The sequence below is a fragment of the Phocoena sinus genome, chromosome 18, assembly GCF_008692025.1.
Source record: "Phocoena sinus isolate mPhoSin1 chromosome 18, mPhoSin1.pri, whole genome shotgun sequence".
Classification (NCBI taxonomy): domain Eukaryota; kingdom Metazoa; phylum Chordata; class Mammalia; order Artiodactyla; family Phocoenidae; genus Phocoena; species Phocoena sinus.
The window spans coordinates 8,944,564-9,232,921 of record NC_045780.1 but is presented as its reverse complement, the minus strand read 5'-3'; the positions used below and the strand labels follow the sequence as shown (position 1 = coordinate 9,232,921).

General features: G+C 37.2%; 1 protein-coding gene and 1 pseudogene across 9 annotated transcripts; one reads left to right on the top strand and one right to left on the bottom strand.

Annotated features, from left to right (window-relative positions):
- Positions 1 to 70,782: 70,782 nt before the first annotated feature.
- On the bottom strand, positions 70,783 to 270,554 carry PDS5B (PDS5 cohesin associated factor B). 9 transcript variants are annotated; one of them, XM_032611240.1, is made up of 36 exons: positions 270,405 to 270,468; positions 269,555 to 269,722; positions 194,744 to 194,870; positions 191,516 to 191,719; positions 188,448 to 188,534; positions 188,242 to 188,339; positions 187,283 to 187,409; positions 180,697 to 180,777; positions 175,668 to 175,808; positions 173,371 to 173,486; positions 170,027 to 170,121; positions 165,421 to 165,566; positions 162,798 to 162,949; positions 161,436 to 161,549; positions 155,334 to 155,415; positions 151,705 to 151,753; positions 149,047 to 149,186; positions 147,174 to 147,289; positions 141,632 to 141,737; positions 138,839 to 138,999; positions 124,875 to 124,998; positions 121,937 to 122,095; positions 110,993 to 111,061; positions 109,438 to 109,574; positions 99,522 to 99,645; positions 92,511 to 92,715; positions 90,067 to 90,181; positions 88,152 to 88,284; positions 87,701 to 87,820; positions 86,619 to 86,681; positions 85,900 to 86,045; positions 83,822 to 83,927; positions 78,469 to 78,908; positions 78,268 to 78,378; positions 75,221 to 75,356; positions 72,467 to 73,763 (listed from the first exon to the last, which is right to left on the bottom strand). In XM_032611240.1, exons 3-36 carry the CDS (start codon positions 194,849 to 194,851, stop codon positions 73,728 to 73,730), a joined length of 4,347 nt encoding a protein of 1,448 aa, XP_032467131.1. In that variant the 5' UTR covers positions 194,852 to 194,870; positions 269,555 to 269,722; positions 270,405 to 270,468; the 3' UTR covers positions 72,467 to 73,727. The 9 variants fall into 9 exon arrangements, 7 of the variants coding, with proteins under 7 accessions (XP_032467132.1, XP_032467131.1, XP_032467133.1 ...); XM_032611241.1 differs by lacking the exon at positions 269,555 to 269,722 and having other exon boundaries at positions 70,783 to 73,763; positions 78,268 to 78,375; positions 270,405 to 270,551; XR_004346677.1 differs by lacking the exon at positions 269,555 to 269,722 and adding an exon at positions 82,689 to 82,763 and having other exon boundaries at positions 78,268 to 78,375; positions 85,900 to 86,681; positions 270,405 to 270,521.
- On the top strand, positions 239,246 to 239,986 carry LOC116743080 (annotated as a pseudogene).
- Positions 270,555 to 288,358: the final 17,804 nt, after the last annotated feature.

The following is a 288,358-nucleotide window of genomic DNA, read 5'->3' as shown; positions in this document are numbered from 1 at the left end:
TGCTGAACACAAAAAATACTTCAACACAAAAATTTTGTCACCCCCTTACAGCAACTGTGATAACATATAAATATTTGTAAATTTTGACTACAGCTTCTGTTTTGATTAGTAAAATACTGCAGCTTGTTAGGATGAAATTACAGATGATGTATGCATCACAGTCATTCACAAAAATTGTTATGCTCCGTAAATTTCTTACGGAGAAGAAATGTTTACTAGAAATATTGTTTTTATAATCCTTGGCCCCCCCACAATTAGTATTTTTCATTATCACCATAAAAATAAAGTATTTTTTTCTCTATTGTTAAACATACATCTGAATTTACAATAGCGTTCCCTTCAACAGAATGAACTTCTAAAAGCTTCATTTAGATTCCATGAAGCAGAAAAAACACATACATTACTGGAATTAAACGACTTCTGTTTGAAGATGCTGATGGCATTGATATGAATCCATCTTCATTTAACTGCTTACAAAGTTCTTCTGAGATTGGCAAGAAGACATTGATAGGTATTATTTCACTATTCATAAATAAGAAAATTTGGGATTGAAAGTGAGCAAATTAATTTAGAATAAGAGTTACTTGATCCATTAAAGAAAAAAAGAGTTACTTGATCTAAATGAAAAGTCATGATTGGCAGAGTGATGTGTAGAAGCACCATTTGCAGCTACAGGTGTTAAACCATCAAACTCAGGCATGGTCTTCTTAAAACAACCACTAACTTTTGAGGCAGATGCTGATGCTTCTTCATGAGATTTGTATCTTCCGGTTTTCATGTGGTTGGTAATATCACTATGGGGCCCTATCACAGTGGGTGGTAAATACTGACAAATATTTTGGGGTGAGTTATACATTCATCATCAACTTTCTTAAGAAGTAGACTTTTATTACTTAATTTTCCATTAAATGTGGACTGCCATTTTTTTTAGATTTTTGCCAGCAGGAGAGTTTATCAAAAACAAATTAAGAGTTGTAGACATTTAACCATATAGTAAATGATAACGCAAAAGCATTCAGATTACTTCCTACATTCCCCATGGCAGGACAGCCCAGCCTCTACTTCCCACACACATTTATGTGTACCTATCCCATAATTTCCTATATTTCCCAGTGACCAAAATGACTGACTTCATACATCTTGAGTGTAAGAATGGCTTCATACATCTTGCAGACCATAGCACAGGCCACTGTACAACTGTCCGGTAGACCAAGTGCCTGATAAGGGTAGCAACATTGAATAAATCTTCCACCACCATCTGAAACTGGACAGAGTCAGCTGTCCCTGGCCAGCTGGGTCTGAGCAAACTTTGTGTTATCAATAAACACCCTGCATGGTGTTCTGGAAAGGAAACTGCTAGTTAGACTGCATCAGGAAATGGATTATTGCCCATCACCTTGCAGATTAACCACATGTTAAAGTGAGAATTGTGTTCACTGCTTGTGTGCATAACAAATTTTTAGATGGGAGTATGGTAGAAGCTGGACGCACAAAGTGGACGTCTACGAAGACCACCCTAGCTTGTTTTAATGCAATTACTAATAACGTTTGTTTAGAAATGAAAAATCAAGAGCAAATGACAAACTGGTCAGGACACCAGCAGAACAGTCATAAACTGAGACTGACCCAGGAAAACTGCTCTCATCACCCTGTCAATGGGGAACTTTATATTGGAAGGACTGGCTTTTACCACCTGAACCCATCTAGCAACATTAGGAACACTAAAAGTGAGACAGGCAAACATTATGTGCCTATTGTATGATTCAATACGAAGTATGCCATCCCACCTATGAAGTATTATTACTAACAATTAAAAAATTAGGGCTTCCCTGGTGGCGCAGTGGTTGAGAGTCCGCCTGCCGATGCAGGGGACGCGGGTTCGTGCCCCGGTCTGGGAGGATCCCACATGCCGCAGAGCGGCTGGGCCCGTGAGCCATGGCCGCTAAGCCTGCGCGTCCGGAGCCTGTGCTCCGCAATGGGAGAGGCCACAGCAGTGAGAGGCCCGCATACTGCAAAAAAAAAAAAAAAAAAAAAAAAAAAAATTAACCTGAATCTAATCAAGCTAATTGCCAGTTTCAGGAAATGTGATGAATGAGTTAAATGACACCACAAGAAAGCAAACAGACAAGTCTAGAATATGGGCATTCCACAGTACAACCAACCTGGTTTCTTCAACAGTAACTGGCCTCAAAAAAAAATTAGGGGTCAGGGGCAACTGCTCTTGAGTGAGAAAGACTTAAGAGACAAAATAGACAAATATGATGTCAGGACCTTGTTTAGATCCTGGTTTGAAAAACCAATGATAAAAAAACTTAAGATAATCAAAATGTTAAAAAGTACTAAGGAATTACGATTAGCTTTGGCGTGACAGTGTTACTGTATTATGAAAGAAAATGTTCAGTTTTAGAAATTCCCACTAAATTGTATAATGATGAAATAATGTGCTTTCTGAGATTTGCTGTAAAATACCTCAGCAGAGAAAGTATGATGGATGGACGAAGCCAGTGTGGCACCATCACGATAAGTCTAGAATCTGGGTTTGGGGTACCTATATAGAGGCTTATTATATTGTTCTTTCCTCTTTTATGTATGTTTTACATTTTGTATTTAAAATGTTGACTAAGGCAGGGCCAAGAATGGAGCCTCAAGGGATGTGTTTTAAGGCCTCCCTGTATTTTTCAGTCTCTTAATTAGTGCTGCCTGGGTATGGTTAATCAAAGAGCTAGGACTCTGCCTAATTGATTGTGATGTTTCTGTTTTATCAGGTACTGAAAGCTGCAGAAACCATGTGTCCTTTGCTTTCTTCTCACTACACTTATAGTTAAAATATATATTTTTTGCTATCTATTTTCACTCAGATCATTCTTGGTTTTAGCTTTTGGATATTCAGGGCAGTCTATATTGCCCACCAGTCCTTTATAAAACCCAGCCAGGAGCATAGGAAATAAACCGAGCTCCCTGTGGTGCTCCATGGTTTCTTCACCTGCCTACCGAACTCTTCTGCATGGATTTTTCATGGATTATCAGGTCTGACTGCCTAAGTTTGTTAGAGGCTACCTTCCATCTTCAACTCCTCCCTTTGACATCCCTGCCCATAGGGTCCCATTATGTACTCTGTGACTCTTTTTCATGTATGTAAAAGATGGTTTCCTAACAGCTAACTACCATAACGAACATAACCAGCTTTCTTCTCTCACCAACATGGCCACTTCTCTTGATGTTCTAATAGCATCACTTGCCTCCTACCACATCTGTTTCTTTAGAACCTACCATTCTACTTGTCAACCCTAGCCCACCCCATCTTGGTCAAACAGATAAGATGATATTTGTCTAGTTGTTTCTAAATCTGCAAGGTTTCATTATTTTCACACTCTATGCATTTGTATAAAATCATCTGAGACCAGAAACACTGGTTCCTAATCTTTTGGCTCTTTTTTTAATATCCAGAAGCACAGGTATCTCCTGTGTTCAGGCTTCTTTCTTCTAAAGTACTCAGCAGGCTCACTGTACCTAGTAATATACAGGAATATTTTTATAATAAACAAATGAAAGTATCATATATGCCTTCCATTCTGCAGCATCCAGGAGTAGAAATATTTTCCATACATTTCTCCCCAGTAGATGTTCATTTAAAATTATTAGAATCCAGTTGGCAAATCCCCCTCCAAATAGTCTTCCCAATCTATTGAGATCCATTCTATCCTGTAGCAGGACTTTGCACACCCCCATCTACGTCCAGTATTAAAAGCCAAAGTTCAGGGCTTCCCTGGTGGCGCAGTGGTTGAGAGTCCGCCTGCCGATGCAGGCGACAAGGGTTCGTGCCCTGGTCCGGGAAGATCCCATGTGCTGCGGAGCAGCTGGGCCCGTGAGCCATGGCCGCTGAGCCTGCGCTTCCGGAGCCTGTGCTCTGCAAAGGGAGAGGCCACAACGGTGAGAGGCCCGCATACCGCAAAAAAAAAAAAAAAAAAAAAAAAAAGCCAAAGTTCAGGGCTTCCCTGGTAGCACAGTGGTTGAGAGTCCGCCTGCCGGTGCAGGGGACACAGGCTCGTGCCCCGGTCTGGGAAGATCCCACATGCCGCAGAGCAGCTGGGCCCGTGAGCCATGGCTGCTGAGCCCTCGCGTCCGGAGCCTGTGCTCCACAACGGGAGAGGCCACAACAGTGAAAGGCCCGCGGACTTCAAAAAAAAAAAAAAAAAAAAAAAAAAAGCCAAAGTTCAGAAAACTACCACTAGCTCTGTGACCTCACTCAAGTTACTTAAATTTTCTGTGCCACCATTGAGGAACTGTAAAATAATAATAATAACTACCTCAAAGAAGATCAAATGAGTCAAGGTATAAGAAGCATTTAAAACAGTGCCTGGAAAACACAAAGTCTTCAATAGACGTTAGCACATATTAACACTCATGTCACCAAGCATAATCTTTTGATGCATAGTTATTTTCATCTTTCACTGACATTGATTTTTTTTAATATCAAAGTGGTATAGGGTAATAATGGTGGACAAAAGACCCAAATCCAGAAGAGGAATGCAACATTAGCGAATTCCAGGACATGGGCCAACAGACCAGCGGGCAGCACTAGCATTTTATCCCTATTAAGAGACCTCTAATCTAAAAAGTGACTCCTGTGAGCAGCCTCCGGGAGCAGCTGTAGGTTGGTCCTCTAAGTTTAAAGGTTATTTGATTCCTGGGACACCCTGCCTACTCAATAGTTAGAAAAAGGAGTAATGAGAAAATGACTTGTAAGACCAGGAAAGAAGCATTTTTTAACTTGTCTAGAGTAAAAATTTAAATCACCCCTTTTTCAGAATGCTATTTTTCAAGACTGGAAGGCTTGTCTGAAGATGATGTTATGCCAAAACCCAGTGCCAAGGATAAAAAGTTTTGATACACATGTAAGAAAAATGTGTAGAAAGGTTAGCCTTCCAGAAATGTGGCTGAAAGTACTCAGAACCATGGATGGACCTTGGAGGTCATCTCACTCATTCCCTTCACCTTACAGATGAGGAAATTGAGTCCAAAGAGACTAGTAGTTGCCCAGTGTTACCAGATCTGGACCCAGGTTGTCCCTTTTCCCACCTTAAGCAGCCAGTGACAGTACAGTTAGACCGAAGGTACATATTCAAATCACCCAGTGGCTTCACAGTAGGAGAGGCAGATACCCTATTAAACTCAAAGGACAACATCCTTCAGAGCTTTTGGGGGAATAGAATATAAAAATACAAATTGAAATCTGAAACATAATGAAGAAAGCTTGGGGAGGCTCACCCTGGAACATTACCTAATATGAGTGCTGCAAAACAAAATAATTCCTAGAATTCTTCATACATACAGCAACTCATGTATTTTCCAACCAGTCCCTATTTTAATTTCTCCAGAATAAACTCAGTGGACTCCAAATTACTGTCATCAGTTCCAGTGTTCATTATTGCTTTCAAAATCCTGGACAGAAGTTTTATTCACTGTGGATGCCCTCTACCAAGTCTGAGAGCCAAAAAGGAGCTTCAGAAGAGGGATGGAATAGACTTGATGGATGTCTTATAGACCTAGTCATTATATATAACCCATTTTTTCAAAGGGGACTAAAAATTTCAGTGGATAGGTAAGTGCAAGGGTGGGTGTATCATGTGTTTAAACCTTTCTGAGAGGTGCTTCGATGTCCTGCTTAAGAGCACGGTTCCTGGAGCCAGAATGTCTGAGTTTAAATCCCAGCTCCATAACTTGCTAGCTGTGTGATCCTGGGCAAGGTACTTAATGTCTATTATGTGCCTCAGTTTCCTCATCTGTAAAATTATAAGAGAACTTAGCTCAAATTCTTCTTATAAGGATTAAATGAGTTAATGCACATAGAGTCTGTGGAACATTCTCTGGCGCACAGCAAACATGTAATTAAACGTTAGCGGTTACTATTCAGAGGTCACTTCTCTGGCAACCACTGTTATCTGGAAAAATGCCCAAGGAAGCCTTCTCTAAGACCTGGGCACTACAGCCTAGCCACTTAAGTCGTAGGCAAGTCTCAGCTGAGTTTACACTAAATTCTAACATGTATCTCTGCTCCCCCTGTATAGCAAATTAATGTCTTCCTCCCGATGCCAGCCCTTGAAGCAGCTTCATAGTCACCCAGGCAAACTATCATTGGGGAGCAACCTCTCGTCTCCATAGCAAAGCGGGAGGGCCAGATATTTACCTATACCAGGAGCTCACGATCTGGGAGGGAAAACAGGCCATACATAAGCACTTAGGTAGCAACAGGAGAGTTAAAGAAATGAGTGCAGAGAAGCACCAGGCTGGGCGTGATCCAATTGAACAGGGTAATACAGAGAAGCAAGTGCTTCTTCTGGGTGTGCAGGACCCTAGGGACCATGGCAGACAGGAAGCTTGAGCTGCCATAGAGAAAAGAGGGACCCCACCCCCACCAAGATTAATTACCACTAGGCTGCCAAAAATAAAAACAATGATATTTATAAGAAGATAATAAACACACAAATGTCTGTGTAAAACCCAAATAAGTACATAAACCCACAGACCATGAAACCCAGTACCACAGACAAGGCTGCACTGAGTCACCACTGGGTTTCCTTACGGCTGTCTCCTTAAGGGAACATGCTGGGCCTCCATGAGCACTAGGATTTCTTCCAGCTTTCAGAGCTGTGAGGCCCCAGCTCTGTGACTCACCATGTCACTCTGCCCTGCCCAGGCTCTTCCAGAGCTCGGCAGACGCCTGCCATGAATGCACATCTTCTAAACTGTCGACTTGTTCCTTGAATAACTTTCAATGTCAATTTATCTAGTGCAGTCTGTGTAGCGGTTTGTGACGGAGTGGGAAGCAGAGCAAAGTCAAGCTAAGCAGGATGAGTCAACTTTCCCAAGACTCCCTTAGCTGAGTCTGGAAAGCTTTAAAACTCACATTGAAGACGAGAACTTTTGCCTAGCTGTCCTCACGTGGTCCAGCCACTTTCAACAGAGAGTTTTTAACAGTCACTTTCCTGTTCGGGTGGTTGGCAAGAGCTACCCAGATCTGGCCTCCTAGGGGTCCTCTTGGAAATGTCCCTGCCATCCTCAAAAATCCCAACCTCTTTTCTAAGAGGCATCAGGGAATGGTCTTGCACTTGCAGCCAGAAAGACCATTTGTCATTAGCCTCAGTCCGGAGGCTAACATGACCCTAAGTTTATAAGCTGACTCTGAGCTAGCATGAATGTGGTGAAGGGCCCAGACCTGTGGCCCTGGGATGGTCAGCACTCATGTTCAGGTACGTCCAGGAAGGCTACAGGACTTTCCCTGGCCGACACTAAAGGAGAGATATTTCATTCTTAGGCCACTTGCCTGAGAAATGTTCTCTTGCAGATACCACTGGTCCCTTGAAACTTGATCCTAAGATCTCTGAAAACATGATAGGAATGAAAGAAGTCTGTGTGGGGTGGAAGAGATGCTGGAGGACAAGCAGTGCCATTTCAAAGTAATTTGGGTTCTAAAGAGATGAAAACTTGGATGTACCTTCAGAAGACCCTTTGTTCTAGGAAAACCACTCAAATAGGTCATTTGGGCAGGTAAATATAAAGCTGAAACTTTTCACGCAGTCCCCGACTTACAATGGCTCGACTTAACGATTTTTCAGGGCTTCCCTGGTAGCGCAGTGGTTCAGAGTCCGCCTGCCGATGCAGGGGACACGGGTTCGTGCCCCGGTCTGGGAAGATCCCACATGCCGCGGAGTGGCTGGGCCCATGAGCCATGGCCGCTGGGCCTGCGCGTCCGGAGCCTGTGCTCCGCAATGGGGAGAGGCCACAGCAGTGAGAGGCCCGCGTACCGCAAAAAAAAAAAAAAAGGTCTAAAATGTCCAAATTATCTTCCTTGTACAACCAGAAAGGAAATAGACCTTCTAAATATTATTAGAGATATGAGTTTCAAAATCTCAATAGATTCATGTCTCAATAAATATCACAAACAGATAATTACATCTTATAGAGTATGTCAGAAAGAAGATTAGTGTTCGGAGAAAGGCCATGTGAGCACACAGCTAGAAGGTGTGTCTGTTGTCTAAAAGCCAATATGTAGGCTCTCACCAGGACCTAAATCTGTCAGCACCTTGATCTTGGACTTCCCCGCCTCCAGAACTGTGAGAAATAAATGTCTGTTGTTTAAGCCACCCAGTCTATGGAACTTTGTTATAGCAGCCCAAGCAGGCAAAGACACTTATATTGCTGCAATTATTTGTGTAATGACAGAGTCCTTCACTTATATTAAAGGTCTCCAAGAGCTAGTCTTATTCACCTTTGCCCCTCATGGTGAATACCACAGGCACCTGACTGTATAGATGCTTATTAAATGTTTGTTAAACCTTAAAAAAGAGACAGAGAGATAAGTGCTATTAAAAAGAAAAAACAGAGCAGGATAAGGGCATTACAGAGTTAGGGGACAGAAGTGCAGGGCAGTTTGCAGATTAAATAAGATGGTCTTGGTAAGATCTCATGAAAGTAAATTTTCAGACAAAGACTAGAGGGAGTGAGCCATGATGAGATCTAAGGTAAGAGCATTCCAGGCAGAGGGAGCAGCCAGCGCAAAGGCCCTAGGACAGCAGCATGCCTTGGTGTTTGAGTTGCAATAAAAATGCCAGTGTGGCATATATCTGAATTCAGTAATTTGCACCCTCTCTCTCTGAATATATATATATATATATATATATATATATATATATATAAAATTAGGTGTTTATCAATTTTATTAATCTCAAAGAACAGGATTTTGTTAATTTTCCCTTTTTTTCTATTTATTTATTTCCATTCTTATCTTTATTATGTCCTTATTTCTACTTTCTTTGTATTCAATTTTCTTTTTTCTTAATAAATGCCTAAAATGGAAACTAAAATTGACTTAAAATCCTTTTGTAATATAAGCATTTAATGCTATAAATTTCCCTCTAAGCACTGCTTTATTTGCAGTCTATAATTTTGATATGTTGCAGTACTGTTATCATTCAACTCAAAATATTTTTAAATGTTTTTTGTAATTACTTCTTTGACCCATGTTAGTTAGAACTGTGTTGTTTAGTCTCCAAATGTTTGGAGGTTTTCTATATATCCTTTTGTTCTTGATTTGTAACTTAATTCTATTGTGATCAGGGGACATACTCTTAAATTGTCATCCTTCGAAATATATTGAGGCTTATTTTGTGGTCCATTTTGGTGAAAATTCCATATGCACACAACAGGATACGTATTCTGCAGTTGTTGAGTGTAAGGTTCTATAAATGTTGATTAGTAGACTATAGAAGTCTATATCCCTATTTATGTTTTTGCTTAGTTCTTCTACTGATTATTAAGAAAGAGGTATTAAAATCTTCAGCTATCTTTGTGGTTTGGTCTGTTTTATCCTTTATTTTTTGCAGTTTTTGCCTCTTTCATTTTGAAGTTCTCTTAATAGATGCATAAACCTATGTATTTATGATAAATTGACTATCATTATGAAATGTCCCTTTTCATCTTTGATAATACTCCTTACCTTCAAATCTACTGTCTGATTTTAATATAGCCACCCCCCTTTTTATACTACCTTTTTCCATCCCTTTACATTCAATCTATCTTTGTCTTTATATTTAAAGTGCATCATTTGTACACAGCATATAGTTTAATCTTATTTTTCATGTAGTCTGACAATATCTTCCCTTAATTGAAATTAGCTATAGACATTTAATGCAATTATTGATAGGATTGGTTTTAAGCCCACCACCTTGCTATTTGTTTCCTATTTTTGCTGTCTGTTTTTTGTTCCTCTGATCTTCCTTTGCTACCTTAGGTAACTGCATATTTTTAGTATTTCATTTTAATTCCTCTACTGGCTTTTTAGATATACCTCTTTTAGTGATCACTCTAGAGATTATGATATTTATCCTTAACTTAGTTCAGTTTCGTTAGAGTTAAAATTTTACCACTTCAGGTAAATGTATAAAAATCTTATAGTTGGGAGGAAGGTCCCTTTATAGCCTGTTCTTTGTGCTATTGTTGTTACATGTTTTTACGTCTACGTGTGTTATAAACCCCACAACACAATGTCATATTTTGTTTTAAACTCTGAGTTGTCTTTGAAAGAAAATGAAAGGAGAAAAAAAGTAGTCTTTTATATTTACCTACATAATTTCTTTTTTTTCATACATTTATTTATTTATTTATTTATTTTTGGCTGCATTGGGTCTTCGTTGCTGCACGGGCTTTCTCTAGTTGCCGAGAGCGGGAGCTACTCTTCGTTGCGGTTCGCAGGCTTCTCACTGCGGTGGCTTCTCTTCTTGCAGAGCACGGGCTCTAGGCGCGCAGGCTTCAGTAGGTGGCTCGCAGGCTCAGTAGTTGTGGGTCGCAGGCTCTAGAGCACAGGCTCAGTAGTTGTGGCGCACGGGCTTAGCTGCTCCATGGCATGTGGGATCTTCCTGGACCAGGGCTCAAATCCGTGTCCCCTGCATTGGCAGGCGGATTCTCAACCACTGTGCCACCAGGGAAGCCCTACCTACATAATTTCTTTTTCAGGTTGTCTACATTACTTCCTCTAGCTCCCAGTTCTGTTGGGTGGCACTTTACTTCAGTCTGAAAAAACCTTCCTTTAACATTTCTTATGCAGGTCTTCTGGTGATGACTTTTCTCAGCTTTTGTTTCTCTGAAAATGTTTTTTTTTTTTTTTTTTTTTTTTTTTTTTTTTTTTTTTAAATTTATTTATTTTTGGCTGAGTTGGGTCTTCGTTGCTGCACGCAAGCTTTCTCTAGTTACGGCGAGTGGGGGGCTACTCTTCTTTGCGTTGCGCGGGCCTCTCACTGCAGTGGCTTCTCCCGTTGCGGAGCACGGGCTCCAGGCATGCGAGCCTCAGTAACTGTAGCACTTGGGCTCAGTAGTTGTGGTACACGGGCCCAGTCGCTCCACGGCATGTGGGATCCTCCCGGACCAGGGCTCGAACCTACGTCCCCTGCATTGGCAGGCGGGCTCTCAATCACTGCGCCACCAGGGAAGCCCTGAAAATGTTTTTATTTCACAGACATTTAAGGATATTTTCTTTGGATATACAATTCTATGTTGACAGTTGTTTTTTTTTGTTTGTTTTTTCCCCAGTACTTTAAAGACACCAGTCGCACTGTCTTCTGGCCTCCATTGTTTCTGAAGAGAAGATTAGTCTTTTTATTGCTTTCCCTGGATGACTTTAAGATTTTCTCTTTATCTTTGGTTTCAGCTCTTTTACTTTAATGCACTTAAGTGTGATTTTCTGTGTATTTATCCTGACTGGGTTTTACTGAGCTTCTTGGATCTACAGGTTGAGCTTTTTCACTAAATTTGGGAACTTTTCAGCCATTCTTTCTTCAAATATTTTTTCTTCCCCATCTTTCTCTTTTCTACTTCTGGGACCCAATTACATGCACATTAGACCACTCAATATCATTGTGTGGGGCACTGAGACTCTGGGTCTTTTTTTAAATCCCTTTTCTCTATGTTTTTAAAATTAAATAATTCCTGTTGATGTGTCTTTTAGTATGACAACTAATATCTGGGCTACACCCCCAGAGATTTAATCTGTCTTGGACAGGGCTGATGTTTAAGGACTTTTGAAAACTCTTTATATAGTTCTAATGTGCTGCCGGGGTTGAACACATCGGTGAAGACTCTACGTACTATAGAAGGGACAATAAATTCAGTCTTGAGATGGTTTAGCTTTGGGATGCAGGCAGGAGTCCTATCATCACAAGGGAGTAGTGGTCTTTTTGCTGTAAAGTTCCTAACTTAAGGTCCTTCTATCCCTTCTCAAGGACATTCAACTCCTGATTCTACTGGACCTATTGTTGTAGCTTTACCATGGCTAAGACTCCAGCTACTATAACTTTATCAGCTCTTCTATAATTCTCTCTCAGCTCCCTTAGCACACTCCTGCTCATCCTCTGGCCTTCCAGTTTTATTTCATTTGTCTTTGTTTACTTTCAGGGTTCCCACCTTCACTTGCTTCCTGCTCATTATCTCTCAACTCTGGATTCTTTGGACTCCAGCTATCACCCTCATTTTAACAGTTCATTTATCAGCCAAAAATGCTTTGGCAGTTCCCTCCATGGAAGTTCTCTGATACCGGCCCACAGAAACCTGTTTCTGCTCTGAAATAACTTATGTCTGACCCTTTATATTAAACTATTCCTCTTAAAATGCTAACTATATAAGTAAAAATTCATAAGGAACTGAGCATGAAAAATAAAGAAGGATCATCACAATTTCTAAAAGAACCTACAAACACCATTGCTTAGCCGAAGCCCTTTTAGAAATTTGATAGAAGGGTAAAGCATGACTCAGGCCACCAGAGAGATCTGGGTTCAAATCAAAACTCCACCATTTATTAGTTGTGCAATCTTGGTCAAATTATTTGTGATTTATGAGAATCAATTTCCTTATCTTTAAAGTAAGTAGGATAATACCTTTAAAGTAAGTAGGATAATTTCACATGGCTGTAAATATTTTAAAATTTAAATACATGCGAAAAGGAGATTTTTATTTCTGGCCACAACAGAGTCATTGGTACTAAGCTTACCCTCCTACCATAAACAACTATAAAACCGGATAAAACACACAACGCAATTACTTTCAAGCACTGGACAGAGGTAAAGCAGGACTATAATCCTTGAGAGAAAGTAAATACGTAAGGTGAGCCCCACATTTATCCTGGCTCTCTGACTGGGAGCCATTTTAAAAAGTCAAGTAGAAATTATAATATTAAAAAGAAAATAGGGACTTCCCTGGTGGCACAGTGCTTAAGAATCCACCTGCCAACGCAGGGCACACGGGTTTGATCCCTGGTCTGGGAAGATCCCACATGCCACGGAGCAACTAAGCCCGTGCGCCACAACTACTGAGCCCACATGCCACAACTACTGAAGTCCACGCTCCTAGAGCCCATGCTCTGCAACTGAGAAGCCACTGCAATGAGAAGCCCGCGCACCGCAACAGAGTAGCCCCCGCTTGCCTTAATTAGAGAAAGCCCATGCGCAGCAAAGAAGACCCAACACAGCCCAAAAAATTAATTAAAAAATAAATTTTAAAAAAATGAAAGGAAAGTATCTAAAGTAAAAAATTAACTCCGTGAGATCAATAGGTGACTGGAGACTGAGTGATTAAGTACAAAGTTCTAGGTTAGTACTTTCTCATATATTATCTCATTTGATCTTGAGGTCATCCATGGAAGTTGGTGTTATCATTTCTACATTTTTAGATTTACTCAGCCATTTACTTCAAATAGAAATAATTTTATCAGAACCAAACATCTGACTTAGGGTATGACATTTATCAACCCATTGTTTTAACACAGGGATAAATGTCTTTGTAGTTTCTTCATCAACATGCACGACTTCACCAAACAGCAAATGGTGAAAAGCATAGTGCAGCTTGAGGCCACACATCCAGCCAGTATGTGCACTAAAGAAAGGCACTTTTGTAGATTTTGAGCTGTTTCCTTAAAGTCTTCATATATTGCCAGGGTTTGTCTCTAATTATGAGAAAGCATGATCCTGATTTCTAGAAAACAATAGCATGCCGAGAAAAATCACAGGGATCATCACAATTTCTGTGTTATACTGAAATTATTCCCCATTTCCAGTCACACTTGATGAAATTCTTATTAAAGGAATCAGCATTGAAGTAGAGTGGGCTATATCAACAAAATTCTATGAACATCCTAAAAAGGAGGCAATGGCTTTAGTCAGCAAACCAAAAAGCCTTCCCTAAAAGGGAAGATATGACATCTTACTTAAACCTGGAAGAATAAACAGCAATTCAACAGCTGAGCTTACGTGGAAGTCCTTCCCCAACAACAGGGGAAAACAGGGGAGAGCCAGCCATGAGCCCAGAAACTAGAGTGAAGCCGGAGAGAGGAAAGATCTGGACACTTTGTGGAATTTGGACTTTGTCCTGTGTGAAATGAGGAGTTTTCAATTATTTGGGGGCAGGGAGTGACATGATTAGAACAGCAACAGAAGCATGGAGAACTGACCAGAGAGCACAGAAGTTAGAAACATGAAGAATTCTCGGGAAGGCACTACAAATTGATTTGATAGAGCCCCATTAAGTCAAGGTGAAAGATGTCAAGACTTGCACCTTTTACTCATACCCATTTTCCAGTGGGATTCAAACTATCTGCATGTGAACTTGAACTTGACACAAAGCTGCTGGTATGGGTTAAAAGGAACCCTCATCAGCCTGATATTTATTCTTTTCTCTTACACCCCAGAAATATCAGATTGGAGTCTGGGATGGAAAATCAATTTTCTCAGTGACAGTCCATAAAGTATAAATACTCTCCAATACTTTGCATAATGTCCCACATGGCCAGTCCTGAGCCTCTGGCACAGAGCATGTTCTGGAATCCAGAAGTGCCCTGGAAGCAGTGGGGCATTTAATCAGGGAGCCACTAATACCCTTCGCTTTTCCACAGATGGTAGGCAGAGACAAGGGTTGCCAACTCCTTCACTTTGGGCACACCACATTTTGGCAACCCCTACCTCTAAACTTAGTGTAAAATTTCACCAATTCTAGAAGGCATCTCAGAAATATGATCCAGTGACCTGGTATCAAAGGATCTTTACTCAGCAAGTATTAAGCACCTACCTTTCAGACTCCATCCTGAATGCAAAAAATAAAAAGATCTGGTTGTCCCTGTCCTCAAGGAAGCTCAATGTCTAGTGGGGAAAAAAATGCAAACAAGTAATTACTATCCAGTATTACACATGTTCTGGTGCAGGTGTATACTGAGGGATGTGAGCCTGTGAGAAGAACACGTCTAACTTTTCCTAGGGCTGCCATAACAAAGTACCACAAGCAGGGTGACTTAAATCAACAGAATTTTTTTTTAAATTTTTATTTGAGTATAGTTGATTTACAATGTTGTGTTAGTTTCTGCCATACAGCAAAGTGAATCAGTTATACATATACATATATCCATTCTTTTCTGGATTCTTTTCCTATATAGGTCAATGCAGAGTATTGAGAAGAGTTCACTGTGCTATACAGCAGGTCCTTATTAGTTATCTATTTTATATATAGTAGTGTGTATATGTCAACCCCAATCTCCCAATTTATCCCTCTTCATCCCCCCCCCAACTTTCCCTCAAATCAACAGACTTTTAATGCCTCATAGTTCTGGAAGCTAGAAGTCCAAAATCAAGGTGTCAACAGGGCCATCCTCTCCCTAAAGGCTCTAGGGAAGAAACTTTTCTTTACCCTAGCTTACACCACTCACAAAAATAAACTCGAAATAGATCAAAGACTTAACATAAGGCCCGAAACTATAAAACTCCTAGAAGAAAACGTAGGAAAAAGCTCCTTGACATTGATCTCAGCAGCAATTTCCTGGATATAACACCAAAAGCACAAGCAACAAAAGCAAAAATAAATGAGGCTACATCAAACTAAAAAGCTTCTGCATAGCAGAAAAAAAATAATCAAAAATAAATAAATAAAAAGGCAACCTACAGAACAGGAGAACGTATTTGCAAATCATATAGATGATAATATGATCAGGGGTTAATAGCCAAAATATATAAAGAACTCATACAACTCGGTAGCAAAAAGCAAACAATCCAATTAAAAAAGAAGACATATAAATGGCAAACAGGTACATGAAAAGGTGTTCAACATCACTAATCATCAGGGAAATGAAAATCAAAAGCATGATGAGATTATCACCTCAAACCTGTTAGAACAGCTATCATCAAAAAGACAAGAGATTAAAAGTGTTGATGACGTGGAGGAAAGGAACCCTTGTGAGCTGTTGGTGGGAATGTAAATTGGTACATCTACTATGGAAAACAGTATGGAGGTTCCTCAACATATTAAAAATAGAATTACCATATGATCCAGTAATTTAGCAAATTATCCAAAGGAAATGAAAACAGGATCTCAAAAAGATATCTACACCTCCATGTTCATTGCAGCATTATTCACAATGGCCAAGATATGGAAACAACCATCAATGGATGAACAGATAAAGAAAATGTGAGATGAACACACACACACACAATGAATATTATTCAGACATGAGAAAGAAGGACACTCTGTGTTTGTGACAATTTGGATGAATCTTGAGGGCATTATGCTAAGTGAAATAAGTCAGAGAAAGACAAATACTATATGATTTCACTTAAACTTGGAATGCTAAAAAGCCAGAGAGTAGTGGCAACCAGGGGCTTCAGGGTGGGGGAAATGGGAAGATATTGGTCAAAGGGTACAAACTTCCAGTTGTAAGATTAACAATTTCTGGGGATCTAATGTACAGTATATAATAATGCTGTATTTCATCCTCTAAGGTGCTAAGAGAGTAGATCTTAAATGTCCTCACCACAAAATAGAAATAGTAATTATGTGATGGGATGGAGGTGTTAGCTAATGCTGTGGTGGTAATCATTTTGCAATATATAAATGTATCAAATCAACACACTGTAGACCTTAAACATACACAATTTGTATGTCAATTATAGCTCAATAAAGCTGGAAAATAAAAATAAAATAAAATAAAGCAAAGGCAACAAAGCCTTTTGTTGCTCCATGCCCTTTGGTGCCAGAGGTGCTCTCCTACGGGGGGCTTAGGCTCAAGAGAGAGCAGCCTGGCACATGCCCAGGGGCAGCCGCCTCTGCTCCTGAGCTGCTCCTTTAAAGAGCCAGTGGTGGAGAAGAAGGGCAAACACTCAGGCTCCTGATGCTGGGACCCTACCAGTCATCCTGTCGTCAGAAGGAACAGGAGAAAGGCAAAAATCGTGTGTGTCCTTCCTATTGAAAGAAGTAAACAAAAACTCGGTGGGCCCACCCAATACCCTCTGTAAATAATTCCTTACAGACATCCTAGCTTCCACCTAAACCAGCCCCCCGCAGAGCCCTGCCCCGTGGGATCTCCGGCAGGCCCCCCTCCCAGGCCTGGTCCGCAGCATCCCCACCTCCGCTCAGTGTGCGGTAGGGGTTCACTACAGAGATCAAATGGAGCCCCCTGTCTCATCCCTCTCAGGCTGCGTCACCTGTATTTTTTTAGGCTATTTATAGATTGATTAATTAATAATAAAAATTCCATCATTTTGTAATTCTCAGCGATGGCTTGTACCTAATTTCCATAATAAATTGTTTCATTGGAGCTTTGGAAAAAGAGCCACGTGAAGAATAGGTTATTTATTTATGAGAACAGTAGAAACTGTTCCTTCCTGCGGCTCGTAAAGAAGTCTTGATTGCTTGGCCAAGAGAAAGGTGTATTTAAATGACACAGGTGGGGAGCGCTGGGGCACACTTGACATTTTGTCCGTGATGGTGAGCCAGCTGCCTTCTCAGGCAGGCGCGTTAGGAGAATGATGCCGCCGCAGAAAACCAACCCAAGGACAGGAAAACGAAAGAGAATCCCATTTAGAATTACAAGGTCACCGACATCAACAAATAACTCTCAGCTGCCTCCCACTCTTTTCAAAAACTAATCTAGTTTCCTTAAGCTTTGATGAAAACGTTGTCTTCCCAGAGGCCCTGCATAACTGATGGGTAAGCCTCATCCTCTCTACCAGCAGTGGAATAAAATCGGCTCTCCCCAGACAAAGGAGAGCCTGGCAGTTTGGACAGGCTCTGGCTTGTATGGCCTCCCCTTGGAGGCGCTGAGGGTGGCTGGCCCTCCTGGGAGCTGTTCCACGAGCTGGCACAGAGTCTTGCATCTGGAAAGTGCTCAGAGTAGTTGTGGCATTGACCTCATTAAGTTCCCATGTCTTCCTCTAAGCTCACCAAAGACCATCCAATTCAAAGGCAAGCCTCAGGACTTCAAGCCTCACTACTCACAGTGTGGTCCTTGAACCTGCTACTTGCCTTGGGAGTTTGTCAGACACGCAGAATCTTAGGCCCTTCCCAGAGCTTGAGAGTCAGAATCTGCGTTCTAAAAGGAGGCCAGGTGATTTCCATGTGCTCAATGTGTGAGAAGCACTAGTACTTTAGAAAGCCTGCCCTTGACCTCTGAGTCACAGGTCAATAGCTTTCACATTCCTTTACTGACTCAGAAGATATCTACGAAGCACTACATCCATTTGCAAGAGCTGCCACAACAAAACACCAAGACTGGGGGGCTTAAACAACAGAAATTTATTTCCTCACAGTCCTGGAGGCTGGAAGTCCAAGATCACATGTCAGCAGGTTTGGTTTCTCCTTGGCTGGTTACAGATGGCTGTCTTCTTGCTGTGAGCTTACATGGTCTTTCCTCTGTGCACGTGAGCCCCTGGTGTCTCTCTGTGTGTCCTAATTTCCTCCTCTCATAAGGACACTAGTCATATTGGATTAGGGCCCACCCTAACGGCCTCATTAAAGGCCCCATCTCCAAATACAGTTGCATTCTGAAGTACTGGAGGGTTAAAGATTCAACGTATGAATGCTTGTTCAACTTTTAACAAGCATTACCATGTCTAGGCACTGTGCTAAGCCTGGGGTTACAACCATGAAGGAGACAGACTTGGTCCCTGTCCTCAAGCAGCTTATAATTCCTCACTGGTCACATCTCCACTCTCATCTTGGCTACTCTGACCGTAGGGTCCAACTGGCCTCTGGTCCACTGTTAGGTCCCACAGGTCTGAGAGGCCTACACTGTCAGCACTGACCACTCGCCCATCCCACCAGGAAGAATTGCTGGTTCCCTCACTCCTCGGCTGGAGAGAGTGGGTAAGCCCTGTATGGACACCAGCCAAGAGGAAGACGCCCAACCCCCCAAAACCAAAAATTATCTACAGATGCTAAAATGTGTGGGCAAAGTGTGTGGAGAAACAGGAGGATATTTACAGAATCTAATTCCTTTTTAGGTAATCCATCTTTGTTCTCTAGTTTCTTTGAATATTTTTCTTGTCTTTGGAATCCTGAATCTTCAATATGATTTGCCTCAAAGTGGAATTATTCTTGTTTTATTTTTCCTCAGGCATCATTGTGCTTCTTGAAACTGAGGACTCATATGTTTTACCAATAATAACTTTCAAAGTTATTAGCTCTTCTAATATTGCTTATCCTTTTATTCCATTTCCCCTGTGAGAACCCTTGGTAGACATAGTTTATATGTTCTCATTCTATCATCCATGCTTCTTAACATCACTTACATATTTTTTGATCTCTTTATCTCTCACTGTGCTGCATTCTTGGAAATCTCTTCGGATCTGTCTTCCTGTTGACTATTTCTCTATTCAACTGTGTCTACTCTGCTGTTTAAACCATTCACTAATTGTTTTCCAATAATATTTTTCTAAAAGTTCTATGTCTCTTTCAAATCTGACAATTATTTCCTCATGTCATCTTGCTCTATAGCTTTAAATCCTTCTTTTACATATTTAATCACTTAAATATATTTATTTTATATTATCTTTCATATATTGCCATTCAATTATCCAAAGTTCTTAGGGGTCTAACTTGACTTTTGTTGTCTCCACTGTACAAATCTTTTATGTCCCAGGTTGGGAATACATCTCCCTTTCAGAACATTTTTGCATTCTTTCCTGCATTGTCCTGGCTCTTTGTATCCCCAATCTGGGGACAGTTTTTATTTAAAAAAAAAAAAAATGTGGTTTGGCTATTGCCAAACCGTATGGATAGTGTAAACTCACTACCCAAAACTCAGCTCAAGCACAGCACAGTGGTTATGAATTTGGGAGAGGAGAGGGAGGAGGGATCTCTTTTTTCCCACCCAAAGACAGTCAAGCTTCCTGTTCTCTTCTGTGCCAGTGCACAGATTTTCCTAGTCCACCCTCTCACTAGGGTATAGCCATTTGAGCATGTGGGTTGAAGGAAGAGTTTAGTCCAGTTCCAGCTCTGTCTTCTTCATCAGCTCATGACCTCATGTCCTATCGCCATGTGGGCATTAAAATCCAAGGTCCTGGGCTTCAGAAACTGACAACCTTCTTTGTGCTCTCTCCTAACCCAGGAGCTTACCATTCCGATTTTTAGTTTCCTCTGTTTCTAGAACTATGGGATTTCCTCTTTCTCTCAAAGCTAACTAGTCATTCAAAAAGATCTTTGCTATTCTTTTATTTTTAAAAAATTTTTGACTGTGTTGGGTCTTCATTGCTGTGCGTGGGCTTTCTCTAGTTGCGGCAAGCGGGGGCTACTCTTCATTGCGGCGCGTGGGCTTCTCTTGTGGAGCAGAGGCTCTAGGCACGTGGGCTTCAGTAGTTGTGGCACATGGGCTCAGTAGTTGTGGCTCATGGGATCTAGAGCACAGGCTCAGTAATTGTGGTGCACGGGCTTTGTTGCTCCGTGGCATGTGGGATCTTCCCGGATCAGGGCTCAAACCCATGTCCCCTGCACTGGCAGGCAGATTCTTAACCACTGTGTCACCAGGGAAGTCCAGATCCTTGGTATTCTTTGTCCAGAATTTCTGGGTATTTGAAGAAGGATTTGAGATTATCCAGTTCTACATTATTTCCAGAACCAGCATGGTCAGTGAAACAGGCGTGTTCACTCCCTGCCTGGTCTTCCTCTAGTTCCATTCAGTTCCTAACTATAACAATCTGGCTTTTGCTCCCATCTCTCTAAAGCACTCCATTCTAATAACACAAAAAATGCACACACCAAAGTGATCACTCAACCTCAAATGCCCCTATACCCTTCTTGTTTACTTAACTCTTAGTTATCCAGTAACCTGGAGGGCACATTTCATCTTCTCTAAGAAGACTTTCCTTTGAACCACTGTAGTCCCACAGATGCTGGTGCTTATTTCTATCTCTCTCACTACATTACAATGAAAGTATATTATAGTGTCTCTCTCCGCATTTAAGATCCTTGAAGTCTGGGACCGTGATTTACTCGTTGTACCCCCAGAACCTAGTATCTGACACATAGAAGGTGTTTAATATATTAGTTAACTGAATAAATGAACACAGACCAGTTCCATAATTATTGCCTTTAAAAGGTTTTTTAGCAGTCCCCCCAGACCTGGCAAACTTCCAGTTTCCTACAAAACATTTATGCAAGACAATCACCGGAGGAAGAAGAGGGATGTATGTAAAGCTCAGAGCACTATGCCCCAGGGAGAGATGGCACATTGTGCTCCCTCACCTCACAGGGGCAGCCTGAGATCTGAAAGATGTGAAATCCAATTAACTGAATGTTCATGTCTCTCCAATGACTTGCCATAAAATGTAGTACAAAGCTTCAGCCTGTCATTCAAGGTCATCCAAGATCTAACACCTAGGTGGCTTTTCCAGTGTTTTCTGCTTCATAAACCTCCACTTATTTCCCCCAAATCATTATGCATCTCATATTATCACCCCTTGACCCAAACCCCTTAGTCATGCTATGCAGAAGAGCTCAAAAAGAGACAATTTTGTTGCAAGCACAGTTTATCTTTGTTTTTCACTACTGGCTTACTTTATGCCTTTCAGATATATATCAAAGGAAATAGAATACATTTAATTGTGTTACTCTTGGCTGTAACAAAACCCTCTGCTCCTTTTGCTACCCTACCATAAATTTCATATTAGAGTCTGTGAGCGACCCTCCCACACCGCACTCCTACAGCTCAGTTCCAAAGGAGAAAGAGCAGGGAGGGAAAAGAGGCTGATGTTTCAGGTCTACTGTGGCTCCAAATCGCAGAGTCATCTCTGTCTCTCTCCACCACCCCTAAGGACAAGGGCATTGATTGGTGAGCTCCCTGATTTGTGGCACCCTGGAAGAACTCTGTTCTTAAGATGTCACTTTTGCCAGTGAAATCTGCTTTCCTGTTGAAAAGGATTCAGATGACCGGATTACTCCAGAATAGTATGTAATTATTTTTGTGGTCAACTGAGACAACATCGCATAGGAAATTAGAACAGATGTTGCCCCAAAAGGAATTCAGTTTGGCAGATGGAGAAACATGGTGGGGAGAGAACTTCCTCTGACTCCCTGGCTAAGAAACTGCACAAAGCTGGTCTGCACAAAGCTTAGACTGAGAGAACGTCCCAGCAGGAAGGAGCATTCATGCTCCACTGGACCCTCCTTCTCCTGGAACAGATGAGGAGACTGAGGCCACAGAGAAGGTAGGGTCAGAAACCTCATCTACTTCTTTCATTCTAGGATTTATTTTTCTGGAAAATGCAGGAAGAACTGATAGCCCAAAGAATTGCTTCCTTTGGATTTTCCTATATGAAGAGTCATAATGAAGCATTTTCAAATATTTTTAGGTTAGTGAGAAGACAGTGAACTCCATGAGTGATTGACATCCCAGAGTAGCTTCTGTCCTCAAGTGTGGCTTCCGCTCACTACACAGCTATGTGAATGTGGAGTGCTGAGTACTGAGCTCCGAGCACTGAGCTCTAGGCACCAAGCACTGAGCTCTGAGTTCTGAGCACTGAGCTCCTAGCACTGAGGACTGAGAACCAAGCACCAAGCACTGAGCTCTGAGCACTGAGTTCTGAGCATTGAGAACCAAGCACCGAACTGAGTTCTGAGCACTGAGGACTGAGCAAGCCCTCCTAAGCTCTCAAGCTCATTAGCCTGTGAAAGGAAAGCAATCTTTCAGTGGATCCTGCCAGCTCTAATGGAACATGCCCCAATGCTGGGAAAGCATATGGATTTCCTCTATATTCAAAAAATACTCTGAGTATCTTTTCTACTCTCTGTCACCAAATGGCAACAGTATACTGAATTTATTTCAGGCCCCTGGCGCATTCCAAAAAGAGTTCTGTTTCTCAAGGTCTCCCCCACTTTGCCCTCTCAGAGGAGAGAGCAGGCATGGGTGACAGCCTTCTGCAAGAACTTGCCTTCCCTCTCCTCCTGCGTCTCTTTCTCCTCCTACTGCTTCTCCTCCTCCATGAGGTCTTCCCTTCTGGTCCCGATACCACTACTCCTTCCTTCCTCTGGTTTCCCAAATCACTTTCTAAAACCTCTATCATAACACAGCAGTTGTGTGTTCAAGAATTGGTGTCTTTGTCCACTCCCCAACGAGACTCTGAAGTCCAGGCGGGAGGGACTGAGTCACTGACTGTTATATCCCACAGAGCCCAGCACATCACCGGGTGCCTTCAAGATACTTAATAATAAAAAAGGCGTAGGTGACCACATGAGTCATCGTCTTTCTCGTCCCCCTCCTCTTTCTCCTCATCCCCACACCTTCCTCCAGAGACTCTGAGAGCAGGAGTTTAAGGACTGTAAAGAGCACAGCACTCCTGCAGGTGACCTGAGCCTGCGTTTCAAGTACTCATTTCCTTTCCAACCTTGGCTGTGACCCTGACCCACTGGAGGTTTTTTAAATGATTTGCACAGATAGTTAACGATACTGTATTGCATACTTGAAATCTGCTAAGAGAGTAAATCTTAATTGTCCTCACAAAAAAAAAGGTAAATATGTGAGGCGATGGATGTGTTAATTAACACTTGATTATGGCGAACATTACAGTGTATATGTATATCAATACATCACATTGCACACCTTAAATGTATACAAGTTTTATTGTCAATTTTTCCTCAAATAAAACTGGGGAAAAAAGAAATTATTTGTACAGTTGATGAGAAAAATAATCATCCTCATGCTCTATTCTGTTCTGAATGTTTCTGGACTTACAGATAGAGGTTTGGACCCTTCATAAAGCTCTTTGAAATTCAAATCTAGGGCCTCTGGAAGGTTCTTAGAAAGCAAACTCTGGGGTGAGCAGTCTCTCACAGCAGAGGGGAGCAACTGTTTTGCATAAGGGCCAATTTAGGGAAAACAAACATATTTAAGGGCTGCATTTTTCTCCCTTGGTGGGAAGTGCATAGTTGTACAACTTAGATTTATCTCCTTTATTAATTAGAAGAATGTCTAGGAAGTAACTGCCACTGTATTTCTGCCACAGCCACCTACAAATGGTAATAACTGGGCTGAGTTTAGGAATGATGCCATAGACTAAGCTTTCTAACTCCTGCCAGACTCTGGCTGTAGGCTGCTCAGCCCTGCTGCAGACAGGCTTCTAAATCCCAGCACGCTACAGTCTGCATGGAAAATGGTTCTTCCTCATGCTGTCTGTTCCACCTGTTACTTACTCTTTAGATACTAGTAGTTAGGGACTCCAGAATTCTGCTAAGAGCAAAATCCTACAGTCATCTGGCAGGTGTTAAAGAGCACAATGAATCAGAAACCTTTTGTTAGAGGCGATGTTCAAAGAGAGGCTGGTACACCCATTTCACCTGACGTTCTAATCCTTTATCACCAAATTACCCCAGAGCTCAAGGCCCCAGGGTTCACATCCTGCCAGGACTATGCCTCCTTTATAAGTATGCTCCACTGAGAGAAGCGGGGGGGGGGGGGGGGGGGGGGGGGGACGGGAAAGGGGGGGACGGGAAAGGGGGGGGAGGAAGAGGGGAAAGGGGGAGGGAGAAGGAGAGGGGAGATGGAAAGGGGGAGGAGGGAAGAGGCCACATTTGTGGTGCTTACCTTGACTGTTAGTTCTGGTGATAAGGCATAAACATTCCAAACAACCAACTCAGTGTTCATCTCTACCTCATGTGCACACACACTCACAAGCCTAGTGTCTTAACTGGAATATAGTTACAACAAGGGAACTTTCAAAAGGTCTCTGCTCTTATTTGCATTTCTGGAGCTTTTCTTTCTACATAGGTATTGTTGAGAAGCAAATCATCTGTCAGGTGAGCCCTTTAGGTTAGGCAATTGTTACCTGATGCACACACTACACAAGGACAGACCCAGTGCTGCTGTCCGAGCTCTGGAACTGAGAAAGGCTTGGTGCTGAAGAGGTGATGCAGAGGGAAAAGAAGGAAGGAGGTTGTACCCATTCGAGATGGACAGCCTCTGATCAAAGCCTCATCCGGCTGTTGAGTTGGGACTGTGGGATGCTGAGTGCTTCTCACTTAGTGACCAGTGTTCCTCTCTGAGTACTACTGGGCAGCGTTAAGTACTGGGTTCATCCTGTACTGCTGCCCTCACCTAATGGTCACTCATTGCCTGACAGGATGTGCACCGAATACAACCATACAATCTGACATTCTCCTTCTCTCTCCCTGCTGTTTCCCTTAGATCAGGGTTGTCGGAAGGCTTCTGTTTCTGTGTCTGCTCCTGCCTCTGGCTCTGCCCCCAAAGACTTCCTGTGAGCAGCAGGAAACCTAGAAGACAGCAGAACCTAACTGGCCCCTCCCCAGGGATCAAAGCTAACTGGTGTCTCCTGGTGTCTCCTACTCCCCAGAGAAACCTGCTTGTCAGGTCCTGGAAGTGAGTTTAAAGACCAAAGGAGACTCGCTCTGTGAGGGCTTTGCCCTTGGTTCTTAGCCCTCCTGTCCTGTGCTTGTGGTAAGGACTCAGTAAATATTTCAGCTCAAGGTGCTAATACAGGAACAGACCCCTTGCTCCATATGTGGTCAGAACCAGAAGATTCTTGAAAGAGAAAATAAATCAGGTTGTTCCTATAGCTCGCCCTTGATTAGCCACAAATGTGATGGATTATTTCATGAGTCAGACTCAGGCAAGGGTGAGAGCACTTGAGTTTGGATCTGAAGTGTCCTCATAACCAAGGGGAGATGGACATTGTCTGCCCACTTTGAAGTGTCCCCTGAACTGTGAGCTGTCACTGAATCAGTCACAGGTGACTTGAGTTACACTTAGCAAAAGGCTGCAAGAAAATCGTGAGTCAAGAGTTCAGCAAAGGAATTACAAAAAGACTAAGGCTGTCAGTCAAATCATATCCTGAGATTCAAGGTGATAAAGGGAAAGGGGAGGAATCTGCAGATGTGTTGTTGACAAGCACAGTTACGTGAGCGGGAATATCCCCTCTGCACCAGGAGGTCTAATGGAACCATGGGGACCATGAAGGAGGTCCCCCACCTTCACCCCAAGGGGTAGCTACTCTCATGAAGGTGGGAACTGTCTGCCCTGTGTATTTGCATCTCCACCTGCAACCGGCCCAGTGCCCACACGCAGTGCCCTCCATCCACGGCACTGAATTGAGACCCACACTGAGTGGCTCCAAGGGACATGCAACCTTGGACTTCAGTCCAAGCAACCGATACCTTTTTACTTTAATCCACTGTGTCCTTAGCATTGTGCTTTGGTGCCCTAAAGAAAATAATTATGAGATTTGAGCCCAGCTTCTAGCTTCATTGAGAAGACAAGGTTAGTCGGTGAGATGTCAGAGAATGATATTCGGCAATGTTTAATTAATTGCTAAATTGTGTGGCACAGAGTTGACTGGCAAGGGAATCAGGAGACGGAGGTGAGAACTGAGAAACTCTGCTGGCTCTCACCGTAGAGCTTTCACCTGTGCGGTTCCCTCCGCCTGGCCCACTCTTCCATCTCTTCACCTAGTTAACTCCTATTCCTCCTCAGAGGTAGCCTTTTTTTGTTTGTTTGTTTTGGCCGACCAGGGATCTAACCCATGCCCCCTGCAGTGGAAGCACAGAGTCTTAACCACTGGACTGCCAGAGAAGTCCCAGGGGTAGCCTTAAATGTCCACCTCCTCAAAGGAACCTTCTCTGATCCTCCATAGAGTTTTTGGCATGATTTTTGGTACTGACTTACTTCATGTTTTGTTTACTGTCTCTCTCCTCCTGCTGGACGGTAAACTCCCTGAAGGTAGGATATGTCTGTTTTGTTCATGGCTGAAATTTAGACCCTGAGCACAGGGTAGTAGATACTCAAATGAGACCTGTTTCTTTTTTGTTGTTGTTAATTTCTTTTTTTTATTAATTTTTATCGGAGTATAGTTGCTTTACAATGTTGTGTTAGTAATGAGATCTGTTTCTGAGTGAAGGCAACTGTCCTTGAGCTGGGCTCTGAAGAAAGTGTAGTAGGATTTGAACAGCAGAGGCAAGAAAAGGCAGGATCCCCCAGAGGAGATTTCCACATGGGCAGAGACCTCAGTGTTGGCACAAACGCGACACATGTGAGTGCTGAGACCCGCCTGGCAGAGTAGAAGGGAGAATGGGGACCAGATCTGGAAGGACCTAAGAGACGGGCCAACATGTGACTATTGATGGAGAAGAAGAAATAGAGAGCCACTGAAGGTTTTTAATAAAAAGAATCTCCTAGGGAAAGTGATATTGAAAGATTAATTTTGCATCTTGCTTGAAGGAGAAAGTATCTGGGAGCAGAGAAGCTTTGGTGCCCTAAAGAAAATAATTATGAGATTTGAGCCCAGCTTCTAGTTGACAAGCACAGTTGGGGGCCTGGCCTGAGACAGGGAAGAAGGCTTGCACTTTGTAAAGGCCTCTGCTTCAGGCACTCTGCTCAGGCAGGAAGTAGGCTGCATCACCAAGGAAAATGAGCAGAACTTGAGACTTGGAAATAACAGATGAAGGGGCAGGAAGAATGAAGAAGGGCTCTCAAGTCTAGAGGCTGAGCAAATAGGGACGGAGCAAACAATAACTAAGCAGGAGGAGCTGGACGGAACTGGGAGAAGGTAAAAAGTTCAGTGTTGACACACTGGCGACAAAGGTCACGGGGTATCAGTTATCTATTGCTATGTAACAAATTACATCAAAACTCAGTGGGTTCAACAACATGCATTCATTATCTCGCAATTTCTGTGGGTCAGGAATGGGGCACAGCTGAGTTCTTCTCCAGGGCGGGGCGGGGCGGGGCAGGGAGGGGGTTCTTTCACAAAGCTGTGCTGGAGGAGTCGGCTGACTCGGGTGTTAATCTGAAGGCTCAGGGTCGGGGGGCACTCCCAAGCTCACTCGTGTGGCCGCATCAGGATTCAGTTCCTCTGGGCTGTTGTGTTGAAGCCCCAGGTCCTTGCTGGCTGTTGGCCAGAGGCCACTCTCTGTCCCTCGCCACGTGGGCCTCTCCAACACAGCATCTTCACCAAAGTGTATAAGCCAAGAAGGCAAGAGGGAGAGTCTGCTAATAAGGTGGAGGTCACACTGTTTTGTAACCTAGTCACGGAAGTGACGCCCCTCAACGCTGCTATATTATATCTGTTAGAAGCAAGTTACTCAAGGGGAGTACAATCATAAAAGGTTGTGAGTACCAGGAGGCATGGATCTTAGAGGAATGTGGAATTGAAGTTTGGAAGCAAGGGAGGCATCATCTAAATGTAGAGGAGGGTTAGGATGATCAAAGGAAAGAATATTTCATATATATGTGTGTTTGTGTGTGTAGTGTGTTGTGTGTGTGTGTATATATATATACTATATGTGTGTATATATATATACACACATATAGTATATATATATATGGTGTGTGTGTGTGTGTGTATATATATATATAGACATATATATAGCATATATATATATTGCCTGGAGGATCATTCACATTTAGAGATGAGAACAGAGGGACTTCCCTGGTGGTCCGGTGGTTAAGACTCTGCGCTTCCACTGCAGGGAGTGCGAGTTCAATCCCTCGTCGGGGAACTAAGATTCCACGGTGGCAAAAAAAAAAAAAAGTGAATAAAATTCTACAAATACTAAAAGAAAAAAAAAAAAGCATTTTTAAAAAGATAAGAACAGGAATGAATATAAAGACCACCCATTTTGTAGAAAGTGGAGATGCTAGCAACAGGGAAGACCAGATCAACGGGCTTATTAGAAGGATGAACTAAGGTATCTACCATGACTATTTTTGTAATCTGGTCAGTTAATAAGCAGTGACTGCTTTCAATTTAAAATTAATTAATTAATTAAATAAAATTTTTAAAAAAGATGAGAACAGAGAGGTAGAGGAAACCTACAAAAATGGAAGAAAGGAAAATTGAGAGGATAATTTCACTAAATCCAAGATTATCACCTTCTTCAAAACCTAGGAGGAAAGTCATCTCCTCCAGGAAGCCCTCTTAGACTGACTTGGTTCTATCTGATCCTCCACTAGATACTGACTCATCACAGAGTCTCTAAGAAGCTTACAAGTTAGGGAGTTAAGACAAATTCATAAAGAAGTTTTTATAAGATAAAAAGCAATAGTAGCGGGAGAGTGGTACACACAAGAGAAGAGAGTCACAGAACAGCATAGTGGGAGAACCTGCTTCTGCTGGGGAAATAAACTTGTGTATGTATCAGGCCAGTCTGTGGTTTTTGTTTTTGTTTTTTTAATTCTTATTAATGTGCACCTTAGGGCCTGGGTCGCAGGACATTTTGTGTGCCTCTGGGTTGCCTTTCCAGCTGGGTCATGTAGCTTAATGAAGGGAGAGCCCACATTTTCGAGACCTTTTCTGCACTCCTTGGGACCCAGACAATGCCCTGCATTGGTCAGTTCTCTGGAACTGCCTGCTGAAGACAAAATTTCCTCTCGTGCCGTCTAACTAGCAGAAACACAGGACACAGCAGACTGCCTGAGAATAACTGAAGCATTTGAAATACACGTTCAGCATTTTCGAGTCATTGGGTTCTTACCAGACAAAGGCCTTTATTGGAAGAAATGATTTATTTCCCCTAGCAGGCCAAGTGATGCTTTTGGTTAATCATTTCTTTACTTGGCTTTTAGATTGCATTTCACAAAATCACCTCAGGGACAAATCTCTCCAAATGAAACTGTTAATAAGACTAGATAAAACCGTGGCAGGTTTTCAAACCACCCCTGAAGGTCAACCACATCACAAGCCCAAGCTCTAACTCCATTTGTAAATCTCCTCCAACAGTTCTAGGGGGTACACACTACCCACCTGTTCTTCCTGCCTTTCTCTGGCTGGGCCCCCAGGTGCTACTTTGAAGAGAACAGTTCTTGGAAATAAACATAAGAAGGAAAAAACCTGGACAAAAGGAAAATAGGCATCCAGGGTCAAATTTCCTCTGAGAAAGGGGTTCCTGCTGACCCAGGGCAGAATTGAGGCAAGCGTCACTCAAGGTTCCACGGCAGAGGAAGGAGGGAGCGAGCAATTTGCTCTCAGCCCCAGGCAAGGCTGAGTGGACGGCAGTGTGACTGTCCCCAGGGAAGGCAGCCTCTGAGCTGACCACTCTAATGATCTGCTCCCTCCTGGTGGCCTGGAGGGATGCTAATAAGAACTGGCAAGTTGCCAGCATCCCCTTTATCAATTCATTGATAATTCCTCTGGGCTGCCAAGTGCATCGATTTGACTCCAAATAGATCACAAAAATCAGCACTGAGATTTCTTTACCCTTTCTAACATTTCACGAGGGAGGAGTAGAAATTCACTCTGGACGGTCTGGGGACTGACTCTGATGACCAGGGGTTAGTTTTCTCTTTTCTCCTAATACACAGGGGCCTGGTCCACTCCAGCCTGCCTCCCAGAGGTGAGCTGCTACACTGGCTGGCTCTGCCCCCTGCTTACCTAGGGCCTCAAGTCTCAAAGTATGGTCCCTAGACCAGCAACATCAGAATGACCTGAAGCTTATTAAAAATGCAAATTCTTAGGTCCCGCCCCACACCTGTAGAATCAGGTCCTGCATTTTAAAAAGACTCCCCAGATGATTCATATGCACCTTAAAAAGCACTGCTTTAAACCAGTAATTTCATTCATGAGAATTTATTCTGAGGAAATCATGAGATGCACGCATACCTGTGTTCACTGCAGCATTGCATATAAAGACAAAAACTGGAAACCCACCAAATGTATGGAAGCAGTATTTACTGAGGGCCTACTATGTGACACTGAGGAAACAGGAGTGACAAAACAAAGTCCTAAACATACGGTTTGTTTTTTTCAGATGAAACAATACATAGCCATTTAAAAAGTACCCTTTTAGAAAACCACCTTACTATTAGAGCCCTATTTCCTGCCTTCTAGCTTGGCTCAATTATTGTCATTCTCTCCAGACAAACAGCTCATGAAGGCTGCTAGGCTGGGGACATTTTCCTTTACTAAACAAATAAGCAAACACAGAAGGGTCTCAGCTGCCAGGGCATGTTGGAATTGCATGTGAAATGAATCAAGAGCCATTTCCAGGGCTTATGATGTAGGAACATGACTGTTTGCTTTCACTTTTCCCCCGATATTCCCATCCCCCAGGATATAATCCACTCAATCTCAGCTGCACATGGCCCCTCCACCTTATAGCCACAATGCTCAGCAGATTTATGTCGCCATATCCATTTTTTTTTTCTAGGAAGACAACTCAAGATAAGCATGTTCAGTTTAAGCAAACATAACTTGATTCAACTACAGCCACCAGAAGGGTAATAAACCCTGAAGAGGGGATCTTCCAGAGAATACAGCAATATTATCTTGCCAGCCCAGGGCTGTGGTTTACGGCTACTCTCAATAGTTGCCTGTAAATCCCTGCTTTGCTTAGTATTATCCAAACACAGCAAAGTCTCTCAAGCAACGCTTCTTATAATAAGGTAAACTGTCAGTGGCTGCCTTTAAAACAAACAAACAAACAAACAAACAAACTCCTGACAGTACAGTCCCCCAGCCAGAGGAAAGGCCCCTTGTCTGTATCATAGCCACAGCCCAGGTAGTTCTACCTGCAGGGCTCACACCTGGAGGGGCCCCTGGAGTTGGGGCCCCGCCTCGCTTCTCAGGGAACATGGCTGCTGAAAATATTAGCCCAGCTGAATTTCATCTTGTTGGTTTCTTATCTAATTCCCTTCCTTGATCACTCAAACCTGTTTGGCCTGCTAGAGTACTTCCCATCTCTTTATTCTTTCTTCCTTACCCCCCATCCTTATTGATTAATCTCACTCATTGATTAATTCAACAACAAAGCCCCTTACTGTGTTGGGTGTCCACAACCTCAAATGAGCCAAGGAGCTCACTTCCCATGTGCAGAGAAAGAGACGTGAATAGAGCCAGACTTCCTAGGTGTCCACGATGCCACCAGTATTGGGAAGCTACATTTATTCTGTAATATTTAAATTAAAACAGCCTTTCCCAGCTGGGCCCCCTGCCATCCTCAAAGCTCTGTTTTGTCTACTATACTACTCTGCCTTGGCTCTGAGTTTCTACACCTGGTGAATTCTCTCCCTTCATGCTCCACCTGGTCCTGCTCCTCCTGTGTGAGCTGGCCCTAGTCTGTCTGCATCCTGTGACCCGCTCTGGATGCCACCCTGCCTATGTCACTCCCCAGAGGACCTCCACCTGGCTCCCACCTCTCTCTGGCAGAAAAACTTGATTTTTTTCCCACTTGATCATGAAGAGTTCTTTCCCAGCCTGTCTCTCCAGATCTTCCATTATAAATCTGAAAACTCATTCAGTTGACTAATAACCAAGAGCCGTCCAGTGGAGTACATCCAGCAGCTAGATGTCCAGAAAAAAGCCCAGAGGAGAAAGTCAAGGTTTCAGTTAAGAGAAGAAAGGAGAAAAAAAATTCATTTATATATATGATCATCTCACTAAATGCAGTAATAGCATTTGACAAAATCCAACACCCTTTTATGATAAAAATACTCATCAAATTAGGAATAGGAGGGAACTTCCTCAACCTGATAAAGAGCATCTACAAAAAACCCACAGCTAACATCGTACTTAATGGTGAAAGACTGGATAACTTCCACCTAAGATCAAGAACAAGACAAAGATATCCATTTTTGTCTCTCACCACTTTTATTCAACACTGTATGGATGATTCTACCCAGGGCAATTAGGTAAGAAAGAGAAATAAAAGGATCCAGACCAGAATGAAAGAATCAAACCACTTAATTAGTGGTTGCTTAGGGTTGGGGAATGGGGGTAGGAGGGTGATAGCCAAAGATTTCTTTGTGAAGTAAAGGTTGCATATATTTTTGAGTATACTAAAAACCATTGGTTTGTATAGCTATTTTTAAAAAGTGGCCAGTGAAATAACAGAAGTAGAAGAAAGGATAAAGGTGGAAAATTCACAGAGAGGGTAATTAACATTAACTCACCAGAGTTAAAGTTAAGGAAGAAAAAGTTCACTGGATGCAGTGATTATCAAGACAATTGAAGACCTGGTCTCAGAGAAAAACTGCCCTTCCATTTTGCCAAAGTCAGCTGCACACCCTATGCTCTCAATCACTTTCCTTTCTCTTTTTCCTCGATCTTCTTCCAGAAATATTTCCTCTATCTCTTACATCTTTTTTTAAAAAATTATTTATTTATTTTTTGGCTGCCTTGGGTCTTCGTTGCTGTGCACAGGCTTTCTCTAGTTGCAGTGCGTGGGCTTCTCATTGCGGTGGCTTCTCTTGTTGCGGAGCACGGGCTCTAGGCACACAGACTTCAGTAATTGTGGCTCACGGGCTCTAGAGCACAGGCTCAGTAGTTGTGTTGCATGGGCTTAGTTGCCTCTGCAGCATGTGGGATCTTCCCAGACCAGGGCTCGAACCCGTGTCCCCTGCACTGGCAGGCGGATTCTTAACCACTGCACCACCAGGGAAGCCCCTATCTCTACATTTTTAATCACATCATTCATACCTTTAATTCTTTCACCTAACAAATATTATAGCATCTCCATGTGCTGGGCACTCCTCTGGGCATCAGTAGACCTCTGCCTGCACCTCGTTGATAAGGACTATGTCATGTGTCATTACTAGCTGCAAGCAAGGCTGGGAAATCAAATTTTTTCATTTCTAGCTTCCTTGATAGAAGAACGACAGAAGAGAAAATAGCTCGAATTAGAATTGAATGAATCAACCTATATCTTCTTCCATACATTTACAAATAAATTTTGAATCAATTTGAACACAGCCCTGACAGCAAGAATTGTTTTCACGGCTACTGGAGAGCCCAGATACCCTCCAGTCGTTCTCTACCATCTGCTTAATTGCTCAGGTGAAAAAGTTTGAAGTCACATTTGATTTCTGTCTTTTAATCATACTCTGCATCCAATTTATGAGCTGGGTCCTGTGAAGCAAGATCTTCAAAATATATCTCTTTATCTCCACTGCTACCACCCTAGTCCAAGCATCCCTCACCTCTCATCTGACCTATTACAACTGCTTCTTAAATGGGCTCCCACTGTCACTCCTGCTCCCACTGTCTAGTCTTCACAGCACAGCCTGACTGATGCTCTCAAAACACAGATCTGCTCATGCCACTCCCTTGTTGGACAGGTTCAAACAGCTTCTCATATTGCACTTAAAATTAAATCTAGTGAAGAAAGGATAATCTTTCCAATAAATGGTGCTGGGTCAAATGGCTATCCATATGTATAAACTTGCAGCCTGATCCCTACCTCACTCCATACAAGGAAAAGAAGTCTAGACAGACTGTATACCTAAACACAAAAGATAAAATAAATAAAGTTGTAAGACAAAAACATAGGAGAAGATCTTCCTTAGCTTTGAATAGGAAAAGATTTCTTAAAAAGAACACTAAAATCACTAACAATAAAAGAGTTACGTTAAAATTAAGAACTTCCCCCAAGAAGACACCAATAAGAGGATGAAAAGCAAACCACAGAGTGAGAGAAGATATTTACAATATAAATATCCAATCAAGGACCTGTGTCCAGAATATACAAAGAACTCCACAAACATTTTTTTTTAAGACATTCAATTAACAGAAAAAAAAAAATGGGCAAAAAGATTTGAACAGGTATCTCACAGAAGAAGATATCTGAATGGCTCACAAACGTATGAAAATGTAATTTCATGAGTTATTAGGAAAAAGCAAATAAAATTACAGTGGCATACCATTATAGACACACCAGAATGGACTAAAACAGAAAAGACAAACCATCTCAATTGTTGGCAAGAGTATGAAGCAACTGGAACTCTCATAAAAGGCTAGTGGGAGTGAAACGTGATACAAGCACTGTGAAAAACTGACAATATTTACTGAAGCTAATATATATATATATATATCCCATAAGCCAGTAATATATATATATATATATATATATATCTCCCATAAGCCAGTAATTCCACTCTTAGATTATATCCAAAAGAAACACATACAGATATACTGAAAGACTCATACATGAATAATTATAGCAGCTGAATCTATTACAGTCAAAGCTGGAAACAATCCACATAAATAAACTGTGGAATATTCATACAATGGAATACAGTAAGTCCCCTACATACGAGCGAGTTCTGTTCCGAGACCGCATTCGTACGTCCAGTTAGTTCATAAGCCCAACAAAGTTAGCCTAGGTACCAAACTAACACAACCGGCTATATAGTACTGTATTATAATAGGTTTTATAATACTTTTGACAAATAATACATAAAAAACCAACACAAAAAATAGAGAAAACATTTTTAATCTTACAGCAACAGTACCTTGAAAAGTACAGTAGTCCAGTACAACAGCTGGCATACAGGGGCTGGCACCCAGTGAACAGGCAAGAAATAAAGATACTGTACTACTGTATTCTACTCAGTACTGCCACAGTAAAGTACACAAAAGCACAACCACTTGTAGAGGATGCACGGACAATATACGCCAGACACATTACCAACTTAGGTGACTGGACATGTGAACACACACGTTTCCATCTTTGAAAGTTCTCAACTTGAAGGTTCGTATGTAGGGGACTTACTGTATTATACAGCAACTAGAGTGAACAAGCAATTATAACCACAACACAAAGAGTCTCACGAGCATAATGTTGGATGAATGAAACCAGACATAAAAGACTACATACTGTATGCTTTCATTTATAGGAAATTCAAAATCATTCTATACTTCTAGAAGTCAGATTGCAGGTCTCTGTTGGGAAGGGAGAGTGACTAGGAGGGAGCTCTAGGGTGGGGTGGGGTAAAATTCTATTTCTCAACCTGAGTGCAGGTTACACAGGGATCTTCAAATTTTTATATGTTTCTGTGTGTTCATTATGCTTCAGTAAAAAGATTTTCTTGGGCTTCCCTGGTGGCGCAGTGGTTGAGAGTCTGCCTGCCGATGCAGGGGACACGGGTTCGTGCCCCAGTCCGGGAAGATCCCACATGCCGCATAGCGGCTGGGCCCGTGAGCCATGGCCGTTGAGCCAGCACGTCCGGAGTCTGTGCTCCGCAATGGGAGAGGCCACAACAGTGAGAGCCCCGCTTACCGCAAAAAAAAAAAAAAAAAAAAAAAGATTTTCTTTTTTAAAAATCCCATATGTTAAAAAAATTCAAATGTAGACATTAAAATGAAGGAGGATAAAATCCAAGTCCATAAGTGGCCTCCAAGCCTTGCATCGTCTGGCCTGGCTCTTTGACCTTCACCTGCAGTTCCCACTTGCTCACTAAGCACAGCCACTACTTCTTGTTGCTCGGACACCTCGGGCCTCTGCACTTGCTCCTCTCTCTCTATGGCATGTTTCTCCTCCAGGTAACTGAGGACTCACTCCTGATTTATTCAGAATTCTACCCACATGCCCACATTCTTCCTGACACTCATCTAAAACAGCGCACACAGACTCTGTGGTTACCTGCTTTATCTTTCTTCCTAAGATGTATCACCACCATATTAATTTGTTTCCTGCCCCCACTGTGATATGAGCTCCCTGAGGGCGAGAACTTCTTCCATTTTACTCATTGTGATATCGCCAGTGGCCTAGAACAGGGATTTGTTGAATAAATGAGTGAATAAAACTCAAGGGCAAGGATAGCTCTTTATTCAACTTTGTATTCCCTGTGCCCAGTGCAGAGATTGGTCCATTATAGATGCTCAACAGATGTGTAATTGCTTTGGTGTTGAAATTACATTGCCAATAAACCCTTCCGTGGAAGAGGACAAGGTCTTTGTGAGCAGTATATGTATGCTACCATTTCCACGCTGGCTCCGAAAAACAAGGCAAGGTTCTTAAGATTTGCAGTAAGGCCACGATCCTGTTCTCACTTAAAAGACACAAAACCACTAAAAGAAAGCAGATCAATGCAATGATTCAATATTGCTAAAACCTAAGGGAATAAGAAAACAATCCTGCTTGGTTGAAATATTCCTGCAGAGATGAATCTTGAGTGACAGGCAGTGAGAACACACTGGAATACCTATTTGCGAGATAACAAAGGCTCCCTCCCTGCAGTGTAATATTTAACTCTCCACGTCTTTAGAATGACAGAAAGCCAGTTTCTCCCCAACACCCTGGTGACTCACCCATCTTTCTTTGTGTGCCATCACTGGTGTGAATAAGACTTTGTGGGGCTGTGGAAAGATGGGTACAGCAGCAACTAGGCAAAACCCAGCACTTCCAAGTCTTATGGTTGCAAGGGCCCTGCAGTGAGCACAGCAATCAAAGGCAAGCGTAGGCTGTCCACTGCCCATGCACCACAGGCGCTCCAGCAAGCAGGTGCTGGAGATGGAGCCTGGCCCTCACAGTCCTCAAGTTGCCCAGCAGGGCAGCCCTTGGCCACATGCCCAGAAAACCAGAGCAAGGCCCTGCACCTCTGCCTCTCCCTCCTGGGCAGCTTCGGGAAGATGTGAAGGAGGCCCCTGCCCTCCCCCCCTCCCTCCCCCAGCAGTGCCCCTCTCTCTCAGGGCTTCAGTGCTGCCCCACACCCACCCTTCTAAAAGTTGCTCTTTTACACTGAGGTGGACAGACTGATAACAGCTTAAAGGGCTTCTTCAATTAAAGGTACATTGGTGCAGATTTCTTTGGGGACCCAGTTGAACTCATCCTTTACTCTCTTAAAATCATCTTTCTACCACGTTTATCTACTTTCATTGTGATCCTCTCCTGCTTCTTCAGACTCAAAACTTTGATGCTTCTCACTCCTTTAACCTAGGATACAGAATACCCTACTCATGTCGGTACACACTAGGGAAATGTGGTGCCAGGCATCCGTTCTTCACCAGCCACTGGGGTTCCCCCTCTGCCCCACACCAGGACGCCCTGTAACTGTGAGCAGAGGGCACGCTGAAGGCCCTCAGTGCCCTGCCCTTCTTCCCTTTAAGTAATTGCAGTGTCCGTGTCTTCTGTAAGCTGTGACAGGAACAATTCTTTACTACTTCCCTCATTTCAGAACTTTCTCAAAACGATTCTCATAGCTAAGTAGAGTTAAATCCGTATTTTCACCCTGGCATTCAAGACAACCCCCCATAATTTGGATGACCTATCTTACTTTCTCCCCATCAATCCTAAAAGTGAAAGGCTTAGCGGTAGGAGAAAGGGACTGAAAATTTCAGAAGAATAACGTTTTTAAATATTTCTATTTTTCTTGAATTTTTAACCTTGAAAAAACATATGTGTGGACTTTTTAAAAAATTGTTTGTTTTGTCCCCCCAAAACGCATGTCTTAGAACTGATAAAATACAGTAAGTGAGGAGACTGAAGCAGTAAAGTAGGGATAAGGAAGCACAAAGGATAATTTCAGAGACACAAGCTTGACTGGCCTTAGGACAAGGAGAATTTGCTCTGATGTTACAGGCATGAGCGAGGCAAACATTTGGGGGCCAGGTGCCCTCATATCCAGCATCCTGCCCTTGGACATTTAGAGCCAAGGAGACTGGCACTTCTGCCCTGCTTGGGCTGTGCAGCTTAACCTGCCTCTGCCCCCAGAGCCAGACTGTAGCAAGCTTCTCATGAACCCCTAAAGAGGGAGAGGTGGGAAGCTCAGAAGCATCACCTGCTGTCTTCTCCAGAGCAGACAGCCCTGGCCCTGTTGATACACTGAGAGAGAGGGCTGGCCTGTTGGGCTGTCTTGTTTCATTATCCACAGACTATGGAAACAGAGGTGGGCAATGAGATGGTTCTTAATGATGCATTTCCTAAGAGAACCCAGGGGGCTTTTTGCCCATTTTCATCCTTATGATAAAACAAGAACCTCAGAGCTCCAGCTCTGAAGCCCAGAGAGACCTATAGATTGAATCTTTGCTAATCATCAGTAGACAGAAAGGAGGAGCAAGTGAACCTTAATTTCAGATCAGAAAACATACCCCCCGCCCCCCCCCACACACACACAGTGAGATGGTGAGGCATTTGCAGGAGAAAAATGGATATTATTTTTAATTCTGAGTTTCTGTCATTAGATTTTCAGACACAACCTAGAAATGGTTAGCTTTCAATTTATTTTATGCAAGTTACTGCTGGCTACACATTTGTCTACAGTGACATTAGAAGCAGCAAACCAAGGACTTACATGCATATTTCATTAGTAGGTAATTATGTTCCTTATAATTGGTTTCTAAATCAGACCATTTCACACAATTATGATGCTTTCTTTGCCCATTCAGTCAATTGAAAGATAGTAAGAAAGTTCTTTGTTATCAAAAGCATATATTCTCAACCTATATTATGGAGTAAAGGACATAAACTAAAATAAAAACACAACTATTTTGCACTCATAGAATACTCCCTGTTAAAATGCATCATAGATTCAAAAGGAAGAAGAAAAAGCCTACAAGGACAGATGTTTCTAAATATATCAGGAGTAACAAAATACCAAAAGGGGAATTTGATGGTGGGGGCAGATTAAAAATACCAATAATGAAGTCATGCTGTTTAAATGCCAAAATCATTTTTCACCCAAATGAGAGAAGAAAACTGGGTCATAGTGAAGGCCACGAAATAACTACTAATAACAAAGGAATAACATGAGCCCTACACTCAGAAAAATCTATTTAGTCCTTAATTAAGTTAACAAACATTTCCTAAGCACTATGCTGGGGAACAAGGACACGATAGTGGGCAAAACAAAGCCTCAGTGCTGCTGGAGCTTAACACCAACCACCAACCCCTGGGCTCTCAAACACACAGACACAGACACAGACACATACACAGACACACACACACACACAAAAGACTTAGTGAAGCAACACGCTGGTGGGGAGTGGGGAATGTGCAGGGCAGGTTTTCAGCAAGACTGTGTAAGGCAGCAGGTAAGAGCACAGACTGCAAATCTCACCTCTACTAATGAACCTTGGGCAACTAACTCTCTCTCTGTGCCTCCGTCTTTCCATCTGTAAAATGGAAATAGTACAAGTACACCTACCTCATAAGGATGCTGTAAGGATTCCATGAGTTAATATATGTAAAGCACTTAAGAGTGCTGGAATGAATGAATAAACAAACAAACAAACAAACAGGGCAGGAGGTGATGGATGTGTTTATGGCACTGATGATGGTGATGGTATACTCATCTCCAAACTCATCAAGCTGTATACATTAATTATATCCAGACTTTTGTATCCCAATCATATCTCAAAGTGTTCTTTAAAAAAAAAAAAAAAGAACAGTTCTGGGTGTAGTGTAGGCATTATTATAAGTGTTAGTTAGCTATTATTATCTTTCCCAACCTCTTTACAGCTTTCCTCCAGGGTAAAAATGCAGTCATGGAACATCCTAGGGACCCACTGGCCTTTTTAAACTCTCTCTAGTCCTCTGGGCCCACCTGCAATGACACCTAAATTTTACTGTAAAGCCCCCAGCATTGATCCATAGCTGGTGTTCAATGCATGTTATTCTCTCTCCTTGTCCACTCCCTCCTTAAAATACTGTCTATCCCAACTGCCCACCAACTGGCTCTGCTGCCAGAACTTCATAATTCCCCAGTCTTCATTTCGAAGAGGGAGAACTATGTTCATGGATAAAATTTTCATAATTAAAAATTTCTCAGAATACATTTTTCCTATATTGCTGATATCTTTCTTCCTCTAGTCCGTCCACTAGAGATTAGTGTGAGATAGTGTCTGCTTTAGCCCCAAATTTAGTATTTAAATCTTAAAAATTAAATGAATAATATGTCATCATTTTCCAAATAGGTTTGAGAAACACTACTTCAAGTTCAAGGTGTAGTTGTGGGTATCACTGGTGTAACTGCCATGGGCATTCTGTGACGCAAAGGGAAGGAAAAGAGTAGCAAGAGTTAGAACTGACTCTGAGACTATGAAATGTGGTACGTTTGAGGGTTGCTTGATGAAGTGAGTAAAACTTTAGCAATCAATGGGGCAAGTATTTGGAATGAGGTGGTTTTCCACCTCATTGAGCAGGGTTCTTTGAACAGAGAGCATTGATGACTTGGCCTGGCTGGCCTGACAGGGGAGGTGGAAGTCCAAGCATCAGGGGCCAGGGATGGATAGGCCAAGGGGTCAGTGGTATAAGGGAGGTGAAGCTGGGCAGGGATGCATGAAGCTGGAGGGTTTAATACCAACTTCCAAAATGCCTTGTCCATCCAGGGCAGCAGCCAGTGCTCAGAAAATGCCACAGACGCTGAACATCCCTCAACAATCTACTAGCGACTGTGTAAGGCAGGGAGGCTGCTGCTTGAGAACCGGAGGGGATGGCCTGTCTCTGTTCAGAACACCCTCGTTCATAGGTTCTCAGTGGCCTGCATCCACACCCATGAGGATTCACCGAGAACAAAACAGGAGCCCCCTACTGAAAGGATGAATGAGTAAAGAATAAAGTTGTCGGGTTTCCCTGGTGGCGCAGCGGTTAAGAATCTGCCTGCCAATGCAGGGGACACAGGTTCAAGCCCTGGTCCGGGAAGATCCCACATGCCGCAGAGCAACTAAGCCCGTATGCCACAACTACTGAGTCTGCGCTCTAGAGCCCATAAGCCACAACTACTGAGCCCACGTGCCACAACTACTGAAGCCTGTGCGCGTAGAGCCCGTGCTCCGCAACAAGAGAAGCCACCGCAATGAAAAGCCCGCACACTGCAAAGAGTAGCCTCCACTCGCTGCAGCTAGAGAAAGCCCGCGCGCAGCAACGAAGACCCAACACAGCCAAAAATAAATAAATAAAATAAATTTATAAAAAAAAAAGAATAAAGTTGTCGACTTTATGACATTTTTCTCCCAGAATCCAATTTAGAGAACATTTCAGCTGTTTAAAGAGAGTGTGAAATACAGAGAGAATAAAGGGACCTATAGGAACTACATACAAGCCATGCTTTGAGGGCTCACTTTAGAGAATTCCCGTGGTCAGGACACTGAGTGGACTTTTTGACAAGATTTTGTATTGGCTGGGGCCATTCACTTTTGGCTTCACCTTTGCAGAAGGCACTGCCACCAGTTGCCACCACTGTCCACTGTCCCTTTAGCTACCACCCAGCTCCCTGCCAACCATAATCTCACAGTTTGCCACATCGCTGCTGCCTTTACCTAACCTGCACAGCACACCTTACCAATCTTTTCCCTACTCCCACCCTTCCATCCGTACACTCACCTTCATTTGTTTCTCGGCTCCTGTTCTAGACAAGAGTGATAGTGAGACTCTGATTTTTTTTTTTTTAAAACCACACCAGGCTTTGTACACTCAGGTGGGTCCTATCCATCATAGCCCTTTCGAGATTATACTCATTCTAATGATGGTGCATTGGCCTAAAGCATTGTCAGCTTTCCTCTGTGGGTTTACCTTCAAACATTCATCATTCAGGAAACAACACTGTCTCACTGTGTTTATCATAGACCTACTCACCCCAGTTGAATACAAAAAGCTCTGATCTTGGAATCAAATGACCTGGCTTTTTATCTTAGATTCACTACCTACCAACTTTGTAAGCTCAGACTTAAACCCACAAGACTAGATGTCTTCATACCTGCTCCAGTTTATAGGAATTTGTGAGGATCAAATGAGTAACTCTATAAGAAAGCACATTTAACGGCACAGAGCATATGATATTAGATTTTTAAGTTGTTTTTCTCTCCTCATCTCCCATTTTACTCATTGGATACCTTATCAACTCTCCTCTCACCTCTACTCTCTAGAGAAGACATCTATTCATGCATTCAAACAAGATGTATTGCATCCTCATTGTGTGCTGGGAACACAAAGCTGAAAAACTTTAACTCTCTGTCCTCAAGGAGTCCACTGAAGAGAGAAGTAGGCAGATACAATTGTGAGTGGATGAATAACAGTAAATGAATAAAAGTCCTAAGAAAGGCATCTACATGTGCTAGGAAGTAATTAATTGTGCAAATGCGTAGATGGGGGCAGGTGATTTTTAAAAGAAGATAGATGATAGCTGAACTGTATTTACTCTTCAATAAATATCGATTGAGCACTGACTATGTGTCAGGACTGTCCAAGGCATCGGAGACATAGTAGAAAACAAGGCAGGCAAGATAGCTTGCCTCACTGTACGATAAACAAGTAAACAAAAGCTGAAGAGAATTTCTGACTGTGACAAGAGCTAAGATGGAGATAAAAGGAAGATGTGGGGCTTCCCTGGTGGCGCAGTGGTTGAGAGTCTGCCTGCCGATGCAGGGGACACGGGTTCGGGCCCCCGTCCGGGAAGATCCCACATGCCGCAGAGCGGCTGGGCCCGTGAACCATGGCCGTTGAGCCTGCGCGTCCGGAGCCTGTGCTGCACAATGGGAGAGGCCACAACAGTAAGAGGCCCGTGTACCACAAAAAAAAAAAAAAAAAAAAAAAGGAAGATGTGGTAGAGGAATGGCAGCATTGAATGTATGCGGCTGCTTCTGTCCTCCTCGCCAGGTTCCCTGTCAAACTGTATCTCTATTCTGACGATTTGATCCTGTGAGGAACTATAATATATGGCCCTCAGACCACATGACACTGGTGCCAATCAAGTACTAAGTCAGTCACGAGGACCTCTTAGCCTACTCTCCACTGAGCAGGCAAACACATGCTGTACAGAAAACCCAGAGATTCCTTCCTTCCTTCCTTCCTTCCTTCCTTCCTTCCTCCCTCCCTTCCTTCCTTCCTTCCTCCCTCCCTCCCTCCCTTCCTTCCTCCCTCCCTCCCTTCCTCCCTTCCTCCCTCCCTCCCTACCTCCCTTCCTTCCTCCCTCCCTTCCTCCCTCCCTCCCTCCCTCCCTTCCTTCCTCCCTCTCTTCCTCCCTTCCTCCCTCCTTGTCTCCTTCCCTTCTTTCTTCCACTTACTCATTTATTTATGTATTCAACAAATTAATTATAGAGTACCTTCAAAGCTCCAGCTGTGGTATCTATGCTGTGAGAAATAGGAAAAACTGAAGGCATGGTCCCTGGGCACTGAAGTTTACAAGCTAGGAGGAGACAAGAGCCCCAAATCAGATTCAAACAAAGAGTTCCCACCTTAACAGATGTAGTACAGACTGCATGGGAGCAAGATTACCTGGAAATCTTGGCAAAGTTGAGTCTGAACCCAGCTTCACATGGGGAGGTAAATAGGGATTAGCAGGATGCATGTGAGGGTACCTGAGAGAAGGACAGAAGCAGGTGGGAGCAGGATGGATCCTGAGTCAAGGCTGGAGAGAACGCAGGGGAAGTCCTGATCTGTGCCAAGTGTTGTGAAAACCTCTTCATCTCATATAATCTTTCCAGCAACCTTCTAGAAAAAATGCGTAATCTCTAATTCATAGATGAGAAAAATATGGTCCACGGGGCTTAAGTACAGTTGATCCTCATTCCTTATGGATTCCATATTTAGGAACTCACCTACACCTTAAAATTTGTTTGTAGCCGAAAATCAAAGCTTGCAGCACTTGCAAGTTCATTTGTGGTCACATGCAGAGCAGCGAAAACTCTGAGTCACCTGACATGCTCCACTCAGCTGAGACTGAACAAGGCAATGCTCTGCTTTCCTGTTTTAGTTCTCATAATATTGCGTCCTTTTCACAGTCTATTTAGTACCATCTTTTGTGCATTTTTCTGCTTTTTGTTGGTGATTTCACTGTTTACATGCCCCCCAAATGTAGTGCTGAGGTGCTGTCTGGTGTTCCTACGTACAAGAAGGCTGGAATGTGCTTTACACAGAAAATACGTGTGTTAGATAAGCTTCCTTCAGGCATGAGCTACAGCACTGTTGGCTATGAGTCCAATGTTAATGAATCAACAATATATATTAAATAAGTTGTCTTTAAACAGAAACACACACAAAACAAGGGTATGTATTGATCATTTGACAAAGATGTTGTGACCAGAGGCTCACAGGAACTTAACCTTATATTTCCCCAGGAGCAGTGTTCAATATTTGCTAATTCAGGGTTCACAGCAACGTTGTAGAATAGAACTGCCATGAAAAATGAGAATCAACTGGAATTTGCTCAAGATCACAAATCTCAGACTAGAAATCTGCTCTTTCTGATTCCAGCGCCAATGCCCTTTCCACTTGCTTTGGAAGATGGGGCTCCTTCCAGGTCATCCCAAAGGGAATATGTTACCATCAATTTACACATATGCTAGAGAACCATTTCTAGAAAGGGCCATTTTGGCCATTTTTTGCTGGCTAAAACATATTACTCTTATTTAAAGTCAAAAGAATAAAAAACTGCTACATAAGCAGGAGCTACTTCTTTTTCCCTCTGCCTTACCATATTATCAATGCAACATGCTCAGAATCCACAGATGACAGAGGTGCTTTCCAGTGAGTTCAGAGGTGGTTTACTCCACTTCACAGAGCAATGCTGTTTGGCATTTGCAGTACCGGATAGTCCTTTGCAAACAAATCAACATTGCAGTTGGGTTTAAGTGGTTGCCACATGGTTGTCTGCGTGGTGTTGGGACATCTGGCCTGGCCCTGGATGTAAGAATGTGGGTTTCACACAGCACCAGGAGGCCCAGAAAGGCAAGCCCCATGGATTCACAGGGGTTGTCAGTCAACAAGAAATGGCTGAGCTCCCATTCAGAGAAAAACACAGAAGTAGGAATCCAGGAGAAAGGAAATCTTTATAAAGTATCCTTCACTCCTGGACCAGCCCAAACGATTCTGGGTATTTTTGTTTTCCTTTCCTTGTTTTGTTTTAAGCAACGAAACAGCTTCGTAATGTAGTCCTCAGTGGTGCACAAGCATAACTGTGTGGTTGTGCCTGAGTGATATATATGGAGAAACCTCCAGTACAAAGAGGATATTCATTCATGTATACCCTAAGATGCAATTTTACGCTTTTATAAGTTTAATGTTTTTACAATTAGGTCCAACTTTTGCTGGAGTACTTTTCTCAGAAGGGGCATTATAATGTGCTGTCTAGGAGGCCATTTTCTCCCATTAGCCATTATGAGCTAATTTAACTACATTAAGATCCTGCTGGGTATGTGTCTAGAAGTATAAAAGAAAATCACGACCAGTAGCAGAAAATGCTGTCTGCTCTGGATTCCGAAGTACCATTAAACACATTGCCACCTCCCCCAGTATGCACACACAATCACACACACGGCAAAGCACTTTTACTTTTATTTAATAAATATACTGCATAATAAATTCAACAATTTCAATAAACTAAAAGGTGAATTATAACAAAGGTGGATATGTGCTCCCAAAAGGTTTGTCAGTACTGATTTCATTATGATTAATCTTTTACTTAAATTCTACATTAGATTTTGGAGATTAATCCTTTGTCAGTTGCTTTCATTGGCAAATATTTTCTCCCATTCTGAGGGTTGTCTTTTCATCTCGGGTATGGTTTCCTTTGCTGTGCAGAAGCTTTTAAGTTTAATTAGGTCCCATTTGTTTACTTTTGTTTTTATTTCCATTTCTCTAGGAGAAGGGTCAAAAAGGATCTTGCTGTGATTTATGTCATAGAGTTTTCTTCCTATGTTTTCCTCTAAGACTTTTATAGTGTCTGGCCTTACATTTAGGTCTTTAATCCATTTTGAGTTTATTTTTGTGTACGGTGTTAGGAAGTGTTCTAATTTCATTCTTTTACATGTAGCTGTCCAGTTTTCCCAGCACCACTTACTGAAGAGGCTGTCTCTTCTCCACTGTATATTCTAGCTTCCTTTATCAAAAATAAGATGACCATATGTGTGTGGGTTTATCTCTGGGCTTTCTATCCTGTTCCATTGATCTATATTTCTGGTTTTGTGCCAGTACCAGACTGTCTTGATTATTGTAGCTTTGTAGTATAGTCTGAAGTCCAGGAGACTGATTCCTCCAGCTCCATTTTTCTTTCTCAAGATTGCTTTGGCTATTTGGGGGTCTTTTGTGTTTCCATACAAATTGTGAAATTTTTTGTTCTAGTTCTGTGAAAAATGCCATTGGTAGCTTGATTGGGATTGCACTGAACCTGTAGATTGCTTTGGGTAGTATAGTCATTTTCACAATGTTGATTCTTCCAATCCAAGAACATGGCATATCTCTCCATCTGTTTGTAAAATCTTTAATTTCTTTCACCAGTGTCTGATAGTTTTCTGCACACAGATCTTTTGTCTCCCCAGGTAGGTTTATTCCTAGGTATTTTATTCTTTTTGTTGCAATGGGAAATGGGAGTGTTTCCTTAATTTCTCTTTCAGATTTTTCATCATTATTGTATAGGAATGCAAGAAATTTCTGTGCATTAATTTTGTATCCTGCTACTTTACCAAATCAAAACTACAATGAGGTATCACCTCACACCAGTCAGAATGGCCATCATCAAAAAATCTACAAACAACTGGAGAGGGTGTGGAGAAAAGGGAACCCTCTTGCACTGTTGGTGGGAATGTAAACTGATACAGCCACTACGGAGAACAGTATGGAGCTTCCTTAAAAACTAAAAATAGAACTACTATACGACCCAGCAATCCCACTACTGGGCATATACCCTAAGAAAACCATAATTCAAAAAGCTTCCCTGGTGGCACAGTGGTTGAGAGTCCACCTGCCGATGCAGGGGACGTGGGTTCATGCCCTGGTCTGGGAGGATCCCACATGCCGCGGAGCGGCTGGGCCCATGAGCCATGGCCGCTGAGCCTGCGCGTCCGGAGCCTGTGCTCCGCAACAGGAGAGGCCACAACAGTGAGAGGCCCACGTACCGCAAAAAAAAAAAAAAAAAAAAAGAGTCATGTACCACAATGTTCATTGCAGCTCTATTTACAATAGCCAGGACATGGAAGCAACCTAATTGTCCATCAGCAGATGAATGGATAAAGAAGATGTGGCACATATATACAATGGAATATTACTCAGCCATAAAAAGAAACAAAATTGAATTATTTGTAGTGAGGTGGATGAACCTAGAGTCTGTCATAAAGAGTGAAGTAAGTCAGAAAGAGAAAAACAAATACAGTATGCTAACACATATATATGGAATCTAAAAGAAAAAAAAAAAGGTTCTGAAGAACCTAGGGGCAGGACAGGAATAAAGACACAGACAGATGTAGAGAATGGACTTGAGGACACAGGGAGGGAGAAGGGTAAGCTGGGACGAAGTGAGAGAGTGGCATGGACATATATACACTACCAAATGTAAAACAGATAGCTAGTGGGAAGCAGCTGCATTGCACGGGGAGATCAGCTCGGTGCTTTGTGACCACCTAGAGGGGTGTGATAGGGAGGATGGGAGGGAGACCCAAGAGGGAGGGGATATGGGGATATAAGTATATGTATAGCTGATTCACTTTGTTATACAGCAGAAACTAACACACCATTGTAAAGCAATTATACTCCAATAAAGATGTTAAAAAAATAAAAAAAATAAATTCTACATTAGAAAAATATTTAATCTATCTCTCACCCTCAATTTAATAGGATATACCTACTCATACACTGGAATGAAGCACTCTTAACATGGCACTTTGTCCTAAATAAATAGTCAAAATTCAAAAGAAAAAAAAAATCCTGTGAGAGAACTTGTCCCATGAGATATAAATTATAAGTTAATATATCATCAAGACAGTTTTAAAATAACTGGTTTTTGGATTATAATGACATGTATTGATTGGCCTACAAAACAACAATAAACAAGATTAACGTGGAAAGTATCTTTATTAAGTTCCTTATTTTTTGTGACCAAATTTCCTATTTTATAATTTTTTTTTTAAACTTGACCCAACAAATTGATATAGCTTATCCATCTCTGGAGGGAATTACTACTTATGACCATGTCCTTTTCTTACCAGAATGTAACTGAATATTGCCTGTGCCAAAAATTCCATTTAATTATATGTGATAGACCCACTATTAAGGAACAAAGACTACATCTTTTGATACAAGTCTTCCTATGAAAACCTGTCTGCTCTATAATTTATGACTTTCCAGCCTCACAGAGTAAAGAATTTCATTTCACGGCATCTTAGAGAAAATAGTGCTGGTAACAATGATAAAAACTCTCTCACTCAAAAAAGTAATTTACAACTCTCAAGGCTTTACAAAGCCTCCAGACAGAAGTTAATTCTAAAGCTTTACTATCATGTGGTTCTAGCTCTGCTACATACAAAAAGTAGGTATTTATATATTACTCAACACCTCTTGTTATGCCTATATAAATAAACTGGTCAAATAAAACAAGATAGCAATTAAATGAGTCATGATAATTTTATTCTCTTACCAAGTAACCGGTGAAGGTATGGGTATTGATACATTCTGGTCAATGATGTACTAGCAAAAATCTGGCTGCGAGTGGGGAGGCAGTATGGAAAAGGTATCTTTGCCAACAAAAAGAGACACACAGAAAATCCCCCCTTTTGCTGATATTATCACAGCTAGATGTGGTGACAGGAACTGCTGCAGCCATTCTGCAACCATGAAGACAAGCCAGGATGCTGAGCAGTATTAACCTGGGTCCTTACTTTAGCTACAATTGGGTTCTTGAGCCAGACTCCCTGTTATATGTGATACATTTTCTTTTTTGTTTAAGTCAATTGAACTGGGGATTTTCTTTTTTTGCAGCCCAAACCAGATGTTCTATTAAAGACCCTAATTAATTCTATTACCATCAAGATTCTGGGGCTAAAAGTAATCAAACCAGGTAAACAGTGCCAACATTATAAAGAGTCCTGGACATTATATTTGCTCTTGGAGATTTTATAATAGGAGATACGTATATAAATAGAAGAGAGTATTGCAGGGCACATATACAGCATTAAAATAGTGGGGGCCAAAAGGTAGCCACTGGATCCAGATAGAAAAGATGCTAACAACCCCAAGGAACATAAGGGAGGTGAGGTGAACTAGCAAATGATCCCAAGGATTACAGTTAAAGTTCTTCTGATGAGAAAAATCATGAGAAGCATCTTCAGAAATATGTAATGCTTTAACCTGTGCCAAGGCCATGAGTGACATGAAACTGTATCTCTGTAACCCACCACACCTTAGTAAGTCAGAAGCCTGAGTTTCCTGCATCATATAAAAATAGCTGTACTCCTCAAGATGGCTGACTGCACACTGAGTACCAATGGCAAGAACCTGATGTCTAGAGGTGTACAGTGATATTCACACATATATTTTTTCATCCAGTGGGTTGAAGGGCAGTGGGCGATGCAAGGGACAAGAGTGGACATCTCATTAAAAGAGCTGCCCTAGGGCTTATGTCTCAACACACAAGCAATCTTGTTTTATATGATGTGGTCATTTCATGTGCCATCAGGAGCCCTAGCAGTTCTTCTGTATTTGTATACAATGAACCCTCCTCATTTTTGTTTCAGAGAAGTAACGTTCACTAATGGAAAGATACATCAAAGATTATCGGGTCTAATCAACCATTTCACACATAAGGAATTGAAGGCTGAGAAAAGTCTTGTGACTTTTTCAGAATCTCGGGCCAGCACTAGAACCTAGATCTTGTCTCTCACCCAAAATATACTCTTGTTCCCCAAAAACGTAATTTTACTTAATTTGCCAACAATTCGCCTTGTCAATATTATTTTTATTTTGAATTGTATATTCTAAGATGCTAACAACTTTACTTACAACCTACTGGGAACTGACTTGGTTTCCAGACTTTTCTTTTTTTTGGTTCAATGGTGGAGCAAAGAATAAAAACCCTGACAAATAACCACAAAGAAGCTAAACCCTACAAAAGGTATAACTACAATGAAATGTGTATACTCTTTGCTATCCTCTCATAATGCCAGGGCCTTCAAAGCAATATTTTAGAAGGTCTGAAAAGTTTCAATATTAGAAATATTCACAGAAATTATTCTTATTAATATCAGAGGTGTTCTTACCACACATGTCTTAGTTATGATCATATGATCTGAGCATTAATTCTCCAGATCCACAGAGATCAGACAGCAATTAATGTTTATATAATGTTCACACAAACCTAATCATATTCTGATAAGTAGCTCAACGGAGCTCATGTAATTAATGAAGCTGATGCTTTCTGCTAAAATCTAAGGATGTCTACAGACTTCCAATGGCAAAAAACTGACCTTACAAAATGCCAGTTTTATACATCCAGCTGTGATTGCTCTAAGAGTGAGACTGCCGTTTTGATGTGTCAATGTATTGATCTGGCAACCTCATTACAAGTTGATCTATGAAAACTTAACTGAAAACTATGGTGTCCGTTGGATAATCCTTACATTGTAGGACAACACAATTGCAAAATCTCTAAGAAGTGTTTTGAAAGCTTCATAGTTAGACTATTGCTTGGCATAAGTGACTATTGTTAGGGCTTGACAACTGTTAGCTATGCTGAGATTTGAGTTGTTCAATTGGCTTGGATCGTCATAATTTGATTTCACTTACGCTTTTGCCCTGGGAATCAGTTAATACGTGCTCAGTATCTCTTGGGTTCTGGCATCCTATTATAGTCTCTTGATGCGTAAATATACTTAAGAGCAAATAACATGCCACTTCTCGGTTTCCAAATAAGCTTACTACGTTTTTAATTAAACTTCTCAGAGCAGTTTGTCAACCTTGGCATTTACACATAAAACACTGACAATTACGTAAAGATTCTTAAGAGATTTGTTTAGAATGTTTCGAGTTAAGAAGCACAGTGCTGGAGAAAGGACAAAATTAAAGCACTAACGCAGTCTTGTTCACATAACAGCTCTGGAAACAAAAGCAGTGTGCAGCAGTGCATCCCACAGAAGGGAATCCTGCTCACTCGTTAGCCCCAGGGGGAGAGAGGGAGCCACGCACGGCCAGGCACCCTGGCACTTTTCCTGGGGAACTCTCCTCTTTATTTCTGGAAAAGTACTTAGAAACACCTGTAAGAACAAACCGTATCAACTAGCGGCCTGTGCTTAGAGCTAGAGTCACCGGCAAAGCCCATTAACAATTCCTGGGAAATTAGAGAGTCTGGGTAATAAAATGAAGACTAACCTTTTTGTTTCCTTTTCCTCTGTGCTTAGTTTCACTGGCTCACAGGGTGCTGCATGACGGGGTGTCACACCCGGCACCTGACGCGAAACGACTGCACCAACACCTCAGCTCACCGGGCTGTGCGTAGAAGCGCCGCACACGCCACCTCAGTTCAAGATGGCGGCGGCGAGCCGTGCGCAGAGAGGCTGCGCACCGGCCCTTGATCTGAGGCGGAAGCAGCACAGCTCTGCGGCCTCAGGGGAACCCCGCCCCCCGCCCCGCCCCCGCCCCGCTGACTGTCGGGATCCCCATAAAGCAGTCCCGGCCTCGGCCTGTCTGAGAAAGCGAGCCTCCTGGGGTAGAGCTTGCAGCTCTCCATTCTTTGATAAAAGAACAAAACTTTCCTTTGCTTCTGAACCAAATTTGGTCTCGTTCTACTGGCACGAGTGACACCAGGCAGGAGGACCCTTGCTGGACCCCAACTGGAAAGGTCGGTAACACTAGCACGGTATGCCTATCGGAAGGATGCAGGGACATGGGGAGGGAGGGAAGCAGAGACAGAGAGATACGACTAATGCTGATACTATGTTCCAAGAAACAAAAATACAGCAGCTTATAAATCTCATTCTCTTAAAGAGAAAGATCATCCGGGTTGTGGATACAGATGAGGTCAGAGGAATAACTGTCACCAGGCAGGTATTGCAAGGCATTTCCAAGGCTCTCTTCTTGCTCTTGTGGACACACAGGTCTGCTCTCACGTGGGCTCCCGGGGCACCGAGCTTCCATCCACTGACACCTTAAGGGTCCAAGGGGCACCGCCTCGTGGAAGAGGCACCAGGCCGCCTCCCCGGACCTGCGCCCTCCTGTCTGCCATCGCCGCCTCCTCGGAGCCCTCGCAGTGCACTCGGAGCTCTGCAAAGACGGGGAAATGGCTTCCTTACCTTTCTAGGTGACATTCCGTCAGAGGTGTTCCTAATCGGGGCAGCTTTTCTCCCAGGGACTTGTAGGGTTTGGGTCACAGAGCTGTTGCTGTTTACTTCCAGGCCTCTCTTTAGCACACAGACTTGGGCCAAGAGCTGATCAAGTGAGAGAAACTACAAGCCCTGCTTAGAAGGCCTCTCCTTCTGGAAACCAAGACTCCAGGGTGAGAGAGGGCTGCTGCCTTCTTCTTTCCTGGGTTGAAGGGCCTTGACTCCAACACACTGGGTTCTTGTACTCCCCCCCACCCCACCCCAATCCACCAGATACACACAGAGACATCAGAGTCCAGAATTAGGACAAGCATTTGTCATGTGTTTCTCCTCTATATCTCATTTTAATGTTCTTACTACATAAACAAGAATAGGTGTAATGTGTCACACAGCATAATAATACATGAAATGCCTGTTATAAAAGCACCCGACTTAAGAAGTAGAATAGACCCACTACTACCTTTCCTATCCCAGCCTTGTGCCCCCAGAAGGCAAAACCTTTCTTGAATGTCAGGTTTCTCATTTCCTTGCTTTTTTACATATACATATATGGTTTTATCACATATGCGTATGTGTCTTATTCCTAATTTTCAAGCGAAATGTTTCTAATAATTCCTTATGGAAAATCATATTTGTGATTGGTAGTATTCTTTATCAGATTAAGGCAGTTCTCTTCTGAGTTTTTATTTAGAATGTGTTTAGTTTTACCAAATGCTTTTTCTGAATCTATTGAAATGATCATGTGTTTTCCTTTTAATCTATTAAAAAGAATTCCTGGAATAAACCCAGGAATTATAGAAACCCCATTAGTTTTTTCTTCTTTTTAAAAATATATGGCTAGATTCAGTTGTTAGTGTTTAGGATTTTTAATCTACGTTCATAAATGTAATTGGCCTGGGGTTTTTCCCCTGCTATCTTTGTGTTGTTTTGATATCTAACTTATAACAGTGTCATAGCTTATGTCATGATTTAGGGAGTAAACTCTTTTTCTGTTCTCTACAGAGTCTCCTGAAACTTTGATAGAACTTGCCTATAAATAATCGGGGCCTGGTCGTTTCTTTTTAGGGATATCTTTACTGATTCTCTATAATTCAAACTTTACTTTCTTCTTTCCTCAGTTCTGTTTTTTTTAAAGAAATTTGTCAATTTTATCTAGAATATCAATTTAATTGGCATAAAGTTGTGCATAGTATTCTTATCTTTAAATCTTTCCGTGTCTATACATATGTCCCCCTTTTCATTCCTAACCTTATTTGTGACTTTTCCATTACATGTATCTAATAAAATCAATAGATTCTTTATAAAGAATCAATTGTTGGCTTTGTTAAGTCTGTCATATGTTTGTTTTCTATTTCTTTGATTTCTGCTCTTCCTTCTTTTTTTTTTTTTTAAGAAGACGTTGGGGGTAGGAGTTTATTAATTTGTTTTTGCTGTGTTGGGTCTTCGTTTCTGTGCGAGGGCCTTCTCTAGTTGTGGCAAGCGGGGGCCACTCTTCATCGCGGTGCGTGGGCCTCTCATTATCGCGGCCTCTCTTGTTGCGGAGCACAGGCTCCAGACGTGCAGGCTCAGTAATTGTGGCTCACGGGCCTAGTGGCTCCGCAGCATGGGGGATCCTCCCAGACCAGGGCACGAACCTGTGTCCCCTGCATTAGCAGGCAGATTCTCAACCACTGCGCCACCAGAGAAGCCCTCCTTCTACTTTTTAAAGAATTATTTTATTTTCTAATAAGTTAGGTGTTTCACTTACTAATTTTCAGACTTCTTTTCTAATGTAACATTTAATGCTATAAATCTCTAAGTACTGCTTTTGCTCCATCTCATAATGGCTGATATGTATTATCATCATGGATGATACTAAAATTTTAAATTTCCCTTATGATATATTCTCTCAGTCTTCAGATGTATGGAAATTTTAATCTTATCTTTATGGAATTGCAGTCAGAAAACAAAATGTGGTTCACATAATATGTTCTTTGAAATTTGCTGAGAATTGCTTTATGGGCTAATACATGGTCAAGTTTTGTAAAGTATCCATGTGTGCTTGAGAAAAATGTGTATTATCAAAGTTTATGGCCCATCACAGTAATTGACCAACATATTGTTTTGTTCAATATTCTGTATCTTTACTGATTTTTTGTTTAACTTAATAATTGAATGAACTGACCTATTAAAATGGATTTGTCCCTTAGTCTTTATATTTTTTATGCTATTTTATTAGTGCACAAATTTAGAATATATATTCCCAGTAAAATGATCCTTTTATTATTATGTAGTGATAATGCTTTTTTTTTTATGTAGTGATAATGCTTTTTTGTCTTAAGGTATCTCTTCCTCATATACCTTGCTCAGCTTTCATTTTGTTATTATTTGCTGGGTATATTTTTCCACCCTTTAATTTTCAATGCAGTATTTTTTAAAGTATGGGTTTCACTCTGATATCAGGGAAGAAATGAACTTTTTTAGCGTTTAAATCAATAATAAAATGTGTTTTTTTTAAGAAAACATTTTCAATTATTTTTTTCTTTATCTAACATAAAGGAGTTCCTTATGGTTTTACATGTCAAATGAAGTCAAAGCTACATGGAAACTAATCCAGGACAACAGGTCCATAGCTCACTCAGCATAACACTCTTGTCTGAAAACACCTGACACTGTCTTCCAAAGTCAGTTACTCCCATCATCTCCACCTTTGCTTTGATCATTTACCACAGACTCTTCATGTATCTGTTTTATCAATTAAAAAACTTTGTGACTTTTCTGCTCAATTATTTTTAAAACCACCAACAGTAATACCTATCCACCAAGGTTAAGATGTCGAATTTCCTTTTGAACTTTATTCCATGCATACACATATATGTACAGACAATGTGTGTATCTCTGTAGAAACAGAGAGAGACAGATCAGATTAGGGACCCAGACAGACCTAAATTTAGATCCAGCCTTGCCATTTTCTGTGTGGCACTTCCAAGATTAATGGGTTGTTAAATGCCTTTCAGTTGTCCTGGAATTTTGTCTAGGGCTCCGCGAAAGAACAAAACAATCCGTGACACCCGCGCAGAAGATGAAAAGCGCCCACTCAGGAGGCACCCAGACGGTGATTTCACCCGCGGTTCTGCGCGCGCCCCCTGCCGGGTGGGGAGGGAACACTCAGCTCTGCAAGTCAAGTGGGGAGAGGGAGGCAGGGAGGTCAGGGGGACCATGGTGTGACCCGGCGGTACCTGGAATTCGGTATCCGGAGTCCAAGGCACGGGGACTGGGCCTGCAAGGTGAAAAGGAGCCTGTCTGTGATCACCCTTAAAGGGATCCTTCCCGAAGGGCCCTTGAGGGAGGAGTGAAGTCTGGAGCCCAAGGCGTCGGGACACCTTCTTCTGTGGTCAGGGTCCCCCATGTCCCGGGGTGCCAGTACCAGAGGCCATCTGAACCAGATTATAAATTTGGTACATTTGTTATCAGAATCCCTGAGTCTCTGTGGGTTACCTCATTTGTAAATGTTGATAATAATAGTAGTGATACCACAGTTTCCAGGAGGACTCAAGAGATAATAAAGTACTCCTGGGTGCTCTCCAGATTCCCCTCGTCACCTCTGGCTCTTGGAATCCCCCAAAACTCTGACTGATGAGCAGTCCTTACCCTGGCAGTCCTCTTTCTTGGACAAAATCTCTTTTTAAAAAATGACCCCAAGCTATTCCCTTACCCAAGTTCCACATCTGGTGCGCAGGATTCTGTGCTGTGGACCAGCCAGGCCAGCAGACCAGAGGGTATCACTTCTCAGGCACTGCCCAGGCACAGCCTCCCTCCAGCTGTCTTGGGCCTCTTCAGCTCCCTAGCCTGGGCTAGGACCCCCAGCAAGCCCCTCACAACGCGTGTGATGGGGTGGTGCTCAAAGCATGGCTTTTGATCCGAGAAAATCAATCCTCTCTTCCTCCCCACACAGTCAGCTATTTTACATCTTCCCTTATATGTAAGATCGCTTATATCTTTTCTGACCAATTCTCAAACCACACATTCTATTCACAGCAACACCACTTCTGGGCGGGGGCGGGGAGAGGGGGGAGTCTGTATTTTATTTAGTCTTCCTCTGGTCGTGGCTCCACATCCTTGAGCTCTAAACAGCTCTGCACCTTACTCACTGATGTCTAAACACATCAATCTATGAAGGAAGCTCCACATTTTTTTTTTTTTTTTTTTTTTTGCAGTACGCGGGCCTCTCACTGTTGTGGCCTCTCCCGTTGCCATGGCTCACGGGCCCAGCCGCTCCGCGGCATGTGGGATCTTCCCGAACCAGGGCACGAACCCGTGTCCCCTGCATCGGCAGGCGGACTCTCAACCACTGCGCCACCAGGGAAGTCCGAAGCTCCACATTTGAAATCCTGCCAAGAAAATAAGCCCCTTCAAATGCAAACCATTTTCTTTTAAATTAGTCACTCTGCATTTGAATGCTCTAGCTGTAGTGAGATTTTTTTTGCTTTTGTTGTGCAGCAGAAAATTTTGTAGACTTAAGTAGAGAATAGGGGAAATATAAAACTTTACAGGCAAAGAGGGATAATTACTTCTGGTGCATTTGGCTTTTGGATTGGATTACGGTAACTGCGAGCGTTATTTCTCCTACTTAAGCTCTACAGGCATATCAAAGTGTCAGGGATATGTGGACCAAAGGTAGCAGTGAAGTACAAAAAGAAAGCCAAGGGGAGGAAAACTGACACGCATGGAATAGGAGCTAAGGATCAGCGGTTGGAAAGGTCAACGTTTCCAAAAGCTCTAGAGCTCACAGGAAAAATGGAACTGAGAACCAATGCCAGGCAATGAAGGAGGAACCAGAAACTAAAAGAGGCAAGCACACCTGTTGCTAAGTCACTCACTGTGGCCAGTGGAATTTCCTGGAGAGCCACACCAATACATATCCCTTTCCCAGGCTCATCTTACAATGCCACTGACACTTCTCCAACGAGAGGTGGGAGCTGTATTCAGGACAAATGACAAATGTGAATGTAGAATAAATATATTTTCAGACATTCAAATACTCACAAAGTTTCCTTCCCATAACCTTTTCTTTCTCAGGAGTTTACTTGAAGGTGAATTCCAGCAAAGTAAGGAAATAATCTAAGAGGATGACATGAGATCTAGGAAACAGATTCTAAGAGAAGGAAAATCCAGAATGAGAGCTGCACAGAAAGACAAAGCGCCAAGGGAGAGGTTCAGGGGAAAGCACGGGGGTGGGGCTGGGGCTGGGATTCAGGAGATTTATTATTCTGAGAGTTTGGGACATTTTATTGAAGGCCACTCCATAATACTAGATTTTCCCAACTATGTACATTATTTATAAAAATTAAAAATTATTTTAATATAAAATAACACTGATATTCTTTGTAATTTGTGGCATACACTTACGGCTGTTTCTTTGCTTAACTCAATATGAAGTTTTCTTGTTTTCTACTTATTTTAATCCTTTTCAATGGTTGCACTGGTATGGAAAGAAAAAAAAGTCTTCTGGTTTTAAACAGTGGGATAAATAAGATTCCATGAAGGTCTATACCCAAGGTATCAAGTTGGGCCATTTAAAAGGAAAAGCTGAAGTTTAACAGGTCATAAGCAGAAGGCACAGGGCTTAGTCTCAGATTCAGGTTTGGTTTGGATTACAGCAGAGATATAATAAATAGGAATCAAAACAGAATCAGTGGTGTGAAGAAACCAGAACCCTGTGCACTGTTGGGAATGTAAGATGGCACAGCCATTGTGGAAAACAGTATGCAGGCTCCTCAAAAATTTTTAAACAATTACTACATGACTCAGATTCCAGCTTCTGGGTATATACCCAAAAGAACGGAAAGCAGGATCTTGAAGAGATAATTGTAACACCCACGTTCACAGCAGCATTACTCACAACAGCTAAAATGTGGAAGCAACTCAAGTGTCCACTGATAGATGAATGGTGGTTGCCAGGGGCTGGGAGGAGGGGGAAATGGGGAATTATTGTTTAATGGGTATAGAGTTTCTGTTTTTCAAAAAAAAAGTTTTGGAAATTGATGGTGGTGCTGGCTGCACACTATGAATGTAACCAATACCAGTGAACTATGCCCTTAAAAAATGGTTAAGATGGTAAATTTTGTTAAGTGAATTTTTCCACAATTTTTAAATATTGGGAAAAAAATCCAACAAGATCAGTGCACAAGATGAACTATCATTTGGACAATGAGCAATGGTCAGGATTTGAGAAACCACCGAAGGTGGACAGAAGACGGCAACATAGTTTGTATATTCCCTACCTCTGTTCCAAAGCAGTAAATATAATATAGATACCCTAATATACACACATTTACATAGAACTCTCAGTTCCCCATGACTGTATCTTGCTTTTGCAGTTAAATGTATTTTCTTTAAGGACCAACAATTACCCTCTTGTCCAAAAGTGGGTAAAGATCCCAATAACTGAATTACTGATAACTGAGGACTTTATCATCCACAGATCTTTTTCTTTTTTTTACACACACACTATTTTAAATAATTTGACTGACTACACTTTGAGGGTTTTTTTTTTAAGCTATTTACTCCCGTTTTACAGATGAGGAAACTGCAGTGCAGACAAGTAAAATAACTTGCCTAAGATCATACATCTGTTACATCTGCAGAGCCAGTAAAACGAAAGCTCTGTTATAGCTATTTGTCTACACTTTCCTTTACACCTGGAGTATCACATGGACTGAACAGACCTACATCTACATAAAGTTTCAATAAATGTATTTTCCATATATGTAGTAGTATCATTCAAATGTATGTAGATAGGAATAAAAACTTACTGACTGTGGCAAATCTAAAGTTGCCATACAAACTTGGGTATAGCTGAAAGTACCCTTAAAATCCCTTACATCTCCCATGATTTTATATACTTAACCCCAAGCAGTGATTTCCATGCACACTAAAATTTGAGAATCAATGCCCTAAACCTATGAAAGGCACAAACCTATGAAAGGCACAAACAAAGTTGTCAGGGTATCCAAACAACTCTGCCTTTAAGATAGCTATGAAAACACTGGTGAATGGAAAATAGGTAGATATTGCTTCTTGCAATATTTACTTCATCTTATTTAAATATTTGCATTTTATACACTTAGTCAATCTCTTTTTTTTTTTTTTTGCCACACCACTTGGCTTGTGGGATCTTAGCTCCCCAACCAGGGATTAAACCTGTGCCCTTGGCAGTGAAAGCGCGGAGTCCTAGCCACTGGACCACTGGGGAATTCCACTTATTCAACCTTATTATATGCTGCTGAGGAGATTAAAGAAGCTAGTAGAGTCATATCTTTCAGGGGAATTAGGTTTTAAAATTAGTGTGTAAGTTAAATATATTTGTGATGTGGCTCTACTTATTATGACTTTATATAAAGTTTCTCAATGGATACTGAAAGTACAATTTCTACTGTGCAGAATTCAGCAAAACTTTTTTGCCTTTAGAAAGAGGAAAGTTCATAACTCTTACATTAAGTTACAATGCCAATTAAGGAGTGGGTGAAAAGAAAAACCACTACTGAAAATAACAGATATTCAGAAGGGTAGGAAGAAAATCCTATTCCAACAGTGTCACAAGGGCCAGTCAAAAAGCAAGTGATATAGAGAAGTCCTGGAGAAAGAGGATTGAGAAGAAAGGACTGGATTTGGTCATTGGTGACCTACAATAACAATTCTGTAAAACTGGACAGCAGAAGCCCCCGAGGAACTGAAGTGACTCCAACTTACAGTGATAAGCAGCAGTAGCATAACCAGACTTGCTAAAGATAGTTTTTGTTTTGTTTTCTTTAAAGCGGCCCTGGAAGGCTCAGTCAGAGATGATGCATTAAGTATAAGCTTAAGAAACTTTCATTTCCCCAGCAAACAAAAAGAAAATGGGTAGGGACACAACATAAGTGCTGGAATGAAGATGAAATTCCACTGGATCCAGACAGAAGATTAGGTGCTGGCAACTATCTTCCCTCATAAAATGAAAGCGGATAAGAACACGCACACATACTCCAGATAAATCCACAAGAGAAAGAAACATAAAATCTTGGCAAATTCTGGAAAGAAAAACAAATCTTTTAAGTGAACCATAGCCCAAAACACATGCTAGAGAATAGCGTTGCAAAGGTAAAGTTTAGATGTGGAAGACAATTCGAAAAACTCTAAATATCTAAAAAGAATTCCAGAAACAGAACAGAGAAAATGAAGGGAAAAAAAACAGTAAAGATAGCTATACGCTGTTTTAAAATCAGATATAAAACAAAATGACAGAGGGAAGCTTGAAAAAAGGGGTATCAAATATTTATATCAGTCACAGAACTTCTAAGACCCAAACTCTGAAACATATGAAGTTAAAAAAAAAAAAAAAGAACTATCTCCTAAACTAACAGGTTTGACAGATGATAAAACCAAGATATATAAATTTAAATAACCCAATAAACAAGCTCAATCTAAAACACACATACATACACACAAGTTGGTACACAAAACACTGCGAATAAACCTAAATAAACCTTCTTTTCAGGCACATATGGATACAGACAACAAAAATCTCTCAATACAGACCAAGAAGTAAAATTACACAAGGGACATTCTTAGCCTATATTCAGTTAAATTAGAAGTTAATCACAAAAACATAACAAAATCACCACCACCATGCCCAACCCTATCTACTCAAAATTTTTTAAAAGTCCCACTAAGCTTAAGACTCAAAAGAAAAATTATAAGCTATTTAGAAATTGAATAATAATGGGGAACACTACAAAACAAAACCTTTGGAATGTAATCAAGCCATAGTCAGAAGAGAAATGTATATATTATTAAAGACAGACTAAAGGTAAACGAACTGAGTATATACCCCAAGAGACTAAAAGAAGAATTAATAATTTCAAATAAATTTGAAAAAAGGAATGAAGATTATTGCAGAAATTACAGAAATAACATGTAACAACAACAAAATGCTCAATCAATAAAAACTAAAGCAGGTTCTTAGTCAAGGAAATCCAAGGATAGAGGGAAAAAAAAGATAAAAAAATTTTTTTTGAACCCAGAAAAAACAAATATATAAGAGATGCTGCAGAGGAGATTTACGAAATAAAGTAGCCTACTTGAACAAATTTTTAAATCTAGACATGCACAACTGCTAGGGAAAACATGAGTTACCAAAATTTCACTTCAGGAAGACTGAAAAACTTGGATTAACTAACCATAAAGAAGCTAAAAAGATAATAAAAGCTTCAGCTCCTAAAAAAGCTTTTAGGCCCCAAAGGAGTAAGGGTAAAGGAGTGAGGATAGACTGAGCCAGTGTTCCTTATCTAACAGCAACAATGAGAAAAAGTAATTTTAAAGAAAAATAGAGTTTGCAAGATTGCTGTGAAGTAAACTTTTACTTATGGATATAAAAGACACCAACCAACCCAATTCATGGATGGAAAGATTTCAATATCATAAAAATAACCATTCTCTCCAAAAAAAAATTTCTTTTAATTCAATGCCATTCCAGTAAAAATCCTAAGGACTTCTCCCAGAATTTGGCAACCTGATTTTAAATTCATGTGCAGGTGTAAAAAGACAAAAATAGCCAAAACAATTTTGAACAGTAGTAATAAGGGAGATGCCCTACTATAAAACTACAGTAATGAAAATATACTAGTTGCAGGAGTACTTACATAAACTAATGGAAGACAAAAGAGAGCCTAGAAACATTATAAACATAAATATTATATTATTTTAAATATATTCTCAACATATAAAGGCACTTGGTATATGACAGCTATGGCATTTAAATCAAAGTAGAAAGAATGAACTATGTAGTAAGTAATAGTGCTGAGGTGAATGGCTATGCATTAGAAAAAGATACAGTAAGACCCTAACTCACACCACACACAAAGTTAATTTCAAAGGGATTCCAATCTAAAAATTAAAAGCAAATAACAGCTCTTATACACTGCTGGTGCGAGTATAAAGTAAGGCAACCACTTTGGAATGTAATTTGGCAATACCTAGGAAGTAGAATACCCATATTCATTAAACTCAACATTCCCATTCAAAATAACCATTTATGAGACAGGAAGGATGCTCACTTTGGCCCTGGCTGTAATAATGAAAGTGTAAACAATCTGATAATAAGAATAAAAATATGAAAAATGATTAACTGCTATAAGAATGGATTAACTGTGGTATAGTCAAACAATAGAATACTTTACAAAAGCAATTAAGAGGAATTTACAGAACTTCATCAAATTTAATACATCATGATTTAGGAAGCATCCTAATTTCAGAGATGTTAAATCGTGAAAATATAGAACAACATGTAACAAACATGGCTATACCTATACCTCAAAGACACAGTACTGAGTAAAAATAGGTTTCAAAGTTATAGATACAATGGATTTTTTCCCATAAAATTTAAAAATATACAAAATACTCCTATGCACTTTTTAAAATACACATATGTAAAACAAGGATGAAAACATGCATGAGAATGATACACATTAATATCAGGATATTTACTGCTTAGTGAAGAAGAGGGGTAAGAATCAAAACAGGTTATAAGCTTTAACTATACCTTTTAGTATTTTACATCTTCTTAAAAAAAAAAAAAAAAACAGGAATGTAGTTTTTACATAAAGTGAGTTTCTCCTCCCCATGAAAGGACAGACACAAATGCAATCACTCCACATCATCTATGACACAATTATGGAATGTTTATTCTTAAAACACAATAAAGAAACACTGCTTCCTAAACATTCCTGAGAGATTTTACTGCTCACTGGCAGAGGGAGCAAAGTGTGTGTGTGTGCGCGCGTGCGTGCATGTGTGTGCGCGCGTGCGTGCATGTGTGTGCGTGTGTGCGTGCATGTGCGTGTGTATGCGCGCATGTTGGGGTGGGGGGAGTTATCGAGAATTGAAACAAATATGGTGAAGTATTAACATCTTTTAAACTTGGAGAATGAGATCATGATGGTCTGCTACATTATTTCCCGGATGCTGGGAATATTTTTTACTTGAAAATTGAAAAAATAAAACTAAGAAAAGCACCATGTACAATGTAAAATGTGAGCTCTATCAAGATTTCAGAAAGTAAGTAATTCCTACATTATATAAACTGTTTCATAGACAAATAGAGAGACCTTTCCAACTTAATTCTAAAGGCTGGAAAAACCCTTCATACCAATACTGGAGTAAAGAGAACACAACAAAGAAAATCACAAACCAATCTCAATACCCGACATGAATATAGGATAATGAGTAAAATGTTACCACGCTGAATCTAATGGCATGACCAAGCTGGGTTAATCCTACCAAAGCAAGCAAGGATGATTCTATTTATGAAATCTATTTATATAATTCATTACACTGACAATTATATATTTTTTAAAACATAAACTGCCATGCAAACATGGAATTCAACACACATTCCAGATTTTATTTTTTAATAACTCTGATTAGACAGTAATAGAAACTTTCTTAAACTGAAAAAAGACAGGCTGCTTTCTATTTAACAATGCTCTGGAAGTGCCAACCAACACAATTAGACCAGAAAAACATGATAAATAAGTATCAGAACATCTGAAATACTGACAAAACTCTTTGCAGAGAGTGTTATCTATCTAACAAATCCAAGACAATTAAATGAAGAAGTCTTACAACTAATAAAAAGTTCAGCAAAGTGGCTGAAAACATACACAGTGGGTATAATCAGTTAGAAAATAGAATAACAATGTTAGCAATAATAAAATTCATAAATTATATTTTTTCAGATGCAAAGCCTATTCTTATGAAGAAAATAGTAAAACTATATTGAAAGGAAGGACTTTAAAAAAAATCTCAGTGGGCAGACTCAATATTGTAAAGATGTTGATATTTTGAATAAGAGAAAATGACAAGAATAACAAATAAGACACTGTTAAAATTAAAATTTAGGAAAATTTCTCAGACCAAATATAAAAACTTATTATATAGGCATAGTAATTACATTATATATTGGTTATAGGCAGAGACAAAGAGATCAATGAAACATGAGTCCAAAACCAGGTCCAGGTAGTAAAGATATTTACATCATGATACCTGTAGCATTTCAAACCAGTGGAGATAAAGGAAACTACACAATAAACTGTGTTAAGAAAAGTAACTATACACTTAGGAGAAAATTAAGTTAGACCATAATTACACACAATATACAAAAGTAGTCTCCAGGTAGAGTAAATGATTTAATGTTAAAAAAAAAAAGTGTACGTATTAGAAAACAGGAAAATAATTTCAAAATCTTGTAGTAAGCACAAAACTCAGAGGCCATATTGAAAAATACTGACAGATTTGAGCTCACAAAGAGGAAAAACTCTCACATTATATGACAGAAGACACCACTAAAAAAACCTTAAAAGATGGGAATTCCCTGGTGGTCCAGTACGTTAGGACTTGGTGCTTTCACAGCCTTGGCCTGGGTTCAATCCCCAGTAGGGAACTAAGATCCCCCGCAAGCTGTGCGGTGTGTGGCCAAAAAACAAAAAAAAAGCTCATTGATAAGTGACTAACTAGAAGATATCTTCCACGGACTTAACAAGCAAGTGAATAATGTGAGAATGTGTAAAGAGCTCATGGAAAGATCATAAGCTCACTTTTAGCATATATGCTAGCCAAAAACTACAGTATATTTTTGTAACAAAATGTAACATGGTGTGGCTAAAGTCCACAACCCATCCCTACCTCCTTCCTTTTCACCCAGAGGTAAACAACAACGATAAAAAGACAAACAGCTAAACAGAAAAATGCGCAAAGAATATGAACAAGGAAATCTGGCGCTTCAGCACAAAGACATTAACAGGAAAGATCATTTACTGCATCATTTGTAACAATGAAAAATGTAAATAACCCAAATGCCCATCAACAGAACAGTGATTAAATAAATCATGGCATATGTATACAAGGAACCTTATGCAGTTGTTAAAAGGATGCAATAAACTCATATGTGCTGATAGCTTTATAAAAACATTTAGTAGAGGAAAAAGTTGTAGAAGGGTATAGTATGGTCCCACTTACATAAAAACAAGATATACAGGTATATATAAGCAAGGAAGTGAGACTGAAATCCTGATCAGGTGAAACGAAGGATGATTTTCATATTTTGCTCTGAATGCCTGTGTTGTTTCTACCTCCTTTTTATGGGAAAGGATTTAGGAAGTACCTGTGTAAGGTTTTAAATCAAAAATGACGTTCAGCTGGCTGTTACTTACTGTGAACGCTGTCTGTTTATTTGAATAATGGAACTACAGAACTCAGGTCTAACAATTACTAGTTATGAACAGTTTGAGGCTTAAAAACAAGGTAATTGCTTCTTCAGAGCAAACTACTATGCTAGTAGTCCCTTAAACTATATTGTAGTCCCTTAAACTGTATTACACACCCTTCTAAAGCTGTCATGTGAAAAGTCCTAATAATTTCCTAGCTTCCTTCTTTTGCTCTGAAAATCCATCGGTAGCTCCCTTAACTGGCTTTGTAACTCAAAGCCCTAAACTATGTTCTCCCAAAATACTTCTGCAAGAGCATCTCCCCACTACCCAACCACAACGCAGATAAAGTTCTCCCCTTCAGCCAAGTTGATCTCATTTCCCAAATGAACATGTGTGGTATGCACCCAAGCTCCAAACATCCACATACTATCTATAAGGGGCTAACAGTATTATCACCTCTCCAGGAGTTTTTTCACGATAACTAGGGGCATCCAAGGGGCATACGCAGAAGACTACCTAGTGAACCAGTTAAACCCATCCACCAAAGAATGTAAATTATGTAAAGTAAATAAATTTACATTTTTATCCATCACTATCTAAGATTTGTCTGAAGCATTTTATATGCTTTCAATAAATAGAAAGCAGCCTGGGTTTAAGTAAGTTATTTAAATTCTAGTCCAAACCAATGGCATAAGTATTACTTCAGACCATCAACTCTGGCTCTACTCTGTGACCTTTGGGCAAGTCTAGGTTTCTTTATAAAATGTTGATAATACACATTTCTCACAATGGGAGATAATGTAGGGAAACAGGTAACAGAGTATCCAATAAAATGTGGCCAATGCTAGGTTATCACCTTAACTGGGAAATTCCAAAATAATTTGAGAATTATGTCACTACTTCTTTAAGACTTATTAATATTTATTCAATCAATGTTGGTTTGATGATTAATATTTGAGGTAGTACCGAAAGGGCATAGCTTTGGAGTAAAACACATGTGATCGACCCCTCAGTCATCACGTTAGAGATGAGGAATCTTGAGTAAACCATTACAATCTCTGACCCTCAGTTCCCACATCTGTTAAAGGGCATACCATCAATGACCACAGAGCTACAGTGAGGACTACATGAGATGACAGTGTATGTAAAGCTTTTAGTAAGTTTATCTGGCACAATAAATTAACAGACTTCTTCGTCTTAAATCAAACAATTTTTAATGTCTTATTTATCTACATTTTAATAAAGTAAAGTTAATTTAGATTATTCAACAAACGTTTTTGAGTGCTATGTACACTAGGCACTGTGCTGTGTGCTAAACTAGTAAAAAAAAAAAAAAAAACACCACCTCTGTCTTCATGTAGTTTACAATGTTGGAGGCAGTAGGACAAGCGTTAATCAAACAATTCAAATGCCAACTGTGCTAATAAGCTCTATAAAGAGGTAAACTAAGGGGGCGGATAACAGTGGGGGTTGTCCTGATCACAGAAATCTAGAAAGGCTTCCTAGGGAAAATTCTTACTTGTAGTATATGAAACAACTAGACGCAGCAGAAAAAGGAAGAGTGCTCCAGGCAGAATGAATAGACTATTATTTTATCTTTTGAATGTCTATATACCTTTATATGCACCCTAATAACTTGTACCTCTGGCAGCTAGGTATAAGGGGACTGAAAGAATAGCCTAGCTGACAGAGACTAAGAAGAAAAGACTGGCTAGATAGGACTGACCAAAGATGTTGAGCTTTGTAGGGCACATTATCCTAAACGCAACTAGTGTTATGGGATTGGAGGGTTTATACTGTAGGGTTGTTGCTGTTGCTGCTGCTGACAGGATCACTGTATTTCACAATATAGTCTGGCTACACTGTGAAAATAAATTTGAGGTCAGGCAAGAGCAAATGTAAGCAGACAAGTTTGGAGACAAAGAAATGAGAACTACTTTTTTTTAATACACTGATGAAAAGAAGTAGAAAAGTTCCAGGAATAATCAGAAGGTAAAATCAACAGGACTTGATGACACAATGGATATGAGCATAAGGAAGAGGAGTTGGGAGGTAATTTCTAGATTCCTGATCTGCATTGCTAGCTGAATGCTAGTTCTATTTTCAGGTATATAAAGACGACCAGATCCAGGAAGGAAAGGTTATGCACTCAGTTTTAGACATGTTAAGTCCAAAGTATTTTTTTTTAATTAAAAAATAAGAAAGAAAAACAGGTCCAGATCTTGCCACTCTCCTACTCATCAAAGCCCTGCAGTGGATTCCCATCACACTCTGAACAAAAGTCCCAAGAGGCATACAGGTATGATCTGATTCTTTGCTATCTTCTGAATTTCTCTCCTACCCTTTTATCCCTTGGTCACTTTCACTCCAGAAACACTGCCTTCTTGAAATCCTTGATGTACTTATTCTTCCCTAAGGACTTTTGTACATACTCTTCCCTCTGCCCATAATACTTTTTCCCCCCATATGGCTTGATTCCTTCACTTAATGGAAGTCCATGATCAGATGTCACCTTCTCAAAGAACCTTCTTTGCCTGTCCTATGTAAAACACTCTTCCTGCTGAGAGGCTGGGCTGGAGAGAAAAGCTGAATGACATCTCTGGTAGTCTTGCAAGGCCTGTCACATAATACAAGTCTTATTCCCAAGACTGTTGAAACAAGTTTGAGTCTAACAAAAGCTGCAACCCAAGCCCAACTCCATGGATTGAGGTAATCAAGCCCTAAAATGTCTAACAGAAAAACAAGGCAAATTCTCTCCTGGTGGAAAATGACATCAACTTCAATCCTTCAGTTCTTTTATAAACATTCTCCTGCAGAAGGGGAAAAAATTAAAAGCCCTATAAAGTGAGAGAAAGAAGTGTGACCAGGAAAAATGTGACTGGTAATCAAGAAAAAAAAGAACTAGGCAATGGGATCAGATCCACAGATGATGCAGATGTTAGACTTAGTTATATAATTCAAATGTTTGCCAGCTGTATTTTTTTAAAATGGGAGGAAAGAGTAAAAAGACAGAGACATTCAAAAGAAAAATGAAATCTATAAAATATAACTGGACATTGTAAAACTAACAAATACAATATTTGAAGTCAATTAATTGGGTTCATTAAATGGAAGACTGCACAGTGCAGAAGGCAGGCTTGATAAATCTGAAAGATGGGTCAACAGAAAACACCCAAACAGATGCACAGAGAGAAAAAAAAAAAGCAGAAAGATCAGGGAAGAAAATAAAAAGCACATGGGACACAAACAGTAAAGTATATTTATAACTGTAGTGTCAGAAAGAGAGAAGTGATAATAGAGTAGTAATTATCCATGTGAATGGATAATTTTTCACAACTGATGGAATACTTCAACCCACAGATTCAAGAGCTCAGTAAACCCCAAGCATGATAAATAAAATGAAAAACATAAGTACGCTCAGCACAGTCAAACTGCTAAAAACAAAGATAAAGAGAAAATCCGCCAGAAAAAAAACACACATTACCTACAAAGAGCAAAAAGGTTTTAAGGTGACTTACAACAAAAAATATGAAAATCAGAGGACAACAGAATGCTAACTTTTAAGTTGCCAAATAAATAAAACTGCCAATCTAGAATTCCATATCCAAGGAAAACACCCTTCAAAAATGAAGGTGTGATTAAGACCTTTCAAACAAACGCTGAATGAGTTAACTGCCCCCAGGCCTGCAGCATAAGCAATATTAAAAGTTCTTCAGGCTTAAGAAAAATGAATTAAGATGGAAGCACAAAACTACCAAAAAAAAAAAAAAAGTGCAAAGAAAAAAATATGTATAAACAAGTAAGAACACTGACTATTGAAAGCATAGATATTCCGACATTTATAACCACAAAATATATAACAACTATAGCACAAAGAGTAGAGGCGCAGCAAATGGAATTGAACTGTTTTCAAATCCTTGCATTGTTCAGAAGGTGGCAAAAACATTAATATAGCGCAGACTATAATAAGTGAAATACAGATATTATAATCTGTAGGGTAACCACTGAAATAATAATACAATCGGGTGTAACTAAAAAGCTAATAAAAGAGATAAAATGGAATAGTAAGAAGTACTTTACCTAGCCAAAGGAAGGTAGGAAAGGAGAAAATAAAGGAATAAAGAAAAAATTGGCAAAAAAATAGCAATAAAAGCTACTGTATCAGTGATTATACCAAAAATAAATAGTCTAAACACTCTAAAGAACAAAGATTCTAAGATTGGATAAAAGAACAAGACCAAAGTATAAAATGTTTACATGACATGCAGTTTTAAACATAAGGACATAAACAGGTTGAAAATAATGGAACAGAAAAAGTTTTGTCATGCAAACAATAGTTAAAACAAAACTGGTATGGCTATATCAATTATCAGACAAAGTAGGCATGAAGTATTCATACAGCTAACAAATGATGTTTTATAATTATAAAAGTGTCACTTCATCATAAAGACATTAACAAACCTAAATTTTACTGAATAATGCAGCTTCAAAGTATATAAAATAGCTTCTCCTCCAATCATTTCTACTCTCTATCCTGCTTTCCTTTTCTAATCTCCATACTTTTCACAGTATGACATTATATATTACTTATTGTTTTCCTTAGTCCCCAACCTCTTTGTGGAGAATGTAAGCTCCACAAGGGCAGAGACTTATTCTATCCTGATCACACTGTATCTCCTGTAACTAGCCTAGCACATAGTAGGTACTCAATAAATATTCACTGAACAAATTAATAAAACTGTCACTACAGTAACTTATTTTCTTAGTGTTTACTTTTAAAGTTTATATTACACATTTCTTTTCTTCAGTTATGCAACCTTTTAAATAATACTTAGTAAGTCTCTGCCAGCCAAGATGTTGCATGAGAAGTTTAAACAAGAAGTCTGAAAAATGTTACTAGGAAATATATTTCCTCTTTATGAAACAAAGCCTCCAAAATTAAAAATCACTAAAATGTGCCTTCCTCCATTTAGTAAACATATTTAAATATATATAGATAGATTCACATAAATAAAATAATACAGTTATATATTAGCTTTCATGTTTATTCAACTTCACAGAAAATCCAAAACTGTGTCTGAAAACTGGTTATCTATCTAAATATCAACTGTTCATTACGGTGACATAATACTATGTGGTAGGGGAGATATGCCTAAGTTAAACAAATTCTTAAATTCCTGACATTCTTTAAGTGGGCAAAAGGAAAATCAAAAATCAAGCTTACAAGTTATAAGAAAATACAGAAAGTAATGTAACCTTTAATACCCGGAACAAGTTTTACAGCCACATTTGTAATTTACATATACAGTGGAGATCACTGAAAAAGCTTCCTGTTGCACTGCAGCAAGAAATTTTATTATAGTGTAGATTAAACAGATTTGCTACAGAGTGCAGCAAGACAACCTCACTGAAGAATCATAAGATCTTCATAATGGAACTTGTTACAGTGAGTTAAATATTTTCTTAACTTTTTTATACAGTATATATTTTCAAAATAAACATTATCACTGAAGAGTTTGCTAACCACTGTTAGCAATTAACGTTTTACACATACTTAATTTTACTTTAGTTACAGTATGTGGTTCTCCAAATGTTAGTACATGAAATGTTAAGTTTCAACATAATGAGATAATCCCCTAAGATGACTCAGGACATCAAAACTTTGATCATTATTGCACCTATTTTTTCTACAGAAAAATGGAAAATTTACATCATAATCCTCCCAAAAAGTGAACAGACAAGTTATAAAATCACAGACTCACTGTCATTGAACAAAATCTACAATGAACATTTTTTGTGAATTGATGTACAGAATTAAATGTGCAGTGAAATTTGGTTAACTATGATCATGCAAATAAAAATCCTCCACAATCATTTTTTCACTGTTTTATAAAATGGTCTTAAAGATATACTCCCATAAACATTTCCGGTGCAATTTAGTCAACGACAAAAATACAAAGCTATCCCTTATTCTTTATTTTATAGATTTAGAAACATGCCTTTGTACTGCTGAAATAGAAATAGCGTGTTTGGGAGAACTGAGCTAATGACACATTTAAAAACCAACTGTATCTTGGTCCAACATTAGCTGCCTTGATATACAGCAGCCTCCCATAATCACTGGTGTCAGTACTGTTGTAGATGAAGAATAGTTAAATATTGAGAGATCAAGACACAATTCAAAACTTTTTTTAAAAAAATAAAAGGCCGTTTCATAAACATGAAGAAATCTTCAAAAGAAAAATAATCACATCAATTGTGATATACACTGGAAAATAGTAAAATGTCACTTTCCAAAATAGTTTCTTTATTATATCCCCCATCTATTATAACCAACTTGGAAATATACCTTAAACATAATGGCATATTAAATGAAAATGCTCCATTATCCATTGTGATAAATTTAATAAGTTAGAATATGATTTTCTTTTCTGATGGTAACCATGAAAAAATGAAAGAACAGCACCTGAAATACTAAAATGAATTTAGGAAAGCATTAAGTTGTAACCTATATGTTTTGGTTGAAAATACAGTTCATAAAACTGTATAAAGGATGCTGCCTTTGTTTCTATATTTTGTAGATTACAACAAAGAAAAAAGATATGCTCTAAACCCAAATATATTTCCACTTTTCCCAATCTGGACAAAGTGGAATTCCATTCGAAGTTCATAAGATTGTGAACCTACAGTAGCTCATATAGTTGGATATATCACTCCCACCCTGCCCCTCCCCCCCAGAAACAATTTTTGGCTCCAAAATAAAGTACAATAATAAACTCTTGATGAAAAACTATGTTATGGGGCAATCTATCATATACTATGGCTAAATACGAATTTACAGAAAAGAGCACATCCCATTTTCAGCACTTTTTTCATAAACATGCAACTCACTATAAAATACAAAACACTTGCTTTCAAGAACAGCTTTATAAAGACACACTGCATCAATAAAATTTTTTTCTTTCTGATTAACTTTACACTGTTATGGAGAACTGAAACACTTCTAATGTGTATATATCAGATTTTATATTATAGTGTAATAATTTGCATTTTCTGAACATAATGTTCAAGAGGAAATATCTATACACAATAACATTCTAGACTATTAAAAACTAATTCAAACTGCAGAATTTTATTGATACAGTAGATTAATAAAAACTGAAAAGGGATGATAAAATGGGGTAAAGAACTCAGTACATTATTTTTATAACACACTCTTTAAAATTATAATATTTTAAATCTCTCTCTTTTTAAAATTTTCCTTGCCATGAAAGGCCAGAAAATTCTGGGACCAATACTGAGGTGTAAAATAATCAAACAACTTCAGGACCATTCCACAGTTTGCGTGGCGTCCTCCCATCAGAGGCATTGTTCAGGTGTAATGGCAGACAATTTAGCACCTCTGAAGATTAAGGGTGCCCAGGAGTAAACACTAGGTAAGATACACAAGGGAAAGAGATCACTTTAACTCTCCAACAAATTGTGACATCAAGAAAATGACACCATTTGTTGAAAAAAAAATTTCACAGTAAAACTGAAGAGAATACAAATACAAACACTGACAGATTACTGCTTAAGATCTATCCTAACAAACTCTTTTCAAATCAATAGATCCAATAAACAGCTGGGTACTGTCAGTTTAAAGCCACAGATAAAAGCTATACAAGCACTTTAGAAGTCAGAAACATTAAAAAAAAGAAGAAGAAGAAGAAAAAATATATTTACAAGTTTCTTCTTTATGTCTACATAGCCATCACACATTAGACTTTTTCACAAGACTCCATAGTCAATGTTATACCGTGCGCATGGCTAAAGCATGTGACCACAAATACATGAGGTCATCAGAGTAAGGTCCAACTGTCCACTCTTCAGCAGTCCCACTTTGTGCATCAAAGGCTTTACTCAGCCTGAAGCTTGACAAAAAATTATTTTTTTCAAAGCTTTCACAGAGAAAGTTATTAATGACATTTGTTCATCGCCTTTCTCTTTTAGAACTTCGCCGCCGTACCTTGAAAGAAATATCACCAGATGCTTAATTAAAATGGGTACATATTAATTAGACACAGCAGTAATTATTATTTTTTAACCAATCATTACTCTTAACATGTTCTTGATTTTCTTTGCTTTTCTTTCCTCAAAACCTTTCTCCTATGTTAACTTCCTGCCTTGACATCACACATTTAGACGTACATAATACATGAATGCCCATAAACAGCCTTTCCCAGGATAGCAAAAGAGAGAACTATCTTACTTTTCTATTTAATAATTTTAAAGAGAAATGAACAGAAGTCAATGCCAACAGCAAGAAAAACAATTGCAAATATCACCTTTTTACTTATGTTTCTGTAGTAAAAGAAAACATTTAATATTTATGAATTTAGGCTTACAGCTGTCTTTCTCAGAAAACAGCTATTGAGTTTGGTTCATAACAACTATCAAATACATATAAATAATCTGAAATTCAGACATATTACCACTTACTGGCAAGTACTAATGAAAGCATAAAACTTTAGTTCAAAAAAGATCAGTATTAACAAGAGGAATACAAATAGAACAGGATTTTAATTTAATTAATTTACAGTATAGTTTTTCTTTGATGAAGACATCAGTCACTATGTACAACTCCTCAGCCTTATTTTTACACCCCCCTAAAACCCTTTACAAACAAGCCCAACTAGTTTGAGACCACAATTCAACATATTTATCTGTGGTCTTAATTCGTTCACATAAATGCACCCTGATGCAGACAGAAGTGCTGATTATATTAAATAGAACAGAGGGGCAGGGATCAACCGTGGGACCTGATCAAACAACACAGGTTTCTCAAACAAAGATGGCTGGCTGAGCTGACCCAAAGATTCAGCATTAATGTTAGGAAGATGACAGCTCTTACTTAAATGTGTTAATTATATTTCTTCCAAAGAGAAAAAAATCTGAGATGTAACCAACAAAACCATTCATTTCTTTAAAAAAAAAAGTATCTCAGGAAGCATCACATTCCTACCTCTGTAAAAGAAGTGCGTATTACCAATTTTATGAATTCCAAAAGCTAATTTTAGTTAAAGACATGATTTTATTCTATACGACTAACTACTAGTAGCTAGTGGGAAACTCAAACAAATACTTACGAAACAAGAGTATATATAACAGATACAGGAAGAACTTAAATGCGTAAAGTGTTGACATCAGACTGCCACTTGTTCCTCTCTGCATTCAGTTTTAAACTGGGCATTTACACTTTCACTAGGCTACGTCTATTATTCTCACTTGGTTTCAGGTTTTCATAAAGGACATAGTCTCCACTATCTAAGCCGGCAGATGAAACACTATAAACTAATGAAGAAAAATATATAAATATTTAGAATTATTAAGTAACAGCAAGTGCTAAATGGATCTGACCAAATATTTACCAACTCTAAGTCTATATTCCATACTATTACACATGGCACTTTCATAAACACATACATTTACTGCAGAAACTTCTTCTTCTTCTGTTTCTTCCTGTGGATTATCATCGACAGGAGAGCTACCCTGAAACACATCTACTTCTTCACTTGAATCATTTTCTTTAGTAGCGGCTTGTTTGGAGCGTCCTACACGGCTAGAGTAAAACACATGTAAAATAAAATGAACATTCTGATCCTTAAGTGGTAGGTTACTTCATAACAGGAAATGCTTTAAATATTTCACAGGCTTTCATTTATTATCATTTTTATTCTCAATTACCTTGTAAGCCAAGAAATATTTTTCTTACATTCTGAACCCTAAACAAGCACTTAATCCTAGAATCTTACATATAAAAAGATCTACCAAATAACAAGTCAGTGTAACTGAGACCAATACCATAAAGGATTTTAAAACATAACCCAAAGTCTACTCTTCCTTTTATCTTTTTTTTTTTTTTTTTTTAAGCAGAGTTCTTCTTAGAAACCCATATGGTTTTAAATTTATTTATTTATTTATTTATGGCTGTGTTGGGTCTTCGTTTCTGTGCGAGGGCCTTCTCTAGTTGTGGCAAGCGGGGGCCACTCTTCATCGCGGTGCGCGGTTCTCTCACTATCGCGGCCTCTTGTTGCGGAGCACAGGCTCCAGACGCGCAGGCTCAGTAATTGTGGCTCACGGGTCCAGTTGCTCTGCGGCATGTGGGATCTTCCCAGACCAGGGCTCGAACCCGTGTCCCCTGCATTGGCAGGCAGATTCTCAACCACTGTGCCACCAGGGAAGCCCCCCTTTTATCTTTCCCAACTCAGTAAAAGGCTGAGTTGCTCAAAGCAGAAATTTTAAGAGTCTTTCATCATAGTCTACAACTCTTTATCTAGCCCTAAGATTCTACTTATAAAGAAATCTCAAATCCATTCACTTCTCTCCATCTTCATTGTTACTACATATTTCTAAACCATTCTCATCTCTTGCCTCTTCTCTCTACAAGTAATCTTTCAAAAATGTAAAAACAGCTGATGCCACGCCCCCTAGAGAGCCCCCTACGTACTGAGAGTAACCGCATAAACCTCCTTAATACAGTATATAAAGCGCTGCAGACAGGCCTTGCCTACCTGTCCATTCTCATCTCCTTCCACTCCCCAGTTCCCCACAACTACAACACAGCAATATCCTTGTCTTCCTTCAGCGCTCTGAATTTGCCAGGATTTTTCCCACTTCAGAACCTTCCCAAACAGTGTTCCCTCCACCTGAAATGTTCCTCTCCCTACTCTCTATCAGTCTAACTCCTACTACTCTCAAGGAACCAACTGGTCACTTTCCAAAGAGAAAAAAACTTCCCCAATCCCCCAGCCCTGTCCTTACATTCTCTTACAGCACCCTAACTTTATCCTTCAGGATACATATCACAATTTAGTATTCCATATTTATGTGTGATTATTTAATGACTACATGCCCATTTAGATGGTAAGTCCTATAAGGATAAGAATCGTGCCTGTTTTGTGCCACTATGTTCCCTAGCACCTAGTACTCTCTGAAACAGGAGACACTCAAAAATATGTAATAGATGTCACCATTTAATTAAATGTATCTCTCTTGATAAATATTTGTTTTTTAACTAAGAACTTAGCCTATCATTTCTATAAGCAATCGAAAATAGATATTGTTTAATCCACACTCAAACCAATTACTCAAACGTACTTGATTCAGTTTTTCAGAATTAACAGAAGAAAATACAAGGAAAATAATAGAATCTTTCTCAATTCCACTGAGGTCAGAACAAGAAAACAGATAAATCATAACATACGTTATTACATTACCTCTAAAAAGGGGCTTCCCAATGAAAGGAAGTTAGATTGTTAAGACAGAATACAGAATCTCTTTCTGTATTGATTTTTTAACAGAAATGTTTGTTTGATTTAGAACACTCATGTGAGGAACTTGTGTAATTTTAGGAGGTAACATGATAAGCATCTAAGCCCTTTATTTTATGAGGCCCAAACAGAAACAAATTAAAGTTACAAGCATGAAAGATATTCACCCCGTTATATTCTTGTTATAAAATTAACCACAGGAATTTAAGATGCCTTAAGAATATTTTTTTATTGAGAAAACAATGATTTTCCATGGTTAAATACAAACACATTTATGAAGCTGCCACAAAAATGTACTTACCTTTACTTTTTATCTGAGGGAAAAATTATATGGAAAAAGGTAGGAAGTACTGGCTAGACACTCAGGTAACTTTTCCTCTTCCTATGGAATACACAGGAACAGGAAAAACTTTGAAGGTAACTGAGTATTTAACCAAGGTCTGTTGGCAACTCTGAAAAGTCAAGCTATTCAAGTATGGGATTACTTTCAGAAAAACTGCAAAATTTCTAGTAGAAGACACGCTATTCTATTTCTACTTTGAGGAGAAAAAAGGGCCAATTTACAAATTACAACACTGATGCCCCTGTCACTTTAATAAGTTTGGACACAGATTTGTTACTGTAACTCTCCTATAAACATGTACTTGTGTGAACATCCAAAACTATCTATAGATACAGATGTGTTAATGTGATTAGAAAACAAACAAAATCAAGACATCAAAAACTTGAGATCACCATGTGATAATTTCTACAGATGTAATTTAAGAAAAATGATGCCTGTTACTTTCCGACATGGTTCAAAGAATCAAAGCAAAAGTGTAAAAGCTATTTTTTAAAGCTGTTGAGGAAAGACACGAAGAAAAACTGTAGCATGGAATGACAAGGTAACGTGGTCTATACTGTAATTATTTAAAAATACTTCATCATCTCTTCAGGTACTATAAAGTATGTATTGGAAATAATAAACTATTTGGTATTCATTTATAAAGTTTTGTCTAAAACCTGTAAAAATGTACAAATGTCACCAAAGGTTGACTGGGTATCAATCACCTAGGTAAGTCTACAAAAATGTTATGTTACCTAGTGTAATGGGGCTAAATGTATGGGATTTAAATACAGCCCTATGTATATTTAGAACTTTATGAACCTCTGCAAAATAATTTGAAACTGGTTTGAAATTTAATATTATTTACAACTTACACATTTTTGGGGGGTTGTGATGGTGATGGCGTTTTTGATGGTCTTCCTCGTCCTTTCTGTGGTGTGGATTGTATGGATTCAACTGCACTAGTTTCAGGAGATTCTGCTCTGCTTTGGGGAAGACCCAAATGTGGATAGCATCAAATTATGATTTATAATATAGTAACCAAATGTATGCAGTTTAGAGTTAAACATACTTACCTTTGTTGTGCTCTCCTTGAAGTTCGGTGCTGTTTACTTTTTGACTTCTGTTCTGTGTTTCCACTTTGTCTTTCTTCTTCTTCCTCTTCTTCTGCTGTTGAAGGTCCAGGTTTTTTTTTGCTTCCTTTTTTAGAAGTTTTCACTGTTGGCTCTTCTTTGGGTGTACCTCCACCAGGAGGTTTTGGTGGTCGGCCTCTTTTACCTTTTTTTGGTGGACTATTCTGTTCATCCTCATTTTCTAATATATCTTCTTTGAGCCTCTTTTCCTCAGGCCACTGCTGTTCATCTGATTCTGAAGCCGTATGGCCTCTCTTCCTTCCACGCTGACTGCCTTTAGGTTTCTGTTCCTGTACCAACTTAGTCAGGTCATCCATCCCTAATTTCTCCTCTGAATCTGTTACAGGTGTTTTTTTCCGGCTTCTAGGTTTGTCCAATTCAGACTAGGAATAAAAGCCACAATTTCAAATATAAAACTTAGTATGCATTGTTAGTATATGTATTTTTAAGAATCAAAAAAGAAATTTGTTATCCACTTCAGTCATAAAAATGTATCTAAATAGGGTATAGAGTTCTGAAGTACATCAGAACGATAACTGTTTACTTGCCTTTATTAATAATTTTCTAATTTAAAACACTATCTGGGGGTAAGGGGGTACGTTTTTATTCTTCCTCAAGCTAGAGAGCCTCAAATGAAACCCCTCAAGATCAGTATTTGATTACATTATAAATTTTTGGTGAAGAGCTATTTCATAAAAAAGAACATTCTAAATTGAATGCTTAAATAATGGACAACTATACTGAAGTATAATGGATCTGTTTTGATAGTCAATTTAAGTAATCCTAAGTTTACCACACAATGTATAAGACATTAAATATCAACTATGTTATATATATATATCATGCATACACATCATAAAAGAACTATTTTTATTTTATAAATGGAGGTTGCAAGATACAAAAATTTAAACATATTCATCATTTATTAAAAATTCTGAAAACACTTCTGAATCAAAGATACCACTTCTTCCCAGATACAACTAACAAAAAAAATAACTTAAAAATCAGTGACTTTCAAATTTAAAATAAAATACCAGTCTACATTCACTGAATTTAAGCACTGACCAGCAGATGGAGACTGAGGAAATTCTTCAAAGAAACCAAGAATAGTGCATATGAATTTATAATGCTCTCCACAGGTATACACATGTACATAAGACACATAATATTTATAGTACTAAGTTAATTTCCAAAACGTTTGTTCCAGTTTACATTCTTAAAAAAACAGTGGAAAAATTATCTAATTACTTATAATTTTTTAATATGTTTAATTAGTCACTTGTGTTTCCTGCCTGTGAACTGCCTAATTATATCCTTGGTATTATGCCCTTTGTCCACCTGTTGATTGAAGTCTGAGTTTTAATCTAAATATTCTACACTTTTGTGTTTATTTAAATTTTATTTCCTATTTGTTATGAACTGAATTGTGTCCCCACAAAATTCATATGCTGAAGTGCTATGATACGATACTACTTGGAGATGTGGCCTTTGGGAGGTAATTCAGTTGAGATAAGGTCACGAGGGTGGGGCCTTCATGATGGGATTAGTATCCTTATGAAAAGAGACACCAGAGAGATCTTGCTGTCTCTCTCTCCACCGTGTTAAGAACACAGTAAGAAGGTGGCCATCCGCAAACCAGGAATAGAGCTCCCACCAGGAACTGGATTGGCCCACACTTGATCCTGGACTTCCCAACATCCAGAAATGTGAGAAAATTAATTTGTGTTGTTTAAGCCTCCCAGTCTATGATATTTTGTTAAGGCAGACTGAGCACACTAAGACATTATTGTATCTTGTTTTAGAATAGGATGCTGAGTTGAGGTTCTAAACTGTTTTTCCTACTTCCACTGCCAAACAGACATCTAATCAATTTCAAAATCACTTATTTGTAATGCTTCCTTTATTTTGCATTATTTTTCAAAAAATAATGTGGGCTTCCCTGGTGGCGCAGTGGTTGAGAGTCCGCCTGCCGGTGCAGGGGACATGGGTTCGTGCACTGGTCTGGGAAGATCTCACATGCCGCGGAGCGGCTAGGCCCGTGAGCCATGGCCGCTGAGCCTGCGCGTCCGGAGCCTGTGCTCCGCAATCGGAGAGGCCATAACAGTGAGAGGCCCGCATACCACAAAAAATAATAATAATAATGTTTCTGGGCTAATGTAACAACAGTGCAATATTTTACTAATTATAACTAAGTATGTTTGTGCTTGGTTGGGCTGATCTTATTACTCCTCTTTTTTGCATCCATTTTATTCTTCCACATGGACTTAAAATCACACTGGAATTTTACAATGATATCTTCATTTAGAAAGAACTGTCATCTTTTTAACTCATTTTTTCCATGAAGGAATATGGCATGTCTTCTCTCTTCTGTTTCTCAGTTTTGGTATTTTCTCCACATAGGTTCCCCCTACCTCTTTTTAAGGTTATGTTTAGATCCATCTATCTAATTTTGTTGTTGTAATGGCTAGTGTTGTAAAGTAAATCCCCTTTTCCCCAAGTGTACATCTGATATAAAGTAAAATTACCAGAGTAAAATTATAGTTACATATATACATACATACGCCTACACTCTTAGTTTTTCGACTGCTTCCCTTATTTTTTTTAAGAGTATAAAAATAAAAATAAATTTGTCTCTTCTTTTTCATTGTCATACTTCTGGCTCCTATTTAATGTCTTTCAGAACTCGTCAAATATTCTAGAACAATTTTAAACAACAGGTTGTTTTGTTCCTGATTTTTAGTAAGAATGTTTCAAGTATTTTGCCTTTAAGAATAATAATTCTGACTAAATCACTGACTACTGATTTAAACAGATAAAACTTTTAGCATGTTAATGAAGTATCTTTCTAGTATTAATTTACAAAGAGTTCATATTTGTCAAGAATGAATCCTAAATTTTATTTGTGTCTGCTTGGCATGATCTGAGATTATCTTGTTAGTATTTTTATTTGGGATGTTGATTTGCTTTTTATTCTTTTTAGCATTTAAATTATCCTTGAAATCTAGGGGAAAATAAAGCCCTATAAATAATTGGTTTTAATTTGTTAGTATTTATCTAGAGTTTTATACATAAATTAAAAATTAACTGTCATTACTTAGAGATGGGAAGAGAAACATTAAATTAAAACTAAACCCTCCAATTTTCAACGCTACAATTCATTCTGACATCCAAAGATCTGAAAAAGTGGCTGAATTCATTTATGCTCTGGAAAAGGTTGTTGGCAAACCCGAAATTCAGTGTCTGTTTTCTTGAGAATATCATAAAATAATCTAAGCTTCCTAAAGCATTACATTCTCTAATTTTTCATTTTGTACCGTATTGTTTTCAGAACAGAGGGGGTATAAAATTGAGGTTAGAAGCAGGAAATGGAGAAAATATGTTATTTGTAAAGCTAAATATTACAATACAAATGTATATGAAGAATAATTCCTTTGCAGTGAAATTTCAACGTGAAGCTCGTAGTATATAAAAAAGACGATACTCTTTCACCATAATCTATCGGTCTTTAAATTGAACTTGTCTCATAATGCTCACCTCTTTGAGAATATTTCAGTTGAAATGAGCTTATTAATAAGGTTCTTCTGAAAATGGATGCAATGTTACACAAAAGACCGCCAAAAGCCTTCATTAGTTATATAAATAAATCACAAAACTCAGAAATTCAAAATTGTTCTATAAAAAATAGACTTCAGGGCTTCCCTGGTGGCGCAGTGGTTGAGAGTCCGCCTGCGATGCGGGGGACACGGGTTCGTGCCCCGGTCCAGGAGTATCCTGCATGCCGCGAAGCGGTTTGGCTCGTGAGCCATGGCCGCTGAGCCTGCGGGTCCAGAGCCTGTGCTCCGCAACGGGAGAGGCCGCGGCGGTGAGAGGTCCGCGTACAGCAAAAAACAAACAAACAGACTTCGTTCTGCATTGCTCCAAAAGGTAGAACTAGATATGGAATTTATAGGCTAGCAAAATATTAACCATGCTTCCTAATTAAGGGGGTAATGGGGAGGGAAAGGAGGCAGTATATGTGGGTATGGGTAGCCTAGTTGAGGTTTCCAACAAATGAGAGAAATTATAAGCTCTCCACTTAAGGCATTTTCAAGCACCAACTCTCATAAATGATAATGAAGAAATTTCTGCACTAAGTGAGAAGCAGGACTAGAAGACATAAATACCTTTTCCAACTCAAAGATTCTTCCATAAATCAGGATAACAGGATTCCTTTCTGGCTAAGCAATCAATTTTTAATTCTGTTTGGGTGAAAATTTTAAACAGCCAATAAAAATCTGAATTTATAGTATAGTTAGGATTTAGTAAGAATTTTAATTTTTTTAAGTGGAAAGAGAAACAATCTGCTAAAATAAATTACTGGAGAAATCTGAAAAAAACTGAAAATAATTTAAACTTCTTGGGATATGTAAGCTTGGGCCAGTGGAAGACAGGAATGCAAGTTCTATGTCAGAGAAAGAAAATGTTTTTATTAATAACCTTTTGCCTCTATTGAGTAGATTAAAACACATTAACTTTCATTATTATGATAATCATTAATCAAAAATATTAATCTTTATAACAAAACAGCAGCAACAACTATTCATTTGGGCTAATTCATTTATTCTGATAAACCTTACCAGCTAAGTATCCACACTTCACTGATAAAGGAACTCATTCAGGGAACCTAATGGGTTATTCAAGAAATGTTCAGAGCTAACCTCAAAAGTCAAAATATGCTCAATTATTAATGCCATCAGGTTGTGTTGCAATACACAACTGTATTCTGTATCTTTACTAAAAGTACCAAATTTGTCTTCAAATGACATTTATAAATTATGCCTATCACACACACATCAACATCATTGCTATTAAGATTTTAAAACTAAACAAGGACTTTATGAAAACAGTAGCATTTCCTACATTTACTAGAAATTTATTTAGTAATTAAAGGCTCAAGAAATCAACTAAAATGAAGGAAACTTTAAGGACCCTCATTCTAGCCTCCTTCTTTAAGGCTAAGCCTAAATTTACTGTGTTTAAAAAAAAGCACAAAAGCCAAGCAGTTCTGAGTATGGAACTGGCATGTTTGATTCCAAAGCTCTAAAGAATAAAGATTGCTTATTAGAATGACAAGAAACACAAGAAGTTCAATATACTTAAATTACATGGTAGAGGATAATTATGAACTCAAATTTGTGAGTAAAATCAGATGTCAAACTTGAGAGTAAAATTAACTGGTTTCAGTGTAAAAATGATTATTTACATAGTAAAAATAATAATTATTGTACTTATTATAAAATCAAACCAAATATCTCACCCTTACAAGATCAGAGTCGTCTCTCTTGTCACTTTTTTTCCCCGGCAAAGGTGAAGACATTGTGTAATCTTCATTTTCACTGTGATCCATTTCAGAGCTATCAAGCCTTTTAATATAGACATTTGTAATTGTTATTACAATCAAATAACCTTAAAAGTTTTTCCTTTTCCCTAGTGTAGCTTTATAACTTTATGAGGAAAAGTTTCATTCTTTTCAAAAAGTATCCGTTTTAGTATATTTAACACCATTTGGCTATTTTCCATCATCTTCCCTTTTCATCCCTTCCCTAGATTACTATTAGCTGACTCCAAAGTGGCATTTCCTACCTCAATTCTAGTGCCTCTATTCTCCACCAATAATCTGGGCAATCTTTTAAAAGCACAAATTAGACCACTAGACTCCAGAACATCTTCCAGTTTTACTTAAAATCAAACCCAAATTCCTTACACTACCCACAAAGTCCAAACATAATCTGGGTACCTCACACCTTCATCCCTGACCATTATTCTCTCATTCCTACTCTCCAACCAAATTGATCTCTCAAACACACCTAGCTCATTCCCTTAGAAAGAATGTTAGTGAACCGATGGGATTTGGTGAAAAAAAGCAACAAAGGCTGAAAGAAAGTTTAACCAAAAGTAAAGTAGGGAAACTACGAGTCATTTGTTGTGAAAAACAATGGGAGATGAGGACTGGGTAAAACTATATATTGGTCTTGAAAACAAACAAGGGAAGCCAATTAAGATTTCCAAGCAATGGAATAACCTGAAAACATAGCATTTAAAAAAGATTATCTAGCAGTGATATGATATACAATACAAAGACAGAGGAATAAGAAAGGGAAATAGCCAAATACTACAGTAATTAAAGAAAGGGAATGAATATGATGATAGCAGAAAAGAGAAGTATTAAATAAACATCGTAGAGAAAAATAACTGGCAAAACATTAGCACAGGGGAAAAATCAAAGACAATTTTGAGGCTCTTAGCCTAGATGGGTGAATTAGATCATCTTTGATTATAACCAGGAATTCAAGGAGAAAAGCCAGTAATTTAGGAAATGAGTTGCTGGAAATGTTTTTGGTCATATTAAATATGAGGCCATCCAGTAGAAAAATGTCTAAATGACATAGGTAAAGAATGGTCACTTAGGTATCAGCCACTAATATGCATTAAAACAGGAATCTAGAAAAAACAAGAACTTTAGATGTATTTTTTGTTTTAATTCGATTATACTATATATCATTTAATAATTTATTCATTACAAGAAAACTGATAAGACATTTTAGAGTGTCTCCTCCCTTCTTTACTGATTGGTTATGAATTGTGCAAAAGACAACATAATCTTTCATAACAACTTAGCAAAATGAATAAATGGTGGCCGTTTAGCCTTGTACGAGGCTCTGCTGCTGACAAGTGGTATGCTAAGCCCCATGCTAAAACCAGTTAAAGTGTGATTTTCCTTTTTTCTTTAAGAAGAAAAAAAAAATCTCCTGCAAAGCATAATTCAAAAGTACATTTTTAAAATATTTTTTTAAACAAAAAAGTTTATATACGTACATGGTAAAAGAAATTCAAATCATATCAGAATATAAAATCATCTCCCTCCTACACTAGATTATTGTAAACACTATTAAGACGTTGTGTACTCTTCCCCAAATTTTCTATGCATATACAAGCAAATGAAAATACAAAACCTTCTTAAAAACTCAAAAATACTTTACACTGTTATATTCTTTCCCTTTTTCACTCAATAATACATTGTGGAAACTCTTCATATGAGCTCATACCTCATCATTTTTTAATTCCATTGTATGGATGAACTAGACATTTAGTTTGGAAACTAGCTTATGTCTACCAACAACAACAAGCTAAAATACGAAAGGCTAAGATGGAGTACCTACCTAAATGAGTAAGCAAATACATTTAACTTGTAAATGGCTACCAGTGTTAAAATAGGAATGTTCAGATATGCACTAATTTTCATTCACTGACATTAAATGTAAATGATGTTATTTTAGGTCTCATAGCCTTGATGGAGTCCTTAAATGTTAAGTATGGTATTTCTTATGTACTTACCTTCCTTTTATTCTTCCAGGAGAGCTTGGATTTGAGCTGCTGCTTGCATTGCTTACAGTTTCCATTCGTGATGATTTTGTCTGAGATTGTTTGCCTGCTGATGAAAGCGGCTTATTAACAGCTCCTAGAACATTGGTTGTTTTAGGCTGAAATGAAAAATGCATATCTTTCTATTTGATTAAAACCAAAAGAATTTAGATGTAAAGAATCATAAATAGTACCTGTCAAAGTATTTACATATACAAATCATGAAAAACTTGCTTATCCTTAAGCAAAATAAGAATAAGAATTATAAATTGAATATCACTGAACAAAAACTATATAAACAGAGTAATAGTTAAGTTTCTTAGTTACCTGCAGTAAAAGGCTTACATAGGAAATGAAAGCACATAAAATGTATAGTCAAAAATGAAAACTGATAATTAGACTCTTGCTAGGGAAGGACATAAGAAGATGTCTTTTTACTTTAATATTTTTATCTTAATATTACAAGATAAGATATTTGAAAGAACGTCTCCAGGGTTTTATCATAAGCTACAAAACAAGTTCTATATCTCAGCTTGCATCTATATAGTAAATATAACTATTTCTTACTAGTAAATGGAAGATAATACTTTTGATATATCAATTTTTAGAGAAATACTAAATAACATAATTATGCCAACAGTCACACTAAAATAAACTACCACATAAAAATTAAAACAATTTTCAAAACATACTTTTCCAGGAGTGAAAAACGATTTCATTTCTGGAGGTAGATAATTTTTGGTGTTACTGAAGTTCTACGAACAAGGGAAAAAAATAATAGTCAATGACTACTGAAGCACTGTATCTAGGAGGTGATTCAAAAGCCAACAAAGCATAGAGCAGCTTTTGTTTTAAAGTACATTATAAAATACATATTTGTTTAAACTAAACAGTCAGTTGAAACACAAAATTTTAGTCACTGATTTTAAATGCTGTAATAAGCTTAAACTAACCTCGTACTAATTCTAGTACTAACACAACATATTTGAGCTCTAATATGCTAGAGCTCTAAGAGCTCATCATCAGCAAACACATGCTTATGTAATAATACTCTCCAGGGAAGAGACTTCATATACTCCTATTATCTTAATCACAAAAAGGTGAATGCTTAAAAGCAGACAGTCCCTTTTATTGGATGAACTTACAGGACTGTTCTGATCTCTGTACACTGGGTAAGACGTTAACCGGTATTTTGCTTTAAAAAAAAAAAGAAAAAGGTAGTGGCTGTTTCCTCTCAGTTACTTTAACAGGCTTAGATGCACTATAAAACTCCAAGAGAGATTCTAAAAAACACCAACACCTTTTTTAGTATCATACAATACTTGAGTTTTCTGAGAGTGGTTTGGGAACATCCCTGTAGTGATCCCAGGGTCTTGGGCCTGTTTAGTGTCAGTTCTCTGCTTGTTTCTTCATACCAGTTAGAAATCTCAAGGACTTATCAGACTATCTCTATCAGCATTCTCCTTCCCATTTTGGATCAATGGCCATTATCTCATAGATTTACAAGCTTTGATCATTTTTGCCTGTGCTCTTAGACTAGCATAAAACTTGGAATACAAACTCTAGATCATCCTAACTCATCTCGGAACCTATTTGTGTCCTCCAGTTTGCCCCATATTCTGGTCTTGAACCACATTGTTAAGACTCACGGCAACCTTTTCATGACATTAGTAGTGTGTCACTTCTTGATACTGATTCTTCGTGATCTTCCCACAACCTAGTGCTGAGAATACATTTTATTTCAACTTATACAAACAAATCCTAAAAAAGCTACCTTGTCAGGTTGGGTGAAAAAACGAGCTGGTAGTACTGGGTCTTTAGGAGATTCCAAACTATATGTGGTGCTTTTTGACATAATGATATTCATGGCAACATCACACACAGTATACAGTTTCTGCAATGGTATTAAAAGAAAATTAGGTACTTAAATCAGTATCCTAGACTCTGAGAATTAGGAGTAATTCTAGAACATGCATTTAGTATGCAGTTTTCAGGACAATAGTGTAAGTTAAAAGACTTACTCTATTATTTTCATTAGTTTACTAGTAACAGCATTACTACTAATTCTATATTAATTCTATGTTAGTAAGTCTAATTACTACTAATATGAATACTACTATTTATTATACTAACAGAAAAGACTGATGTCTACGGAAGTTTCATACCCTATACTCAAATGCTTGAAATCAACATGGAATCATAACTATTTACAAAGAATTACATACTTCATTCATTTTTGCATCATCTGGTCCTTGAGCATCTTTTGTTTGTTTAATATTTTCTACCATCTTTCTGATAAATGCATGACTGTTATTTTCATTTTTAGCCATTAATATTTCCAGAACAAACCAAAGACACCTAAAAAATACCAAGAAAAAAAGAAAAAAATCACTGTTAAATACAGATATAATTCTAAATATAAATATAATGAACTCCAGGAGCAGGAAAAATTAAAAAGAAACAACTGTAAATCATAGAGAAAAACATATGTCACATACATATCACAACATATCGGCAAAGTACGTGCGAGGTCGTAATACCCCCTCTCAAAGTCTCACTAACTTTCTTAGGGAGGCAGGTTAAAAAGAAACAGAAATGGTGGAAAGAATGAAGTGATCTTAATCCCTGGCTATGACAGGAAGGGAAGACTGCCTAAAGGAATAACTGGGCCATAGATAAAGTGAAGTCTCAAATATTCAAGACTGACTGTAGTCCTGAATGGAAGTCTTCAAGAAAATCTAACCACCTTACTCAATAGTAAGAATCTTCATCAATAAATCTGAGGAAAAAGTCATGGCTGACAACTCTACATACTGTTTTTGCTTAAAGGAAGAAAAAAATAAAAGAAAGTGTCAGTACCTCAGTTTTGAAGTTAACTACATTAAATTCTACTCAAGAAAAAACTGAAAATGCTTTGTCTCTGTGTTATGTAGACAGAATGGGACAGAGGGATAGCACAGAGGAGAAAATGGGAGAAGAGAGAAATGTGAAACAAGGTATCATTCTAGAAGGGAAAAAAGTAACCTTTGAGACCTCAGGCACAGGATAAGTTCTTCTGGTGTGGCTCTCTGCTGCAATGGAGATCACTCATGGCTATACTAGGGCAATTTACAAATACCGCCCAAAATGTTTAGTAAATTCCAAAGAATATTTTATCTATTTCAAAAACTAATGTGTTCCGATAAGGAGGAGTGGCTAAAAGTTGTCATTAGTTATATAATCACTCTAACACAGAATTCATTTTGGGAAAACTAACTGCTTATTTTTTAAAAATAGAAACTGTGGCAAAAAGAGGGTAAAATCGTTTTCTCTTGTCATGAGAAAGTTATCAATAATTTAATTTTATTCTCTTGAAGCACCTCAAATACTTAACTATAAAATATTTCTATGAATCAAGAAACCAAGAGTTATTTTCCTTTAGTAAGAAGCTAAAGGCATAAGAAATTAATTTATTCAAGCCACAAAGGTCATTCTTTATTGTAACAGAAACAGGGTCTCATCCATATTTTAAAGAACTCTGGTAGTCTTACAAAGACTTCTCTAAATACCGTTATATTCCCCTATCCCACACCCAGGCATATATAGTCTTCTGGCCTCTCAACAAGAATCTTTGAAAGAACTGTTAACTGTCATAAACTTTAATTAGAGAATCACCAATGAAGTAGTAAGTGGGATCAGTTGCCTGGTTATCAACTTGGCCCATTATTAAATTAGACTATTCTCTATTCCTTACAGAGGAAGATAGTAACTGCAAAGAAAATGTGCTCACTATGTGAATAAAAGAGAATATTAATTCTCCCCACATGAAAATCTATAGTGTTTCAGAAGAAAGTAGGAAAAGATAAGAACTGGAATGGAAACTCTTAATGGTTGCTTCAATAAAAAAGAAATGCCAGACTGGTAGAGAAATATGTCAGTAATACAGTAATTATGCTAAGTTGTTTTGGGAAATTATATAAGAAATGAAACATGAAGAGATGGTATGAAAAAAGAAAAATAAGAGAACAAATAAGGTAAAGAACCTGAAACTCCTAAGAAATGAAATAAATTTAATATACTAATTATAACTGAGATTCCATTATCAGCAAGAAAGGGAAAAAACTTTCAGAAAATATGAAAATGGGATGGAAAAAGTCTTACTCTTTAACATCTTTAAGTTGTTCAATATCCTGTACTTTGACATAATCTGGGTCATGTGCCAAAAGGTGAATTGTATATGGAACAACATACTCGGGTAGAAGAGACAATAATTTTTCTGAAAAAGAAAAAGAAAAAACAAAACAAACCAAAACAAAAACAGCCAGGTTAGAAAACCAAATCTTACTCATTCTCTTTCTCTCTCTCTCTGATACTATGTTTCCTGCATCCCAATAGTTTACCACAATATGACTGGAAGAAAAATATATTGAAATGTCCAGTGCTGAGGTACATCATAAATTAAAGTTTATTCATTCACCCATCATGGCTAATATTGATTTGCCTACTAAATGCACCATGTGCTGAGGCTACAAAGACAAATATTTCAATTTTCAATAGATATGGGAAAAAGTGACCCAAACTATATTCAAGACTAAGGAACATAAGATCTATTTTTTTTATTATTAGTAACTCTATGTTCAACACTCCCTTGTAAGCTGCAGAGCAAAATGAAAAAAACTAGTAAACTTTTCAGTTAGTATGACACAAAAACAGGAAGTAACGGTTGATACTATTTGCTATTATTTGTAACATAAGAACAGACATAAAGGAATAGACATTGTTTCTAGGGCATTTTAAATAACAAACATCTTTTTAGTTTAAATTCAAATATTTGAATATTTTGACTGAGATCAGCATATTCCATTAGAGGTAGAATGGAAGTCCTAACTAGTTTTAATAAAGGTTACTCAAAAGACCAGGATTCATATTCTGAACAATTCTTTTTATATTTCCTACTCTCAAAATTTTAAATCAGATGTTCAATCTAGAGTATAATAATGTATGTGTCAATAAGGCACCAAGTTTTCTTTATTTCTACTGCTGAACTCAAAGAGAATAAGTTTGTGTGTAATATCATTCATTTCAAGGTAGGTATAGAAGAAAAAAGTAACAAGGTTCAAAAGTCAGTGAAAAAGTCTGTCAAACATGTATTGAGTGCTTACTCTTTTCCAGACCTTCTTTTTATTGGGGCTTACTATTTTAAATATAAAGATGCATAAGACTAGATAAAAACCTCATACTAAAGCATGGACAGGACAGAAGCTATACTTCAATGTGGACAGTGCCCTAAAATAAGAATAGCTAACAACTACTGAGTACTTCTTTGGACCATGCATTATGCCAGGTGCTTTATACACATAACCTTTTAATCATAATCATAACCACCATAAGCTATGAGTAAAACTATACCAGTCTTACAAAAAGGAAACTAAAGCTCAGATTGCACAAGTAACCCGCCCAAACACAACCAGTAAATGGCAGTGGTGGGATTTGACTCCAGAGCCCTCATTTTTTCTAAGGTGAGGTAGGAACAGAAAGAAAGAGGGTCCTAGTGATGAGGTAACACCAAAACCGTATTTTAAAGGATTCAAAAGGGGCAAACCACTCTCCTTCATTTTGTTTGTTTATTTGTTTGGACAGAAGGGGGGACACAATTTCCAGACAGAGTTGACAACAGAGAAAAAAGATGGCTATACAGATTTCAAATAATCCAGAGTACAATGAGCACAGAATTCATAGTCAGGAGTAGCTAGAGAGAAAGTTTAAAATTCAGGCTGAGGGTAAACTAAAAAGGGCCATGCTGATGAGCTTCAACTTGACCCTATGAGCAATAAGCAATCGACAAAGGTTTCAAGCAAGGACGTGATGTGATCTCATCTGTTTTAGAAAGATAATTTTGACAGCGGTGTAGCACAGCTGGAGGTAGGTCAGAGGCAGGGGAACATTTACAACAGGGAGTTAGTTAGGAGTATATAAAATAATCCAAGTGAAATACAGCAGTGTAGGAGAGTTGAGGAGAAATATTCAAGATATCCAGAAGAAGAATTAAGAGGATTTAGTGACCAATGAGAGGAGAAAAGAAGGCGTGAAGAATGCCTCTGATTTCTGACTTGCATAACTGGATGGATTTTAATGCTGTTGATCAAGTCACAGAAGTCAGAGGGGCACAAAAACTAATAGTGTGGATGGGGTAAAGTGAGCAGATTTTAAAAAGGCACACAGGAACTTGCTATTAATGTCAGCTACAGGTGAGGACAACCAATAAAGATCAAAGACCAGTACTTTTTTAAACTAAAAGATAGTACTTAGACAATCTACATAAATGTACCGCTTACTGTTTTATTTACCTCCAAAGTCACTGATTTTTTTCCCTTGGCCTTTTAGTCAGTTGCATAAAGAGCTATGGGTTGATATTTAAATACCCATGCATTTATATTTTAAAATGACCTATTAAAAGGAAAAGCTGCTATTGGAAAACAGTAACAACTTCTTATTTAATGAGGGCAAGTTAGAATATAATAAATAACAGTAACATCATTTTGTGTTCTATAAAAGTGAAACTGGCAGGATGGGAAAGTACGCTTTCCATTTTCATATACGCTTACCACTAACAGCTGCATGCTGTTTCAGATACTCGCGTCTCACATTGATATTTTTTACCAGACACTGCCTGGCATGAGCTCTTCTTTCTTTCACAGGATCTTTTGCACAAAGTGCACAAATTGCCATATACTCAAGTGGAAGCCGTAATCGGGAAAGACCTTTGTGCAGTTTCTGAGCAAACACTTGTCTTACTTGATAGCATTCATCCTGAAAGACACAATTATTTAACATATTATCCACATGGTACCAAAGAGTAACAACTTTAGATATGAAATTCGCTATATCAAGTAACCAGAAGGGTAAACATAGCAAGTTTACCCACAATCACTGCTTCTGTTCACAAGACTGAGATGTGATAAGTTAATATCAAGGCTGGAGTTGACCACCTGGACCCTACTAACTACCAGCTACCTGGTGTTAGAACATATTGAATGTAATCTTAAAACAGATAACACTAGTAAATATTAATCCATCCTAACTTAAATAAATGAGATGTGTAAAAAAAAAAAAGTTTGAACACTATCTAATATTTAGCTTTTTCATTTGCTGAGCAAGATAAAACTGTCCAATTTATATATTTTAGTCCTATCATTTAAAAAACTATTCAGATAATGGACAACTCTGAAGGCAAGAGTTACTAATTTCAGAAACATCACATTACTTTCAGTTCTATAAATGAACCAATCTGTTCATTGCCACTGTGCCGGCTTTCTTCATGCTCCCCACTCTCCTAGACCACCCACCTCCACTCTCCTAGACCTCATCTTTAACGACAGCTCCTGTATCTTTCAGAAATCACTGAGGAATCTGTATCCTGCATCCACTTCTGTGCTCCCTTAGCACTCTGTGCTTATCTCCACCACAGCCTTTAGTATACAGTATGAAAACAACTGGTTTATCTGTCTTACCCAGTGCTGTTTGTTCTTTGAAGATGAGAATGACGCCTTTATTTTTCTTTGTGCCTCTAAACCTAGCACAATATCTGGTACACAGATTATCAGAATTTTCTCTAAACTATAGGGAAAAGCTCATATGACTTTTGAGTCATATACGAGACATACAAAAACCTTCTATGACATAAAAAGACTTTCATTATTACACCTTACACTCCACCAATGAACATAACATGTGGTATGTTTCATATTATTGCAACTTTATGTTTATTTCTTCTATCGAGAATATAAATTTTGTTTTGCTTCGAAACCTAGGTCATAACATCTTGCCCTTATCATTAAATCCCTATTTTGGGTATCTTCTTTCATTTAACTTAAACTTCAGTTTATTACAATACCAAATACCCACTTTTAAAAAAGTAGTCAAGTGCAGCCACTATGGAAAACAGTATGGAGGTTCCTCAAAAAACTAAAAACATAGTTGCCATATGATCCAGCAATCCCAGTCCTGGGCATATACCTGGACAAAACTATAATTCAAAAAGATACAGGCACCCCTTTATTCATAGCAGCACTATACACAATAGCCAAGATATGGAAACAACTTAAATGTCCATCAACAGATGAATGGTTAAAGATGTGGTACATATATACAATGGAATACTACTCAGCCATAAAAAGAATGATACAATAATAATTTCATTCTTTTTTATGGCTAATATTCCATTGTATGTATGTGTGTGTGTATATATATACACACACACCATATCTTCTTTACCCACTCATCTGCTGAAGGACATTTAGGTTGCTTTCATGTCTTGGCTATTGTAAATAGTGCTGCTACGAACACTGGGATGCATGTATCTTTTCAAATTAGAGTTTTTATCTTTTCCGGACATATGCCCAGGAAAGTGGGGTGGGGGAGGGATGGAGTGGGAGCGTGGGGTTAGCAGATGTAAACTATTATATATAGAATGGAAAAACAACAAGGTCAAGGTCCTACTGTAGAACACAGGGAACTATATTCAATATCCTGTGATAAACCATCATGGAAAAGAATATAAAAAAGAACATATACACACACACACACACACCTGAATCACTTTGCTGTACAGCATAAATTACCACAACACTGTATATCAACTATACTTCAATTATAAAAAAGAAGTAGTCAAGCTTTCACAGAAATATTGTCTATTATCTACCCTCATAATCCACAAAAGGAAGTTAAACTTATCTCATTCCTTCCTCAGTATTACTCCTATAGGGAGAGGAATTTTCATTATTCAATTATTTATTATAAAAATACCCAATTACAAACTATGTAAGTAAAAGTCAATATATCACAAATATATTCACAAATGAACAGACCATTCATTAAAATATTAAATAAGAGGGAGAGGAACAAATTAGGAGTATGGGATTAATAGATACAAAGTACTATACATAAAATAGAAAAGCAATAAGGATTTACTGTATAACACAGGGAATTATACCTAATATCTTGTAATAAGCTATATAGTGGAATATAATCTGCAAAAGTCAACCTGAATCACTAAGCTGGTTACACCTGAAACTAACACAATATTGTAAATCAAATATACTTCAATAAAGCAAACAGAAACACTGAATAGCACTCAAACATCCCTCCCCCTATCCCTATCCCCTAGTTACATACACTAGGGGGATAGACCATGTCATTCTCTCATTAATCATCGATGATCCAACAGTACAATGCAAATTCATTACAAAGTCAATTGTGAATCATAGCAAAGGTAGGAGAGTTTCAAAAAGTCATTAAAGTGATGTTAGAAAAGAACTGTCAAATCATATGCCAGGCAACTGACACATTTAACAACAAAAGATTAGAAAACTGACCACAATGATGATACAGTATGTACATCAAAAGAGAATCATGTGAATAAAGATTAAAAGATGTGCTCCTGGGAACTGAGGAAGTCTTCCAATGTTTGTTTTTTGCAAAGATTTACCCTTTTCGTTAGGTTATAAAAAAAATATGAAGGACAGATTTATCCCTTTGACTAGGTTATTAAAATATGTGAAGTAAAGATTTACCCTTTTGACTAGGTTATAAAAGCATGTGAAGTAAAGGACAGAGTGATACAATTTTTATCAGGAAAAATATACTCTCAAAAAAGCACACTTGATACTTTCATGTTATACTTATAACCAATAATTGGTTCAACATAAAGAAGATGGTGTCTAATACTACAAAATATTTTTCCCAAGGATAAAGTTCTGATCAAAGCTTTTATTCACTACTAAGAAATTAATTTTAGTCTGCATCTTAAATTAAATTTTAATGTCCTTTTTTAAACTGAAATATAGTTGATTTACAATGCTGTGTTAATTTCTGCTGTACAGCAAAGTGTACTTTTTAAGTATAAATTATCCTCAGAGCTACTTCTAGTATCTTGCAAATAGTTCAATTACTCTGTGTACGGCACTGTGTTATCAACACTTATTTATATTTTCTGTTCTCCTAAGAGGTTATCTTCTTGAGGGCTGTAGCCATGACTCATCTTTGCATTTACAGAACCTAGAACAATGCATAGCACATAGTAGTACACATCAAATTTTAATGAATTGCATTCAAATTCTAAAATACCTAAGTAATTATTAAATAATTTTAAGATTATTATTGAATTTCTATTCCTCTATATTTACTTTCTATTCAAATACATGACAAAGGTCACTGAGACACAATATTGCCTTTAAAGATCTCAACTCAAGCAAAGAGAAATAAACCATAAGTACATAACTAAGCACAATGCATGTATGTACTGGAGGACTAGAGACAAAATCTGTAGCTGTAAGAACAAGAGCAAGTTTTGTGGAGAAGGCTGTGCTTGAGCCTTGATTTGCAGAAAGGGTTGGATTTGGATGTGTAGAAATGAGAGGGTGAAAACAAAATTAGAGGCAGCAAACCACAGGTACATAAAAGAAAAAAATGTTCGGCTTTGTTAAAATAAGCATGGGTAAAGGGCAGTGTGCTAAACAGAATTTTTAAATGTATATTTGGGTCCAAATATTAGAAGGGCTTGAATCGCAATGTAAAATATATGCAATTTTTTCTTTCTTACGAGTGTAAGAGCCTAAATATTTTTGACCAGGGGAATAACATAATCAGAACTGTAACAGAGAAATTTAACGAACTACAGAGAATAGCATAGTTGAGAGCTAATGATGGGTACAGCAGTAAGAATGGTTAAGAAGGTATGAATAAAAAGAGGTATAATAGATATCAAAGGACAGAATTATCTGTACTTTTGCAACAAGGTGCAACTACAAGCAAATAGTCAAATATAAATCATGATTTTAGGTCTAAGAAATGCCAACCAGCTTTATTTAATGCTTATTGAGGCTCTCTGCAGGTCAGGAAAGAATAGATTTGGGAAAGATTCAGTCTTACCTTCACAGAACATGAAAGTTTGAAATTTCTGTTTAGCACTGGAAGTGGGACCGGAAACTTGACAAGGGCCAGAAAATGCAGTCAAGAAGCATGACAAAGATCAGGAGACAAAAAACAAAGAAGAGCGTTTCAAGAATAAAGGTGCAATGAGCTGTGTCAAATGATGCAAAAAGGACATGTATAACAAAAATTAAGATCATTGGGGCTTCCCTGGTGGCACAGTGGTTGACAGTCCGCCTGCCGATGCAGGGGACACGGGTTTGTGGCCCGGTCCGGGAAGATCCCACATGCCGCGGAGAGGCTGGGCCCGTGAGCCATGGCCGCTGAGCCTGCGCGTCCGGAGCCTGTGCTCCGCAACGGGAGAGGCCACAACAGTGAGAGGCCCGTGTACAGAGAAAAGAAAAAAATTAAGATCATTAGATTGGGGGACTTAATTAGACCATTTTTGGAAAACAGTGAAGGCAAATGGCAAAATATGAGCAGTGAGGAGTGAGAGGATCAGAGAGACAAAGATACAGATTACTCTTTCTTGAGGTTTGGAGGTTTAAAAAGAAGAGACAAGCATGTGGTTTAAAGGAAAAGCAGAATTAGGAAAAAGTTTTGCACAGGATAGGGTAATCTCATGTTTGTAAGTTGTGAAAATGTGCTAATAATTAACTCTGAACCATTAACACATGTTCCACAGTCAGAATTTCAAAACAATCTTTAAACTTAGGTAATCTGAACTTTGACCTTGGGAATCTGGTGACTGAGATAGTAACATAAAACAAATAGTGTGCTAGAAAAGAAAGTCTCTAGAACTTACCAAGTGTGGATGCTTTTTGCACGTAGTGGACATTTAACTAATGATCTGCACATACTTATTACACACAGGGAGTTTCAAACAAAGCCCATCTCTTTTAACATATTTTCATACATCCCTTTTTTAAAAAAAAAAAATTTCTACTTCACAACCGACACCAATACCCTAAGAAATACCAGACCAAGAATCCAACAACTCAATGGACTGCAACTCAATGGGAGAAAAGATTTGCAAATGAAGCAGCTGACAAAGAATTAATCTCCAAAATTTACAAGCAGCTCATGCAGTTCAATATCAAAAAAACAAACTCAATCCAAAAATGGGCAGAAGTCCTAAACAGACATTTCTCCAAAGAAGATACACAGATTGCCAACAAACACATGAAAGGATGCTCAACATCACTAATCATTAGAGAAATGCAAATCAAGACTACAGTGAGGTATCACCTCATACCAGTCAGAATGGCCATCATTAAAAAATCTGCAAACAATAAATGCTGGAGAGGGTGCGGAGAAAAGGGAACCCTCTCGCACTGTTGGTGGGAGTGTAAATTGATACAGCCACTATGGAGAACAGTATGGAGGTTCCTTAAAAAACTAAAAATAGAATTACCATGTGATCCAGCAATCCCACTACTGGGCATATACCCTGAGAAAACCATAATACCAAAAGAGTCATGTACCACAATGTTCATTGCAGCTCTATTTACAATAGCCAGGACATGGAAGCAACCTAACTGTCCATCGACAGATGAATGGATAAAGAAGATGTGGCACATGTATACAATGGTATATTACTCAGCCATAAAAAGAAACGAAATTGAGTTATTTGTAGTAAGGTGGATGGACCTAGAGTCCGTCATACAAAAAAAAAAAAAAAAAAAAAAAAAAAGGTCCTGAAGAACCTAGGGGCAGGACAGGAATAAAGACGCAGACATACTAGAGAATGGACTTGAGGACACGGGGAGGGGGAAGGGTAAGCTGGGACAAAGTGAGAGAGTGGCATGTACATATATACACTACCAAATGTAAAACCAATAGCTAGTGGGAAGCAGCCACACAGCATAGGGAGATCAGCTCGCATAGCACAGGGAGATCAGCTCGGTGCTTTGTGACCACCTAGAGGGGTGGGATAGGGACGGTGGGAGGGAGGGAGACGCAAGAGGGAACTGATACGGGGATATATGTATATGTACAGCTGATTCACTTTGTTATAAAGCAGAAACTAACACACCATTGTAAAGCAATTATACTCCAATAAAGATGTTAAAAAAAATAAAAAAGAGTAAATGCACAGAGATACGAAAAGTTTGAGTTGCCTGACACACATCCCAGCAGAAGTCAAACAAAGCAACGTTCTGCCTCCCTGCTTCAGCTCTCATTATCATAAACAAATGTCTGTTTGGTGGTCTCTCTAGTGCCACATTTTTTGCATTTTTATACTTTTTATTGGTGATTTTGTTGTTTAAAATAGCTCCCATGCATATTGCTGAAGTGCTGTTTCGTGTTCCTAAGGGCAAGAAGGCTGTATGTGCCTTATGGAGAAAATCTGTGTCACATAAGCTTCATTCAAGCATGAGTTACAGCGCTGTTGGCCATGAGTTCAATGTTAATGAAACAACTATACACTAAAAAAGGTGCCATTAAACAGAACCAGACAAAAAACAAAGTTGTGTTCTACTGCAAGTAACAAGAATCAACTGTACTATGTCAGCAACCCACAATTCAAATGACAGTTTTAGAACTCTGAAATGTTTCACATATATAAATTTTCCAAGAGGAGACACAAACATTCAAGATTTTTATCTCTTTATCACGGTGGACTTTCTCCTTCCTAAAAGTCAAAGACCATAGAAAGTCATGTTCTATATAGCCATTTTCCTTACATTGATAGCTAAAGCACATAGCTGATATTGTTCTAATGTGATAATTTCATGATAACAGGGTTCCTGTGCCAGCTTCACAATAGCACTCCCAGCAGCAAGTCTCAGACGTGACATATCTGGTTTACTGAAAAATAAGCAAGAAAGAATGTGAATTAGATTTCTAAATGTCTGCACAAAAACATTCCTACTTTGAATATTTAATTTTATAAAAATTCCTCTGGCCAAGGGAAAAAAAGGGCAGAAAACAATTTAGTGATACTGAACACCATATTATGCTCCCTTCACTTCTCTAAGATGGTGTGTAATGCCACAAAATTCTTCTCTTGAACATAAGTCTATGCTAGTCATTGAATTCTCTTATCCCACACAAAACAGCTTTCAGCCAAGCCTAGAACAAATATATTTGTATGTTTACTTGTTAGGTCTTAAGTATTCCACTACAGATTTTTTTTTAATATGTGTTTACTTATACATTAGGCATAAAATATCCTAAGTTCCTAATCGGTCAACTGAAACTATGGTGCTAAGTACAAAAGAAGTGGAATGAAAGCAGGTATAGTGGATAAAACATTACTACTTTTAGCTAGTATTCAATCTTTGAAATACCCCCAAAAGCCTATATTTAAGTTTAAGGAAAGAAATTTCTTGCTAAATGGGACACACTTAAACAATTAGGAAATTCCTGACTAGTAAATATATTTAAACAATCCTTTCTAATACACTGACATGTTAGATGAATTACTAATGTAACTGGACTAATGTAAGGAGGGAAGCTGTAACTCCTTAATTAGGATCCCCTACGTAATTCCATAGTAAAAGATTATTATTTAATATTCATGCAACAAATATGTGTCAATTTTATATACGGTACTGAGAGGGACTTAAAAGAGACAAAGCTCATTAAAAGAGACAAAGCTCAATCTTCCAAGATCTAATGATCTAGTTGGTTTAAGACTCTTCCCTTATCTTTCTAAGGATTTTGTAAAAATATTTATTGAATGTATGCCAACATTAATAAGGTTCTGAAGTTACAGGTCCCAGAGGTGCTTTTCAGTTCATCAACAGCAATATTCCAAGTAGTTATTATAAAGTAAATCACCCAACCACTCCTAAGGAAAGTCTGATTTTTCTTGTTGGAGTTTTTTTAGTACAAATAAAACATAAATAATTATAATACTTTACAACTACGTTTTTGAAGACCCAGTTTAAAAACGGAGACCCAGTGAGTGCTCCTGCAGCGGGGACATGTCAGATCTTAGCAGCTGCAGGCTCTGTGGGCATGTACACATGGGGGCTGGGCCGGGCTAGGGTCCCTGCTGCCTCATTAGCTCCCACAGTGGGTCCAGGTGCACGACTACTGCAGTCCTGAGACCTGACTTCAGCGGATCTGCACTGATGGCCTTGTGGAAACAACTCCTGAGAGACACCAGGGACGACTGCTGGCATATCCACAGTTGAGGTGGGGCCGAGGGCAGTACCAACAACAGTGTACTTTGTGAGTCTGCACAACAGGTGAAAGGTGACACAAAAGAGCACACTCAGTTGAACAGCTCCAGTGGAAGAACACTCAGTGGCTCCTCTCCCAGTGGGAGCATTCCAATCCCACCTACCTTGCACCACAGCTTAGAAACGTTATCCGGGGCTTCTACTCCAACAACTAGGGAGCAGACCCTGCCCCAACAAGGCAATGACAACCACAGAGCAAAGAGAAGGCCCTGGTCAATATCCTGTGCAGGCTCTGGTCACCACAACATCAGTCACACCTCCTATCAAGGGGATAATGGCCAGCATACACTGATGAAAGGGGTGGCAGGCATCCATACTAAAAACAGCCCTCACACCAAAAAATATTAAACCCACGCAGGCTACACAGGGACATTCCCACATAAAGATACCCTCCAAGACCACAGTATATAACTGTTTCTCCTAAACTCATAGAGCAAGAGAAATATAAGTAAAATGAAGCAGAGGAACCATTCCCAATTAAAAGATCAAGAGAATTCCCCTGAAAGAACAAACAATGGAACAGACTGCTTCAATCTAATAGACACCAAGTTCAAAAAGTAGATAATGAAAATACTGAAGGAATTAAGAAAGGCTATAGACAGAGATGCAGATTACTGTAAGAAGGACCTAGAAACTGTAAGGAGGAGCCAAGAAAAAATGGAGAATTCATCTGAAGAGATGAAAGCTGAACTAAAGGCTATGAATAGCAAAATGAATACTGCAGAAGAAGGCATAAGTGATGTGGAAGATAGAATAATGGAAATCACCCAGTTAGAACAGCAGACAGAAACCCAAATAAAAAAAAAAAAAAGAGCAATATAAAGCGTGTCAACCTACGCATAATAGGGATTCCAGAACAAGAGGAAAGAGAAAAAGGGATTGAAAATGTATTTGAAGAAATTAAGGCTGAAAACTTCCCAAGCCTAAAAAAGGAAACAGATATCTAGATACAGGAAGCAAAGAGGGTCCCAAACAAGATAAACCCAAACAGACTTACACCAAGACATATTATACTAAAAATGGCAAATGTTAAAGATAAAGAGAGGACTCTACAGGCAGCAAGAGAAAAACAAAGTGTTAATTACAGGGAAACCCCCGTAAGGCTATCAGTTGATTTCTCTACAGAAACGTTGCAGGCCGGAAGGGAATAACAAGATATATTCAAAGTCCTGAAAGGGAAAAATCTGCAACCTAGGATACTCTACCCAGCAAGATTATCACTTAGAATAGAAGGAAAGATAAAGAATTTCTCAGACAAACAAAAACTAAAAGAATACAGCAATACTAAACCTATCCTAAAGGAAATGCTGAAAGGTCTTCTCTAAGTAGAAAAGATGTAAGGATCCATACGAAAGAGAAAGTCATAATTGGAAAGTAAATCACTTAAATAAGCAAGTACACAGATTAACAAAACATAAAAAAATTTCTGTGAAAGTGATGATTACCACAATGAACAGCAAAAGTGTGAACATGAAGATGTAAAAGAGGACATCAAAATCATAAAATGTAGTGAAGTAAGAAAACATACATTTTTTTTTTCAATTTGTTTGAGCCTGTATGACTACCAGTCTAAAGCAAGGAGATATAGGAAAAGTGTTAACGTGTTTGAAAAACAGGGTAACCACAAGTCAAGAACATACAAGAGATTCACAAAAACAAAGAGAACATAAGGATGACACAAAAGAAAATCATCAAACCACAAAAGGAAAAAGGAAAAGAAAGGGACAAAGAAGAAATATAAAATCAATGGGAAAACAAGGTTTAAAATGGCAATAAATACATATCTATCAGTAATTACCTTAAATGTCGATGGACTAAATGCTCCAATCAAAAGACACAGAGTGGCAAACTGGATTAAAAAAAAAAAAAAACAACAAGAGCCTACAATATGCTGCCTACAAGAGACCTACTTTAAGGCAAAGGAGACACACAGATTGAAGTGAGGGGATGGAAAAAGATATTTCATGCAAACAGAAATGACAAGAGACCAGGGGTCAAAATACTCATATCAGACAAAACAGACTTTAAAACAAAGGCTATAAAGAAAGATAAAAAAAGGACACTACATAATGATAAAAGGATCAGTACAAGGAGAGAATATTACACTTGCCCACTTATATGCACCCAATATAGGAGCACCCAAATACATAAATACTAACACACATAAAGAGAGAAACTGACAGGAATACAATAATAGTAGGAGGCTTTAACACCCCATTCACATCAATGGACAGATCTTCAAGACAGAAAATCAATAAGGCAACAGAGATCCTAAATGATACAACAGAACAGTTAGACTTAATTGATATCTTCAGTACATTACATCCAAAAAAAGAATACACATTCTTTTTATTTTTTTTATTTTTTTTTATTTTATTTTTTGTTTTTGTTTTTGTTTTTTTGCGGTACGTGGGCCTCTCACTGTTGCGGCCTCTCCCGTTGCGGAGCACAGGCCCCGGATGCGCAGGCTCAGCAGCCAGGGCTCACGGGCCCAGCCGCTCCGCAGCATGTGGGATCTTCCCGGACCGGGGCACGAACCCGTGTCCCCTGCATCGGCAGGCGGACTCTCAACCACTGTGCCACGAGGGAAGCCCCACATTCTTTTTAAGGGCACATGGAACATTCCCTAGGAGAGACCACATACTAGGGCACAAAACAAGCCTCAACAAATTTAAGAGTATAGAAATTATTTGAAGCATCATTTCTGACCACAACAGCATGAGACTAGAAATCAACCACAGAAAAAGAATGAGAAAAAAACAATTACATGGAGACTAAACAATATGCTACTAAAAAACCAACAGGGCAACGATGAAATCAAAGAAGAAATTTAAAAACGCTTTGAGGCAAATGACAACGAAAACACAACCATACAAAATCTATGGGATACAGCAAAAGCAGTTCTTAGAGGGAAGTTCATAGCAATACAGGCCTTCTTTAAGAAACAAGAAAAATCTCAAATAAACAACCTAACCCACCACCTAAAAGAATGAGAAAATGAAGAACAAACAAAACCTAAAGTCAGCAGACTGAAGGAGATAATAAAGATCAGAGAGGAAATAACTAAAATCGAGATTAAAAAACAATTTAAAAAAATCAATAAAACCAAGAGCTAGTTCTTTGAAAGGGTAAACAAAATTGACAAACCTCTGGCCAGGCTCACCAAGAAGAAAAGAGAGAAGACATAAATAAACAAAATAAGAAATTAAAGATGAGAAATCACACCTGATACCACAGAAATACAAAAAAAAAAAAAAAAGAGAATACTATGAACAATACTGTGAACCTAGAAGAAGCAGACAACTTTTGAGAAACATACAGCCCACCAAAACTGAATCAAGAAGAAACAGATAACTTGAACAGGCCAACCACTAGAATGATACAGAATCTGAGAAAACAAACAAACTCCTACAAACCAAAGTCCAGGACCAGACGGTTTCACTGGGGAATTCTACGAAACATACAAAAAAGAACTTATACTGATCCTTCTCAAACTCTTACAAAAGACTAAAGAGGAAGGAACACTCCCAAAGACATTCTATGAAGCCACCATCACCCTGATACCAAAACCAGACAAACACACCACCATAAAGCAAATTATAGGCCAATATTTTTGATGAATAGACACAAAAATTATCAACAAAGTATCAGCAACCTGAATCCAACAACAAATAATAAAGGTCATACACCATGATCAAGTTGGATTCATCCCAGGGTCACAAGGATGGTTCAACGTACGCAATCAATCAATGTGATTCTTCACATCAACAAAAGAAAGGACAAAACCACATGATCATCTCACTAGATGCAGAAAAAGCATTTGATAAAATTTAACATCCATTCATGATAAAAACCCTTATGAAAGTGAGTATAGAGGGAGCATAGCTCAACATAATAAAAGCTATTTATGACAAACACACAGCCAATATAATACTCAACAGCGAAAAGCTGAAAGCCTTCCTGCTAAAATCTGGAACAAGACAAGGATGCCCACTCTCACCACTTCTCTTCAACACAGTATCGGAAGTCCTAGCCAAAGCAATCAGAGAAGGAAAAGAAATAAAAGCTATTCAAATTGGTGGGGAAGAGGTAAAATTATTGTTACACACACATAATGTTAATGATGAGAGAGCCCAGAAATAAACACACACACCTATGGACAATTAATCTTCAACAAAGGAGACATGATATTATTATATGTAGAAAACTCTAAGGACTCCACACAAAAAGTACTATAACTGATAAATGAATTCACCGAAGTAGCAGGATACAACATTAACATACAGAAATCAGTTGTATTTCTTTACACTAACAATGAAATATTAGGAAGGGAATGTGAACAAACAATCCCTTTTCAAACTGTACCCCCCAAAATAAAATACTTAGAAATAAACCTCACCAAGGAGCTGAAAGACTTATATGGTGAGTACTACAAAACATTAACAAAGGAAACTGAAGACGATTCAAAGAAATGGAAAAACATCCCATGCTCTTGGATTGAAAAGAATTAATATTGCTAAAATGGCCATACTACCCAAAGCAGTCTACAGATCTAATGCGATTCCTATCAAATTATCCATGACATTTTTCACAGAACGAAATTAATAATCCTAAAATGTATATGGAACCATAAAAGACCCAGAATTACCAATGCAATCCTGAGGAAAAAGAACAAAGCAGGAAACCCTCCCAGACTTCAGATAATACTACAAGGCTACAGTAATCAAAACAGCATGATGCTGGCACAAAAAGGGACATATGGATCAACAGAACAGAACAAAGAGCCCAGAAATAAACCCACACACTTAATCTTCAAGAAAGGAGGCAAGGGCTTCCCTGGTGGTGCAGTGGTTGAGAGTCTGCCTGCCAATGCAGCAGGGGACACAGGTTTGTGCCCTGGTCCAGGAAGATCTCACATGCCGCGGAGTAGCTAGGCCCGTGAGCCGTGGCCGCTGAGCCTGCACATCTGGAGCCTGTGCTCCGCAACGGAAGAGGCCACAACAGTGAGAGGCCCGTGTACCGCAAAAAAAAAAAAAAAAAAAGGAAGCAAGAATATACAATGGGGAAAAAGCAGTCTCTTCAGCAAGTGGTGCTGGGAAAGCTGGACAGCTGCACGTGAATCAATGAAGTTAGAACACACCCTCACGCCATACACAAAAATAAACTCAAAATGGCTTAAAGACTTAAAGACAAGATACCACAAAACTCCTAGAAGAGAACAAAGGTGAAACATTCTCTGACATAAATCGTACCAATGTTTTCTTAGGTCAGGGTCCCAAGGCAATAGAAACAAAAGCAAAAATAAACAAATAAGACCTAATTAAACTTAAAAGCTTTTGCACAGCAAAGGAAACCACAAACAAAATGAAAAGACAACCCAGAGACTGGGAGAAAATATTTGCAAATGACGCAACTGACAAGGGCTTAATCTCCAAAATATACAAACAGCTCATACAACTCTACAACAAAAAAAACAACCAACCCAATCAAAAAATGTGCAGAGGACCTAAATACACATTTCTCCAAAGAAGACATAGAGATGGCCAATAGGCACATGAAAAGATGCTCAACATTTCTAATTATTAGAGAAATGCAAATCAAAACTACAATGAGGTACCACCTCACACTGGTCAGAATGGCCATCATTAAAAAGTCTACAAATAACAAATGCTGGAGAGGTGTGGAGAACAGGGTACCCTCTTATGCTATTGGTGGGAATGTAAATCGGTAAAGTCATTATGGAAAACAATATGGAATTTCCTCAAAAAAACTAAAAACAGAGTTGCCATATGATCTAGCAATCCCACTCCTGGGCATAAACCCAGACAAAACTATAATTCAAAAAGATACATGCACCCCTATCTTCACAGCAGCACTATTTACAATAGCCAAGACATGGAAACAAGCTAAATGTCCACTGATAGATGAATGGATAAAGAAGATGTGGTGTATATAATGGAATATTAATGGACTATTACTTGGCCATCAAAAAAGAATGAAATAATGCCATTTGCAGCAACACAAATGGACCTAGAGATTATCATACTAAGCAAAGTAACTCAGAAAGAGAAAGACAAATACCATATGATATCACTTACATGTGGAATCTAAAATATGACATGAATCAACATTATCTATGAAACAAAAACAGACTCACAGATATAGAAAATAAACTTGTGGTTGCCAAAGGGGAGGAGGTGTAGGGGAGGGAAGGATTGGGAGTTTGGGATTAGTAGAGGCAAACTTTTATATTCAGGATGGATAAACAAGGCCCTACTGTATAGCATAGGGAACTATATTCAATATCCTGTGACAAAATACAATGGAAAAGAATATGAAAAGATTATATATATATATATATAAATGTTTACCTGAGTCACTCTGCTGTACAGCAGAAATTAACACACCACTGTAAATCAACTATAATTCAATAAAATTTTTTTTTTTTTTTTTTTTTTTTTTTAGATGTTGGGGGTAGGAGTTTATTAATTAATTTATTTTTGCTGGGTTGGGTCTTCGTTTCTGTGCGAGGGCTTTCTTTAGTCGTGGCAAGCAGGGGGCCACTCTTCATCACGGTGCGCAGGCCTCTCACTATCGCGGCCTTTCTTGCTGCGGAGCACAGGCTCCAGACGCGCAGGCTCAGTAGGTGTGGCTCACGGGCCCAGCCGCTCCGCGGCATGTGGGATCCTCCCGGACCGGGGCACGAACCCGTGTCCCCTGCATCGGCAGGCGGACTCTCAACCACTGCGCCACCAGGGAAGCCCCAATAAAATTTTTTAAAAAAAAGCAGACCCAATGTAATTCAAATACATGTGCAGAATTCAAGTACACACGTGATTTTATTAAAGAATAACATGGATAAAAACAGGTGAGGGACTTTCCTGGTGGCGCAGTGGTTAAGAATCCACCTGCCAATGCAGGGGACACGGGTTCAAGCCCTGGTCCGGGAAGATCCCACATGCCACACAGCAAATAAGCCTGTGCACCACAACTACTGAGCCTGCACTCTAGAGCCCGCGAGCCATGACTACTGAGCCCACGTGCCACAGCCACTGAAGCCCACGCACCTAGAGCCTGTGCTCCACAGCAAGAGAAGCCACCGCAATGAGAAGCTCGTGCACCGCAATGAAGAGTAGCCCCTGCTCGCCCCAACTAGAGAAAGCCCGCGTGCAGCAACGAAGACCCAACGCAACCAAAAATAGATTAAAAAAGAAACAAAAACAGGTGAGATCTAAAATGCACATAAACAATGTAATTAATAAATTTAAGACAAAACGTATTAATACTAAGGAAATTTTTCTCTAATTATTATGTAAATCTTGAACGCTAGCATGTAATTATAAGAGTAGAAGGTGAAGACAACTAATTAGACTGAAGGAAGGTAAATAAATGAGTTATACATGTGGAATGCTTTACAGAGTTTTCTTATTATTTGACTTGTTTGAGAAGAATGTGCTACTGTTAATATGCTATGCAAAAAATACAGCAAGAGCAAAACATATAAGAGGAAAAGAAACAAAGATGGAAAAGTATTAAGCAGCTGGCAATCACCATTTATATTTTGTCCTAAAGACTTGAAGCTAGATACATATGTTAAGGTGGGGGAAGTTATTCTCACATGTTTTACTACCAATAAGAGACAATAAATGACACTTGTGTTTTCACAGAGGACAAACTTCTAAATTTTAGCTAACCTTGACATAATAACCACTACCACCATCAATACTTCTAATTACTACATGCTGGGCAGTGTTTTAAATACATTAAATATACTAACTTATTTGATTATCATAACAGCTAGATGAGACAGGCGTAATCATTATCTCTGTTTTATAGATGAGGAAACTGAGGTACAGAGAGGTTAAAGTAACGTGCTGAAAGACACCTCGCTGCTAAGAGGTGGTACCAGGATTTGAATCTGGGCTCCAGAGCTCATGTTTTCAGTCACTGTACTATACATCTTTCAAAGAAAACAAAATAAAACAAACAAAAAGGTATGCGCATTTTTTAAAATTTGCATCAAGTGCATTTCCCACATTTGCATATATTTATACTTCTGGAAACAGATTCAGTAAGTTGCCTTCTATCCAGTCTGCTCTTTTAGCTTTAGACATTAACAAGAATGTAAAACATCAGTTACTGATTGGTACAGTAACATTTTCACATTAGATATTCAAAACAGTAAACATCTATTGTTTAAAATACTTAAGATTGCACAGCAGTACCTTGCACTAGACATGAGACTGTCATTTTGAAATAACCACTATACAAAAGCGTATTACAATAAAAATATATGCATACCTACAAAGCAATATTAATTATCTTTTAAAAAAGAAACCATCATTCAACAATTACACCAGACATTAAAATAGTGTGTAATCCAAAGAACTCTGAAGTTGTAATTACATACCTAATTTTCCCCTGTTCTGTCAAGTCTCCATCACTATGCAGTATTGTTGTGAGCAATCTTAAAGTAGAAGTTCCTGATTTACTGTGATTATTTTTCATTCCAAGTAGCCATCGAACCATCATTTTAATAGCCTGAATCTATTTAAAATACAAATTGACAAATAAAACATTGCTGCCATTTAAAGAAATTCTATATCAGCCTTGAAAAAGAATGAAGAAATGTTTTTAACAGATATTTTTTAAGAAAAGGAAAGAAAAAAATTATTTTTTTCTGCATGTGTGAAGATAACTTTTTGAATGTTTTAAACTAAAGATGTCTCACCCCCAGGTAGTTGACAAATGAATGATTTATCTAAAAACTGGTTCTTTTTGCTTTTTAAAAAATGTTTCCCCAACAAACACTTTACCCTTTAGAGCCCACAGTAAAATCGTGCTAACTTCCCTAGTCCAGAAAGGTCCCGACTGAAAATTATATTCCATCTTTTGTGTCTAAGAGTTGATACCACCTTACATTTGTACTGCATTTGACCATTATGAGGTACTTAGACTTTAAAACCTGTTATTGCCTCTAAGGCTTGCAACAGCCCTTTCAAAGGGGTGCATATTATCTCTTTTTCACATATTATCTTAATTTTTACAGATCTGAGGCTCCAGAGCTAAATGGGTTTTGAACAGTGGCATGTGGCTAACAGTCTTAAGATCCTCTTCCTGGGCCACTTTGTAACCATGAACTTAAGCGCAGGCGGCCCGCCTTCTAGTGCAGTGCTGCCCAATTATACAAAACTGCTGCTTGAGACCAATGCTGAGAAAACAGGTTTATACTGGAACTCAAAATTTCCAAGCATCATTCAATGATGCTAAAGGAAAGACTGCCCTACAGGTCTGGAGAAATAGTATCAGAATCTGAAGCTGCAATAATGTGACAAAGTAGTTCACAATATGAAATATAAACAAATACACATACAACGAAAGGATTTGCAAGAAATTATAATTAGAAAAATAATATTTAATATATTTGTTCCTGGCCTTTACACCTTGGGCAGTGGCTTGATATGAGGTCTACATTACGGAGTACAGACAGTTTTAGTAAAGCAATACTTTACAGCTGTGATGAGCAATCCTTTACCCATAACTCCTAATTCAAGAAATTACAGGTTGAATTTTCTTTAATAAAAATAAAACAGTATATCAAATCCCATGAAAAAGACGAACAGTCTTAAAACCTGGACGACCATCTTTGCTGAATAGGAGAATGTACCTAAGAAAACCAGCACTGCCTTTTCCCATTAAAAGGTGGATATCTAAGAAGCAGCAACATGGAGAAAGTTTTCAAACTTTGTTTTCCAAACTAGATTATGTGCAGCTGCCCACATGCCTCAAGTTTCTCATTATTGCCCTACACTCCCACAGCACAGAGGATAATGTCATACAATAAATATAAAAACCTGAAGGATTTTAATAGCCGTATCTTTAAAACAGGAACAGACATTTTAACACCTATAATAATACAGTATATTAAATATATTAAAATCAACAGATCTATGCATATCACTTACTTTGACCATTGTCTCAGGTGAAACTTCTTCATCTGGAACCCAAAGCTTAGTTGTCTTTTTTCCTGGAAGCTAAACAAAAATTAAGGACTTTAAAACACAAATACACATTCTCATGTGTAATTAATATTTAGTGAATGAATGAAATTGTTATCTTCTGCAACAACAGTCATTATACATGACTATGTTTTCTGTTACTTACTCAAAAAGGTTGAAAAGCCTGTCTTCACTAGCACCACAAATGAACCTTATACATCCATCACCAGCTGGTTCTTTGTAGGTATGAGATAGGCCCAACTTTAACCACTTATATATATACTTCCTTACTCAATCCCCTTTAATCTACTGTTTCAATTATTTAAAGCAGTTGGCAAGGACTAAGATAAAAATCAATGGAGCCAAAAAGTGTACAGATGACCCTTGAACAAGACAAGTTTCAACTGCACAGGTCCACTTTATATGTAGATTTTTAAATGTACAGCTGCTACAGTAATACACAATCCACAGCTGATTGAATCAGAAATGCCCCGTGGATAGGGAGGAACCACATACAGAGAGCTGATTACAGATTACATTAGGATTTTCCACGACACAAAGGGCTGGCACCTTTAACTTCCATGTTGCTCAAGGGTCAGCTATAGGTCATAAATGATGAAGGAAAAGGTATCTGCAAAACATCTTGAGCAAGGAACAATTATAAAGGTTTGCAGAAGTAACAGAAAACATACATTAGTGTCTTCCTATTTAAATCCCACCAAAATGGCAACACACACACACACACGCACATGCACGTAAACACACACCAGTTAGCTGGGCCGAAAACAAAAGGGGCCCCCCAAAAAACCAAAACCAAAGAAAAATTTCGAAAAGCAAAATATACAGTAAAAAAATATTAACAGAGCTAAGAGGGCTTACAACTCCAGAAAAGCACAGAAGGAAACACCTTCCAAAAAGCCTTTTTTTTTTTTTTTTCCAGCACAATCATAGTATAACCCTGAGATGATAAGCTGAAGGTATTAAGAAATGTGAATTTACAGTAGCAGCGAGGAAATTAAATAAGGTGACAAAAGAGCTGAACCCAATCTTGGAACACTGGAGGTCCCATTTTTACCTCGACCTGACAAGAGTAATTTCCAGTTGGAAACAGAAATCAAAAAGCACCTCAGGTAACCCTTTGGCAACAGGATAGGTAGCTCAAACATCCAGAAGGCAAACTCCCCAAACAGAGCTATTTACAAACAGCTTAAGAATTAATTCTTCAGCTGAGAAATGCCTTCAAAGTGTGAAGTGAAAATAATGAAATAAGGATCTCATTAGAAACATACTGATGAAATTTCTGAACTAAGAATATCCAAAAAATCTCAAAGCTTGCATGGAGGAACCTACCAAAAAAGAAACAAGAACCATATCAACTTCAGATTTCTTTACACACCAAAAAACAATATTCTGAATTTTCTGTTAGCCAAGTGACTTGAAAAATAGAATTCTAATCTTCAAGAATGAGGAGGAAAATACTGGAAGCCATTTTGCACAAATTATTCAAAGATGCATTCCACTAAAATATTTAATTCACAAGAAAATTCAATCAGCATAAATTATTACAAATAGAAAACAAAAAAGTTATCGTAAGTAAGACCAACAGACAGGTTCAAACAAAAAAGTTATCATAAGTAAGACCAATAGAGAGGTTCAAAAATAATAGATGAAACCACAACAGATGCAACACAACCAAAGACAGAAAAAATCTAAAACTAATGGAAAAATACACTAATCAAGATCTAAAAGCATTTAAACAGGATATGGATTTATATGGGATACTAATATAAAAAGGATATTGATGTACTTCTCTTTAATCTTACATAAGATATAAAATTCATGAACATCTGTAAAACTAGCAGTTTAATATCAAAACAAACCAAAACAAAAATGATTTTTTAAAAAAAGAACATCGAAAACTTCATCATCACAGCAGTAGACTTGAATATACCTCTTTCAAAAACTGACAGATGAAGCTGAGATGAAAAAAGGTAAGTACAGGAAATACATATAGAAATATAAGGAAATACATAGAGATAAAATATTTAAGGATTAAAAAAAATCAAAATTGGCCTTTCTCATAATTATGATGAAAAGTAAAGAGAAAAGAGTTTAGCAAGACAAGATGATATGAGATTAAAAACTACAAAATAATTCCCCAAATCCACCACAAAACAAAATAATTTTAAAAACTGAAATACCTAACAAAGTTGTGTAAGAGAAATTTTCTTTACAGAGAAAATTATAAAACTTTAATGAAAGAAAATTGTAGATGAGCAAACAAAGCAATGGGAAAGAATAGAGGCCGTGTATGATATGAATGTTAGCACTGCAGATGACTGGAAGAAGGAGAGACCATTCCATAAATTCTGCTGGGAAAGTTGGTTACCCTAATGGAGAGTAGAAAGAAATGGAATCCTTAAGTCACAGCATACAAGAAAAAGCAAACAAATCAATTCCAGATGTATTAAAATTTTTATGTGTGAAAAGAAAACTTTAAAACTTTTAGAACATATGGGAGACTATTTTTATGACAATGGCATAGGAAATGATTTGTTAAACAAGATATAAAAGCATTAACTACAAAAGAATGATAAATGTAGTTAAATTAAAATTAATAATTTTTGTTCAAAGGACACAATGAAGGGAGTAAAAAGACACATCATAAATGAGATTTTATGCATTTTATGAACATACTTCAACATGTACCTGAAAAAATATTAGTGTGTGTAAAGACTACCTATGAGAAAAAGACAACCCAAGAAAAAAAAGCAAAAGACATGAAAAGGAATTTCAGAAAGGAGGCAACATGAATGATGACTAGACATATAAACTTTTTTAGTAAGCAGGGAAATGCAAATTAAGACTATACTGAGACACTGTTTTATATCTAATTAAACGGGCAAAAATTAAGAAATCTGACAATAATGTGTGTTATACACTGCTGAGAGGAAAATAAGTTTTAACAACCATCTTCAAAAATAATTCAGCAATAAAGTGAAAAGTTAAATATGTGTACAAACTGATGTTCATCACTATATCACTCTTGTGAATGTAACCTGGAGAAATCTGTGCTCATATGCATCAGAAGGCCTCTATAAGAAATTCACAGGAGCACTGTTCAAAAGAGGAAAGAAATGGAAATACTCCAAATGTCCATTAGGAGAATAAGAGACATTTCACACAGTGATAATACAGAGTAATGAATGAATGAACTACAGCTAGATTTGACAACAAAGGTTATTCTAAGAAACATATCCATAATGATAATATCAAGTCACCCAAGAATACATACAGTATAAAATAACTCTTACAAACTTCAAGAACAAGCAAAATTAAACAAGTACATGTTTAGAGATGAATATATGGTAAAATGGTGTTTTGTTTTAGTTAGGGAATAATAAGCCAAAATTCAACAAAGTGGTTACCTGGGGCAGGAAAGAAACAGGAAGAAAAGTTTGGAGAATAATAAAACCAGGTGCTAAGAATTCATGGGTGTTGAATCTTTGCAGGCAAAGTTTCAAAAGAGGAGAATAATCAAGAGATTTGAGTCTGGCACTAAAACTGCTTTTCTTAAATAAATGATGCCTGATTTTGAAAGTGAAAAAGGTTAAAAGGTTGAGCAATGTTTTCATCACTGTCACAGAGGTAGAAGGAAAAAAAAGTGGAATTCTGAGTTCAATAAAGAGTAGAGTCCTTGTTAAACACCCTAGACTTGTGGGGGGATCCCAAATAAAAACATCCTAGACATAAAAGTGGCCAGAAAAAGAATGAGCCTGTCAAAAACTGAAGGCTAGCTTCCAATCACTGCAGTCTTGACTGAATGAATGTGATCTGACAGTAGCTCAACTGCCTGTCAGAAGCAAAAATAAATGCTGTTTGGAAGAATTATAAAATCACCCAGAGCCTCAAATTATCTCTACAATTTTTTGTTCACAAAGTCTACAGCTCAATCAAAAATAACGTGTGCAAGATAAGACTTGACCAAAAATCAAGCGAAAAACAGACAAGAGAAAAAGAGCCCCTGGAGATCCAGATATTGAGGCTAACACACATAAACTTTAACATAATTAAAGATGTTCAAGGATTAAATGATAAGAAAAAGAATTTCGGCAGGGAACTAAAAACTATATTTAAAAACTAAAGGAAATTACAGAATAAAAATATATTAAAACTGCAATTAAGAATTCATATTTATAGGTTTAACGTAAGATTAGACAAATCTGGAGAGAATGAGTAAATTCAAAGATGGGTCAGAAGAAAACAAAACTGAAGCATGAGCAGGCTGAAACAGGTATACCTCTGAGATACTGCAGGTATGGTTCCAAACAACCACAAGAAAGCAAATATTGCAATGAAATGAGTTACACAATTTTTTTGGTTTACCAGTGCTTAGAAAAGTTATGTTTACACTATAACATGGTCTATCAAATGTGCAATAGCATCATGTCTAAAAAAACAATGAACATACCTTACAAAATACAAAACAATACAAAAATATAAAAAGAAAAAGCTATTACAATAGCACCTATTAATAGTAATGACTATTTGGGTCTTTTGCCCATTTAAAAAAATTGGGTTGTCTTTTTGTTGAGTTGTAATCGTTCTTTTATAGAGTCTAGATAAAAGTCTCTTATCAGATATATGATTTGCAAATATTTTCTCCCATTCTGTAGGTTCACTTTTCACTTTTTTTTTCAAATTGATAATTCTTTTTTTAAAAAAGGAGACATAGGGCTTCCCTGGTAGCGCAGTGGTTGAGAGTCCACCTGCCGATGCAGGGGACACGGGTTCGTGCCCCGGTCTGGGAATATCCCACATGCCGCGGAGCGGCTGGGCCCGTGAGCCATGGCCGCTGAGCCTGCGCATCCCGGAGCCTGTGCTCCGCAACAGGAGAGGCCACAACAGTGAGAGGCCCGCATAACCCACCCCCTGCCAAAAAAAAAAGGAGACATAATTGGCATGTAACATATTAGTTCCAGATGTACAATGATTCAATATTTCCATATACTATGAAATGATCACCATAATAAGTCTAGTCTTCACCCATCACCACACAGTTACAATTTCTTTTTCCTGTGATGAGAACTTTTCAAATATACTCTCTCAGCAGAAACTTTCAAATATACCATACAGTATTAATAACTATAGTCACCATGCTGTACATTACATTCCTTGACTTATTTTCTAACTGTACCTTTAGAAGACTCCCTTTACCCATTTTGCACATCAGCCATCCCCTGCCCCTGACAACTACCAATCTGTTCTGTGTATCTATGAGTTTGGGGGGTTTTGTTATTGTTGTTATTTGGTGTTTTTCAGATTTGATTCCGTGTGTAAGAAAGATCACACAGTATTTATCTTTCTCTATTTCACTTAGCATAATGCCCTCAAGGTCCATCAGTGTTGTCACAAATGGCAAGATTTTTTCTTCTTTTTTATGGCTGAATAATATTACATTGTATATATACACCACTTTTTCTTTATCCATTCATCCAATAGATGGACATTTAGGTTGCTTCTATGTCTTGGCTATTGTAAATAATGATACAATGAACATGGGGGTGCAGGTATCTATTTGAGTTAGTAGTCACATTTCCTTCAGATAAATACTCAGAAGTGAAATTACTGGATCACATGGTACTTCTATTTATAACTTTTTTTTCCTATTTTTAATTTTTGGAAGATCCTCCATACTGTTTTTCATGGTGGCTACATCAATTTACATTCCCACCACCAACAATTTATATTCCCACATCCTCACCAACACTTGTTATTCGTCTTTTTTATATTAGCCAATCTAACAGGAGTGAGGTCCTATCTTATTGTGGTTTTGATTTGCATTTCCCTGATGATTACTGATGTTGCACACCTTTTATATAATTGTTGATGATTTGTTTATCTTCTTTGGAAAAATGTCTCCGCCTATTTTTTTTGTTTTTGTTTTTGTTTTTTTTTGCGGTTCGCGGGCCTCTCACCACCATGGCCTCTCCCGCTGTGGAGCACAGGCTCCAGACGCGCAGGTCCAGCGGCCACGGCCCACGGGCCCAGCCGCTCCGCGGCACGTGGGATCCTCCCGGACCGGGGCACAAACCCATGTCCCCTGCATCGGCAGGCGGACTACCAACCACTGCGCCACCAGGGAAGCCCTCTCTGCCTATTTTTAAATCAAATTGTTTTTTTGCTATTGAGTTATATGTGTCATTTATATAATATGGATATTAACCCCTTATCAGATACATGATTTGCAAATATTTTCTCTCAGTAGGTTCCCTCTTCATTTTGTTGATGGTTTCACTTTCTTGATAATGCCCTTTGATGCACAAGAGTTTTACATTTTGATGAAGTGCAATTTATCTGTTTTTGGTTTTTATTTTTTTAGTGTTTGTGCTTTTGATTTCTCATGTAGGGATACACTGCCAAATCCAATATTAGGAAATTCTCCAGGATGTTACTGTTACTTTTGTTCTAAATCATATGTATATAATCGATTATGTTTCATACTTTCTTAATTATTATAACAAGGTGTGATATCTAGTAGCTTAAGTCCTCCAAATGTCTTTTTGTTTTGTTTTGTTTTGTTTTCCAAATGTCTTTAATGATGACTTCTGCTGCTGCTGTTCCTCCTCCTACTACAACTACTTCATCATCATCATCATCTTCTTCTTCTTCTTCAAGATGATTTTGGCTATGCCTTTTGCATTTCTATTGAAATCTTACAATCAGCTTGTCTCTTCTCCCTATACCACTCTATGCCAACATATACACACATCTGGCTAGAATTCTGATACATATTGTATTGAACTGTAAATCTGCAGATAATTGTCATCATTATAGTATCACCATCCCATTCCATGGTATTATAATACTGACCTTTTCATTTCATGAAGACAGTATATACCTTAGGTGGCCTTTAACTTCACTGAGGAATGTTTCTTAAACATCTGTGTAGAGGTATTGCTTACCTTTCTTAAGTATATTCCTAGGCATTTAACTGTTTTTGATGTTACTGTAAATGTAATTTTTAATAATTATTTTCTAACTGTTTATTATTGGCATAGAAATATAAAGTTACTTCTTTTTTATACTGACTTTGAATCCAGGGACTTTGTTAAAGACAATTTTTAATTCTATTAACTTTTGCATTCTTTTAGGTTTTCTCCGTTCATAGTAATAACAGCTTTTTTTTTTTCTTCATTCTTTATGGATTTTATTTCTCTTTCTTCCTCCTAGAATGGCCAGAACCTTCAAAACAACACAAGTGGTGGTAGTGGATATTTTTATCCCATTCCCAATCTCAGGGGGAAAAAACAGAGTAACAGTAACTAATAGAATACTTGAAGACTTCTAAATGTCATATATAGAACTGTATACAACCCAGTTCTGACAAACTTTCTGTCAACTTTGTATTTAATTAGCATATTCTGCTTACATGTTATGTAAATAGTGATTAGGATTAATTGCCACCTGAGGAACTTCCCTGGTGATCCAGTGGTTAAGAATACACCTGCCAATGCAGGGACATGGGTTCAAGCCCTAGTCCAGGATGATCCCACATGCTGCAGAGCAACTAAGCCCGTGTGCCACAACTACTAAGCCTGTGCTCTAGAGCCCGCAAGCCACAACGACTGAGCCCGCGTGCCGGAACTACGGAAGCCCGCATGCCTAGAGCCCGTGCTCCGCAACAAGAGAAGCCACCACAATGAGAAGCCCGCGCACCGCAACGAAGAGTGCCCCTGCTCGCCACAACTAGAGAAAGCCCGCACACAGCAACAGACCCAAGGCAGCCAAATATAGTTTTTTTTAAAAACTAGCCAAAAAATAAAATAAAATAAAAATTTGCCACCTGATGTTTTTTCAGTTTGTTCTATCGGTTCTGTGTTCATTTTCATCTTCTTCTTGCCTTATTTTTGGTTAAATATTTTTATTCCATTCTCCTCTTTACTGGCTTATTCGTTTTATATTTTCCTATTCTTTTAGTAGTTGTCCTAGAGAGTAGTGGCCTTAACTTACTGAAGGCCAATTTCAATAATTCTGTCTTAAACTTTCAGAACAGTAGTAGGTTCAGTATTCTAAGAAAACTTAAAATACATCAACTCCCTTTATACTCTGATGCTTACTGTGCTCTTGTTCACACAGGACCATTACTCTTCTAATTTTATGCAGTTAATATTTATTTAGACTTACCAACATATTTTCCTCTTTCTCTTGTTTTTCACTCTGTTTTGTCTCTGTGATAATTTGCTTTCTACCCAAAGAATTAAAGTAGAAATTCTTTTAGCTGGGATAACTGCTAATGAACTCTTCCAGTTTTTGTTTGTCTGAAAATGTCTTTATTTTGCCTTTCCTTTTTTTTTTTTTTTTTTTTTTTTGCGGTACGCGGGCCTGTCACCACTGTGGCCTCTCCCGTTGTGGAGCACAGGCTCTAGACACGCAGGCTCAGAGGCCATGGGTCACGGGCCCAGCTGCTCCGCAGCATGTGGGATCCTCCCGGATCGGGGCACGAACCCGTGTCCCCTGCATCAGCAGGTGGACTCTCAACCACTGCACCACCAGGGAAGCCCTTGCCTTCCCTTTTTAAAGGATATTTTCTCCAGGTTTAGAATTCTAGATTGGTACATTTCTTCCACTCGATAATTTCAAGATATTATTCCATTTTCTTATCTTTTCTTTTGAAGTCAAGTGACAGTCTTGTCCCTTTGAAGGTTTTCTGTCTTTTTGCTGTAAATGCTTTTAATCTTTTCTATTTTGATTGGTTCCAGTTTTACTATGATGTATCTGGGTGTGCTTTGTGTTATATTTATCCTATTTGGGGCTTCTACCTGATCTTGAATGTATAGCTTTGACGTCTTTCATAAATTTTGAAAAATTTTCTGGCATTATCACTTCAAATACTATTTCTGTTTCATATTCTCTTTCCTCTCTTGCTGTAGTTCTAATTACACTCCAAATATACAGTATTTTTTTTTTACTGTGACCCAGCTGTCTGACATACTTTTTGTATACAGACAAAAATTGTTTCATTATGCTTCACAGATACTGCATTTTTTACAAATTGAAGTTTTGTGTCAAGCAAGTCCATCAGTGCTATTTTTCCAACAGCGTTTGCTCACTTCATGTCTCTGTGTCACATTTTCATAATTCTTGCAATATTCCAAATGATTTCATTATTATTACATTTGTTATGGTGATAAGTGATCAGCGATCTTTTTTTTTTTTTGCGGTACGTGGGCCTCTCACTGTTGTGGCCTCTCCCGTTGCGGAGCACAGGCTCCGGACGCGCAGGCTCAGCGGCCATGGCTCACGGGCCCAGCCGCTCCGCGGCATGTGGGATCCTCCCGGACCGGGGCACGAACCCGTGTCCCCTGCATCGGCAGGCGGACTCTCAACCAATGTGCCACCAGGGAAGCCCGATCAGCGATCTTTAATGATACTATTGTAATTGTTCTGAGGTGCCATGAACCACTCCCACATATCATAGTGAACTTAATTAGTAAATGTGTGTGTTCTGACTGCTCTACAGACTGGCCACTCCCCCATCTCTCTCCCTCTCCCTCAGGCCGCCCTATTCCCTGAGACACAACAATGCTGAAATTAGGCCAATTAATAACCTTACAATGGCCTCTATAAAGTGTTCAAGTGAAAGGAAGCATTGCACATCTCTCACTTTAAATCAAAAGCTAGAAATGATCAAGCTTAGTGACGAAGGCATGTCAAAAGCTGCAATCAGCTGAAAGTTACACCACTTGTGCCAGTTAGCCAAGTTGTGAATACAAAGGGAAAGTTCCTGAAGGAAATTAAAAGTGCTACTCCAGTGAACACGTAATGATAAGAAAGCAAAACACCCTTATTGCTCATATGGAGAAAGTTTTAGTGGACTGGAGAGGAGATCAAACCAGCCCAACATTCCCTTAAGGCAAAGCCTAATCCAAAGCAAGGCCCTAACTCTCTTCAATTCTGTGAAGGCCTGGCGAGGTGAGGAGGCTGCAGAGGAAAAATCTGAGGCTAGCAGAGGTTGGTTCATAATATTTAAGGAAAGAAGCCATCTCTATGACATAGAAGTACAAGGTGAAGCAGCAAGTACTGATGCAGAAGCTGCAGCAAGTTATCCAGAACATCTAGCTAAGATCATTAATTAAGGTAGCTATGCTAAACAACAGATTTTCAATGCAGAAAACAATCTTCTATTGGAAGAAGATGCCGTCTAGAACTTTCATAGCCAGAGAGAAGTGAATGCTTGGCTTCAAAGCTTCAAAAGGACAGGCCTACTCTCTTGTTAGGGGGCTAATGCAGCTGGTGACTTCAAACTGAAGCCAAAGCTCATTTACCATTCTGAAAATCCTAGTTTTAAGGTTTTCTTTTCACACATATGTGTATATATCTAAAAACACAAAGACGTGCATAAAACTCCACGTAACTGTAAGGGGTCAATTCTCTAAGACCCAACATGTCATGCCCTACCCCAAATACTCACATACTGGAGACAGAGAAAATCACTATTTCTTTCCCAATGTTTTCTCCCAAGGCTCTTTTAATTCTCTCTTGTATGCATGAAATGCAACAACTACTATCATAACAACCATATTATAAACTAACCTGTCAGTCTTCACATTTTTTAAAAAAGATGTCATTATAAAAATTAAACCCCTATAAAGTTAAAATAGACAGAATCAGGTAATATTCTGTATTTATGAAGGAAAGTATTCCAGGTCATAGTCCTATGCTCAACTAAAGAGATGTTTCAATGTTGTTTCACTTACAATGGAGGTACAGCATGTTAAAAAGATAGGAAAACCGAAAATAAGTCAGCCAAATTGAAGTGTTATTTACATCATTTCACTTCTCTCTTTAATGCATAAAATTTTAGAAGATAGCATTATGAAGAACACACAACTAAAGAATAAAAATTACCCGATCATTCATGAGAAGATCTTTCACAATGAAAGTAGCTACCAAAGACTTCAAAGGAGCAGCAAACTGATCCGGTGCAAGGAGAGCAATATGACCAATAGTAACCAGCGGTGTTATGAGATGTTCCAGGTTGCTTGGATCCAGGCTCTTATGCAGAGGCTGAAAATGAGGAAAGGAAAATGATCAACTCCATAAACATGCAAATAAGCTGTTCACATATTTCACCTTCAAATTTTAAAAAATACAAAAGTTCCAATACATGGTTTAAGTAGTAGCTCAAGCTTACATTTAAACTTTTATAGGTTATTTATGTAGAAGGCATCATATTTAAATATTTTCAGTTTTGCCCAAGTTATATTTTAGAGGTTACGTAAAGAACATTTCAGCATGAAGAATCATATTATGTATCATATATTTTATGACCACATATATAAAAGTATGTTAGAGACTGCTAAGGCTCACCAATATCCACTTCCATTCAAGGATGCCTATATGTGCAGTTAGGTGAGGATGTGAATAAGTTCTGGTTACCAGAATGGGAATGAAAGTGAGGTATGCCATGCCTGTACTGAGGCAGATATGAGCAATGTTTCTTCTCCACATTCTCTCTCTTTACTCACTGGCTGTCTTAATACCAAGGATCCAGTGGGACTCAAAAAGAAGCCACTAGTCAAAAAGGGTCTGTGTGCCTAAGCCACTGATTAGAATACAATCAAAGCACCCAATTAGACTTTTTTCAGGACCAAGAAATAAGTTTTATTATGTATAGTCACATGGATTTTTGTGGATTTTTATAGCATCAAATATTAAGTACCATAACTAATAAAATTATTTTTATTATTCTAATAGGAAACCCAGCCATTAATATTCATTTTGCCATGACAAAAGAATGAGGCTCCTCATATACTCACATAAATTGATACCTAAAATATATTGTTAAATTTTTTAAATAGGAAAATCAAAAGAGTGACTACAGTATACTATCATTGGCATAAGGAGAGGGGGAAGGGACAAAATATGTGTGTATTTTGTGTATTTACATTACTTGCATATGAATAAAATCTCTCCAGAAAAGTACATTAGAAACTGATAACATTGGCTGCCTCTAAGAAACTGGGTGGCTGGAGATATGGGGGTGAAGCAAAAGAGAAAACTCTTTACTCTTTAGTATTTATTACTGGATATTTGTTTTGTATCTCTTGATTTTGAAGCAAGTGAATATATTATCTATTAAAAATTTTAATGACACATTTTAATGCAGAATTGATGCTCTATCCTCCTACACTGAACACCAAGAATTCTAGGCTTGAAAAACAACACAAAACTGTTCTTCCCAACACACTGGGGCAATGTGAGAGGCTTAGTTTAGTCAAAAGTATACTGAAATGAGTTTACTTCTTGCTATTCTTGATGACCTCCCTCAGTACCTCCATTGCACATCTAAGTGATAACTTGTTGTTTACATTATAAACAAATACCTGATAGTGTACTTTTTTCAATTCACTTATTATAATGTGTGACAATTTTCCACAGTAAGATAATAAAATCATTTCTGAAAAAGCAAAATAAATGGCCAGCCCCTCGATTAATAGCAACCTCATAAAGGCCATATGTTTCTATGAGACCTTTTCTCAGAAAGCCAGCCAATCCTGTATGTCATAGTAGAAGGATTACCAGTTAGGTTCTCATAAAGATAAGTAAAAGATATCAAAAATGAAAATAGAAGTACCCTAAAAATTCAAGTTATTATCAGCATTATCCTCCTCATCATCATTGGAAGGAACAAAAAGGAGACTATTCAAGAAAAACAAAAGCTTTCTAGAAATCAACATGAGTTCATTGAAGTCATCCTCTTATTAAAAAAAAAACTATAGAAAGTATTTCCACCCCCAAATTTAAAATATATTACTATTTGCTATCTATAGCAAAGATGCTGTTTAATAAAGAAAACATTTTCCCCCCTTTAGGTCTTTAACGTAATATATGAAAATATGACAAAATTAGCATAAATATTTCTAAAACAGAGATAACAAGTCTAAGTACTTATGGTGGGTTAGTTTCAGCATAATTTCCAAATTGTTTTGACTTCATTCAAAGCTCCTAAACTAAAATTATAAGTTAGGATTTTATAGATTTTCTGCTTAGCTTCTATTTGCAGGAAGAATGCTAAAGACAGCCCCTGATTATAATAGCTTGTAATGAAATTGCAATGCCTAGAAAGGGTAATAGTAATTCCAAGTACAGAAAAAATAATATAAAATACATATTGAAAAGATGGTCAGTAGACATTTGGTCCTATCCAATACATCCATAAGACACTTGGTCTACACACAAAGGTCCTCGATATTTGTTCATATTTGGTCCTGTCCAAAACCATTTGGCATGGACCAAATATGCCCACAGACATTCTGGAGAGCACCAAAATATCAAGGACCTTTTGGTGTGGACCAAATGCTCTGCAAGGGAAAAGGCACATTTTAACCTGACATAAAATTATGTCAGTCACTGAAGTACAAACTTATACTTATTTACCTTACATTACAAATTAGTATGGATTTATAGAACCCCACACTTCAGTAGTATCTCATATATAGAAATCTAACTTTCAAATCTGTAAACTGATAATCATCTACTACCTACTAAGTAGGATTTTATATGTAATTACTTACTAATGAAAAATAGTTTCCTAATACTAAATGTATAAAGTAATGTCAAAAAATATTATACAACTGTTTGATTTCTGAATCTGAGTTAGCATTAAACACCTGAATAATCAGATATTTTCTGATTTTAATCACCCATCAATATTGATTATACTAATTCAAATTCTGAAAATAAACTATAAAATGATACATCTCCAAATGTGAACATCCTATAAAATCATTCATATTTGTTTTTTAACTATAACATGAAACAAACAAAAAACTTTTCTCTTTACCTCAAATATCTGTGCAAACTGTGTCTCTTTACTAGAAAATATTGCGTGGATACAATGAATAGCATATTTGGCTTGACGGGGGGGTCCTTTCTTAGATTTGTGATGTAAAACAGGAAGCAAAGCTCTAAAAAAAAAATTAAAGAAAAACAATTAACCAGAAAAAACAACATGACTTCCACTAGGATAGCTTGTATTTTTAAAGTAATGTTTTGTAAGAACAAAAAAAGTCATAACATCTACTCAGACATTTTCAATCTATAATTTCGCTTTATAAATATCTATATTAAAAATATAATCCAAATAAAGTATTTTTTCCTTTTTACTTAATAATTATAAAAACAAACAAGGATGGTGACCCATTTCTTCTTTTTAATGTCATTCCTTTAGCCTTTTCTATTTCATTCTCACTGGTACCACTTCAGCTAAGCTTCTGCCACCTTACACCTTCTTTCTCCAGGCTCTTCCTCTTCCAATTCACTTTTTACTTTGTACCAAAAACAACCTACATGAACAGAAATTTGATCATTTAACCAATACAAATTGAGCACTTATTATAGTGCCAGGCACTATTAAAAGTCCCAAATCCTTGCCTTCATGCTACCAGCATATTAGGGATAAGACACATGATTATACGTAAATTAGCAAAACATATGTTATGTCAAATTGTGGTAACTCCTGTAAAGGGAAAATAAGAAGCAGAAGAAGAAAAAGAAGACAGGAATAGGGAATGGGGCTAAGTGTGTGACAGTGTTACAATTTTAAATAGAGTGCTTATAGATGTGCTTATAAAGTAACATTGGAGTAGAGTTCTGAAAGAGGTAGGGAATGGGTCATATAGCTACCTGGAAGAACATTTATGTATCATATCATTCCACTATATAAAAACTTAAAATCCTGAATAAAGCAGAATCTCTTAGCTCAACTATTATGAATACATCTCACAGTGAAAGCAACTTCTGAATCCTCCCCCTTCCCCAATAACAACCCAGTGCTCCAGTAGAAAAAAAAAATTAGAGATAAAATAATTCATTATAATAATATCAGAGTCTCAGAAAAGATACCAACAGCAAAATATAATAAAAATAAATAAATGACAAACTGAAGGGAAACTTTGCATTTCATGTTACAGAGAAAGGGTTAATATCCCTAAAATGTAAACACCTACAAATAGAGAATGAAAAGACCAACAATATCACAGAAAAATGGGTTGGATTTAAAAGAGTAGAAAGCTCTTCAAAAGAAGATAAACAAATTACCCAGTTATGTGTGAACAGATGTTTACCTTCACTCCTTTAAAAACATGTATAAATACAAATTAAAACTATACTCAGAGGACTTCTGCTTCAGATTAGGACAGTATATCTGAGACTGGGTTTACTCTTTTACCTTAAACAAGTAGAAAACAAGATAATATGTTAATGGTTTCAGACACTGGACAATAGCAAGTGCAGTGCGAAAATCCATAAAAGATGGGAAACAAACTAGAAGAGCCCTACATCTGCCCCCCATTATTGCAAGGAGGTAGTTTCCAGACTGCAGTACAAGGAGAAGTAGAGACCCAAATAGAGCCTGGTGGTTGCATGCAGTTGAGGGAGACAGGAATGACAATTCAGGGAGGCCAAGGGAGCTATACTTTCTACAGCAAAGCACCACAGAGGAGGGAGCTACAAAGAGAGAAAGAGAGCTTGAGTTCTGTAGACCTGAAGAGGGGTATCCCTGAGTCTTTGGCTGAATAATGATCAGCGTCATGCAAGAGCAAAAACTACCTAAGACCAGGAAAAGAATGTTAGAAAGAAGTAGGCCAAAAAACTCCCTACCACACACAGGGCTGGTAGCAATTCATGTTTCCACCAGCCACAGCAGAAAGACCTTCAGATATATAATCAGGACAAAATTAATCAATAGACACAGTCCCCGAAATGGCACAGGTGACAGAATTAGCAAAGACATAAAAACAGTTGTTATAAATATGCTCCATATGCTCATGAAGGTAAGAAGAAAACATGAACATGATGAGGACAGAAGTGAAATATATATATATTAAAAAGACCCAAATGGAACTACTAAATATGAAAAATATAATACCTCAAATTAAAAATATATACATAGAATAAAAGCAGATTATATATATTATAGAAGAAAAGATCAGTGAACTTGAAGACATAGCAATAGAAACTATGCAAAATAAAACAAAGGGGGGGGGACAGGAAAAAAAATAAGAATGGCACATCAGTGATCTCTAAGACAATATTAAGTAGTCAAAAATACATGCAGTTGGAGTCCCAGAAACCAAGGGGGCGAGAAGGGGAGAACATTAAAAAAAGAAAGAAAGAATTACCAAAACAACTTCAAATATGATGAAAATAAACCCACAGTCCCAAGAATCTCAATAAACCTCAAGCAGAAGAAACATTAAGTACACCACTCCAAGGCACATCAGTATCAATTTGGTGAAAACAGCGATAAAAAAAAAAAAAATCTCAAAACCAGTCAGAGAAGACATATTATGTATAGAGGAACAAAGAATGAAAGATCACTTTTCATCAGAAACTATGCAGTCCAGGAAATAAGAGAGTGACATCTTTCAGGTACTGAAAACCAAAAGAACTCTCAACCTAGAATTCTTATTCCAAGCAAAAATACTTTAAGAATGAAGATAAAATAAAGACTTTTTCAGACAAAGAAAAGCTAAGATAATTAATTATAAGCAGAATTATACTCTAATAAACATTAAAGTTATTCAGGAACAAAAATGATACCAGCTGAAAATATGGATAGATATCCAAAACATGAAGAATGGTAGGTAAAAAAGGTAAATATATGTGTACAAATCAAAGAAATATGCTATTGTTAACCTGAGATATATCAAAGTGTTTAGGGCAAAAATATCAGTAACATATTGTAGCATTTATAACACACACAGAAACAAAATGTATGACAACAAAAGCACAAAAGCCTGGAGGGGGAAGGCATGGAAGTATACTGCTGCAAGATTTTTACAATATACATTAAGGGGTATAATTTTATTTGAACACAGATAAGCCAATAAAATAAAATCATTAAAAATAGTCAACCTCAAAGAGGGCAGAAACAGAAAGAAATGGGAACATATATTAAGATGGCAGCTTTAAACCCAACTGTATCAACAGTTACATTAAATGGTAAATGGTATAAACATTCCGATTGAAAGAAAGAGTGTGTCAAATTGGATTAAAACAACCAAAATCAAAACAAACCAACAAAAACAAAACAAAGACCCAACTCAAACTATAGGATATTTACAAGGTATTTATTTTAAATATTAAGCCCCAGGAACATTTACAGGGAAGGAAGGAAGGGAGGGAGGGAACGAGGGAGGAACAGAAGAATGAAAGGATGAGAGAACTGGGACTTCCCTGGTGGCACAGTGGTTAAGAATCCGCCTGCCAATGCAGGGGACACGGGTTCGAGCCCTGGTCCAGGAAGATCCCACGTGCTGCAGAGCAACTAAGCCCGTGTGTCACAAATACTGAGCCTGCGCTCCAGAGCCCGCAAGCCACAACTACTGAGCCCGCACGCCACAACTACTGAAGCCTGCGTGCCTAGAGCCCGTGCTCCACAACAAGAGAAGCCACCGCAGTGAGAAGCCCACGCACCGCAACAAAGAGTAGCCCCCACTCGCCACAACTAGAGAAAGCCTGCGTGCAGCAACGAGGGCCCAACACAGCCATAAATAAATAAATAAATAAAATTTTAATGTTAATAAAAAAAAAGAATGAGAGAATAAAAGACTGAAAGAAAGAGATATGCCTTGCAAACACGAATACAAATGAAAGTAGATGCTGCTCTCAAAGACAGAAGAACAAGGAAGCTAACCAGGGACAAGGAGAAACATTTCATTAACAACACAGTCTGCTGACAAGGCTATGGGGAACCAAGTACATTCGTACACTGCTGGAGAGAATGCAAAATGGTATAACTACTACAGAGGGAACTGTAACAATATCTAGTAAAATTATGTATGCATTTATTCTATGATATATCCACAAAATAAATATTTCAATGTGGAATAACTGCTAGTATATGTAAAGAGAAAAAAAGCAAGGTGGAGAAAGGCATGTATAGTGTACTTTTTATCATTCTTCTATCAAAGAGGTCATGTGAACACACATACATATACACATACGCACTGAAACATATCTAGACCGACATGCATAAAAAGATTTCTTTTAAGTTTATCTATAGGTAAGAAGGAATAGGGTAGAGTGTTGACGAGTACAAGCTAGACTTCTTAGAATATATCTTGCTTTTTCAGCTTGTCTTTAAAACCTGTGAATATTTCATATAATTAAGAAATAAAAATTTTTTAAAGTAACCTCAAAAAATAAAAAGAAACAAATGAACGAAAGTGTGCATCCATTTGGTGGCATAACCACACAAAGAATCATTCCAAGTAACTTTAAAACACAAGAATTTGACTGTAAATCCCTAGTGTGATGAACCCTAAATACATAAGAGAACTACATAAGGCAAACAAACAGCTGTTTTTAGGAATCACACTGGTGGTGCTACTACTATTCTGAGACTGTTCTGTATTTATTATGGGATAATTCAAATGAGTTATTATGTAATATCATAGTTTTATCATCCTGTATTAGCTCGGCATAGGGGAAAAGATAAAAATGTAAAATTGAAGAGGCTCAATAAAAACCCAATTTGAACTGGAATAATCAATATAAACATACAATGCATTTTATCTTCCAAAAAACCTTTTTTTTTTTAAGCTGTATGCACAGAATTGTCCTAGAAAAGTGACCCACACATTAGCAATTAGTACACACAAGATTGACATTCTGATTTCTTAATACTATTCCCATTAAAAGGAACCAGGGCTCCTCAGAGAAATGGCTGAATCCAGGTCTGGGGCAGGACATGTACAAGATGGGTCTGGAATATTTTGTCATACCAGGTTGCAAAGACATTACAAAGGTTAGTGGAGTTATTCAAAAGGATTCAGAAGTCAATCTGAATAGCCTATAGATGGGACAATGTGAGCATCGAGTGACCACTGTAATTGACTGAAACACAAATATGAGTAAATCCATCAGTTTATAATGATATTTTTAAAAGACGACAACAGAGGATACTAGTAAACTCCTCACTCTTTATTTTGAACTCTGTTCAATACATAAAAGAATCACCCACTACTTACAGATATGGAAAACAAACTTATGGTTACCAAAGGGGAAGTGTAGCGGGGAGGGATAAATTAGGCGCTTAGGATGAACATATACACACTACTACATATGTGTAAGACAGATAACCAACAAGGACCTACTGTAGAGCACAGGGTATTCTACTCAATATTCTGTGATAACCTATATGAGAAAAGACTCTAAAAAAAAAGAATATATGTATAACTGAATCACTTTGCTGTACACCTGAAACTAACACAACATTGTAAAGCAACTATACTCCAATAAAAAAAGATTCATGATGTTTAAAATAAACTGATAAATGAAATGAAAAAAAGCATTTTAATTTTTCTTTATGTGCTTTAAAGTAATGTTTATGTTTCTGCAAGTTAATTGACTTAGAGCAAAACGAATAATATTAGGTACAGAAAAAAAGCCTGAATAAGTAACTTCTGATGCTAAAAAAAGAAAATAAGGAAAAAAAAAGTATCAAGCACTTATCCTGCCAAAGAATAGATGAGAAGTTCCTCTTTATAAAAGTATTCAGCTAACAAGTGATAAAGGAATGACACAGTATCATTACTGATTACTAAATATGATCAGCTGCTAACATAATAAAAGAGAAACAGCCAGGTATTACATTCCTCCTGACAGAAGAGCATACCACCACCTACAAAGTGGTCCTGTGACAACAAAATAGCTGAAGCAGAATCCAATCAGGCCTCTGGATTCAACTATCACTTTACAGAAAACACAGGAAAATGTTAAAGCATGCCAAAGGCACACAATTAGCAAAAATCAAAAGTCAGTTTATGTGAAACTCTTCAAGATAAACAACCTGGTTTCTTCATCAAACACAAAGAGAAGAGCTAACTGGAGGGGAAACCTACAGGAGAAAAGGGACTTCAGAGACCTATCAAGCAGTAACAATGTAGAAACCTCACTTGGATCCCGATTCAAAAAAAAAACCAAACTGTTAAAAAAAAATTACTATGTTTTAATTGGATATTATTATTAGGAAATTATTATTAACTGTGTTTACGATAAAAGCATTGTGATCATTTTTTTAGAGTTCTTATCTTTTGGAGATACTGAGATGTATAGATGAAAATATAGGGTCTGGGATTTGTTTTCAGATATAAGGGGAATGTGGGGAGTGGGCAGAATTATAAATTAAACAAAGTGGCTTTTAGTTATTTATATATAAACGGGTTGGTGGATACATGGGAGTTCACTATTATATTCTACCTCTTCTTTATATGTTTGAAAACTTCAATAATAAACTATGTAAAAAAACAATTCGAGCCTCACCAAAATGCCCTCTTTTTAGTCTGTGGCTTCCTTGTGAAATGAAAAATTATTATTTTCTGGTTACTTCAGTAACTGAAGTACCCAGAGAAGACCTATCTTCTCATAAGTCAGACTTTACAATACAAACATCCATAATCCCTTTTCTTAGTAATCAAGAGAAAAATTACAGGTCACACACAAGTAAGAAGCAACTACGGTGGGACTTTCAAAGAGAGCATGAGAAATTTTAAGTTCATCCAATGTTCTGCATTCTCATTTAAACAGAAAACAGAAATAAACCAAAACAATAAGGAAGGGGAAAAATTCTAAAGCCCTGGGCAGACTGAGAAGTTAATGAACGTAAATGAAGCGACTACCTTCTGACTGCTTTTTATATTAATAAGTTTCTATTAAAGGAAATCCTTTATTCCCTCATTAAATTGATTTTCCCCCTTCAAATTCAAGGGGAAACCCCCCCTGCCGCCCCACTTGCGAACAAAACTGAAAAACACATTAAAAACACTAAAGAAAAAAACTCCAAATCCTACTACCCTGAAATAATTAGTGTTAACATATTTTAGAACTACTTCTAAAATTTCTCTGTACATACATACACATATTAAATAAATGAGAATACAAAATATATATTTGGAAACATTTTTTTTTAAAAGGTCACACAGGTCTTCAGTGGCTGGCTATACCACAATTAATCTAACCAATCTCCTACCACTGAACATTTAGATGGTTTTTTTATTTTTTTTTAATCTTGACAACAAACAATGAACATCCCTGTGCTAGCTCTTTATCTAGTGTCTCTGAGCTTTATATCCTATAATCTGCTCTGAGATCCTGGAGCTGTAAATCTGCAAATTACATTTCCCAGACTCCCACAAGAGCTGGTAGGTTCTTCCAACAAGAGACACCACAGCTTCTTTAAGGCCTTCTCTGCAGTAGCTGTGCTGCCCTGCAGCAAGAGCCAGGCCACCCCTACTCTGACAGTTAGTTGGCACAATGTGGACAGGCTCTTCCACCCATTGGGCAGTCCTTAACACCGCTTATTCCCAGTTGTTCCACCAGCCCTAAGGGGTGGTAACTGCCTTCCGGCAAAATCACGATCTCTGAGCTGCCAAAGCAACTTTTTGCTCTTTCAAGCTTCAAACATCTGTATTAATTAATTTATTTACGTTTAAAATACCTGGAATGGTTTCTGCTTCTGACTGGACCCTGAACCATATAACCACTATGTAGACATATTTTCTAATTATCTCTGGGATAAATACATCAAAGTGAAACTACAGTATTAAACACCACACACATTTTAAGTTGGTAAGTATTACCACATTACCAACTCAGAAAAGCTGCATCCGTTTATATTCCAACTGAGAGCAGCACTGGCATGCTAGCTAAAACTGGTTATACAGCACGTGGGTATTGTATTTTCCTCCAGCACTCTTAGCAGGCATAAATGTCCTTTCCTAATGTGATGAAGGACTTCCTGTTTGTAATTTCTTATTTATTCCCCTATGTTTAGTATTCTACTGTGAGATTATGTCTGTTATTCCTTTGTTAAGAATCTTAATACATTACAAATATTAACCTTTTATAAAGTCATATATATTGAAAATAGCTTCCCAGCATACCAGTTCTGTTTCCAATTTATTTCATGATTTTTGCTTTTGTCTAAATAGTATTCTCCCTCACTAAAATGTAAGGGCAGAGACTTAACCTGTCATTTTCATTTTAACATCCTCAAGTACCTTACACACAATGAAGGCTCTACAAATATTTTTTCAATAAATGAATTTTTAAAAATCCAACCCATCAATATTTCAATTGTGACTTGGCATCAGTGTCCCTTTCACCACAAAGTAAGAAGTTACAAAAAATGTACTGGTTACCAATATGTTTATTAATTAATTTTATATATATTTGAAATCTTAGATATATGAATAATCTTTGACTCATCTGGAATATATGTAAAAGCAAGTAAGCAGTCTACATTAATTTTTCTTTTTAAAACAGCTTGCGAATTATTTACTCAATAATCTAAGTTTTCCTAATTTCTTTGTTAAATATTATACCCCTCACTATTATAGGGTTGTACAGGGTTGCAAATTTCTTATACACTTTACTTCTGAATCTTCTGATTTCTACTCGCATAATATTTTCTAAATGATTGTTAATGGTATATAAAGAAAGCTTTTGATTTTTACATACTTATTTTGCCCATCTTATTTTTTAGTATTTTACTAGTTCTGCAGTTCATTCTCTTGAATTTTTCTTAGAATATGATAACTTTGCTTCCTCCTTTCCAACACCTGCACCTCTTATTTTCTTATGTAATTATATTGGTTAATGCTTCCAAAACAATGTTAAATCATAGCAGAGCTAGTGGATTTTCTCATCTTGCTCCTGATTTTACTGGGAATGCTTCTAGTGTTTTACTATATGATGGTGTATACTGGTTTGAGAAGTATGAAGGCATTAAATCGTATTTTATTGGGTTTAATTATAAATAGCTGATTTTTTTTTATCAGAAGCCCTTTCAGCATCTGTCAAAATGATCTATTGTGTGCCCTTTCCCTTTTACTCATTTATACAATGAATTATAACATGAATATTAGGCTTTTTAGTAGTAACCCTTTTTGTATTCCTGGAATTGATCACATTTGGCCATAGTATATTCTTGTTTTACTGTAGTAAACTCTCTTGTTGATAATATTTTATGTACAATTTTTGCATCAACATTAGTAAGATTTGTCTTAGTTTTCTTTTGGAGGGATATCTTTTATCAGGTTTTAGCATTCCTGTAGTTACCTTGGCTTTATAAGAAGTAATCTAAATGCTTTCTTTTTCCCCCTATGCTCTAAACAACTTAAATAAATTAGAATTCCTGTGTGGTTTTTTTTTTAAATATATATATAGATTTGAAATACCTCCTTTAACACACACCTTTTATTTGCCCTTATTATTATTATTAGAGGGTAATTTTCTCTAATTCTTTTATAGTTATAGTTTATTAGGTTTTCTTCTTCCCTCTACTTGACCCAATTTTATTTATTTACATCACCCTTAAAAAAAAATTCAGGTTTTCAAATATCTAAGACATAGCTATAGCCACATCTAAAACTTAAATAATGAAAGTAAAATGATGAGAAAAGACAAATCAGAGATATGCAAACAGGAAGAAAACAAGAGTTTGATTTAGGGGCATAAGCTAAACTGAATGCAAAGGGAAAAAAAAAAATCACACAACTTGGTAGACAGAGTGACCTCACAATAAAAAGGGGCTAGGGCTTCCCTGGTGGCGCAGTGGTTGAGAGTCCGCCTGCCAATGCAGGGGACACGGGTTCGTACCCCGGTCCGGGAAGATCCCACATGCCGCGGAGCGGCTGGGCCTGTGAGCCATGGCCGCTGAGCCTGCGCGTCCGGAGCCTGTGCTCTGCAATGGGAGAGGCCACAACAGTGAGAGGCCCGCGTTAAGGGGCTAATACATTCCCTAAGTCCTTGAATCCTAAATAATATCCTTCATTTCCCCTTATTTAAGCACAACTTGGCTAGTTAGGAAATGCTTTAGATACATTCTTTTTGTCCATCAGAACTCTCTAGTTGTTGAATCATTAACTTTGGAAATCTTTTGTGGTTGAAAAGAAATAAGTCAGCCTCATTACCTTTCCATTGATGTTTATGAAATCACTTCTGTAATCTCTGAAAATTCAGTAAATTCCATCACAATACTTTCCTAAAACATGAGCCCTTTTAATCTCCAGATTCATGCTTTCATTCGTTCTAAGCAAGTTTACTATTATTTTTTTTAAATGTTTTCCATTTCCCATTATTCTGTTGTCTTCTCCACAGAAACTAATCATGGCTTTTCACTATCTGCAATTCTCTCAACTGCCTTCATTTCTTTGCCCACTGTATCTACATTCTATGCAGTTTCCTCAAGTTCAACAGAACCCTTCCTGGTTACATTTTCAATATTGTTTACTCTGCTCCTTGCTGTTTATAATAAATTACTTTCTATAATACAAATATGTTCCTGCTCTTCTTTATCCTTAGTTCTGCCATTTCTCTTTTTATGTTATCTTATTTTTGTTCTTTTTTTCCAGATGTCATTGGCTGTTTAATTTTCTTGGCAGTTTAGAACAACTGTCTAAAATTTTCTTTTTTCCTAGAAAAATACAATTCTTCCAAAGTGCTGATCAGCTATCTTTTGAGTGCTAAATTATCCCCATAGGATTCATGTTTGTTAATTTATTTGTATTCTGTTAATTCATCTTTGAATAAGAGAAATTCTCTCTGGCTCCACCATTTAAACAAAAATGTAGATAGTGTCTCCCTGAGGACTGAACATTGGGCACTTGTTTTAAAAGATTATCAGAACTCTCAACTCAAACTACACTTGCTAAATTAGCTGGATAAACAGCATGGAGGAAGAAGCTGGGACTAAAGGTATCAAGTCCTTTTTTTCTGTGTAATTCCTAAGTCTGCTTAAGCTCCCCCAATTGAGAACCAGCTCCACTTGGACTATGACCACACCTTATGCTGTAGGGGACTCTCAGTTTTGGCACATCTGCCTACTTTGGGATGAGCCAGATTCCTGAGAGACTTACTGAGTCATAATGGAACCCATAATTCACCATCATTTTAGTTTAATGGGTCAGCACATAATTTTTTCTGTTCCTGTAAAGTTGGTGAGACGTTTGCTTCACAATTCTACTCTAAGCCTTACCTCACCTGTAAGCTTTGCTCCTCCTGTTAAGCCCAGAGAAAAATGGTATGACCGCAAAGTCTCTCCTTTAGCTCTATTCCAGCTGAAATTAGATTTTCCCTATTTCTCTCAAAGCTGCCCATATCTCAAACTCCTCCCTCTAAATGAGCAAATGAAAGAACACTTATTATACATTCCCTTAAACATCTGATTCGGGGATACATTTATCAACTGTCAATGTTTTCACACTCAATTCAGTCTAAATGGCTTATCTAGCACCAATTCTGTCCAGCTTGTGGTAGCTTCTACTTAGATACATTTTTCTTTTAAATTATTTTAGGGAATTCAAGGGAAGATAATTTAATAAACATTCATTTAACTCTATCGTTTTTCCTCAACATCAACTCACCCAATTTAATAATTTAAAATATAAAATCTGCAAACATATTTTATCTCCTGGAAGACATATACTATGAATTACTTCATCAAGAACAGTGTGTACACACAGTAGGTATTCAATATCAGCTGAATTAATTCTCCTCATGAGAGATATCCGAAATATACTCAGCATATATATCAAATAACTCTAAGTACTTCAGTTCCATATTAAAGCAGAGTGTGTTTTAAAATGCCCTCGTGTGTTCTAAAATGTCCACCTTTCAACCTTGCTCTCGTAGTTCTCCTACAAATATATCAAACAATGTTTCTTTAAAATATAAAGGGTACTAGGAAAGACAGTTTAGAATGAAAACTAAAACCTCCATTGAATGAATCAAACTAAAACTTGTTTAAAGCTCCAGTTAAGAAAGGAACTGTGCCATAATGGATATGGTACCATAAGCACTGCAAACAAACAGGCCTATATTCAAATCTTCACGCTGCTATTTGCTAGCTATGTGACCTAGAACCATTTACCTCAAGTAAACATTAGATTCCCCATTTGGAAGATTAGGATAATTCCTACAAATCACACTGAATTGTTACAAGGTTTAAATGAGATAATACAATAAGTGGGCATTCAGTATATGGTAGAGTTATATACAGTTTATACATAGTGTGTGTGTATACATATATCTCCAAATTCTGATCTCTGATCTGGATAGGAGAGTCACAGCTCCATTCCAAAGGGAAATTTATGTTCTAGGCTCCCTTAAAAATTCAGAAGCCAGTTCTAAACAATAAAGTTTCTTACCCTTGCCAAAAAGTATACTGTTACAAAATTATTTTATGTTTCAATTATCACTTAAATAATGCTTTTGTCCTATATATCAATAGTTTCTAGAATTGATTAAGTTCATGCAAATAGAAAGTAATAACAGAAAGTATACCTGAGCCTCTAAAAGCTAGCTTTGTCCAAGTCTCTTTCTAAAGAAAAGAGCCGCAGGCAATTCTTCAACATGAAGAAGCACAGTACCCCAACCACAACTAACTAGACCAAAAGTAACGAGCTGGAAGTAAAACCAACCACCAGTGACTATGGCAATATCAAGACCAACTATCAGCTATGCTCTCCAGGAACAGGGAGGAGAGATGCATACAGAGAAGTAAGCAGGGATTCATAAAGAATGAAGACTTATTCTTTTTGAGCTATTAGAGAATTTGAGCTATTAGAGAATCTTGAACAATAATCAACCACTATTAGAGATCACCAGGATAAGAGCACAATTTCCAATTCTTGGAAATACTAGAACACACAAACACACACACATAACACACTGCTGTTAGGATGCTTATACCATGCTTCTTTGTTTCCAAATAAAGCAATACTTCTGAAAATTTTCGAGTCAATACTTTGTTGTGCCAAATAAAGCAATACTTCTGAAAATTTTCGAGTCAATACTCATATCACAGAAGAAAGTAAAGAGTGCTATGGACAATCCTGTTGAAATGCCTTTGGAATTTCCCATTGGATCTTAAATTTTCATGAATTACTTATCCTGTGCCATAATATGCCAAGGAACTGTTTTACTGTAAAACTGTTTTCATTAAAATCTTTAAGCGCGGGCTTCCCTGGTGGCGCAGTGGTTGAGAGTCCGCCTGCTGATGCATGGGACACAGGTTCACGCCCCGGTCCGGGAAGATCCCACATGCCGCGGAGCGGCTAGGCCCATGAACCATGGCCGCTGAGCCTGCGCGTCCGGAGCCTGTACTCCGCAGCGGGAGAGGCCACAACAGTGAGAGGCCCACGTGCCGCAAAAAAAAAATCTTTAAGGGCTTCCCTGGTGGCGCAGTGGTTAAGAATCCGCCTGCCAATACAGGGGACAAGGGTTCGAGCCCTGGTCTGGGAAGATCCCACGTGCCACGGGGCAACTAAGCCCGCGCGCCACAACTACTGAGCCCATATGCCACAACTACTGAAGCCTGCGTGCCTAGAGCCCATGCTCCACAACAAGAGAAGCCACTGCAATGAGAAGCCCGTGCGCCACAACAAAGAGTAGCCCCCACTCACTACAACTAGGGAAAGCCCGCGTGCAGCAATGAATACCCAACGCAGCCAAAAATAAATAATTTTTTTAAAAAGTATATATACAATTCAAAAAAAAAATCTTTAATCGAAACTGATGCTTCAGAAAGAAACGCCATGCTCACCCTACATTTTCATGAATCTTGTAAAACCAATCAATGCTTTCTCCCAGGAAATGAGAATCTAAACTGAATATTTTAGGCTTAAGATAACCCAGACATTATTTCCTTAAAACTTAAAAGATTCCAACTATTACATAAATCAAGAAACAGTAAGTAGTTTTCTGTCTTCCAGAATATTTATCAGAAAAATCTCAACTCACGATCTGATGTGTGGGAAATCCTCTTCAATTTTGCTTCCTGTGTTTTTGAAAATTTGGAGTGCAGCTTCTGCTACTTTTTCATCATCCATTTTCAGACAAGCCAGGAGAGATTCAAATGTTTCAGCAGAATGAAACGAGATGGGATGTGTAAATGAGAGTACCTAAAAAATGATCATAAAAAATGATCTGTAATCCTTTTCACCTTTATAAATCTGAAACGTTACATATTAGAAATACTACAAATCCAAGTAAATACAAAAATAATTATGCTAAAAAATCAATAAGAGCACTATAAATAAAATTTAAAACTTACTTAAATATATAACAGAAATGTTCTTGTGTAGGAAGACTGTACAGTCTAAAGAAACAATTACCTTCAAAATTAAATTACATGTACCATAATTCTACTCAGAATAATCTGGATTTGGTTAATGTTTGGAGAGGGGGGTAGTGGAGAATGAAGGTAGGAGAAAAGGAAAATGAGAAGAGAGAATTTTAAAAAAATACCTCTATGATTCTAAACAAAGATCATTAGAAGAGACCAGCTAATAACATTTTCGGAAAAAAGTAATCTAGGGAAGCGGGTAAAACACCAGACAATAAACGATATTGTAAGGTTACAATAATCAAATCAACATGGTACTAACACTAGAAGCAACAATATAAGAAAAAATAAAGCAATAAACAGAGCTTACCGTATATAAGCACTTAAGATAGGGTGTAATAGATTATAAAGATGGTAACAAAATAAATGAGAATGGATGGAATTTTAATTTTTAATAAATAGTCCTGGTAAAGGTGGATAGTTATTTGGAGGAAATCAAATTAGACCCTCCCCTACAATACACAATTTCAAAATAAATTTTAGCTGCGTTGTTTCAAATTTAAAAATCACAAACAATAAAAACCCCTCTGAACATGACAGGACTTTTAAGCTTAAAATAAACAATTAGACTCGAATGTAAAAACAAGCAAGTAGTAGAAAAACGTATGAGCATAATGCCGTATTTATAAGACTGAGAAACAAGCAAAATAAGTGATGTTATTTAGAGATATAGCCATAAATGGAAAATCTATACAGAATAGTTAAGAGAATAATAAACTCCAAATTCAGGAAAATCAGACCTGGGAGATGTGGGGTAAAAAGCCACTCAGTGAACTTCAACAGTATTAATATTCTATTTAATTTGAGTTCGCATTCCTTTTACTTTCTATTAGTATTCATTTTATTACTATACTTTATAACTTAAACAGAATACATTTTATTTTTTTATATATCAAATATGTCCTATAAAAAAGCCAAGGAAGTTAAAAGCACACTTTAAGTCAGTTAAAAAAACAAAATATTGAGATGTCAGTAGAAAATGAACACAGGATAAAAGCAATGAATTCACTATAGAGAAGATACTAATGATCAACATATGAAAGGTGGATCTCACTAGCAATAATTACATAAATTAAAGCATTATTTTTCGCTTATCAGATTAGTAAAACTCTTAAAATTTTATACTATTCCAAATTTGTGAAGATAGGAGATAGGCACCTTCATACACTCTTGACTGAATTACATATACTGTATGAGTACGATTTCTCTGTAAAGGAATTTGAATACACATATATCCAAGAATTTTGAAAGTGGTCATTCTCTTTGACCCAGTAATGTCCTTCTAGTATTTAAAAAAAAAAAAAAAAAAGAAAGAAAGACATTAGCAGGAGATCTTATTTACCTTAGTAGTAATAAAATTAGAAAAATCTAAATATCCAACAATATGAAAGTAGTTGGGAACACTATGATATCTCCAAAATGAACTAATCAAAAAATGTTTATTATTATTTTTAGTATGAGCCAGACACTCTGCTAAGACATTAAGTACATGATTTAATTTAGTCCCTGTGAGAGAAGTACTGTTACTAACTCCATTATAGATGAGGAAACAGAGGCAATTAACTTAAAGCATACATCTAAAATAAGATCTGTTTTTTGACACTTAAAAATACTGTCGGGCTTCCCTGGTGGCGCAGTGGTTGGGAGTCCGCCTGCCGATGCAGGGGACACGGGTTCGTATCCCGATCCGGGAAGATCCCACATGCCGCGGAGCGGCTGGGCCCGTGAGCCATGGCCACTGAGCCTGCGCGTCCGGAGCCTGTGCTCCGCAACGGGAGAGGCCACAACAGTGAGAGGCCCATATACCGCAAAAAAAAAAAAAAAAAAAAAAATACTGTCAAAAAACACTGAGAAAAATGCTTATAATTTATTATGGGAAAACAGTCAAGATACGAAATTGTATTTTCAGTCTGATCTCAACTATATAAAAGTGTACATTTTTCTAAAGATTAAAAGGAAACAAAAGATATTTATGAATGATAGGCTTCTCAATGTTTCCTTCTTTATTAGTTTATATTTTCAATGTTATCAACAATTAACTGATATCTTTGTAATCAGTAAAAGGTAGTAGTATATTTTAGCTAACAAAATAACACATAAAACAGACTTTAAAATTTTGGTCCTTCCTGTGGTAGGGGTAAGCAAGTTCTTTGTTTACTAATGAAAGCTTCAAATTATAATCCTTAATATAATTAATACTAGGTTATATTATACAATTTAAACCTGAGAATATTTAGCTTACATGTTAGAATAAACATGCAATTTCAAAATTACCTAAAAATGATTAAGAAAATTTTACCTCAGGTTCTATAAACCTAAAGAAGCAAATCTCAAGTCTAAAAAATCCAAACTATATATGTTTAACAACTGTCTAATTAGGCACTTAATTTTACCTTAAGTATATTTACCTTGAGCAGTTCAAGACCTGCCCTGATGGCTTGATCAGTTGGAACACCCTCATCTTCATCATCTGCTGTTCCATCTATTGACTTGTTCACTTGCTTTATAAGAGCACTAACATGAAAAAAAAATTTTTTTTTCATTTTTTTTAACTCTTCTATTAGCAATGTCTAAGAAAAATAATCCTGAATATTTTCTATATAGACCACAACTAAACCACATAAAATTTGATACAGCTGTTGCCCAACCATTATGGCAAAACAGAAAGCTATAGTAAATATAGCTTCTTTTTGAAATGATATTTTCCTTTGTCCATTCAAATGAGGTCAAAATGTTATCTGATTTACTGTTTATTAATGCTATATTTTTATTCTTGTATTTTCCGTGTAAAGTTTATGCCTAAACATGTGAATGATAATAGATGTTTTCTAACTATCTAAAGTTCATTATTACTCCAGTAAGTAGAAAAACGTATATTGAAATAAAGGATAAATGCAACATTAAGCACTTTCAAACCATCTAGCAAATATTACCGTGTCTGGGACTGTTATAAAAGCCAGAAAGGCCTCCTCCTGAAAGGTGTAAAAATGCCACATAACAGACACACAATAAATCCTCACTAGAACATTCAGAATATATCAAAAAGGAAACACAATGTTTTGAAATTTTCTTCTAAAAACAAGCTTATGTAATTTTAAAATAATTATTTGTAATGCACTTTCTATTATCGAAAATAATCATTCACTCTGGTAGGTATTTGTTCTTTTTACAAAAAAACAAGTAATAGACACCAGGTTAGAGACATAATACATATCAAAATATAAGAAAATTCAATTATTCAATGTTCCTTAAAATGTTTAGTAGATCTACATTTCTACAAAAACATTATGTACTCAAATCTAAGGTCAAGCTACAAGTCAAATATACCTGTCTTCCTTGCAGCGTCCTCTTAAATTTATCATTCCCTTAACAATTAGTATCTCTGAGGATGTTTTGTTCTTTTCTGCCCATTTTCCCTGATTAACTGATTCTCATAGCTCCAACCACCCCAAATAAAAATCTTCAGCCTGAATCCTCTTCCATATTTTCATCAGTCCCAAGGTTTTATTTTTACCTAGATGTCCCATAGGAATGAAAAATACCATATACCCAAAATTAAATTCATTATTTTCTTCCATGAGTAAGAGCATGAAGCTCTCAAGTCTAGCAAGGGAAGGCCAAAGGCCAAAAATAAGCAAACAAATACATTAAAATCAGGGAACAACAGGACTAGAAAGAAGGCCAAGACAAGAAGACAAGACTCTTGGTTAACCAGGGCAGTCAGGAAAGGCATTCCTGAAGAGGTACAACTGAGCTAGTAACCAAAGAACAAGAGCCAGTGATGTAAAAAAATCTATGAGAAAAAGCATCCACCTGGAAAACCAAAGAGAATCAACTGAAAAACTATTACAAAATACTGATAGTTCAGTGAGGTGACACCAATAAAACACTAAATATCGACTGTGCTGTTCTGTATTAGCCAAAGCCACCTAAAAAATACAGGCGGGTGAGAGGTAGAAGAAATCTATTTATAATGATAAGCCAAAATATACAAAATAACTAGGAATAAAAAGTTTTAGGGGCTTCTCTGATGGCACAGTGGTTAAGAATCTGCCTGCCAATGCAGGGGACACGGGTTCAAGCCCTGGTCCAGGAAGATCCCACATGCCGCAGAGTAACTAAGCCCGTGCACCACAACTACTGAGCCTGTGCTCTAGAGCCTGCGAGCCACAACTACTGAACCCTGCACACCTAGAGCCAGTGCTCCACAACAAAAGAAGCCACCGCAATGAGAAGCCCGCGCATGGCAACAAAGAGTAGTCCCCACTCACCACAACTAGAGAAAGCCCACGTGCAGCAACAAAGACCCAACACAGCCAACAAATAAATGAATGAATAAACTTATTTTTAAAAGTTTTAAATGCACAGAATCTGTACATAACTTCTGAAATTATATTAAGGGAGCATAAAGATTTGAAAAAATCAAGACAAGCATGGAAACACAGTATTACACAAATGGTATTTTTCACTACATCTCAAGAGGAACACAACTTGGTGTAGGACAAGATTCAACAGACACATTCTATAGCTCATCTGGAAAAATTAATTAATGTTTGGGAACATCTAGTACATTTCAGGGGAGGAGGGATGAAAGAATTTTCTCAATGAGATAAAAATGTATCATAAAAGCCTCAAAAGACAAAGAAACCAAGGCAAAAATCCAGTAAGACCCCAAATATAAGAATTTATGCTATAATGAGGGAACATCTCGAATCAAATGGGAAGGAATCAATTTTTCAATAAATGGAGCTGATACAACTAGCTATCAGGATTTTAAAAAAGGATGGATCTCTATCTCCACCTTACAACGAAATGAGTTCCAGACCAATTAAAGACTGAATGTAAAAAACATAACCATCTGATATGATACCAAAGGCAGAAAGAAATCATAAAGGAAACAAATAATAGATTATATAATTTAATATTTATTAATGTCAAGCACAAATTAGAAGGTAATCAAACTGTGTTACTAGCCTTACTTTATAAAGCATTCATATAATCAATAAGACAATTCCTCTAAGCCACTCACAGAAGAATAAGAAGAAACACAATTAGCCAAAAAACACATAGGGAAAAAATGTTCAATTTTATTCACTGTTTTTTGTAAAAAGTAGTACCATCATTCACCTATAAAAAGGCAAAGACTGAAAAGGATAAGTCACTATCAGGAAGAGTTAGGTGAATTGGACACTCATTGACTACTGGTGGGGAACAAAAGTGGAATTTTTCTGCAGTGTGGTGGCTAAAGCAAGAGGGTGCTGGAGCCAGACTTCCTCAGTTTAAATGCCACTAGCTATTTCCCAGCAGTGGGAAAGTTACTCAAACACCTGTGTAGCTCACTGTTCCTTACCTGTAAAATGGGAATAAAAATATTTCTTGCCTTATAAAGTTAAGAAGTAAGTTAAAACACGTAAAACACAGAGAATCAGCCCAGGCACATTATAAGCACTAATAGCTACTACCTGTTACTATTATTTAAGTTTGAACACTTCTTCTGTAACACCATGACCTACTAACTGCTAAAGTCAAAGACCTGTTTTGGTCCTCAGTCTTTCTGTTCATCGCACATATTACTGCTGGAAACTTTTTCTATCTTAAGTTTCAAAATACTGCAATAACCTGGTTTTCTTACCTTTCTGTAATTTTTCTACTGTTAAAAAAAAATTTCAAGGTTCTGTCCATGATCTTTTGATCTTTTTAGCTTTTTTCTACATAATCTTGCTCAGGGAACTATCTATTCTCACAGTTTCACTTTAAATTTAATTTGCCTTGATTAAAAAAAAACCAAATAAGCAGCGCATCCTTTCTTACCAGCTCCTTTCATTCTTTTCATGGTAATACTATTCATCATCTGGACTTGACCCCGTATACTTGTGACTCCTCCCTTTTATTCCCCATTTCCAGTAAGATGACCCATTTTTTACATTGTTCTTTTAAAACCTTCCTCAAATATGTTCTTTCCCTTCCATCCCACTACCACCATCCACAGACAACTATAACAACACCTTAGCAGTCTACCTTTTTGACTTCCCTCCTCCTATCCATCATCAATCATTCCTGGCTCTCAACAGAGCAAGAACAAAGTAAAAGCTCTAAAGTTAGATCTTATAGCCTTTCCACAATCTGATCCCAAATGCTTTTTTCTTTTTTTTTTTTTTTTTGTGGTACACGGGCCTCTCACTGTTGTGGCCTCTCCCGTTGCGGAGCACAGGCTCTGGACGCGCAGGCTCAGCGGCCATGGCTCATGGGCCCAGCCGCTCCGCAGCAGGTGGGATCTTCCCAGACTGGGGCACGAACCCGCGTCCCCTGCATCGGCAGGTGGACTCTCAACCACTGCGCCACCAGGGAAGCCCCCCAAATGCTTTTTCAGAATCACCTCATAACACTTTTACACTTCTCCATATTGTACTTTAAATAGATGGCAATCATTTTCTAAATATCTTTGTTCTTTCCTGTCCCAGTTAGCTTGGCTTATATTAATCTCAATACCTAGAATACTCCTCCCTTTTCTGTAGAAATACAATCTTATCCCATTCTTCCTCTTAGGTCAAATACTACCCCCTTTGAGAAATCTTCTTTCAGTCCTCTGAGCACTATCTGCACCAATTTTATAGAACTATAATATAATTTCCTGATTAAAACTCTATTCCCTTACTCAACAGAAGGCTGATGAAAAGCAGAAAATATGCTTTGCCAATATCTAACTAGCATCACTTCAAATACATTGTAGCAGGCATGGGATTATTTATTTAATTAATGAATTTCAGTCTGATTCAGATTCTTCCTTGTACTAATATAGAGGTTCTGGTTTTTTGTTCTGTTTCCTTTTGTTTTTCAAACTGAAGAACCCTTTCTTCAAATGAAAAATGATGCAAGAGGAGTCCAAAGTGACAAATGGGCATCCAAAGTAGGGTCTGTCTCCCTACTCTATGGAGGGTCACAAGTGAAAAGCTACACCCTGTGCCCTCCTCAAAAAAAAAAAAAAAAAAAAAACCCAAAGGGGCTTTACTGAGTATAGAGTGTACCATTATTATTATTTTAGAATCCAATAAAGCTCTGAAAGGTACTACTGATCACTAATAAATCAGTATGCTATATACATATATTTTATAAGTACTTTCTTTTTTCAACCAGTTGAAAGATTTAAGGAAAAGCTATAAAAAAAAAATAAAAAAAAGAAACGGGGACTTCGCTGGCGGTCCAGTGGTTAAGACTCTGTACTCCCAATGCAAGGGGCACAGGTTCGATCCCTGGACAGGGAACTAAGATCCCGCATGCCACATGGTGCAGCCAAAAATAAATAAATTAATTAATTAAAATAAAATAAAATAAAAACTAAAAAGAAATAAATAAATAGAAAAGAAAAGAGCTCTTCCCACATTTTACAAAACCAAGTACAGATATAAATAGAAAGTATTTTCCAAGATATCACACTCAGGTGATAAAGTTTCAAACCTGAAACTTTAAATGAAGGTTGTTTTAAAAATAACATTTTCAGTTCTCAGATATCTGTGAAAATGCATCATATGTTGTTTTACAACATATTCACTTAGTTTTCTTTTCCTGAGAACAGAACTGCAATTTGTTTCTATTAGTTAACCTATGCAAGCTAACTAACTAGTATACTAGTAATAGACAAAAACTAGGCTTGGATTGACAAATTCTCATCCAAGTTGAAAGAGTACCTAAATTAAAATATATAACAAGAAAAACTAAATACATACATATATATATACAGAGGAGTGTATGTATATATACAAACATATACATATATATGAATAGATCTATTTACAGATATCTACAGATTAGGGTATAGTCATTATGTATATCCATAAACCTATACTATGAGTGCCTTACTCAATAATGAGCGCAGGTACCCAATAATGATTGACTACTAAAGCATGAATGAATTAATAGTAATGAAAATTCAATATTTTAATATACAAATACCTGATAGATTCAGTATCTATGTGCACAGGTGCTATCCTCTCCAAGAGAAACTTGATCATTTCCAGAAAAGGATTTGTAGGCTGTTTGGGGTTGCCCAACTTCTTAGTTATTTCTCGCTGTAATGTAGATTTTTAAAATATTAAAAAAGTATTTTTAAATAATTCATTACATTAAAATGTTAAGAACCTATAATAATTAAAACCACATAGTATTGGTGCTGGAATAAACAAATCAATAGGAATAGACTAAGAATTTAGCATAGAAGAAAGGTAATATTTCAAGTAAGTAGGAAAAAGGTAGATTATTCAATATATTGTTATATTGAAATACCTGAACAGACATTTAGAATAAAAGCAGAGTTAATCCCTATCTCACACCTTACACCAAAAATATTCCAAAACGATGAAAACAAATACGAAAGAATAAAACCAAGGGTCAGTGGATACACAAACTTCAACAAGCAAAATTATTAGGGGAGCCCATTAAAACTACAGATTCCTGGGTCTCACTGTGAAGATTCTCATTTAGTCAACCTGGCGTAGAGCCAAAAATCATCTTTTTTAAAAAAGAATTTAGGATGATGCATGGACAACAGATTAAGAAATACTGGGCTTCCCTGGTGGCGCAGTGGTTGAGAGTCCGCCTGCCGATGCAGGGGACATGGGTTCGTGCCCCGGTCCAGGAAGATCCCACATGCCGCGGAGCGGCTAGGCTCCGTGAGTCATGGCCGCTGAGCCTGCGCGTCCAGAGCCTGTGCTCCGCAACGGGAGAGGCCACAACAGTGAGAGGCCCGCGTACCGCAAAAAATAAAAAAAATTAAGAAATACTGACATCAGGGACTTCCCTGGTGGCGCAGTGGTTAAGACTTCGTGCTCCCAATGCAGGGGGCCCAGGTTCAATCCCTGGTCGGGGAACTAGATCCTACATGCATGCCGCAACTAAAAGTTCGCATGCCACATCTAAGGGGCCTTCAAGCCGCAACTAAGGAGCCCACGTGCTGCAACTAAGACTGAGCACAACGTAAATAAATAAATAAATATTAAAAAAAAAAATACTGACATCAGTTAACATTTTCATTGACCTGCAATAGCATGGGATTTCATAAGCAGGACTCCAAAGGCAAAAACCTTGAGGAGACTGCTGATAGACTTAGCGAGATAACAAAACTATAGTATGTAAAGGACATCATAAATAAAATGAAAAGGGAAAACTACAACAGACAGAAAACTATATCTGCAGCTTAATTAACATACAGTGCCATGACATACTAACAAATGAGATAAAGATAAATATTCCAGAAAAACAGGCAAAGACTAAAAAACACACAATTTACAAGAGAAATAAGAATAGCTAATATACTGAAGGAGAAAAAATGGTCAGATGACTAGCAACCAATTTTACAAATCCTATCAAAATAATGATGCTTTTGTTTTGAGTTTTGCTTGTTCCCAACAGTGATAACTGGCCAATAACGAATTTACCCTAAAGAAATGAAATCAAGACTGTGTAAAATTACTTAGCTATAAAGATTAAGTATTCTTTACATTAATCAAAAACTGGGAAAAAATTTAAATGTGTAACACAAGTGGGCCGTTCAATAAATTATGGTACACGTATTCAATGCTGTGCTATGTTGCTACAAATATAATACTGCAAAAGACTAATTAACGAGAAAGTAAAATGTACAAAGATACATGTATAATATAAACATACACCATAATATTAACCACTGTCTCTATAGAGGAATTACAGTTTAATTGTATTGTTATTTTTGTGATATTTTCTAAATTTTACGTAACGAATTACAAAAGGGGACAAAAAAAGATTTCGAGGTTTCTCCAAACATGAGCTCTTTTTAAATTTCTCTCCTTACCACACAACCTTCAGCCTGTTTGCAGGAGCATGTTGGACTAACAAGTACTTCTAACTGTTTTCTTATTTTCTCATCATCTTCTAACACCTGTGTGAATTTCTTCATGAAATCCTGAGCCTTACCAGGATCTGGCAAATTTCCTTAAATTAAATTAAAATTCAATTAAAATACAATTTTAGAAATTTATCAAAATAATAAATGAGATCAACATTTTTCATTCTTTTTATTACTTTGATGAATAATCCTAACTTACAAATTCATTTAATTTAATGCGATAAAAATTGTAGAGCACCTTCAATAATAAATTTTCACAAATAAAAATCTGTTTCCTAGAAACATAAAATAAGATCATTGTGAAGGACCATCTATGCAGAGAAAGACCAAACTGGCTATTTCTAAATAACTCCTTATAATACTTAAAGGCATTACATGTCTACCTGAGTAATACCAATTTTATTACTATCCCTTGAGCTTGTTGTATACATTGTTCTTTTGCAATTCAGAGTAAGAGATGAAGATCAATCAGTTTTACCTAGAAGAAACCATTTTCCTGTACTGCACTGTTTACTGTTAAACCATCCAGAGATAATGCACACACGCACGCATGCTACTTGGCACCAACACATGCTGAGCAACACGTTCCAGGTGTTACTGCTCGGTAGGCCATTATCACATGAGAAAGGATGAGTTCTTGTAGAATCATAGATGAGTTTTATACTACTCTCCTAATACATCATGTATCAAAACACTTATGAAAGCTAATAAAATATTCATCCTAGAATCTTTTTTTTCTGGCTACTCACAACTGTGAGGGAGAACAAGACTAGGTAGGATCCTTCTAATAACAGAAATTATAATATAGAACTATGGACTCTAATAAAAGTAGTAGAAATGTGTTGAATCTTAAAATATGAATACAGTAAATGCAGTCTTCAAGTTCATATACAACTCTGAAATTCCATTTTAAGTCTTGGCTAGATGACTGAATATAGTAAGAACAAATTTTCCTCCTAACTACTTGACTGTATGACATTTCCATATTTCTAGAATACAAAAATTCTACTGTACTGTTTGTCAACAGTTTTGGAAAATGTCACTTTACAGCCCCTCCATAACATATAGGCATCATATTAAAGGCTACAATAAAGCATACCATTTAAGAAACAAAACAAAAAGAAAGTGAAATGGGGATAGAGGGAGGGGGAGGGAGAGAAAGGAGGGAAGGACAGAGATGGAGACAGGGAGGAAGGGAAAAACAACAACAGAAAACCCCTTTAATTCAGGATTCTACAAACGTACTAGACCATGGAACTCTTTTTTCTGATGATACTATTAACACCTGCAGGATACTGGCATTCTTCACAACAGAATTTGGGAAATACTGTACTTGTTGGAAGAAAATGGATAGGGGGTTAAAAAAAAGAAAGAATATAGGAGACGATCTCCTTTAGGGGACAGTGTCTGCAGCCAAACAACCAGAGAAATAGTTGTTAAAAAGCAATAGCACAGGGGCTTCCCTGGTGGCGCAGTGGTTGAGAGTCCGCCTGCCGATGCAGGGGACACGGGTTCGTGCCCCGGTCTGGGAGGATCCCACATGCCGCGGAGCGGCTGGGCCCGTGAGCCATGGCCGCTGAGCCTGCGCGTCCGGAGCCTGTCCTCCGCAACGGGAGAGGCCACAACAGTGAGAGGCCCGCGTAACGCATAAAAAAAAAAAAAAAAAAAAAAAAAAAAAAAAAAGCAATAGCACAAAATCACTTGCTTTAAGTTATCCAAAGGGACTGAAAACTAATTTATGTTTAACTGCTCAGGACTAAAAGACATTTTGGTCTTTTGGGGAAATTTCTACTCATGCTAAAACTTCTATCACTTAGTCTAATACCCAGTGAATTAGGTTACTGTTCTCTTTGGTGTCTTAGCATTACTTCCACACACATCTCGGAATATTTGTTAACGTCTCAAAAATCCGTCTAAGAACTCTTCATTACTACCACATGGAAGCTCAGTAGAAGCATTCCTCCAGGTGTTCCTGATTTTCCCTCCATCCATATGCTATACACAGTGATCCCTGAGGTGACAGGAAAAGCAATTAACCTACAAAAACCGCTACTTTTTCCTACCCCTGCCCTGAACAAAGGAGATGTGCTACACAATACTTTAGTATTTACTGTTAAAGGCAATTAAATAACATTTTATTTAAAATCACTGAAAGTAAAAAAGCAAATTAACTTTTTTTTCAAAGAAGCTCTCTTGTAGTTATTAGGTATATCTTTCACTGTAAAATTCAGCTCAGGATGAAATTAGCTTCAGATAGAGTCACATTAGACCAAGCAATACCAAAGCACACACGCAGTTTTTAACAGCAAGGTTACACAGTAATTTGAATGTATTCTCAAAAATAAATTTATGTAATAAAACCCAGCTTTTGCTCGTATCAACACACAAAATAATCCTGTGTAGTATGCAAAATAAATGAAAATCAGAAAAAAAAAGGAAAGCTGAGCGTGTTGGGGGAAAAAAAAAAAAAATCAATCAAAAAACTTTAATATTTTCCTATATTATCATAGCCTAAAATGGAACTCCAAGAAACACTTTATATTATCTGAAAGAAATGTTTCAAATAAACCTTAAAGTTTACATATAATATTTGAAATAACTTACTTGTTATAACCATCACTTTTGAAAATATGGCCTTGACACTGGCATCTGTCTGTAAATCACACAAAAACATGCAAAATTAGAACCTCCTGTACCAAGTACACCACACTAAAACAAGATGTAAATAATAAGGGAAATGGGGAGAGGGTAAGGGTATATGTAAACTCTGTACTTTCTGCTCATTTTTCTGTAAACCCAAAACTACTCTTTTAAAAAAGTCTTTTAATTTTAAACAATTAGTAAATAGCAAAAAAAAAAAAAAATCTCCTAACAATAATCTTCACTGTATTCTTTAGAAAGTTAAGTAATCATAACCCATTCATGCTCTCGGCCCACGCCCTGACCACCACTATATGCTCCTTCTTTAGCCATGTTTAAACTCCAGATGAACCAAATGAAAGGTAGAAGTGAAGTCATACTCCACTGTCGTTGCCTCTTCCCTTGTCCTGTTTTGTCAGCCTCCAAAACAAAAACAGATGACTGCTACACCAACCTTTTGGGACACAGAGATATTTTGTTTCTCTTAAGTACTCAAAAAACAGGACAACTAAGTTTAAAAAAGGAAACTAGGGCTTGCCTGGTGGCGCAGTGGTTGGGAGTCCGCCTGCCGATGCAGGGGGTGCGGGTTCGTGCCCCCGTCCGGGAGGATCCCACATGCCGCGGAGCGGCTGGGCCCGTGAGCCATGGCCGCTGAGCCTGCATGTCTGGAGCCTGTGCTCCGCAACGGGAGAGGCCACAGCAGTGAGAGGCCCGCGTACCGAAAAAAAGCAAAACAAAAAAAAAAACAAAAAAAAAACAAAAAAAAAGGAAACTAATCTGGAAATGTTGGTTTTCACATGTTTAGCCTATCTCAAACAAAAAGTTGACAATTAAGTATATAATTCTGATTGAACTGAGGTATTCCTAAAATCGTTAACCCTGAGGACTATAAGGCATAGTCATGAAGCCACTGGGAAGACACTGGATGAAGACAATGAAGATGCCACTGACAGGTACAAAAATCTTCCAAGAGTGCTAGTTATTTGTTGCATCAGGGTAGTATTTCAGTGAATGAATGTGTTCATCACATCGTGCTGCACGTAATACACTCTGTAAAGTCACATGTATAAAGGATGTTTCTAAGAATACTAGTTATTCATTCCATCAGGTGTTATTAAAAAAAAAGTCCCTGAGCAACTCTACATAAAATACTGAGCTAGAGAAACACTGGGGTGAAAGCAACAAATCAAAAAATAAACAAATAAACTGTCCCTATTGAGAAGGAGCTTTCGAAAAGGAAGGAGAGACAAAGAATAATAGAATAGCGTACGAGAGCTAATTCCCAAATATTTGGAACTTAATAGATCTGACTAGAAACATAAGATTTCTATTGTTTTTCAATTTGGGGGGAAAGAGGCGGTGCTGGCCTTACTAGAAGTTGATCCACATGAAAAAGAAACATCACCAACAAAGTACAATACTGCAGGGTTTCCCTGGTGGCGGCACAGTGGTTGGGAGTCCACCTGCCGATGCAGGGGACGCGGGTTCGTGCCCTGGTCCGGGAAGATCCCACATGCCGCGGAGCAGCTGGGCCCGTAAGCCATGGCCGCTGAGCCTGCGCGTCCGGAGCCTGTGCTCCGCAACGGGAGAGGCCACAACAGTGAGAGGCCCGCGTACCGCAAAAAAAAAAAAGAAAAAAGAAAAAAAAAAGAAAAGAAAAGTACAATACTGCAAACTACAGAGTCACTTTGAGTGACACTGAGCAAATCAATTTAGTTACATGAAGTAGAAGGGCTACATTACTAAGAAAGAATAAAAACTATCTTAATTAGAAGGAATAATGAGGAAGCCAATGAAACATGTACTGATTATTATATCTAAGAGTCTTCCTGGTAAAATAGGCAGAATTATAAACAGCCAAAAGTTAAACACAGCTTTGTATTTTCTTTCTAACTTTATAATATCTACTACAATTCTCAGTATAAAGTGAATATTAATAAGAGACTATGAATTCTCCTTTCACTAGAATTCCACTTTAGAGTACTATCCTCCTCCATTCTGTTTCTTCTTCATCCCTCACCACACATGAATGAGAATTCCCTCTTTGATTTGGATAACTTGTTAATTATTTTAAGATAATTTAAAGGAAAATACCACAAAGTGGAAGGGAATAAAACATTGTAACTGAATTGAGATTGTATTTTATTTCATGTAGACTGAACAGGAATGTCATGAGACCCTCCCAAGTTTTTATGAACAGGCAAAGGACAGAAGCCCCCACTAAATAAAATTTAAAGGGACAGTGAGAGTCAAAAACAAAGTTATTTTTGGTTACCGTCTCATACATCACACTGTTCAACATATGATCTACACACTTATGCTATTCGGCTGCTAATGACTTCAATAATGCCTAAAATCAGGAATAATTTTATACACATGCAAATAAGAACATTCTTGCAACTTTACCTAAAGGAAGTAAATTAACAAGTCTCTAGGTGGCAAAAAAGGGCACTTTATCCAGAGCTTATTATCTGAAACACATCAACACTGCATTATAACACTGACTAACACACATCTATTTGGTTAAAACACACTAACTTAACTGGGATTTTCCAATTTTCCTCCTTCGCACAGAACGTACTGAAATAGCAGAATCTCTAAAATTAGTTTTAAGTCATTGACTGTAAGGAACAACTTCTTCTAGCAGGTTCAATATACTCAGGAATCACAGAAGGTTAAATTATGTTCAATAAACCATAAACAAAGAGGTCATTGTCCGCCTATAAAACAAAAATACTACTCAGCTGTAAGCTTCAATCAGGCAAACAAGTGGTATGAAATGCCTTATTACTAGTGATTTAGAGGTTAAGAAAAAAGTGAGGTCACTATAAACCACTCAAACAACTACTGTTAGCTTACTGATTTTTAGGGCAAACGGCAAGATTGACACCTAGGAAAACTGGAAATTTTCTCCCCTTAGATGAAACAACTCCATTCTGTTGACCTCTGTCCTATGAACATGAGGTGTATGTTGGGGGGTGGGGGTGGTGGTGGTCCACTGTGCTTGAAAAAGAAACAAAAAAAAACACTACACTGTTTTCCCTGGATGCAATTTAAAATGACCAGGCACACTGATTTTTAGATGAATTATACTTTTTATAGGCCTACATACAACATTCTCAAACAACATCAACTGGATGAATAACCACCATTAAATTATAATTATGAAGACCAGGTAATACATTAAAATTACCATATTAATTGTAAGTAAAAATATGATACTAAACTATAATTACATGATATTAAAACTTTCTATAACCACAAGACTATATAAAGATGATGGCAGCATTTCAGTGTAGCAACATTAAGTGTAATTTTACTGTTTTCTATCCTTTCAATAATGCTGAGCTATTGTTTGGTTTTATTTTTTTAATTTTAAAGCTACCCAAAAAGGCTTCATTCTGTGTACACAGAAGCACATTCTCCTTCCTATTGGGTATCACCTTTTGCAGATATAGTAAATTTAAATTTTTCTAAGCAATAAGTTTCTTAAAAATTTCAGTGTTCTAAGTTAGAGATCATAGGTTCTAGAGTCAGAAGTGTTCCACACAGAAATAGTTGTTCAACACATAGCAAAAATGTTGATAACTTACTTTGGGTTGCTTAATTAAGTCAAGCAAATCCTTTACTTGATGTCGGAGCAGATTTTGACATTTCCACATTTCATTCAGTGCTCTGAAAAACACATACATAAATTTAAATAACAAAACAGGATAAACATCCTTCCAGAATATCCCAACCATGTTAATTTTTTCTAAAAGTTCAAATTACAAATGGAGATGACAGAGAAGGGTAAAATTTACAGGACTAAGCAACTGATGATACATGAAGAGAAAGAGAGAAGTCAAATATAAGAGATAATAACATTTGAGGAGATGGCTATATCAAAAGAAAGGGATTAGTGGTGGTTGTTTTTTCTTTTGTATAAAAATAGTGAAAATCTATCATTAACTGGAACATGTTTGTAGGCAAGGGCATAGCAATGAACTGCAGAGATTACAAACTTAAGAAATAAAGCAATATTTAATGGAGTAAGGTCCTGTATTCAATAGCAGGCCGGATGAAAAGGAATAAAAGACACAAACGGAAAAGACTGAGCCCTGAGAGAATGGAGATACTTTTTCCTGAAACAAAAATATTATAATTTTACATTATATTATATACTTTTATTTATAAGTAATATTTATAAATTACATTATATGTATATAAGTGAACATTCATTTTATATGGCAAAAATTTTGATCACCATAACACTTCTATTGTTCTCAGGCAGAAATTTAAATCTAAAAAAAATTATATAGGTACTCAAAAAAATATACATAAATCACAGACAGCAGTTAATGTTATTTAAATATTAAGTTATAGAATATCAGAACCACTCACATTTAAAATTTTAAAAAGGAAATTTTCCAAAACCAAATAATACTTCTCATTGTTTTCAATTATCCATACTTCTATTAACCTCCATTATCACACATATGAAGCACTGCCATAAGAGTAATTTAATATAGAAGCATATAAAACCACATAAAAACACACTCTTTCTTTTGATAGACAAGGCAATTGTTTAATATTTTCACCCTCCTCAGCAGTATGTTTTAAAAATATCTTTGCATTTTTTAAAGGAGACAAATTAGCTTAGATTTGGACAATTCCTTCATAGTAGTCCCTTCAACATGGTACTGGCAAAACAACAGTACTGGGGCATTTTCATCTTGAAATAGCTAAACTTTACTGTCTTCCAGTTACTAAAGTTCCATAAAGTTTAACTGGCACACTTTAAGAATGTAAACATTAAAACAAAAATGACCATTATCCAGAGGACTGTAAATAATTTTCAAAGAAACAGAGTAGTCATCTGTGAAATTACTTGTGAACTCCAAGGTCAATGAATTCTCTCCTTACCTATACATTTTATCACTACTTAAAACTTCTGAAAGCCCTGGATTTTGAAACTTGCTTTCACTTAAAGCAGAAAAATAAAGCAGAAATTATCTTATTTATTAACTTAAAGATGAAATCTTAAGCAATTCTAAAGCTTATTATAAACTATCATGGCTATAGCTTAAATCAAAAAGTGACCATCACTGACTAAGAATTTGTATTATAACATTCAGGGGGAGCATCCTCTTGAGCATTTCAATTAAGTCATATTAAGCAGCAAAGACAATTTGTCCTTGTGCTTTGCCTTTCTAAACAGTACTTAAGGAAAAAAAGTTGTACTAGTAGAAGCAGTATTACTACAATAGGAAGACAAATATCCATTTATTTAACATTAGCCTGAATTCCAGCTGTCACTAAATAAACGTGAAAAATCTGGATAGAGCCTGGATACTCTTCCATTTGTTAAGTGACATTTTAAGTAGACAACTAGTTCCCTCACTATGGCTTCTCCTTGTTTGCACCAACATACCATAGGTTTGCGTCAGTTCAAAGAAACAGACGACTACCATTGGGCTGCAGTCAGAAACCTGTCCAAATGTTGAAGAGAAACTCTCCTCCAACCTTCTACTCCCAACTGGCAAATTACCCATCAGACTCCACAGTTCAAAACTGTCTTATTAGATAAGAGCCTGATCAATGAAAGAGAAGATCACAACCAGGACACTTGATACTACCACTTACTCTTGTCACTGACAGTTGTTCTGGGGAACTTGGGGGAGGTGGAAATACACACCATGATCAGACAGTACCCAAGCTTGCCTCTATTCTCCTTTCCAGTAATCAGTATACTTACAGTTAACCTAGGGACTTACCCAAAAGTGAGTACACATCAAAAAGTCTAAAATATAGGAAGTATTTTGTCTTCCCCAAAAGAACACAGATATAGAATAAAATATATGGCTCTTTCAGTAAATAAGAAAAATCCTTACCAAACAAGTTCTTAGCAGGAACCGCCTGCCAAGCAGCTAATTTTTTTTTTTTTTTTTTTTGCTGTACGTGGGCCTCTCACCGTTGTGGCCTCTCCCGTCGCGGAGCACAGGCTCCAGATGCGCAGGCTCAGCGGCCATGGCTCACGGGCCTAGCCGCTCTGCGGCATGTGGGATCTTCCCGGACTGGGGCACGAACCCGTGTCCCCTGCATTGGCAGGCAGACTCTCAACCACTGCGCCACCAGGGAAGCCCCCTAAGCAGCTATTTTAAAACACTTTTCAAACTAATTAGAGGTCACAAAAATTCAAATGACTTTCTGGGCTAGAATGGTAATGTAAATGAATGAAGTAGGACAGGTGTTATAATACAGAGTATTATATACAGAGGACTGTGGTGAAATTAGAAACATTAAGTAAAACATCAATATTATTAGTATTCAGGCCAATGAAAAAAATGAGAAAAAATTTGACCCCCAAAAGATTGGCAAAAAATAATATGCCTGATAATGTTTTGGAGTAAGAGTATAATTTATTATAATCATATTGGGAAATAATTTGACTAGTTTATAATGCTGAAAATGTGCATTCTCAGCAATTCCAGTCATAGCTGTATACCAATGATCCTAAACCCTGGTTACCCATTACAATCTCCAGAAACGCTTTCCTAAAAACCCCAATGCCCACACTACACTCCAGACAAATTAAATGACGAACTCTGAGGATGAGATTCATGTGTCAGTATTTTTTAAACCTCTCCACGTGATTCCAATGTGCAGCCAAATTTGAGAACCATTCATAACCATACGTTAGAGAAACCCTTGCATGTGTACGCTAAATTGAAAAATGTTCACAGTAGTACTATTTGTATTATTAAAAAAATGGAAAGACACAAATGTCCATTCTTTGCACTGACTCAGATTTGCAATGCCAAGATGATGGAATAAAACTGGTTTAATGACAAAGTAATTCAGTACCACAGTGAAAATGAATGACCCACAAGCTATACATATAGAGTAGATGAAGCTTAGGAACGTAATAGAGTGGCGTGAAAAAACAAGTCACAGAAGAGTATACCCACAATTATTCTGTTTTCATAAAGTTCAAAAACAAGCAAAAATTAAAAATATATTATTCAGGGATACATATGATAAAACTTTTTTAAAAGGAAATGAGAAACACAAAATTAAAGCTAGTGGTTTCCTCTGGGAGGAGGATAGGAGGATGAAAGAGAGAAGTGTTCACAAGTTGGGTGGTAGATTCATACACAGTTTTATTTTATTACTATGCTTCAAAACTCATGATTTGTGTGCATTAAATACTTCATGATAATAAGTGTAAAGACTTTTGGAGAAAATAATCACAGATAAATGTAAAGTTAAAGTGTAATAAAATATTAAGAAGCATTAGGTGTATAGTTGGTCACTTAATTCCAAGAAGTTGATTAAAATAAAAAGTAATTTTAAAAACATTATCTCTCTCTCTCTCTCAAGTATTTTAACTTAAAAGAGATAAATACTCATTCACTCACCAACCATTTCTGTAGAATCAATTGATCCACAGATTGGAAATTACTTTCAACTTTTCCATGACATTATCTTCCAGTATATCTGCTATGTCACCATTTTTTCTTTTTAATTCAATCAAATGGACTTGTCATTTAAGTGATGAATGATATCTGATAAAAATATTTAGTTTTGAAACTGCTATTTATGTTTTGTGTATTCTATTTTCAATTATTTTTTATTTTCTTTTCCACTTCTGGTATTATGGTTTTCATTAATTTTTTGCACCTATGGGTTTAGAAGTTATACATTCGAATTCTATTTTTTTAGGGGTGACTCAAAGTTTTAATATGCACACTTGATTCATGGTCTAATTAATCAACATGTCTGTTCTCACTCTTATATGACAAAAGAACATTAGAACACTTTACCTGCCATCTTAACATGTTGTTATCTGACAGGGTCTACCCTGGCATGGGGCAGGGTATCCCAGGGACTCTCAAGAGAGTTCACATATCATTGCAGTGGTGTACACTGGCACAATATCAGCCTAGATGATAACCTACTTTTTAATCCAGACCCCAACCCCTTGTAAAGAAAACTTTATCCTATTCCTTCCTTCTGGATTCATTTTCCTTTTTTATTCTTTAGTATTTTTTTAAAGTAGGATTTATGAGTGGTGAACTCTCATTTTTTGCTTGCAAGTGTCTTTAATTCATTTTTACTCCTGAATGACAGTTGAACTGAGTCAAGGAGTCCAGATTGGGTGTGATTTAAATAGGTCGTTTCAAATGGGATATATACATATCCTATCTCATCCATTCTAAGAGGCCATCAACTGCACCATGAAGAAAAGGATGCATTACAATTCCACAGATGCTAGCATATGAAAATTTTATGTTTTACAATGAATTATAGAGGTAACATATTTTACTATACGCAGTGGAAAAAGAATGAGCTTTGGAACCAGGAAGAACTGAGTTCAAATTCTGGCTTTGGGGCTTCCCTGGTGGCGCAGTGGTTGAGAGTCCGCCTGCCGATGCAGGGGACACGGGTTCGTGCCCTCAGTCTGGGAAGATCCCACATGCTGCGGAGCGGCTGGGCCCATGAGCCATGGCCGCTGAGCCTGTGCGTCCGGAGCCTGTGCTCCGCAACGGGAGAGGCCACAGCAGTGAGATGCCCACGTACCGCAAAAAAAAAAAAATATTCTGGCTTTGTCTCTTATTACTTGTGTAATTTTGTGCAAGTTCATTGATCTCTGTGGGATTCAGCTCATCATGTGTAAAACAGAAAAAAAAAATCATTTATACTGGGAGTTTCCAAGCTTTTCCTATAAAAGGCCAGAAAGTAAATATTATAAGCTTTGTGGGTCATAAGGTCCCTGATGAAACTACTCAACTCTGCCAACTGTAGCAGAAAAGCAGCCACAGTTAACACATATTCCTGTGCCTGAAGTACAGTGGGTATCAAGAAATGTACATTTCTCCCCCTACAACCCTTTTTCTCAACATTCCTATGAAAGATATAAATAGCATACATAATAATTTCCACGTGGGAAGTGCAGTTAAAAGTCTCATTAAGCTGTGGTAGGAATGAAAATTATATACAGCTCCAAAGACTTCTAATTTCTGAATATTTAATCCCCATTAGCTGGGGATTAAGTTACACATTCACTGGAACACTGATGATCTAAACTTTCTGAAACCTAGAGCATATCCATCTTTAGGCCTCAATTTCCTAAGCCTCAGTACGATTCAATTAGTAATGCCTCTCCCATAAAATGCCAATTCCCTACAAAGCCATACAAAAGCACTTTTTGAATGAAACATGGTCATAAAAATGTATTTGTGCTTACCTTTATATCAAACTATAACACCATGTTGAGGCTACGCAGCACAAAAATATGTATCCTACTGCCCTACTCTATAATTCAAATCAGTATCAGGTGAAAATAAGAAAGTACTAATTTCACAATATGGACCTTTCTAATGCCTTAAGGAATACAAACAAAAACAAAAGGTACATCAGCATTTCTTGAGACAACAATATGAAAATCTGGAGAGAGAAAAACTAAATCCTAAAAGATTCCATGTCAATCAGCTCTGTTTTTTAATTAGTTACAAAAATCCTTGTTAATCTCATGTTAATAGCAGTACTTTCTGAAAAAATATCCTATCCAAGTATTTTATTGTGTCTGACCACTTAAACAATGTTTGCATTACATAAATTGTTGACATTTAAAAATACAGTTGTTTTCTTTTCCATAAAATCCAACATACTGCAAAAGATGGAAAGAACAGAGTTTAACATTTGAAACATACTTCACAGCATTTAAATCCAGTGTGGCATACAAATAATATAAGCATTTCATCCGTTCTGTAGTTTCCAAATTGTGGGGGACCATGTATTGAGCAAAGATCCGTTCAACAAGCAATCTACGAAAAAAACATAAAGTACTGTATTAATTTCTTTAAATGTACATATTAAATATGTATGTAAATTTCCAAAACACATAAAGAACACATATAAAAGAGCTTCTTCTTTCTGAGTAGAGATGAGATTTCCAAATCAAAGATTTCTTTCTATAAGAAGAAGAGCCAAAGAAAAAATTTTAGCTGGATGTACTGGAAACAGTCCTATACCTAACTAAGATTAACTACTTCTGCATGACCTTGGGCAAGTTATATACCAGGGACTCAATTTCATTGGCTAAACAATAAAGGGTTAAAAAACTACACCAGAACCTTCCAAGTGACATATTCTAAACATCTGTAAGTTAACCATAAAGAAATGTTTAAGATTCTTGACTTTTTGTAGTGATATCATGAAAAGAGACCTAGATAAAAGTAAAAAAAAGAAAAAAAGGAGAAAAGAAAAATTAAATGGTGGGGGGTGGGCTATGAAACCATAATGCAAATCTCTGTGCACTGATGCCACACGCTCAAAAAGCTTAAAAACGTCAATTTTCTAAAAATAATAACCATAAAGTCTCTTAGATAATATCAACCTAAGATACTCAGTTTCTGCTTCCCATACCTCTTAAAATTGTAAGATGTCCTACTGGTTCTTAATTTTCTCATTCTCACCTGTTAATAAGCAAGATCATTTGGACCCCACTAAAAATTCATCAAATCAATGCAGACTGCAAGCAGAATTTACAGTTCTACTAACTACTAAATCGCTAGGTTCCATATAAGGTCTAACCTTACACACTGGAATAGAAAAATACAAAGATTATATTCAGATAATGTGTCTTTATAAAAATGTATAAACTAGTTTTTTTAGCCTTGAGTAGGAATTGTTTGTATTTAAAATGTCTAAATCCAAAGGTTGTATACTTATTTTATTTGAAAAAATGAATGTGAATCCTTATAACACAATTATCTATGAAACAGAATTTAAATCATAATTACATACACTCCTACTTTCAAATATTACTCTGTTAAAACATAGTATACGAAAATGACCATAAAAGATGTATCCATCCCTAAAGTTATATGTACATTACTACTTCATTTATGGCTTTGGTGGGAAAGCAACTAGTCACTCACTACCTTTAATTTGCAGTAAAAACTGAGGAGGGAGTTTAAAGTTATAAAGAAAATAGCCTAAAACAATAGCTCAACAACAGTTATATAATACCAAAAGCACTAAACATTTTACATGTGGTGTCTTTAACTTACCTATCATCAATACTATTTTGATAATATATATGTAGCAATTTGTCTTTGATCCATGAAATCTGTTTTGCAGCATCTTTCCCAGCTGCTGATTGTAAAGCATATTTCTTATAGATCTGCGCAAGTCCCATCATGGCTTCTTTGCGCACTCTCCACTTAAAAAAAAAAAAAAAATTTTTTTCTCGTAATTTAAAAATGCCTCCGTTATATTAATTCAGTAAAGTCTAGTTTCCCAGTTTTTTTATTCACTTTACACAATTTATTTTCATCATACCTCAGTTCCTGGATGTCAATCTGTAATGACTGTATGAAAAAACACAACTATCATTTTAATATATCTACTATGTCAAGCACAGACATCTATTAACGTGTATAAAGAATTTTAATGCTTTGATATCTTATACCCACTACCAATCCCTAAAAAGCAAAACTCAATCACAATCTACTTAATGTCACTTAGAATGAGTGAGGGAAAGCATGCTACCAAATTGTAAAAGGCAAAGACAGTTAAGTGGATAAACTGTGAGCTATTCCTTATAGAGTTTTTTCCAAATTATGGTCTATATTAAGCATACCTGTATTAAAGGTATACATGACAATGGCTTTATCAGATGCTGAATGCAAAGACACATCAGTGGTTCATTTTGTATATCTGGCAAAGACGTTCAGGTATAAAGATATTCAACTATTTTCTAAATTAAATACATATCTGTTATAGTATACCTAACATTAATTATCTTGGTATGAGTTTAATCTTAAATTTTACATAAACACAGCACTATAATCAGTAGGGAGGAAGTAATATTAAGAACTTCATGAATCTGCGAAGATTATTAATTTTTCCTTTGCAATCTGTCACTCACAGCAACATTTTTCTCTTGGTTTCTCTTTCAATTAATTACAGTAAATAATAGTCCTTATTTCATCCATCCACTGCATACATATTGAAATAAAAGACTTCAAAAGCTTTACTCATAAAATAAGAATTCAATATGTTTGTAAAAACTTTATCTCCAATTCCCTATCTTATCTCTAATTCCCGAAAGTGCTACTTTAGGGAAAATTTAAAGATATAGAGCATATTCTAATACTGTCAGTAACGTAAATATATTTAATTATTTTTTGGTACTCAATTAATATTTATATGAATGAACCAAGCAGTCCTATGATGAACACACCATGATGATCAAAAACATACATGAATTATGATCCCAATAATACACAAATACTTAGCTTAAATTCTAAGTTTAACTATGAAAAAGTTTACTTGAACACTTAGAAGGCTGTTATCCTACCATGATGCAAACCTCCTTTTCCTTCTTTACAGCTCTTGGCCTTTTCATTGTTTAATACCGTACTGAAATATCCAATAACAACAAGTCTAAATTTATCAACTAAAATAAGTTGCTCTGAATACCTATAGATTTGGAGGGAAAACCATGCAATTCCTGTCCATGTATTCTCCATCCACAACCCACATGATCAAAGAGAGAATTAAATGATGGAGATAGCACAATTGACCATACAAGTGACTTTCAAAATGTTGTGAAGTTTTTACCTAGTTAGAGCTATTCATATCTACCAAGAGACCTCCCACTTTCTTTGCTTATTAACCCCTAAATACACCAAAGATCTTCATCCTTCACCAAAATTACTCTTAAGTCTAAGTCTGTAAAATCCATGCCATCAAGGAAAGGCAAAGGGGAGGAGGGGAGAATAAATATTCACCGAAACACTTACTGAGTGCCTAATACATTCTAGGCAACATGGAATACAAATGTAAGACACAGTGCCCTCTTCAGAAGCCACTAACTAAAGAGTGGAGCTGTTCAGTGCTCTAGAAGGAAGATTTGGGGTCACAGGAGATAGGCTCGAAGCATGCTGCTCTGCTGGGGTTAGCTTTGCCATGTTGAAAACGTTTTGGGGACTTCCCTGGTGGCACAGTGGTTAAGAATCCGCCTACCAATGCAGGGGACACAGGTTCGATCCCTGGTCCGGGAAGATCCCACATGCAACTGAGCAACTGAGCCCGTGCGCCACAACTACTGAAGCCCACGCTACTAGAGCCCATGCTCCGTAACAAGAGAAGCCGCTGCAATGAGAGCATTGCACACCACAACAAAGAGTAGCCCCCACTCGCCACAACTAGAGAAAGCATGCATGTAGCAACAAAGACCCAACACAGCCATTAATTAATTAATTAATTAATTAAAAGAAAAAAGAAGACATCTTGTATTTTCCATTCCATAGAAATTATAATACAATCAGCTAGAGGACTATGAACTGATACCCATATGAAAGGAAAAAGAGAAAAGAGAAGTTGTGTTCAAAGGCCTTTTCAAAAGTCACTTACTAAAATTAGTGTACAGGTTAAACATCTGATTACTCTACCATTTAGAGCTGACCCATTTTGAGGATGAGAACAAATAATCCTAATAAAGAAAAACTAATAAAATTTAATGTAACAAAAAGTAAAATCTTCTCATAAACATTATTTTAGATATTAAAATGTCTCCCCCCCCAAAAAGGGCTAATTACATTTAAATCTCAATATTTTCAAATGAAATACTATTAAACTTCAAGTATTCAAAATGCAAACCTACTAATAATTATTAACCCTACTTACCCGTTTGTCTAATGTTCTCTCTCTCACAAAATTAAGTAAGTGATCATTGACCAGAAGAATATCCTTTTTAGCAGCTGTAACTATAGACACAATAACATCATGTCTAATAGCTTCCTCAGGGTCATGTGACCTCACTTTAAGATACTCTGAAAGATAAAATTTTATTTGATTAAAATGAAACTTTGACAACTAAAACGTTTGAAAAGATTGCACAAGATCTTTGAAAGTAAACCACAACAAAAACAAAACCTAAGTAGAAGGTTCAATATTTCAAAAACATTAGGAGTAGGTAAGAGAGAAAGGGAGAGAGAGAAGGAAGAAGGAAAGAAGGTCAGTCCTTCAGGCAAAATACAGTAGTTTACATGCAACTGAGTAGTAAACCCCCTCCCCATTTGTGAGACAGGATAGTTAACTAAGGAGTTCCTAAACTCATTAATTCAACAAACCATATAAATGAACCAAGAAGTATATCAATGCTAAATATTTCACTTTTGTTTTTTAAATGGTTAAAATATTCAAGTCAAGTGGTTCTAATCGGAAAAGGCTAGAGAATTCAAGTTTCTATCCCTTAACTATGTAAACCCTTAGTGAGGTTATTGAAAGAGTATAATTAAGGTAATGGCAGCCAAGAAATAGGATTACAGGAAAGACCGTAAGGCAATTCTGTTTAACTGAACTAAAAGGAAGGCCAAAGGGAAGACAGAAGAAATGAAACACTTAACAATTACGAGTGACTAGAGGAGAATCTTAAAGTCAAAAACATGGAAGTTCAGATCTGGCACTGAGAAAGCTGAAAGAAAAAAATTAACAATCTTCAGTAATGATATATTAGGTTTAAAGAAGAGGTACCACAAGTGAACATAAATTATTATTCAGCTTTTTAATTATATGACCAGTAAGATAAAATTTCGTTGTTTGGATCTGGAGTAACATACATAGCCATGTCTACAAACAACAAACAGAGCTTATGATTGTGAATGGATTTACTTCTCAATAAATGAACAGTTAACAATATAATGCAAAAGCTCATAAAATCAATGCCCAGGTCCTAAGCCCCTCCACCTTGAGCATTCTCTACTAACAGGAACTATTTCAAAAAGTGTTTAAGACAATATGTCGCTAAAAAACTTCTGAAGAAATGGAAATATTATTTTATGTATCACAGAAAACAAGGTTATTTTTAGTATTGATTTCAAATGCCCCATGCTAAATATATCTCAAATTCATTTACCCCTCAAGATAAAGACAGGAGTTTTTATCTTTCGCTGCACTTGTTTCAAATGTAATATGTATTATTATTTCAGGTGTCACTAAAAAAGGAAAAACCAATGACACACCATCAATTTTCAGATACATCCTCATTTCACTAAAACAAATCATTCATATTAAACAGGTATACACAAGAGCTATTAACTTGTAGATATTAACTGTGCAGAGGAAGAGAAAACAGGACAAAGAAGAAATTCTCAACAGTTAGCATGATGCAGCATCTAACAATACTCTTCCCAATATGGCTACGTCCCTTAAAACTTGGCTGAAGGCACAGGATGAAGCTCACAAACACACTATGGAGAAAAGAAGATAAATGTATGTTTTTAACATATTTATTTCAACTCACTCCTGAAACCCTAAGAAAATGTCTTTTAAAAGGGACAAGTAACAAGAGAAGAGATCATAGCAGAAGAGATTTCTCACCAAAATTTTGGCAGATGGATGACTGGTAAATGCCCAGAGACAAAAGAGAAGGATGAAACCTAAAAGGGAAAGAAAAGCCATAGACAAGCTCATTTCCAGGGTAGAAGAACCCTGAAATTCAAGGCACCAAGCAATGAGAAAGGCAGAGATGAAGACAGCAGCTGAAAACATGGAGTGGAGTGGTTGAAAATCTGCATTAATAGTTAGACCCCTAGATTTTTCAAATCTGTCTTTTAGCCTACTCTAAAAATTAAAATGTGCCAGGAGGCTAGAGACTAGGAAATACATAACAAGATAAATGTTTCATAAAAGATGAAACTGTACACTATCCTTTGATAAAGCAAAACATTCAAAACAATGAGAAGGACTAAAAAGGTTACTGGTGAAATTATTCACATCTAAAGTATATTTCAGACAACTATAAAAAAACAAAATATCTATTATTTAGCCAAGAGTAAACAATGCATTGAAGTTCTGACTATGGAAAAAATACTTTAAAAAAATACAGACTATGTACAGAACTACTACAAATCAACAAGAAAAAAAAAAGACGAACAAGCCAATTAAAAAAGAATGGGTTTAAAATTTAAACAGATACTTCATAAAAGAACATATGTATCAATATGCACATAAAAAGATGACTAATCTCATTAGTCATCAGGAGAATGCAAATTAAAATCACAACAAACATCAAGACCTATGAGAATGGCTAAAACCAAAAAGACTGACCATACAAAATGTTGGCAAGAATGCTGAACAACTGCACCCTCAAACATTTCTGGTGCAAGTGGGAAATAGTATAACTACTATGAAGAACGTGGTCATTTCTTATAAAGTTAAACATACATTTACCCTATGACCAGCAATTTTACTCCTAAGTAGTTCCAAAGAGAAATAAAAACATAAATCCACAGAAACACTTATACAAGAATACTCACTGTAATCTTAATCATAATCACCCCAGACCAAAAACAACCCAGATAGCCATCAAAAGAAAAAAAAATGGATGTAAGCAAATTATGGTGTATTCATACAATGAAATACCACTCTATAATAAAAAATAAAGTAATAATACCTGGTGTCCCAAAGACACAAGCAATTAAAATTAAACTCCTGGTAGGATACTCTTTTCTGGGGAATCTGAATAGCCAAAGAGAAAGTATCTAAACTAAAGGTTTTCCAACAAACAACCCACCCTGATCACCCTACAGTGAAGTTCAGAGTGAACAATCCCATCCATACGCTCAGGGCTTTCTGAACAGCTTTTAATTTAGTCCCCCACTCTTAATAAAAGCCGACAGCCATGGATTGCCAAGCATTTGAGGAAAGCCTCTAACATGGAAAATACAGACAAAAGCAAATAAAAAGTGGGAAAAACAAGTGGGTGAAACAGACATTTTTAAGAAAAAGAAAACTCCAAAATACTATCATTAGTATTCTCAGAGAATACTGCACCCATAACACAAGAAAAGGGTGCTCCAGAGTAAAAGAAACATCCAGGATAAAAGAGAAGGAAGAAGAGAAAAGGAAGAAACAGACAGACAGACACACCCATGCACGCACGCGCACACACACACTCAGGGTCACACAGAAGGGGGGAGAAAAGAAGGGAAGGAGAGGGGGAAGGCAAAAGAGAGAGGAAGAACGGATCATCTTAAGATGAATGCTATAAATCAGAAGCTCACACACAGCGAGCAGTCCAATTTCAGGTGTCAGCAGGTAGACAGAGGGTTCTCCAAGCAGGATATCTCCCAGAAAAAGCAGTTTAAAATGTACTATAAGTTGGTAAAATTTTAAAAAGAGTAAATAACTAAATAATAACAAGCAATAATATGAAAGATGGGAAGGTAGTGCTCAGAGGTAAACCTTTCAAGGGTCCTGGATTGCTCAGAAAGAAGCTAGTGTTCTGATTAATTTCAGACTTTATTAATCAACTATGCAGTAAAAGCATGAAGGAGAATGTAACTTCCAAGCCCATATGGATAAAAAAGGAAAAATGAGAAGAAAACTAATCAGCTGGGCAGAAGAGAAGAAAAACAGAAATAAAAGAAGCAAAGAATAGGCATGCAAAATAGAAAACACAAAATAAGATAGCGGGAATAAGTTCAACTGTATCAAATTCAAATTATTTCAATAAAATTTTCAAATCACATAAGAATACTATATATAACTTATGTACCGATACACATGTGACATAGATAGAAAAACATGAACAGAATGCACAACAAATTTAATAGAGAGGTCACCCTCTACAGAAGTAGGAATGAGAGGAGTTTGTGAACAGCATTTCAACTGTATCTACAATTTACTTTCTTTTTTTAAACTCCTAAGCTAATACAGCAAAATGCTAACATTTCTGAGGAAGACAGTGGCTGCTGTATTCATCCATATTCTCTAAACTATTTCATAACTTTAAAAACCTTAACAGAGCAGCAACAGTCAGATACACAGTATTCTCATTACTATAAAAATGCAAAGTTCTGAAATACCTCATCAATATACAGATTTCAGAAAAGTTACCTCCATTAAGCATGGTTAAATTAGTTCATAAATTAATGACTCTCACCTAAGTTCTCAAAATATTAAAGACGACTGAAGTCCCATAATCTATGCAAAGTCAAGACCTGTTCAAATCCAAATGCCTGAAATACTTGTAGAATTGTTCTTAAATTAAGAAACCAATATTGTCTCTGATAATGCTACTTTTTATGTAAGTGCTTCTAGGTACTATGTAGGTACTAGGAGGTAAAAACTGTAGCTTCACCATGATGATGAACTGAAACAAGAAGACTTCACTGAGAATAATCACAAAAAACAACCAAAAATAAAAAGGTTTTTTTTCCTATATATAAAACCAATTTTTTTCACCAAAGAGCATCTAGGAATGTTTGCCATTATGGGTATACAGTACCTGTTAAGTCCTTTGCTAAATCAGGATGGTTCATGAGACAATGGCTAGCAAATTTCACACATTCCAGGCGGATTGGTACATGGATATCATTAAACCTGATAAAATATAAAGTCACAGAGTGATCTTTAAAATAAGAGAGAGAGATAAGTGTTTATCCTGCACTTAATTTATATTTATTTCTCTAATTAAAAGAAAAAACAATTTATACAGGATAATTCAAAGCAGAACCAGACTATTTTAACAAAGTTTTTGATATACTATGTATGTAAGAATGCTTTGGAACCTCTGTATTATACTAGGTCAATCTCCTGTGAGAACTATGTACTTTTAATGAGGATGTTTAAACAGTACACATTTGCCTCAAATACAAGAACTGGAATGACAAAATTTTTCCTATAAATAGTATACTTTCTTTTTTGTTATATATAAATTTATTTATTTTATTTTATTTATTATTATTTTTGGCTGTGTTGGGTCTTTGCTGCTGCGCACGGACTTTCTCTAGCTCAGGCGAGCAGGGGCTACTCCTTCATTGTGGAGCGCAGGCTTCTTATTGCGGTGCCTTCTCTTGTTGTGGAGCATGGGCTCTAAGCATACGGGCTTCCGTAATTGTGGCATGCAAGCTCAGTAGTTGTGGCTCGCAGGCTCTAGAGCACAGGCTCAGTAGTTGTGGCATATGGCTTAGTTTCTCCGCAGCATGTGGGATCTTCCCGGACCAGGGCTCAAACCTGTGTCCCCTGCACTGGCAGGCGGATTCTTAACCACTGCGCCACCAGGGAAGCCCTGTAATTTCAAATGTATCTGTTTATGCAAGTATATTGTGTATACATAATACACATATACATTATTAAATCCCACACTGAAAAGAAAGCTTTTCCTCAAATTATTCTTTCTTAAATACAGAACATTCACAAATGTTTGGTAGATCTTGCACTAAACCCTGTATTACTTTATATGACTCTAAAATTGTGCCAAAATTACTCCTATCTATCATAATTATTTCCACTAATATCAAAGCAAATTTTTACATGTATATGTAAATACCTTAGTATGTATCTCTAAAAAGTTAAAACTCTTTGGTTGGTAAGTCATTTAAGTATCTTTTACTCATATCTTCCCTCTCTATCTTTTTCTTTTCCTTTGTAATCTGGTGAAGCACCTGTTTTGTGTTTGTGTGTGTAGTGTTTTTCCACAGTTTAGATTTTGATAATTTTATCATTCTGATGTCAATTAACAGGTTCCCCTCTCTCCTAAATCCTGCACATTAGGAATCAGGTCTATAGACTTGATCATATTCAGGTTCATTTTTTAGCAAGACTACTTGATAACGGCATTGTGCTCCTCCACCAGGAAGCACATGATGCCTAGTTGTCTCTAAACCATTGATGTTCAAAGTCTACACACATAAGTTCATTGTGGACTACAAAGCAGTGTTTTTTTTTTTTAAATCTTAAGTAACAACAAGAACGTTAAAGTGAAGCAAGAATTTTCCATTTGACATTTTCATGTCTTAATTCTCGAAGACCAAAAAGTCTCCAAATCTTGTATCACCTAATACCATAAGAAACAAAATTTAGCATCAAAAAGAAGAAAAGTCTTCTGAAGGAGCAACAAATTACTCATAAAAGATTATTATTAGGAAACAAACTGCTTTATGAAGTACACTCAAAAAAATCTAGTCTATAAAATCTAGTCTCTGGGGTTTCCCTGGTGGCGCAGTGGTTGAGAGTCTGCCTGCTGATGCAGGGGACACGGGTTCGTGCCCCGGTCCGGGAAGATCCCACATGCCACGGAGCGGCTGCACCCGTGAGCCATGGCCGCTGAGCCTGCGCATCCGGAGCCTGTGTTCCGCAACGGGAGAGGCCACAACAGTGAGAGGCCCGCGTACCGCAAAAAAAAAAAAAAAAAAAATCTTGTCTCTGGTCTCATATAGTTTCCTGAGTGTTCTGAACCCAAGTACTCAATCCCTATACACTTTAACCTTTCTCAACTAAACATGTACCAAATAACCATTAAAAGTTAAAAAAATACTTTAAAATACTTTTAAAAAATACTCTAGCTCCCTAAAATTGGTAATAATGTGCAAGTTTTATGTCATTAATAAAACAAGGAAAAATTACAATGTAATCAAAAGGTAAAAAGTTTAAATTAGAATTTTTCCTCCTAAAATCCTATAAAGTCTGGCTAATCCAAGTCCTGATTTAAAGATATATTAAATGTCTATATGTAAAACTGTATTTGTTTTAGCACATTAAATAAAACAGATTTTGATTTTAGTTGCACAGTTTAATTAAACAAACTATTTTGCCCTCTTGCTCATTGTATTTAAGGGGGAAAAGTCTAGAAATCAAACTCAAAATGACAATGGGCTAATATTTATTAGTTTAACACACCTTGTTAAATATTATTGAGCTACATAAGAGATAAGAAAACAGAGCAAGAATTTAGGGCTTAACATATGAAGGCTTATATGATTTGACAAATTAGAAAAACAAGACCAGAAGAGATTATCTTTATCATAATCATTGATAGTTCTGGTAACAAAATGGAAAGAAAAGTGGTGATGACAATGCAAATATTTCAATACAAAGAAAATAGAGTAAGAATCTCAATCCTATTTACTTGTTTATTTACGACTTAATTGCATGATTTGTTATAAGCATAATTATAAAAGGGAGAAAAAAATCCTCCTCTATCCTCAGGGTCAAAGTAGGTTTCAGCCAGGGCACTTGGAAGTGGTTTTAACATATTCAAGGTCGGGGTATCTTTAGAAAAGTAATAAAATAAACCCCTCTCACAGAAAAAATACAGAAACACATTCAAAATTTTGCAACCGATTTCAGGAGGTTTGTGGATCATTAAAAGCATATAAGAAGCCCAGGTTATCATTTCCTCATTATCATAAGAAACGTAGAAAGGAGATTAGTAGGAGGAATATACATAATCATTTATTTATTCATTCTATAGATACCCTTTTATCTTTACAATGTCTCCAAATAATCTAATTACATATAATTTCTTTGTGGAGAGGCTGTATCTCACCATGATGTATTTCTGGTTGGAATTAATCAATCACTGCTATGTAACAATACACCTCAATTTCATGATTATAATACTTTGTGAGATAATTTTTTAAATGTATAATCTTTTAAAAATCACTGAAGACAAAATAAGAAGGGGAAACTGTAAATATGGCCAATCGCCATCAGCATTCAAGAATTTCAAAATATAAAACCCCTCATTTTTATGATTTCAGGAAACAATCTTAAATGTGGGTGCTGTTTTAAAATAGTAAGTAGATATAAACACATATTACTTTTAAACAGGACACCAAAATCATATACCTGCCCAAGTAACACTGCCAAAGTGGTTTGTTTTGAGAAGCCAATTCTGAATCCTTTGCCCCAAACATTTTTGCCAGTAGTTTAACAACTTGAAGGCGTTCCTCATTATCATTGCTCTAAAACAAAACACAACCACAGCTTTAAAACCATGAGGTAGATACACTGAGAATAATTTTTCCCCTGATTTCCCTTAATCTCCAATTCCACAGAAAACTTTTTATGAACTTCAGCTGAAAAATTATACATAAAAATGTTTAATATATTTTTCATAAAATTAAATGTTACCTTAAATATTCTAATCATTTCAAATTACGTTAAAGGAGTACTCTCCTACATGAAAATTCATCCCAAAGTCTGATTAAAATTTAGTGGCCTCTCCTACAACTGAGGCTTGTCTCCATTCAAAATCAAAATCAAAAACTAACTTGCATCAAACCTACTTGGGACCCTTGAAAAACTATTCGTGGTCTTTAATAGACACTGATAGAGGCCAATCCTACAGTAAACAGAGACTTATGTATGAAGGTACTTGTTAAGCCCTTTGTAGAAATAAATATGCACTAAATCTCCCAACAGGAGAGTCCATTCACCTACATACACCAGATTCATAATGGAGTTCAACGACATGAGGAAGCCTTACACATGCAAAAACTAAAGTTTCCACTTTATAGAGAAAATGGGTACTCTGGGGATGAGAACTCATTTATTACTGCTTTTGGTACCTCCAACAAATGACAATATTTAAATGAATGAGCCAGCTACAATACTAGACTTGAACACAAAATGTGACAGAGATTGTTAAAAGCACTAATATTCAAGGTACTTGGATGGCACTGTACAGATCTTTTAAATTTTAAACCAATGCCAAAGCCCAGCATTTAAAGCCCCCATGATATGACCCGACTCATCTCTATTATTTGATTATTCCTCTAAAAAAGTACGTTTTACCCCTGGCTGCACGTTAGAATGACCTATAAGGCTTTTAAGAAACAACAAACAAACAAACAAACACTCATGTCTGGACTCCACTGCCAGAAATTCTGATCTGGGTTAATGCCTGGACATCTGTTTGTTTATTAAGGCTCCACAGATGAAGATTCTAATGGGCAGCCAGGAATGATTTAAACTTAGTTTATGCTACCATGCAACTGTAATTCTTTGTGTTCTGCAAATTCACCCAGCACCTTCCTACCTCTATATGATTCTGCATGCTGTTTCCTTTGCTTCAATTGTATGCTGTCTGTATCTTTTATGATATTTATAATATTTGGCCTCTTATTAGATATGGATTTTTTCCTCTTCCTCCCATAATAGATGTTAAATTTGCTGAAAGCAGGGATGATAATTCTTATTTTTGTATTTCTTACAGTATTCAACATTTTTATTAGAGAAAATCAAAGCAACAAATAATTAAAGGTATGACTGCCTTTTGCCTCATCAAAATTGCTAACTACATGAAAAAAGGGGGTAGAGGAAGGCCAGTGAATCAAATGTCTCACTTGAGAAATACACCAAAAATATGCCCCAGCATAAAATGAGAATATTTATTTGCTGCATTTTGGGGGTATTTACACTATCAACATAAACTGTTTATTTTGTAGTTTTCAAAGAGACAAATTCAAATTTTTAGAAACAAGAAATACAACACAGAAATCATTTAAAAACTTTTCTGGGTGGTACAGTGGGGCTCATCAAACAGTATTAATTATAACCAGATTTATTTAATCTTTATGTAATAATTTGAAAGAGAAAACATGCCCCAAATCTGCAAATGAAACTCAATTTTATGGCATAATTTAATGGCAAGGCAATAAGGACATTACCGAAAGATTCCAGAAAGCCATGTGAAAAGCAAAGGAGCTTTCAAGATAGGCTAGGCAAGTACAAGATAATATTCATAAAGGGAAAATATTTCACCCTATGTGGATAACAGATCCTAAACTATTTTTATGGTACATCAAGGGGCCTTGGGAACCACTATAAACTATGCCTTAAAAATGTAAAAGTTTGATGTATACCCATGACCTCAAAAGTTAGTCACAACCCAGAATTTATCTGGAAAACATCTGAAGGAAAATATCATTCTGCTAATCATTAATTCATCAGATTTTATCTGCTAGGCACCATGCCAGGCACTGGAGATACACAAATATGCAAGGCACAAACATGTAAATAAATAACAGTAATACCACCACATGGGTAACATTCAGTTAAAACCACTATAAGGATTAAAAATCCACAAGTAATGTGCTTTGCTAATCTGGTTGATAAAACCATATTATTTTTAGAATAGTTACCTTCAATTTAAATTCAAGCTGGGGTAAAACTGAGAGCAGCAAATGACTATCAATATTATAGAGCTCCAAAATTAAGTCAAAGACATGCTCTGACAAATCGCTGATAGATGTTTTCCCAAGCATCAGAACCTGATTAAAAAACTTTTGAGAAAGAAAATTTATCATTAATAGAAACAACATAGATAAAGTGAATTTTCTGAAATTTTATTATTCAATTAAGTTCATTATCGTTCTATACAGAGTCAAAACAGGCATACCAAAACATTTTCTAAGAAGGGGGGAAATCACTACTGGCTACATAAAAACATAAAACATGGAATTCACCTCATACATATTAAAAGACAAGCAATTTGTACTGACTCATCAATTAGCATATCAATAAATACCCTACCTACCAAATACACTTTATTCCACATTATGGTACTTACCATATTTTATCCTATATTACAGTTATTTGTACACATGTCTTAGTTTCTCTACTAGATAAATTTCTTAAGGGCAAGGGATCACATTTTGTTCACCACAGCAGTATGGGAGACAACAGTATGGAAGACAAAGCCTTACACCTTCATAGTAGAAACCAATTCCATTTTTAAAATACGTAATTTTATATTTACAAGGCAAAACAATATCTTTCTAATACTTTATCTTCTTTTATATTCTGATAATGTATACATACATACAAAGATTATAGCACTAACTAAAGTCCAATTAAAAGCACATACAAACACAAGGAAAATCCAAATGTGAACAATGTTCTTCTATAAGCAGCCAGCACTAACTAGTTTCCACACTCAGATCATTCATCATATTACTACTGAAAATGGTAAAAAATACATGGCATAATGATCAAGTTCCTTTCTATTTAAAGTCTTCCAAACATGTAAAAAATTAACCCAGAGCAGATCCCACATATTCTCCACAGTATCTTTTATCTCCTTGAAGAAGGAATTAAGGATTCTTTACACCACACAAGCTGCCCTGATCTCTTCTTTCTGTGACAGTTAACAAACAACTTGGCTTAATCAGGTTTTCTATCTGGAAAGTACAGTCAGGACTTTACATTTCAATGTCTCCTCTGATTACTTTTAGTTCCTGTGTTGTTCTTAAGTTTTTTAGATCTATGAACCTGTACCAACCACCTAGCCATGAAGGGATAAAAAGAAAAAAATTCTATTCTACTATTCTTTCTTTATTGGTTTTAAAAATAACTCGTCTGTCCTCCATGTTCATCAATTTTGTGGGAAAAGAATTTCATGACACCAAAGGTTAAATTCTCATTCAAGTTGAAGATAAAGTGGCTTCGTTGTTTCCATTTGAAAATTTTCTCCTGCTTAAAAATGATAAATCTACCTTTCTTAACAGAAAATAATCCTTTCCAATCTGGCCATCTTGGTGATCAAACCATCCTCTTCTTCTATCAGTCTGGGGAAAACTCATTTGAAAATGGAAAAAAACAAAACAACAACAAAAACCCAGTGTAACATCCTACAAATTCCATCAAAAACATTTATTTGACACTTATAATCTCCATCTATCTCCAAATCAGTCTTCACTGTACAACAAGAACATGGTACACTGCCTGACAGAGGTATCCAAAATAGATTCAATAAATGAATGAATGATATGTAACAGGTACTATAATACAACTATAGGTGAAACAACCTTCTTGAGGGTATACAATTCAGTGAAGAAGCAGATATAGATTTGAATAAAGTATTTCCTACCAAAAAACATTAGTCTTTTACTTACAAATGGTAACTAATTTTCACATAACAAATTAAATTATAACAACTGCCTCCTAATGAAAAGAGTAAGAGGAGTAAGTTAAAGGTCGATAAGAAATTCTACCTTAGATTTAAATGATCAATTTTAATTACAAAAGTGCTTTCACATCAGTTAACACATTCTCTACCATCACCCCAAGCGTTATTAACTCCAATAACTAAGGCTAAGTGAGATTAAGCAAATTAACCGAATTTTACCTACATCAAGACAAGCTTGATACATTTTTTCAATCCAACAAAATACTTTTGTGCTATCCCCTAAAACTTGTGATTAAAAAGATCTGGTAAAAAATAACAACATTACCAAGAAGTGATCCATGTAGGAAATTTTTTGAATTGTCACTATATACTTTTTCCTTTTGATACTGTTGTACCTTTTATATATATATATATATGTGTATATATATATATATACATATATATATATATATATAGAGAGAGAGAGAGAGAGAGAGAGAGAGGGAGAGAAAGAGAGAGAGAGAGGGAGAGACACACACACACACACTTTAGTTTCATGAGTTATCAAGTTAAAAAAAATTTATTTTAAAAAGTAATCTAGGGCTTCCCTGGTGGTGCAGTGGTTGAAAGTCCCCCTGCCGATGCAGGGGACACGGGTTTGTGCCCCGGTCCGGGAAGATCCCACATGCCGCGGAGCGGCTGGGCCCGTGAGCCATGGCCGCTGAGCCTGCGCGTCTGGAGCCTGTGCTCCGCAACGGGAGAGGCCACAACAGTGAGAGGCCCGCATACCGCAAAAAAAAAAAAAAGTAATCTGTAATGCCACAGTGACTTCTTAAGTTCTATATATGTAAACAACACTGTATATAAAGTGGAAACTTGAATGTGTCTATATGCATGAGACTGAAAAAACACACAAGTAAAAAAGAGACAGAAGTGGGGTTATTATTACCTTGACATCCTACCTCTATTTCTGCTTGCTAATTCTCTACTAGGAAGATATATGAATAATGGCTATTACATGTACAAATGCAAAAAGGCTGAGAATGATTTTTACACTGTACTAAAATCCCACAAGGAATTAAGCTCACCAGAAAGCATTTTACATGTAACTGTAGATTTATAAGGGAGAAGAGGAGAAAAAAAAAAAAGCAATTCTTGGGCTTCCCTGGTGGCGCAGTGGTTGAGAGTCCGCCTGCTGATGCAGGGGACACGGGTTCGTGCCCCGGTCCAGGAAGATCCCACATGCCGCGGAGCGGCTGGGCCCGTGAGCCATGGACGCTGAGCCTGCGCGTCCGGAGCCGCAAAAAAAAAAAAAAAAAAAAAGCAATTCTTAACGACTTCTTAGCTAACTCTCAAATAAGTCAAGGGACAAGAAAATAGGGGAAACAGAGAGAGATAAGAAAATAATGACCAAGTAATGGGAATAAATAAATATATAACTGAAAGTGCTCAGACTATTCTACTAATCCTGTGCCTCTTGCCCCCAGCCCCAGCTTCTGATAAAGACATAACCAAGTATGGATGGGGCTGTCTATTTCTGTAGGTAAGGCAGGAAATTAACATGAGGTTTAAGTGACAGTGAAATGTTTTTACCTTGATTTACCTGGGAATGCTAAAAGTATTTCCTTCATCCTTCTTTCTTTTAACTTTTATTATAAATACTTTCAGACATACACAGATGTTGAGAGAATAGTATAATGAACCTAATCACCTCATTCTATCTTGATTTTTTTTCTTTTATTACCCAATCAAATATTTATTTTCCCAATCCTAGAAAATATATCAACGTAGTATAGTGTTAATTTCTTATTTTTATGCCAGAAAAAGGCAAGTGTTCCCCTAAAAAACATCTGGCTCAGCAATATCAACTTAAATAAATGACCACCAGGAGGAGCTCACCTAAGTGTATCTAATGGCCACAGAAACAGTCGTTCACAGGCACTTGAAGCAAAGGAAAAGGGAAGGGGCACTTAATAACAGAATGCTTAAATCTGGTTCTACAGATTTCAAGTGCCATTATATCATAACAGAAAGAACTCAATCCACTCAATCTAACCAATTTACTGCAGCCAATACCCAAGACTCACAAAACTTGCAGAAATCAATATTTAGAATTCCCTGGCAATCTGACTGGAGCTATTAAGACAGGTTACACAATTTAATTCTCCAGATTCTGAAAGTCCACCCTCCAAAACAATTTCTTTACAAATTAAATACGTTTTTCCAAATCATCATGTGCTCACAACTATTTAAGGTCATAAGCCAGTAACAAAAACTGGAATTTACCATAGTACTGTTCCATAAAGTATGTTAATTTTCAAAGTACATCTTTTCATGATGTATTTTTATATACTAAATTAAATTTTGTATTTCTTCAAGAAAAATTCTCCAATAAACTTCAGGAAAATTAAGTACATAAGTAATTATAAAAGGCTTTCTTTCTCACTTTTTTCAAGAAGACAGATTTACATGTTTAGATGTGGGTAAAACTGGAAAGCAGGTGGAGAGACAGACCAGCTACACAATTCCAGAGGCCAACATCAAGACTGCATTCTAGATTTGTTCCAGTAGGTATCATTCACATGGAAAACAATGTGAATGGTGCCACCTAGAGTTGTGCAACTCAACAGAACTATGGGGGAAAAATTACAACTTATAATAAGCTTCTATCAGTGAATCTATCAGATAAAATACATTTCTTCTGAAAATAAATAGAAGATCGTTAACCATAAATAAGTAGATTTGAGATGATAATGAAAGGGCTCATTTCATAGCAATTCTTCCCCCTTCTCAGAAAAGGTAGATTTATATGGAATCTACCCCAGGGAGAGCAAGATAGGCAACTTTCACCACACCGCTGTTATTCATACTTGCCTTCAACTTTTATGTCTTGATATTAGTTCATATCTTCTTCTTATACAAATCAATTTAATTTCCAAAAGGCTGTAAGCAACTTCTCTGAATAATGATAAGTTCCATAAGATTTATCTAATTACATTTAACTCCATTTCCAAGAATAGAAACAGTATATCTTGCTAACCAAAATAAAAACTGTTTTAGTTCCTAGGCAATTTGAAAGAGAGAAATGAATGAACAAATATGAGAGCTAATTTTCTAGAGAGTATGAACCAATAATAATTTTAAATAAGGAGAAAGAAAATACACTTAATTATTAAAACAATACGAAATGTTAAAGTATGAATCACTTGCTGAAATTCTGCTTCTAGCAGTGTTTAAAATTTTGGCTAATCTTTCTGACAACCAATTGGACAAGTAATACTTACATTGGTAATATATGGTTCAATAGCTTGAGCTGTCCTCTTCAGTAAAGCCTTTGCCAAATCATATGCTTGCTTGTTTAAATTCTGAAGAAAAAAAAATAGTATCTATATTATACACCACTAAATATGAAAAAGGAAATATTATCTGTATTCAAAAAGCTACTGTTAAGTCAATGAATGAGAAAACTGTTTAAGATTCAATTCGAATAAAAGGGTGACAGCAAAGCCACTTTTCTCCTAAGACTAACTGGTCTAGTAGATCTTAAGATCCCTTTCAAGCAAGGATAATTATATTCTCTTCATATCTTATTCACAGCATAAGGTAAACCACATAGAAAAGGTCAACAAATGTTTATTAGACAGAAATGGAGATACTGAGTCACTGTAAAGCTAGTTGTAAAGTCAAATCAGTTCAGCTGAGTACAAATACAGGCTATTTCACTCCAAGACCAAAAGAACCAAACATCATGGGTCCTAGTGCGGGCAGAAATGGGGAATCCTCAGGTGGCGAAAGACAAAAGAGTTTGGGGCAGCTATGGGAAAGAAGATTTTCCCAAAGCACATCTCAGAGCATAGGGAAGCCCAGGGATATAAGAAACATAACAAGGGAATCCCCTGGCCGTCCAGTGATTAGGACTCAGCGTTCTCACTGCCGGGGCCCCGGGTTTGAGCCCTGGTCAAGGAACTAAGAAACCACAAGCCATGCAGCACTGCCAAAAAAAACCCAAAGAAACATAGTCAAGTATGAAAAGAAAAAAAGTACAAGAAACAATATCTTAAGAATATATGTTTCTAAGAGATTTTGATGATGGAAAGAATCATGACCAAAGGTCTGAAATGGAATCACTATTCCAGTTCAAACATATTACAGACAGCAGGAAAACTGTATATATCCTGAAACTCACATTCAGCGTATTTTTAGATTTACCTGCATTGATGCTTTGTATTGTATCATTTCATTAATATCTAACTGCTGTTTAGTATTTTCATATATAATATGCTACAGCTTATTTACTCATTCTCCTATTCATAGACATTAAGCTGTCTTGTATTGATACATGCCTCCCTGTGCATATAAGAAATAATTTTCTATAAATACTACCTTTGCCATTTTTCAAATGAGCTGTTTTGTCTTGTTCTTATTCGTAGAGTTTCTCTATACACTAAACATTTGCCAATTACATGCACAACATATCTTAGAGCCTATACCTATGTTTTTACAATGCTTATGGTATCCTAAGACATACAAAAGTTTTCATTTTAATATAACCAAATATATTAATCTTTTCCTATTTGGCTTGTGCACTCTATATTTTTTAAATTCTTTTCTATTTTGAGGTTAATTCGTTGTTTTATATTTTCAAATAAAATTTCAAAGATTTGCTTTTCAGATTTAGATCTTTATTCTGCCTGTAATTTATTTTTATGCATGGTGTGAAATAAGAATCTTATACTATTTTCCATATGGATATTCAAGTCCATTATTCCCTCCAATGACTTCCCTGTAATACTCACACTCTCAAGTTTCTATACAACCATGTACCATTTGTAAATTTTCCATTACTTCCGTATGTCCCTTTGTCTATTACTGCCTGATTACAGTCAAAGAGACATATGGAAATAATGTCTTAACACCAGGTAAGATAAGTCCCCACTTTCCTATTCTTCAAAAACCAATTTGTCAAACTACACACACATGCACATATACACACGCAATACACATTCACAATTTCTATTTTGATTAGGTTATCTATTAGTATGTAGAGGAATGAAATTATTGTGATACTGAGTTTCCCATCACATAAACAATTATAACAAATCATGCAACATATTTAAGTCGTCTCTTACACTTCAACAACTGTAATAACTTTGAACATTAAGGTCATGCACATTGTTAATAAATTTCTAAGTAGCTCAAGTCTTTGTTAAAGATACAAATAAAAATTTTTTGAAATTATACTAACAGATTTTTATATATTGATCTTGTATCTAGCAACTTTGCAGAATTTTCTTATTTGGTCTAGAAACTAATCTGTACATTGTTTTGTGTTTTCTGCACAGGCAGTCATAACATCTGCAAATAATTTCAGTTTTGTCTCTTCTTTCTAATCCTTTTATCTTTTCTCTTGTTTTACTCCACTAACTTAAGGCTTCTAGTTTAATGCCGATTCGAAATAGCATACTTGACTTTTTTCTGAGTAGAAGTGACATCTTGACAAAGTTCCTAACTTCAAAGAAAATCCTTCAGCATTTCACCATTAAGTGCAGTTATCATACATAACCTTATCAATTTAAGGAAGTTCGTTTCTATTTCAAATATGCTAATAATATTTTTTATCATAAGTTATACTGAATTTTATCAAATGGTTTTCTTATACATCTACTGATTATTTTTTCTCTTTGTTCTGTTAATTTCCACAAATATTTTTTAATGTTAATCCATCTTTGAATTCCTAAAATTTAGCCAATTTGCTCATTACCAATATTACTTTATATCATTCTGGATAGTGTCCACTATTATTTTATATTGGATTTACATGAATGTATTATAAATTAAATTAGCCTATTATCCTCCTTTCTTGAACTTGGTTTTCTCTAGTTTTCCCTATGAAGACTATATTCTGCTCATAATGTGAATTGTGGAGCATGCCTTCCTCTTCTATAATCTGAAAAAGTTTGCTGAATATCAGGATTATATGGCACTTAAATGATTAACAGAAATCTCCTGGTGATGTGTTTAAATTCCTTCATAGTTGGTTTGAGTTCTACTGCTGTTGCTATTATTACTGTCATCGTTGTTTAGGAGAAAATATTTTTGTTTGTTTTATGGATATAGTTTTTAAAACCAATTAAATTTCTTTTATTGGTTAAAGGTTATTCAAGATTTTCTCTCTTGAGAAAAATTGGCAAGTTTTATTTTCTAGAAATTTGTTTTGTCCAACTCCAAATATGTTAGCATAAAATACTGTTCATGGAATTGTTTTTTGATCTTTTTAATGCCTGCTGTTCCTCATTTCATTCTAAAACTGTATATTAATACCATCTCCCTTTTTCTGATTCAAACTGCCAAGGGTATGCCTATTTAATATACTTTTTGAATTACCAACTTTAGGTTTTTCTGAAATGTCACTATGTTTTCTATTTCATTCATTTCTGTTCTTCATGGTTTACTTTCTTGTACGGACTGTATATTCTAACGATACTTTTATAATTTCTTGAACTGGACACTTTAACTATAAAGTTAGATTAGGGCTTCCCTGGTGGCACAGTGGCTGAGAGTCCGCCTGCCGATGCGGGGGACGCAGGTTCATGCCCCGGTCCGGGAAGATCCCACATGCCGCGGAGCGGCTGGGCCCGTGAGCCATGGCCGCTGAGCCTGTGCATCCGGAGCCTGTGCTCCACAACAGGAGAGGCCACAACAGTGAGAGGCCCGCGTACCACAAAAAAAAAAAAAACAACAAAAAACTAAAGTTAGGTTAAAACAACATTTAAGTTGAATCCCACAGGTTTTAATATGTATCATTTTAATTATTATTTCTAAAGTTCTTATAACTGCCATCATGATTTACTCTTTTGACAGATTAATTATGCGCGCTAGAGGCTTGTTAGTTTTTTGTTTTAAAATCCTCAAGAACTGTTGGTCTATTTGACTTATAATCAATTGGAAATGTATTAAAATGGCCACCAAATTGTGAGTTTGTTTCTCCTTATAATTCTTCCAATGTATGCTTTATATATTTTGAGCCTATGTGAATACAAGTTTAGGCATCTTCCTGAGAACTAAAACTTATCATTGTATAACTCCCTTCTTTACCTGGTAAAGACTATAACATCTAAAATCAATACAAGTTATTTCAGTTTTCCTTCAGTTATTATGTGCCTGGCATGGCAAATCTTTTCTCCATCTTTTTAGTGACAACCTTTTTGTGACAGTATTTTTGTTATCTCTGATTAACAATGACCAGTTGAATTATTTTTAATCTAATCTGACAACCTGAAGTAGTAAATTTGGGCCATTTACATTTATTGTAATTCTTCCTTGCATTGTAATCCTTAAAATTTTAACATGAATACTTCATTTAAAGTTCAAAGTAGGGCTTCCCTGGTGGCACAGTGGTTAAGAATCCACCTGCCAATGCAGGGGACACGGGTTCGAGCCCTGGTCCGGGAAGATCCCACATGCCGCGGAGCAACTAAGCCCATGCGCCACAACTACTGAGCCTGCGCTCTAGAGCCCGTGAGCCACAACTACTGAAGACCGCGCACCTAGAGCCCGTGCTCCGCAACGAGAAGCCACCACAGTGAGAAGCCCACGCACTGCAATGAAGAGTAGCCCCCGCTCACCGCAACTAGAGAAAGGCCACACACAGCAATGAAGACCCAACACAGCCAAAAATAAATTAAGTTAAAAAAAATAATAAAGTTCAAAGTAAATCAATAGCTCTATACTCCTAATCATCAGCAAGATCATATCACTCCTTGACTCTATTAGGCCATTCAATCTTACATGTTATTTTTATCCAGTGGTTTAGGACCATTTTGTTAAAATCCCTTTAATTAATCATTATAATTATTATTGCTACTGTTCTTGTTTTATATGTCAGTTCTTATTTAGAGCATTTCATTGTTCACCAATACTTATTACATTTCACTTCTTTCAAGTTCAATTTCCATTATTCTGAAGTACTCAAACAGTAGTTCTTTCAGGGAGGATCTATTGACAAGTTGTATATTTAATGTCTTAATTTCACTCATATTGGATAGCAACTGTGTGCCAGCATATACAGTTTTTATCTCAGTACTTTGGAAATATAGGTCCATTATGTTCTGGCATCTATCCTTGCTACTGAGAAGTCAGCAATCAGTTTAATGTTTATTCCTTGTTAAGGGCTATGTCTTTTCCCTCTGGATGCTTTATAGATTATTTCTATTTTGTCATTCTACAAATTCTCCAGGATATGCCTACACTGGGATTTATTTTTATTTATTCTGTTCATGACACTTTTGTTACCTAACTCATAAATTTACGCTTTTCGTCAGTTCTAGAAAATTTTAAGCAAATATCTACTTGAATATCATCTCTTCTCCATTCTTACTCAGGGTTCTGCATCACTTTTAAATATACTGGACCTTTTCATTCTATCGTTTATGTTTTCCTTAACTTTACCTCACTGTATCTGTACAACTTCCTCAGCTCTATCTCCTAGTTCTCTAAATATCTTTTATAATCCAAAAAATATTTTGATGTCTATGAACATTTTTCATTTCTACTTTTCCTAACCATACCTTCTTCTCCTTTCAGATGTCTAGCTATCATACTTTTTAACTCTTATGCTTCTAGAGATTAAAACATAAAATTGTTATCTTTAATCCTTTTAAAGGTATTTAATATTTTTATCCAATAAATATATTATCTGAATTTTTACTTAGTGTCTGATTTTCAGTATTGACGGACTTCTTAAAAGTTTGGAAATTTTGGATTATGAGGTCATTTTTAATGAAGCATTATATTTGTGAATGCTGTGTAGCTATAAATTTAAGTTATATCTTTCCAGAAAGGTCTTAATTTTGCAGAGACCTTTATACTGGTGAATCACAGAACCATATTTCCAACTGCTTACTCGAGTGTTAGTCATTTTCGAAGAACGAAACATACAAAAACACACACAACACACACACAACTTGATTAATATCACCCAGGCAAAAAATACTTGTGTCATCAACATATCCTTTTCTCCAAGTTAGTAAAGACTTCCCCTTTTTTTGTGTGTTTTTTTGCAGTACGCAGGCCTCTCATTGTTGTGGCCTCTCCCCGTTGCGAAGCACAGGCTCCAGACATGCAGGCTCAGCGGCCATGGCTCACGGGCCTAGCCGCTCCGCGGCATGTGGGATTTTCCCGGACCGGGGCACAAACCCGTGTCCCCTGCATCAGCAGGCAGACTCTCAACCACTGCGTCACCAGGGAAGCCCAAGACTTCCCTTTTAATTTCACCCCTCCCTGCCATCTACACTATCACTGTCTTTTACCTAAGGCCTTATTTGGTTGTGTATCTCCCAACATATAAAGTTATATAACAGCATCAAAGTAGCTATTAATGTGTTCCTTGAAACATAATCCTATACAAAACTGAGTTATTACAGATACTTTATCACATGTACTAACTCTGTTATTTCTTCATTTAATTAGTGACTAATAAGTGTATCATGTTTTATTAAACACAAGTGATGTACATTAATATTAATCAATAAAAGTCTCCAGGGCTTCCCTGGTGGCGCAGTGGTTGAGAGTCCGCCTGCCAATGCAGGGGACACGGGTTCGTGCTCCGGTCCAGGAGGATCCCACGTGCCGCCGAGCGGCTGGGCCCGTGAGCCATGGCCGCTGAGCTTGCACATCCGGAGCCTGTGCTCCGCAACGGGAGAGGCCACAACAGTGAGAGGCCTGCGTACCGGAAAAAAACATAGTAATAATAAGATAAAACAAAAGTCTCCAAAACTATAAAGCAGGATAAATTGCATTTTAAACGTAAGCAAATTCTGGACCCTAATATTAACAAGCTTTCGATACATTTCAAAATATATTGCTACTTACCTTATGCGCAGGTACCAGATTTACCAAAACGGTATCCAAAAGCTCCTGAGATACTGTATCACCTTCACAAATAATAGAACTCATGAGATCCACCATATGCATATGAACTTTCTGATTGTGGCCATTGCTGAAATTCAAAATTGGTATTTCATTTAAAGTATATCTGAAATTTATAAGATTTAATCATAACATAGAACACTACACTTTATTTCAAACTGATACTCAGGTATTAATTAAATCAAATTCTACATATTCATTTAAAGCTTCCCTCTCTTCCAAATCTTACAATAGCATCCAAAATATTTTTTAAATTACATTTCCAGGATTACTTTTTCCTAATTTTTACCAGTCTCACAATCAAAAGTAATTAAATCAAACGCAACTTTAGTTTTGCCTTAAATTCAGAAAATCAAACTACTTTGTGGAAGTTAATTCTAGTAGATAAATTTAAGGAATACACAAAGAACTCAACTATTCACGTGAATTAAGGAGTCAGTAATATGTGATTTAAATAAAAGAAAATAACATAAGCCAAAAAATATTTTATATATTTTATAAATAAATATTTTATTTATAATAAAATATTTTATATATAATTATTTATTTATTTATATTTTATATATAAAATATTTTATATATTATATAAGGCTTATATATTATAAGGCTTATATATTATATAAGGTTTATATATTATATAAGGCTTTAAATATTTTATATATATAATATATATTATATAAGGCTGTAGATCACCTTATGCCACTCTTATATTATTCTCTACAGTACAGAATTAAGCTGTATTCACTGTCCAAACATCTATAAAAATTATGTTAATGAGCTCTTAAGTTATAACTCTTAGCCTTCCAATATTCATCATAGTTAACAGTTTATGCAGATTTACCTGTAAGTTAAAAATTCTTTACATTTAAAAAAAGATTATATTCTTTGTAAAGTAAACTTACTTTATAACTGAAAATAATGTTCTGTATAATTGGGTAAAAATTTCATTGCTGTCTTCCAACTCAAAGCATATGTTATATGATTTGACCCAAGCAATGTTCTAAAAATAAGATATAAATAAGGAAAAGGGTAAAATTTTAATTACTAAAAATATACAAGCACAAAACCCAGTTTAAAATGTCATCTCAAGATAGAATATATTGCTTACCTCAAGTAAATAAAAATACCTATTGAATTGTGGACTCTTTGTATCCTCTAGCCCCTTCAACTGCCTTGTTATAAACATAAATATATCCTTTAAAAAAAAAAGACAAAGTTTTGTTTAGATTATGAAAATATCCACTAAATTCCTAAAGATAATTCAGCACTCATGTGTATCTGTCATGATAAATTGTAAAGAACCAGTTTAAAAAAATTCTACTTGGCTGGAATTTTTAAAATGTGCATCATCATGAAAACACCGAATATCTTACTGCCCTTTAAAGGAAAACAGTAAATCATTTACTATGATCTTAAAGTAGAGAAAGAAAAACACCTTACTGTAGGTTAAAAAAAAAAGACCTGAAAATGGAGTAAACTAAAATTTATGCTGTCATTAAAACAAACAGGTTGCAATGACTGAGAGCTGAACTGATCAGGTTTGCTGGAATAGCACTATATATGGTAATTATATAGCAAGAACATGGTTTAGGAAACTTGAAATTCCAAAATAAAATCACCAAGTGAGAAGACAATAGATTGCAGAAGCTTAGAAATTTTAAAAAGACCCACAGAAGTTAACTCGTCAAGCTTCCTACCTTGTCATTATAACTACTTGCTCTTCCCTACCATTTATCAATCTATCCCCATCTCTTGCTTTCGGTTTTTTACTGCACACCCCTTTATACCTGGGTAAAGATAAGTTCAATATCACTTTGAGTCAAATTTTTATGATGATCGTTTTTGAAAAATTTGGAAAAGGTTAAAATTAAAGCTAATTCTACAAAGGAAGCATGCTAATCAATCAAAAAGAAAAAGATGTTTCCCTCATAAGTAAAACGATAAACAAGCGTTTCTTAAAAGGGAAGAAATAGAATATGCAGATTACTGAGTAGCTTTTCAAGAAAAATACTATCACAAGTACATCCTTCAAAAATGGTTACTTTAAAAAAAGGTACAGTTACTTTGTTAGTAGTACTGTATAAAATATGTCCTCCATGAACGAACCCTTTCTGGTTCGACTAAGAGAGAACAACTGCTGTACTGAATCTACCTGGAGATGGAAAGACAATATTCATTGATCATCTCTCTAACAAGCACTGACCTAAACATGAAGCTGGGTATATAAAAAGAGTTTTCTGATGACAATAACAAACTGACAGTGGAAAGGTAAGGATCAAAGTGTCACAATTTTCTATTATTACTACTGTAGACAAAGAAAAATACAAACTTGATACTAACCAAAACAGAGTGAAAACTATTCTATAAGTATTCAGAAACACCCTCAAATAATTAATACTACCCCAATAAAAGAAAAAAGTGGCACTTAAAATAAGAACCAAAAAAATTGACCAGAGGGGGAAAGTGGGTGGGGGGAGGAGGGGTGGGGGGAGGAGGGATGGTGGGATGAATTGGAAGATTGAGATTGACATATATACACTGATATGTATAAAATGGGTAACTAATGAGAATCTGCTGTATGCAAATAAATTAATTTAATTTAATTTTTTAAAAAAACTGACCAGAAAAAATAAAATACTTAAAAATTTTAACTAGATTCTAAAAACTCTAATTTAATCATACCTCTTCAATATTCTTCTCAAAAACTGTCCTATTATTAATAGAAAAGATTTGTAGCTATTCTTTTGGGAGGACTTTCATTACCCCAAAGGCTTGAGACAGATCACTGATAACGCAAACTGAGAAATCCACAAGAGAAGTAGAAGAAATCATGTAGCAGCACTCTTAAGTTAGACTTCCCTCTTCATGAGAATGCCAACAAAACATCTAGTGAGGAAGAGCCACAGCCCACAGTCAACCAAATACAATTACTCCTTAAACCAATTAAGTACCTCAAATTAAAGGTCCACAATTAGAAATCAGGATATACACCTGGGTACACAACTCCACAGGCCAGCTCACATTATCTACTTTAAGTCTCTAACCATTCTCAAATCTTACAATTCAATTTTACTTTTAGATGACAAATATTGTCCCCTACCTCCCCCATCCTAAGATATATGAAACAAGCATGTCCACAGCAGTTTGGGCATTCCTTACTGGAGTCTTGGCTGACTTGATCAAATGAGCAGGTTCCTCGCTCCAGTTTTTAAGAAGCAACTCCCTGAGTTCAAGAACCGAGTCTGGGTTGTTTTTCACCAAGGTAAACCCAGTTCCTGACATATAATAACTAACATCAATATGTGTTAAATGAAATAAACCTAAATTGTCTTTTTGTTCCATACTGGGTAATCTTCCTAGGGACTCATTTCCTAACCAACAGTTTCCACAATTATCTTTTATTATTGTTGGCTTTTCTAATTTTCTTATAACTTGCCTCATTCAATAAAGTTTTGCACAGCTCTACTTATTTTCATGCTTTCTACCCACTGGATTAATCATGCTATTCTCCTTCTTTTCTCATCTTTTAAAAATTATTTCATTCACATGCCTTTACTTACAACTACCATAACCAAGTACTAAGTGTGCTTTCTACCTTTCATTAAAATTTTGTTCATCGTATTTTCTTCAAAACAATTCACATCACACCTTACATTAAGTGAGTTAGGATTCATATATTATAAATTCAGACTTACACTAGATACTGTGTTTTAAATAATGAACATGGTCTTCAATATGAATTTTTAAAAAGGAAAAGCAAGTGTCCCCAACTGATACTGAAATACCACTAATGATGACATAATATAAAAAGTATAGGGAATTCCCTAGCGGGCCAGTGGTTAAGACTCGGCACTTTCACTACTGTGGCCCAGGTTCAGTCCCTGATCAGGGAATTCAGATGCCATAAGCTGTGTGGCATGGCCAAAAAAAAAAAAAAAAAAGTATAGAAAACACTTTACTAATCAACTTCTTATTTTGAATATCAGAAATTGTTTTACAAAATTAAATACTAATGGGGGGTAGGAAATTCTACAGAAAACAGAAGTACAATAGTTTAACAAAAGACTGCTGCAGCTAATGTCAAAGAATCTAAAGAAATAATCTAAATACTTTAATTCCCATTTTAGAAAGATAAAGTATCAGTCAATCTTGGCAGTTCTTTTAATCAGTACTTGCCTTTAATTTATCAGGGGATGTGTAAGGAGCTTCAGGAGCATAAATCCTAAAAATATCAGCAAGGCAGCAGGCTACCAGTAATCGAACATCTTTATCAGGATGCTTGAGGAAAAAATCTGAAGCAAGATGTAAAGCTAGGTTTAAATAGAGCTCCTTTTCTTCTTCAGAGTCCTGGTCCATATCCATGAAAGTTTTCACAACCATCTATATAAAAACAAAATAATCAAATAATGAAATCCTCCATGTAAAAATATATTCATTTGAAATAAAAGCCATATTAATTACAAAGGTTAACTTCCAATAAATACACTTTCATGTTTCCCCTAAAAGTATCTATCTGAGAGAACAAGACCTGTCTGAACTATAGGGCAAATACAACTTTTCTTTAAAAGACTAAATAAAATACTTTTCATTTACCCATCACACCTGCTAACCAGATTTTAAAAGTTTAAAAGTAGCTTAACATAGTACTTCTAGTCTCACTTTTACAACACTGAGCTAAAAAAGAATATATAAACAGATTCAAGAAAGGATGACAAAGATGAATCCCTAAACATTAAAAAGCTACCATAAAGTAACTACTGTAGCATCCAATTAAATATTTCTTGTACCACAGTTAAAGACAATATGAGGTGGACAATTCATTAGTAGGACTCAATGGCATGTATGGAGTGAGCAGAAGAAAACAAACATTTACATAAAAGAAGTGGGATGGAAACAACAATGGTGAAAAATCATATAGTTTGAATTCTGTGAAGAGCTTTCTCTAATTTTAGTATCAGCAGTCACAAGGAAGGCTCAGTCTGTACTATTCCTACTTCACATAAGACTTGACAAAATTGCTGAACTCGTCAGGGACATTTAAACACAACACTAATGCAAAGATGACAACCTGGCATCCACTAGGTGGCGCTACAAATACTAATCAACAAGTAGGGCTGGACTTGGTCTTTGAGACATAACTGCATGGATTTCCACTCTGCTGTAGAGTTAGACTTCTGAGTAATGAATTGTCCAAAGTATTACTGAATTCTCAGAGCAGCTGTGGGTAACAGTGTTCCTCACAGAGCAGACCCTCAGTTCTACTACACCTGAGGCCAGAACCATCAGTAGACTAATCTTTCCAGTCTGACACTACAATTAGTTTAAGGGTACAATGTCCAGGGCTACTCTCCTAACTTTTTGATTTTATTACTTTTAAGATATATGCTTTGATGGCTTTGATGTATTATGAAAAAAGACAAAAAAAAAAGCTATATGCAAGGAACTCTTTCTTTCCCTGGAATCGCTTCACAAGAGTGAGAGATTCAGTATATTTTGAATAAAATGTTATAAGAAATTCTAGAAATTACATAAACAATGACACTTTACATATTAGCAAGTTTTTATAACTTATAAAACTTATACCTGTACTTGTACATATCAAAAATTACCATTATCCCACATTAAATCCTTCCTATATTTCTCCAAGACGGTTGCTATAAACAGTGGGCAGTGTAAATCAGGAAAAAAGAAAGAGAAGAAAAGTAACCAGATTATTGCTGAGCAGAAATGTCTACAAAATAATGAAAGCTTACTACAAGCACTAAATGTGAGCACTGTGGAAATCATTCCACCAAAACTATCAATAAAGTTTATTCAAAGGCTAGATAATGGGAATTCCTCAATACTGTGACCAACTCAAATGGTGTTATAAAACTCACGAATAACTCATATATGAGTCCTCTAAATTAAAAAAGATGTCTGAGAAAATAACATCCATAAAAGACACTAAATGCTAAATGCTTGTAAGTATATCTCTGTGTTTAATGTTCATTTCTTAGCAAACAATAAGGATGATATCATTGCTGAAATATAAACAAATCTGAGGAAATAAATGTATTCTTTCTCTAAAAACTTAATAGGTCAAGAAAATCTAAATACATAGAAATGAAAAATTTCATATCTAGAGTTTGTAGCTTAACCATTTTTTTTTTTTTTTTTTTTTTTTTTTGCAGTATACAGGCCTCTCACTGTTGTGGCCTCTCCCATTGCAGAGCACAGGCTCCGGACGCGCAGGCTCAGCGGCCATGGCTCACGGGCCCAGCAGCTCTGCGGCAGGTGGGACCTTCCTGGACCGGGGCACGAACCCGTGTCCCCCGCATCGGCAGGCGGACTCTCAACCACTGCGCCAACAGGGAAGCCCTGTAGCTTAACCATTTTTAATAAAATATACACAGTTCCCAACTAGATATAATATCCACATATTGGTAAATTTAACCTGCTCAAAGATGTCTTTTGCTTTGAATAACAAACACCTTATATCTGACATTCTAATACTTTATGCACAGGATATAATACTAAGACTTTATGTGAAACTTACAATAGTATTAGGGTCTTTTTCCTCTAATAAATAAACCATGCAACAATAAAGTAGTACTTCAAGGCTCCTGGGCCTTCAATGATTAATTAAGGTAAGTCTTTTACACTTGAAATACTGGTAAATATTGATAATAATATAACAAGCAACATGTCTAGGTAGATACAACATTGAACGGGAAAAAATGCTCAAAAATAAAGACCATCTGAACTAATCAGCTTAACAATCTTCTTGGCCACTCTGCTCTTTTAACCATTTTAATCACAGAGACTATCACTGCCTTGAAGACAAAGATGAAATATTATTCAAACAAATGTGAAGAGAGTCTAACCACACAGTAACTGCCTCACGAATGGGAAGTTCACCATCAGTCTTGACTCACTGCTGTACATCAGAAGCAGAGAGCTAAAAGTAAAGCTCTTTAACCTACTTTCAAAATACAAGAAAGTAAAATACAGCCTTAGTATTCAGTAGAATTAAAATCTCTTTTCTCAAATTAAAGTGGTTGCTTTTATAAGATAAATGAGATATAGGAGAAGGAGACAACTTTCTAAAGATAATAATGAGTATAAGTGTATTGTGGGTTTGTTCTTTATACCCAAGTATAAACAGCCCTAGAAAATGTAAGCTTCACCTTTCTAATTGCACTCCCATTAACAATAGCTAAGGAAACCCTACAGTTCTTTATCTACTCCACTCTCTTAACTCCTAATTACAGCTAATTAGTTTTGGCCATGAGACATTTTCTGCTTTGATTTGCTTGAAGTTGCCCTAACAAGATACAGCCCTATGTGATTTCCACAGGTGTCCTCCCCCAGCTCTGCTTATCCTAAACGGATGTCCAAAGGACATAACCCAATTTTACTCACCTTTAACCGTCTCACCATTTCCTCTTTAGATATTTTATCTGAGATTTCCTTGACACCAGGAGGATAGGTAATTTTTCCATCATTGGTCCTTGTCTTTGAATGAGCCATGATGGAAATATCTCTACCCCTAAAATGAGAAAACTATTAGATGCAAACCAAAAGATAAGTATCAACAACATTCATAATAAACATGAAAAGGAATCTCTCCCTACAAAAAATTATAACTACTTCCTAATTTATAGTAATTCACTTATCTAATTAATGAAAATCATTTTACTGAATATTTCCCCAATTTTTAAAATTTTATTTTTACTTTCATTTCCATTAGTGGCAAGCTAGGTTATTTGCACTGACCCTCCAACAAAAAAACTTTAAGTGATTTTATTTATTTATTTACTTACTTATTTACATATATATAAAATACACACAGCATTTTTTTTAATAGCACCACAAATTACTTGGGCCAAAATCTAAGGGAATTCAGGAACCCAGAGAACTAAATGGAACTTTATATCCACTTACACCCTGAAGGCACCTGCCAACCCTGTCAAATCCAGAGTTCAGTTTTGGTGATCTTATGGAAAAAGAAGGACAGAGTCCTGTCAAGGAAGAACATCAGAGACCCTCCTGACATTAATGTAGAATACTACCCCAACCCAAAAAAGGTAATACCTGCAAAGGAAAGAATTAAACCAAGTCAACATGTGCCCATGCTGCCATTACCACCCACAGGGACAGCAGAGAAGGCTGCCTTGGTATTAAGCAGAGCAAATAGCAGATACAAGAGAGGAACAGCTAATTAGTTTTGGCCATAAGCCTACACATTTGCTGAGGTTCACGCTGCCTATGTAGTCCAGAGAACCTCAATACAAGAACTCAGTGACCCTCAACTGGTAACACCCCCATAATATAAGTACATTCAAGCCCTCCTAGAGGAGGGCACCTTCATGCTACACTTCAAATTATCCCCATATGATGTTTCTAGGACAATAAGCATTATCAAGTCAAAAATAACCAAGCATCTAAGCAAGCAAGGCACAATGAGCAAGAACCAGCAGAAATACCAGACCCCCCAAAACTTCAAATATTACAATCATCAAATGGATTATAAAACTACTATACAACTGTATAGTAGCCCTTGAACAACATCGGTTTGAAATGCATGGGTCCACTTATACACAGAACTTTTTCAATAAATACTACACTACACAGTCTATGGTTGGTTGAATCCATGGATGTTTATAACAGTGAATACAAAGGGTTAAGTATAAAGTTACACATGGATTTTGAACTGCGGTTGGGGGGGGATCAGCACTCCTAACCTCCATTAGTTCAAGGGTCAAATGCATTTATAATTTTAAAGAAATAAAAGATAAGTTTAAAAATCTACAAGGAATAAAAAAATTATACAGTAAATTAAAAGATATGAACAAAAAAGACCTACTAAAAATGAAAAAATACAAAAATTGAAAGTAAAAACTTAATGGATGAGTTTATTAGCAGATTAAGAAAAGCTATGAGACTTAATGAGCTACAAAAGATGTCCGAAGAAATTATCCAAAAATACAGAACAGAGAAACATAAAACTGCAATACACAAAAGAAAAAGTAAAATAGCTTAACTTATGATCCATGGGAGTACCAGAAGAAGAGAAATAAGGCAGAGGCCTCTCTATGAGGTGAATATCATAAATACCAATTCACAAATTCAAGAAGCCAAACAGAATTAAGTTCAAAATAATAATTCCAAAAAAACAAACAAAACCTTATAGAAGACATATTACCTTCAAAGGAACAGTATTTAAACTAATAGTGACTTCTCACTAGCAACAATATAAACCAGAAGACAGCAAAATGTCACCCACAATGTGGTTAAAGAATATAATTGCAAAGCTGAAGTTTATATCCAAGGAATATAAGTTTTAGGAATACAGTGAAATAAGGACAAATGAGCCAGACAAAACTTGAAATGTATAAGTTACTATATATAGTACTTAGAACAATATTTAACATATATCAGTATATTACAATATGGTATATATGGTGTACATAATATTCACATTAAAAGATCAAGATTTTTAAACTTCAATATAGAGAGATTACAAAAAAATTTTTAAATAATGATATGAGATACTGAAAGTAAAAGGATGCAAAAACTAAACAAAATAAAGCACTTAAGCTAAACATAAATTAACAAGCATAAATAAGTAGGCCCCAAGATACACTCCTTGGTATTTTACTCAACGGAAACACATACCTGTGGCCACTACAAGACATAAAAATGTTCATAGCAATACCATTCATATTAGTCAAAACAGAAAACAAAAATACCTATCAACAGTGGAATGAAGATACATTGTAGTATAGTCATACAATGAAATACAACACAGTTATGAGAGTGAATAAGCTACTGCTTCACACAATATGGATTAACATTACAAAGAAAGTTAGGTGAAAGAAGCCAGATATAAAACACTATACATAAAATATGACTACATTTCCAGAATTCAAAAATAAGGTAACCTAGCCGATGATGTTACAAGTTAGAATAGTGAATTCCTTTGGTGGGAGATGTAACTTGAAAGAGGAGTAAGAGAATATTTCTTGGGTACAGGTAATGTTCTACTTATATATCTGGATGCTGGTCACACTATTGTTTTCACTTTGTATAAAGTCACAGGGCAAGCCATTTATAATTTTTATACTTTTCTGAATTATGCTATACTTCAACAACAAAAAAAGAAAATCTCCAAACATTTAAAAAATGTAAAGTGCTTTCTAAGAATCAGTGAATCAGGGGTAAAGAAAAAAAAATAAGCGTAAGATCAACAAAGTAAAAAATCACAGGCCAATCTTACAATTTTTGACATAAAAACATTTAAAAATTTAGACAAACTGGAGAAAATCTATACCTTACCAAAATTTACTCAAGAAGAAAAAATGCCACCAAGAAAGAAAATCAGTAATCAATAAACCTTTCCACAAGGACAAATACCCAAGGCTACATGACTTTACTAATGAGTTCTACCAAATAACTGAGGAAGAAGTAATTCCAATGTCATATAAATATTTCCAAGGACTAGAAAACAAGGGAGTCCTTCCCAACTAATTTTATGTAACTAACTAGCATAACCATGATACTAAAACCCAACGAAAAAAATAAGCGAAAGGAAAAAATATCACAGACCAATCTTTTCTGTGTTTACAGATACAGTATTTTTAAATAAAATATTGAGAAACCAAATGTAGCTACATATAAAAGACTGGGTTTAATCCAAGGAATGCAAGGTTGAATTCATCATATTTACAGATTAAAAAAGAAAAACCATGTGATAAGGTCAAAAATGAAGAGACAATGATAAAAATTCAACATCAATTCTTGACTACAGAACAAAATAGAAGAAAAAGCTCAACAAACTAAAATTTATATGAAAGTTTCCTTTATCTGAGAAAGGTAGGGTGCTATAAACACCCTACAGCATAAATCACATTTATTGATGACCTTTTGAAAGTGATCTACTTGTTTTCAGGACCTGTAAAAACATACCTGCTATCATGACTTCTATTTCACACTGTAATAGAGATGCTAGTCAACACAGGAAGAAAAAGGTATCCAGTATAAAGATACAAAGTAAGGAACAAAACAGTCATTACCTGCAGATTACGTGATTATGTATACAGAAACTCCAAAGATTTATAGATAAAACATCAGAATTAATAAAATTGAGTTTAACAAGGTTGTAGAGTAGAAAAATCAATATGCAAACATCAATGACCTATAGCTAACAAAATACTTCACAGCTAAAGACTGAATAATTCCTCTCAAAATCAGAAACAAGACAAAGATGTCTGCTGTCACCACTCTTATTCAACATAATACTGGAAGCCCTAGCCAGCACAATATGGCAAGGAAAAGAAAATAAAGGCATACAGATTGGAAAGGGAGAACTAAAATCATCCTTACTTCCACATGACACGACTGTCTATACAGACGATTCCTGGGGAATCTTAAAAAAACAAAAACTAGTTCATCAAGATTACAGGATATATTGGACTTCCTTGGTGGCACAGTGGTGGCACAGTGGTTAAGAATCCACCTGTCAATGCAGAGGACACGGGTTCAAGCCCTGGTCTGGGAAGATCCCACATGCTGCAGAGTAACTAAGCCCATGCGCCACAACTACTGAGCCTGCACTCTAGAGCCTGAAAGCCACAACTACTGAAGCCCACGCACCTAGAGCCTGTGCTCTGCAACAAGAGAAGCCACCGCGATGAGAAGCCCACTCATCGCAACGAAGAGTAGCCCCCAATCTCTGCAACTAGAGAAAGCCCACGCACAGCAACGAAGACCCAACACAGTCAAAAATAATTTTTTTTAAAAAGATTACAGGATAGAAAGATCAACATAAAAAAATCAATTTTATTTCTATATACTCCCAAGAAACAGAAACCAAAGTTAAAAGCACAATACTACTTTCAATCACTACCCTCTCATTAATAGAACGTTTTAGTGCAAACCTAACAAAACATATACAGAAAAAAAAAAAAAAACATATACAGGACTGGTATGCTGAAAATTACAAATCACTGATGGAAAAAAACCACAGAAGATCTAAATGAATGGAGAGATATACTATGTTCATGGACCAAAAGACTCAAGATTCTTTCCCAAACTGATCTATGGATTTACGGATTCTAACAACATCCCCACAAGATTTTTCATAGAGACAAGCTTATTCTAAAGTTTACCTAGAAAGACAAAGGAACCAGAAGAGGTGAGCTAATTTTAGAATGAAGTGAGAGGAACTCATTCCACTAAACTTTAAAATTTCCTATATAGCCAGAGTAAACAAGACAATGTGAATTTGGCAGAAGAACAGACACATAGATCAATGGAACAGAACAGACAACCCAGAAAGAGATCCACACAAGCACGTCCAACTGATTTTTTTTTTTTACAAAGATACAAAAACGGGCTTCCCTGGTGGCGCAGTGGTTGAGAGTCCGCCTGCCGATGCAGGGGACAGGGTTCGTGCCCCGGTCCGGGAGGATCCCACATGCCGCGGAGCGGCTGGGCGCGTGAGCCATGGCCGCTGAGCCTGCGCGTCCGGAGCCTGTGCTCCACAACGGGAGAGGCCACAACAGTGAGAGGCCCGCGTACCCCCAAAAAAAAAAAAAAAAAAAAAAAAGATACAAAAACAACTGAATGGAGCAATAACAAACTTTTCCACATATAATGCTGGAGCAACTGAATGTAAAGACTAAAATAACAAAATAAAAAAACGACCTAAATACCTCATACTTTTTTTTTTTTTTTGCGGTGTGTGGGCCTCTCACTGTTGTGGCCTCTCCCGTTGCGGAGCACAGGCTCCGGACGCGCAGGCTCAGTGACCATGGCTCACGGGCCCAGCTGCTCCACGGCATGTGGGATCTTCCCGGACCAGGGCACGAACCCGCGTCCCCTGCATCAGCAGGCGGACTCTCAACCACTGCGCCACCAGGGAAGCCCCCTCATACTTTTATACAAAAATTTTAAATAGATCATGAAGTTAAATATAAACTGTAAAGCAAACAAAAAACTTTTAGCATAAAACAGAGAAGAAAATCTTCAGTACTGAAGCCAGGCAAAGAGTTCTTAGAAATGACACCAAAAGCAAAATCCATAAAATTAAAAATTGATATATTGGACTTCAAAAATTAAAATCTTTTACTCTGTGAAAAACTGTTGAGAATGAAAAGATAAGCTACAGAATGGGAAAAAATATTGAAAATACATATATGACAAAGGACTTATATCTAGAACTCTCAAAAGGATACTATAAAAAACCAAACAACCCAATTACAGGATGGGCAAAAGACATGAACAGACATCTGAACAGGATATACAGATAGCAAATAAGCACATGAAAAGATATTCAACATCATTAATCATTAGGGAAATGCGAATTAAAACCACAATGAAATATCACTATATACTATTAGAATGACTAAAATAAAAACTAGTGATAATATCAAACATAGGCAAGAAAGCAAACAAAATGAATCTATCACACATTGCTGGTAGAAATGTAAAATAGTACAGCCATACTTAAAAACAGTCTGGTAGTTTTTCATAAAACTAAACATGTATTTACCATACAAACCAGAAAATGCACTCTTGGGCATTTATACCAGAGAAATGAAAGCTTCTATTCAAACAAATCTGTACAAGAATGTTTATAGCAGCTTTGCTCATATACCTTAAAACTAGAAGTAATCAAAATGCCCATCAATGGATGAATGGTTAAACAAACTCTGATAGATCTGCATAATGAAATCCTACTTGGCAATTTAAAAAAAACCTGTTTTACTGATAAATGCAATAACTTATTACTGAAAGAGCCAATCGCAAAAGGTTATATACTGTTACGCTCCCATTTATTTAACATCCTCAAAAACGACAAAACTATGGACATTGAGGACAGATTAGTGGTTGCCAGGGAGCATGGATGAGCATGACAAGTAGCACAAGGGAATTCCTTTACAGTTCTGTATGTTGACTGTAGTGGTGGTGAAATGAATCTATACATGGGATCAAACTACACAGAAGTACACATACACATACAGGGAGAGAGAAATAGCGAGAGCGAGAGCAAGAGCGAAAGCAAGAGCAAGAGCGAGCAAGCATGCAAAAAAGTGAGAAAACTAAGGTCTGTAATCTAATCAACAACACCATGCTAATGTTAATTTCCTAATTTGATATTGTGCTACAAGTTACATAAGATGTCACCACTGGCAGAAGATGGATGAAGGGTTCACAGGACTCTAGGTAGTATTTTTGCAACTTTATGTCCATAATTATTTCAAAATAAAAAGGTTTTAAATGCAAAACAATTATATTTATATAATAGCAACCAAAAACTTTAAAAATACAATTCACATTGAAATGCATAAACTACCCAGGAATTAATCTAACGAAAGATGTGTTTTACAGAGAAAAATCATAAAGCTTTATTGGTAGAAGTTAAAGAAAATTTAAATAAATAAAGAGATATCTTGTTCACAGAAGTCTCAAATATTATAAAGATAGCAAATCTTCCCACACTGATTATGGAGTCACTACAGTCCCAATCAAGCCCAGGTTTTGATATTTAAAGAAAGATGACAAGTTTAATTTTTTAAACTCTTAAATTTACATGACATGTAAATTCAAAAGGCCAAGAATATCAAGATATTGAATACTTAAGAAAAACACAGTGAATGGACTTTTCTACCAGATATCAAATCCCTTTAGAAAGCTAAAGTAATTTAGATGGTGTGGTATTGGAGCAGAAAAAGATCAATGAGAAATATTAGCCCAGAAATAGACCCACACGACGTGAAATGTAATATATGAATACAGTGGCATGGCACATCAGTGAGAAAAGGAGAAAACAAAATTAGAAGTTCTAAATATTGCTTAATATTTTAACAATATTAAGTCTTCCAATCCATAAACACTGGATGTCTTTCTATTTATCTGTCTTCTTTTATTTCTTTCCCCAATGCACTGTAGTTTCCAGTATGTAAGTCTTATACCTCGTTAATTTCTAAGTAATTTGTTCTTTTTGATGCTATTATGAAGGGATTGCTTTGTAAAATTTTTTTTCATATAATTCATTGTTAGTACATAGAAATATAACTGATTTGTTCATTTTGTATTCTGCAACTTTACTGAATTTGTTTATTAGTTCTAAGAGTTGTAATAGGGTCTTTAGAATTTTCTACATATAAGATCATGTCATCTGCAAACAGATCAAATTTTACTTCCTCCTTTCCAACATGCATGCCCTTTACAGCTAGCCCTTCATACACGAGTTCCACATCCTCACAGTCAACCAACCGCAGATTTAAAATATTCCCAAAAACATTCCAGAAAGTTCCAAATGGCAAAATTTGAATTTGCCACATACAGGCAACTATTTATGTTGAATTTATGCTGTATTAGGTATTATAAGTAATCTAGGGATGATTTAAAACATATGGGAAAATCTGGTTATATGCAAATACTACACCATTTTATACAAGGGAATTAAGCATCCTTGGATTTTAGCATCCAAGGGGGATCCTGGAACCAATCCCTGACGGATACCGAGGGATGACTATTTCTTTTTCTTGCCTATTTGCTCTGGCTAGGGCTGCTAGTACTATAGTGAATAGAAGTGGCAAGAGTGGATATCCTTGTCCTGTTCCTGATCTAAGACAAAAATTTTTCCATTTTTCACCACTGAGAAATGCAAATCAAAACCACAATGAGGTATCACTTCACACCTGTTAGGATAGCCAAAAAAAACCACGAACAAAAGATTAAAAAGTTTTGGCAAGGATGTGGAGAAATGGAAACCCTTGTACATTGATGGTGGGAATGTAAAATGATGCAACCACCATGGAAAAACAGTATGGAGGTTCCTTGAAAAATTAAAAATAGAACTATTATATGATCCACCAATCCTAATCCTGGTTATATATCCAAAAGAATAGAAATCAGGATCTCTAAGAGATAACTACACACCGATGTTCACTGCAGCATTATTCACAATAGCCAAAATATGGAAACAACCTAAATGTTCAACAGATGAATGAATAAAGAAAAAGTGGTGTATACATACAATAGAATATTATTCAGCCTTTAAAAACAAAGAAAATCCTACTATTTGCAACAACATGGATAGACCTGGAAGACATGCTGAGTGAATTAAGTCAGACACAGGACAAATACTGCATGATTCCATTTACATGAAGTATCTAAAATAGGCAAACTTATACAAGCAGAAAATAGAATAGTGGTTGCCAGGGGATGCGAAGAGGGGGAAATGGGGAGTTGTTATTCAACACATATAAAGTTACAGTTATGCAAGATGATTCAGATCTAGAGATGTGCTGTACAACACAGCACCTATAGTTAACAAGACGGTATTATGCACTTAAAAATTTGTTAAGAGGGTAGATCTCATGTTAAGTCTTCTTACCCCTTCCCCACCCCCCAAAAAAGGCAAAGGACACAAGGAAACTTTTAGAAGTGATGGCTGTGTTTATTACCTTGACTGTGGTAACAGTACCATAGGCGTATACATATTATGCATATGGCTGCATGTCCAAATTATGTGTATGTTCAAGTTGCATACATTAACTATGTGCAGGTTTTTCTGTGTATCAATTTTACTTCAATAAAGCTGAAGAAAGAGGAGAGGGGAAAAAATGAAGAAAGGAGGAGCGGGGAGAGGAGGAAGAAGAAGGAAAAGAAAAGAAAAGAAAGAAAGAAATGGCCAGTGGGCAATTAGATCTCCAGAGAAATGTCTGAGCTAGAGACAGATTTGGAAATCCTTGCTGATAGATAAAACCAGGGGCACATGACAGCATTCAGGAATGTTTTTATAAAGTGACAGGAGTGATAGGCCAAGGAAGAGATGAGAGAAGACCCATCTTTGAAATGGGAAGAGGAAAAAGAGCTTGCAAAACAATCTGAGAATGATCAAAGAGGCTGGGGCTTCCCTGGTGGTGCAGTGGTTGAGAGTCTGCCTGCTGATGCAGGGGACATGGGTTCGTGCCCCGGTCCGGGAAGATCCCACATGCTGCGGAGCGGCTGGGCCTGTGAGCCATGGCCGCTGAGCCTGCGCATCCAGAGCCTGTGCTCCGCAACAGGAAAGGCCACAACAGTGAGAGGCCTGCGTACCGCAAAAAAAAAGAAAAAAAAAAAAAAAAGAGAGGTGGGCGGAGGACCCAGAAGGAAGCCCTGTCAGAAAGGAAGGAGCACACCACGTTTCAAGAAAGGAAGTGGCCAAAAGTACTGGATACTGCAGAGAGCTCAAGATGAAAGCTTAAAAAGAATCCAGTGACAGATTAATTATAAATTGGCATGAGAGATATTACTGGACTGATAAAAATGTTCTAAAATTCGATTATGGTGATGGTTGCACATCTCAGTAAATTTTATGGTATGTAAATTACTCCTCAATTAAGTTGTTTAAAATTTTTTAAGTTCTGAGACACTTTCATATCTCTATGGGAAAAAAAATGACATTGTACCCATTATCTCACACCATATACAAAACGAATTCCAGGTCGATTAATGACCTAAATGTTGAAGCAAATGTAAAAGCTTTTAGAATATAATGTAGGAGAACAACTTCATGACCTCAGATTAGGAAAAGCAAGAATCAAGCCCACAGCTGTCTGTGTTCCTTCAACCAAAGAAAATATTCAGCAAATGCAACAAATCATTCCACAGGAAGGTAAATATAAACATGACAGGATTCCCAGTTTTCCACAGAACCTGGAATAGAAGGATGTCTCTCTGCCTTATCTCAACAGAAGCAAAAGTTGTTCATCTTCCATAACAACAGATATACGATTGTGACCACAGACCGCAGCTAAATAATGTAGACATGCTGCCTTCGTAGAATACACTGATCCATATAGTCAAAATTTTATCAAGTGCCTATTACTTGCATGACTTTTTAGCAGTGACTAGAGGGCAAAATGAGGTAAGATAGATCTCAAAATCTACAAAGGAAATAGACTTTCCCCCTAAATAATTAAATCACAATGAATTCTGAAGTTATCAACAGAAATAACAAAAAACGAGCTTGGAAAAAAAAAGACTGAAAGAAAACCCATTTCCATACGTAGATGGGGATGAAATATTAATAATATACAGAACAAAAGGACAGAGAAAACAATTTGAATAAATCTTAGAGAAGAAAGTTCAGAATTTGTTACTGGTCTAAAACCATGACAGAAGGAAAAAGTGGAAGGAAGTAAAGAGAGCTAAGAAGGAAAAGACAGAGCCAACAGAGAAGCACGTTACTCAGTTTCTACTTCAGTTTTATAAGCAATAGTATTGTAAGCAGAGGTTTGAAATACATCTGTGAATATTCACAGGCTGTTTCCTTAGAGTAAGATATACTTAACTGGCCTCTCTCTACCAAGCAAACTCCATGTACATTAAATTCTCAAGTCTATGTTTAAACTTCCCCTGACCTCTCCAGGCAGAGCTAGGCTCCTTTCCCTACAGCTAGGCAAACTCTGAACATATCATAATTAGCATTTATCACATCATATTTAGTAAACTTATTTCTATGTCTGTTTCTCCTACTAGACTGTAAGCTCCTTAAGACAAAGAGAGTATATATCATTTTAGGCATCCTTACAGAGCCTAGAACAAAGTAGGTGCTCAGGAAATACTTGCTGAATCAATGACCAGAACTATTTTAAGAGATGGTGAATCCAACAGGAAGTACAGACTAGACAGAGGAGAAATCAAATACACTAAAACCAGTTAGGAAATTGCTACAAAGTTCCAGGTAAGAACTAATAAGGTGCGGACTGCAGGCAATGACTGGAAAATAAGAAAACTGATGCAAAGACCATGAATGATTATTTGAGAGAAGTAGAAGATGATTACAAGATTCAAAGCCTTTGTTCCTGGAAAGTCAATTACTTAAATATTTACCGAGATTTTACTTGGTGTGATATAGCACTCTAGGCACTAGGAATACAATGGTAATAAGCAAAACACATACAATATATGCCCTCATTATAGCATAGATAGGGAAAACCAGAGAGAGATCAAATCAAGCCTTTGGAAAAATTAAGTTTGGAATACAAGGCAACTGGAGATGTAGCGCTGAAGTTCTAGAGAAAAGTCAACGACAGAAAATATTTTAGCACCATGTGTAGCTCATGTTTTGTGGGCTTACAATATCAGTAAAAAAAATGTGTAGGGTGAGCTGAGATACCAAGACTGAACTTTGAACTTTGAGAAATATCTATATTGATGGGGGAAAAGGGAATCAGGAAAGAAAAGAGGGTCAAGAAAGATAGAAAAATAGGTTTCTTTTAAACTAGAAAAAAATGAAGATTAAGAGGTGGTATATAGGGTTAGTTACTTCAGAAATACACATCACTGGTACAAAATAACCTCAGCAAATACTCCCTTGGACTTGGTAAGTTGATGTCTTTAAGAACTTTCTGGAGAATAACAGGAATGAACACCAAATTACAAGGTAAGAGAAAAAGGGAAAGGAGAAAGAGAGAGATGAAGGGGAGCAATGCAGAAGAAGAAAGGAAGGTTACAGGAAAGAAATAGGATCTTCAATTGTTATCTGAAGTCAAAGGGAAAAGATACATTAATATATAGTTGCTCCTCTGAGGTAAAATAGTGTCAAAGAAATTTTTTGACATTCATCTTTGTGGAATTTCAATATACATTATGGTAGAGCAAATACACTGAAAATGAGAAAATGATAACTTAAAAATTATTTACATAAAACTGACCTGTGTCAGAATCCATTTATACATAGCATATAAATGTATATAGTATATATGTATATATTAATTTCAAATATCATTATATGCATGTTGTTATAAATATTTATATTTTGGGGTCTGGAATGAAAGTAAAACACAAAATATTCTAATACTAAACAGTTTACACAACCACTGAATAAGTTCAAAGAAAAGGATCATTAATTAAAAGAAGCATCAGTAATTTTAAAAACCATACTAACAATCCTAGAAAGGAAAAAAAAAAAAACAATGAAATCATCATTCTTCCCTCTGATACTACCAGATGTAAATAAATGTTCACAAGATGAAACTAATAAAGACTGCAGTAAAAATATTTAAGATCCTTTCAATGAAAGGAAAAAAAGAACAAAGCATTCACTGGATTAAAGAGCAAGGGTAAGAGCAATAGCAATAGTCATTTTTTAATTGATCTGGGAATAAAGAAGGTATCTGCCATTTTCATGATGATTTTTCTTAAAAATCCAATATGTGACATGTTCAGAGACACAGAAATCAAATCAAGCCACTATTAGAATCTCTACTTGGCCACGTTTATGATAAGCTGTTTTTCCTCCTGGGACTTTACTGCAGGTTTAAGGTGGAATTAGAAGGAAGGTGTAATTAGAAGGAAAACAGGATTTTGCAAAGAGTCTTACAATTGCAAAAGGCAGGCTTCCCAGAACCGGTACCTCTTATAACCAGCAGATGGTGCCCTCCATAAATACAATGCTTCCAGTACATAGTCATTACATAGTATAAGAAGTTGGGTGTATTCTTGGCCAGAGACAACTAAAAAACTAATGAGAGTGTGTTCTAAGAAAAAAGAGACAAAATAAATTACGTTATTCTCCCCTAAATATATAACCTTAAGACTACATTTACATATTTTCCAACTATTATAAAAAGCTTTTTTCCATATAAATGGAAACTCACCATTCAGCTTGAATTATCTTTATTAATTCAAATTAAGTATATTTAATAGTTATTACTATATGTTCTGGTAATACAAAGTAATTTTTAATGCTTTAGGAAGTCCTTTTAGAAAGCAGGCCCATTTTGTTCATATTTTTAGTAATGTTTATTTATAAAAGGTTAAACATATGGTTACTCTCTTGCCTACATTCTTTTTAAGGACCATCAATGTTACAGACAGGAGTAGTATTAAACTAACTGGTTCAGACAGAAAAAGAGCCTCAGGCCCTAGAACTCCTCAACTAGCTCCAGTTTCTAACTAATAACACAAAGTGTTGTGTCAAATCCCTTTAAAGTAGTATTTTTATATAAATAATGATAATATCTCTCATTTACTGAATGATTGGTATTTTGGAGTTAGTAGTCAGCTCAATGTCCCATTCATTGACAGGATAAAATTATGTACTTTCTCTATTCACATCAAACCCCAAGCACACATTCTTGTACAACCCCCCACTATCAGCAGACTGCCTCTACTTCATTGAGAAAACAGAAGCTCTGTCAAACAGAAACTTCCCCAGTCTCCCACTACTAAATCTACTTGCCTATCTACATTTGTACCCTTCTTCCTTTATGTTACCAAAGAGTTGGTATGCCTCGTCACATCAAAAACTAATCCCTTCTCAAGTGCACAGAATCCCATCCTCTACAGGTCTCTCAAAGACTTTCACTTCGTTAGTTATCTCCTCTTTCCTCAGCGTCAGCATCCTCCTTCCCTCAGTATTCAGTATAAGGACTCTGTTCTTGAGTGGACAGAAGGCATTCAGGCAGGAAGGGAGAGAAAGTACAACATGCCTGCTTAGGCTACAAGTACCCTTCCAGCTACTGTCTTCTGTCTCAAATTACCTTCATAGCCAAGCTTCTCAAAAAGTAATCTGCACTTCTTCAGTTCCCATTAGCTTTTCATACTAATCCAATCTTGTTTCCAGGATCCTCCATCACCAGCAATAATGCTTTTGCCATAATCAGTGTGACCGACTTCAAAAACGACAAAAGATTTTTCTCTTCCCTGTACCTACACCCTTGCAATGTGACTTTGTGGCTCCTCCCATCAAGAAGAGTGTTTTTCCAGCCCTTGAATCTGAGATGGTCTTATGACTTGCTTTGGTCACTGGGACACTGGCAACCTTAAAAAGTGCTTGTGGTTTGGAGTTTATTGACTTACTGTACTTGGAACTCTGCTCCTAACAAGTGCACAAGCACAGAAGTTATCCCACTAGAAAGTGAGAGCTATAGAGAGAGTCCCCAGTTATCCCAGCCATGATCATGATGAACGAACCCAGCCCCAGACAAACCATCAGGTGACCACAGACACTTACCTGTAGATATATGAGCAAGCCCAGGTGAATCAGCTAAGGCTAACCCAGATCAGTAGGACTACCCAGCTTAAGCCAAACTCAAGCTGCCACCCTGCAAAACTGGGAGCTTAATAAATGATGGTTGTTTTAAGCCATTAAGTTTTGGGGTGATTTGTTAAGCAGTAATAACCAACTAAAAGTCATCACTACCCTCCATGTTGCCAAATCAAACGAACACTTTTCTAATCCTAATTTTATTGATCTGAGCAGTATGACACACAGTTGACAGCAGCCTCCTTCCTGAAACACTCTTTTCCTTTGATTTCTACTACACTTTACCTTTTCCTGATTTTTCTCCTACCTTACTGGCCACTGTCTCCTTTGTTTCTTTCTCCTGTACCAACCTCTACATATTAGCAATTCATCAGACCTCAATTCTGTCCCCGCTATTCACTTTTTGGTCTTTGTGTTTTTCTTCCAAGGCTTAAGCCCTAAGCTTTCTTAAAGCTACTCCAAAGACTTTACCCCACCAAGAGCTCTCTTCTGAACTCCAGTCCACATATACAACTGCCAACTTAACATTTCCACTTAGGTATTCTTAAAGGCATCTTGAACTTAAAAAAACTCAAAACCAAACAACAAATCATCTCCCAATTTCTTCCCCCTCCAAAAACCACTTCTTCGATCTTCTCTCTGTGTATGGTGTCTTAGTGTATCCAATTTGTTACCCACAGAAAACTGGCAGTGACCCTTGAAAATTCTCTTTCAACCCTTAAGAGCAATTATCAAGTTCTGTAAATGCTACCTGAAAATATAAATGGAATTCACCTTCACTTGTCCATTACTTCACCACAACCTAATCGAAGCCACCTCCAATTCATTCTTCATACAGCAGCCAGAATGATCTTAACATGCTAAACTCTTCATATCACTGCCTTACCTAAAACTCTTAAATAGGTTCCCACTGACCTAAAAAATAAGTTCAACATATACTAATCTGACCACTTTCTCACTACACTCAAGTCATACCTCTATTCCTTAAAGGCTTCAAACCAAAATCCTTCTAAGTGTGTGCTATTCTTTTCCTCCTCCTCTGTCACTCTTTCCCCTCATGCCTGACTAACACTAATTTTCCAAGTCTCATATGTCAGTTCCTCAGGGACACTTTCCCAAATCCGCCCAAGCTAAATTAAATCTCTACTACATGATCTCACACCACCCCTGTACTTTTCCTTCAAAGAATTTAATCATAACTGTAAATATTTATCCTCTAATGTCTGTTTCCCCTTCTAAACTACAAACTGTAAGAGATCAAATATCCTATGTTGTTCACTGCTGTATACCTAATGCATAACACGATGGGCAAAAAGCACTCAACAAATTTTCTTCCCCAAATATTCTTAATAATAAGATGAATTATATATTATGCCCATTTTATAAATGAGGAAACTGAGGATCAGAGAAATCAACTATGCTAAAGTTAACCAGCAACTAAACTGGAAATAATTTGTATCTGATTCCCAACGCCTATTCCCTTAACCTAATAATTTCCAATCTCTGGAGCACACTGAATCCCCTAGTATTCAGGCCCAAAGCCCTGCATTTGAAAAAGTTCCACGGGGATTTTTACTAAGTTTAGCAACAAGCACCCTAATAATCAAAAAGTGTAAACAATCCAAATATTTATTAACTGGTAAATGGATAAACAAAATGTGATATATCCATACAATGGAATACTAATCAGGTGTAAAAGGAAACAAATTACTGATATAGAAGACAACGAAGACGAACCTCAAAAACATTATTCAAGTAAAAGAAGCCAGACACAGAAGACTATACATATATGATTACATTCATGTTACATACATGAAACATCCATAAAGGGCAAATCTGTAGAAACAGAAAATTAGTTGTCGGCTAGGGGTAAGAAATGAGTGACTACAAATGGACATGAATGATGTTTGGAGGGCAATGACTAAAAATCACTGACTTGTACATATAAAATCAATGTTTTAAAGGAAACACAAATGAGGGAACAATTCATTCTATCAAAGACAGTAGAGAAAGTTGTCAGCGGCACATCACAGAGATGGAATTTAATCTAAGCTGTGGAAGACAATAAGGTGTCTAAGTGAGGATTCAGGGCAGAGGAAACACTGAGCCACGAGCAAAAGCACAAAGACATGCTAGGTCTGAGAAAAAGACAACCACAGGTATCTGTTACAATATAAGTGTGTTCCTAGAAAAACCTCACATTCTGCAAAATCAACACTTAAAAATAACGGTTATAAGAGAACATTAGCAAAACAACAACAATCCTAGTAAAATACTAGCATGGTCAGTATCCACTGGCAATTGTTCCCAGCATCATAATCAAACTCCTCAGCCTTAAATCTTGGAGCTCAGGCTTTCCCCTTCAAATGTAGGCTCTTGAAGGTACTTACTTCTAACAGGAAAAAATTTAGCAAAATTAAAAATGCAATCCAGTGACAGCCTTCAACGTTTTGTTAAAAGTGGGGAAAATAGCCTCACAGATATTTCACCTACATTTGCAGCTGTAGCAGACAGCGTAACAGAAAGATTAGGGATTCTTGATACTGTTAAATCTTCTGCTTATAACAAACAGAGGCAATTTTTCATCTGGATTTTCAGCTTTTTTCTCTTTGCACTCCACCTATGGATCACTTACAGAACATTTTGCTTCACAGCACAAAAAATTTAAACAATCTTTTTATCAAACATCTAGATCTAATATAACTTCAAACATAACATCATCCCACATTTTAAGATTTCTTTTTTTTAAATTTTCACTGAGATATAATTGACATATAACATTATATTAGTTTCAGGTGTGTGATATAATGATTCAATATATGTATAAACTGCAAAATGATCACCACAATAAACCTAGTAAACATCCATCACCACAGAGTTATAAATTTTTTCTTGTGAAGAAAACTTTTAAGATCTACTCGCTTAGAAACTTTCAAATATACAATATGATATAAACTACAGTCACCATACTGTGCATTGCTTCCCATGACTTTATTTTTTAACTGGAAGTTTGTACCTTTTGATCTCCTTAATCCACTTCGTCCAACTCCCCATCCCCTACCTCTGGAAACTATCAATCTGTTTCTTGAATCTATGAGTTCGAGGTTTTGGTTTGTTTTCAGATTCCACATATAAGCGCATTCACACAGTATTCATCTTTCTCTGACTTATCCATCCATATTGTTGCAATGTGAGGACTTCCTTCTTTTTTATGGCTGAATAATATTTCTCTCTGTGTGTGTGTGTGTGTGTGTGTGTGTGTGTGTGTCTCACATTTTCTTTTATCATTCATCCGTCAGTGGACATTCAGACTGTTTCCACATCTTGGCTATTGTTAATAATGCTGCAAGGAACATGGGAGTGCATGTATCTTTTCAAGTTAGTGTTTTCATTTTCTTGGGATAAATATCTAGAAGTGGAGTTGCTGAATCACAGAGCAGTTCTGGCTTCAATTTTTTGAGGAACCTCTATACTGTCCTCCAAAGTGGCTGCACCAATATACATTCCCATCAACAGAGTACGAAGGGTTCCTTTTCTCCACATCCTCACCAAGAATTATTTCTTGTCTTTTTGATAATAGCCATTCTAACAAGTGTCATCTGATCTCACTGTGGTTTTGATGTGCACTAAGGATTTTCAGCTCTTATCTGCATACAATGTTAAAATATTATCTTTGGAAGAAAGATTGCCCCTGAATGCTTCAAAACACTAATGTGCTAGAAAAAAAGACATTTATGACCAATGATACTTCCACATTATACTTAAATCATTCCTCTACTTATCACAGAGCTAATTTATGTTACAGAAACATGTACTGCAACAGTGATGTTAACAGAGTGATTTAACTGGAATGTGCATGTGTGTATGGACGTATGTGCACATACAGGTGAAGAGAATTATAAAAGAAATTGAGACCAGTTAATTTCAGGTTCTTCTATATCCCTGATAAGGAGTTTGGTCTTTATCTATCACATAAGGCAGTTATTGTCTGTTTTTCTTTGTTCTCTAAAGAACACAGAGAGCAATCAGATTTGTATTTTAGAATTTCCAAAGACAGAGACATACCATTTAGAACATAAGAAGACTGCTAGGGCTTCCCTGGTGGCACAGTGGTTAAGAGTCCGCCTGCCAATGCAGGGGACATGGGTTCAAGCCCTGGTCCAGGAGGATCCCACATGCCGTGGAGCAACTGGGCCCGTGTGCCACAGCTGCTGAGACTGCACCCTAGAGCCCGCGCACCTGCAGCCCGTGCTCCGCAACAAGAGGCCACCACAATGAGAAGCCCGCTCACAGAAACGAGGAGTAGCCCCCTCTCGCCTCAACCACAGAAAAGCCCGCACACAGCAACAAAGACCCAACACAGCCAAAAACAAAATAAATAAATTTAAAAAAAAAAAAGAAGACTGCTGGAATATATGAGAGGCTCATAGACATAATACAGGAAGAGAACAAAACATTCAAGGGAAGGATATGATAGAAAACAGGAGAGAAGTACAGTTTAGTGGGAGAAAATGGTTAAGATAACAGTAGGCAAGCTTTATCCCTGAATAGAGAGCATCCTGACCCTTTCTCAGACCAAGACAGGTATGGTCATTTATCTCCATGGCATCCCTGTTACAGTCCCTAAACCTTCCCTCACCTAGAGAACTCTGATTGAAAAACTGTTTACAAAGAGTCACTGTGTTCAGTAATAAGGTGCTCAGTGTAAGTAAATTAAACAGTGCCAACTCAGAGAGACCTATGCTTTCAATCCAAAACCCAATATATCTTGCATAATGCTACACTTGTATCTCTTTTTGACTACAATGAAATGGGCATAAATGTACCATCCATACTGATACCTATGGACCATACCATTGTGTATACAGAATAAAGTATAATTATTAATTCTATTTAATTAAAAGTAATAGGACATCCAGAATAATAATTAACAAATTTGCTTCAAAAGTTATGTACTTCCTGTACTGTAAACTTAAAATTTTAAGAAGGTAAATTTCATGTTAACTGTTCTTATCATGATAAAGTTAAAAAAAAAAAGTTATGTATTTTGTAGATAAAACATAATGAATAAATTGGGCAGGGGTGGGAGAAATTGGAAGATAAGTCTGGATGTAAAGTCTACCAAAAAGTTCAACTTGATAAATTGCTCAGTAAATTTCTCTTAATGGTAAGACATACCAAAACCATCATAGTACATAAGCATTTGAAGATATTCCTGAAGATATTAATTTTGAAGGTATGCACAAGCGTTTTAATCTAGTCTCATTAATACTTTTTTCAGTGATTAACTGAATTATGTCTTATAATTCCAGATTTCCAAATTTCTTTGCCTATTTAGGATATTTTCCAACTGCACCATCCTAACTGGGCAGCTGCTTCTCATTCCATGGGAGAATTACAAAGATTTTTCTATGATTATGATATGTAACTGCCAACAGCTATCTTATATTCTTCCTGGCTAAAATCAACCCAACTCTGTTCTGTGGCAGTGCTGTCCAAACAAGGATGCTTGTTTTGTTTTGTGTTTATTTGTTTTTTGTTTTCCTAAAATAGCTTTACTGAGATATAATTCACATACCATACAATTCACTTTCCACGCTTTCTGGTTGAAGTAATTTTTGTTTAAATTCAACAGTTTTAATACATTATTAGTTTTTTATTGTGGTAAAATATATATAACACAAAGTTTTCCATTTTAGCCATTTTTATAACATTCACAATGTTGTACAACCATCACCACTATCCATTTCTAAAAATTTTTCATCACCCCAAACAGAAACTCATTAACCATTAAGCAATAACCCCCCATTTTCTCCTCTCCCCAGCCCCTGGTAACCTCTAATTTCCTTTCTGTCTCCATGAATTTGCCAATTTTAAGTATCTCATATAAGTGGAATCACACAGTATTTCTCCTTTCGTGTCAGGCTTATTTCATTCAGCATAATGTTTTCAAGATCCATCCATGTCTTATCACGTATCAGAACTTCATTATCTTTTTTGATTGAATCTATTCCACTGTATGTATATACCACATTTTGTTTATTCATTCATCTGTTGATGGACACTTGGGTTGTTTCCACTTGCAGCTATTGTGAATAACATTGCTATGAACAGGGTGTACAAACATCTCTTAAAGACCCTGGTTTCAATTCTTTTTGGTATATACTTAGGATCTTATAGATACTTTACAATCCACAGATTCTAGAGAAATGTCTGTTCAAGTCCTTTCCCTGTTTTTTAATTAGGTTGTTGGTTCTTTTATTGTTGAGCTGCAAGAGTTCTTTAAATATTCTGGATATTAAGTCCTAATCAGATATCACCTGCAAATTTTTCTCCCATTTTGTATGCTGTCTTTCACTTTCTTGATGATGTCCTTTGAGGCATAAAACTTTTAAATTTTTATGTAGTCAAATTTATCCATTTTTTCTTTTACTGCTCATGCTGCTGTTACCATTTCTAAAAATCTATTATCACACCTCCAAAGTCATGAAATTTTACCCCTGTATTTGCTTCTAAGCATTTATGTTTTTAGCTGCTTAGGTCATTGATCCACTTTGAGCTAATTTTTACATGTTGTTTGAGATGGGGTCCAACTTCATTCTTTTACATGTGGAAATCCAGTTGCTCCAGTATCATCTGTTGAAGACTATCCTTTTCCTGTTTATTTGGTGTTTTTTTTTTTAATTGAAGTATACTTGATTTACAATGTTGTATTAGTTTTAGGTGTACAGCAAATGATTCAGATATATATCCATACACACACACACACACACACACACACACACACATATTTTTTCAGACTCTTTTCCATTATAGATTATTACAACATACTGAATAGAGTTCCCTGTGCTATACAGAAGGTCCTTGTTCTTTATCTATTTTATATATAGTAGTGTGTATCTGTTAACCCCAAACTCCTAATTTATCCCCCATCCCCCATGCTTTCTCCTTTTGTAACCATAAATTTGTTTTCTATGTCTATGAGTCTGTTTCTGTTTTGTAAATAAGTTCATTTGTATCATTTCTACAGATTCCACATACAAGTGATAACATGATATTTGCGTTTCTCTGTCTGACTTACTTCACTTAGTAGGGTAATCTCTAGGTCCATTCATGTTGCTGCAAATGGCACCGTTTTGTTCTTTTTTATGGCCGAGTAATATTCCATTGTATCTTGTAATATTCCATTGTTTACTTGTTTCTAATAAAGATGTCCTGATCTATCCTCTAGAAATTTTGAGTCAGTAGGTTTGGGGAGGAACTTCAGATTCTACACTTTTAAGGAGCATCTTAGGTAACTGCCATGGTCAAACAAGTCTGGAGAGCAATACAGAATACAACTTCAGGTACTTGACTCATATTCTAGAGAGGCTAAAAAACAAATTTATTTTTTTAATCCTGGCTTAGCCATCAGATACACTCTTAGCTTATGCTACCATCCAGGTAAGGACTTAGGTAAAAGCCTTAATTTTCACAAGAGGTGGTCAACTTTACCATCTGCACATCTGATCTCTGAAACATAGGGCTTTACCAAAATAAACACAAACTTGCCACAACACAGGCTCATGCCATTTGCTCTTTCAGCAACAAACATCTGAGCATGTTATCATACCCCAGCACTGTTCTAGCCACTGGTGATACAAAAGTAAAGAAAAACAAAGATTCTTGCGCTCATGAAACTTACTTAAAGTTGGAGGGAGACAGACAACAACTAAGTATGTGTGTGTGTTAGGCAATGTGAATTGTTAAGAAATAAAGGGTAAGTGGGAGGTGACAATTTGAGCAGAAACCTGGAAAAGAGAGAATAGCGCTTCCCTGGTGGCGCAGTGGTTGGGAGTCTGCCTGCCGATGCAGGGGACACGGGTTCGTGCCCCGGTCTGGGAGGATCCCACGTGCCGCGGAGCAGCTGGGCCCGTGAGCCATGGCCGCTGAGCCTGCGCGTCCAGAGCCTGTGCTCCGCGACGGGAGGGGCCACAGCAGTGAGAGGCCCACATACCACAAAAAAAAAAAAAAAAAAAAGAGTAAGAGAATAAACTATGCAAACACCTGAGGGGAGAATATTCAATACAAAGTGAGGCCCAGAGACTACAACCTTGAACTATCTACTACCCAACCATCAACAAAGAAACCCAAAGGAGAGTTACATTTTTGAAAGAGATCCAATTCATCTCTTCCTCTGATCAGGGTTTCTCAACCTCACCAATATTGACGTTTTTGCTCAGAATTCTTTGTTGTGGGAATAGGGGTATTCCTATGCAAGATGTTTAGCAGCATCCCTGACCTCTGCCCATTAGACGCCAGTAAGCACACACATCATGCCACCACCACCCCTAGTGTGACAACCAAAAATTTCTCCAGACATTGCCAAATGTCCCTGCAGGACAAAAATCACCCCAGATTGAGAACCACTACTCCAGACCAATTCTACTGAAGTTCCATGTAGGAAACCCATAAACAGGCCTCAAGAGGTCTATGAAGCATCTACTCATCTGAAACAGTACATGAAGTTTGCATACGTGTGAAAATGTGCAATTTCCTGAGGTGAAGGTTCAGAGGTTTTAATTCCTAAAAAGGTTCATGAGAGGCCCGCATACCGCAAAAAAAAAAAAAAGAACCTGCCTGCCAACGCAGGGGACACGGGCTCAAGCCCTGGTCCGGGAAGATCCCACATGCCGGAGGGTAACTAAGCCCGTGCACCACAACTACTGAGCCAGCGTGCCACAACTACTGAAGCCCGTGCACAACTACTGAGCTCACGTACCACAACTACTGAAGGCTGCACGCCTAGAGCCTGTGCTCCACAACAAGAGAAGCCACCACAATGAGAAGACCGTGCACCACAACGAAGAGTAGCCCCCGCTGGCCCCAACTAGAGAAAGCCCATGCACAGGAAGGAAGGAAGGAAAGAAGGAAGGGATATTTCAAGTGGGTTAAACAACATCTGAAGCTCCAATTCTGAGCTACATTTGTCTTAGCCCCACATATTCGCCTTTGGTGGGTTGCATTTTGGCTTCTTCTTTTTTGAGGCTTCCATCAAGAAACCCATTAAAAGCCTATAAAACCAGTCACTGAATTTACTAGGAAATGTTTTGAAGAAATCATCAACACCCATTCTATTATCATCCCTATTTAATGAATGAAGAAACCAATGTCAATAGAAGTTCATTTATTTGCCCAGGATCAGAAAGCTCCTGAATGACATAATTGGAGCTACACCACAGCTGCTTACATGGTTATGTGACTGGAAACAGTCACAGGAGCACAGCTAACTTCTTGGTTTTACTTAAGACTAAAATATAGAGCACTGTAATTATGGTACATAACAAATAACTACTAACAAACTATCTTCAAAGAACATCAGATGAATAAAACAAACAGAAATATCAACTATAAAGATGAGCAACGTCCAAGAGTTGCTCAAGAGGAAATGAACCATTTTCTGAGTCTTCACTGAACCCTCACTAGGTCAATGAGTGATATAAAGGATAACCCAGTAATGTTACCTAGAATAAGCACAAAAGTGAGTTTTAGTTACTTATTTTTATCCCTCAATGCAAGCCAAAGTACAATTCAAACTACTTAAAGTATGATTCAGTAAAAACACTCTACAGGAATGAGAAGCCAAAATATAAGGCACCCAAAAAATCAGTGATCTCAATGTCTAATTTGATCTAGGAAAAAAATCTAACTACACAGAGCAATGATTCTTCAGGCTTATTTTAATAACGAAACTCATTCTTCTAACCAATATTTTATAACAATGTCCAATATATTGAACAGATTAAAAGAGAACTGCTCTGGATGAATTTGGGGGACGGGTACCCCAATGCCCTTGACTCTTCTTCTTGTCAAGAAAGTCCCCAGGGAACAATCTGAAAACGACTGATTTGTCAGATGCTGTTGGAAATGTGAATTATTACAGCCTGTCTGAAAAGAAATATAATAATCATATCTATTAAATTTTAATGACATATTCCCTTCAACCCAGCAATGCCTCTCTTCGAACTCTATCCCACACAGAGTTGAATGAAAATGTGATATAAATGTGTAAGAATTTTAATTCAGTGCTGTTTATAGTGAAAAAACATGGGAAAAAACCTAATGAAATGGACAAGGAAACAGCTAAAAGAAATGTAGTAAACCTTTACTGTGGAATATTATGCAGTCATTACATAGAACAAATTGTATCAACTCATCTATACTGAGTGAGAAAAGCATTATTCTCAAATGTGTATGTGCATGCAGATATGGGTGTAATAATGACACTTCTGTAAAACAAGCACCACTACAACATACACCAAAATTAAAAGCACCTCTGGGAAGAAGTGAAATAAAATAGAAATATATGTACAGATCTAAATTAATAGGAAATAAGAGAATTCAAAATTATTCCTACTGTACATAAAGATGAAATATAGACATGATTTGAACTTGGGATTGAAGACAGTACTCTTACAGATGTGTTATTTCAAAGTACTGGTAATAGTTTTAAAAACCAATCCTTAAAGAAAGAAAACAAACCAGTTATCTATAGGTATTATGAACTGCCTATCCTTCCAGCTCTTCTTAATTAACATTTTTTTCTTAAAACTGAACTTTCGGGCTTCCCTGGTGGCGCAGTGGTTGAGAGTCCACCTGCCGATGCAGGGGACAAGGGTTTGTGCCCCGGTCTGGGAAGATCCCACATGCCGCGGAGCGTCTGGGCCCGTGAGCCATGGCTGCTGAGCCTGCGCGTCGGGAGCCTGTGCTCCACAACAGGAGAGGCCACAACAGTGAGAGGCCCGCAAAAAAACCAAGCCAAAACAAACAAACAAACACAAACAAAAAAACAACTGAACTTTCAAATGAAGAGTAGGCAAAGATATTCAAGGTTTTATACTGTGGCAAGAGTCAAGAATGCAAACATTCTTAACTGTCAAAGACACCTCTGCCTGTAACAAGAAGAAAATCACAATCTCTCTCTCACAAAACATTCCTCTTCCTTCCTCCCTCGCTCCCAACCAATCTCCCTCCGCCTCCCACCGCAAGATCCTAAAAGGAAGTGAACTGAATTCAATTCAATTAGATGATGCAATGAATTCCATTAGATGACCCAATTCTCATCTCCATCCTCATTACACCTCTCTTCTGATCTAAAACTCTACAATTCTATTATCCTACTGTATCATATACTCCTAGTTATCTGCAATTCTTACTATTCAGCTCTCCAACAGTATCAGTTAAATATGACCTGTTCACAGATCCATTAATGCAGTTACTCACTTACTTACTTAAAATTAATTTTTGATCTTTCTTTTAAATTTTCTCAGGAAAACAAGCTTGCAACAGAAAAAATGTCAATACAGAAAATGGTTTTATTATCTTTCACTTTGAAAGAAGATATTTCTTTCCAATCCCCTGGCAAACCAATTTTCTTCCACTAAAAGGATAAAAACTCACAGAAAATGAACTACATTTTTAAAATCCCAATCAAAAATAAACTTTAAACTACAGACTGTCTTCTTAGATGCAAATAGACAGCTCAGTAGATTAGCCTTGTGCAAAATATCTATAGCTTATCCTACAAAGATGGTTCCATTTTCTCTTCTAGAAAATGTAGATAGTAACTATTTGCTTAAACAGTATATAAACTGTAAAGCACTACACCTATAGTTACCAAACTGTGCACCAAGACATCTCAAACACCCTAGACTTCATAGCAAACTCACAGGTACTGCGGGATATTTTTAATTATCAAGGAAAACACAGCTCTTCTCAAGAGCTGTCAGATACCATGTGAACTACTAGCTCGAAGGAGTTCCATTCCAACGTGAGATCATTCTAAATGCATTTTGATGGTTACCATATCTTTGAGGAACTGGGTTTAGGGCAGTGGATGTGATAAAAAGTACTGCATGGAAATCAATGTAAAATAGAAAATGCAGGTGGCAGTGTCTAATCTAATTCTAAGACTTCAGAACTTGCACATGCCCAACAGACACACATAATCCATCAATAGGTAACTGTCGTTATTTAATAATAAAAAGGAATGTTTTTTCTTTCAACGAAAATGTAATTCTTAGACCATAAATACTTATTAAACTATCTGTACCTATTAGATATTATTTTTTGCCTCTATGAAAAAATAATGAAATGCTAAGGGCACCGTGAACCAAGAACTTCTGGGAACCTCTCACTGTATGTTTACAAGGGATTTTCACAGACATTTGTAAGTTGCACCATGGTGCAATATCTTTATCCTATCTTCACTGGTGTCAGGGTGAAGAAAATTAAACTGTGAAGATTGAAAACACAGCAAAAATGAGTAGGATGATGACAGGCTGCTCAGTGTCACATTTCATTCTAGAAAAGCAGGAGACAAAACTAAAGGTTGAATACAATGATTAATAAGAAAAAAATATCCAAATGTTGCCTGTATTATGTTGGTTTATTTAAAGACAAGGGCTAATTTAGTTTCAAAACCTTGGTTATCTAACAATGGTTTTCAAACACTCTTTAGCAGATGAGCTCTATTTTCAAACAAAATCTCCCACTGTATTTTCTAAGTTACAAAATATCTAAAAAGCATAAGTCTCTATTTGTAGCTGATGAGTAGCCTAGGACCACAGTCTGGCCTACCTCCTCCACTCCTGTAACAGTATTCACTGGAACCACTAGGCTTCAACAAATAGTTTTAGGTTGCTGCAGGGAAGAGGAAAAGGCCTTTCCTGACCTTCAATCGCTTTATTGAAGATCTCATTTAAATAATGGATTCAAGGATGCACGGGATACAATTCATAGCCTAAAGCTAGGACAATGTCTTTCAAAATTTTTTTTATTTGCAATACAACCCAGTACACACACTTTTTTTTTAAAAACAAAATCTCATTAAATAATATTCTTGTGTGTGATTCATTCTGAGATTTCTATACAAACTGAAACTTGGTTTACAAAACTCTGACCTAAGAAATCACCTCAATGACTTCTCAACCTGCAATAAATAAATAGATATTTTAAAGTGAGTTAAGAGAGAAGGAGAAAGGAAAGAACAAATTTCTTACTCGGAAATAATACAACAAACAAACAAAACCCATTAAGATTTCCACCTCACAGTGCATGCTGAAAACCCAACAAAAACAACAAAAGACAAGGGGAGAAAGGAGGAAATAGGAAGGAGTGAATCTGCATGAATAAGAGCTGAATGTAAAAAAGTGAAATCATCAAAATCTTATCTCTAGTTAAGAAGGAACTTTTCAACCTGAAAATAAGAGTAAACCTTTAAATATTTTTCAGTAGTTTCTGATTTTACAGTGGTCAACTTCATAATAACATTTCTCTCTCCTCTTCCCCGAATCCATTAAAATGGCCAAAGAAATGAAAACTAAGGTGAAAAAATGACAGCAGTGTTAGAAATCAGAAGATCACTGACAACACTGATAGTCAACACAAGCAAAACCAGGACTCAGTAAACCACCCCAACTCAGAATTAGGGGGTGGGGGACTGAATGAAGACAAGAAGATAAAAGTTCCCTAGGTTTGGGCGACCGTAATTAACAAACAAGCAAACAGAATCTTCCAATAGTATACTCTTAACCTCTACAGCAACTCCTTTCCTAATTCCTGTTAATAACCTCAGCTCAAAGAACACAGAAAACAATAGGATTTTTTTTTTAAGTAAATTTATTTATTTATTTATTTATTATCTTTGGCTGCATTGGGTCTTCGTTGCTGAGCACGGGCTTTCTCTAGTTGCGGCGAGCAGGGGCTACTCTTCATTGCAGTGCATGAGCTTCTCATCGCAGTGGCTTCTCTTGTCGCGGAGCACGGGCTCTAGGTGTGCGGGCTTCAGTAGTTGTGGCACGCAGGCTTCAGTAGTTGTGGCTCGTGGGCTCTAGAGCGCAGGCTCAGTCGTTGTGGCGCACGGACTTAGTTGCTCTGCGGCATGTGGGATCTTCCCAGACCAGGGCTCGAACCCGTGCCCCCTGTGTTGGCAGGTGGATTCTTAACCACTGTGCCACCAGGGAAGTCCCAAACGATAGGATTTTGAAAGTCCACCAGACACCAAAACAGAATTAAGATAGGTAAAGACTTGGCACCTGAGCTTTTCCTGACTTGGCATAGACTGCAAGATAAATCAAGTTGGGATTTTGTGACCCAAATGCTCTCACAGCCATCTGTCTTGTTCACAGGAGATACAAGCCCTACCAATGTGCTCCCCGCCCACATACCCTAAAAATAACCCTATTTTTAAAGCCTGTCTCAGTTAATTTACAATACTAGGGATAACCCACAGAGAAAGAACTATGGCTACCCATTCCCTTGGAAGGACCCATCCAGACAAAATAATCCTAATTTGTACAACGGCTAAAGAAGCCCACACCTGCTACCAATAATGACTAATTTAGAATTCCATTTACAAGCACATCAGGAGACTCAGAGTACAAAACAGGTACAGGAAATGAGAATCAGAGCAAAAGGGCCAAACAAAGTTAATATAAATACACAACAGAAATACATTTTAAATTTTTAATTAGTACTGTCAATGAAACGTGGATACCTATGTATAATAAACGAAGTAAGCTTGTATGAAAAGTAGCAACAGTAAAACAAGAGAATTCTAGTGACTTGAGAGCATGATAGTCCAAACTGGAAGGGATGAGCGGAGAGAGAACTAAATATCACCAGAAGCAGTGAAGAGCCCAACAAGCAAAACTGAAAAAATTGAACATCCGTATCAATATAGTCTATATATTATGAAGGACCCAACTGATCCAGTAGAAAACTGTTATCATATTGCTGAACTCATACAAAGAAAAATATACAAGGACATTTCCACGCTCCAGCACTTCCATGCTCCCCACCTCTCCATCCCCATAAAAATAGAATGAGTTGAAACTTGGGCAGTAGGCAGTACACACATGGAGATGCAAGAGGGTAAATGTCCATATCAGCACTGTGCCAGTTATAAGGAGGAAAGCTGAACCTGAGAGTCATCCTTTAAGCATGAACCCTATAAAGTTCCCAGAATATAACAAATCCTGTATCTTAGCAGATACAAAAGCAAATCCTCTGTGGGCTTAAAAAAAACCTTCTCAATGTAGTCTCCCAAGTTTCCCAAGTATTAAATAAGCTCAACAAAACTTGAGCCCTACTCAAGGATCACCAAACACATAAGCAAATGAACACCACATGTGAGATGCATGCACCACTGAATTCAGATATTAAAATTTAATCACCAGAAGGTAAGACATGGATGAAATATTGAAAAAGTTTTTAAAAATGAAATTACAAAATATGCTAGCAGGAAGAGGCTGCTGAGAATAACCAGAAAGACCGGGGGCGGGGGGGGGCGGAAAAACCAAAAAACTGTAATGAAAAGTAATGGCTGATTTCAAAATCTCACTGGACCACTTAAACAGATTAAAGATGGACAGAGTCATAAAAATTAGCAATTTGAAGAAACTACCTAAAATGCAGGGCTAAGAGACAAAGAGAAAACAAATTTAAAAGGAAATTAAGAGATACTGAAAGATACAAAGAGAACTGTGAAATCCTGGTAGGAGAAATTTTTTTTAAAAAAAGAAACTGTAGGGGAATTCCCTGGCAGTCCAGTGGTTAGGACTCTGAGCTTCCAATGCAGGGGGCACAGGTTCAATCCCTGGCTGGGGAACTAAGATTCCACAAGCCGTGCGGCACAGCCTAAATAAATAAACAGAAGCTTAAAATCACCTTTAACAAAAAAGAAAAAGAAAGAAGAAACTATAAACATGAAAGCAGAATACAAACAAGCACTGTACACAGTAACAAGTCTCATTTGACTAAAATGCTGGGCAACATTATCATGAAAGTTGGGGGGGTACTGATCAAAGAGACTTCTTGTGTCATCTTTGAAAAAGGCTAAGGTATTCATCTTAAAATTAACTTTAAGTATGCAGAACAGAATTTCCAGGGTACCAATTTTTTATAAAAAGTGACTTCCATACGAAAAAGAAATAAGAAATGGAGGGTGACATCAGCATCGTGGTGGCATGAGTCATTCCTCTTATCACTCCCCTTCTATTTACAACTAATCAGAACATCCATAACCCAAAAAAGCACCTCTGCACAGCACAGCAGGACACCCAAGAGATCCAAACATCTGTTCACCCAACAGTGAGTGGACCTTGCAGGAGGCTGGGAAGCAAGGGCAGTGGTGGCAGGTCCAGCAGAAGGTCAGCAAGACCTTTCTGGCAGAGAAAGTAAAGGTCTGCCCAGCCTCTGCAGCTGGAGGAACCCATTGTTCTGAGGGGAGACCATAGTGACTGGGGTAGGGACACAAAAGGGAAGGTGGCAAAGAAAACTGAGGGAAAGTGTATCCTGCTATCTGCCCTGAAATTCTCACAAGATATTTGGACCCATGGACCTCTGAGCACCCCCCAACCCCTGCTACTCCAACTCCAGGATCACCCTACTGGGCTGTGGGCACCCTCAAAGCCCCAAGTGCTGAGCACACACCTCTTCCCACTCTGCTGCCACTCCTTTTCCTCCGCCAGCTTTTTTTATGCACAGGCTCCCAACCTTAGCCAAGAGTCAGTGATGGTAAGAAAAAACAAAAACTTGTGCTATATAGTGCCACCTAGAAAACAAAAGACTGCTAATTACCAACCTACTGAACTGTTAGACTAAAAATAAACAAAGCCTTGCCTAAATAAGGTGTTCACTACTTCAAATGCAACGACAGAAACACTTGTCATCAAACACTATGAAAAAAACAAAGGAACACTGTATCACAAAAAGAGTGACAATCTTCCAGCAACAAATACAAATAGATGGAATAGAGTGATCTGACTGATAAAGAATTCAAAACAGCTATTATGGAGAAATTTGACAAGCTGTAAGAAAACGCAAAAAAATAAGCAATATAACAACTTGATGAATAAAACTGATGAACAGGAGTACATTACCAAAAAAGACTGAAATTCTAAAAAAAGAACCAAACAACTTCTGGAGCTCAATAAATGAGATGAAGAATGCATTAGAAAGCAATGGAAATAAAGCAGATCAGATGAAGAGAGAATAAGTGACATTGAGGATAGGAACAGAGAATTCAGGTGAAGAGGAGAAGGAACTAAGATTTTTAAAAACTGAAGAAACCGTATGAGAACTATCAAACTCGATTAGGAGAAGCAATGTAAGATTAACGGGTATACCAGAAAAACAGAAGGAGAAGGTAATAGAAATTATGTTTGGAGAAATAATAGCTGAGAACTTCCCAAGCCTGGGGAAAGAACCGGATAAAAGAAGTCCATGAAACTAATACAACACCTTATTATCTCAATGCAAAAAGACCTTCTCCAGACACATTATGTTAAAATTCTCAAGTCAATGATAAAAAACTTTAAGGGCAGCCAGGGGAAAAAAAAAGACGGGAACCCCCTCTCTGACCCCAATTAAACTATCAGCAGATTTTTCAACAGAAACTACACAGGCCAGGAGAGAATGGAATGACAAAGTATTGAAACATTAAAACTGCCAGCTAAGAATAGTCTATCCAGCAAAATTACCTTTCAGATATGAAGAAGACATAAAAGCTTTCCCAGACAAACAAAAGTGAGTTCACCACCACCAGACCTGCCTTACGAGAAATGTTGGGATGAGCAATTTAAACTGAAACAAAAAGACAAAAGTACAGAAAACTCTAAGGTGATAAATAGAATTAGAAAATTTTTTTTACAAAAATATATAAAACTCTTGATTATAGCATCAAGGTTAAAGGAAAAGAACACGGAAAATAACTATAGCTACTACAACTTGGTAATGAAATCACAGTATGAAAAGATAATTTGTGACATCAAAATTATAAAGAAGGAAGAGTAAAAGGCTGAAACCTTTATAGGTGAGTGAAAATAAGTTGCTATCCACAGAAAAAGGACTATTTACTTATGAAGTGGGTTACGTAAACCTTATGGTAACCACCAAGCAAAAATCTAGAGCAGAGACACAAAACATAAAAGAAAGGGGGGGGGGGTGACTGAGCAAATCGCCATGGAAAACCACTACATACAGGGGTAGACAAAAACGAAAAGGAAATGGAAGGACAAAATTACCAGAAGGCAAAACATAAAATGGAGATAGTAAATCTTTACATATCAATAATCACCCTAAACGTAAATGAACTGACCTCACCAACCAAAAGACACATAATAGCTGGATGGATAAAAAAACAAGACCCAGGGCTTCCCTGGTGGCGCAGTGGTTGAGAGTCCACCTGCCGATGCAGGGGACACGGGTTCATGCCCCGGTCCAGGAAGATCCCACATTCCGTGGAGCGGCTGGGCCCGTGAGCCATGGCCGCTGAGCCTGCGCGTCCGGAGCCTGTGCTTCGCAACAGGAGAGGCCACGACAGTGAGAGGCCCGCGTACCGCAAAAAAAAAAAAAAAAAAAAATCTCCCAATACAGAAAACTCCAGAACCAGACATCTTCACTGAAGAATTAACACCAATCCTCCTCAAACTCTTCCAAAGTATTGAGGAGGGAAAATGTCCTAACTCATTCTATGAAGCCAGCATTACCTTGATACCAAAACCAGATAAGGATACCACAGGAAAAAAATATATAGACCAATATTCCTGATCAATATAGAGATGCAAAAATTCTCAACAATATATTAGCAACCAAATTCAAGAATACATGCAAAGGCGTATTACACCATAAGCAAGTGGGATTTATCCCTGGTATGCAAAGAATGATTTAATGTATTTACATCAATAAGTGTAATACATCACATCAATAAAATAAAGGGCAAAAATCACATGATCATCTCAATATTTGCAGAAAAATTACTGACAAAATGCAAAATTCTTTCATGAGGAAAACCCCCAACATACTGGGTATGGAAGGACTATACCTCAACATAAAGGCCATATAATCAATGGAGAGAAATTGAAAGTGTTTCCCCTAAGATCCAGAACAAGACAAGGATGTCCACTCTCACCACTCCTAATCAGTATATTACCAGAAGTACTAGCTAAAACAGTTGCACAAGACCAACAAATAAAAGGCATCCAAATTAGAAACAAAGTAAAACTGCTGCTATTTGCTGATATGATCTTACACATGGAATCCCAAAAAAACAAAAAAAAACATAAAAAAACTGTTGGAATTAGTCAACAATTTCAGTAAAGTGCAGAATACAAAATCAACATACAGAAATCAGTTGCAGTCCTTTACACTAATGATGGAGCATTTGAAAAAGAAAGAAAACTAGGTTACCATAGCATCAAAAATAATAAAATATTTACAAATTAATTAAACCAAGGAAGTGAAAGGTCTGTATAATGAAAACCGCAAGACTGCTAAAAGAAATTAAGGACATAGATAAATCGAAAGATATCTCACACTCATGAAACAAAAGAACATCGTTAAAATGGCCACACTAACCAAAGCTATCTACCGTTTCAACACAATCCCCATCAAATAAAAGGCCATTCTTCATAGGAATAGAGGAAATAATCCTAAAATTTATGGGACCCACAAAAGATCCCAAACAGCCAAAGCAATTCTGAGAAAAAAAGAACAAAGCCAGAGATATCACACTTCCAGATTTCAAACTATACCACAAGCCATAGTAATAAAGACAGTATGATACAAGCACAAAAATAGACACATCAGCCAATGAATAAGGAGCCCAGAATTAAATCCCAGCACATAAGGTCAACAGATATTCACCAAGGGAGCTGAAAATACCCAATAGGGAAAGAACAGTCTCTTCAACAAATGATGGTGGGAAAACTGGAGAAATACATGAAGAACAAAGAAACTGGACCTCAATCTAACACCACTCACAAAAATTAACTCAAAGTGGATCAAAGACAAACCCAAGACCTGATACCATTAAACTTCTAGAAGAAAATGTAGGGATGAAGCTCACCTGATTTTGGCAATGAATTTTTAGACTTCACCAAAAACACAAACAGCAAAAGCAAAAATCAACAAATGGGACTACATCAAACTCAAAAGCTTCTGCACAGCAGAAGAAACAGCAAAATCAAAAAACGTACAGAGAGAAAATTTACCCAAACCGTATATTGGATAATGAGTTAATATACAAAATATAAAGAACTTAACAACAACAAAAAATCCAATTAAAAAATGGGCAGAAGAAATAGACATTTTCCCAAAAAGAACATCAAAATGGCCAACAGGCATATGAAGAGATGCTTGACATCACACTAATCACCAGGGAAATACAAATCAATACCACAATGAGATATCCCCTCACACATGTTAGAATGGCCATCACCAAGAAGACATGAGACAACAAGTGCTGGCGAAGATGTGGTGAAAATGGAACTCATAAATTGTTGGTGGGAATGTAAATTGGTCCAAGCACTATGGAAAACAACATGGTTGTTCAATAAAAACAACATGGCTGTTCCTCAAAAAAAAATAAAAATAGATCTACCATACAATCCAGCAATTACACTTCTGAGTATATACTCAAAGGAAATGAAAATAGGATTTTGATGAAATTCATGCACTTTCATGTTTATCACAGTATTATTCACAATAACCAGGATATTAAAAAACCCCAAAGGCCATCAATGGATAAATGGATAAAATAGAGGTGGTATATATACACAAAGGAATATTATTCAACCATGAGAAAGGAGGTTATCCCGCCATTGCGACAACATGGATGGATACTGAGCACATTACGCTAAGTGAGGTAAATCAGGGAAAGACATGTTATCACTTTAAGTGGAATCCAAAAAGTTAAACATATAAAAAACACAGTAACGTGGTTGCCAGGGGATGCATGGGGTAGAAAGAATGGGGGATAAGACTAATGGTGTTCAGGGGTACAAACTTGTAACAAGTAGTAAATAAGCCATATAGATCTATGCACAGAATAATATAGACAATAACGTTGTATTATAATTATGCAATGTGATTAGTACCACTACTTCAGCAATCATATTACAGTATATGAATGTATCCAAGTAATATGCTATACACCTCAGACTTACACAATGTTACATATCAAGTTTATTCAATTAAAAGAAACTTTAATAAAAAAGAAAGAAAAAGAAATGGATTGTGGTAAAATGAAAATAAATCTTTAAAAAGAAATAAAAGCAAGCAAAGAAAAGGGAAAGGTTGGGCAAACAGAAAATGGGAACTACAAGAAAAAGAAAAGTGGGTACCTACATTATTATCAGACCAAACAGATTTTAAAACATAAAGAGTTATAAGACATCATCATAAAGAAGTCATCACAAAATAATTAAAATCGTGAAATCACCAGGAAGGTAATTTTAAATTTATATGAACTATTAAATGACATTAAAATACAGCAAAAATTGATAAAACCACAGGGATAAACGTATATATATCCATGAACAGAGTACAAAGAGTTTTAACACCTTTTCCACTACTGACATACACTAGAAAAATTAACAAAGATATAGAAAACTTAAGATAATTAACAAGCTTGACTTGTTGGTCATTTATAGAACCCTGCACCCTTACACATTCTTCTCAAGCGCAATACATAACACTTAGAAAAATTAAGCACGATCTGGCATACAACAAATTCAAAAGAATCCAAATCTCACCGACCACATCATTCTCACTAAAATGTCATCAATCAGTAGAAAACAAAAAGATAAATATGTCCATGTGTTAGGAAATGTAAAAACACACAAATAATAATTATAACAGAGATGTAAGAAAAAATAGATACAAAACTTGTAGTAATTAGGGAAAGTAGTATAGAAAGGAAAATTGAGAGCCTTTTATGTTTATACTGAAAAGAAAAAAACGGTTAAAATAAAGAAGTTAAGCATGAAACCTAAGGAGCCAGGAAAAGAAAATAAGAATAAAACAAAAATGAACCCAAAGCATAGAGGAAAAAAATAATAAAGAGCAGAAGTTAATTAGGAGAATACATCTAAACAGCCAAAAATTGGCAAATTTCTGATAAGGCTGATCAAGAATAGAAACTTTTAAAATTAACATTAGGAATAAAAAAAGAATGTAACTACAGACATTAGTATGGGTATTAAAAGCATGATAAAGAATACTTTAAGCCAAGGATTGGCAAACTTTTTCTTAAAAGACTAGACAATAAATGCTTTTGGCTTATGGCTCATACCTTATTTCCTAACTGCACTTACATCACTAAAGCAATCACAGACAATGTGAATGGGTGTGGCTGTATTCCAATAAAACTTTATTTACAAAAAGAGGCAGGCAGCCCATGGGCAATAGTTTGCTGACCCCTGCTTTATGCCAATAAATCTGGCAACTCAGGTGATATAATTTCCTAGAAAAACAACATAAATAACAAAACTTTATTCTAGAAGAAATTTTAAAATCTAAATATACCAGTAATCATTAAAGAAACTGAAAACTGAAATCTTCCCACAAACGAAACATCAGGCTTAATGAGCTGTTTCAAATTTTCAAAGAACAGAATGGTTCCATCTTATACAAAAGCTTCCAGAAAACAGACACAAAGAGAATATTTTCCATCTTTCTGTGAAACTAATAAAACTCTGACATGAAAATCAAAAAATACTACAAAGACTCATAAGCAAACATACATACATGGATTAACCACATAACTCCAGCAACGTATCTTAAAAGACAGCTATATCACAGCACTGCTCAACAGAACTTCCTGCAATGGAAACACTCTATAATTTGCACTGTCCAATATCATAGCCGCTAGCTACAATTAACACTTGAAATGTGGTTGGTACGCCTAAGAAACTGGATTTTAATTTTGCTTAATTCTCATTAAAATTAAACTGCCACATGGGGCTAGTGGCTTCTATATTGGACAGTGTAGCTATCTTATGACCAACTTGGGTTTATCCTAATAATGCAAGGTTGGTTTATAACCAGAAAAATCCATCAACATCATCTACCACATCAACACACTGAAGGAAGAAAGAAAACGATCTCAACACATGCAGAAATCAATGCCCATTTGCTAAATATACAAGAAAAGAAAATACGTTTACCTAAATAAAGGTTATCTACCAAAAACCAACAACGAACATCATTCTTAATGGTGAAACGTATCAAGTATTCCCTCTAAAGCCAAAAAATAATAATAATTCCACTACCACTACTGCTCTTTAATATTTACCAGAAGATTCTAGCTAGTACACTAAGAAAAGGAAATCAGTGTATAAGGATTAGAAAGAAACTACAGTCTCATTATTTGCAGGTGATATAATTTGCTATGTAGAAACTCATAAACAGCAAAATATTGGGAAACAAAAAGCTTAATAAGGTAGGCAGATTAGTATGCAAAAATCTACTGCATTTCCATACACCAGCCAAAGCAACTGAAAATGTAAAATAAAAAAAAAATTTCAAGGTACATTTTAAAGATCTAACCAAACATGTTTAAGACCTATATGATGAAAAACTGTAACACCTTACTAAAAAACATTATATAAAATCTAAATGCTTCTTACAAAGATATACTATGTTCATATCATAAAGATAGCAATTCTCCCCCAAAGTATCTTATAGATAAATAAGTCAACAGAGCACCTGAAAGACCTTAGCACCAGATTTTAAAATTATTCAGATGTGCAAAAAGCTAAAACACACATGAAAAATGAAGTGGGGAGGAATTTGCCCTAACAGAAAGCATAAGTTATTACAGTGAGGACAGACATATAGATCATAGAATAGAAATGAGTCTAAAAATAGACCTACACACATATGGTAACTTGATTGTGATAGAGTTAATTTTGCAGATCAATGCAGAAAAGATGGACTCTTTAACAAAGGAATCTGAATATTCATAAAGGAAAAAATGGATTTCAATCCCTACCTCACTACTGATGAAAAAAACAAAAGCATCCCCAGTGAAATGAAATGAAAGACAAAGGTTTAAAACAAGAGACATTTTTTATTACCCAAGTCTGGAAAGATTTCTTAAACCAAACTAAATATAAATAAAAAAATAAACCATGAAAAAAAGATTAATAACCTTTACTACATTAAAATTAATATCTCAATATGGGAGAAGGTATTTACAACTCAACTTTTTTTTAAAGTTAGTAATCAGAATATACACATGTACAAATAGGGAAGAAACACACAACCAAACAGAAAAAAAGTGTCACTATCAGGTGCATTACAAAAGACAAATAAATATCCATTAAACGTTTGACAAGTTGTCCCCTCTCTCCTTTGTAATGAGAAAAATAAAAATTAAGACCACAATAAGGAAGGATTTTCACACAATGAACTAGCAAAAATTGAAACAGGTAATAACACCATTATTAAACCAGATGCTAGCAAGGGAAATGAAACTGCCACAGTTGGTTTAAACTACTCTTATTTAACCCTTGTGGTTCACTAGGGACCAGCCTCCTCCCAAGCACATTTAACAAACCTGAGCTCCATTTGCAAGAAAGAAGCTAACCACACTGTTTGCCACATTGGTCCCTTCCTTTCAGATATTTATATCTCTTACTTATCTCATATTTTCACACTGTCAAGATACCCAAAACAATGTGGGTATGTGCCTGCCTCCCCTACAACCATTACACCCCTCTTTGATAATGGAGCTGCAATAAATTTAGGGTAGCAGTAATATCTAACTCCATTAAATAGGCCCTAACTGCCCTAGATAATCAGAATAACTCCATCTCCCTAAAGAGTAAATAAATACATGGTTTACAGTAAAACAGATTTAAGCTGATGGGGATATGCCAATTCTCCAAGCCAGAGGTACTGATACACAGGTGGTTCAACCATAGATCAGGAATTTGTTTTAGCTGAGACAAATAATAAATATGCACATGAGGGATTCCCTGGTGGCGCAGTGGTTGAGAGTCCGCCTGCCGATGCAGGCGACATGGGTTCGTGCCCCGGTCCGGGAAGATCCCACATGCTGCGGAGCGGCTAGGCCCATAAGCCATGGTCGCTGAGCCTGCGCGTCCGGAGCCTGTGCTCCCCAACGGGAGAGGCCACAGCAGTGGGAGGCTCGCGTACCGCGAAAAAAAAAAAAAATTCACATGATTTCACTTCTCACTAATGTACAATCTCTCTCTTGCAAATGAGTTCTCTCTGCAAAGACTCTCAACATCAGAGAATCTATTAATGAATGAATTATATTGACAGGCAAAAGAAAAAAAAAAAGCACAAGATCATCTAAATTAAACTACTCCCTATTCCTGATTTATATAAATCTCTCTTAGAACAAATCAGGAAAAGAGGAGAGATTCTTTAATATAATGAACAGTACCTTTCAGAAGTAAAGAGCAAATAATTAAACTTAGTTACAAAACACGAGAGCATTTCCACTTAGACAAGTGCAAGATAAGAGTGCTCACAGGGACTTCCCTAGTGGTGCAGTGGTTAAGAATCCGTCTGCCAATGCCCTGGTCTGGGAAGATCCCACATGCTGCAGAGCAACTAAGCCCTTGGGCGCCACTACTAATGAGCCCTCGCGCCACAACCACTGAAGCCCGTGTGCCTAGAGCCCGTGCTCCGCAACAAGAGAAGCCACCACAATGAGAAGCCCGTACACCTCAACGAAGAGTAGCCCCCGCTCGCCGCAACTAGAGAAAGCCTGCGCGAAGCAACAAAGACCCAAGGCAGCCAAAAATTAATTAATTAATTAATTTTTTTTTAAAAAAAAAGAGTGCTCACAGTATCCATTTGGATTCATGAAGTGTCAAGGAACAAAATTTCCTAGTCCAACTACATTCAACAACAAAAAAGAGTTTATTGTCTTGGGGAAATAAACAGTAATCCCAAAGTAGAGAAGGCTTTTGGTATGGTTCCATTACTGCTCTTGACTCTAATTCTACCCCAGGTCCTTGACTCTGTCTTCTCCACATGCCAGTTTGAACCCCAAGATACCAGGCAATGGCAACATGGGCTATATTTTTTTTTAATATATTTACATGCAGAGACGAGTGTGACAGAAAAGTATGTAAAATTACATGTCCTACAACAGTAAAGTTAAGCAATTTTTGGTATAAACATACAAAACTAAACGTGATGATGCAATTTATGTGCTGACCCATATCAAAGTCCAAAATACATCATTAAATTGAAAAGGCAAAACAATATATATAGCATGACCTCCATTTGTATTTTTCAAATATAAATTTTAAATAAAAAAAGTAATTGCCAGTTCTAGCTTAGCACTTTGAAATATTTCTAGAACTCAAGATGTAACTACTAAGGAAGTCTTTGGCTGCAGGCAAGTACATTATGAAAATAGTATTTTGAAAACAAAAGGCTACTTCTAGATTGCCAAATTATTGTATTTACTACATAGTAAATGAAAGAATAAAACTAACATTCATTGATCATCTATCTATTTGCCAGGAACTACATAAATTACTTTTACGTATTCAATACTTCGTGTTACTCATCTTTCTAGCAACCCTGAAATACATGAGGTTCATGCTTATAAAGGATTAAAAGAAGCAACATGTCCATAGCCCACAGGTCATAACTCTTGTAATTGACAAAGCTGGAATTCAATTCCAAATTTAATTCCAATAGAATATTATTCAGCCATTAAATGAAAGAAGGAAATCCTGCCATTTGCAACAACACAGATGGAACTGGAGGGCATTATGCTAAGTGAAATAAGTCAGAGAGAGAAAGACAAATACTATATGATCTCACTTATATGTGGAATCTAAACAAAACAAAAAACTGAATTCACAGATAGAGGGAACAAATTATATTGGTGGCTGCCAGAGCTGGAGGGTGAGGTGGGCAAAGTGGGTGAACGTGGTCAAAAAGTACAAACTTCCAGTTATAAAATAAGTCATGGGGATGTAAGTGCAGCATGGTGACTGTAATTAATAATACTGCATTGTATATTTGAAATTTGCTAAGAGAGTAAATCTTAAAATGTTCTTTCCAGGGCTTCCCTGGTGGCGCAGTGGTTGAGAGTCCGCCTGCCGATGCAGGGAACACGGGCTCATGCCCTGGTCCAGGAAGATCCCACATGCCGCGAGCAGCTGGGCCCGTGAGCCATGGCGGCTGAGCCTGTGTGTCCGGAGCCTGTGCTCTGCAACAGGAGAGGCCACAACAGTGAGAGGCCCGCGTACCACAAAAAAAAAAAAGTTATTTCCATAAAAAAAAAAAAATGTGTAGGTGTGGTGATAGATGTTAACTATAACTAGACTTATTGTGGTGATCATTTCACAATATATACAAATACCAAATCATTATGTTGTACACCGGAAACTAATATGGTATATATCAATCATATCTCAATTTTTTAAACATTTTTTTAAAGATTTTTTTGATGTGGACCATTTTTAAAGTCTTTATTGAATTTATTACAATATTGCTTCTGTTTTATGTTTTGTTCTTTTGGCTACAAGGTATGTGGGATCCTAGCTCCCTGACCAGGGATTGGACCTGCACCCCCTGCACTGTAAGGCGAAGTCCCAACCACTGGACCGCCAGAGAAGTCTCAATTTTTTAAACATTTTAACTTTTACTAAGTAGCCCTTATCTTCCATTAATTCCCCATATATTTAACTTTCCACAGTTTGCCACCCTTAGAAACTCAATGTCCTTTTCCTTCGCCTTGTCAGTTCTCTAAAAATGCATTGATTGCTCTTTTGTCAGTCTAATTTGTAGGGTCCCAGCCAATGAATTTAGGATGGAAAGAGGAAACAGATTTTTTCCTCCTATACAAGAAATTAGCAAAAGACAGAGTTTTATTCATGTATGTATGTAGAGGAGTTCACAGAAAAATGTGACTCAAGGAGACATTTAAAATCTGAGGCTTATATGGCATCTTAATAGGAGATGGGCATTGATAGGAAAACAAATGACTTTTTGAAAAGATAAATGGGCCCTGACAAGAACAAATGGGAGACAGGGAAGTTTTGTGACAATGTCTGTTTAGGTGTGGTGTGGAGACTTCTCATCTCCAGTGATAAGAGTCAGTCTTCCATGGCTGCTCCAGGAAGGGTATTTATGACAATTGAGTTCTTTGGGGAAGCTATGCTTTTAGGCAGATAAGAGATTTCAGGAACTCAAATGCCTTCTTCTCAAAATAACTTTTATGCCATGACAGCTTATTCTGGACCCCTTTAAGTGTCAAGACTATAGCAACAGAGGAGAGAGACTGGGCTCAACTCTGAATACAACAAGGATAAGTGGGGATTTATAACAAAAACAAAAAATGTTCATGCTTCAAAGGGTAACATCAAGACAGTGTAACAGCTACCAACAGAATGGGAGAAAATTTATATAAATCATATACGTATCTGCTAAGGGGCTTGTATCTAGAGTATACAAAGAACTATCACAACTCAATTTTAAAATGGACAAAGGATCTGAATAGTTTTCCAAAGATACACAAGTGGTTAATATATACATGAAAAGTTGCTCAACATCATTAACCATCAGGAAATGCAAATAAAAACCACAATGAGATACCAGCTCACACCCACTAGGATGGCTATAATCAAAAAGACAGACAGTAACAAGTGTGGGCAAGGATGTAGAGAAATTAAAACCTTCATACACTGATGGCAGGAATGTAAAATGGTGCTGTAGCTTTGGCTTTTCCTCAAACAGTTAAACCAAGTTAACATATGATCCAGCAGAAATAAAAACACGTCTGCACATAAACTTTTACACGAATGCTCATTACAGTATTACTCATTAATAGCTAAAGTGAAAACAACCCAAATACCCATCAACTAATGAATGGATAAAATATAGTCTAGCCATATAATGGAATATTTGGCAATAACAAGAAATGAAGTACTGACATATACCGCAACACAGATAAACTTTGACAACATTAAGTTAAAGACACCAATTACAAGGGACCAAATATTAAATGATTCCACTAATATGAAATGTACAGAATAGGCAGATCTATGGAGACAGAAAGCAGATTAGTGGTTGCAGAGGGGACGGGAAGGGAGATGAGACATTAGGGGGTGTTGGCTAAAAGGTGTGGGTTTCTTTGCGGGATAATGAAATGTTCTAAAATTGACTGTGGTAACAGATGCACGACTCTAAATATACTAAACCACTGAGCTGTACACTAAAGTAGTGAACTGTATTGTATGTGAATTATATCCAAAAAAGGATGTTTAAAAACACCAATGGGGGGCTTCCCTGGTGGCACAGGGGTTGAGAGTCCGCCTGCCTATGCAGGGGACATGGGTTCGTGCCCCGGTCTGGGAAGATCCCACATGTCGCGGAGCGGCTGGGCCCGTGAACCATGGCCGCTGAGCCTGCGCGTCCGGAGCCTGTGCTCCGCAACGGGAGAGGCCACAGCAGTGAGAGGCCCGCGTACCGCAAAAAAAAAAAAAAAAAAAAAAAAAACACCAATGGGATAAAAGCTATAATAAATCATATACCAATCCAGGGAAGAATCAGGAGTCTGAAAGTATGTAGTAGGGATAAGGAAACCTTCCCTGAAAAATCACACGAACTAAATCTTTAAAAAGATGTGCAAAGTGTGCCAACAGAACAAACATACGCAGAGGATTTCACGTGAAATTAAAAGCACACGCAGATGCACAGACATGCAAGAGAATATAACAGTCCTAGATGGTTTCACACAGCAGAAGTCAGAAATTCTGTTGCAAAGTAACTAAAGATTCTGCTGGAGAGGGAAGCAGAGACAGATTCATCAAGAGCCCTGAACGCTCAAAACTTTATTTTTTCTTGCAAGCAATGTGAAGTTAACATTTTAACCAAACGAATAAAATGATCAAATGTTTTTTACATAAACTATCTTGACAGTCCTTGGAGAATGGATTGGGAAAAGGTAAGAACGGAGTTAAGAGACTGATTAGGAGGCTTCTAAACTAATTTAAGAAAAAAATGATGAGCTCTTTTTTTGCAGAACCTCAGAGCTGGTCAGCTGCTTCAGGATGAAACTGAACATCTCTTTCCTAGCCACTAGATGCCAGAAACTCACTGAAGTGGACGATGAATGCAAACTTTGTACCTTTTATGAGAAGCGTATGGCCACAGAAGTTGCTGCTAATGCTCTGGGTAAAGAATGGAAGTGTTATGCGGTCAGAATCATTGGTGGGAATGACAAACAAGGTTTCCCATGAATCAGGGTGTCTTCACCCATGGCTGTGTCCATCTGCTACTAAGGGGCAGTCCAGTTACAGACCAAGGAAGACTGGAGAAAAAAAGTGCAAATCTGTTCAGGGTTGCATTGTGGACACCAGTCTAAGTGCTTTCAACTTGGTCATTATTTAAAAAAAAAAAAAAGGGAGAGAAGGATATTCCTGAAGTCACTGATACTACTGCGCCTCGCCAACTTGGGACCAAAATCGCTAAAATTCACAAACTTTTCAATCTCTCTAGAGAAGATCATGTCCACCAGTGTGTTGTGAGAAAGCCCCTAAACAAAGAGGGTAAGTAACCTAAGACCAAGGCACACAAGATTCAGTGTTTGTTATTCCACGTGTTCTGCAACACAAACATCAGCATATTGCTCTGAAGGAACAGTGTACCAAGAAAAATAAAAGGCTGCAGAATATGCTAAACCTTTAGCCAAGAGAATGAAGGAGGCCAAAGAAAAATGCCAGGAAGAGACTACCAAGAAAGGGAGGCTGTCCTCTCTGAAAGCTTCTACCTCTGAGTCCAGTCAAAAATAAGATGTTCTAAGAGTAACAAATAAATAAGGTCAGATATAAAAAAAAAAAAATGAGAAGAATTTGCACTAAACCAAAAGCAATAAGCATAAAGGAAAAGAGTGTGAGAGATAACAGAAATAGTAAATTTAATAACTAACTGGAGAATGAAAAAACAATTAAGGGATGAAACTCAGGAGTGAGGTCAAACTTCAGATGTTGATTTGAGAGTAACCAACATTAAACAGAAGCCACAGAAATGAATGACATTGTGCAAGAAAAGCTCAGAAAGGAGATGGAGAAAAAAACCAAAGTACCATGGAATAGCTTTTCCTCAAATTGAAATGTCCCCATATAACCAATTCACATCAGTAAAAATCCATAATTACTATATTAAGAAACTAACCATAAAGATTAATACTACTTCATGAAAAAATTAGATGGCTCTAAAAGAAAAGGGTGATAACTTCAGCCTCATTTAATATTTTCAGTAAGAAAGGCTTTTAAAGGTTTGGACTAAAGGCAGCATAGTGTAATAATAAGAAGAAAAGGAATAACATACAGAGTACCTACCTAGCCTGTGCTTGTAGTTCTAAACAATGTATATTAATTCATTTAATCCTCACCAACAATGGTGGGACGTAAGCAATCTCCTTTCCTAAAAAGTGAGGCACAAAGAGGTTAAGTAATGTGTCCAAGGCTGAAAGCCTAGTAAAGGTCTGGGACAAGGACTCTAACAGTTCCAGAGCCCCCATGTTTTACCACTGTACTGGCTCTCAAAGGCCAGTATTAGGTTTTCAAAGCAAAAACAAAGAACCTTGGCTCAACGCTGGGTCTACCACCAACCTTGGCATACTGGTAACTTAAGCAATTCAGTCTGTCTCCTCAGCTATAAGAAGGAAATAATGACAGCATCACAGGATTATTATGAGTATTTTAGTCATGAATATAGAACACCTAATCATTACAAGTAATAATAATAAACATTTACTGAGCACATATTGGCATATATTAAGGCACTACCAGAGACACCTTACACAGTTTATTTTACCTAATCTTCAAAATTGTCTCAAAAAGAATCGTCACTCTCCTAGCCATTTTTACAGGTTAGGAAACAGATTCAAAGGGATGAAGAGACTTGTGCATCATCATGTTGTATGGTAAAATGCTTATACAATGGCCCCAATTCTCCACCCCTCCTAGTACGCACACCCCTAGCAATGTGACACTGCAGCTCCTCCCATCAAGAGGTAGAGCTCATTTCCCCACATCTTGAATCTTGTCTGGCCTCATGACTTGCCTTGTACCAACAGAACGTGGCAGAAGTGATGTTGTGCCAGTTCCAAATGTAGACCTCAAGAGACCTTGCTTGTTTCTACTACCTCTCTAAGAATCCTGCCACCACCATGTGAAGAAGTCCAGACTTGCCTGATAAATGATGAGAGCCTCGGTCACCCTCCATCATCCAGCAGAGTCAGCCAACAGCCAGAAATGTGAGAAGCCACCATAGACAAGCCAGCTTCCCAACAATCTGCCAGGTGACCACCGATGTTATGAGCTATCCTAGATGAAATCTGCCAAATCTAGCCCAGGTGATCAGAACCATCCACGTGATCTACAGATTCATGAGTAATAACACACACTCATTTTAAGCCACTGAAATTGCGGGGGCGGTGGGGGAGGGGCTGTTGTTACAAAGCCATAGTTAACAGAAATTCATGGTAAGCAGAAGAGCTGGAATTTAAAGCCAGGTGGTCTGACTCCAGGCTCACCCTCCTCCTAGTTTCAGAGTAGATATGACAAGCAATGTTACTGTAATATTTTCATTTGTGAAAATGAAGTCATTTATGTTCACTCTTCTATATTCTTTAAAATTAACTTATAAAAACTCAAAATAGTAAATGTAATTCTTATTTCCTCCTTTAGGTAAATAAAAAATCCAAGAAGTATATCAGATCTAAATTCAAAACTTGGGACTTTACTGGCGGTCCAGTGGTTAAGACTCCACGCTTCCAATGCAGGGGGCGTAGGTTCGATCCCTGGTCGGGGAACTAAGATCCCACATGCCGTGTGGCCAAAAAAACAAACAAAAAAACACATAGATTCAAACTCAACTGCTACCAACCACCTGCCCATTATTAAATATGGGATAATAAAAACGAAAAAACTATATGCACGTTCTGAATATATTTACACTTCTTTCAAAGTAAATATTTCATATAGGGTATCCGACTAACTCCACAAGTATCGTGAAGTGTACTATATTAATTTGTATTAACTCATTCTCACTCTAAACAGATTTACTTTGCTTCCCAATTCACTGACACATACAACACACCACATCACTTACCCACCTATATCCATCTATGCCCATATAGTCCCTTTGGAAGATCTTAGTTTCCACCAAGGGATGCAGAAACGATTCCATTAAGACTGCCACCCAGCCACTTTGGGTTATTCATGCCAATGAATCAACAGACAAAGAAGGGGTTACAGAATCGACTAGGGTTCTCATCTCACAATCAAGGGGAAAGTCAGGTTGCTACCACACAAGAGGGGCTAACAGAAACTATGTCTGGAATGCAGGATTTCCCCTAGGAGGCCACTTAGTATTTCCATGTACTGTGATTAAAGTCAGTGGAAACAATCCAGGCAGGACTGCTAATGACCCAGACCCTTAAGGAATGAAGATTTAGGTCACCCCATCAGGCAAGAAACCACAACCAGCTGAGGTATTGCCAAGAACAGAGGGACTGTGGAATGACAGCAGAAGATAATTATAGACAGCAACTACAACCACATGACTAGTTGCAGAAATAAAAATTCTAATGAGTACTTTTTCCTTTATGATATAAAAAATTTGTATATATATTAACCAACTATTTCTTATCTCCCTTTCTACAACCATCTGATAGTAGCTAATCTCATATCTCCATATTTAAGTTACAGGATATTAAGTAGAAAATGTGACATAGGTAGAAAAAAAATTGGTACCTAGACACAGGTAGAAAAAAAAATTAACCCACCTATGGATAAAGGGATTTTGTATCCTCTCTTAAGGAGGGCATTTGTATGTTATCAGGTGAACAAAGGATAGCTGCATTATGTTCACCAAAAGTATACTTTTGTAATTGTCTTTATTTATAAGGTAAATATGATAAAAAAAGAGGTGTGCACTGGTGCCGTGGTGACAAGTGATGGTCTGTGATGGCTTTTTACCTTAGCCGGGTTGCAACTACACTTTCCCAAACACGATTCATTCCCTGCATGGTTGTGGGTTAGGGTTGGTCTCAAAAAGAAAAAAAAAAAAAAAAAATTCCCATGAGATTAGAAGACAAAAGTGAAGCAGCCACCAGGTTCAGAATGTAAACCTAAAGTCAGGTGTTACTGCAGTAATCACACAGTGTCATGGAACTTTGGGCTCATTGGCATGGGGCAGCAATTGAGCCTATAGCTCATTCAGCTCCTGTCAGATCTCCACCTTTGCTTTTCCAAATAATACTGGGGCAGGTTTGTGTGCAGCTCCACGGTGAGGTGTGCCACACCTACTGCAGATTACCTACATCATCAAGGTTGAAGGTTACCTACATCATCAAGGTTGCAGGTGTGGAAGCAGTGAGAGCCATGAAAGTTCAAGTTTGGGCTCATAGGTTCTAACTTATTGCTGAAAGTTCCAAAAGTTCTTTGCAGGTTCCAGTCTAACCTTCCTCCCCCTGCTTCACGTCCATGTTCCCTTTCCAACTACTAGCCCTGCTAACTTCAAGCCTAGCAGCAGATTCAGGTGTGTATAATTAGTTCCTACAATTGGTAAAAACCAATCACAACAATAATCTTACTTCTCTAATCAAACGCTAACTGACAAAGACATAAATGTTATTTAGAGTTAGACTACTGTAGAAAGGGCTAAAGGTATCCACATGCCTCTTATCTACTTCTTATAACACTAAAGATAAAAACTCAGGAGTTTCCCTGGTGGCGCAGTGGTTAAGAATCCGCCTGCCAATGCAGCAGACATGGGTTTGAGCCCTGGTCCAGGAAGATCCCACATGCTGCGGAGCAACTAAGGCCATATGCCACAACTACTGAGCCTGCGTTCTAGAGGCTTCGAGCCACAGCTACTGAAGCCCACGCACCTAGAGCCTGGGTTCCGCAACAAGAGAAGCCACTGCAATGAGAAGTCTGCGCACTGCAATGAAAAGTAGCCCCCACTCGCCGCAACTAGAGAAAGCCTGCACACAGCAACGAAGATCCAATGCAGCCAAAAATAAATAAGTTTATACAAGAAAAAAAAAGTCAAATAGCACATATTCAGGTTATAATATACCTCATTTACCTTCCATCAGCAAAAATATTTAAGGATTTACCTGAAGTATGTTAGGTTTGAACACACTTACTTTCTAAATTTATTTATTTTTATTGATTTGTTTTCTGCTGCGTTGGGTCTTCGTTGCTGTGCCCGGGCTTTCTCCGGTTGCTGTGAGTGGGGGCTATGTTGCAGTGTGCAGGCTTCTCATTGCAGTGGCTTCTCTTGTTGCAGAGCAGGGGCTCTAGGCGCAAAGACTTCAGTACTTGTGGCATGTGGGCTAAGTAGTTGTGGCTCGCAGGCTCTAGAGCACAGGCTCAGTAGTGTGGCACACGGGCTTAGTTGCTCCACGGCATGTGGGATCTTTCCGGACCAGGGCTCAAACCTGTGTCCCCTGCATTGGCAGGCGGATTCTGAACCACTGCACCCCCAGGGAAGCCCTGCACTTACTTTCTACAGAAGCCAGTACAAATTTTAAAATCTGTCTCTTACTAAATTATATTTACATTAAAACAACAAAATAACCTTGTTCAATTTCAAGAGAACAATTAAAAATCAACACATCTTAAAATATAGACTATATTAGACTATATTAATGTTAACCTTAGACTTATGCTAAGCGCACAAGACAATCAATTTATTAGATGTATGTGCCATCTTTACAATCAACGCATCCAGTTCCCTCTTGGACACACTTTCTTTTTAAATATATTTTGCTTAAAAGTCAGAGCCATAAAGTCAAATTTTTGTAGAATGATTCTAAAAGGTCCCCCGGATCAGAGCTCGTCCTAGAGGACCAGAGCTCGTCCTAGATAACCATTTAAACATAAACAGATGTCCAACAGGCCTATCATGAAAATGAATTTTGAGCCAGAAGCAGCTGAGACAAACATTTACATTTTACTACCTTTTTCCATAGAGTAGAAATACCAAGAAAAGTAAAAGTCAAAGACAGGTGAAAAACAACATTTTCTTCCAGTATTATCTGGTTGCATGTGTCTCATTGCTATCAGAGGCTGGCGCTAATAAAGGAGAAAAGAAATGGCAGTAGAAATATGGCTATCCCTTTCACCAATCTTTATAAGCATTCTTTAACTCTAGGCTTTTCACTAAATAATTACCTACTTAAATCAAATATATGTAATTGAATTAACAGGGAGTTTCTGGGGCCCTGAACAAAGATGGCGGAGTAGAAGGACATGCTCTCACTCCCTCTTGTGAGAACACCAGAATCACAACTAGCTGCTGGACAATCATCAACAGGAAGACACTGGAACTCATCAGAAAAGATATCTCACAACCAAAGACAAAGGAGAAGCCACAATGAGATGGCAGGGAGGGGCGCAATCACAGCAAAATCAAATCCCATAACTGCTGGGTGGGTGACTTACAGACTGGAGAACACTTATACCACAGAAGTCCACCCACTGGACTGAAGGTTCTGAGCCCCACGTCAGGCTTCCCAACCTGGAGGTCCAGCAACGGGAGGAGGAATTCCTAGTGAATCAGACTTTGAAGACTAGAGGGATGTGATTGCAGGACTTCGACAGAACTGGGGAAAACAGAGACTCCACTCTTGGAGGGCACACACAAAGTAGTGTGCACATCGGGACCCAGGGGAAGGAGCAGTGACCCCAGGGGAGACTGAACCAGACGTACCTGCGTCTCCTGCAGAGGCGGGTGGTGGCTGTGGCTCACCATGGGGACAAGGACACTGGCAGCAGAAGTTCTGGGAAGTACTCCTTGGTGTGAGCCCTCCCAGAGTCTGCCATTAGCCCCACCAAACAGCCCAGCCCAGTGTTGGGCTGCCTCAGGCAAAACAACTGACAGGGAGGGAACCCAGCCCCACCCATCATCAGTCAATCAGATTAAAGTTTACTGAGCTCTGCCCACAAGAGCAACAGTCAGCTCTACCTACCAGGTCCGATGGAGAAATCAAAAGCTTTACAGACAAGCTTTACAGACAAGCAAAAGCTAAGAGAATTCAGCACCACCAAACCAGCTCTACAGCAAATGCTAAAGGAACTTCTCTAAGTGGGAAACACAAGACAAGAAAAGGACCTACAAAAACAAATGCAAAACATTTAAGAAAATGGTCACAGGAACATACATATCGATAACTACCTTAACGTGAATGGATTAAATGTTCCAACCAAAAGACACAGGCTTGCTGAATGGATACAAAAAACAAGACCCATAGATATGCTGTCTACAACAGACCCACTTCAGACCTAAGGACACATACAGACTGAAAGTGAGGGAATGGAAAAAGATATTCCATGCAAATGGAAATCAAAAGAAAGCTGGAGTAGCAATACAAACATCAGATAAAATAAACTTTAAAACAAAGAATGTTACAAGAGGCAAGGAAGGACACTACATAATGATCAAGGGATCAAATCAAGAAGAAGATATAACAATTATAAATATATATGCAACCAACATAGGAGCACCTCAATACATAAGGCACCTGCTAACAGCTATAAGAGAGGAAATCGAGAGTAACACAGTAATAGTGGGGGACTTTAATACCTCACTTACACCAATGGACAGATCATCCAAAATGAAAATAAATAAGGAAAACAGAAGCTTTAATGACACAATAGACCAAATAGATTTAACTGATATTCATAGGACATTCCACCCAAAAACAGCAGATTACACTTCCTTCTCAAGGGCGCATGGAACGTTCTACAGGACAGATCACATCTTGGGTCACAAATCAAGCCTCAGTAAATTTAAGAAAATTGAAATCATATCAAGCATCTTTTCTGACCACAATGCTATGAGATTAGAATTGAATTACATGGGAAAAAACACAAAAAACACAAACAGATGGAGGCTAAACAATATGTTACTAAATAGCCAAGAGATCAGTAAAGAAATCAAAGAGGAAATCAAAAAATACCTGGAACAAATGACAATGAAAATATGACGATCCAAAACCTATGGGATGCAGCAAAGCAGTTCTAAAAGGGAAGTTTATAGCTATGCAAGCCCACCTCAAGAAACAAGAAAAATCTCCAATAAATAATCTAACCTTACACCTAAAGGAACTAGAGAAAGAAGAACAAACAAAACCCAAAGTTAGCAGAAGGAAAGAAATCATAAAGACCAGGGCAGAAATAAATGAAATAGAAACAAAGAAAACAGTAGCAAAGATAAATAAAACTGAAAGCTGGTTCTTTGAAAAGATAAACAAAATTGATAAATCATTAGTCAGACTCATCAAGAGAGACTACTCAAACCAATAAATTAGAAATGAAAAAGGAGAAGTTACAACAGACACCACAGAAATACAAAGCATCCTAAGAGACTACTACAAGCAACTCTATGCCAATAAAATAGACAACCTGGAAGAAATGGACAAATTCGTAGAAAGGTATAACTTTCCAGGACTGAACCTGGAAGAAATAGAAAATATGAACAGACCAATCACAAGTAATGAAATTGAAACTGTGATTAAAAATCTTCCAACAAACAGAAGTCCAGGACCAGATGGCATCAGAGGTGAATTCTATCAAACATTTAGAGAAGAGCTAACACCCATCCTTCTCAAACTCTTTCAAAAAACTGTGGAGGAAGGAACACTCCCATACTCATTCTAGGAGGCCACCATCACCCTGATACCAAAACCAGACAAAAATACTACAAAAAAAGAAAATTACAGACCAATATCACTGATAAATATAGATGCAAAAATCCTCAACAAAATACTAGCCAACAGAATCCAGCAACACATTAAAAGGATCATACACCATGATCAAGTAGTATTTATCCCAGGGATGCAAGGATTCTTCAATATGTGCAAATAAATCAATGTGACACACCATATTAACAAACTGAAGAATAAAAACCATATGACCTCAACAGATTGCAGAAAAAGCTTTTGACAAAATTCAACACCCATTTATCATAAAAAACTCTACAGAAAGTGGGCATAGAGGGAACCTACCTCAACATAATAAAGGCCATATACGACAAACCCACAGGAAACATCATTCTCAATGGTGAAAAACTGAAAGCATTTCCTCTAATATCAGGAGCAAGACAAGGATGTCCACTCTCACCACTATTATTCAACATAGTTTTTGGAAGTCCTAAGCCATGGCAATCAGAGAAGAAAAAGAAATAAAAGTAATACAAATTGGAAGAAGTGAAACTGTCACTGTTTGCAGATGACACGATACTACACATAGAGAATCCTAAAGAAGCCATCAGAAAACTACTAGAGTTAATCAATGAATTTGGTAAAGTTGCAGGATACAAAACTAATGCACAGAAATCTCTTGCATTCCTATACACTAATGATGAAAACTCTGAAAGAGAAACTAAGGAAACACTCCCATTTACCACTGCAACAAGAAGAATAAAATACCTAGGAATAAACCTAACCAAGGAGACAAAAGACCTGTATGCAGAAAACTATAAGACACTGATGAAAGAAATTAATGATGATACCGACATCCATGTTCTTGGATCGGAAAAATCAATATTGTGAAAATGACTATACTACCCAAAGCAATCTACAGATTCAGTGCAATCCCTATCAAATTACCAATGGCATTTTTTACAGAACTAGAACAAAAAATCTCAAAATTTGTATGGAGACACAGAAGACCCTGAATAGCCCAAGCAGTCTCGAGGGGAAAAAAACGGAGCTGGAGGAATCAGACTCCCTGACTTCAGACTATACTACAAAGCTACAGAAATCAAGACAATATGGTACTGGCACAAAAACAGAAACACAGATCAATGGAACAAGATAGAAATCCCAGGGGTAAACCCACAAACCTAAGGTCAACTAATCTATTACAAAGAAGGCAAGGATATACAATGAAGAAAAGACAGTCTCTTCAATAAGTGGTGCTGGGAAAACTGGACAGCTACATGTAAAAGAATGAAATTAGAACACTCCCTAACACCATACACAGAAATAAACTCAATATGGATTCAAGACATAAACGTAAGACTGGACACTATAAAACTCTTAGAGGAAAACATAGGAAGAACACTCTTTGACATACATCACAGCAAGATCTTTTTAGATCCACCTCCTAGAGTAATGGAAATTAAAACAAAAATAAACAAATGGGACCTAATAAAACTTCAAAGCTTTTGCACAGCAAAGGAAACCATAATCAAGACGAAAAGACAACCCTCAGAATGGGAGAAAATATTTGCAAATGAATCAACAAAGGATTAATCTCCAAAATATATAAACAGCTCATGCAGCTCAATATTAAAAAATAAACAACCCAATCCAAAAATGGGCAGAAGATCTAAATAGACATTTCTCCAAAGAAGACATACAGATGGCCAAGAAGCACATGAAAAGCTGCTCAACATCACTAATTATTAGAGAAATGCAAATCAAAACTACAATGAGGTATCAATGCACACCAGTTAGAATGGCCATCATCAGAAAATCTACAAACAACAAATGCTGGAGAGAGTGTGGAGAAAAGGGAACCCTCTTGCACTGTTGGTGGGAATGTAAACTGATACAACCACTATGGAGAACAGTATGGAAATCCCTTAAAAAACTAAAAATAGAATTACCATATGATCCAGCAATCTTATTACTGGGCATATAACCAGAGAAAACCGTAATTCAAAAAGACACATGCACCCCAATGTTCACTGCAGCACTATTTACAATAGCCAGATCATGGAAGCAACCTAAACGCACATCGACAGATGAATGGATAAAGAAGTTGTAGTACATATATACAATGGAATATTACTCAGCCATAAAAAGGAACGAAATTGGGTCATTTGTTGAGAGTGGATGGATTTACAGACTGCCATATAGAGTGAAGTCAGAAAGAGAAAAAACAAATATCATATATTAACGCATATATGTGAAACCTAGAAAAATGGTACAGATGAACCAGTTTGCAGGGCAGAAACTGAGACACAGATGTAAAGAAACGTATGGACACTAAGGGGGGAAAGCCGTGGGGGGGGGGGCCGGGGTGGTGGTGTTGTGATGAATTGGGAGATTGGGATTGACCTGTATACATTGATGTGTACAAAATTGATGTCTAGGGCTTCCCTGGTGGCGCAGTGGTTGAGAGTCCGCCTGCCGATGCAGGGGACACGGGTTCGTGCCCCAGTCCGGGAAGATTCCACATGCCATGGAACAGCTGGGCCCATGAGCCATGGCCGCTGAGCCTCCACGTCCGGAACCTGTGCTCCTCAACGGGAGAGGCCACAACAGTGAGAGGCCCGCATACCGCAAAACTGATAGCTAACAAAACTGCTGTATAAAAACATAAATAAAATTCAAAAAATTTTGAAAAGAAAATACAGAGTTCTGTCTTATTCTAAAAATGTGTAAGCCTGACACAAGGTGTGTGTTAAGTTAGCAACTGTACTTAAAGGGCCAGTTTGAAATGAATGAAAATCAGCCTGAAGAGTTCTAATAATGGTGGAGTAGTTTTTGTCAACTCATTAAATTAATGCTTCCAGATAGCAATTATAAAAAACAAATAGGGCTTCCCTGGTGGCGCAGTGGTTGAGAGTCCGCCTGCCGATGCAGGCGACACGGGTTCGTGCCCCGGTCTGGGAGGATCCCACATGCCGCGGAGCGGCTGGGCCCGTGAGCCATGGCCGCTGGGCCTGCGCGTCCGGAGCCTGTCCTCCGCAACGGGAGAGGCCACAACAGTGAGAGGCCCGCGTAACGCATAAAAAAAAAAAAAAAAAAAAAAAAAAAAAAAACAAATAAAAGCTGTGGATAAAACACTTTTCAGAATGACTTGAAGGCAGAACAAACCATCAACAGCAGGAAGAAATTGGAAATTTGACCAGTGAAAGAAGGGAAGTACACTGGAAAAGGTTCAAATTTACACAGCTTTTCCCCTGAGGGCATTCCTAGTCTGCAATAGCATGGGCTACTAGAATTCAAGCAGAAAGTTGCAGTTTTACTAAGTTCGTGGCCACAAGTGGCTAGAAATAGAGGACAAATTCAGGAAAGGAGTGAGTCACAGCAGCAGAAGCCTCTTTCAAAAACTAATATAAACTCCTTCAGATTCTTCACTGAGCCCTGAGGTGCGTATGCTCAGGGAAGATTTCAAGGAGCTCAATGGAAAACAACAACTGGAAATCTACAAGAACTCATCAGCAATCTCAGCTGCAGCCCACTGGAGAGGAGACATGAGCCTGTCCAAGTTACAAGGGCTTAAAAAAACACCTCAGGCTTTCTACAGACCCATCTTAAAGACCAAGTCTCCACAAGTTCAAGGTGATCAACCAGTTATTTAACTATACTCATCAGAAGAAGATAAAGAGAATTTAGAGATATATCACCCATAATGTCCCACTCTACAATTAAAATTTTCTAGACATGAAAAGCAGCAGGAAGTGTGACCTACTGTCAAGGATGAAAATAAAACAGTAAATGGAAAAAAACAATGAAATACTTCAAAGGAAGAAATTAACAAGCAAAGACTTTAAAGAAGCTACTATAAATTTGTTCAAGGACTTAATGGGAAACATGGTCACAATGGGGAATCTCAGCAGATAAATGGAAATAGTTAAAAATGAAATACTAGAACTGAAGAGTATGTTATTTCAAAGTGGGCTTAGAGATATCTGCACCACCATGTTTACTGCAACATTACTCACAACAGCCAAGACATGGAAACAACCTAAATATCCATCAATGGATGAATAAACAAGATATATATTCAAGAGAATATTCGCCACGATAAAGGAGATACTGTCATTTGCAACAACATGGATGAACCTTGAGGACATTATGCTAAGTGAAATAAATCAGAGAAAGATAAATGCTGTATGATCTCACTTATATATGGAATCTAAAAAGTTGAACTCATCAACAGAGAGTGGACAAGGGCTGAGGGGGGGTGGGGGAGAATGGGGAGATTTTTGTTAAAGAGCATAAACTTTCAGTTATAAGATAAATTAAGTTCTGGGACTCTAGTGTACAGCATGGTAACTATAGTTAACAATACTGTATTGTGTACTTAAAAGCTGCTAAGAGAATAAATCTTAAATATTCTCACCACACACACAAAGTAATATTAACTGTGTGAGATGACAGATGTGTTAACCCACCTTACTGCAGTAATCATTTAACAGTACATACATGTATCAGATCATCACACTATACACCTTAAACTTATACAATGTTGCTTATCAATTATATCTCAATGAAACTGGAAAATAAGTAAATAAATAAATGGGGGGGTGGGGAATGGGCTTGACAGCATATTAGAAGCAAAATAAAAAAGAATCAGTGACCTTGAAGACAAATCAGTAGAAATTATTCAATCTGAAGAACTGAGGGCAAAAGATTGAGAAAAAAAATTAAAAATAACAAATTCACAGACCTATATTACATTTTTAAGGAAAAGAACAAGAATCTCAGAAGGAGAAGAGAGAATGGAGCAGAAAAAGCATTTTGAAAAATGGCTAAAAATTGGTGAAAAAACCAATCTGCAAATCCAATGAGCTCAACTATAAGCAGAATAACAAAAAAAAAGAAGAAAAAAGAACACATCAAAGTGCTGAAAATTAAAGACGCAAAGGAGACCAGAAGACAATTAAGAACCTTTAAGTCAACCAGAATCTATGTCCAACAAAAATATTCTTGAAAAATAAGAGTAAGCATATATATATATACATAAATAGATACACTTACTCTATCTGGGTGTGTGTGTGTGTACACGTACACACGTAAGCTTAAGACTTTAATCACTAGACCAGGACATTACGCAATGTTAAAGGAAATTCAAGCTGAAGGGAAATGACATCAGGCGAAACTTATATCTACACAAACAAAGAAAATCCGAAACAACTATGTAGTTATATACAAAACACTCTCTTGTTTCTCTCCTTAAATTCTTTAAAAGGCAACTGACTATTTAAAGCAAAAACAGCATTGTGCTGAAGCAAAAATTAACACACCAATAGCAAAAAGATTAAATGTAATTATGCTTTTTAAGGTTCTTTCATTTTACATCAGGTGGCATAATGTTAATGCTAAATGAACTTTAAAAGTTAATCATGAATACTGTAATCCCCAGAGCAGCCACTTATACAAAGCAGTACAGTTTAAAAAGCCCATTAAAGATCTAAAATATTTTTCAAAATCTGACCAACATAAAAGAAGGCAATAAGAGAAGGAAGAGAGGAGACAAACTGACAAAACACAGAGCAAAATGGGAGAATTAAACTTATCCGTATAAATAACATTAAATGTAAAGTTAACAAATCCTCCACTCAGAGACAGAGTTTATTAGATATATTTACTATTAAAAGAAGGGCGGGAGGAAGGAAGGGAAGAAGGAAGGGAAGAAGGAGAGAGAAGGAAACCCATTAAATACATGCTGTCTATAAGAGACACACTTTAAAAAACAAAGACACAATCACATTAAACATATAATAAAAAATTATACACCATAAATATAAATAGTAAACATAAGGGAACTGGTATAAGTAAACTAAAGTCAGAAAAAATTAACTTCAGTAAGAGAATTATCAAAGGTAAAAAGGTCAGCTCATCCAGAAGGCATAACAATCCTAAATGGGAATGCATCTAATATCAGAGCTTGAGGGGAAAACTACATGGAGGAAATACATGAAGCAAAAGCTGAAAAAGTTACAGGAAGAAATGAACAAATGCACAGGTATATTTGGAAACTTTAATACCCCTCTCTCAGCAACTGAAATGGATAAAAAGCAATCCACAGGCATATAAATCAGGGGGTCAGCAAACTGCAGGACCTCTGCCCATCTTTGTAAAACGAAGTTTTATTATAACACTGCCATGCCCATTCATTTACATATTGCCATGGCTGCTTTTTGCACTACAAGGGCAAAGTAGTTAAAACAGAAACAGTATAATTCACAAAACCTGAACTATTGTCTACACAGCCCTTTGCAGGACATTTTCTGACCTCAGATATAGGTGATTTAAAGAACACTACTAACCAACTTAATTGTACGAGACTATATACTACACCATACAATATGTCTCACATTTCAAAAGACAGAAATCTTACAGAGTATATTCTGTGACTACAAAAGAATTACATAAAAAATCAATTTCAATAAGCTATCCAGGAAAACCCAAAATATTTGAAAATTAAGCAACACACTTCTAAAATAATCCATGAGTCAAAGAAGAAATCACAAAGGAAATTAGAAAATATTTCGAACTGAAAATGAAAATACAACATATAAAAATGTGGGAGAAATTATAAATTTAAGTGCTTATATTTAAAAACAAAGTCTTAAATTTAAATATCGAAATTCCCTAATTAAATACCTAAATTTCCAGCTTAAGAAGCCAGGGGATAAAAAGAACAAATTAAACCAACTGAAAATAAGAGTGAAGGAAATTATCAAGATAAGCACAAAAGTCAAATTATTGAAACCAAAAGCTGTGGAAAGAAAACTGCTAAACCTGTAGCAAGAATGACCAAGGAAAGAAGAGTGTAAAGAGGGGTCACTACAGATCCTACAGAAATAAAAATGATCACAAGGGAAAATTATACTCTTTCTGCCAAAAGGCTTGATAACTTAAATAGACAGATATACTGCTTGGGGGGGAAAAGACAAAACAGAAAATCCATATAACCATATATTTACCAAAGAAACAAAACCTGTTACGAAAAATCTTCCTGCACGCACAAAAAAACCTCCATGCCTAGATGGTTACCAAACGTTAAAGAAATTATATCAATCATATACAAACTATTTCTGAAAACAGAAGAGGAAACATTTCCTGGTTTCAGAAGGCTAGTCTAACCATGCTATTAGAAGGCATTACAAGAAATGGCAATCATAGACCAATATTCCCCCCGAACACAGACACTTAAATCCTCAACAAAATATTAGCTGACCAAATTCAGAAACAGATAAAAGGACAATACATCATGACCAAATGAGATTAACCCAAGATTGCAAAATTGGTTTAACTTCCAAAAATCAATAAATATAATTCACCATAATAACAGAATAAAGCATAAAATCCATAGTCGTCTCAATAAATACAAAAAGGGGGGGACATCTGGCAAAATTCAACACCCATCCATAATTTAAAAATTAAAATCTCACTAAACTGGGAATAGAAGGGAACACGCTCCATCTGATTTCTTTTAATCTACAAAAAAATCACTGCTGACATTCTACTTAACGTTTAAAGACTATGTTTTCCCCTTAAGATGTGGAATAAAACAAGAATGTCCATTCCCGCCATCTCTTCAACATTAAATTGAAAATGCTAGACAGTGCAATAAAGTAACACAAAGAAATAAAAAGCTTATAAAGATGGGAGAAAAAAGAACAAAACTGTCTTATTCACAGATATGATTGTTTTTGTAGAGAAAATCCTAAATCTACAAAAAAAACTATTGGAACTAAATGAATTTCAGCAAGGTCAAAGAATACACACACAATTTTTAAGACAACTACTGTATCTGGATATATTATCAGAAAAAAATAAAAAAATAAAATTTAGAAAATAGCATCAAAAAGAAAAATCTTTAGGAATAAATTAACTGCAAGATCTCTACGGAGAACATTAAAATGTTACTTTAAATTGTATGTATATATGTTAATATGTTAACAAAATCATATTACATAATTGACATAGTAACATAACATTAATACGGAAAAACCTATTTCATTCAGCTGGCGTAAAGATCTTGCACAGATACATAGATACGTAAATATAAATTTGTTTATAGTACGTATCAAAAAAAAGATGACCTAAATAAAAGGAGAGGTAAACAACTGTACTAATAGTCTACTGCTGTGTAATAAACTACTCCAAAACTTCAGCAGTTGAAAATAACATTTATTTTCTCACACAGTTTCTAAGGGTCAGGAATCCAGGAGCAGCTTACCTGGTGTGTCTGGCTCAAGGGTCTCTTATGAGGTTGCAAACTGTAGTTAGGTCTACACTCAACTGAAGGCCTGAGGATCTGCTTCCAAATTCACTCAAGGCTACTAGCAGAAGGCCTCAATTCTTTGTCATGTGGATGTCTGGAGACAATATTCCACTGGTCTCTTGCATTTCTTTCTGCACATCTTGCAACTGAGGATCTCACTGCCCTTTGTTCCAGACTAACTTCCCAAAGGTGTTTATAAAGTGAACAGTTGTGGAAGATAAAGTCTCCTCCAGAGCAAAGAACAGGTACGCTTACCGCACATTAAAAAAATATCCAGGTTCCCTATGTTCGGAATTCCTCTCTTGTAATGCAAGCACTGCATGCGCAGTTGTCATCTGACCCTCTTCACATCAAGTGTGATTTGGAGCTTGAGGAACTGGTGCAAAAATGCTGAAAGTACCTTGGCTACTACTATAGCTGTGACAATAACCTGTCTTTCGATGCAGACCCAAGAGTCTCATGTCTTCTATCAGCATCCATGAAACTGCAGTAGGCTAACTTGTTAGCTTGCAAGTAGGGTAAAATCTCAGCTCCTTCACAGGCTTGACAACGGGCCTCTCTACAACATGGCGGCTGTTTTCTCCTAGAGTGACTGATGAGAGAGAAAGACTAATACACAAGCCACTGTGCCTTTTACAACCTAATTTCAGAAGTGACTTCAACCATATTATATTGGTTACACAGACCAACCCTAATATAATGTGCAAGGTGACTACAAAAGTATACAAATACAACCAGGCAGAGATCAATGGGAAGCATGTTAAAGGCTGACTACCAAATTCCATATTGTTATAGGTCAGTTCTCCCTAAATATTTTATAGAGAAACACAATCCCAATCAAAATCCCAAAAGGTTTTTTTTTTTTGTAGAAATTGACAAACTGATTTTAAAATTTATATGGAAACACAAAGGAACTAGACTGGCCAAACAATATTAGAGGATTCACACTATTTGATTCCAAGACTTAAGGTGACAGAGACAGTATGATACTAGCATAGAAGAAACAATTAGATCAAAGAAACAAGAAAGTCCAGAAACAGATCCATACATATATGTGTTCAAACATTCCTGGACAGGGCTTCCCTGGTGGCGCAGTGGTTGAGAATCTGCCTGCCAATGCAGGGGACACGGGTTCGAGCCCTGGTCTGGGAAGAACCCACATGCCGCGGAGCAACTAAGCCTGTGAGCCACAACTACTGAGCCTGGGTGTCTGGAGCTTGTGCTCCGCAATGAGAGGCCGCGACAGTGAGAGGCCCGCGCGCACCGTGATGAAGAGTGGCCCCCGCTCGCCACAACTAGAGAAAGCCCACACACAGAAACGAAGACCCAACACAGCCAAAAATAAATAAATAAACAAATAAATAAAAACATTCCTGGACAAAAACACAAAGGCAGTTCAGTGCAGAAAAGAAAACAAAATTTTTCAAACAATGGTGTTGGGATTGGATAAATGCATTTGTAAAAATGAACCTCAATACCTATGAAACTTGTAAAAGAAAACAAGGGAAATTATTTCAAGACTTGGGAGCAAGCAAAAGCTTCTTAAAACTCAAATCTATTAAAGAAAAAAATTGATTAATTGAACTTCGTCAAAATTAAAAACTTTAGCTTATCGAAATACACTGTTAAGGAAAACAAAAACTTACAAACTGGGAGAAAATACTCTCAATGCATTGATGTGACAAAAAACATATCCAGACTATATTAAGAATTCTTACACATCAATAATAAAAAGATAACCAATTTTTTTTAATGTGCAAAAAACAAGGATATTCCACAAAAGAAAATACACTAATTATTGACAATTGTCAATAACCGTATGAAACATCATTAGGTCGCAAGGAAATCCAAAATAACACAAGATACCATTTCACTTCCACTAAATAGCTAAAATTTAACAAATGATTATCCAAATGCTGGCAAGGATGTAGAGCAACTAGAACTAACACAGAGTCACAGTGAGAGTATGTAAGAGAAAACTGAAAAACTACACAGCAGTTTTTTATATAGTAAAACACACATCTGCCTGTGAACCAGCAATTCCAATCCTAGGCATTTACTCAAGAGAAATGAAAACACATGTTTGCAAGAAGATCCCTGCAGGCCTTATTCTTAACAATAAGAAACTGGAAACAATTCAAATATCCATCAACAGAAGAAAAGATAAACTCTGGTATATTCATCTAACAAAATACTACTCAGCAATAAAAAGAACTCTGACACATCCAACCTCATAGATGCATCTGGAAATATATGTTAAGCAGAAGAAGCTAGATGCAAAAAAGCACACACTGTATGATGATCAAACAAAATAATCTACATTGTTAGAAATCACAGTGCTTGGGAGAGAGGAGAACGGAATGGAAAGGGCAACCATTAAACTTTCTGGGGTGATGAGAATGTTCTTTATCATCTTTTGGTTATCAGTTACACGGGTATAACTGTCACAACTAAAAGTGAACAGCTAAAATCTGTACGTTTTATTGTATTTAATTTACATCTCAATATAAATAAATAAAAACAAATTTTAAAAATAAATTTGAGCTCATAGTATTAATTTTCCATTTTGTCTTGGGTTGTCCACATATATATTTAGTGTGTGTATATATATATGTATATATATATATATATATATATACACACATTTATGGGTTATCGGTAATTGTTACTCATCTACTATGTGCCAAACATGATGCTTGCTTACAAAATAACTGTTAAGTCCATGCCTCAAGAGGATAACAATCTAAAGCAAGGAAATACACAATAACAATACACAATGTGAGGGTTTACATTATAAAGATATACACAGGGGGGACTTCCCTGGTGGCGCAGTGGTTAAGAATCCTCCTGCCAATGCAGGGGACACAGGTTCGAGCCCTGGTCCGAGAAGATCCCACATGCCACGGAGCAACTAAGCCCTCGAGCCACAACTACTGAACCTGTGCTCTAGAGCCCTCGAGCCACAACTACTGAGCCCGTGCCTAGAGCCCATGCTACGCAACAAAGAGAAGCCACCACAGAGAAGAGAAGCCCGTGCACCCCAACGAAGACCCAACACAGGCAAACATAAAAATTAATTAATTAAAAAAAAAAAGATATACACAGGGACTTGTGAGAAGGAGAAAAGGGCACCATACACTGCCTGAAAGAAGAGTTAGGTAACAGAAAAGCCTTTTCGTTAGGTGAAGGATGAAAAGCAGGACTTCGGACATGCAGACAAGCAGGAATGGATCATTATAAGCAGAGAAATACCACGTGCAAAGACACAGAGGCAAAGAGTCTAAAACAACAGGGAGCTAGGAGCAGTTCAGTGTTTTTGGAGTTTGGAGAACCTATGGAAAAAAAGGAAATGCCAGCAAGGTAGGTAGGTACCATTCTAATGTTAAGGCATTTGCATTATAGAGGCAGTGAAGAGCCACTGAACAGCTTTAAGCAAGGGAAGGACACATACAAATCTGCAACTACAAGTATCACTCTGCTAAGAGTGTGAGAGAAAGCCTAAAAGAGAGTGAAAAATGGAAGCAGAGCTACCTGTAAGAAGGCACCTGCAACAAGCAAGTCATGTTTCCTTTTAGTAAACCAACCGCCGCACATGGACTGAAGAGAAATTCAAGAACCCCCAAAATGGACAGGAAAATGAGTGAAAATTAAAATCAGACTGTCCACAGAAAATAAAAAGAATGATCAAAACAGCCCAAACATATGAAAGGATACTCATCTTCACTCGTAAGAGAAATGTAATGACATAAATCACAGCAAGATCCTTTTTGACCCACCTCCTAGAGAAATGGAAATAAAAGCAAAAATAAACAAATGGGACCTAATGAAACTTAAAAGCTTTTGCACAGCCAAGGAAACCATAAACAAGACGAAAAGACAACCCACAGAATGGGAGAAAATATTTGCAAATGAAGCAACTGACAAAGGACTAATCTCCAAAATTTACAAGCAGCTCATGCAGCTCAATGTCAAAAAAACAAACAACCCAATCCAAAAATGGGCAGAAGACTTAAATAGACATTTCTCCAAAGAAGGTATACAGATTGCCAACAAACACATGAAAGGATGCTCAATATCACTAATCATTAGAGAAATGCAAATCAAAACTACAATGAGGTATCACCGCACACCAGTCAGAATGGCCATCATCAAAATGTCTACAAACAGTAAATGCTAGAGAGGGTGTGGAGAAAAGGAAACCCTCTAGCACTGTTGGTGGGAATGTAAATTGATACAGCCACTATGGAGAACAGTATGGAGGTTCCTTAAAAAACTAAAAATAAAACTACCATATGATCCAGCAATCCCACTCCTGGGCATATACCCTGAGAAACCATAATTCAAAAAGAGTCATGTACCACCATGTTCACTGAAGCACTATTTACAGTAGCCAGGACATGGAAGCAACATAAGTGTCCACTGACAGACGAATGGATAAAGAAGCTGTGGCCCATATATACAATGGAATATTACTCAACCATAAAAAGAAATGAAATTGAGTTATTTGTATTGAGGTGGATGGACCTAGAGTCTGTCCTGTCATACAGAGTGAAGTAAGTCAGAAAGAGAAAAACAAATAGCATATGCTAACATATATATGGAATCTAAAAAAAAAAAATGGTTATGAAGAACCTAGGGACAGGACAGGAATAATGACGCAGATGTAGAGAATGGACTTTAGGACACGGGGAGGGGGAAGGGTAAGCTGGGAAGAAGTGAGAGAGTGGCACTGACATATATACACAACCAAATGTAAAATAGATAGCTAGTGGGAAGCAGTCGCACAGGGAGATCAGCTCGGTGCTCTGTGACCACCTAGAGGGGTGGGATAGGGAGGGTGGGAGGGAGACGCAAGAGGGAGGGGATATGGGGATATATGTATATGTATAACTGATTCACTTTGCTAAACAGCAAAAACTAACACACCATTGTAAAGCAATTATACTCCAATAAAGATGTTTTTTAAAAAAAGAGAAATGTAAATTAAAACTACACTGAGGTACCATTTTTCACCTATCATATTGGCAAAAATCCAAAAAGTATCATTGTATACTGTTGCAGCAAGGCTATAGGAAAACAACTACTCTCGTGTATACATTACTGTGACAACCCTCACGAAGGACAACGGAACTAAATCTATCAAAATTATATCCTACAACCTTCATGAAGGACAACTTAACAGTATCTATCAAAATTGTATCCGCTTTATTCTTTGACCCAACAATTCCACTTCTAGGAAGTTAATCTAGACACACTTGCATGTGTACAAGATGATATATGTACAAGGTTGTTCATGCAGTATTTTTATAATAGCAAGAACTGGAAACAATTTAACTGTCCATCAGTGGGCTAGTTAAATTACGGTCCATAAATGAACACTCTGCAGCTGTTGAGAAAGAGAGCACACATACTAGCACTTTATATACTAATACAGAAAGATCTCCAGGGTATACTGTTAAGTGACATAAATAAATAAATAAAAGGCAAAGCAGTTAAAGTTTCCAACATTAGTGTAAAACATGTGTTGGGGTGAGAGGAGGCGTGGGGTGGGATACATATACTTGTACAGGGTTGTATTTTTTAAACCCCAGAAGGATATATAAAAAACCCAATAATACTAGTAAGCTATTGTAGAGGAGTCTGGGAATTTTACAGATGAGGAAGGGTATGGAAAAGAGACTTTTTTCTCTTTTTGGTTTTTTACTTTTGAAGTATTACTGTGCAGATAGTGTTAAAAAAAAAAACAACTTTGAACTACTGTATCAGAATCAACAGGATTTGTTAACTCATTTGATTTGAGAAGTAAAGGAGACAAGAGAGATCAAGATGACACCCAAGTTGTTGACTTGATGACAAACCTAGCCATTCAACTTAAAAAAAAAATTGTATTAACCAATGCAGATGTTAAAGGATAAAGGAAGGCAGCTCAGTTTTGGACATGTACTGGAAGTGTCGTGTCTGATGGCATATGAGAAAAAGATAGGAAATTGAGAAGAAACGTTAGGGATATGGCTGTTAGCAGAAGCCTTGGAGGAAAAAAAGGGAAAACATTTTATATGAGCCTAATTTACCTAGGAATTATTTATGCTGTAAACCCAATTAACCCAGAGAATAAAACTAAAAAGGCAACTAACTCAAAGTGACAGCATAAGGCCACATAATCATACCCTTTTCTCACAGACACCAGGCTCTCACTAAAAGCTTATTTATTTGTTACATTTAGATAACTTCCCAAGTTCACAACAGATTAGAAACATCAAAAAAGGATGCGGGTGAGAATTCCCCAGCGGTCCAGTGGTTAGGACTTGGTGCTTTCACTGCTGAGGGCCCGGGTTGGATCCCTGGTCCAGGAACTAAGGTCCCTCAAGCCTCGAGGTGTGGCAAAAAGTAAATAAATAATTTTTTTTAAAAAAGGGTGCAGGTGTAGCTACCAGAGGCAACCATTTGGCAGCAGCATGAGGCAGCAAAAAAAAAAAAAAAAAAAGATGGGAATACCACCAATACCTCAAAAAAGCACAGCATTCTTCAAGGGCTCTTCACAGAGCCAGAGTACCATATTTTATCATCTAAGACTTGGCCAAAATGGTCCCTCCTTTAAGAAGTTTTTCATGGTTCCTACACTCTTAACCTAAGTAATTAATCTCCCTTTAACAAATTTCCAATTTCAAGTATGTTGTTTACACCTTCCCAAAAGCACTTTATTCTGCCTCGTTTTATAATTATTTTACAATTATAACTGGTATAACTGGTATTTTGTGATACCAGTCTCCTTCCCACTTGAATATAGATCTCTTAAATAAAGGTGTATCTTTCATCTTTATATCTCTGAGCACAATTTCCTTACATAGTATAGCATGCAAATATCCATTCAACAAATATCCATCTTTGCCTTCTCTAAAGTGTTGTGAATGGACCTGCCACAAAGAGAGTCTCCCTGCCCCAAGTTATAGTTTTCTATTAAGGACTTACGTACTTGTCACCAAGGGAAGCATCTGGCCTGCCTTATATCAAAAACTAATTTAAGGGGTGACTGGAAGTGACCGCTAATGGGTTTAGGGTTTCTTTTATAAGAGACAAAAATATTCTAAGAGCAGACTGTGGTGATGGTTGCACACACCTGCGAATGTACTAGAAGTTGATGAGCTGCACAGTTTCAATAGGTGAACTGTATGGAATGTGAATTATATCTCAATAAAGCTGATTTTAGAAATGAGATACCTGCTATTATTCCCCACTTCACAGATTTAAGAAACTGAGGCTTGGCAATTAGGTAATTTATCCACGGTGACACAACTAGCTAGTGATGGAGGGAGGATAAAAACCCAAGCAGTCTTGACTCTATGTCTATACGCTTAACCGCCATGCTCTTCTGCTTTCCTCAGCAAAGGACTTCACTTATCAAGCATCATATTAAATGCCTAAATATGTTCCTACTGCTGTTCAAGTCTTCAATGCTAGTGACCTTCCAAACTACACGTAGGACTGCAAAGCCTTGACCTAATTATGTTACACCATGAAGGTAGAGGAGAAGGAAAGCAAAACGCTGAAAAGAAAGGGACCAAAGAGACAGAGGAGGGGAAAAATGTACTCAAGATCTATATTTCAAAGCTTTCCATTCTGAGCATAAGACTACATGAAACATTACTACTGCTTGACTGCTGTCATCAAAGTTGGTGGGCAGGCCTAATTCACCTGAGCTGGGAGCTTCCTGGACTAGGTCTGCTGAATCCAGGGTTTCTTGGCAAAAGAGACATTTTAGGCCAGATAATTTTTTGTTGTGGAGGGCTGCCCCACACATTGTAGGATGTTTAGCAGCATCCCTGCCTCTACTCACTAGATACCAGTAGCACCACTCTTCCTGCCCCCCTCCCCCACCCCCAGTTGTGACAACCAAAATGTCTCCAGGCATTGCCAAAGGTCCTTGGGCGAGGAGCTGGGGAAGGAAGCGGTGTTCAAAATCACCCCCATTTGAGAGCCACTGGCCTAGACTAAAGGTAAAGTTGAAAAAGGGCCAGCCATTTGATATTAACTTGTGTATATAACTGGAGACAAAAACTTTTTTTTAACCAGCTTTACTGAGACATCTTTGACACATAAAAATGTAGATATTTAAGGTATACAGCTTGTCTTTTGATATATGTATGCACTGTGAAAAGATCACCACAATCAAGCTAATTAACACATCTCTACATACTTACCATTTGGGGGGGTGGTTGGGATAGGTGGTAACAGACAAGAGCCTTTTAAATCAATTGCCTCCCAAGCCTACTAAGAAAAAAAACTTATTTCATTAAAAAAAAAAATGTGAAGCTGGGGTGGGGGCAGCATGTAGGGATTAAATAGGAACAAAGCTCATGTAGTCATGCCAACTTCTGCACAGGTCAGCATGTAAGGCCCCTGAAACTAGCAGAATATCAACTATAAAGAGGGACTACTAAAGATCAGAAAATAGATCTAAAGAACATTAGAAATGAGAACTGCTCCCTTTGGTTTGAAGAAAAATCAGTTTCCCTTATAATAAAAACTAAGTGTTCCTCATCTCTGGAAGAACTGAAATATCAAAGTCAAGGTTGCCACCCCACCAGGGAAGAGGAGCAAGTCAAATGACAGTATAAATAAAAATGAAATGACAGTTGGGGCACAAGGGGGGAGTGGTGAGACAGGACAAGCAGACAGTAGGAGATAGAGCTTACCCTATATGAAATTACTTGCCCTGACTCTCAAATCTCCCTTCCTGCCTTTATATAATCTTCCATTAAGACCAAGTTAAGGGCTTTCAATACTTAACCTCTGGTTATTGTTCAAAGTCTAGCACTGCAGCCTCTCCATTCAGAGCACTGCTCCCCCTCAACGTGCCACGGGCTCTGAAACCTTATTTCTCTCTAAAAGTTCCATCTCCCTCAAACCATTTTAGATGGGAGGGGAGGGGTGCACAGATAACTTAATCTACTCAATCTAAAGTGTGCGCTGCAAGTAACCTCTGCCCAATAAGCATACAAAAATGTTTTCCCCTCCTCATAATCAACAAAATGCAAACCCAAAACAAGATACAAACTTCACATATCAGATCAGCAAAAGGCATAAAGTTTAATAAAGCCCAATGTTGGCAAACATGTAACAGTCACAGTCATATACTGTCGGTTTGTGTAAGTAGTTACAACCTACATACCACTCAAAAGGAGTCAGAATAAATTGTGGTGACACATGCATATAATACTCTAATCATTGTTTAAATTATGTTGATCTATATGTGCCAATATGAGAAGAGCTACATGACATCAACTACAGAAAAAAGTAAATTTCAGGAAAAAAGTAAACAATATAGCTTTTAATAACAAAAAAATGCAGTAAGTATAATACTATTTGCATAAATTTTTTGAAAAGTAAATTTTCTGAAAACTGTTAACAGTGGATTGATTACCTTTTAGGGGGAAGAGATAAAGTAGCTTTTATTTTTATTTTCTGTACCACAAGAATTTCCTTATCATATACATGTATAACTTTTAACTTAAAATATACAATTCTTTAAAGTACTCTGTTCCCGCCAACCTTAACAACAACTCTCACTACCAACTCTCCATACGCCCCCCAACCCCCATCCCAATATCTGAAGGTTAACTGAAATTGCCTGGCAGAATTTCAACTACTTAGGGATGCATTCTGTAAATACACTTTGGATATATATCTGGGACTTTTCTTTAAAAATCTCTTCCCTTACTTCTCTAAAACCACCTCTGAGATGAAAGGGAAAAAGAATCCCTACACTGCCCAGGGAACCACAAACTCTTGTTTCCTTTTGGGCCCCCTAACCATTCTCTCCAAGAGAGAGACAATGCTTGTGGTCATAATGTCTCCTCCTTCACTCTCCCACATAAAGAGCAACCTCAACTGTCACTGAAGAGGGAGGAAGGCCTGGCCCTGGTAGAATCTCTTAACAGCAGGGATCCTACTCTGGTTTTTCTCAGCTCTCATCACCTTGGTGCAAGTGGCAAAACCACCACTCGAAACTTCCATAGGGCAGAGTCTCTGTCCTGTTTATTACATCATCCATGGTACAGTATATATGTGAAGCTTAGTATTTGTTCATTTTAACTGAATCAGGTCAGAGCAATCTCTGTCAAAGGGAAGCAAGTTAGTGGAGTACTTCTAGATCATACTTCTAGATCATGGTCCTTTAAAGATGCCTCAAATTAGCTTCCCGCTTATCAGTCTTTCCTCCACTCCCCTTAGCTGACTTATAAGTTTTACACAGCTAAACCAAGTATTTCTAATCACTGCTTATTACTGATGTCTAATCATTAGAGCACAATAACTATCATGGATATTTTTAAACATCTCAGAGTAATGGCTTTAAGATTTAAACAACTAAATTTAACTAATCTGAGTTTAATCTTCACGATTTTCTCACTGAGCATGATCACCCCTATCAACTGAAACAATTACAGCAAACTTATCCTTAATTTTGAACTAATCAGTGAGAAAGAGTTATAAAACCTTTTTAAGTATTGGGGAAAATGGTTATAACCAGGTGGTTCATGACAGTACAGTGTGAGGAAGAGCTGACCTCTACACTCCAAGGAAGCACAATTTTGAACCATTTGGCAACTTCTTAAATTAACTTAAAAAGTAAATATGTTCTCAGAGAAATTACTGGGTTTATTGTTAGACTAAGTATTTTTGGAATTTTTAACATTTCCAAACAGGAATACTCAAACCAAATACAATTTTCTCCAAACACCTACTGTAACTGGAAGCGAATGACTTGTGTAGCAAATTGAGTTTAAAAGTAAAAAAAAGAAAGTAAAAACTAAAAAAATAACACATTCATGCACACATGCATCTTATAACAAAATAAAGTTCAACACTAACTTCCAAATTACCCTGGCTTACAAGTTTAACAAAGAATAAATAGGGCTTCCCTGGTGGCGCAGTGGTTGGGAGTCTGCCTGCCGATGCAGGGGACGCGGGTTCGTGCCCCGGTCTGGGGGGATCCCACATGCCGTGGAGCGGTTGAGCCTGTGAGCCATGGCCGCTGGACCTGCGCGTCCGGAGCCTGTGCTCCGCAACGGGAGAGGCCACAACAGTGAGAGGCCCGCGTACCGCAAAAAAAAAAAAAAAAAAAAAAGAATAAATAAATGCCTTGTCAAGTATTGTTACACAATGAAAGATCAAGCAACTCCAGGAGACAGAGACATGCAAGAGGTTATCTTCTGAGACAATTTAAGTGGACCGAATCCTGGATAGAAATTATTAAAACCAGACTCTGAAACAGATGGTTAACCTCGAAACTTTCTTGGTTGAATGAAAAAAAAGGGGGGAAAGGAGAAAGAGAATAATATGCTACCTGGCAATAATTTTAAATATTGCTTAAGTCCTGAATAAAACAATACAGACCACGTGGATACTTCTAAGCCTCCAGGAGATGTAAGGGCTGCCTCAGTTCCACAAGAATATGACTGTGACTTTGAATAAATCAATCAAGTTACAATCTGAACCTAATTTCTCATGCATATAATGAGTTGGAGATCATCTAAATTTCCTTACAGCTCTCTAACACTAATAAAGGAAATACAAATTTATTCTTTTCTAACATAGTTTATATACAGTACTTGTCATCCAACCGAAATCAGTGAGCTCTCCTGTTAGTTCTAGGCACACACGATCAAAAGAAGTAGCACTGAAGAAGCCACAGGACAATCCTAATCTCCAAGAGGGAGAAGCAGAAAGAACACAATCTCCCAAAATACTCCCCTCTACACAAAGTTCTGGGTACCATTCAGTCTTTACCAGGGTAAGCCCTGTCTAATACAGCGTATCACTTTATTTTAGGCTTAACAAATTATTGACAAAGCCTGGTCCTCAAAACATGACTCTTTGTATCCATTAAAGTTGCAAACCATTTTAAAATAAATTTAGAAATTAAAACTTTTATCCAACAGCCAACTCAGTAGAACTACTTGTCAAATACGCTTAGTACAAAACATTCCACGACAGCAAGGATCACTATCTTCACCACGTTACCTCCTCTAATTCTTGGGAAAAGTGAGGAAAAAGGCATAACCAGACAAGAATGAAAGTGACAGGAAGAGTACAAAAGCCACTGTAAAAAAACAAAGTTAATACAAGGAGAATCAACCTCAACAAAAAAGGAGAAAATAAGAAAGGGCACAAAAGTTCTTTAAGAAAAAATAAAGGCCAATACAAACACTACCTTGTCATTTAAAATACTCACACATTCAAGTAAAACCCAGAGTATAATTTTTTAAACCATCAAAAAAAGCACACACAAAAAATTACTATTTCAGTAATCAAATATCTAATGTGCACCTTTTCTATATACATTCGTACATTTATTTTGAAAGAATAATGTTCTTATTTAAGGTTTTTTTTTAAAGAATAATGTTCTCAATTTTTTTTTTTACAGTTAAGGTTTTCAAAATAAATCTACCTTTCTATAAGAAGTTCCATGTTGAAACTGTCACCTACATATTCATCACTATAAATTTTAATTAGGTTTTCTGCTATCACCAGACGATAGCAGATTAATCGTTCCACAAACTGACCTGCACACACCAGAGGAATGCTCATCTTATTGTCTAAAATTGCTAACATCTCCGACATATGTACTGCATAAATCAGTGTCCTTTCTAGCCCATATTTTGCTTAATACCATTTTTGTGCTTTTAACTATGTTACTTGACTACTGCTTACGTAAGTATAGAAAATGCTCTATCTTGGAACTTCATCTACATGTGTTGAGAACAATGATTATACTGCCATTCAAGTTTTAAATAATTATGACTTACAGCTCGCCTCATATATAAACATACTTGAACTTTTATAAGTTATTAGGAAGACAGTAGAAGACCTCCAAAACTCACTCAAGACCGCAGACCAACCTTCGAACGTAAAGGCTACATCCAGTCTCCCAAACGGTTTAACAAACAGGGTTGGGTAGGGTCGTTCAGGACAGTACTGCCCATCCATCATTTCATAACAGAAGTGTGAGAAGAGCGTTCAAAGCACGTCCTTCAAAATCAAATAAAGGGTTCCCTTTCGGGGGTTGGTTAGGATGCCTAAACGTGTCAAGTAGGCAGGGACCTGCTCTTTCAAACCCTACCCCGAGTTTACACCGGCCGCGAAGGAACGCAGGAACAGGCAACTCTGAAGCCGACGAGGTGCAGCGTTTCAGGGTTCAGACTCATTCCCTCGAATAACTGTACCGCGGCTTAGCGTAGCTTTAACGTATATACCAAAAGGCAACAGCAGCAAGAAACCACAAACAAGCGTTTCCTCTCGACCAGAAACTTTTCAGGTGTCACTAAGATAAGAGACTGCAAAAATGTCAACTGTACAGCTGCACACCGTTTGCATGGTCGCTCCGACTCCGAGGCTTCCGAAAGGAAAGCTAGAACTCAGTGGTGGCCCGGGAGAAGCCACTCCAGCCCGTGCTGGACTCTTCCTCAACTAGGTCCTCGGGTGCCTCCAACACCAGCTCCAAGAGGCGCGGTAGGCGCGCTTTATCTCCCACGACTGGCAAGTAACAGGATAAATATGTCACTCGGTCGGCCCGTTGTCGTCGCCCGGAGCGGAGGCTGCGCGGCGTGGGCGACCCAGCGGCGGGGGCTAGGGCGCCGAGGCCCGCACACCGCCCCGAGGTCAGCCCCGACCCGCGCTCCCCGCCCCTCGCCCGGAAAGGGGAAAACCCGCCCGCGGGAGGATTCAACAGGAGCGCCGCGCCGCCCGCCTGCCGCCCGGGAAACAGCCGCCGGGCTGCCGGGCGCTGGGGGAGGGGCGGCGGGGCGCGGGCGGCGGGGCGGCGGGCAGCCGGCGCGGACCCCCGGCCGCGCGCCAGGTCACCGCCCGCAGCCCTCGTCGCCGCGGGCGCCCCAGCCCTGCCAGGGCGGCAAGTTTAATTTCCAGAAGCTGCGGCTGAGCCCGCGGCGTGGAGGGAGCGCGCCGGCCGTGGGGCCCTCCCCACCCCCACCGCAGAACCCGGCCCACGCCCCCGGCCCGCGCCCTACTCCTCCCGGCCCCGCCGCCGCCAGGCAGCCAGCGGCTGCAGCCCCCGATGCCGGGAGGCGAGTCTCGGCTGGCAGGCGGGCGGCGCTTGAGCCCCGCCACAGACTCAGCCGCGGTGGCGGGCGCTGAAAAATGGAGCGCGGCGACCAGAAGGAAGAGACATTTTCTTCCCGTTAACTGAATTGCTTCCTACCTCCGGGTGGCCGACTCGCTACTCCTCTCACTCCGCTGCTCTCCGGGATCCGCCGCCGCCGCCGCCGCCGCATCCAATCGCCTCCTCCCCCCCCTCCCCTTCCGCAGCCAGCCCGGCCGTTCCTCCTCCTCTCCGCTTCAAAATGGCGCCAAGCGCTATTCGGCGGCTGCTCCAATCGAACCGCCGCGGACAGCACCCGGGGGCAGGCAGAGCGCCGCGTGGGTGCGCAGCGCCCCCTGCCGACCGGACAGCCTCGCGCTCGCGCGCGCGCTCGCCGGCCCCTCCGCCCAACTCCCTTCCGCCCCGCCCCGTGCGCGCGCGCGTGCCCGCCTCCGCTCCGCCCCGCCCCGCCCGTCGCGCGCGCACGCAGCCACACGGGCACGCCGCCGCTGTAGCTGCGGTGGCAGCGAGACCGGCAGCTGTCAATGCTTTCTCGCTTCCTTGACTTTTGCCGAAAACCACATAAATTGTTATATATCTCTAGCCTTACAGATAAAAGTTGGGAATTTTTTAAAACAGTGAAATTGAGTACTAATGTTGTGCGAAGTAAATAAAATTGGTGTTTACTTTGCTCCTTACTTGGGAACTCTGACCTAGTCACCTCAAAATGCCATAAAATAGCTTTTTTCTCCACTGTGTGTGTAATGTCTTTACTTAATCCCACAGCTTTCCCGTTTTCAGGTATTGTTTAGGTAGCGGGTGGAGGGACGTAGTAATTCCATCTGTAACAAAGCATTCCATTCATTCGTTTTATCACAGCTGTCCTTATCGGAGGAGAAACAATCTAAAGACCACAAGGACGCTTACCAGAAGGTGGGTTTTCTAACCCCCTTCACCTCCAGGAGTTGCCACTCCTCCCTGCTGCAGCTGTGAGGGAATATGTTAAAAGTTATCTGGTGATTACTATTAGGATGGAGAGAGGCAAAAATCTTTAAGGCCTCAGTGAAGTATAGCTGCTAACCAAAGAAACTATGCTTCATGCAACAGCAAATGGATTTACAGAAATTAGTAATCTAAACCTTCATTTAAAGCAACAGTTTAGGAAAACTGGAATCTGAAGTTGGTAATAAAAGAAAAATAAATTTCTGTGTTTAGGGCTTTAAAAAACAACCAAATGTGGGGGCAGGGTGTACATGGGAAATCTCTGTACCCCTCTCTCAATTTTGCTGTAAACATAAAGCTGATCTAATAAAAGTAAAGTCCAAAAAATAACCAAGTTGTAATTCATCAGGAGCAGTATGTGGCACCCATCAGCCCACACTTCTACTGGCTTTACACTAACAAAAGATTATTTTCCTTTCCGTTGAGAGAGGCAGATGAAAGAGACAGGGATGAGAAAGGCACTAGGATTTCCAAACAGGGAGAATAGCAAGAAGGGAAAGGATGCCACAAAGGGAAATTAGGGTAAGGGTTCTGAGATGACCTTTGCCTACAACACAGCTCAATGCCAGAGCCAGCAAAGGCAGTTTCCTGCTGACTTTCTTTCTTTTTAAACATTGTTTTAGAGGTCTCATCTTGTTAAGCACATTTAGTTCCTTAAAGAGTTTTTGGACCATCTTCTTACCTACCTAATAACTAATGGTACTCCCGATCTTCTATGCAGACACTAGACTGAAATTCTTAACTTTTTTTATTCTGAAGAACTCTCTGGGATCTTTGGGGATATTGTGTGTATGTGTGTTATCGAAGATCATTTGGGTAAATATACAGACTTGTTAAAGTCTTCTTGGTTTCCTTGGAGTTATAACAAATAGCATAGGTCACCATTGTGACTGAGGTTCTGAGCTGCTGGCTGAGAATTCCTGAATGCACTGGGCAGAACAGCCAAAGCAAAGACTGTTCACTCTTATCCATGGTCAGCACTCAGCAGTGTGTGCAGTCCATGGGCCTGATCTTGGTTAACGGGAGGAAATTGCATTTAGTTACACTGTAAATCCACACTGTCCGAAAGAAATATGATGTGAACCAGGTATGCAACATAAAATCTTCCAATTTTAAAAAGTGAAAAGAAACCAGTGAAATTAATTTTAATAACATTTTATGTTATTAAACAGTATATCCAAAATATTGTCCTTTGCACATATCAATATAAAATTTTATTAATGACATAATTTACATTCTTTTGTTCATCTTGTGAATTTTATACTTAAAGCACATTTCAATTCCCATTAGTCACGTTTCAAGTGCTCAATAAGTACATGTGGCTAGGGGCTTCCTACAGTGAACAGCACAGCCAGTAGACTCTGGAATCAAAATGCTATTTTTTAACAACTTATAATAAATATCCAACATTGTTTCATAGTGTCTTCTTTGCAACTGTTGAAGTTTGTTAAGAATTATGCCAGTACCAGTTGAAGTGCATGTATTTAACTATATATGAAAAGAAATTAGGACAATTTGAGACCCCTGGGACAACATCAAGTGTACTACTACTCTCATTATATGGGTCCCAGAAGGAGAAGAGAAAGAGAAAGGGCCTGAGAATATATTTGAAGAATAATAGCTGAAAAATTCCCTAACCTGTGAAAGGAAACAGTCACCCAAGTCCAGGAAGCACAGAGTCCCATATAGAATTAACCCAAGGAGGAACACACCAACACATATTGTAATTAAAATGACAAAAATCAAATATATATGTATATACATATACTCACATAGCATTTTATATATATATATAGTATAGTATATATATTGTTATTTTATGCTCATGTTTTTATTTTGACATAGAACAATGACTTATTCTAAATTTCATATTTATATCAAGTATATCATTGGCTCAGATATGTAAGAAAGCAAATGAGAACTGATTTAAAGAGCATTATGGGGACTTCCCTGGTGGTCCAGTGGTTGGGATTCCACACTCCCAATCTGTGTTCGATCCCTGGTCAGGGAACTTGATCCCACATGCGTGCCTCAACTAAGAGTTCGCACACCGCAACTAGAAGCCCGCATATCGCAACTAAGGATCCCACATGCTGCAACTAAGGATCCCGCACACCGCAGCTAGGACCTGATTCAGCCAAATAAGTAAATATTTTAAAATAAATAAATAAATATTTTAAAATAAATAGCATTATGATTAGCCATTAGAATGAGCCGTAATTCTCAGCAAGGAGTTTAACTTAATACCAGAAGCATATTTATAGTAATACATGAGCTTCTTTAAACACAGTTTCATCTAGAATAAAATTTCTTTATATGGTGTTAGAAGTCATGAGTAATAGAACAATCTGGCCAGATGACTGAATGGAATAAAAGTGAGGACTCTCTCCCTGACAGCCTATTTATATTTTGATTTTAATGAACTGTCTGGTATCCAGGGCAGATGCTGCTACTGTTGATTAGGTAGGTCTGAGGCTATGCAGCGGCCTACCCCTACTTATTCAACCAGACTCATTTACTTAACTTAGCCACTTTAATTTACTTCTCATTACTCCATAATTCTCCACTTCCCACAACCATGCTGCTTTGGCCCACGACTTCCTTTGCCTGTAGACTTACCCTTCATCTTAATTTTCTTTTCCTCTCCATAGTCTTACTGCCTATTTACAACTGTAGAAAATGTTTGCCTCACTATTTTTTTTTTTTTTTTGCCTCACTATTTTTTAAAAGGGCAAAAAAGGAAACACTCTATATTCTTTTTTTTTTTTTTTTTCTTGCACAGGCTCCGGACATGCAGGCTCAGCAGCCATGGCTCATGGGCCCAGCCGCTCCGCGGCATGTGGGATCATCCCGGACCGGGGCACAAACCCGTGTCCCATGCATCAGAAGGCAGACTCTCAACCACTGCGTCACCAGGGAAGCCCCACTCTATATTCTTTTCCAAAGATTTCAAACTTCTCCCCAAGCAGGGTATGGATACTATATTAATTCCATATGTATATGCATATTTTAAAAGTCTGCTCTTTATAAGTTCATATCACATCTATCCATTGTAGCGGGGAGACTTACTTTATATAGGTCAAACTAGGTGTGATTTCTTATACAAAATATACCTAAGAGTCCTTTAACTACTTGATAGTTGCTTTTTAAATTTTTTCAGTTTTTGTTTGTTTGTTTGTTTGTTTGCAGTACGCAGGCCTCTCACTGCTGTGACCTCCCCCGTTGCGGATCACAGGCTCCGGACTCAGAGGCTCAGCGGCCATGGCTCACGGGCCCAGCCGCTCCGCAGCATGTGCGATCCTCCCAGACCAGGGCACGAACCCATGTCCCCCGCATCGGCAGGCAGACTCTCAACCACTGCGCCACCAGGGAAGCGCTGCTTTTTAAATTTTATTATCTGTTTCCTTATATATATATTATTGCATTAGAGCTGGTTAGGAAAGGGTGTCAGAAAGATGCCATGAAAATATTTTGAGAATTTTAGGGTTCATAGAGCATAGAAATGATCACCTCTTTCAATTCATTTTACATAAAAAAAACTGAGACAAATAGCTAAGTAATTTGTCCAGGGATCCATAGTCAGGGGAAATTTTTTAGTGAATCTCATCATCTTCCAATTAATTTAGAAAGTATGTAATTTTAAAATCCCATTTCATCTTACAATCATGTTTGAATCTCTTTTTAAATTAAGTCCCATGTAAATCACAAATAAATATGATAAATTTGTAGAAATACTAATTGACTTATGAGGAGACCAGAAAAATGGATCAGCTCGATGCTTTGTGATGACCTAGAGGGGTGGGATAGGGAGTGTGGGAGGGAAGCTCAAGAGGGAGGGGATATGGGGATATATGTATACATACAGCTGATTCACTTTGCTGTACAGCAGAAACTAACACAACATTGTAAAGCAATGATACTCCAATAAAGATATTTTTTAAAAAGTATAGTGCATGCTTCAATATGTTCTCTCAAACTTGTTATACATATAAATATATAAAATATATATAAATATCACACATACAATATATATTTTTTAGACTTTACTTTTTTATCGTGGTAAAAAAAATCATAAATTTACCATTCTAACATTTTTAGGTGCCCAGTTCAGTAGTGTTAAGCATATTTACATTGTTGTGAAACAGATCTCCAGAACTTCTTCATCTTGCAAAACTGAGACTCTATACCCATTAAGCAACAACTCCTTTTCTCCCCAGCCCATGGTAACTCCCATTCTACTTTCAGCTTCTATGAATCTGACTACTTTAGACACCTCATATAAGTGGGATCGTACAGTACTTGTCTTTTCATGAATGACTTATTTCACTCAGCGTAATGACAGATTTTACTTTTTAAGAGTTCCAAAGCTAGATGACTGAGAGACTTTTAAACAAAATATAATACCTCCTGTTACCATAAAAAGAGAAATTCATGTTAAGGAAAGCATTTATCATCAATTCAACTTCAGGAAATAATAAAGAGATATGGAAACAAGAGCAATTTCACTTCAAAATAATGAGAATGACATAGGACAGTTTAGACTGCAGCTCTGAATATGAATGCAAAAGTATATGAATTCCTACAATATGATATATTTAATACATATCAATATTCAACCACTAATCAATGTTTTTATTTTACACAATCAACAAAATCAGCATGCCATTGTAAGATAGCCAAAAATACCAAATCAATTTTTCAATGTAATGTTTCTGTTCTAGGCAAACAGTCTATTTTTGTGTATGGGGTAATAGCCTACTCTGTATCCAACCAAATGTGTATCAGGTGAATTAACTTGACTGCAGATACTTCTCTTCATAGATATATAAGAAGCATCCTTTGTTTTAATAGAGGAATTCTATTTCTTGTCCTGGCTACAGTAAAAACAAATACAGTAATATTTGAAAATTAACTTTACTCAGCAGCCAGCAGATGGAGCTATTGAAAAATATTGCCGTTACTGAAAAAAAAAAAAATTTACTGAAATAAAACCAGTTTAAGTATATATTTTTAAGTGTAAATAATGTGTTTATTGTAGAGAAATCTGGAAATGCAGTTAAGGTTAAAAGGGAAAATAAACCATTTATAATCATGCCACCAGAGAAAATTACCTTTAATGCTTTAGTATATATCAGTCCAGAATACATTCTATTCATATATTTACACTTAAATATTATAAAAATGTAATTTTATATGTATTTTAATATAAATTTAATATATTAAGTATATATTTATAATGTTTTATAATCTGCCTTCTCTCCTTGAAAACATCAGATGTATTTGCTTATATAGAAATCTCCACAAGCCTCTTAGAGAGCCTCATCCACCACAGGGCAGACCGCAAAAGCAAGAAGAACTACAATCCTGCAGACTGTGGAACAAAAACCACATTCACAGAAAGGTAGACAAGATGAAAAGGCAGAGGGCTATGTACCAGATGAAGGAACAAGATAAAACCCCAGAAGAACAACTAAATGAAGTGGAGATAGGCAACCTTCCAGAAAAAGAATTCAGAATAATGATAGTGAAGATGATCCAGGACCTCAGAGAAAGAATGGAGGCAAAGATCGAGAAGATGCAAGTAATGTTTAACAAAGACCTAGAAGAATTAAAGAACAAACAAATAGAGATGAACAATACAATAACTGAAATGAAAACTACACTAGAAGGAATCAATAGCACAATAACTGAGGCAGAAGAACAGATAACTGACCTGGAAGACAGAATGGTGGAATTCACAGCTGTGGATCAGAATAAAGAAAAAAGAACGAAAAGAAATGAAGACAGCCTAAGAGACCACTGGGACAACATTAAACGCAACAACATTCGCATTATAGGGGTCCCAGAAGGAGAAGAGAGAGAGAAAGGACCAGAGAAAATATTTGAAGAGATTATAGCCAAAAATTTCCCTAACATGGGAAAGGAAATAGCCACCCAAGTCCAGGAAGAGCAGCGAGTCTCAAACAGGATAAACCCAAGGAGAAACACACCAAGACACATAGTAATCAAATTGGAAAAAAATTAAAGACAAAGAAAAATTATTGAAAGCAGCAAGGGAAAAATGACAAATAACATACAAGGGAACTCCCATAAGGTTAACAGCTGATTTCTCATCAGAAACTCTACAAGCCAGGAGGGAGTGGCATGATATACTTAAACTGATGTAAGGGAAGAACCAATAACCAAGATTACTCTACCCAGCAAGGATCTCATTCAGATTCGATGGAGAAATCAAAAGCTTTGCAGACAAGCAAAAGCTAAGAAAATTCAGCACCACCAAACCAGCTCTACAACAAATGCTAAAGGAACTTCTCTAAGTGGGAAACACAGGAGAAGAAAAGGACCTACAAAAACTAATGCAGAACATTTAAGAAAATGGTCATAGAAACATACATATCAATAATTACCTTAAACATGAATGGATTAAATGTTCCAAGCAAAAGACACAGGCTTGCTGAATGAATACAAAAACAAGACCCATAGATATGCTGTCTACAAGAGACCCACTTCAGACCTAGGGACACATACAGACTGAAAGTGAGGGGATGGAAAAAGATATTCCATGCAAATGGAAATCAAAAGAAAGCTGGAGTAGCAATACTCATATCAGATGAAATAGACTTTAAAATAAAGAATGTTACAAGAGACAAGGAAGGGCACTACATAATGATCAAGGTATCAATCCAAGAAGAGGATATAACAATTATACATATATATGCACCCACCAATACATAAGGCAACTGCTAACAGCTATAAAAGAGGAAATCGACAGTAACACAGTAATAGTGGGGGACTTTAATACCTCACTTACACCAATGGACAGATCATCCAAAATGAAAATAAGTAAGGAAATACAAGCTTTAAATGACACAATAGACCAGATAGATTTAATTGATATTCATAGGACATTCCACCCAAAAACAGCAGATTACACTTCCTTCTCAAGGGCGCATGGAACATTCTCCAGGATAGATCACATCTTGGGTCACAAATCAAGCCTCAGTAAATTTAAGAAAATTGAAACCATATCAAGCATCTCTTCTGACCACAACTCTATGAGACTACAAATCCATTACAGGGAAAAAACTGTAAAAAAAACCCACAAACACATGGAGGCTAAACAATATGTTACCAAAAAACCAAGAGATCACTGAAGAAATCAAAGAGGAAATCAAAATATATCTAGAGACAAATAACAATGAAAACACGACGATCCAAAACCTATGGCATGCAGCAAAAGCAGTTCTAAGAGGGAAGTTTATAGCTATACAAGCCTACCTCAAGAAACAAGAAAAATCTCCAATAAACAATCTAACCTTTTGCCTAAAGGAACTAGAGAAAGAAGAACAAACAAAACCCAAAGTTAGCAGAAGGAAAGAAATCATAAAGATCAGAGCATAAATAATGAAATAGAAACAAAGAAAACAATAGCAAAGATCAATAAAACTAAAAGCTGGTTCTTTGAGAAGATAAACAAAATTGATAAACCATTAGCCACACTCATCAAGGAAAAGAGGGAGAGTACTCAAACCAATAAAATTAGAAATGAAAAAGGAGAAGTTACAACAGACCGCAGAAATACAAAGCATCCTAAGAGACTACTACAAGCAACTCTATGCCAATAAATTGGACAACCTGGAAGAAATGGACAAATTCTTAGAAAGGTATAACCTTCCAGGACTGAACCTGGAAGAAATAGAAAATATGAACAGACCAATCACAAGTAATGAAATTGAAACTGTGATTAAAAATCTTCCAACAAACAGAAGTCCAGGACCAGAGGGCTTCACAGATGAATTCAATCAAACATTTAGAGAAGAGCTAACACCCATCCTTCTCAAACTCTTCCAAAAAATTGCAGAGGAAGAAACACTCCCAAACTCATTCTATGAGGCCACCATCACCCTGATACCAAAACCAGACAAAGATACTACAAAAAAAAAAAAATTACAGACCAATATAACTGATGAATATAGATGTAAAAATCCTCAACAAAATACTAGCAAACAGAATCCAACAACACATTAAAAGGGTCATACACCATGATCAAGTGGGATTTATCCCAGGGATGCCAAGATTCTTCAATATATGCAAATCAATCAATGTGATACACCATATTAAAAAATTGAATAAAAAACATGATCATCTCAATAGATGCAGAAAAAGCTTTTGACAAAATTCAACACCCATTTATCATAAAAACTCTACGGAAAGTGGGCATAGAGTGAACCTACCTCAACATAATAAAGGCCATATACGACAAACCCACAGCAAGCATCATTCTCAATGGTGAAAAACTGAAAGCATTTCCTCTAAGATCAGGAACAAGACAAGGATGTCCACTCTCACCACTATTATTCAACAGAGTTTTGGAAGTCCTAGCCATGGCAATCAGAGAAGAAAAAGAAATAAAAGGAATACAAATTGGAAAAGAAGAAGTAAAACTGTCACTGTTTGCAGATGACATGATACTATACATAGAGAATCCTAAAAATACCACCAGAAAACTACTAGAGCTAATCAATGAATTTGGTAAAGTTGCAGGATACAAAATTAATGCACAGAAATCTCTTGCATTCCTATACACTAATGATGAAAAATCTGAAAGAGAGATTATGGAAACACTCCCATTTACCACTGCAACAAGAAGAATAAAATACCTAGGGAGACAAAAGACCTCTATGCAGAAAACTATAAGACACTGACGAAAGAAATTAAAGATGATACCAACAGATGGAAAGACATACCATGTTCTTGGATTGGAAGAATCAATATTGTGAAAATGACTATAGTACCCAGAGCAATCTACAGATTCAATGAAATCCCTATCAAATTACCGATGGCATTTTTTACGGAACTAGAACAAAAAATCTTAAAATTTGTATGGAGACACAAAAGACCGCGAATAGCCAAAGCAGTCTTGAGGGAAAAGAATGGAGCTGGAGGAATCAGCCTCCCTGACTTCACACTATACTACAAAGTTACAGTAATCAAGACAATATGGTACTGGCACAAAAACGGAAACATAGATGAATGGCACAAGATAGAAAGCCCAGAGATAAACCCACGCATCTATGGTCAAGTAATCTATGACAAAGGAGGCTAGGATATACATTGGAAAAAAGGCAGTCTCTTCAATAAGTGGTGCTGGGAAAAGTGGGCAAGGTCTGCAGGGTGACAGGGAGGGGCTGGAGTGCCCAAGAAGGAAGGAGAGTACTCAGGGGGTCAGGAAAGTGACCATGTAACACCTTACAGAAGTATTTTATTATTTTAATAACTGATACAGCCACAGCAATGCACAGCAGCTGAACTATCAGCTCTAAAATATTTGGAAGAATATACAGACAGTCCCTGACTTAAGATAGTTCAACTTATGACTTTGAGTTTGCATCTTTTCCCAGGCTAGTGATATAAGGTACAACACTCTAGGGATGCTGGGCAGTGGAAGCAAGCCAGAGCCATACGATCATGTGGGTAAATAACGAATATACTTACAGCAATTCTTGACCCGTACAACCATTCTGTTTTTCACTTTCAGTACAGTATTCAATAAATTACATGAGATATTCAACACTTTGTTATCAAATAAGCCTTGTGTTACATTATTTTGCTCAACTGTAGGCTAACGTTAGGTGTTCTGAGCACATTTAAGGTAGACTAAGCTAAGCTGTGATGTTGGGTAGGTTAGGTGTATTAAATGCATTTTCGACTTACGATTTTTTCAACTTATGATGGGTTTATCAGGATGTAACCCCACTGTAAGTCGAGGAAGATCTGTACAAGGATACGCAAACTTAGGGGACCTCTAGGAGGGAATCTGAGTGGCGTGGGAACCATGGTGGAAGAAAAATATTTCACTGTGTTCCCTTTGGTACCATGATTATGTATTTAACATTAAAAATGACTTAAATATCATGAATAACTTTCAAGTGAATAAATACACATATATCATTATTTTTAGGACTATATACTACTATTTCCTGTGTAGCTATACCATAATTTTATTTATTTATTTATTTATTTATTTTATTTATTTAATTTATTTATTTTTGGCTGCGTTGGGTCTTCGTTGCTGTGCACAGGCTTTCTCTAGTTGTGGTGAGCGGGGGCTACTCTTCCTTGCAGTGTGCAGGCTTCTCATTACAGTGGCTTCTCTTGTTGCAGAGCACGGGCTCTAGAGCGCAGGCTCACTAGTTGTGGCACATGGGCTTAGTTGCTCTGCAGCATGTGGGATCTTCCCGGACCAGGGCTCGAACTCATGTCCCCTGCATTGGCAGGTGGATTCTTAAACACTGCGCAACCAGGGAAGCCCCCATAATTTATTTAATGAACCTCTATTGTTGAACAGTTCAGTATGAATCGTAACATAAAATATGTTTAAATCCATGCGTTCATATATTTTTTTAAATTTATTTCTTAAATTAATTTTTATTGGAGTATAGTTGCTTTACAGTGTTGTTTTAATGATATATTTTTAAAATAAAAACAGTCACTGTTGAAGAGATCTATTTTGAGATCTGGCAAATAAAGAGAAAGAATCCATCCCTGTTCTACACAAATTATAGCAGTAAATAATCAAATAGTTTTCTATGAACAGAAGTAGTCCAGCTAATAAATGAAGAAGGAATGATAGAATTAGAATATCATCCTTTTTCTTAAACCCGAATGAAAATAATAGATCCAGACATTGAACATAAATACCTGCTAATATTACACAGAAAGACAACTGAACATTAGATGCTCCCTGATGGAAGAACAAAGCAGCACCTATGCAGTAATATTTCCATAATAATCCAACCTGAATTTGATCAAGTCTCTAGATGCAAGTACCAATTTACAAGAAATATGGAGGGACATGACATGGCTTCTTAAATAAATTCCAAGGGTCACAACAAAACCAAAGGAAACAAAAGCAAAAATAAACAAATGGGACTACAACAAACCAAAAAGTTTCTGCACAGCAAAGAAAACCATTAACAAAATGAAAAGGCAACCTACTGAATGGGAGAAAATATTTGCAAATCATATATCTGATAAGGGATTAATATCCAAAATATGTAAAGAACTCAGACATCTCAATAGTAAAAAATTTTTAAATCTGATTTTAAAATGGGCAGAAATTCTGAATAGACATTTTTCCAAAGAAGACATACAGATGGGCAATGCGTACATGAAAAGATGCCTAACATCCCAAATGATCAAGGAACTGTAAATCAAAAACACAATGAGAGGGCTTCCCTGGTGGTGCAGTGTTTGAGAATCTGCCTGCCAATGCAGAGGACACGGGTTCGAGCCCTGGTCTGGGAAGATCCCACATGCCATGGAGCAACTTGGCCCGTGAGCCACAACTACTGAGCCTGCGCGTCTGGAGCTTGTGCTCCACAAGAGAGGTCGCAACAGTGAAAGACCCGCGCACCACGATGGAGAGTGGCCCCCACTTGCCGCAACTAGAGAAAGCCCTCGCACAGAAACGAAGACCCAACACAGCCAAAAATAAATAAATAAATAAAATTTAAAAAAACAGACACAATGAGATATCACCTCACACTTGTTAGAATGGATATAAGAAATATTAAAAATAACATGTTGGCAGGGATGTGGAGAAAAGGGAATCCTTTTGCACTGCTGGTGGGAATGTAAATTGGTACAGCTGCTATGGAAAAAAGTGTGGAGCTTCCTCAAAAATTAAAAGCAGAACTACCATATGATCCACCAATTCCATTCCTGAGTATTTATCCAAAGAAAACAAAACCACTAACTTGAAAGAATATCTGCACCCCAATGTTCACAGCAGCACTATTTACAACAGCCAAGATATGGAAGCAACCTCAGTGCCCATCGACAGAGGAATGGGTAAACAAGATGTGGTTCACATATATACAATGGAATATTATTCTTCCATAAAAATAATGAAATCTTGCCACTTGCAACAACATAGATGGACCTTGAGAGCATTATGCTAAGTGAAATAAGTCAGAGAGAAAAAGACAAATACCATATGGTCTCACTTTTACATGGAATCTAAAAAAACAAAACAAAACAGACAAACGAAAAACCAAGCTCCTAAACACAGAGAACAGATTGGTGGCTGCCAGTGGTAGGGGTTGAGGGGGTGGGTGAAATGGTAAAGGGGCTAAAGGGTACAAACTCCCAGTTGTAAAATAAGTCATGCATATGTAACGTATAGTTGGTAATACTGTATTGCATATTTGAAAATTGCTGAGAGTAAAGCTTTTTTTTTTTTTTTTTTTTGCGGTACGCGGGCCTCTCACTGTTATGGCCTCTCCCCTTGCGGAGCACAGGCTCCAGACGCACAGGCTCAGCGGCCATGGCTCACAGGCCTAGCTGCTCCACGGCATGTGGGATCTTCCCACACCGGGGCACGAACCCGTCTCCCCTGCTTCGGCATGTGGACTCTCAACCACTGTGCCATCAGGAAAGCCCTGAGAGTAAATTTTAAAAGTTCTCATCACAAGAAAAAAAAAATTCTGTGACTATTCATGGTGACAGATGTTAACTGAATTTATCATGGTGGTCATCTTGCAATATATATAATATAGAATCATTATGTTGTACACCTGAAACTAATATAATGATGTATGACAATTACACCTCAATAAAAATAAAAAAATAAATTCCGGACATCCCTGGTGGTGCAGTGGTTAAGAATCCACCTGCCGTCTACTGTATTTCTGGCCCTATGTAGGGACTGAATAAACAGAAATGACTAAGACATGGTCCCTGTGCTCAAAGAAGATAACCTAATGGTGTACTTTCTTCTGAAATATGCTGATATTGTTACCATACCAGAATCATGATTATGGTTGGTTAAACACATTGGTTAAATGTAGTCATTCTTTTGGTTGAAGCAACAAAACTTGAGCCTCTTTAGTCAGAGGATAATTTTTAGATGAGGTGGGACCTTAAGGAAGGATCTGAATACATCAAAGGGAGAAAGAGCATTCCACATGCATAGAAATATGGAAGCGAGAAAGAATCTAGTTTTTAGAAGACAGCATGGCATCTGCCTGACCTGACAAGGAGTCAACGTCATTCACTGAAAGCAAGTGGGAGAAAAGGGGATATCTGCAATGATTAAAGTGTAAATAAAGTCTTTGGAAAGGGCTTCCCTGTTGGCGCAGTGGTTGAGAGTCCGCCTGCCGATGCCAGGGGACACGGGTTCGTGCCCTGGTGTGGGAAGATCCCACATGCCACGGAGCTGCTGGGCCCGTGAGCCATGGCTGCTGAGCCTGCGCGTCCGGAGCCTGTGCTCCGCAATGGGAGAGGTCGCGACAGTGAGAGGCCCGCGTACCGCAAAAAAGAAAAAAAAAAAAAAAAAGTCTTTGGAAAGAGATTTGGCCAGGAAGTCAGGAGATCTGGATTTACTTTTGTAATGCTGAGCCAATCAGCCTTAATCTAGCAAGTATTAATTCTCCTATTCATAGAATGAGGGCAGAAATACATATTTGTTTATCATGTAATGCATATCTTCGTCACAGAAGGGTTTCTAGACTGAATAAGAACATAAAGCAAATTGCTTTAAGCTCCTGGAAGAAAGATGCTCTTCAAATCTAGGGAATTATATTAAGATTTTATATTCATTAACTTTTATATGTGGTTTTGCTAAAAGAGAAAGATTAGTTTGAAGTTTATCCTGCTGTTTGGGTAAAATGGTAAAAATGGCTTCCTGATTATTTTCTGAGCATAAAGTAAAACTTATTGTCCTCGGCTAAGTAGATTACCAGCCATTTTCTTTGAACATCCAGAGCTCAAAAGTAGCATCTGTCTTATTCATATATAACCTAAAAAATAACACGTAAACTTTTAAATTTAAAGATAAGTTAAATGCATGAAACAGTTTTCAGTTCCAAATTTGTTTTTTCCTTTCTGTGTAATATAAACTAAATCTTTCTTAATGTTAATTTTAGCAGTTTCCAAAAAGGTTAATACAAACAAGTTTCTTTCAAGTATAAAAAAAGAATCCACCTGCCAATGCAGGGGACATGGGTTTGAGCCCTGGTCCGGAAAGATCCCACATGGCACAGAGCAACTAAGCCCGTATGCCACAACTACTGAGCCTCTGCTCTAGAGCCCGTGAGCCACAACTACTGAAGCCTGTGTGCCACAACTTCTGAAGCCTGCGCACCTAGAGCCCGTGCTCTGCAACAAGAGAGGCCACCACAATGAGAAGCCCGTACACCACAACGAAGAGTAGCCCCTGCTCACTGCAACTAGAGAAAGCCCACGCGCAGCAACAAAGACCCAACAGAGCCATAAATAAATAAATAAATAAATAAAAACTCCAAGAGGGAATAAATGAGAGATGGAAAGGGAACCTAAACACTAAAAGAGGTTAACCAATGAAACAATTGCAATATGTGGACCAACTTGCATTCTGATTCAAGAAAATAAACTATAAAAAAAATTATGACATTTATGAGACATTTGGAAATTAGAACACTGGATATTTAATATTATTGCTCAATTTTTAGGTATAATGGTTATGTTAAAATTTTTAACTGATATGAAGTATTCTGTTTCTTGATCTACGTATTAATTACCCAGTATGTTTAATTTGTGAAAATTTGGTGAGCAGCACCTGACTAAAAAATGAGCCAAAGAATTTAACAGACACCCCACCAAATAAGGTATACAGATGGCAAATAAGCATATGAAAAGATACTCTACATCGCATGTCATTAAGGAAGTGCAAATTAAAACAATGAGCTACCACTACACACTTATTACAAAAGCCAAAATCCAAAATACTGACAATACCAAATGCTGACGAGGTTGCAGAGCAATAGGAACTCTCATTCATTGCTGGTAGGAATGCAAAAATGGTATGGCTACTTTGGAAGACAGTTTGGAGGTCCCTTACAAGATTAAACATATTCTTGCCATATGATCTAGCAATCACACTCCTTGGATTTACCCAAGGGAGCTGAAAACTTAGGCCCACGTGAAAACCTGAACACAAACATTTATAGCAGTTTTATTCATAATTGCCAAAACTAGGAAGCAATCGAGATGTCCATCAGTAGCTAAATGGATAAATGAACTGTGGTACATCCAGATGATGGATTATTATCCAATGCTAAAAAGAAACCATCTACCAACTCATGAAAAGATACTGTGGAACCTTAAGTGCATATTACTAAGTGAAAGAAGCCATTCTGAAAATGCTACATACTATATGATTCCAACTATACGACATTCTGGAAAAGGCAGAACTATGGTGACAGTGAAAAGATCAGTGGTTACCAGTGGTTGGGGTGAGTAGGGAGGAGGAACAGGTGGAGCACAGAGGATTTTTAGGGCAGTGAAAATACTCTTACAATACTGTAAGAATGGATATATGTCAACATTCTCTTGTCCAAATCCAGAGTGTACAACACCATGAGTGAACCCTAATGTAAACTACAGACTTTGGGTGATTATCAAGTGTCAATGTAAGCTCATCAATTGTAATCAATGCACCACTCTGGTGGGGGATGCTGATAATTGGGGAAGCTATGCATGTGTAAGGGCAAAAATTATATGGGAAATCTCTATAACTTCTCTCAATTTTGCTGTGAAGCTAAAACTTCTCTAAAAATAATCTTTATTAAAAAATTTGATGAGCGACCATGTGTACGTACATTACACTTCAATATAAAAAATATAACTACAAATAAATGACAATGACATCAAATGATTTTCTTTAGAAAAAAGAAATAATATGATATCTAGAATTTGCTTCAACATAATTCAGACACGGGGAAAGTGGATGGAGTATATATGTAACAAGATTGACCCCAAGTTGATAATTGTTGAAGTTGGATGATGAACACGATACTTCATTATGCTCTTCTGTCCACTTTTGTATATATTTAAAATAGTCTAGAAAAATATGTTTTTAAATGTATAGATTTAAATTTTTTGATACATATTGCCAAACTGCCCTCCAGAAAGATTGTTCCAATTTTTACTTTACTAGTCATGTAAATCAACACGCACACATACCAGTATTAAAGCAATTTTATAAAAACAAAATTAGAGATAATGACATCACTGGGTATCTTAATTCATACACCAGTTAGTTTGGGTTTTTGCTTGGTACAATGTTATAAAGTACCACAAGTATTTTAAATGATCATATTATTTCTTTTCATTAAAGAGTGGCTAGTGAATTAAGTCTAATGTCTAGAGATAGCCTGAAATAAATTAGAAAGAAGCCTAATTAAAAAGATGAGTTAGGGCTTCCCTGGTGGCGCAGTGGTTGAGAGTCCGCCTGCCGATGCAGGGTACACGGGTTCGTGCCCCGGTCCGGGAAGATCCCACATGCTGCGGAGTGGCTGGGCCCGTGAGCCATGGCCGCTGAGCCTGCACGTCCGGAGCCTGTGCTCCGCAACGGGAGAGGCCACAACAGTGAGAGGCCCACGTACCGCAAAAAAAAAAAAAAAAAAGAAGAGATGAGTTAGCACATCAAAGTGAAAAGACCTACTTAAAGTATATGAGGACATACACATCTACATACAAAGGCATGATAGTGTTGTGTAAAGAGAGTGGATTTTGATATCCCATGAACCTAAGTTAGATCTCAACCCCACATTGTGAACTTTGGGCAAGTTACTTAACCTTTCAAATACTCGATTTAATCATCTGTAAAATCTAAATAATATTATCAGCCATCTTTCAGAGATGTTGTGATAATACAAAACATTACATGTGAAGCCCCAGATACTATTTTTGGGGTGTTGTAGTCACCTAATAAATTGAAAATATTATTAAATTCTATAGGTAAGTAATTTTATGTTCTATAAGAAACCTCTTAAAATAAGCTAAGATTGACATATTGTTATCACTATTTACAATATTTTGTAAATATGGCAAAGAACAGGAGTTGGTAACCTTTCAAAGATGGTATGGAAAGTCTTCATTCATTCAACTCCTTGGCAAAGACGCTGCAGTTCTTTTTTATGACTTGGGAGCATCACCAGGCTGCTGAAGGCACTGCTAGCACTGCAAAGGCATTTCCTTTGAAAATGCAGAGCTTGAAGTAGAGGGGAGGCTGGGGATGCGGAGACTAA

Excerpts from the sequence above, each read along its gene's own strand:
- PDS5B (XM_032611239.1), bottom strand. The coding sequence starts at position 194,851 with ATGGCTCATTCAAAGACAAGGACCAATGATGGAAAAATTACCTATCCT. Across the intron at positions 188,340-188,447 it reads GGTATTTTTATTTACTTGAG|AACATTGCTTGGGTCAAATC; the intron begins GTAAGCAATATA and ends TCTTATTTTTAG. Across the intron at positions 78,909-83,821 it reads ACGACTCTGATCTTGTAAGG|TCTGAATTGGACAAACCTAG; the intron begins GTGAGATATTTG and ends TTTTATTCCTAG.